We start from the raw sequence: 288,358 nt of genomic DNA on the forward strand, positions 1-288,358 counted from the left end.
CATCGTCAATAAGACGGTCTGAGGGATACAGTAAACCTGAAGTGAAGCATCGGATTCCATAACTAGTGTCACAGGAATGGTTCAAACATAGACAGTAAGAAGAGTCAGTCTACTTGAACTTATGTCTGCATTGTGCTTTTTGTATTTAATTCCGATGCAATTTTTGTGTTTCATCGTCAATAAGAAGGTCATCTGGATACAGTCAACCTGAAGTGAAGCATCGAAATCTATAACTAGTGTCACAGGAATGGTTCAAAGCATAGACAGTAAGAAGATCCAGTCTCCTTGTACTTAAGTCGGCATTGTGCCTTTTGTATTCAATTAAGATGCAATTTCTGTGTTTCATCATGAATAAGGAGGTCAGAGGGATACAGTAAACCTGACGTGAAGCATCGGAATCTAAAACTAGTGTCACAGTAATGGTTCAAAACATAGACAGTACGAAGAGTCAGTCTTCTTGTACTTAAGTCGGAATTGTGCCTTTTGTATTTAATTCCGATGCAATTTCTGAGTTTCATCGTCAATAAGAAGGTCAGAGGGATACAGAAAAACTGAAGTGAAGCATCGGAATCTATAACTTGTGTCACAGGAATGGTTCAGAACATAGACAGTAAGAAGAGTCAGTCTTCTTGTACTTAAGTCAGCATTGTGCCTTTTGTACTTAATTCCGATGCAATTTCTGTGCTTCATCGTCAATAAGAAGGTCATCTGGATACAGTGAACCTGAAGTGAAGCATCGGAATCTATAACTAGTGTCACAGGAAAGGTTCAAAACATAGACAGTAAGAAGAGCCAGTCTTCTTGTACTTGAGTCGGTATTGTGCCTTTTGTATTTAATTCCGATCAATTTTCTGTGTTTGATCGCCAATAAGAAGGTCAGAGGGATACAGTATACCTGAGGTGGAGCATCGGAATCTATAACTAGTGTCACAGGAATGGTTCAAAACATAGACAGTAAGAAGAGTCAGTCTTCTTGTACTTAAGTCGGCATTGTGCCTTTTGTATTTAATTAAGATGCAATTTTCTGTCTTTCATCGTCAACAAGGAGGTCAGAGGGATACAGTAAACCTGAAGTGAAGCATCGGAATCTATAACTAGTGTCACACGAATGGTTCAAACATAGAGAGTAAGAAGAGTCAGTTTTCTTGTACTTAAGTCAGCATTGTGCACTTTGTATTTAATTCCGATGCAATTTCTGTGTTTCATCGCCAATAAGAAGGTCAGCTGGATACAGTAAACCTTAAGTGAAGCATCGGAATCTATAACTAGTGTCACAGGAATGGTTCAAAACATAGGCAGGAAGAAGTGTCAGTTTTCTTGTATTTAAGTCGGCATTGTGCCTTTTCTATTTAATTCCGCTGCAATTTCTGTGTTTCGTCGTCAATAAGAAAGTCCAAGGGATACAGTAAACCTAATGTGAAGCATCGGTATCCATAACCGGTCTCACAGGAAAGATTCAAAACATAGACAGTAAGAGGAGCAAGTCTACTTGTACTTGAGTCGGCATTGTGCCTTTTTTATTTAATTCCGATGCAAATTCTGTGTTTCATCGTCATTAAGTCGGTCAGAGGGATACAGTAAAACTGAAGTGAAGCATCGAATTCTATAACTAGTGTCACAGGAATGGTTCAAACATAGACAGTAAGAAGAGTCAGTCTACTTGTACTTACGTCGGCATTGTGCCTTTCGTATTTATTTCCGATGCAATTTCTGTGTTTCATCGTCATCAAGAACGTCAGATGGATACAGTAGACCTGACGTGAAGCATCGGAATCTATAACTAGTGTCACGGGGATGGTTCAAAACATAGACAGTAAGAAGAGCCAGTCTTGTTGTACTTGAGTCGGCATTGTGCCTTTTGTATTTATTTCCGATGAAATTTCTGTGTTTGATCGTCAATGAGAAGGTCAGAGGTATACAGTAAACCTGAAGTGAAGCAACGGAATCTATAACTAGTGTCACAGGAATGGTTCAAAACATAGACAGTAGGAAGAGTCAGTCTTCTTGTACTTAAGTCGGTATTGTGCCTTTTGTATTGAAATCCGATGCATTTTCTGTGTTTCATCGTCAATAAGAAGGTCAGAGGGATACAGTAAAACTGAAGTGAAGCATCGGAACCTATAACTTGTGTCACAGGAATGGTTCAGAACATAGACAGTTAGAAGAGCCAGTCTTCTTGTACTTGAGTCGGCATTGTGCCTTTTGTATTTAATTGCGATCAATTTTCTGTGTTTGATCGTCAATAAGAAGGTCAGAGGGATACAGTAAACCTGAAGTGGAGCATCGAATTCTATAACTAGTGTCACAGGAATGGTTCAAAACATAGCCAGTAATAAGAGTCAGTCTTCTTGTAGTTAAGTCGGCATTGTGCCTTTTGTATTTAATTCCGATGCAATTTCTGTGCTTCATCTTTAATAAGAAGGTCAGAGGGATACAGTAAACCTGAAGTGAAGCATCGGAATCTATAACTAGTGTCACAGGAGTGGTTCAAAACATAGACAGTAAGAAGAGTCAGTCTTCTTGTACTTAAGTCGGCATTGTGCCTTTTGTATTTAATTAAGATGCAATTTCTGTGATTCATCGTCAGTAGGAAGGTCAGAGGGATACAGTAAACTTGAAGTGAAGCATCGGAATCTATAACTAGTGACACCGGAGTGGTTCAAATCATAGACAATAGAAAGAGTCAGTGTACATGTACTTCAGTCGGCATTGTGGCTTTTTTATTTAATTCCGATGTAATTTCTGTGTTTCCTCGTCAATAAGAAGGTCGGGGGGTAGAGTAAACCTGAAGTGAAGCATCGGAAACTATATCTAGTGTCACAGGAATGGTTCAAATCATAGACTGTAAGAAGTCTCAGTTTTCTTGTACTTAAGTTGGCGTTGTGCCTTTTGTATTTAATTCCGATGCAATTTCTGTGTTTCATTGTCAATAAGAAGGTCGTAGGGATACAGTAAACCTGCAGTGAAGCATCGGAATCTATAATTAGTGTCACAGGAATGGTTCAAAACATAGGCAGTAAGAAGAGTCAGTTTTCTTGTACTTAAGTCGGCATTGTGACTTATGTGTTTAATTCCGATGCAATTTCTGTGTTTCATCGTCAGTAAGAAGGTCAGCTGGATACAGTAAACATGAAGTGAAGCTTCGGAATCTATAACTAGTGTCACAGGAATGATACAAATCATAGGCAGTAAGAAGAGTCAGTCTTCTTGTACTTAAGTCTTCATTGTGCCTTTTGTATTTAATTCCAATGCAATATCTGTGCTTCATCGCCAATAAGAAATTCAGCTGGATACAGTAAACCTGAAGTGAAGCATCGCAATATACAACTAGTGTCACAGGAATGGTTCAAAACATAGACAGTAAGAAGAGCTAGTCTACTTGTACTTGAGTCTGCATTGTGCCTTTTGTATTTAATTCCGATTAATTTTCTGTGTTTGTTCGCCAGTAAGAAGGTCAGAGAGATACAGTACACTTGAAGTGAAGCATCGGAATCTATAACTAGTGTCACAGGAATGGTTCAAACCATAGACAGTAAGAAGAGTCAGTGTTCTTGTACTGAATTCGGCATTGTGCCTTTTGTATTTACTTAAGATGCAATTTCTGTGTTTCATCGTCAATAAGAAGGTCAGAGGGATACAGTAAACCAGAAGTGAAGCATCGCAATCTATAACTAGTGTCACAGGAATGGTTCAAACCATAGACAGTAAGAAGAGTCAGTCTTCTTGTACTTAAGTCGGCATTGTGCATTATGTATTTAATTCCGATGCAATTTCTGTGTCTCATCGTCAATAATAAGGTTAGAGGGATACAGTAAACCTGAAGTGAAGCATCGGAATCTATAACTAGTGTCACAGGAATGGTTCAAAACATAGACAGTAAGAAGATTCAGTTTTCTTGTACTTAAGTCGGCATTGTGACTTATGTGTTTAATTCCGATGCAACTTTTGTGCTTCATCGTCAATAAGAAGGTCAGCTGGATACAGTAAATCTGAAGTGAAGCTTCGGAATCTATAACTAGTGTCACAGGAATGGTTCAAAACATAGACAGTAAGAAGAGCCAGTCTTCTCGTACTTGAGTCGGCATTGTACCTTTTGTATTTAATTCCGATGAATTTTCTGTGTTTGATCGTCAATAAGAATGTCAGAGGGATACAGTAAACCTGAAGTGAAGCATCGGAATCTATAACTAGTGTCACAGGAATGGTTCAAAACATAGACAGTAAGAAGAGTCAGTCTTCTTGTTCTTAAGTCTGCATTGTGCCATTTGTATATAATTCCGATGCAATTTCTGTGTTTCATCGTTAATAAGCAGTCCGTTGGGTACAGTAAACCTGAAGTAAAGAATAGGAATCTATAACTATTGTCATAGGAATGGTTCAAAACATAGACAGTAAGAAGAGCCAGTCTTCTTGTACTTGAGTCGGCATTGTGCTTTTGTATTTAATTCCGATGAATTTTCTGTATTTGATCGTCAGTAAGAAGGTCAGAGTGATACAGTAAACCTGGAGTGAAGCATCGGAATCTACAACTAGTGTCACAGGAGTGGTTCAAAACATAGACAGCAAGAAGAGTCAGTCTTCTTGTACTTAAGTCGGCATTGTGTCTTTTGTATTTAATTAAGATGCAATTTCTGTGATTCATCGTCAGTAAGAGGGTCAGAGGGATACAGTAAACCTGAAGTGAAACATCGGAATATATAACTAGTGTCACCGGAATGGTTCAAATCATAGACAATAGAAAGAGTCAGTGTACATGTACTTCAGTCGGCATTGTGGCTTTTGTATTTAATTCCGATGCAATATCTGTGCTTCATCGTCAATAAGAAATTCAGCTGGATACAGTAACCCTGAAGTGAAGCATCGCAATCTACAACTAATGTCACAGGAATGGTTCAAAACATAGACAGTAAGAAGCGTCAGTCTTCTTGCACTTAAGTCAGCATTGTGCCTTTTGTATATAATTCCGATGCAATATCTGTGTTTCTTAGTCAATATGAAGGTCAGAGGCATACAGTAAACCTGAAGTGAAGCATCGGAATCTATAACTAGTGTCACAGGAATGGTTCAAAGCATAGACAGTAAGAAGAGTCAGTCCTCTTGTACTTAAGTCGGCATTGTGCCTTTTGTATTTAATTCCGATGCAATTTCTGTGTTTCATCGTCAATAATAAGGTCAGAGGGATACAGTAAACCTGATGTGAAGTATCGGAATCTATAACTAGTGTCACAGAAATGTTTCAGAACATAGACTGTAAGAAGAATGAGTTTTCTTGTACTTAAGTCGGCATGCCTCCTTTTGTATTTAATTGGGATACAATTTCTGTGTTTCATCGTCAATAAGAAGGTCAGAGGGATACAGTAAACCTGAAGTGAAGGATCGGAATCTATAACTAGTGTCACAGGAATGGTTCAAACATTGACAGTAGGAATAGTCAGCCTTCTTGTACGTAAGTCGGCATTGTGCCTTTTGTATTTACTTCCGATGCAATTTCTGTTTTTCATCGTCAACAAGAAGGTCAGAGGGATACAGTAAACCTGAAGTGAAGCATCGGCATCTATAACTAGTGTCACAGGAATGGTTCAAACATTGACAGTAGGAAGAGTCAGTCTTCCTGTACTTAAGTCGTCATTGTGCTTTTGTATTTATTTCCGATGCAATTTCTGTGTTTCATCGTTAATAAGCAGTCCGTTGGGTACAGTAAACCTGAAGTAAAGAATAGGAATCTATAACTATTGTCATAGGAATGGTTCAAAACATAGACAGTAAGAAGAGCCAGTCTTCTTGTACTTGAGTCGGCATTGTGCTTTAGTATTTAATTCCGATGAATTTTCTGTGTTTGATCGTCAGTAAGAAGGTCAGAGGGATACAGTAAACCTGGAGTGAAGCATCGGAATCTACAACTAGTGTCACAGGAGTGGTTCAAAACATAGACAGTAAGAAGAGTCAGTCTTCTTGTACTTAAGTCGGCATTGTGTCTTTTGTATTTAATTAAGATGCAATTTCTGTGATTCATCGTCAGTAAGAGGGTCAGAGGGATACAGTAAACCTGAAGTGAAGCATCGGAATATATAACTAGTGTCACCGGAATGGTTCAAATCATAGACAATAGAAAGAGTCAGTGTACATGTACTTCAGTCGGCATTGTGGCTTTTGTATTTAATTCCGATGCAATATCTGTGCTTCATCGTCAATAAGAAATTCAGCTGGATACAGTAACCCTGAAGTGAAGCATCGCAATCTACAACTAATGTCACAGGAATGGTTCAAAACATAGACAGTAAGAAGCGTCAGTCTTCTTGCACTTAAGTCAGCATTGTGCCTTTTGTATATAATTCCGATGCAATATCTGTGTTTCTTAGTCAATATGAAGGTCAGAGGCATACAGTAAACCTGAAGTGAAGCATCGGAATCTATAACTAGTGTCACAGGAATGGTTCAAAGCATAGACAGTAAGAAGAGTCAGTCCTCTTGTACTTAAGTCGGCATTGTGCCGTTTGTATTTAATTCCGATGCAATATCTGTGTTTCTTAGTCAATATGAAGGTCAGAGGCATACAGTAAACCTGAAGTGAAGCATCGCAATATACAACTAGTGTCACAGGAATGGTTCAAAACATAGACAGTAAGAAGAGCTAGTCTACTTGTACTTGAGTCTGCATTGTGCCTTTTGTATTTAATTCCGATTAATTTTCTGTGTTTGTTCGCCAATAAGAAGGTCAGAGGGATACAGTACACTTGAAGTGAAGCATCGGAATCTATAACTAGTGTCACAGGAATGGTTCAAACCATAGACAGTAAGAAGAGTCAGTGTTCTTGTACTGAATTCGGCATTGTGCCTTTTGTATTTACTTAAGATGCAATTTCTGTGTTTAATCGTCAATAAGAAGGTCAGAGGGATACAGTAAACCTGAAGTGAAGCATCGGAATCTATAACTAGTGTCACAGGAATGGTTCAAACCATAGACAGTAAGAAGAGTCAGTCTTCTTGTACTTAAGTCGGCATTGTGCATTATGTATTTAATTCCGATGCAATTTCTGTGTCTCATCGTCAATAATAAGGTTAGAGGGATACAGTAAACCTGAAGTGAAGCATCGGAATCTACAACTAGTGTCACAGGAATGGTTCAAAACATAGACAGTAAGAAGATTCAGTTTTCTTGTACTTAAGTCGGTATTGTGACTTATGTGTTGAATTCCGATGCAACTTTTGTGCTTCATCGTCAATAAGAAGGTCAGCTGGATACAGTAAACTTGAAGTGAAGCTTCGGAATCTATAACTAGTGACACCGGAATGGTTCAAATCATAGACAATAGAAAGAGTCAGTGTACATGTACTTCAGTCGGCATTGTGGCTTTTGTATTTGATTCCGATGTAATTTCTGTGTTTCCTCGTCAATAAGAAGGTCAGGGGGATAGAGTAAACCTGAAGTGAAGCATCGGAAACTATATCTAGTGTCACAGGAATGGTTCAAATCATAGACTGTAAGAAGTCTCAGTTTTCTTGTACTTAAGTTGGCGTTGTGCCTTTTGTATTTAATTCCGATGCAATTTCTGTGTTTCATTGTCAATAAGAAGGTCGTAGGGATACAGTAAACCTGCAGTGAAGCATCGGAATCTATAATTAGTGTCACAGGAATGGTTCAAAACATAGGCAGTAAGAAGAGTCAGTTTTCTTGTACTTAAGTCGGCATTGTGACTTATGTGTTTAATTCCGATGCAATTTCTGTGTTTCATCGTCAGTAAGAAGGTCAGCTGGATACAGTAAACATGAAGTGAAGCTTCGGAATCTATAACTAGTGTCACAGGAATGATACAAAACATAGGCAGTAAGAAGAGTCAGTCTTCTTGTACTTAAGTCTTCATTGTGCCTTTTGTATTTAATTCCAATGCAATATCTGTGCTTCATCGCCAATAAGAAATTCAGCTGGATACAGTAAACCTGAAGTGAAGCATCGCAATATACAACTAGTGTCACAGGAATGGTTCAAAACATAGACAGTAAGAAGAGCTAGTCTACTTGTACTTGAGTCTGCATTGTGCCTTTTGTATTTAATTCCGATTAATTTTCTGTGTTTGTTCGCCAATAAGAAGGTCAGAGGGATACAGTACACTTGAAGTGAAGCATCGGAATCTATAACTAGTGTCACAGGAATGGTTCAAACCATAGACAGTAAGAAGAGTCAGTGTTCTTGTACTGAATTCGGCATTGTGCCTTTTGTATTTACTTAAGATGCAATTTCTGTGTTTCATCGTCAATAAGAAGGTCAGAGGGATACAGTAAACCAGAAGTGAAGCATCGCAATCTATAACTAGTGTCACAGGAATGGTTCAAACCATAGACAGTAAGAAGAGTCAGTCTTCTTGTACTTAAGTCGGCATTGTGCATTATGTATTTAATTCCGATGCAATTTCTGTGTCTCATCGTCAATAATAAGGTTAGAGGGATACAGTAAACCTGAAGTGAAGCATCGGAATCTATAACTAGTGTCACAGGAATGGTTCAAAACATAGACAGTAAGAAGATTCAGTTTTCTTGTACTTAAGTCGGCATTGTGACTTATGTGTTTAATTCCGATGCAACTTTTGTGCTTCATCGTCAATAAGAAGGTCAGCTGGATACAGTAAACCTGAAGTGAAGCTTCGGAATCTATAACTAGTGACACAGGAATGATTCAAAACATAGACAGTAAGAGGAGTCAGTCCTCTTGTACTTAAGTCGGCATTGTGCCTTTTGTATTTAATTCCCATGCAATTTCTGTGCTTCATCGTCAATAAGAAATTCAGCTGGATACAGTAAACCTGAAGTGAAGCATCGCAATCTATAACTAGTGTCACAGGAATGGTTCAAAACATAGACAGTAAGAAGAGCCAGTCTTCTCGTTCTTGAGTCGGCATTGTACCTTTTGTATTTAATTCCGATGAATTTTCTGTGTTTGATCGTCAATAAGAATGTCAGAGGGATACAGTAAACCTGAAGTGAAGCATCGGAATCTATAACTAGTGTCACAGGAATGGTTCAAAGCATAGACAGTAAGAAGAGTCAGTCTTCTTGTTCTTAAGTCTGCATTGTGCCATTTGTATATAATTCCGATGCAATTTCTGTGTTTCATCGTTAATAAGCAGTCCGTTGGGTACAGTAAACCTGAAGTAAAGAATAGGAATCTATAACTATTGTCATAGGAATGGTTCAAAACATAGACAGTAAGAAGAGCCAGGCTTCTTGTACTTGAGTCGGCATTGTGCTTTAGTATTTAATTCCGATGAATTTTCTGTGTTTGATCGTCAGTAAGAAGGTCAGAGGGATACAGTAAACCTGGAGTGAAGCATCGGAATCTACAACTAGTGTCACAGGAGTGGTTCAAAACATAGACAGTAAGAAGAGTCAGTCTTCTTGTACTTAAGTCGGCATTGTGTCTTTTGTATTTAATTAAGATGCAATTTCTGTGATTCATCGTCAGTAAGAGGGTCAGAGGGATACAGTAAACCTGAAGTGAAGCATCGGAATATATAACTAGTGTCACCGGAATGGTTCAAATCATAGACAATAGAAAGAGTCAGTGTACATGTACTTCAGTCGGCATTGTGGCTTTTGTATTTAATTCCGATGCAATATCTGTGCTTCATCGTCAATAAGAAATTCAGCTGGATACAGTAACCCTGAAGTGAAGCATCGCAATCTACAACTAATGTCACAGGAATGGTTCAAAACATAGACAGTAAGAAGCGTCAGTCTTCTTGCACTTAAGTCAGCATTGTGCCTTTTGTATATAATTCCGATGCAATATCTGTGTTTCTTAGTCAATATGAAGGTCAGAGGCATACAGTAAACCTGAAGTGAAGCATCGGAATCTATAACTAGTGTCACAGGAATGGTTCAAAGCATAGACAGTAAGAAGAGTCAGTCCTCTTGTACTTAAGTCGGCATTGTGCCGTTTGTATTTAATTCCGATGCAATTTCTGTGTTTCATCGTCAATAATAAGGTCAGAGGGATACAGTAAACCTGATGTGAAGTATCGGAATCTATAACTAGTGTCACAGAAATGTTTCAGAACATAGACTGTAAGAAGAATGAGTTTTCTTGTACTTAAGTCGGCATGCCTACTTTTGTATTTAATTGGGATGCAATTTCTGTGTTTCATCGTCAATAAGAACGTCAGAGGGATACAGTAAACCTGAAGTGAAGGATCGGAATCTATAACTAGTGTCACAGGAATGGTTCAAACATTGACAGTAGGAAGAGTCAGCCTTCTTGTACGTAAGTCGGCATTGTGCCTTTTGTATTTACTTCCGATGCAAATTCTGTTTTTCATCGTCAATAAGAAGGTCAGAGGGATACAGTAAACCTGAAGTGAAGCATCGGCATCTATAACTAGTGTCACAGGAATGGTTCAAACATTGACAGTAGGAAGAGTCAGTCTTCCTGTACTTAAGTCGTCATTGTGCTTTTGTATTTATTTCCGATGCAATTTCTGTGTTTCATCGTCAATAAGGTCAGAGGGATACAGTAGACCTGAAGTGAAGCATCGGAATCTATAACTAGTGTCACAGAAATGGTTCAAACCATAGACAGTAAGAAGAGTCAGCGTTCTTGTACTGAAGTCGGCATTGTGCCCTTTGTGTTTAATTAAGATGCAATTTGTGTGTTTCATCATCAATAATAAGGTCAGGGGCATACAGTAAACCTGAAGTGAAGTATCAGAATCTATAACTAGTGTCACAGGAATGGTTCAAACCAGAGACAGTAAGAAGAGTCAGTCTTCTTGTACTTAAGTCGGCATTGTGCCGTTTGTATTTAATTCCGATGCAATTTACGTGTTTCATCGTCAATAAGAAGGTCAGAGGGATAGAGTAAACCTGAAGTGAAGCATTGGAATCAATAACTAGTGTCACAGGACTGGTTCAAAACATAGACACTAAGACGAATCAGTTTTTTTGTACTTAAGTCGGCATTCCGCCTTTTGCATTTAATTCCGATGCAATTTCTGTGCTTCATCGTCAATACGACTGTCAGAGGGATACAGTAAACCTGAGGTGAAGCATCGGAATCTATTACTAGTGTGACAGGAATGGTTCAAAACGTAGACAGTAAGAAGAGTCAGTTTTCTTGTAATTAAGTCGACATTGTGCCTTATGTATTTATATCCGATGCAATTTCTGTGTTTCATCGTCAATAAGAAGGTCAGCTGCATACAGTAAACATGAAGTGAAGCTTCGGAATCTATAACTAGTGTCACAGGAATGGTTCAAAACATAAACAGTAAGTAGAGTCAGTCTTCTTGTACTTAAGTTGGCGTTGTGCCTTTTGTATTTAATTCCGATGCAATTTCTGTGTTTCATTGTCAATAAGAAGGTCGTAGGGATACAGTAAACCTGCAGTGAAGCATCGGAATCTATAATTAGTGTCACAGGAATGGTTCAAAACATAGACAGTAAGAAGAGTCAGTTTTCTTGTACTTAAGTCGGCATTGTGACTTATGTGTTTAATTCCGATGCAATTTCTGTGTTTCATCGTCAGTAAGAAGGTCAGCTGGATACAGTAAACATGAAGTGAAGCTTCGGAATCTATAACTAGTGTCACAGGAATGATACAAAACATAGGCAGTAAGAAGAGTCAGTCTTCTTGTACTTAAGTCTTCATTGTGCCTTTTGTATTTAATTCCAATGCAATATCTGTGCTTCATCGCCAATAAGAAATTCAGCTGGATACAGTAAACCTGAAGTGAAGCATCGCAATACACAACTAGTGTCACAGGAATGGTTCAAAACATAGACAGTAAGAAGAGCTAGTCTACTTGTACTTGAGTCTGCATTGTGCCTTTTGTATTTAATTCCGATTAATTTTCTGTGTTTGTTCGCCAATAAGAAGGTCAGAGGGATACAGTACACTTGAAGGGAAGCATCGGAATCTATAACTAGTGTCACAGGAATGGTTCAAACCATAGACAGTAAGAAGAGTCAGTGTTCTTGTACTGAATTCGGCATTGTGCCTTTTGTATTTACTTAAGATGCAATTTCTGTGTTTCATCGTCAATAAGAAGGTCAGAGGGATACAGTAAACCAGAAGTGAAGCATCGCAATCTATAACTAGTGTCACAGGAATGGTTCAAACCATAGACAGTAAGAAGAGTCAGTCTTCTTGTACTTAAGTCGGCATTGTGCATTATGTATTTAATTCCGATGCAATTTCTGTGTCTCATCGTCAATAATAAGGTTAGAGGGATACAGCAAACCTGAAGTGAAGCATCGGAATCTATAACTAGTGTCACAGGAATGGTTCAAAACATAGACAGTAAGAAGATTCAGTTTTCTTGTACTTAAGTCGGCATTGTGACTTATGTGTTTAATTCCGATGCAACTTTTGTGCTTCATCGTCAATAAGAAGGTCAGCTGGATACAGTAAACTTGAAGTGAAGCTTCGGAATCTATAACTAGTGACACCGGAATGGTTCAAATCATAGACAATAGAAAGAGTCAGTGTACATGTACTTCAGTCGGCATTGTGGCTTTTGTATTTGATTCCGATGTAATTTCTGTGTTTCCTCGTCAATAAGAAGGTCAGGGGGATAGAGTAAACCTGAAGTGAAGCATCGGAAACTATATCTAGTGTCACAGGAATGGTTCAAATCATAGACTGTAAGAAGTCTCAGTTTTCTTGTACTTAAGTTGGCGTTGTGCCTTTTGTATTTAATTCCGATGCAATTTCTGTGTTTCATTGTCAATAAGAAGGTCGTAGGGATACAGTAAACCTGCAGTGAAGCATCGGAATCTATAATTAGTGTCACAGGAATGGTTCAAAACATAGGCAGTAAGAAGAGTCAGTTTTCTTGTACTTAAGTCGGCATTGTGACTTATGTGTTTAATTCCGATGCAATTTCTGTGTTTCATCGTCAGTAAGAAGGTCAGCTGGATACAGTAAACATGAAGTGAAGCTTCGGAATCTATAACTAGTGTCACAGGAATGATACAAAACATAGGCAGTAAGAAGAGTCAGTCTTCTTGTACTTAAGTCTTCATTGTGCCTTTTGTATTTAATTCCAATGCAATATCTGTGCTTCATCGCCAATAAGAAATTCAGCTGGATACAGTAAACCTGAAGTGAAGCATCGCAATATACAACTAGTGTCACAGGAATGGTTCAAAACATAGACAGTAAGAAGAGCTAGTCTACTTGTACTTGAGTCTGCATTGTGCCTTTTGTATTTAATTCCGATTAATTTTCTGTGTTTGTTCGCCAATAAGAAGGTCAGAGGGATACAGTACACTTGAAGTGAAGCATCGGAATCTATAACTAGTGTCACAGGAATGGTTCAAACCATAGACAGTAAGAAGAGTCAGTGTTCTTGTACTGAATTCGGCATTGTGCCTTTTGTATTTACTTAAGATGCAATTTCTGTGTTTCATCGTCAATAAGAAGGTCAGAGGGATACAGTAAACCAGAAGTGAAGCATCGCAATCTATAACTAGTGTCACAGGAATGGTTCAAACCATAGACAGTAAGAAGAGTCAGTCTTCTTGTACTTAAGTCGGCATTGTGCATTATGAATTTAATTCCGATGCAATTTCTGTGTCTCATCGTCAATAATAAGGTTAGAGGGATACAGTAAACCTGAAGTGAAGCATCGGAATCTATAACTAGTGTCACAGGAATGGTTCAAAACATAGACAGTAAGAAGATTCAGTTTTCTTGTACTTAAGTCGGCATTGTGACTTATGTGTTTAATTCCGATGCAACTTTTGTGCTTCATCGTCAATAAGAAGGTCAGCTGGATACAGTAAACCTGAAGTGAAGCTTCGGAATCTATAACTAGTGTCACAGGAATGATTCAAAACATAGACAGTAAGAGGAGTCAGTCCTCTTGTACTTAAGTCGGCATTGTGCCTTTTGTATTTAATTCCCATGCAATTTCTGTGCTTCATCGTCAACAAGAAATTCAGCTGGATACAGTAAACCTGAAGTGAAGCATCGCAATCTATAACTAGTGTCACAGGAATGGTTCAAAGCATAGACAGTAAGAAGAGCCAGTCTTCTCGTACTTGAGTCGGCATTGTACCTTTTGTATTTAATTCCGATGAATTTTCTGTGTTTGATCGTCAATAAGAATGTCAGAGGGATACAGTAAACCTGAAGTGAAGCATCGGAATCTATAACTAGTGTCACAGGAATGGTTCAAAACATAGACAGTAAGAAGAGTCAGTCTTCTTGTTCTTAAGTCTGCATTGTGCCATTTGTATATAATTCCGATGCAATTTCTGTGTTTCATCGTTAATAAGCAGTCCGTTGGGTACAGTAAACCTGAAGTAAAGAATAATAATCTATAACTATTGTCATAGGAATGGTTCAAAACATAGACAGTAAGAAGAGCCAGTCTTCTTGTACTTGAGTCGGCATTGTGCTTTTGTATTTAATTCCGATGAATTTTCTGTATTTGATCGTCAGTAAGAAGGTCAGAGGGATACAGTAAACCTGGAGTGAAGCATCGGAATCTACAACTAGTGTCACAGGAGTGGTTCAAAACATAGACAGCAAGAAGAGTCAGTCTTCTTGTACTTAAGTCGGCATTGTGTCTTTTGTATTTAATTAAGATGCAATTTCTGTGATTCATCGTCAGTAAGAGGGTCAGAGGGATACAGTAAACCTGAAGTGAAGCATCGGAATATATAACTAGTGTCACCGGAATGGTTCAAATCATAGACAATAGAAAGAGTCAGTGTACATGTACTTCAGTCGGCATTGTGGCTTTTGTATTTAATTCCGATGCAATATCTGTGCTTCATCGTCAATAAGAAATTCAGCTGGATACAGTAACCCTGAAGTGAAGCATCGCAATCTACAACTAATGTCACAGGAATGGTTCAAAACATAGACAGTAAGAAGCGTCAGTCTTCTTGCACTTAAGTCAGCATTGTGCCTTTTGTATATAATTCCGATGCAATATCTGTGTTTCTTAGTCAATATGAAGGTCAGAGGCATACAGTAAACCTGAAGTGAAGCATCGGAATCTATAAATAGTGTCACAGGAATGGTTCAAAGCATAGACAGTAAGAAGAGTCAGTCCTCTTGTACTTAAGTCGGCATTGTGCCGTTTGTATTTAATTCCGATGCAATTTCTGTGTTTCATCGTCAATAATAAGGTCAGAGGGATACAGTAAACCTGATGTGAAGTATCGGAATCTATAACTAGTGTCACAGAAATGTTTCAGAACATAGACTGTAAGAAGAATGAGTTTTCTTGTACTTAAGTCGGCATGCCCCCTTTTGTATTTAATTGGGATGCAATTTCTGTGTTTCATCGTCAATAAGAAGGTCAGAGGGATACAGTAAACCTGAAGTGAAGGATCGGAATCTATAACTAGTGTCACAGGAATGGTTCAAACATTGACAGTAGGAAGAGTCAGCCTTCTTGTACGTAAGTCGGCATTGTGCCTTTTGTATTTACTTCCGATGCAATTTCTGTTTTTCATCGTCAATAAGAAGGTCAGAGGGATACAGTAAACCTGAAGTGAAGCATCGGAATCTATAACTAGTGTCACAGGAATGGTTCAAACATTGACAGTAGGAAGAGTCAGTCTTCCTGTACTTAAGTCGTCATTGTGCTTTTGTATTTATTTCCGATGCAATTTCTGTGTTTCATCGTCAGTAAGGTCAGAGGGATACAGTAGACCTGAAGTGAAGCATCGGAATCTATTACTAGTGTGACAGGAATGGTTCAAAACGTAGACAGTAAGAAGAGTCAGTTTTCTTGTAATTAAGTCGACATTGTGCCTTATGTATTTATATCCGATGCAATTTCTGTGTTTCATCGTCAATAAGAAGGTCAGCTGCATACAGTAAACATGAAGTGAAGCTTCGGAATCTATAATTAGTGTCACAGGAATGGTTCAAAACATAAACAGTAAGTAGAGTCAGTCTTCTTGTACTTAAGTCGGCCATGTGCCGTATGTATTTCATTCCGATGCAATTTATGTGCTTCATCGTCAATAAGAAGGTCAGCTGGATACAGTAAACCTGAAGTGAAGCATCGGAATCTATAACTAGTGTCATAGGAATGGTCCAAAACATAGACAATAAGAAGAGCCAGTCTTCCTGTACTTGAGTCAGCATTGTGCCTTTTGTATTTAATTCCGATGAATTTTCTGTGTTTGATCGTCAATAAGAAGGTCAGAGGGATACAGTAACCCGAAGTGAAGCATCGAAATCAATAACTAGTGTCACAGGAATGGTTCAAACCATAGACAGTAGGAAGAGTCAGTGTTCTTATACTGAAGTCGGCATTGTGCCTTTTGTATTTAATTAAGATGCAATTTCTGTGTTTCATCGTCAATAAAAAGGTCAGAGGGATACAGTAAGCCTGAAGTGAAGCATCGGAATTTATAACTAGTGTCACAGGAATGGTTCAAAGCATAGCCAGTAAGAAGAGTCAGTCCTCTTGTACTTGAGTCGGCATTGTGCCTTTTGTATTTAATTCCGAAGCAATTTCTGTGTTTCGTCGTCAATAAGATGGTCAGAGGGATACAGTAAACCTGAAGTGAAGCATCGGAATCTGTAATTAGTGTCACAGGAATGGTTCAAACATAGACAGTAAGAAGAGTCAGTCTTTTTGTACTTAAGTCCGCATTGTGCGTTTTGTTTTCAATCCCGATGCAATTTCTGTGTTTCATCGTCAATACGAAGGTCAGAGGGATACAGTAAACCTGAAGTGAAGCATCGGAATCTGTAACTAGTGTCACAAGAATGGTTCAAACCATAGACAGTAAGAAGAGTCAGTCTTCTTGTACTTAAGTCGGCATTGTGCCATTTGTATTTAATTCCGATGAAATTTCTCTGTTTGATCGTCAATAAGAAGGTCAGAGGGATACAGTAAACCTGAAGTGAAGCATTGGAATCTATAACTAGTGTCACAGGACTGGTTCAAACCATAGACAGTAAGAAGAGTCAGCGTTCTTGTACTGAAGTCGGCATTGTGCCCTTTGAGTTTAATTAAGATGCAATTTCTGTGTTTCATCATCAATAATAAGGTCAGAGGGATACAGTAAACCTGAAGTGAAGTATCGGAATCTATAACTAGTGGCACAGGAATGGTTCAAACCAGAGACAGTAAGAAGAGTCAGTCTTCTTGTACTTAAGTCGGCATTGTGCCGTTTGTATTTAATTCCGATGCAATTTACGTGTTTCATCGTCAATAAGAAGGTCAGAGGGATAGAGTAAACCTGAAGTGAAGCATTGGAATCAATAACTAGTGTCACAGGACTGGTTCAAAACATAGACAGTAAGACGAATCAGTTTTTTTGTACTTAAGTCGGCATTCCGCCTTTTGCATTTAATTCCGATGCAATTTCTGTGCTTCATCGTCAATAAGAAGGTCAGAGGGATACAGTAAACCTGAAGTGAAGCATCGGAATCTATTACTAGTGTCAGAGGAATGGTTCAAAACATAGACAGTAAGAAGAGTCAGTTTTCTTGTAATTAAGTCGGCATTGTGCCTTATGTATTTAATTCCGATGCAATTTCTGTGTTTCATCGTCAATAAGAAGGTCAGCTGCATACAGTAATTATGAAGTAAAGCATCGGAATCTATAACTAGTGTCACAGGAATGGTTCAAAACATAAACAGTAAGTAGAGTCAGTCTTCTTGTACTTAAGTCGGCATTGTGCCGTTTGTATTTAATTCCGATGCAATTTATGTGCTTCATCGTCAATAAGAAGGTCAGCTGGATACAGTAAACCTGAAGTGAAGCATCGGAATCCATAACTAGTGTCATAGGAATGGTTCAAATCATAGACAGTAAGAAGAGCCAGTCTTCTTGTACTTGAGTCAGCATTGCGCCTTTTGTATTTAATTCCGATGAATTTTCTGTGTTTGATCGTCAATATGGTCAGAGGGATACAGTAACCCGAAGTGAAGCATCGAAATCAATAACTAGTGTCACAGGATTGGTTCAAACCACAGACAGTAGGAAGAGTCAGTGTTCTTATACTGAAGTCGGCATTGTGCCTTTTGTATTTAATTTAGATGCAATTTCTGTGTTTCATCGACAATAAAAAGGTCAGAGGGCTACAGTAAGCCTGAAGTGAAGCATCGGAATCTATAACTAGTGTCACAGAAATGGTTCAAAACATAGACAGTAAGAAGCGTCAGTCTTCTTGTACTTAAGTCAGCATTGTGCCTTTTGTATATAATTCCGATGCAATATCTGTGTTTCTTAGTCAATATGAAGGTCAGAGGGATACAGTAAACCTGAAGTGAAGCATCAGAATCTATAACTAGTGTCACAGGAATGGTTCAAAGCATAGACAGTAAGAAGAGTCAGTCCTCTTGTACTTAAGTCGGCATTGTGCCGTTTGTATTTAATTCCGATGCAATTTCTGTGTTTCATCGTCAATAAGAAGGTCAGAGGGATACAGTAAACCTGAAGTGAAGGATCGGAATCTATAACTAGGTGTCACAGGAATGGTTCAAACATTGACAGTAGGAAGAGTCAGTCTTCTTGTACTTAAGTCGGGATTGTGCCTTTTGTATTTACTTCCGATGCAATTTCTGTGTTTCATCGTCAATAAGAAGGTCAGAGGGATACAGTAAACCTGAAGTGAAGCATCGGTATCTATAACTAGTGTCACAGGAATGGTTCAAACATTGACAGTAGGTAGAGTCAGTCTTCTTGTACTTAAGTCGGCATTGTGCTTTTGTATTTATTTCCGATGCAATTTCTGTGTTTCATCGTCAATAAGAAAGTCAGCTGGATACAGTAAACTTGAAGTGAAGCATCGGAATCTATAACTAGTGTCACAGGAATGGTTCAAATCATAGGCAGTAAGAAGAGCCAGTCTTCTTGTACTTGAGTCGGCATTGTGCCTTTTGTATTTAATTCTGATGAAATTTCTGTGTTTGATCGTCAATAAGAAGGTCAGAGGGATACAGTAAACCTGAAGTGAAGCATCAGAATCTATAACTAGTGTCACAGGAATGGTTCAAATCATAGACAGTAAGAAGAGTCAGTTTTCTTGTACTTAAGTCGGCATTGTGCCTTTTGTATTCAATGAAGGTGCAATTTCTGTGTCTCATCGTCAATAAGAAGGTCTAAGGGATGCAGTAAACCTGAAGGGAAGCATCGGAATCTATAACTAGTGTCACAGGAATGGTTCAAAACATAGACAGTAAGAAGAGTCGGTCTTCTTGTACTTAAATCGGCATTGTGCCTTTTGTATATAATTCCGATGCAATTTCTGTGTTTCATCGGCAATAAGAAGCTCTGAGGGATACAGTAACCCGAAGTGAAGCATCGAAATCAATAACTAGTGTCACAGGAATGGTTCAAACCATAGACAGTAGGAAGAGTCAGTGTTCTTATACTGAAGTCGGCATTGTGCCTTATGTATTTAATTAAGATGCTGTTTCTGTGTTTCATCGTCAATAAAAAGGTCAGAGGGATACAGTAAACCTGCAGTGAAGCATCGGAATCTATAACTAGTGTCACAGGAATGGTTCAAAACATAGACAGTAAGAAGAGTCAGTTTTCTTGTACTTGAGTCGGCATTGTGACTTATGTGATTAATTCCGATGCAATTTCTGGGTTTCATCGTCAATACGAAGGTCAGCTGGATACAGTAAACCTGAAGTGAAGCATCGGAATCTATAACTAGTGTCACAGGAATGGTTCAAAACATAGACGGTAAGAAGTGTCAGTTTTCTTGTACTTAAGTCGGCATTGTGCCTTTTCTATTTAATTCCGCTGCAATTTCTGTGTTTCGTCGTCAATAAGAAAGTCCAAGGGATACAGTAAACATAATGTGAAGCATCGGTATCCAAAACCGGTCTCACAGGAAAGATTCAAAAGATAGACAGTAAGAGGAGCCAGACTTCTTGTACTTGAGTCGGCAATGTGCCTTTTGTATTTAATTCGATGCATTATCTGTGTTTCATCGTCAATAAGACGGTCTGAGGGATACAGTAAAACTGAAGTGAAGCATCGGATTCTATAACTAGTGTCACAGGAATGGTTCAAACATAGACAGTAAGAAGAGTCAGTCTACTTCAACTTATGTCTGCATTGTGCTTTTTGTATTTAATTCCGATGCAATTTCTGTGTTTCATCGTCAATAAGAAGGTCATCTGGATACAGTCAACCTGAAGTGAAGCATCGAAATCTAAAACTAGTGTCACAGTAATGGTTCAAAACATAGACAGTACGAAGAGTCAGTCTTCTTGTACTTACGTCGGAATTGTGCCTTTTGTATTTAATTCCGATGCAATTTCTGAGTTTCATCGTCAATAAGAATGTCGGAGGGATACAATAAAACTGAAGTGAAGCATCGGATTCTATAACTAGTGTCACAGGAATGGTTCAAAGCATAGACAGTAAGAAGATCCAGTCTCCTTGTACTTAAGTCGGCATTGTGCCTTTTGTATTCAATTAAGATGCAATTTCTGTGTTTCATCATCAATAAGGAGGTCAGAGGGATACAGTAAACCTGACGTGAAGCATCGGAATCTAAAACTAGTGTCACAGTAATGGTTCAAAACATAGACAGTACGAAGAGTCAGTCTTCTTGTACTTAAGTCGGAATTGTGCCTTTTGTATTTAATTCCGATGCAATTTCTGAGTTTCATCGTCAATAAGAATGTCGGAGGGATACAATAAAACTGAAGTGAAGCATCGGAATCTATAACTTGTGTCACAGGAATGGTTCAGAACATAGACAGTAAGATGAGTCAGTCTTCTTGTACTTAAGTCAGCATTGTGCCTTTTGTACTTAATTCCGATGCAATTTCTGTGCTTCATCGTCAATAAGAAGGTCATCTGGATACAGTAAACCTGAAGTGAAGCATCGGAATCTATAACTAGTGTCACAGGAAAGGTTCAAAGCATAGACAGTAAGAAGAGCCAGTCTTCTTGTACTTGAGTCGGTATTGTGCCTTTTGTATTTAATTCCGATCAATTTTCTGTGTTTGATCGCCAATAAAAAGGGCAGAGGGATACAGTAAACCTGAGGTGGAGCATCGGAATCTATAACTAGTGTCACAGGAATGGTTCAAAACATAGACAGTAAGAAGAGTCCGTCTTCTTGTACTTAAGTCGGCATTGTGCCTTTTGTATTTAATTAAGATGCAATTTCTGTCTTTCATCGTCAACAAGGAGGTCAGAGGGATACAGTAAACCTGAAGTGAAGCATCGGAATCTATAACTAGTGTCACACGAATGGTTCAAACATAGAGAGTAAGAAGAGTCAGTTTTCTTGTACTTAAGTCGGCATTGTGCACTTTGTATTTAATTCCGATGCAATTTCTGTGTTTCATCGTCAATAAGAAGGTCAGCTGGATACAGTAAACCTTAAGTGAAGCATCGGAATCTATAACTAGTGTCACAGGAATGGTTCAAAACATAGACAGGAAGAAGTGTCAGTTTTCTTGTATTTAAGTCGGCTTTGTGCCTTTTCTATTTAATTCCGCTGCAATTTCTGTGTTTCGTCGTCAATAAGAAAGTCCAAGGGATACAGTAAACCTAATGTGAAGCATCGGTATCCATAACCGGTCTCACAGGAAAGATTCAAAACATAGACAGTAAGAGGAGCAAGTCTTCTTGTACTTGAGTCGGCATTGTGCCTTTTTTATTTAATTCCGATGCAATTTCTGTGTTTCATCGTCATTAAGTCGGTCAGAGGGATACAGTAAAACTGAAGTGAAGCATCGGATTCTATAACTAGTGTCACAGGAATGGTTCAAACATAGACAGTAAGAAGAGTCAGTCTACTTGTACTTATGTCGGCATTGTGCCTTTTGTATTTAATTCCGATGCAATTTCTGTGTTTCATCGTCAATAAGAACGTCAGATGGATACAGTAGACCTGAAGTGAAGCATCGGAATCTATAACTAGTGTCACGGGGATGGTTCAAAACATAGACAGTAAGAAGAGCCAGTCTTCTTGTACTTGAGTCGGCATTGTGCCTTTTGTATTTATTTCCGATGAAATTTCTGTGTTTGATCGTCAATGAGAATGTCAGAGGTATACAGTAAACCTGAAGTGAAGCAACGGAATCTATAACTAGTGTCACAGGAATGGTTCAAAACATAGACAGTAAGAAGAGGCAGTCTTCTTGTACTTAAGTCATCATAGTGCCTTTTGTATTTAATTCCGATGCAATATCTGTGTTTCATCGTCAATAAGAAGATCAGAGGGATACAGTAAACCTGAAGTGAAGCATCGGAATCTATAACTAGTGTCACAGGAATGGTTCAAAGCACAGACAGTAAGAAGAGCCAGTCTTCTTGTACTTAAGTCGGCATTGTGCCATTTGTATTTAATTCCGAAGCAATTTCTGTGTTTCATCGTCAATAAGAAGATCAGAGGGATACAGTAAACCTGAAGTGAAGCATCGGAATCTGTAACTAGTGTCACAGGAATGGTTAAAAACATAGACAGTAAGAAGAGTCAGTATTCTTGTATTTAAGTCGGCATTGTGCCCTTTCCTTTTAATTCCGATGCAATTTCTGTGTTTCGTCGTCAATAAGAAGGTCCAAGGGGTACAGAAAACCTGAAGTGAAGCATCGGAATCTAAAACCGGTCTCACAGGAAAGGTTCAAAACATAGACAGTAAGAGAAGCCAGTCTTCTTGTACTTCAGTCGGCATTGTGCCTTTCGTATTTAATTCCGATGCAATTTCTGTGTTTCATCGTCAATGCGACGGTAAGGGGGATACAGTAAACCTGTAGTGAAGAATCGGAATATATAACTAGTGTCACAGGAATGGTTCAAAACAAAGACAGTAAGAAGACTCAGTCTTCTAGTGCTTGAGTCGGCATTGTGCCTTTTGTATTTAATTCCGATGCAATTTCTGTGTTTCATCGTCAATAAGAAGGTCAGCTGAATACAGTAGACCTGAAGTGAAGCATCGCAATCTATAACTAGTGTCATGGGAATCGTTCAAAACATAGACAGTAAGATGAGCCAGTCTTCTTGTACTTGAGACGGCATTGTGCCTTTTGTATTTAATTCTGATGAAATTTCTGTGTTTGATCGTCAATGAGAAAGTCAGAGGGATACAGAAAACCTGAAGTGAAGCATCGGAATCTATAACTAGTGCCACAGGAATGGTTCAAATAGGCAGTAAGAAGAGTCAGTTTTCTTGTACTTAAGTCGGCATTGTGCCTTTTATATTTAATTCCGATGCTATTTCTGTGTGTCATCGTCAACGAGGAGGTCAGAGGGATACAGTAAACCTGAAGTGAAGCATCGGAATCTATAACTTGTATCACACGAATGTTTCAAACATACAAAGTAAGAAGAGTCAGTTTTCTTGTACTTAAGTCGGCATTGTGCCTTTTGTATTTAATTCCGATGCAATCTCTGTGTTTCATCGTCAATAAGACGGACAGCTGGATACAGTAGACCTGAAGTGAAGCATCGGAATCTATAACTAGTGTCATGTGAACGTTCCAAAACATAGACAGTAAGATGAGCCAGACTTCTTGTACTTGGGTCGGCATTGTGCCTTTTGTATTTAATTCCAATGCTATTTCTGTGTTTCATCGTCAACAAGGAGGTCAGAGGGATACAGTAAACCTGAAGTGAAGCATCGGAATCTATAACTAGTGTCACACGAATGGTTCAAACATAGAGAGTAAGAAGAGTCAGTTTTCTTGTACTTAAGTCGGCATTGCGTTCTTTGTATTTAACTCCGATGCAATTTCTGTGTTTCATCGTCAATAAGAAGGTCAGCTAGATACAGTAAACCTGAAGTGAAGCATCGGAATCTATAACTAGTGTCAGTGGAATGGTTCAGATCATAGATATTAAGAAGAGTCTGTTTTCTTGTACTTAAGTCGGCATGGTGCCTTTTCTATTTAATTCCGATGCAATTTCTGTGTTTCGTCGCCAATAAGATGGTCCAAGGGAGACAGTAAACCTGAAGTGAAGCATCGGAATCTATAACTAGTGTCACAGGAATGGTTCAAAACATAGGCAGTAAGAAGAGCCAAACTTCTTGTACCTGAGTTGGCATTATGCCTTTTGTATTTAATTCTGACGCAATCTCTGTGTTTCATCGTCAATAAGACGGTCTGAGGGATACAGTAAAACTGAAGTGAAGCATCGGATTCTATAACCAGTGTCACAGGAATGGTTCAAACGTACACAGTAGGAAGAGTCAGTCTTCTTGTACTTAAGTTGGCATTTTGCCTTTTGTATTTAATTCCGATGCAATTTCTGGGTTTCATCGTCAATACGAAGGTCAGCTGGATACAGTAAACCTGAAGTGAAGCATCGGAATCTATAACTAGTGTCACAGGAATGGTTCAAAACATAGACAGTAAGAAGAGCCAGTCTTCTTGTACTTGAGTCGGCATACTGCCTTTTGTATTCAATTAAGATGCAATTTCTGGGTTTCATCATCAATAAGGAGGTCAGAGGGATACAGTAAACCTGACGTGAAGCATCGGAATCTAAAACTAGTGTCACAGTAATGGTTCAAAACATAGACAGTACGAAGAGTCAGTCTTCTTGTACTTAAGTCGGAATTGTGCCTTTTGTATTTAATTCCGATGCAATTTCTGAGTTTCATCGTCAATAAGAAGGTCAGAGGGATACAGTAAAACTGAAGTGAAGCATCGGAAACTATAACTTGTGTCACAGGAATGGTTCAGAACATAGACAGTAAGAAGAGTCAGTCTTCTTGTACTTAAGTCAGCATTGTGCCTTTTGTACTTAATTTCGATGCATTTTCTGTGCTTCATCGTCAATAAGAAGGTCATCTGGATACAGTAAACCTGAAGTGAAGCATCGGAATCTATAACTAGTGTCACAGGAAAGGTTCAAAACATAGACAGTAAGAAGAGCCAGTCTTCTTGTACTTGAGTCGGTATTGTGCCTTTTGTATTTAATTCCTATCAATTTTCTGTGTTTGATCGTCAATAAGAAGGTCAGAGGGATACAGTACACCTGAGGTGGAGCATCGGAATCTATAACTAGTGTCACAGGAATGGTTCAAAACAGAGACTGTAAGAAGAGTCAGTCTTCTTGTACTTAAGTCGGCATTGTGCCGTTTGTATTTAATTAAGATGCAATTTCTGTTTTTCATCGTCAACAAGGAGGTCAGAGGGATACAGTAAACCTGAAGTGAAGCATCGGAATCTATAACTAGTGTGACACGAATGGTTCAAACATAGAGAGTAAGAAGAGTCAGTTTTCTTGTACTTAAGTCGGCATTGTGCACTTTGTATTTTATTCCGATGCAATTTCTGTGTTTCATCGTCAATAAGAAGGTCAGCTGGATACAGTAAACCTTAAGTGAAGCATCGGAATCTATAACTAGTGTCACAGGAATGGTTCAAAACTTAGACAGGAAGAAGTGTCAGTTTTCTTGTATTTAAGTCGGCATTGTGCCTTTTCTATTTAATTCCGCTGCAATTTCTGTGTTTCGTCGTCAAGAAGAAAGTCCAAGGGATACAGTAAACCTAATGTGAAGCATCGGTATCCATAACCGGTCTCACAGGAAAGATTCAAAACATAGACAGTAAGAGGAGCAAGTCTTCTTGTACTTGAGTCGGCATTGTCCTTTTATATTTAATTCCGATGCAATTTCTGTGTTTCATCGTCATTAAGTCGGTCAGAGGGATACAGTAAAACTGAAGTGAAACATCGGATTCTATAACTAGTGTCACAGGAATGGTTCAAACATAGACAGTAAGAAGAGTCAGTCTACTTGTACTTATGTCGGCATTGAGCCTTTTGTATTTAATTCCGATGCAATTTCTGTGTTTCATCGTCAATAAAAACGTCAGATGGATACAGTAGACCTGAAGTGAAGCATCGGAATCTATAACTAGTGTCACGGGGATGGTTCAAAACACTGACAGTAAGAAGAGCCAGTCTTCTTGTACTTGAGTCGGCATTGTTCCTTTTGTATTTATTTCCGATGAAATTTCTGTGTTTGATCGTCAATGAGAAGGTCAGAGGTATACAGTAAACCTGAAGTGCAGCAACGGAATCTATAACTAGTGTCACAGGAATGGTTGAAAACATAGACAGTAGGAAGAGTCAGTCTTCTTGTACTTAAGTCGGTATTGCGCCTTTTGTATTGAAATCCGATGTATTTTCTGTGTTTCATCGTCAATAAGAAGGTCAGAGGGATACAGTAAAACTGAAGTGAAGCATCGGAATCTATAACTTGTGTCACAGGAATGGTTCAGAACATAGACAGTTAGAAGAGCCAGTCTTCTTGTACTTGAGTCGGCATTGTGCCTTTTGTATTTAATTGCGATCAATTTTCTGTGTTTGATCTTCAATAAGAAGGTCAGAGGGATACAGTAAACCTGATGTGGAGCATCGAAATCTATAACTAGTGTCACAGGAATGGTTCAAAACATAGCCAGTAATAAGAGTCAGTCTTCTTGTAGTTAAGTCGGCATTGTGCCTTTTGTATTTAATTCCGATGCAATTTCTGTGCTTCATCTCTAATAAGAAGGTCAGCTGGATACAGTAAACCTGAAGTGAAGCATCGGAATCTATAACTAGTGTCACAGGAATGGTTCAAAACATAGACAGTAAGAAGAGCCAGTCTTCTTGTACTTGAGTCGGCATACTGCCTTTTGTATTTAATTCCGATCAATTTTCTGGGTTTGATCGTCAATAAGAAGGTCAGAGGGATACAGTAAACCTGAAGTGAAGCATCGGAATCTATAACTAGTGTCACAGGAGTGGTTCAAAACATAGACAGTAAGAAGAGTCAGTCTTCTTGTACTTAAGTCGGCATTGTGCCTTTTGTATTTAATTAAGATGCAATTTCTGTGATCCATCGTCAGTAGGAAGGTCAGAGGGATACAGTAAACTTGAAGTGAAGCATCGGAATCTATAACTAGTGACACCGGAATGGTTCAAATCATAGACAATAAAAAGAGTCAGTGTACATGTACTTCAGTCGGCATTGTGGCTTTTGTATTTAATTCCGATGTAATTTCTGTGTTTCCTCGTCAATAAGAAGGTCAGGGGGATAGAGTAAACCTGAAGTGAAGCATCGGAAACAATAACTAGTGTCACAGGAATGGTTCAAATCATAGACTGTAAGAAGTCTCAGTTTTCTTGTACTTAAGTTGGCGTTGTGCCTTTTGTATTTAATTCCGATGCAATTTCTGTGTTTCATTGTCAATAAGAAGGTCGTAGGGATACAGTAAACCTGCAGTGAAGCATCGGAATCTATAACTAGTGTCACAGGAATGGTTCAAAACATAGACAGTAAAAAGAGTCAGTTTTCTTGTACTTAAGTCGGCATTGTGACTTATGTGTTTAATTCCGATGCAATTTCTGTGTTTCATTGTCAATAAGAAGGTCGTAGGGATACAGTAAACCTGCAGTGAAGCATCGGATTCTATAACCAGTGTCACAGGAATGGTTCAAACGTACACAGTAGGAAGAGTCAGTCTTCTTGTACTTAAGTTGGCATTTTGCCTTTTGTATTTAATTCCGATGCAATTTCTGGGTTTCATCGTCAATACGAAGGTCAGCTGGATACAGTAAACCTGAAGTGAAGCATCGGAATCTATAACTAGTGTCACAGGAATGGTTCAAAACATAGACAGTAAGAAGAGCCAGTCTTCTTGTACTTGAGTCGGCATACTGCCTTTTGTATTCAATTAAGATGCAATTTCTGGGTTTCATCATCAATAAGGAGGTCAGAGGGATACAGTAAACCTGACGTGAAGCATCGGAATCTAAAACTAGTGTCACAGTAATGGTTCAAAACATAGACAGTACGAAGAGTCAGTCTTCTTGTACTTAAGTCGGAATTGTGCCTTTTGTATTTAATTCCGATGCAATTTCTGAGTTTCATCGTCAATAAGAAGGTCAGAGGGATACAGTAAAACTGAAGTGAAGCATCGGAAACTATAACTTGTGTCACAGGAATGGTTCAGAACATAGACAGTAAGAAGAGTCAGTCTTCTTGTACTTAAGTCAGCATTGTGCCTTTTGTACTTAATTCCGATGCATTTTCTGTGCTTCATCGTCAATAAGAAGGTCATCTGGATACAGTAAACCTGAAGTGAAGCATCGGAATCTATAATTAGTGTCACAGGAAAGGTTCAAAACATAGACAGTAAGAAGAGCCAGTCTTCTTGTACTTGAGTCGGTATTGTGCCTTCTGTATTTAATTCCTATCAATTTTCTGTGTTTGATCGTCAATAAGAAGGTCAGAGGGATACAGTACACCTGAGGTGGAGCATCGGAATCTATAACTAGTGTCACAGGAATGGTTCAAAACAGAGACAGTAAGAAGAGTCAGTCTTCTTGTACTTAAGTCGGCATTGTGCCGTTTGTATTTAATTAAGATGCAATTTCTGTTTTTCATCGTCAACAAGGAGGTCAGAGGGATACAGTAAACCTGAAGTGAAGCATCGGAATCTATAACTAGTGTGACACGAATGGTTCAAACATAGAGAGTAAGAAGAGTCAGTTTTCTTGTACTTAAGTCGGCATTGTGCACTTTGTATTTTATTCCGATGCAATTTCTGTGTTTCATCGTCAATAAGAAGGTCAGCTGGATACAGTAAACCTTAAGTGAAGCATCGGAATCTATAACTAGTGTCACAGGAATGGTTCAAAACTTAGACAGGAAGAAGTGTCAGTTTTCTTGTATTTAAGTCGGCATTGTGCCTTTTCTATTTAATTCCGCTGCAATTTCTGTGTTTCGTCGTCAAGAAGAAAGTCCAAGGGATACAGTAAACCTAATGTGAAGCATCGGTATCCATAACCGGTCTCACAGGAAAGATTCAAAACATAGACAGTAAGAGGAGCAAGTCTTCTTGTACTTGAGTCGGCATTGTCCTTTTATATTTAATTCCGATGCAATTTCTGTGTTTCATCGTCATTAAGTCGGTCAGAGGGATACAGTAAAACTGAAGTGAAACATCGGATTCTATAACTAGTGTCACAGGAATGGTTCAAACATAGACAGTAAGAAGAGTCAGTCTACTTGTACTTATGTCGGCATTGTGCCTTTTGTATTTAATTCCGATGCAATTTCTGTGTTTCATCGTCGATAAAAACGTCAGATGGATACAGTAGACCTGAAGTGAAGCATCGGAATCTATAACTAGTGTCACGGGGATGGTTCAAAACACTGACAGTAAGAAGAGCCAGTCTTCTTGTACTTGAGTCGGCATTGTTCCTTTTGTATTTATTTCCGATGAAATTTCTGTGTCTGATCGTCAATGAGAAGGTCAGAGGTATACAGTAAACCTGAAGTGCAGCAACGGAATCTATAACTAGTGTCACAGGAATGGTTGAAAACATAGACAGTAGGAAGAGTCAGTCTTCTTGTACTTAAGTCGGTATTGCGCCTTTTGTATTGAAATCCGATGTATTTTCTGTGTTTCATCGTCAATAAGAAGGTCAGAGGGATACAGTAAAACTGAAGTGAAGCATCGGAATCTATAACTTGTGTCACAGGAATGGTTCAGAACATAGACAGTTAGAAGAGCCAGTCTTCTTGTACTTGAGTCGGCATTGTGCCTTTTGTATTTAATTGCGATCAATTTTCTGTGTTTGATCTTCAATAAGAAGGTCAGAGGGATACAGTAAACCTGATGTGGAGCATCGAAATCTATAACTAGTGTCACAGGAATGGTTCAAAACATAGCCAGTAATAAGAGTCAGTCTTCTTGTAGTTAAGTCGGCATTGTGCCTTTTGTATTTAATTCCGATGCAATTTCTGTGCTTCATCTCTAATAAGAAGGTCAGCTTTATACAGTAAACCTGAAGTGAAGCATCGGAATCTATAACTAGTGTCACAGGAATGGTTCAAAACATAGACAGTAAGAAGAGCCAGTCTTCTTGTACTTGAGTCGGCATACTGCCTTTTGTATTTAATTCCGATCAATTTTCTGGGTTTGATCGTCAATAAGAAGGTCAGAGGGATACAGTAAACCTGAAGTGAAGCATCGGAATCTATAACTAGTGTCACAGGAGTGGTTCAAAACATAGACAGTAAGAAGAGTCAGTCTTCTTGTACTTAAGTCGGCATTGTGCCTTTTGTATTTAATTAAGATGCAATTTCTGTGATCCATCGTCAGTAGGAAGGTCAGAGGGATACAGTAAACTTGAAGTGAAGCATCGGAATCTATAACTAGTGACACCGGAATGGTTCAAATCATAGACAATAGAAAGAGTCAGTGTACATGTACTTCAGTCGCCATTGTGGCTTTTGTATTTAATTCCGATGTAATTTCTGTGTTTCCTCGTCAATAAGAAGGTCAGGGGGATAGAGTAAACCTGAAGTGAAGCATCGGAAACAATAACTAGTGTCACAGGAATGGTTCAAATCATAGACTGTAAGAAGTCTCAGTTTTCTTGTACTTAAGTTGGCGTGGTGCCTTTTGTATTTAATTCCGATGCAATTTCTGTGTTTCATTGTCAATAAGAAGGTCGTAGGGATACAGTAAACCTGCAGTGAAGCATCGGAATCTATAACTAGTGTCACAGGAATGGTTCAAAACATAGACAGTAAAAAGAGTCAGTTTTCTTGTACTTAAGTCGGCATTGTGACTTATGTGTTTAATTCCGATGCAATTTCTGGGTTTCATCGTCAATACGAAGGTCAGCTGGATACAGTAAGCCTGAAGTGAAGCATCGGAATCTATAACTAGTGTCACAGGAATGGTTCAAAACATAGACGGTAAGAAGTGTCAGTTTTCTTGTACTTAAGTTGGCATTGTGCCTTTTCTATTTAATTCCGCTGCAATTTCTGTGTTTCGTCGTCAAGAAGAAAGTCCAAGGGAAACAGTAAACCTAATGTGAAGCATCGGTATCCAAAACCGGTCTCACAGGAAAGATTCAAAACATAGACAGTAAGAGGAGCCAGACTTCTTGTACTTGAGTCGGCAATGTGCCTTTTGTATTTAATTCCGATGCATTATCTGTGTTTCATCGTCAATAAGACGGTCTGAGGGATACAGTAAAACTGAAGTGAAGCATCGGATTCTATAACTAGTGTCACAGGAATGGTTCAAACATAGACAGTAAGAAGAGTCAGTCTACTTGAACTTATGTCTGCATTGTGCTTTTTGTATTTAATTCCGATGCAATTTTTGTGTTTCATCGTCAATAAGAAGGTCATCTGGATACAGTCAACCTGAAGTGAAGCATCGAAATCTATAACTAGTGTCACAGGAATGGTTCAAAGCATAGACAGTAAGAAGATCCAGTCTCCTTGTACTTAAGTCGGCATTGTGCCTTTTGTATTCAATTAAGATGCAATTTCTGTGTTTCATCATCAATAAGGAGGTCAGAGGGATACAGTAAACCTGACGTGAAGCATCGGAATCTAAAACTAGTGTCACAGTAATGGTTCAAAACATAGACAGTACGAAGAGTCAGTCTTCTTGTACTTAAGTCGGAATTGTGCCTTTTGTATTTAATTCCGATGCAATTTCTGAGTTTCATCGTCAATAAGAAGGTCAGAGGGATACAGAAAAACTGAAGTGAAGCATCGGAATCTATAACTTGTGTCACAGGAATGGTTCAGAACATAGACAGTAAGAAGAGTCAGTCTTCTTGTACTTAAGTCAGCATTGTGCCTTTTGTACTTAATTCCGATGCAATTTCTGTGCTTCATCGTCAATAAGGAGGTCATCTGGATACAGTGAACCTGAAGTGAAGCATCGGAATCTATAACTAGTGTCACAGGAAAGGTTCAAAACATAGACAGTAAGAAGAGCCAGTCTTCTTGTACTTGAGTCGGTATTGTGCCTTTTGTATTTAATTCCGATCAATTTTCTGTGTTTGATCGCCAATAAGAAGGTCAGAGGGATACAGTATACCTGAGGTGGAGCATCGGAATCTATAACTAGTGTCACAAGAATGGTTCAAAACATAGACAGTAAGAAGAGTCAGTCTTCTTGTACTTAAGTCGGCATTGTGCCTTTTGTATTTAATTAAGATGCAATTTTCTGTCTTTCATCGTCAACAAGGAGGTCAGAGGGATACAGTAAACCTGAAGTGAAGCATCGGAATCTATAACTAGTGTCACACGAATGGTTCAAACATAGAGAGTAAGAAGAGTCAGTTTTCTTGTACTTAAGTCGGCATTGTGCACTTTGTATTTAATTCCGATGCAATTTCTGTGTTTCATCGCCAATAAGAAGGTCAGCTGGATACAGTAAACCTTAAGTGAAGCATCGGAATCTATAACGAGTGTCACAGGAATGGTTCAAAACATAGACAGGAAGAAGTGTCAGTTTTCTTGTATTTAAGTCGGCATTGTGCCTTTTCTATTTAATTCCGCTGCAATTTCTGTGTTTCGTCGTCAATAAGAAAGTCCAAGGGATACAGTAAACCTAATGTGAAGCATCGGTATCCATAACCGGTCTCACAGGAAAGATTCAAAACATAGACAGTAAGAGGAGCAAGTCTTCTTGTACTTGAGTCGGCATTGTGCCTTTTTTATTTAATTCCGATGCAATTTCTGTGTTTCATCGTCATTAAGTCGGTCAGAGGGATACAGTAAAACTGAAGTGAAGCATCGAATTCTATAACTAGTGTCACAGGAATGGTTCAAACATAGACAGTAAGAAGAGTCGGTCTACTTGTACTTACGTCGGCATTGTGCCTTTCGTATTTAATTCCGATGCAATTTCTGTGTTTCATCGTCATCAAGAACGTCAGATGAATACAGTAGACCTGACGTGAAGCATCGGAATCTATAACTAGTGTCACGGGGATGGTTCAAAACATAGACAGTAAAAAGAGCCAGTCTTGTTGTACTTGAGTCGGCATTGTGCCTTTTGTATTTATTTCCGATGAAATTTCTGTGTTTGATCGTCAATGAGAAGGTCAGAGGTATACAGTAAACCTGAAGTGAAGCAACGGAATCTATAACTAGTGTCACAGGAATGGTTCAAAACATAGACAGTAGGAAGAGTCAGTCTTCTTGTACTTAAGTCGGTATTGTGCCTTTTGTATTTAAATCCGATGCATTTTCTGTGTTTCATCGTCAATAAGAAGGTCAGAGGGATACAGTAAAACTGAAGTGAAGCATCGGAACCTGTAACTTGTGTCACAGGAATGGTTCAGAACATAGACAGTTAGAAGAGCCAGTCTTCTTGTACTTGAGTCGGCATTGTGCCTTTTGTATTTAATTGCGATCAATTTTCTGTGTTTGATCGTCAATAAGAAGGTCAGAGGGATACAGTAAACCTGAAGTGGAGCATCGAATTCTATAACTAGTGTCACAGGAATGGTTCAAAACATAGCCAGTAATAAGAGTCAGTCTTCTTGTAGTTAAGTCGGCATTGTGCCTTTTGTATTTAATTCCGATGCAATTTCTGTGCTTCATCTTTAATAAGAAGGTCAGAGGGATACAGTAAACCTGAAGTGAAGCATCGGAATCTATAACTAGTGTCACAGGAGTGGTTCAAAACATAGACAGTAAGAAGAGTCAGACTTCTTGTACTTAAGTCGGCATTGTGCCTTTTGTATTTAATTAAGATGCAATTTCTGTGATTCATCGTCAGTAGGAAGGTCAGAGGGATACAGTAAACTTGAGTGAAGCATCGGAAGCTATAACTAGTGACACCGGAATGGTTCAAATCATAGACAATAGAAAGAGTCAGTGTACATGTACTTCAGTCGGCATTGTGGCTTTTGTATTTAATTCCGATGTAATTTCTGTGTTTCCTCGTCAATAAGAAGGTCAGGGGCATAGAGTAAACCTGAAGTGAAGCATCGGAAACTATATCTAGTGTCACAGGAATGGTTCAAATCATAGACTGTAAGAAGTCTCAGTTTTCTTGTACTTAAGTTGGCGTTGTGCCTTTTGTATTTAATTCCGATGCAATTTCTGTGTTTCATTGTCAATAAGAAGGTCGTAGGGATACAGTAAACCTGCAGTGAAGCATCGGAATCTATAATTAGTGTCACAGGAATGGTTCAAAACATAGACAGTAAGAAGAGTCAGTTTTCTTGTACTTAAGTCGGCATTGTGACTTATGTGTTTAATTCCGATGCAATTTCTGTGTTTCATCGTCAGTAAGAAGGTCAGCTGGATACAGTAAACATGAAGTGAAGCTTCGGAATCTATAACTAGTGTCACAGGAATGATACAAAACATAGGCAGTAAGAAGAGTCAGTCTTCTTGTACTTAAGTCTTCATTGTGCCTTTTGTATTTAATTCCAATGCAATATCTGTGCTTCATCGCCAATAAGAAATTCAGCTGGATACAGTAAACCTGAAGTGAAGCATCGCAATATACAACTAGTGTCACAGGAATGGTTCAAAACATAGACAGTAAGAAGAGCTAGTCTACTTGTACTTGAGTCTGCATTGTGCCTTTTGTATTTAATTCCGATTAATTTTCTGTGTTTGTTCGCCAATAAGAAGGTCAGAGGGATACAGTACACTTGAAGTGAAGCATCGGAATCTATAACTAGTGTCACAGGAATGGTTCAAACCATAGACAGTAAGAAGAGTCAGTGTTCTTGTACTGAATTCGGCATTGTGCCTTTTGTATTTACTTAAGATGCAATTTCTGTGTTTCATCGTCAATAAGAAGGTCAGAGGGATACAGTAAACCAGAAGTGAAGCATCGCAATCTATAACTAGTGTCACAGGAATGGTTCAAACCATAGACAGTAAGAAGAGTCAGTCTTCTTGTACTTAAGTCGGCATTGTGCATTATGTATTTAATTCCGATGCAATTTCTGTGTCTCATCGTCAATAATAAGGTTAGAGGGATACAGTAAACCTGAAGTGAAGCATCGGAATCTATAACTAGTGTCACAGGAATGGTTCAAAACATAGACAGTAAGAAGATTCAGTTTTCTTGTACTTAAGTCGGCATTGTGACTTATGTGTTTAATTCCGATGCAACTTTTGTGCTTCATCGTCAATAAGAAGGTCAGCTGGATACAGTAAACTTGAAGTGAAGCTTCGGAATCTATAACTAGTGACACCGGAATGGTTCAAATCATAGACAATAGAAAGAGTCAGTGTACATGTACTTCAGTCGGCATTGTGGCTTTTGTATTTGATTCCGATGTAATTTCTGTGTTTCCTCGTCAATAAGAAGGTCAGGGGGATAGAGTAAACCTGAAGTGAAGCATCGGAAACTATATCTAGTGTCACAGGAATGGTTCAAATCACAGACTGTAAGAAGTCTCAGTTTTCTTGTACTTAAGTTGGCGTTGTGCCTTTTGTATTTAATTCCGATGCAATTTCTGTGTTTCATTGTCAATAAGAAGGTCGTAGGGATACAGTAAACCTGCAGTGAAGCATCGGAATCTATAATTAGTGTCACAGGAATGGTTCAAAACATAGGCAGTAAGAAGAGTCAGTTTTCTTGTACTTAAGTCGGCATTGTGACTTATGTGTTTAATTCCGATGCAATTTCTGTGTTTCATCGTCAGTAAGAAGGTCAGCTGGATACAGTAAACATGAAGTGAAGCTTCGGAATCTATAACTAGTGTCACAGGAATGATACAAAACATAATCAGTAAGAAGAGTCAGTCTTCTTGTACTTAAGTCTTCATTGTGCCTTTTGTATTTAATTCCAATGCAATATCTGTGCTTCATCGCCAATAAGAAATTCAGCTGGATACAGTAAACCTGAAGTGAAGCATCGCAATATACAACTAGTGTCACAGGAATGGTTCAAAACATAGACAGTAAGAAGAGCTAGTCTACTTGTACTTGAGTCTGCATTGTGCCTTTTGTATTTAATTCCGATTAATTTTCTGTGTTTGTTCGCCAATAAGAAGGTCAGAGGGATACAGTACACTTGAAGTGAAGCATCGGAATCTATAACTAGTGTCACAGGAATGGTTCAAACCATAGACAGTAAGAAGAGTCAGTGTTCTTGTACTGAATTCGGCATTGTGCCTTTTGTATTTACTTAAGATGCAATTTCTGTGTTTCATCGTCAATAAGAAGGTCAGAGGGATACAGTAAACCAGAAGTGAAGCATCGCAATCTATAACTAGTGTCACAGGAATGGTTCAAACCATAGACAGTAAGAAGAGTCAGTCTTCTTGTACTTAAGTCGGCATTGTGCATTATGTATTTAATTCCGATGCAATTTCTGTGTCTCATCGTCAATAATAAGGTTAGAGGGATACAGTAAACCTGAAGTGAAGCATCGGAATCTATAACTAGTGTCACAGGAATGGTTCAAAACATAGACAGTAAGAAGATTCAGTTTTCTTGTACTTAAGTCGGCATTGTGACTTATGTGTTTAATTCCGATGCAACTTTTGTGCTTCATCGTCAATAAGAAGGTCAGCTGGATACAGTAAACCTGAAGTGAAGCTTCGGAATCTATAACTAGTGTCACAGGAATGATTCAAAACATAGACAGTAAGAGGAGTCAGTCCTCTTGTACTTAAGTCGGCATTGTGCCTTTTGTATTTAATTCCCATGCAATTTCTGTGCTTCATCGTCAATAAGAAATTCAGCTGGATACAGTAAACCTGAAGTGAAGCATCGCAATCTATAACTAGTGTCACAGGAATGGTTCAAAACATAGACAGTAAGAAGAGCCAGTCTTCTCGTACTTGAGTCGGCATTGTACCTTTTGTATTTAATTCCGATGAATTTTCTGTGTTTGATCGTCAATAAGAATGTCAGAGGGATACAGTAAACCTGAAGTGAAGCATCGGAATCTATAACTAGTGTCACAGGAATGGTTCAAAACATAGACAGTAAGAAGAGTCAGTCTTCTTGTTCTTAAGTCTGCATTGTGCCATTTGTATATAATTCCGATGCAATTTCTGTGTTTCATCGTTAATAAGCAGTCCGTTGGGTACAGTAAACCTGAAGTAAAGAATAGGAATCTATAACTATTGTCATAGGAATGGTTCAAAACATAGACAGTAAGAAGAGCCAGTCTTCTTGTACTTGAGTCGGCATTGTGCTTTAGTATTTAATTCCGATGAATTTTCTGTGTTTGATCGTCAGTAAAAAGGTCAGAGGGATACAGTAAACCTGGAGTGAAGCATCGGAATCTACAACTAGTGTCACAGGAGTGGTTCAAAACATAGACAGTAAGAAGAGTCAGTCTTCTTGTACTTAAGTCGGCATTGTGTCTTTTGTATTTAATTAAGATGCAATTTCTGTGATTCATCGTCAGTAAGAGGGTCAGAGGGATACAGTAAACCTGAAGTGAAGCATCGGAATATATAACTAGTGTCACCGGAATGGTTCAAATCATAGACAATAGAAAGAGTCAGTGTACATGTACTTCAGTCGGCATTGTGGCTTTTGTATTTAATTCCGATGCAATATCTGTGCTTCATCGTCAATAAGAAATTCAGCTGGATACAGTAACCCTGAAGTGAAGCATCGCAATCTACAACTAATGTCACAGGAATGGTTCAAAACATAGACAGTAAGAAGCGTCAGTCTTCTTGCACTTAAGTCAGCATTGTGCCTTTTGTATATAATTCCGATGCAATATCTGTGTTTCTTAGTCAATATGAAGGTCAGAGGCATGCAGTAAACCTGAAGTGAAGCATCGGAATCTATAACTAGTGTCACAGGAATGGTTCAAAGCATAGACAGTAAGAAGAGTCAGTCCTCTTGTACTTAAGTCGGCATTGTGCCGTTTGTATTTAATTCCGATGCAATTTCTGTGTTTCATCGTCAATAATAAGGTCAGAGGGATACAGTAAACCTGATGTGAAGTATCGGAATCTATAACTAGTGTCACAGAAATGTTTCAGAACATAGACTGTAAGAAGAATGAGTTTTCTTGTACTTAAGTCGGCATGCCTCCTTTTGTATTTAATTGGGATGCAATTTCTGTGTTTCATCGTCAATAAGAAGGTCAGAGGGATACAGTAAACCTGAAGTGAAGGATCGGAATCTATAACTAGTGTCACAGGAATGGTTCAAACATTGACAGTAGGAAGAGTCAGCCTTCTTGTACGTAAGTCGGCATTGTGCCTTTTGTATTTACTTCCGATGCAACTTCTGTTTTTCATCGTCAATAAGAAGGTCAGAGGGATACAGTAAACCTGAAGTGAAGCATCGGCATCTATAACTAGTGTCACAGGAATGGTTCAAACATTGACAGTAGGAAGAGTCAGTCTTCCTGTACTTAAGTCGTCATTGTGCTTTTGTATTTATTTCCGATGCAATTTCTGTGTTTCATCGTCAATAAGGTCAGAGGGATACAGTAGACCTGAAGTGAAGCATCGGAATCTATAACTAGTGTCACAGAAATGGTTCAAACCATAGACAGTAAGAAGAGTCAGCGTTCTTGTACTGAAGTCGGCATTGTGCCCTTTGTGTTTAATTAAGATGCAATTTGTGTGTTTCATCATCAATAATAAGGTCAGGGGCATACAGTAAACCTGAAGTGAAGTATCGGAATCTATAACTAGTGTCACAGGAATGGTTCAAACCAGAGACAGTAAGAAGAGTCAGTCTTCTTGTACTTAAGTCGGCATTGTGCCGTTTGTATTTAATTCCGATGCAATTTACGTGTTTCATCGTCAATAAGAAGGTCAGTGGGATAGAGTAAACCTGAAGTGAAGCATTGGAATCAATAACTAGTGTCACAGGACTGGTTCAAAACATAGACACTAAGACGAATCAGTTTTTTTGTACTTAAGTCGGCATTCCGCCTTTTGCATTTAATTCCGATGCAATTTCTGTGCTTCATCGTCAATACGACTGTCAGAGGGATACAGTAAACCTGAGGTGAAGCATCGGAATCTATTACTAGTGTGACAGGAATGGTTCAAAACGTAGACAGTAAGAAGAGTCAGTTTTCTTGTAATTAAGTCGACATTGTGCCTTATGTATTTATATCCGATGCAATTTCTGTGTTTCATCGTCAATAAGAAGGTCAGCTGCATACAGTAAACATGAAGTGAAGCTTCGGAATCTATAACTAGTGTCACAGGAATGGTTCAAAACATAAACAGTAAGTAGAGTCAGTCTTCTTGTACTTAAGTCGGCATTGTGCCGTTTGTATTTAATTCCGATGCAATTTATGTGCTTCATCGTCAATAAGAAGGTCAGCTGGATACAGTAAACCTGAAGTGAAGCATCGGAATCTATAACTAGTGTCATAGGAATGGTTCAAAACATAGACAGTAAGAAGAGCCAGTCTTCCTGTACTTGAGTCAGCATAGTGCCTTTTGTATTTAATTCCGATGAATTTTCTGTGTTTGATCGTCAATAAGAAGGTCAGAGGGATACAGTAACCCGAAGTGAAGCATCGAAATCAATAACTAGTGTCACAGGAATGGTTCAAACCATAGACAGTAGGAAGAGTCAGTGTTCTTATACTGAAGTCGGCATTGTGCCTTTTGTGTTTAATTAAGATGCAATTTCTGTGTTTCATCGTCAATAAAAAGGTCAGAGGGATACAGTAAGCCTGAAGTGAAGCATCGGAATTTATAACTAGTGTCACTGGAATGGTTCAAAGCATAGCCAGTAAGAAGAGTCAGTCCTCTTGTACTTGAGTCGGCATTATGCCTATTGTATTTAATTCCGAAGCAATTTCTGTGTTTCTTCGTCAACAAGAAGGTCAGAGGGATACAGTAAACCTGACGTGAAGCATCGGAATCTATAACTAGTGTCACAGGAATGGTTCAAACCTTAGACAGTAAGAAGTTTCAGTGTTCTTGTACTGAAGTCGGAATTGTGCCTTTTGTATGTAATTAAGCTGCAATTTCTGTGTTTCATCGTCAATAATAAGGTCAGAGGGATACAGTAAACCTGAAGTGTAGCATCGGAATCTGTAACTAGTGTCACAGGAATGGTTCAAAACATAGACAGTAAGAAGAGTCAGTCTTCTTGTACTTAAGTCGGCATTGTGCCTTTTGTATTAAATTCCGATGCAATTTCTGTGTTTCATCGTCAATAGGAAGGTCAGAAAGATACAGTAAACCTGAAGTGTAGCATCGGAATCTATAACTAGTGTCACAGGAATGGTTCAAAACATAGACAGTAAGAAGAGTCAGTCTTCTTGTACTTAAGTCGGCATTGTGCCTTTTGTATTTAATTCCGATGCAATTTCTGTGTTTCATCGTCAATAAGATGGTCAGAGGGATACAGTAAACCTGAAGTGAAGCATCGGAATCTGTAATTAGTGTCTCAGGAATGGTTCAAACATAGACAGTAAGAAGAGTCAGTCTTTTTGTACTTAAGTCCGCATTGTGCGTTTTGTTTTCAATCCCGATGCAATTTCTGTGTTTCATCGTCAATACGAAGGTCAGAGGGATACAGTAAACCTGAAGTGAAGCATCGGAATCTATAACTAGTGTCACAAGAATTGTTCAAACCATAGACAGTAAGAAGAGTCAGTCTTCTTGTACTTAAGTCGGCATTGTGCCATTTGTATTTAATTCCGATGAAATTTCTCAGTTTGATCGTCAATAAGAAGGTCAGAGGGATACAGTAAACCTGAAGTGAATCATTGGAATCTATAACTAGTGTCACAGGACTGGTTCAAACCATAGACAGTAAGAAGAGTCAGCGTTCTTGTACTGAAGTCGGCATTGTGCCCTTTGTGTTTAACTAAGATGCAATTTCTGTGTTTCATCATCAATAATAAGGTCAGAGGGATACAGTAAACCTGAAGTGAAGTATCGGAATCTATAACTAGTGTCACAGGAATGGTTCAAACCAGAGACAGTAAGAAGAGTCAGTCTTCTTGTACTTAAGTTGGCATTATGCCGTTTGTATTTAATTCCGATGCAATTTACCTGTTTCATCGTCAATAAGAAGGTCAGAGGGATAGAGTAAACCTGAAGTGAAGCATTGGAATCAATAACTAGTGTCACAGGACTGGTTCAAAACATAGACAGTAAGACGAATCAGTTTTCTTGTAATTAAGTCGGCATTGTGCCTTATGTATTTAATTCCGATGCAATTTCTGTGTTTCATCGTCAATAAGAAGGTCAGCTGCATACAGTAAACATGAAGTAAAGCATCGGAATCTATAACTAGTGTCACAGGAATGGTTCAAAACATAAACAGTAAGTAGAGTCAGTCTTCTTGTACTTAAGTCGGCATTGTGCCGTTGGTATTTAATTCCGATGCAATTTATGTGCTTCATCGTCAATAAGAAGGTCAGCTGGATACAGTAAACCTGAAGTGAAGCATCGGAATCTATAACTAGTGTCATAGGAATGGTTCAAATCATAGACAGTAAGAAGAGCCAGTCTTCTTGTACTTGAGTCAGCATTGTGCCTTTTGTATTTAATTCCGATGAATTTTCTGTGTTTGATCGTCAATAAGGTCAGAGGGATACAGTAACCCGAAGTGATGCATCGAAATCAATAACTAGTGTCACAGGATTGGTTCAAACCACAGACAGTAGGAAGAGTCAGTGTTCTTATACTGAAGTCGGCATTGTGCCTTTTGTATTTAATTCCGATGCAATTTCTGTGTTTCATCGTCAATAAGATGGTCAGAGGGATACAGTAAACATGAAGTAAAGCATCGGAATCTATAACTAGTGTCACAGGAATGGTTCAAAACATAAACAGTAAGTAGAGTCAGTCTTCTTGTACTTAAGTCGGCATTGTGCCGTTTGTATTTAATTCCGATGCAATTTATGTGTTTCATCGACAATAAAAAGGTCAGAGGGATACAGTAAGCCTGAAGTGAAGCATCGGAATCTATAACTAGTGTCACAGAAATGGTTCAAAACATACACAGTAAGGAGCGTCAGTCTTCTTGTACTTAAGTCAGCATTGTGCCTTTTGTATATAATTCCGATGCAATATCTGTGTTTCTTAGTCAATATGAAGGTCAGAGGGATACAGTAAACCTGAAGTGAAGCATCAGAATCTATAACTAGTGTCACAGGAATGGTTCAAAGCATAGACAGTAAGAAGAGTCAGTCCTCTTGTACTTAAGTCGGCATTGTGCCGTTTGTATTTAATTCCGATGCAATTTCTGTGTTTCATCGTCAATAAGAAGGTCAGAGGGATACAGTAAACCTGAAGTGAAGGATCGGAATCTATAACTAGGTGTCACAGGAATGGTTCAAACATTGACAGTAGGAAGAGTCAGTCTTCTTGTACTTAAGTCGGGATTGTGCCTTTTGTATTTACTTCCGATGCAATTTCTGTGTTTCATCGTCAATAAGAAGGTCAGAGGGATACAGTAAACCTGAAGTGAAGCATCGGAATCTATAACTAGTGTCACAGGAATGGTTCAAACATTGACAGTAGGTAGAGTCAGTCTTCTTGTACTTAAGTCGGCATTGTGCTTTTGTATTTATTTCCGATGCAATTTCTGTGTTTCATCGTCAATAAGAAAGTCAGCTGGATACAGTAAACTTGAAGTGAAGCATCGGAATCTATAACTAGTGTCACAGGAATGGTTCAAATCATAGGCAGTAAGAAGAGCCAGTCTTCTTGTACTTGAGTCGGCATTGTGCCTTTTGTATTTAATTCTGATGAAATTTCTGTGTTTGATCGTCAATAAGAAGGTCAGAGGGATACAGTAAACCTGAAGTGAAGCATCAGAATCTATAACTAGTGTCACAGGAATGGTTCAAATCATAGACAGTAAGAAGAGTCAGTTTTCTTGTACTTAAGTCGGCATTGTGCCTTTTGTATTCAATTAAGGTGCAATATCTGTGTCTCATCGTCAATAAGAAGGTCTAAGGGATGCAGTAAACCTGAAGGGAAGCATCGGAATCTATAACTAGTGTCACAGGAATGGTTCAAAACATAGACAGTAAGAAGAGTCGGTCTTCTTGTACTTAAATCGGCATTGTGCCTTTTGTATATAATTCCGATGCAATTTCTGTGTTTCATCGACAATAAGAAGCTCTGAGGGATACAGTAAACCTGAAGTGAAGAATCGGAATCTATAACTAGTGTCAAAGGATCGGTTCAAAGCATAGAAAGTAAAAAGAGTCAGTTTTCTTGTACTTAAGTCGGCATTGTGCTTTTGTATATAATTCCGATGCAATTTCTGTGTTTCATCGTCAATAAGAACGTCAGCTGCATACAGTAAACATGAAGTGAAGGATCGGAATCTATAACTAGTGTCACAGGAATGGTTCAAAACATAAACAGTAAGTAGAGTCAGTCTTCTTGTACTTAAGTAGGCATTGTGCCGTTTGTATTTAATTCCGATGCAATTTATGTGCTTCATCATCAATAAGAAGGTCAGCTGGATACAGTAAACCTGAAGTGAAGCATCGGAATCTATAACTAGTGTCATAGGAATGGTTGAAAACATAGTCTTCTTGTACTTGAGTCAGCATTGTGCCTTTTGTATTTAATTCCGATGAATTTTCTGTGTTTGATCGTCAATAAGAAGGTCAGAGGGATACAGTGACCCGAAGTGAAGCATCGAAATCAATAACTAGTGTCACAGGAATGGTTCAAACCATAGACAGTAGGAAGAGTCAGTGTTCTTATACTGAAGTCGGCATTGTGCCTTATGTATTTAATTAAGATGCTGTTTCTGTGTTTCATCGCCAATAAAAAGGTCAGAGGGATACTGTAAGCCTGAAGTGAAGCATCGGAATCTATAACTAGTGTCACAGAAATGGTTCAAAACATAGACAGTAAGAAGCGTCAGTCTTCTTGTACTTAAGTCAGCATTGTGCCTTTTGTATATAATTCCGATGCAATATCTGTGTTTCTTAGTCAATATGAAGGACAGAGGGATACAGTAAACCTGAAGTGAAGCATCGGAATCTATAACTAGAGTCACAGGAATGGTTCAAAGCATAGACAGTAAGAAGAGTCAGTCCTCTTGCACATAAGTCGGCATTGTGCCGTTTGTATTTAATTCCGATGCAATTTCTGTGTTTCATCGTCAATAAGAAGGTCAGAGGGATAGAGTAAACCTGAAGTGAAGGATCGGAATCTATAACTAGTGTCACAGGAATGGTTCAAACATTGACAGTAGGAAGAGTCAGTCTTCTCGTACTTAAGTCGGCATTGTGCCTTTTGTATTTACTTCCGATGCAATTTCTGTGTTTTATCGTCAATAAGAAGGTCAGAGGGATACTGTAAACCTGAAGTGAAGCATCGGAATTTATAACTAGTGTCACAGGAATGGTTCAAACATTGACAGTAGGTAGAGTCAGTCTTCTTGTACTTAAGTCGGCATTGTGCTTTTGTATTTATTTCCGATGCAATTTCTGTGTTTCATCGTCAATAAGAAGGTCAGAGGGATACAGTAAACCTGAAGTGAAGCATCGGAATCTATAACTAGTGTCACAGAAATGGTTCAAACCATAGACAGTAAGAAGAGTCAGTGTTCTTGTACTGAAGTCGGCATTGTGCCTTTTGTGTTTAATTAAGATGCAATTTCTGTGTTTCATCATCAATAATAAGGTCAGAGGGATACAGTAAACCTGAAGTGAAGTATCCGAATCTATAACTAGAGTCACAGGAATGGTTCAAACCAGAGACAGTAACAAGAGTCAGTCCTCTTGTACTTGAGTCAGCATTGTGCTTTTGTATTTAATTCCGATGAATTTTCTGTGTTTGATCGTCAATAAGAAGGCCAGGGGGAAACAGTAACCCGAAGTGAAGCATCGGAATCAATAACTAGTGTCACAGGAATGGTTCAAACCATAGACAGTAGGAAGAGTCAGTGTTCTTATACTGAAGTCGGCATTGTGCCGTTTGTATTTAATTATGATGCAATTTCTGTGTTTCATCGTCAATAATAAGGTCAGAGGGATACAGTAAACCTGAAGTGAAGCATCGGAATCTATAACTAGTGTCACAGAAATGGTTCAAAACATAGACAGTAAAAAGAGTCAGTCTTCTTGTACTTACGTCAGCATTGTGCCTTTTGTATATAATTCCGATGCAATTTCTGTGTTTCATCGTCAATGAGAAGGTCAGAGGGATACAGCAAACTTGAAGTGAAGCATCGGAATCTATAACTAGTGTCACAGGAATGGTTCAAAACATAGGCAGTAAGAAGAGCAAGTCTTCTTGTACATGAGTCGGCATTGTGCCATTTGTATTTAATTCTGATGAAATTTCTGTGTTTGATCGTCAATAAGAAGGTCGGAATGGTTAAAATCATAGACAGTAAGAAGAGTCAGTGTTCTTATACTGAAGTCGGCATTGTGCCTTTTGTATTTAATTAAGATGCAATTTCTGTGTTTCAACGTCAATAATAAGGTCAGAGGGATACAGTAAACCTGAAGTGAAGCATCGGAATTTATAACTAGTGTCACAGAAATGGTTCAAAACATAGACAGCAAGAAGAGTCAGTCTTCTTGTACTTAAGTCAGCATTGTGCCATTTGTATATAATTCCGATGCAATTTCTGTGTTTCATCGTCAATAAGAAGGTCAGCTGGATACAGTAAACCTGAAGTGAAGCATCGGAATCTATAACTAGTGTCATAGGAATGGTTCAAAACATAGGCAGTAAGAAGAGCTACTCTTCTTGTACTTGAGTCAGCATTGTGCCTCTTGTATTTAATTCCGATGAATTTTCTGTGTTTGATCGTCAATAAGAAGGTCAGAGGGATACAGTAACCCGAAGTTAAGCATCGGAATCAATAACTAGTGTCACAGGAATGGTTCAAACCATAGACAGTAGGAAGAGTCAGTGTTCTTAAACAGAAGTCGGCATTGTGCCTTTTGTATTTAATTAAGATGCAATTTCTGTGTTTCATCGTCAATAATAAGGTCAGAGGGATACAGTAAACCTGAAGTGAAGCATCGGAATCTATAACTAGTGTCACAGAAATGGTTCAAAACATAGACAGTAAGAAGAGTCAGTCTTCTTGTACTTAAGTCAGCATTGTGCCTTTTGTATATAATTCCGATGCAATTTCTGTGTTTCATCGTCAATAAGAAGGTCAGAGGGATACAGAAAACTTAAAGTGAAGCATCGGAATCTATAACTAGTGTCACAGGAATGGTTCGAAGCATAGGCAGTAAGAAGAGCCAGTCTTCTTGTACATGAGTCGGCATTGTGCCTTTTGTGTTTAATTAAGATGCAATTTCTGTGTTTCATCATCAATAATAAGGTCAGAGGGATACAGTAAACCTGAAGTGAAGTATCGGAATCTCTAACTAGTGTCACAGGAATGGTTCAAACCAGAGACAGTAAGAAGAGTCAGTCTTCTTGTACTTAAGTCGGCATTGTGCCGTTTGTATATAATTTCGATGCAATTTACGTGTTTCATCGTCAATAAGAAGGTCAGAGGGATAGAGTAAACCTGAAGTGAAGCATTGGAATCTATAACTAGGGTCACAGGACTGGTTCAAAACATAGACAGTAAGAAGAATCAGTTTTCTTGTAATTAAGTCGGCATTGTGCCTTATGTATTTAATTCCGATGCAATTTCTGTGTTTCATCGTCAATAAGAAGGTCAGCTGCATACAGTAAACCTGAAGTGAAGCATCGGAATCTATAACTAGTGTCACAGGAATGGTTCAAAACATAAACAGTAAGTAGAGTCAGTCTTCTTGTACTTATGTCGGCATTGTGCCGTTTGTAATTAATTCCGATGCAATTTATTTGCTTCATCGTCACTAAGAAGGTCAGCTGGATACAGTAAACCTGAAGTGAAGCATCGGATTCTATAACTAGTGTCATAGGAATGGTTAAAACATAGACAGTAAGAAGAGCCAGTCTTCTTGTACTTGAGTCAGCATTGTGCCTTTTGTATTTAATTCCGATGAATTTTATGTGTTTGATCGTCAATAAGAAGGTCAGGGGGATACAGTAACCCGAAGTGAAGCATCGGAATCAATAACTAGTGTCACAGGAATGGTTCAAACCATAGACAGTAGGAAGAGTCAGTGTTCTTATACTGAAGTCGGCATTGTGCCGTTTGTATTTAATTAAGATGCAATTTCTGTGTTTAATCGTCAATAATAAGGTCAGAGGGATACAGTAAACCTGAAGTGAAGCATCGGAATCTATAACTAGTGTCACAGAAATGGTTCAAAACATAGACAGTAAGAGGAGTCAGTCTTCTTGTACTTACGTCAGCATTGTGCCTTTTGTATATAATTCCGATGCAATTTCTGTGTTTCATCGTCAATAAGAAGGTCAGAGGGATACAGTAAACTTGAAGTGCAGCATCGGAATCTATAACTAGTGTCACAGGAATGGTTCAAAACATAGGCAGTAAGAAGAGCAAGTCTTCTTGTACATGAGTCGGCATTGTGCCTTTTGTATTTAATTCTGATGAAATTTATGTGTTTGATCGTCAATAAGAAGGTCGGAATGGTTAAAATCATAGACAGTAAGAAGAGTCAGTGTTCTTATACTGAAGTCGGCATTGTGCCTTTTGTATTTAATTAAGATGCAATTTCTGTGTTTCATCGTCAATAATAAGGTCAGAGGGATACAGTAAACCTGAAGTGAAGCATCGGAATCTATAACTAGTGTCACAGAAATGGTTCAAAACATAGACAGTAAGAAGAGTCAGTCTTCTTGTACTTAAGTCAGCATTGTGCCATTTGTATATAATTCCGATGCAATTTCTGTGTTTCATCGTCAATAAGAAGGTCAGCTGGATACAGTAAACCTGAAGTGAAGCATCGGAATCTATAACTAGTGTCATAGGAATGGTTCAAAACATAGACAGTAAGAAGAGCTAGTCTTCTTGTACTTGAGTCAGCATTGTGCCTTATGTATTTAATTCCGATGAATTTTCTGTGTTTGATCGTCAATAAGAAGGTCAGAGGGATACAGAACCCGAAGTGAAGCATCGGAATCAATAACTAGTGTCACAGGAATGGTTCAAACCATAGACAGTAGGAAGAGTCAGTGTTCTTATACAGAAGTCGGCATTGCGCCTTTTGTATTTATTTGGGATGCAATTTCTGTGTTTCATCGTCAATAATAAGGTCAGAGGGATACAGTAAACCTGAAGTGATGCATCGGAATCTATAACTAGTGTCACAGAAATGGTTCAAAACATAGACAGTAAGAAGAGTCAGTCTTCTTGTACTTAAGTCAGCATTGTGCCTTTTGTATATAATTCCGATTCAATTTCTGTGTTTCATCGTCAATAAGAAGGTCAGAGGGATACAGAAAACTTGAAGTGAAGCATCGGAATCTATAACTAGTGTCACAGGAATGGTTCAAAACATAAACAGTAAGTAGAGTCTCTCCTCTTGAACTTAAGTCTTCATTGTGCCTTTTGTATTTAATTCCGATGCAATTTATGTGCTCATCGTCAATAAGAAGGTCAACTGGATACAGTAAACCTGAAGTGAAGCATCGGAATCTAAAACTAGTGTCACTGGAATGGTTCAAAACATAGACTGTAAGAAGAGCCAGTCTTCTTGTACTTGAGTCGGCATTGTGCCTTTTGTATTTAATTCCGAGGAATTTTCTGTGTTTGATCGTGGATAAGAAGGTCAGAGGGATACAGTAAACCTGAAGTGAAGCATCGGAATCTATAACTAGTGTCACAGAAATTGTTCAAACCATAGACAGTAAGAAGAGTCAGTGTTCTTGTACTGAAGTCGGCATTGTGCCTTTTGTATCTAATTAAGATGCAATTTCTGTGTTTCATCGTCAATAATAAGGTCAGAGGGATACAGTAAACCTGAAGTGAGGTATGGGAATCTATAACTAGTGTCACAGGAATGATTCAAAACATAGACAGTAAGAAGAGTCAGTCCTCTTGTACTTAAGTTGGCATTGTGCGTTTTGAATATAATTCCGTTGCAATTTCTGTGTTTCATCGTCAATAAGAAAGTCAGCTGGATACAGTAAACCTGAAGTGAAGCATCGGAACCTATAACTAGTGTCACAGAAATGGTTTAAAACATAGACAGTAAGAAGAGTCAGTTTTGTTGTACTTAAGTCGGCATTGTGCCTTTTCTATTTAATTCCGATGCAATTTCTGTGTTTCATCGTCAGTAAGAAGGTCAGAATGATACAGTAAACCTGAAGTGAAGCGTCGGAATCTATAATTAGTGTCACAGGAATGGTTCAAAACATAGACAGTATGAAGTGTCAGTCTTTTTGTACTTAAGTCGGCATTGTGCCTTTTGTATTTAATTCCGATGCAATTTCTGTGTTTCATCGTCAATACGAAGGTCAGAAGGATACAGTAAACCTGAAGTGAAACATCGGAATCTATAACTAGTGTCGCAGGAATGGTTCAAAACATAGACAGTAAGAAGGGTCAGTCTTCTTGTACTTGAGTCGGCATTGTGCCTTTTGTATTTAATTCCGATGCTATTTCTGTGTTTCATCGTCAATAAGAAGGTCAGGGGGTTCAGTAAACCTGAAGTGAAGCATCGGAATCTATAACTAGAGTCACAGGAATGGTTCAAAACATACACAGTAAGAAGAGTCAGTTTTCTTGTAATTAAGTCGGCATTGTGCCTTATGTATTTAATTCCAATGCAATTTCTGTGTTTCATCGTCAATAAGATGGTTAGCTGCATACAGTAAACCTGATGTGAAGCATTGGAATCTGTAACTAGTGTCACAGGACTGGTTCAAAACATAGACAGTAAGAAGAATCAGTTTTCATGTACTTAAGTCGGTATTCCGCCTTTTGTATTTAATTCCGATGCAATTTCTGTGTTTCATCGTCAATAAGAAGGTCAGAGGGATACAGTAAACCTGAAGTGAAGCATCGGAATCTATAACTGGTGTCACAGGAATAGTTCAAACATAGAGAGTAAGGGGAGTCAGTTTTCTTGTAATTAAGTCAGCATTGTGCCTTATGTGTTTAATTCCGATGCAATTTCTGTGTTTCATCGTCAATAAGAAGGTCAGCTGGATACAGTAAACCTGAAGTGAAGCAGCGGAATCTATAACTAGTGTCACAGGAATGGTTCAAAACATAAACAGTAAGTAGAGTCAGTCTCCTTGTACTTAAGTCGGCATTGTGCCGTTTGTACTTAATTTCGATGCAATTTATGTGCTTCATCGTCAATAAGAAGGTCAGCTGGATACAGTAAACCTGAAGTGAAGCATCGGAATCTAAAACTAGTGTCACAGGAATGGTTCAAAACATAGACAGTAAGAAGAGCCAGTCTTCTTGTACTTGAGTCGGCATTGTGCCTTTTGTATTTAATTCCGATGCTATTTCTGTGTTTCATCGTCAATAAGAAGGTCAGAGGGATTCAGTAAACCTGAATTGAAGCATCGGAATCTATAACTAGTGTCACAGGAATGGTTCAAAATATAGACAGTATGAAGGGTCAGTCTTCTTGTACTTAAGTCGGCATTGTGCCTTTTGTATTTAATTTCGATGCAATTTAAGTGTTTCATCGTCAATAAGAAGGTCAGAGGGAGACAGTAAACCTGAAGTGAAGCATAGGAATCTATAAATAGTGTCACAGGAATGGTTCAAAACATAGACAGTAAGAAGAATCAGTTTTCTTGTACTTAAGTCGGCATTCCGCCTTTTGTATTTAATTCCGATGCAATTTCTGTCTTTCATCGTCAATAAGAAGGTCAGAGGGATACAGTAAACCTGAAGTGAAGCAACAGAACCTTTAACTAGTGTCACAGGAATGGTTCAAACCATAGACAGTATGAAGAGTCAGTGTTCTTGTACTGAAGTCGGCATTGTGCCTTTTGTATTTAATTAAGATGCAATTTCTGTGTTTCATCGTCAATAATAAGGTCAGAGGGATACAGCAAACCTGATGTGAAGTATCGGATTCTATAACTAGTGTCACAGAATTGGTTCAGAACATATACAGTAAGAAGTGTCGGTTTTCTTGTACTTAAGTCGGCATTGTGGTTTTTGTATTTAATTCTGATGCAATTTCTGTATTTCATCGTTAATAGGAAGGTCAGAGGGATACAGTAACCTGAAGTGAAGCATCGGAATCTATAACTATTGTCACAGGGATTGTTCAAAACATAGACAGTAAGAAGAGTCAGTCTTCTTGTACTTAAGTCGGCATTGTGCTTTTTGTATGTAATTCCGATGCAATTCCTGTGTTTCATCGTCAATAAGAAGCTCAGAGGGATACAGTAAACCTGAAGTGAAGCAACGGAATTTTTAACTAGTGTCACAGGAATGGTTCAAACCATAGACAGTAAGAAGAGTCAGTGATCTTGTACTGAAGTTGGCGTTGTGCCTTTTGTATTTAATTAAGATGCAATTTCTGTGTTTCATCGTCAATAACAAGGTCAGAGGGATACAGTTAACCTGAAGTGAAGTATCGGAATCTATAATTATAGTCACAGAAGTGGTTCAAAACATAGACAGTAAGAAGAGTCAGTTTTCTTGTACTTAAGTCGGCATTGTGCCTTTTGTATTTAATTCCGATGCAATTTCTGTGCCTCATCGTCAATAGGAAGGTCAGAGGGATACAGTAAACCTGATGTGAAGCATCGGAATCTATAACTAGTGTCACAGGAATGGTTCAAAACATAGACAGTAAGAAGAGTCAGTCTTCTTGTACTTATGTCGGCATTGTGCCTTTTGTATTTAATTAAGATACAATTACTGTGTTTCATCGTCAATAAGAAGGTCAAAGGTGTACAGTAAACCTAAAGTGAAGCATCGGAATCTATAACTATTGTCACAGGAATGGTTCAAATTATAGACAGTAAGAAGAGTCAGTCTTCTTGTACTTAAGTCGGCATTGCGCTTTTTGTATATAATTCCGATGCAATTTCTGTGTTCCATCGTCAATAGGAAGGTCAGAGGGATACAGTAAACCTGCAGTGAAGCATCGGAATCTATAACTAGTGTCAGAGGAATGGTTCAAAACATAGACAGTAAGATGAGTCAGTTTTTTCGTACTTAAGTCGGCATTGTGCGTTTTGTATTTAATTCCGATGCAATTTATGTGCTTCATCGTCAATAAGAAGGTCAGCTGGATACAGTAAACCTGAAGTGAAGCATCGGAATCTATAACTAGTGTCATAGGAATGGTTCGAAACATAGACAGAAAGAAGAGCCAGTCGTCTTGTACTTGAGTCGGCATTGTGCCTTTTGTATTTAATTACGATGAATTTTCTGTGTTTCATCGTCGATACGAGGGTCAGAGGGATACAGTAAACCTGAAGTGAAGCATCGGAATCTATAACTAGTATCACAGGAATGGTTCAAAGCATAGACAGTAAGAAGGGTCAGTCCTCTTGTACTTAAGTCGGCATTGTGCCTTTTGTATTTAATTCCGATGCAATATCTGTGTTTCTTCGTCAATAAGAAGGTCAGAGGGATACAGTAAACCTGAAGTGAAGCATCGGAATCTATATCTAGTTCCACAGAAATGGTTCAAAACATAGACAGTAAGAAGAGTCAGTCTTCTTGTTCTTTAGTCGGCATTGTGCCTTTTGTATTTAATTCCGATTCAATTTACGTGTTTCATCGTCAATAAGAAGGTCAGAGGGATACAGTAAACGTGAAGTGAAGCATAGGAATCTATAACTAGTGTGAGAGGAATCGTTCAAAACATAGACAGTAAGAAGAATCAGTTTTCTTGAACTTAAGTCGGCATTCCGCCTTTTGTATTTAATTCCGATGCAATTTCTGTGTTTCATCGTCAATAAGAAGGTCAGAGGGATACAATAAACCTGAAGTGTAGCATCGGAATCTCTAACTAGTGTCACAGGAATGGTTCAAACATAGACTGTAAGAAGAGTCAATTTTCTTGTACTTATGTCGGCATTGTGCCTTATGTATTTAATTCCGATGCAATTTCTGTGTTTCATCGTCAATTAGAAGGTCAGCTGGATACAGTAAGCCTGAAGTGAAGCATCGGTATCTATATCTAGTTCCACAGAAATGGTTCAAAACATAGACAGTAAGAAGAGTCAGTCTTCTTGTTCTTTAGTCGGCAATGTGCCTTTTGTATTTAATTCCGATGGAATTTATGTGCTTCTTCGTCAATATGATAGTCAACTGGATACAGTAAACCTGAAGTGAAGCATCGGAATCTAAAACTAGTGTCACAGGAATGGTTCAAAACATAGACAGTAAGAAGAGCCAGTCTTCTTGTACTTGAGTCGGCATTGTGCCGTTTGTATTTAATTCCGATGCTATTTCTGTGTTTCATCGTCAATAAGAAGGTCATAGGAATTCAGTAAACCTGAAGTGAAGCATCGGAATCTATAACTAATGTCACAGGAATGGTTCAAATTATAGACAGTAAAAAGAGTCAGTCTTCTTGTACTTAAGTCGGCATTATGCCTTTTGTATTTAATTCCGATGCTATTTACGTGTTTCATCATCAATAAGAAGGTAAGAGGGACACAGTAAACCTGAAGTGAAGCATAGGAATCTATAACTAGTGTCACAGGAATGGTTCAAAGCATAGGCAGTAAGAAGAATGAGTTTTCTTGTACTTAAGTCGGCAATCCGCCTTTTGTATTTAATTCCGATTCAATTTCTGTGTTTCATCGTCAATAAGAAGGTCAGAGGGATACAGTAAACATGAAGTGAAGCAACGGAATCTTTAACTAGTGTCACAGGAATGGTTCAAACCATAGACAGTAAGAAGACTCAGTGTTCTTGTACTGAAGTCGGAATTGTGCCTTTTGTGTTTAATTAAGCTGCAATTTCTGTGTTTCATCGTCAATAATAAGGTCAGTGGGATACAGTAAACCTGATGTGAAGTATCGGAATCTATAACTAGTGTCACAGAAATGGTTCAGAACATAGACTGTAAGAAGAGTCAGTTTTCTTGTACTTAGGACGGCATTGTGCCTTTTGTATTAATTTCCGATGCAATTTCTGTGTTTCATCGTCAATAGGAAGGTGAGAAAGATACAGTAAACCTGAAGTGTAGCATCGGAATCTATAACTAGTGTCACAGGAATGGTTCAAAACATAGACAGTAATAAGAGTCAGTCTTCTTGTACTTAAGTCGGCATTGTGCCTTTTGTATTTAATTAAGATGCAATTTCTGTGTTTCATCGTCAATAAGAAGGTCAAAGGGATACAGTAAACCTCAAGTGAAGCATCGGAATCTATAACTATTGTCACAGGGATGGTTCAAAACATAGACAGTAAGAAGAGTCACTCTTCTTGTACTTAAGTCGGTATTGTGCTTTTTGTATATAATTCCGATGCAATTTCTGTGTTTCATCGTCAATAAGAAAGTGAGCTGGATACAGTAAACGTGAAGTGAAGTATCGAAATCTATAACTAGTTTCACAAAAATTCCTGTGACACTAGTTATAGAGCATAGACAGTAAGAAGAGTCAGTCTTCTAGTACTTAAGTCGGCATTGTGCCTTTTCTATTTAATTCCGATGCAATTTACGTGTTTCGTCCTCAATATTAAGGTCAGAGGGATACAGTAAACCTGAAGTGACGAATAGGAATCTATAACTAGTGTCACAGGAATGGTTCAAAATATAGACAGTAAGAAGTATCAGGTTTTTTTTGAATTTAATTCCAATGCAATTTCTGTGTTTCATCGTCAATAAGAAGGTCAGAGGGATACAGTAAACCTGAAGTGAAGCATCGGAATGTATATGTATTTAATTCCGATGCAATTTCTGTATTTCATCGTCAATAAGGAGGTCAGCTGGATACAGTAAACCTGAAGTGAAGCATCGGAATCTGTAACTAGTGTCACAGGAATAGTTCAAAAATAAACAGTAAGTAGAGTCAGTCTTCTTGTACTTAAGTCGGCATTATCCGTTTTGTATTTAATTCCGATGCAATTTATGTGCTTCATCGTCATTAAGAAGGTCAGCTGGATACAGTAAACTGAAGTGAAGCATCGGAATCTAAAACTAGTGTCACAGGAATGGTTCAAAACATAGACAGTAAGAAGGGAAAGTCTTCTTGCACTTGAGTCGGCATTGTGCCTTTTGTATTTAATTCCGAGGAATTTTCTATGTTTGATAGTCAATAAGAAGGTCAGAGGTATACAGTAAACCTGAAGTGAAACATTGGAATCTATAACTAGTGTCACAGGAATGGTTCAAACCATAGACAGTAAGAAGAGTCAGTGTTCTTGTACTGAAGTCGGCATTGTGGCTTTTGTATAAAATTAAAATGCAATTTCTGTGTTTCATCGTCAATAACAAGGTCAGAGGGATACAGTAATCCTGAAGTGAAGTGTCGGAATCAATAACTAGTGTCACAGGAATGGTTCAAAACATAGACAGTAAGAAGAGTCAGTCTTCTTGTACTTAAGTCGGCATTGTGCCTTTTGTATGTAATTCCGATGCAATTTCTGTGTTTCATCGTCAATAAGAAAGTGAGCTGGATACAGTAAACCTGAAGTGAAGTATCTAAATCTGTAACTAGTTTCACAAAAATGGTTCAAATCATAGATAGTAAGAAGAGTCAGTTTTCTTGTACTTAAGCCGGCATTGTGCCTTTTGTATTTAATTCCGATGCAATTTCTGTGTTTCATCGTCAATAAGAAGGTCAGAGGGATACAGTAAACCTGAAGTGAAGCAATGGAATCTATTACTAGTGTCACAGGAATGGTTCAAAACATAGACATTAAGAAGAGTCAGTCTTTTTGTACTTAAATCGGCATTGTGTTTTTTGTATTTAATTCCGATTCAATTTCTGTGTTTCATCGTCAATACGATGGTCAGAGGGATACAGTAAACCTGAAGTGAAGCATCGGAATCTATAACTAGTGTCACAGGAACGGCTCAAATAATAGACATTAAGAAGAGTCAGTCTTTTTGTACTTAAATCGGCATTGTGTTTTTTGTATTTAATTCCGATTCAATTTCTGTGTTTCATCGTCAATACGATGGTCAGAGGGATACAGTAAACCTGAAGTGAAGCATCGGAATCTATAACTAGTGTCACAGGAATGGTTCAAATCATAGACAGTAAGACGAGTCACTCTTCCTGTACTTAAGTCGGCATTGTGCCTTTTGTATTCAATTAAGATGCGATTTCTGTGTTTCATCGTCAATAAGAAGGTCAAAGGGATACAGTAAGCCTGAAGTGAAGCATCGGAATCTATAACTAGTGTCACAGGAATGGTTCAAAACATAGACAGTAAGAAGGGTCAGTCTTTTTGAAATTAATTCGGCATTGTGCCTTTTATATTTAATTCCGATGCAATTTCTGTGTTTCATCGTCAATACGTAGGTCAGAGGGATACAGTAATTCTGAAGTGAAGCAGCGGAATCTATAACTAGTGTCACAGGAATGGTTCAAAACATAGACAGTAAGAAGGGTCAGTCTTCTTGTACTTAAGTCGGCATTGTGCCTCTTGTATTTAATTCCGATGCAATATCTGTGTTTCTTCGTCAATAAGAAGGTCAGAGGGATACAGTAAACCTGAAGTGAAGAATAGAAATCTATAACTAGTGTCACAGGTATGGTTCAAAGCATAGACAGTAAGAAGTATCAGATTTCTTGTACTTAAGTCGGCATTGTTTCTTTTGTATTAAATTCCGATGCAAATTCTGTGTTTCATCGTCAATAAGAAGGTCAGAGGGTTACAGTAAACCCGAAGTGAAGCATCGGAGTATATAACTAGTGTCACAGGAATGGTTCAAAACATGGACAGTAAGAAGGATCAGTCTACTTGTACTTAAGTCGGCATTGTGCCTTTTGTATTTAATTCCGATGCAATAGATGTGTTTCTTTGTCAATAAGAAGGTCAGAGGGATACAGTAAACCAGAAGTGAAGCATCGGAATCTATAACTAGTGTCACAGAAATGGTTCAAAGCATAGACAGTAAGAAGAGCCAGTCTTCTTGTACTTAAGTCGGCATTGTGCCTTTTGTAAATCATTCCGATGCTATTTCTGTGTTTCATCATCAATAAGAAGGTCAGAGGGATTCACTAAACCTGAAGAGAAGCATCGGAATCTATAACTAATGTCACAGGAATGGTTCAAAACATAGACAGTAAGAAGAGTCAGTCTTCTTGTACTTAAGTCGGCATTGTGCCTTTTGCATTTAATTCCGATGCGATTTATGTGCTTCATCAGCAACACGAAGGTCAGAGGGATACAGCAAACCTGAAGTGAAGCATCGGGGTATCTATAACTAGTGTCATAGGAAAGGTTCAAAACATAGACAGCAAGAAGAATCAGTTTTCTTGTACTTAAGTCGGCATTGTGCCCTTTGTATTTAATTAAGATGCAATTTCTGTGTTTCATCGTCAATAAGAAGGTCAAAGGGAAACAGTAAACCTGAAGTGAAGCATCGGAATCTATAACTATCGTCACAGGAATGGTTCAATACATGGACAGTAAAAAGAGTCAGTCTTCTTGTACTTAAGTCGGCATTGTGCCTTTTATATATAATTCCGATGCAATTTCTGTGTTTCATCGTCAATAAGAAGGTCAGTTCAATACAGTAAACAAGAAGTGAAGCATCGGAATCTATAACAAGTGTCACAGGAATGGTTCAAAACATAGACAGTAAGAATAGTCAGTCTTTTTGTACTTAAGTCGGCATTGTGCCTTTTGTATTTCATTCCGATGCAATTTCTGTGTTTCATCGTCAATACGAAGGTCAGAGGGATACAGTAAACCCGAAGTGAAGCATCGGAATCTATAACTAGTGTCTCAGGAATGGTTCAAAGCATAGACAGTAAGAAGGGTCAGTCTACTTGTACTTAAGCTGGCATTGTGCCTTTTGTATTTAATTCCGATGCAATACCTGTGTTTCTTTGTCAATAAGAAGGTCAGAGGGATACAGTAAACCAGAAGTGAAGCATCGGAACCTATAACTAGTGTCACAGAAATGGTTCAAAACATAGACAGTAAGAAGAGTCAGTCTTCTTGTACTTAAGTCGGCATTGTGCCATTTGTATTTATTTCGGATGCAATTTCTGTGTTTCATCGTCAATAAGTAGGTCAGAGGGATACAGTAAACCTGAAGTGAAGCATCGGAATCTATAACTAGTGTCACAGGAATGGTTCAAAACGTAGACAGTAAGAAGAGTCAGGCTTTTGGTACTTAAGTCGGCATTATGCCTTTTGTATTTAATTCCGATGCAATTTCTGTGTTTCATCGTCAATACGAAGGTCAGAGGGATACAGTAAACCTGAAGTGAAACATCGGAATCTATAACTAAAGTCACAGGAATGGTTCAAAACATAGACAGTAAGAAGGGTCAGTCTTCTTGTACTTAAGTCGGCATTGTGCCTTTTGTATATCATTCCGATGCTATTTCTGTGTTTCATCATCAATAAGAAGGTCAGAGGGATTCAGTAAACCTGAAGTGAAGCATCGGAATCTATAACTAATGTCACAGGAATGGTTCAAAACATAGACAGTAAGAAGAGTCAGTCTTCTTGTACTTAAGTCGGCATTGTGCCTTTTGTATTCAATTAAGATGCGATTTCAGTGTTTCATCGTCAATACGAAGGTCAAAGGGATACAGTAAACCTGAAGTGGCTGGCTCTGAGCACTATGGGAATCAACTGCTGAGGTCATTAGTCCCCTAGAACTTAGAACTAGTTACACCTAACTAACCTAAGGACATCACAAACATCCATGCCCGAGGCAGGATTCGAACCTGCGACCGTAGCGGTCTTGCGGTTCCAGACTGCAGCGCCTTTAACCGCACGGCCACTTCGGCCGGCACCTGAAGTGAAGCATCGAAATCTATAACTAGTGTAACAGGAATGGTTCAAAACATAGACAGTAACAAGAGTCAGTTTTCTTGTACTTAAGTCGGCATTGTGCCATTTGTATTTAATTCGGATGCAATTTCTGTGTTTCATCGTTAATAAGAAGGTCAGAGGGATACAGTAAACCTGAAGTGAAGCATCGGAATCTAAAACTAGTGTCACAGGAATGATTCAAAACGTAGACAGTAAGAAGAGTCAGTCCTTTTGTACTTAAGTCGGCATTATGGCTTTTCTATTTAATTCCGATGCAATTTCTGTGTTTCATCGTCGATACGAAGGTCATAGGGATACAGTAAACCTGAAGTGAAACATCGGAATCTATAACTAGTGTCACAGGAATGGTTCAAAACATAGACAGTAAGATGGGTCAGTCTTTTTGTACTTAAGTTGGCATTGTGCCTTTTGTATTTAATTCCGATGCAATATCTGTGTTTCATCGTCAATAAGAAGGTCAGAGGGATACAGTAAACCTGAAGTGAAGCATCGGAATCTATAGCTAGTGTCACAGGAATGGCTCAAAACATAGACAGTAAGAAGAGTCAGTCTTCTTGTACTTAAGCCGGCATTGTGCTTTTATATATAATTCCGATGCAATTTCTGTGTTTCATCGTCAATAAGAAGGTCAGATGGATACAGTAAACCAGAAGTGAAGCATCGGAATCTATAACAAGTGTCACAGGAATGGTTAAAACATAGACAGTAAGAAGAGTCAGTCTACTTGTACTTAAGTCGGCATTGTGCCTTTTGTATATCATTCCGATGCTATTTCTGTGTTTCATCATCAACAAGAAGGTCAGAGGGATACAGTAAACCTGAAGTGAAGCATCGGAATCTATAACTAATGTCACAGGAATGGTTCAAAACATAGACAGTAAGAAGAGTCAGACTTCTTGTACTTAAGTCGGCATTGTGCCTTTTGTATTTAATTCCGATGCGATTTACGTGTTTCATCGTCAACAAGAAGGTCAGAGGGATACAGTAAACCCGAAGTGAAGCATCGGGGAATCTATAACTAGTGTCACAGTAATGGTTCAAAACATAGACAGCAAGAAGAATCAGTTTTCTTGTACTTAAGTCGGCATTGTGCATTTTGTATTTAATTCCGATGCAATTTCTGTGTTTCATCGTCAATACGAAGTTCAGAGGTATACAGTAAACCTGAAGTGAAGCATCGGAATCTATAACTAGTGTCACAGGAATGGTTCAGAACATAAACAGTAAGTAGAGTCAGTCTTCTTGTACTTATGTCGGCATTGTGCCTTTTGTATTTAATTCCGATGCAATTTATGTGCTTCATCGTCAATAAGAAGGTCAGAGGGATACAGTAAACCTGAAGTGAAGCATCGGAATCTATAACTAGTGTCACAGGAATTGTTCAAATCATAGGCAGTAAGAAGAGTCAGTTTTCTTGTACTTAAGTCGGCATTGTGCCATTTGTATTTAATTCGGATGCAATTTCTGTGTTTCATCGTCAATAAGAAGGTCAGAGGGATACAGTAATCCTGAAGTGAAGCATCGGAATCTATAACTAGTGTCACAGGAATGGTTCAAAACGTACACAGTAAGAAGAGTCAGTCTTTTTGTACTTAAGTCGGCATTATGCCTTTTGTATTTAATTCCGATCCAATTTCTGTGTTTCATCGTCAATACGAAGGTCAGAGGGATACAGTAAACCTGAAGTGAAACATCGGAATCTATAACTAGTGTCACAGGAATGGTTCAAAACATAGACAGTAAGAAGGGTCAGTCTTCTTGTACTTAAGTCGGCATTGTTTCTTTTGTATTTAATTCCGGCGCAACTTCTGTGTTTCATCGTCAATAAGAAGATCAGAAGGATACAGTAAACCTGAAGTGAAATATCGGAATCTATAACTAGTGTCACAGGAATGGTTCAAAACATAGACAGTAAGAAGAGTCAGTCTGCTTGTACTTAAGTCGGCATTGTGCCTTTTGTATTTAATTAAGATGCAATTTCTGTGTTTCATCGTCAATAAGAAGGTCAAAGGGATACAGTAAACCTGAAGTGAAGAATCGGAATCTATAACTACTGTCACAGGAATGGTTCAAAACGTAGACAGTAAGAAGAGTCAGTCTTCATGTACTTAAGTCGGCATTGTGCTCTTTGTATATAATTCCGATGCAATTTCTATGTGTCATCGTCAATAAGAAGGTCAGTGGGATACAGTAAACCTGAAGTGAAGAATCGGAATGTGTAACTAGTGTCACAGAAATGGTTCAAGACATAGACAGTAAGAAGAGCCACTCTCCTTGTACTTAAGTGCGCATTGTGCCTTTTGTATTTAATTCCGATGCAATTTATGTGCTTCATCGTCAATAAGGAGGTCAGCTGGATACAGTAAGCCTGCAGTAAAGCATCGGGATCTATAACTAGTGTCACAGGAATGGTTCAAAACATAGACAGTAAGAAGAGCCGGTCTTCTTGTACTTCTGTTGGCATTGTGCCTTTTGTATTTAATTGCGATGAATTTCCTGTGTTTGATCGTCAATAAGGTCAGAGGGATACAGTAAACCTGAAGTGAAGCATCGGAATCTATAACTAGTGTCACAGGAATGGTTCAAACCATTGACAGTAAGAAGAGTCAGTGTTCTTGTACCAAAGTCAACTTTGTGCCTTTTGTATTTAATTAAGATGAAATTTCTGTGTTTCATCATCAATAATAAGGTCAGAGGGATACAGTAAACCTGAAGTGAAGTATCGGAATCTATAACTAGTTTCACAGGAATGGTTCAAAGCATAAACAATAAGAAGAGTCAGTCTTCTTGTACTTAAGTCGGCGTTGTGCATTTTGTATTTAATTCCGATGCAATTTCTGTGTTTCATCGTCAATACGAAGGTCAGAGGTATACAGTAAACCTGAAGTGAAGCATCGGAATCTATAACTAGTGTCACAGGAATGGTTCAGAACATAAACAGTAAGTAGAGTCAGTCTTCTTGTACTTATGTCGGCATTGTGCCTTTTGTATTTAATTCCGATGCAATTTATATGCTTCATCGTCAATAAGAAGGTCAGAGGGATACAGTAAACGTGAAGTGAAGCATCGGAATCTATAACTAGTGTCACAGGAATTGTTCAAATCATAGGCAGTAAGAAGAGTCAGTTTTCTTGTACTTAAGTCGGCATTGTGCCATTTGTATTTAATTCGGATGCAATTTCTGTGTTTCATCGTCAATAAGAAGGTCAGAGGGATACAGTAAACCTGAAGTGAAGCATCGGAATCTATAACTAGTGTCACAGGAATGGTTCAAAACGTACACAGTAAGAAGAGTCAGTCTTTTTGTACTTAAGTCGGCATTATGCCTTTTGTATTTAATTCCGATCCAATTTCTGTGTTTCATCGTCAATACGAAGGTCAGAGGGATACAGTAAACCTGAAGTGAAACATCGGAATCTATAACTAGTGTCACAGGAATGGTTCAAAACATAGATAGTAAGAAGTATCAGTTTTCTTGTACTTAAGTCGGCATTGTTTCTTTTGTATTTAATTCCGGTGCAACTTCTGTGTTTCATCGTCAATAAGAAGGTCAGAAGGATACAGTAAACCTGAAGTGAAATATCGGAATCTATAACTAGTGTCACAGGAATGGTTCAAAACATAGACAGTAAGAAGAGTCAGTCTGCTTGTACTTAAGTCGGCATTGTGCCTTTTGTATTTAATTAAGATGCAATTTCTGTGTTTCATCGTCGATAAGAAGGTCAAAGGGAGACAGTAAACCTGAAGTGAAGCATCGGAATCTATAACTACTGTCACAGGAATGGTTCAAAACGTAGACAGTAAGAAGAGCCGGTCTTCTTGTACTTCTGTTCGCATTGTGCTTTTTGTATTTAATTGCGATGAATTTCCTGTGTTTGATCGTCAATAAGGTCAGAGGGATACAGTAAACCTGAAGTGAAGCATCGGAATATATAACTAGTGTCACAGGAATGGTTCAAACCATTGACAGTAAGAAGAGTCAGTGTTCTTGTACCAAAGTCAACTTTGTGCCTTTTGCATTTAATTAAGATGAAATTTCTGTGTTTCATCATCAATAATAAGGTCAGAGGGATACAGTAAACCTGAAGTGAAGTATCGGAATCTATAACTAGTTTCACAGGAATGGTTCAAAGCATAAACAATAAGAAGAGTCAGTCTTCTTGTACTTAAGTCGGCATTGTGCCTTTTGTATATAATTCCGATGCAATTTCTGTGTTTCATCGTCAATACGAAGGTCAGAGGGATACAGTAAACCCGAAGTGAAGCATCGGAATCTATAACTAGTGTCTCAGGAATGGTTCAAAACATAGACAGTAAGAAGAGTCAGTCCACTTGTACTTAAGTCGGCATTGTGCCTTTTGTATTCAATTAAGATGCGATTTCAGTGTTTCATCGTCAATACGAAGGTCAATGGGATACAGTAAACCTGAAGTGAAGCATCGGAATCTATAACTAGTGTCACAGGAATGGTTCAAAACATAGACAGTAAGAAGAGTCAGTCTTCTTGTACTTAAGTCGGCATTGTGCCTTTTGTATATAATTCCGATGCAATTTCTGTGTTTCATCGTCAATAAGAAGCTCAGAGGGATACAGTAAACCTGAAGTGAAGCATCGAAATCTATAACTAGTGTAACTGGAATGGTTCAAAACATAGACAGTAACAAGAGTCAGTTTTCTTGTACTTAAGTCGTCATTGTACCATTTGTATTTAATTCGGATGCAATTTCTGTGTTTCATCGTCAATAAGAAGGTCAGACGGATACAGTAAACCTGAAGTGAAGCATCGGAATCTAAAACTAGTGTCACAGGAATGATTCAAAACGTAGACAGTAAGAAGAGCAGTCCTTTTGCACTTAAGTCGGCATTATGCGTTTTGTATTTAATTCCGATGCAATTTCTGTGTTTCATCGTCAATACGAAGGTCATAGGGATACAGTAAACCTGAAGTGAAACATCGGAATCTGTAACTAGTGTCACAGGAATGGTTCAAAACATAGACAGTAAGAAGGGTCAGTCTTTTTGTACTTAAGTTGGCATTGTGCCTTTTGTATTTAATTCCGATGCAATATCTGTGTTTCATCGTCAATAAGAAGCTCAGAGTGATACAGTAAACCTGAAGTGAAACATCGGAATCTATAACTAGTGTCACAGGAATGGTTCAAAGCAATGACAGTAAGAAGAGTCAGTCTTCTTGTACATAAGTCGGCATTGTGCCTTTTGTATTTAATTCCGATGCAACGTACGTGTTTCATCGTCAATAAGAAGGTCAGAGGGATACAGTAAACCTGAAGTGAAGCATCGGAATCTATATCTAGTGTCACAGGAATGGTTCAAAACATAGACAGTAAGAAGAGTCAGTCTTCTTGTACTTAAGTCGGCATTGTGCTTTTATATATGATTCCGATGCAATTTCTGTGTTTCATCGTCAATAAGAAGGTCAGATGGATACAGTAAACCAGAAGTGAAGCATCGGAATCTATAACAAGTGTCACAGGAATGGTTCAAAACATAGACAGCATGAAGAATCAGTCTTCTTGTACTTAAGTCGGCATTGTGCCTTTTGTATATAATATTGATGCAATTTCTGTGTTTCATTGTCAATAAGAAGGTCTGCTGGATTCAGTAAACCTGAAGTGAAGCATCGGAATCTAAACGAGTGTCACAGGAATGGTTCAAAACATAAACAGTAAGTAGAGTCAGTCTTCTAGTACTTACGTCGGCATTGTGCCTTTTGTATTTAATTCCGATGCAATTTATGTGCTTCATCGTCAATAAGAAGGTCAGCTGGATACAGTAAACCTGAAGTGAAGCATCGGAATCTATAACTAGTGTCACGGGAATGGTTCAAATCATAGACAGTAAGACGAGTCAGTCTTCTTGTACTTAAGTCGGCATTGTGCCTTTTGTATATAATTCCGATGCAATTTCTGTGTTTCATCGTCAATAAGAAGCTCAGAGGGATACAGTAAACCTGAAGTGAAGCATCGGAATCTATAACTAGTGTCACAGGAATGGTTCAAAACATAGACAGTAACAAGAGTCAGTTTTCTTGTACTTAAGTCGGCATTGTGCCATTTGTATTTAATTCGGATGCAATTTCTGTGTTTCAATCTCAATAAGAAGGTCAGAGGGATACAGTAAACCTGAAGTGAAGCATCGGAATCTATAACTAGTGTCACAGGAATGGTTCAAAACGTACACAGTAAGAAGAGTCAGTCTTTTTGTACTTAAACGGCATTATGCCTTTTGTATTTAATTCCGATCCAATTTCTGTGTTTCATCGTCAATACGAAGGTCAGAGGGATACAGTAAACCTGAAGTGAAACATCGGAATCTATAACTAGTGTCACAGGAATGGTTCAAAACATAGACAGTAAGAAGGGTCAGTCTTCTTGTACTTAAGTTGGCATTGTGCCATTTGTATTTAATTCCGATGCAATATCTGTGTTTCTTCGTCAATAAGAAGGTCATACGCATACAGTAAGCCTGAAGTGAAGCATCGGAATCTATAACTAGTGTCACAGAAATGGTTCAAAACATAGACAGTAAGAAGACTTAGTCTTCTTGTACTTAATTCGGCATTGTGCTCTTTGTATATAATTCCGATGCAATTTCTATGTTTCATCGTCAATAAGAAGCTCAGAGGGATACAGTAAACCAGAAGTGAAGCATCGGAATCTATAACTAGTGTCACAGGAATGGTTCAAAACATAGACAGTAAGAAGAGTCAGTTTTCTTGTACTTAAGTCGGCATTGTGCCTTTGTATTTAATTCCGATGCAATACCTTTTTTTCTTCGTCAATAAGAAGGTCAGAGGGATACAGTAAACCTGAAGTGAAGCATCGGAATCTATAACTAGTGTCACAGAAGTGGTTCAAAACATAGACAGTAAGAAGAGCCAGTCTACTTGTACTTGAGTCGGCATTGTGCCTTTTGTATATAATTCCGATGAATTTTCTGTGTTTGATCGTCAATAGGAAGGTCAGAGGGATACAGTAAACCTGAAGTGAAGAATCGGAATCTATAACTAGTGTCACAGAAATGGTTCAAAACATAGACAGTAAGAAGAGCCAGTCTTCTTGTACTTAAGTCGGCATTGTGCCTTTTGTATTTAATTCCGATGCAATTTATGTGCTTCATCGTCAATAAGAAGGTCAGCTGGATACAGTAAACCTGCAGTGAAGCATCGGGATCTATAACTAGTGTCACAGGAATGGTTCAAAACATAGACAGTAAGAAGAGTCAGTTTTCTTGTACTTAAGTCGGCATTGTGCCATTTGTATTTAATTCGGATGCAATTTCTGTGTTTCATCGTCAATAAGAAGGTCAGAGGGATTCAGTAAACCTGAAGTGAAGCATCGGAATCTATAACTAGTGTCACAGGAACGGTTCAAAACGTACACAGTAAGAAGAGTCAGTCTTTTTATACTTAAGTCGGCATTGTGCCATTTGTATTTAATTCGGATGCAATATCTGTGTTTCTTCGTCAATGAGAAGGTCAGACACATACAGTAAGCCTGAAGTGAAGCATCGGAATCTATAACTAGTGTCACAGAAATGGTTCAAAACATAGACAGTAATAAGAGCCAGTCTTCTTGTACTTGAGTAGGCATTGTGCCTTTTGTAATTAATTCCGATGCTATTTCTGTCTTTCAACGTCAATAAGAAGGTGAGAGGGATACAGTAAACCTGAAGTGAAGCATCGGAATCTATAACTAGTGTCACAGGAATGGTTCAAAGCGTAGACAGTAAGAAGAGTCAGTCTTCTTGTACATAAGTCTTCATTGTGCCTTTTGTATTTAATTCCGATGCAATTTACGTGTGTCATCGTCAATAAGAAGGTCAGAGGGATACAGTAAAATTGAAGTGAAGCATAGGAATCTATAACTAGAGTCACAGGAATGGTTCAAAACATAGATAGTAAGAAGTATCAGTTTTCTTGTACTTAAGTCGGCATTGTTTCTTTTGTATTTAATTCCGATGCAACTTCTGTGTTTCATCGTCAATAAGAAGGTCAGAGGGATACAGTAAACCTGAAGTGAAATATCGGAATCTATAACTAGTGTCACAGGAATGGTTCAAAACATAGACAGTAAGAAGAGTCAGTCTGCTTGTACTTAAGTCGGCATTGTGCCTTTTGTATTTAATTAAGATGCAATTTCTTTGTTCCATCGTCAATAAGAAGGTCAAAGGGATACAGTAAACCTGAAGTGAAGCATCGGAATCTATAACTAGTGTCACAGGAATGGTTCAAAACATAGACAGTAAGAAGAGTCAGTTTTCTTGTACTTAAGTCGGCATTGTGCCTTTAGTATTTAATTTCGATGCAATACCTGTGTTTCTTCGTCAATAAGAAGGTCAGAGGGATACAGTAAACCTGAAGTGAAGCATCGGAATCTATAACTAGTGTCACAGAAATGGTTCAAAACATAGACAGTAAGAAGAGCCAGTCTACATTTACTTGAGTCGGCATTGTGCCTTTTGTGTATAATTCCGATGATTTTCTATGTTTGATCGACAATAAGAAGATCAGAGGGATACAGTAAACCTGAAGTGAAGAATCGGAATCTATAACTAGTGTCACAGAAATTTTTCAAAACATAGACAGTAAGAAGAGCCAGTCTTCTTGTACTTAAGTCGGCATTGTGCCTTTTGTATTTAATTCCGATGCAATTTATGTGCTTCATCGTCAATAAGAAGGTCAGCTGGATACAGTAAACCTGCAGTGAAGCATCGGGATCTATAACTAGTGTCACAGGAATGGTTCAAAACATAGACAGTAAGAAGAGTCAGTGTTCTTGTACTGAAGTCGGCATTGTGCCTTTTGTATTTAATAGTGATGCACTTTCTGTGTTTCATCGTTAATAATAAGGTCAGAGGGATACAGTAAACCTGAAGTGAAGTATCGGAATCTATAACTAGAGTCACAGGAATGGTTCAAAACTTAGACAGTAAGAAGAGTCAGTCTTCTTGTACTTAAGTCGGCATTGTGCCTTTTGTATATAATATCGATGCAATTTCTGTGTTTCATCGTCAATAAGTAGGTCTGCTGGATACAGTAAACCTGAAGTGAAGCATCGGAATCTACAACTAGTGTCACAGGAATGGTTCAAAACATAAACAGTAAGTAGAGTCAGTCTTCTTGTACTTACGTCGGCATTGTGCCTTTTGTATTTAATTCCCATGCAATTTATGTGCTTCATCGTCAATAAGAAGGTCAGCTGGATGCAGTAAACCTGAAGTGAAGCATCGGAATCTATAACTAGTGTCACGGGAATGGTTCAAATCATAGACAGTAAGAAGAGTCAGTCTTCTTGTACTTAAGTCGGCATTGTGTCTTTTGTATTTAATTAAGATGCAATTTCTGCGTTTCATCGTCAATAAGAAGGTCAAAGGGATACAGTAAACCTGAAGTGAAGCACCGGATTCTATAACTAGTGTCACAGGAATGGTTCAATACACAGACAGTAAGAAGAGTCAGTCACCTTGTACTTAAGTCGGCATTGTGCCTTTTGTATATAATTCCGATGCAATATCTGTGTTTCATCGTCAATAAGAAGCTCAGAGTGATACAGTAAACCTGAAGTGAAACATCGGAATCTATAACTAGTGTCACAGGAATGGTTCAAAACATAGACTGTAAGAAGAGTAGGTTTTCTTGTACTTAAATCGGCATTGTGCCTTTTGAATTTAATTCCGATGCAATTTCTGTGTTTCATCGTCAATAAGACGGTCTGAGGGATACAGTAAACCTGACGTGATGCATCGGAATCTATAACTAGTGTCACAGGAATGGTTCAAAACATAGACTGTAAGAAGAGTAGGTTTTCTTGTACTTAAATCGGCATTGTGCCTTTTGAATTTAATTCCGATGCAATTTCTGTGTTTCATCGTCAATAAGACGGTCTGAGGGATACAGTAAACCTGAAGTGATGCATCGGAATCTATAACTAGTGTCACAGGAATGGTTCAAAACATAGACAGTAAGAAGGGTCAGTCTTCTTGTACATAAGTCGGCATTGTGCCTTTTGTATTTAATTCCGATGCAATATCTGTGTTTGTTCGTCAATAAGAAGGTCAGAGGGATACAGTAAACCTGAAGTGAAGCGTCGGAATCTATAACTGGAGTCACAGAAATGATTCAAAACATAGAATGTAAGAAGAGCCAGTGTTCTTGTACTTGAGTCGGCATTGTGCCTTTTGTATTTAATTCCGATGCTATTTCTGTGATTCATCGTCAATAAGAAGGTCAGAGGGATTCAGTAAACCTGAAGTGAAGCATCGGAATCTATAACTAGTGTCACAGGAATGGTTCAAAACATAGACAGTAAGAAGAGTCAGTCTTCTTGTACATAAGTCGGCATTGTGCCTTTTGTATTTAATTCCGATGCAATTTATGTGCTTCATCGTCAATAAGAAGGTCAGCTGGATACAGTAAACCTGAAGTGAAGCATCGGAATCTATAACTAGTGTCACAGGAATGGTTCAAAACATAGACAGTAAGAAGAGTCAGTGTTCTTGTACTGAAGTCGGCATTGTGCCTTTTGTATTTAATTATGATGCACTTTCTGTGTTTCATCGTTAACAATAAGGTCAGAGGGATACAGTAAACCTGAAGTGAAGTATCGGAATCTATAACTAGAGTCACAGGAATGGTTCTAAACATAGACAGTAAGAAGAGTCAGTCTTCTTGTACTTAAGTCGGCATTGTGCCTTTTGTATATAATATCGATGCAATTTCTGTGTTTCATCGTCAATAAGAAGGTCTGCTGGATACAGTAAACCTGAAGTGAAGCATCGGAATCTACAACTAGTGTCACAGGAATGGTTCAAAACATAAACAGTAAGTAGAGTCAGTCTTCTTGTACTTACGTCGGCATTGTGCCTTTTGTATTTAATTCCCATGCAATTTATGTGCTTCATCGTCAATAAGAAGGTCAGCTGGATGCAGTAAACCTGAAGTGAAGCATCGGAATCTATAACTAGTGTCACGGGAATGGTTCAAATCATAGACGGTAAGACGAGTCAGTCTTCTTGTACTTAAGTCGGCATTGTGCCTTTTGTATTTAATTAAGATGCAATTTCTGCGTTTCATCGTCAATAAGAAGGTCAAAGGGATACAGTAAACCTGAAGTGAAGCATCGGATTCTATAACTAGTGTCACAGGAATGGTTCAATACATAGACAGTAAGAAGAGTCAGTCACCTTGTACTTAAGTCGGCATTGTGCCTTTTGTATATAATTCCGAAGCAATTTCTGTGTTTCATCGTCAATAAGAAGCTCAGAGTGATACAGTAAACCTGAAGTGAAACATCGGAATCTATAACTAGTGTCACAGGAAAGGTTCAAACAATGACAGTAAGAAGAGTCAGTCTTCTTGTACATAAGTCGGCATTGTGCCTTTTGTATTTAATTCCGATGCAATTTACGTGTTTCATCGTCAATAAGAAGGTCAGAGGGATACAGTGAACCTGAAGTGAAGCATCAAAACCTATAAGTAGTGTCACAGGAATGGTTCAAAACATAGACAGTAAGAAGAGTCAGTCTTTTTGTACTTAAGTCGGCATTGTGCCTGTTGTATGTAATTCCGATGCTATTTCTGTGTTTCATCGTCAATAAGAAGGTCAGAGGGATTCAGTAATCCTGAAGTGAAGCATCGGAATCTATAACTAGTGTCACAGGAATGGTTCAAAACATAGACTGTAAGAAGAGTCAGTCTTTCTGTACTTAAGTAGGCATTGTGCCTTTTGTATTTAATTCCGATGCAATATCTGTGTTTGTTCGTCAATAAGAAGGGCAGAGGGATACAGTAAAGCTGAAGTGAAGCATCGGAATCTATAACTAGTGTCACAGGAATGGTTCAAAACATAGACAGTAAGAAGAGTCAGTCTTCTTGTACATAAGTCGGCATTGTGCCTTTTGTATTTAATTGCGATGCAATTTCTGTGTTTCATCGTCAATAAGAAGGTCACAGGGATACAGTAAACCTGAAGTGAAGCATCGGAATCTATGACTAGTGTCACAGGAATGGTTCGAATATAAACAGTAAGAAGAGTCAGTTTTCCTGTACTTAGGTTGGCATTGTGCATTTTGTATTTAATTCCGACGCAATTTCTGTGTTTCATCGTCAATAAGAAGGTCAGAGGGATACAGAAAAACCTGAAGTGAAGCATCGGAATCTATAACAAGTGTCGCAGGAATGGTTCAAAACATAGACAGTAAGAAGAGTCAGTCTTCTTGTATGTAAGTCGGCATTGTGCCTTTTGTATTTAATTCCGATGCAATTTCTGTGTTTCATCGTCAATACGAAGGTCAGAGGGATACAGTAAACCTGAAGTGAAGCATCGGAATCTATAACTAGTGTCACAGGAATGGTTCAAAACATAAACAGTAAGTAGAGTCAGTCTTCTTGTACTTACGTCGGCATTGTGCCTTTTGTATTTAATTCCCATGCAATTTATGTGCTTCATCGTCAATAAGAAGGTCAGCTGGATGCAGTAAACCTGAAGTGAAGCATCGGAATCTATAACTAGTGTCACGGGAATGGTTCAAATCATAGACGGTAAGACGAGTCAGTCTTCTTGTACTTAAGTCGGCATTGTGCCTTTTGTATTTAATTAAGATGCAATTTCTGCGTTTCATCGTCAATAAGAAGGTCAAAGGGATACAGTAAACCTGAAGTGAAGCATCGGATTCTATAACTAGTGTCACAGGAATGGTTCAATACATAGACAGTAAGAAGAGTCAGTCACCTTGTACTTAAGTCGGCATTGTGCCTTTTGTATATAATTCCGAAGCAATTTCTGTGTTTCATCGTCAATAAGAAGCTCAGAGTGATACAGTAAACCTGAAGTGAAACATCGGAATCTATAACTAGTGTCACAGGAATGGTTCAAAGCAATGACAGTAAGAAGAGTCAGTCTTCTTGTACATAAGTCGGCATTGTGCCTTTTGTATTTAATTCCGATGCAATTTACGTGTTTCATCGTCAATAAGAAGGTCAGAGGGATACAGTGAACCTGAAGTGAAGCATCAAAACCTATAAGTAGTGTCACAGGAATGGTTCAAAACATAGACAGTAAGAAGAGTCAGTCTTTTTGTACTTAAGTCGGCATTGTGCCTGTTGTATTTAATTCCGATGCAATTTCTGTGTTTCATCGTCAATACGAAGGTCAGAGGGATACAGTAAACCTGAAGTGAAGCATCGGAATCTATAACTAGTGTCACAGGAATGGTTCAAAACATAGACAGTAAGAAGAGTCAGTCTTCTTGTACATAAGTCGGCATTGTGCCTTTTGTATTTAATTGCGATGCAATTTCTGTGTTTCATCGTCAATAAGAAGGTCACAGGGATACAGTAAACCTGAAGTGAAGCATCGGAATCTATGACTAGTGTCACAGGAATGGTTCGAATATAAACAGTAAGAAGAGTCAGTTTTCCTGTACTTAGGTTGGCATTGTGCATTTTGTATTTAATTCCGACGCAATTTCTGTGTTTCATCGTCAATAAGAAGGTCAGAGGGATACAGAAAAACCTGAAGTGAAGCATCGGAATCTATAACAAGTGTCGCAGGAATGGTTCAAAACATAGACAGTAAGAAGAGTCAGTCTTCTTGTATGTAAGTCGGCATTGTGCCTTTTGTATTTAATTCCGATGCAATTTCTGTGTTTCATCGTCAATACGAAGGTCAGAGGGATACAGTAAACCTGAAGTGAAGCATCGGAATCTATAACTAGTGTCACAGGAATGGTTCAAAACATAGACAGTAAGAAGGGACAGTCTTCTCGTACATAAGTCGGCATTGTGCCTTTTGTATATAATTCCAATGCAATTTCTGTGTTTCATCGTCAATACGAAGGTCAGAGGGATACAGTAAACCTGAAGTGAAGCATCGGAATCTAAAACTAGTGTCACAGGAATGATTCAAAACGTAGACAGTAAGAAGAGCAGTTCTTTTGTACTTAAGTCGGCATTGTGCCTTTTGTATATAATTCCGATGCAATTTCTGTGTTTCATCGTCAATACGAAGGTCAGAGGGATACAGTAAACCCGAAGTGAAGCATCGGAATCTATAACTAGTGTCTCAGGAATGGTTCAAAACATAGACAGTAAGAAGAGTCAGTCCACTTGTACTTAAGTCGGCATTGTGCCTTTTGTATTCAATTAAGATGCGATTTCAGTGTTTCATCGTCAATACGAAGGTCAAAGGGATACAGTAAACCTGAAGTGAAGCATCGGAATCTATAACTAGTGTCACAGGAATGGTTCAAAACATAGACAGTAGGAACAGTCAGTCTTGTTGTACTTAAGTCGGCATTGTGCCTTTTGTATATAATTCCGATGCAATTTCTGTCTTTCATCGTCAATAAGAAGCTCAGAGGGATACAGTAAACCTGAAGTGAAGCATCGAAATCTGTAACTAGTGTAACTGGAATGGTTCAAATCATAGACAGTAACAAGAGCCAGTTTTCTTGTACTTAAGTCGTCATTGTGCCATTTGTATTTAATTCGGATGCAATTTCTGTGTTTCATCGACAATAAGAAGGTAAGAGGGATACAGTAAACCTGAAGTGAAGCATCGGAATCTAAAACTAGTGTCACAGGAATGATTCAAAACGTAGACAGTAAGAAGAGCAGTCCTTTTGTACTTAAGTCGGCATTATGCGTTTTGTATTTAATTCCGATGCAATTTCTGTGTTTCATCGTCAATACGAAGGTCATAGGGATACAGTAAACCTGAAGTGAAACATCGGAATCTGTAACTAGTGTCACAGGAATGGTTCAAAACATAGACAGTAAGAAGGGTCAGTCTTTTTGTACTTAAGTTGGCATTGTGCCTTTTGCATTTAATTCCGATGCAATATCTGTGTTTCTTCGTCAATAAGAAGGGCAGACGCATACAGTAAGCCTGAAGTGAAGGATCGGAATCTATAACAAGTGTCACAGAAATGGTTCAACACATAGACAGTAATAAGAGCCAGTCTTCTTGTACTTGAATCGGCATTGTGCCTTTTGTATTTAATTCCGATGCTATTTCCGTGTTTCATCGTCATTAAGAAGGTCAGAGGGATACAGTAAACCTGAAGTGAAGCATCGGAATCTATAGCTAGTGTCACAGGAATGGTTCAAAACATAGACAGTAAGAAGAGTCAGTCTTCTTGTACTTAAGTCGGCATTGTGCTTTTATATATAATTCCGATGCAATTTCTGTGTTTCATCGTCAATAAGAAGGTCAGATGGATACAGTATACCAGAAGTGAAGCATCGGAATCTATAACAAGTGTCACAGGAATGGTTAAAACATAGACAGTAAGAAGAGTCAGTCTTCTTGTACTTCAGTCGGCATTGTGCCTTTTGTATATCATTCCGATGCTGATTCTGTGTTTCATCATCAATAAGAAGGTCAGAGGGATACAGTGAACCTGAAGTGAAGCATCGGAATCTATTACTGATGTCACAGGAATGGTTCAAAACATAGACAGTAAGAAGAGTCAGTCTTCTTGTACTTAAGTCGGGATTGTGCCTTTTGTATTTAATTCCGATGCGATTTACGTGTTTCATCGTCAACAAGAAGGTCAGAGGGATACAATAAACCCGAAGTGAAGCATCGGGGAATCTATAACTAGTGTCACAGGAATGGTTCAAAACATAGACAGCATGAAGAATCAGTCTTCTTGTACTTAAGTCGGCATTGTGCCTTTTGTATATAATATCGATGCAATTTCTGTGTTTCATTGTCAATAAGAAGGTCCGCTGGATTCAGTAAACCTGAAGTGAAGCATCGGAATCTACAACGAGTGTCACAGGAATGGTTCAAAACATAAACAGTAAGTAGAGTCAGTCTTCTTGTACTTAAGTCGGCATTATGCCTTTTGTATTTAATACCGATCCAATTTCTGTGTTTCATCGTCAATACGAAGGTCAGAGGGATACAGTAAACCTGAAGTGAAACATCGGAATCTATAACTAGTGTCACAGGAATGGTTCAAAACATAGACAGTAAGAAGGGACAGTCTTCTTGTACTTAAGTTGGCATTGTGCCTTTTGTATTTAATTCCGATGCAATATCTGTGTTTCTTCGTCAATAAGAAGGTCATACGCATACAGTAAGCCTGAAGTGAAGCATCGGAATCTATAACTAGTGTCACAGAAATGGTTCAAAACATAGACAGTAATAAGAGCCAGTCTTCTTGTACTTGAGTCGGCATTGTGCCTTTTGTATTTAATTCCGATGCTATTTCAGTGTTTCATCGTCAATAAGAAGGTCAGAGGGATACAGTAAACCTGAAGTGAAGCATCGGAATCTATAACTATTGTCACAGGAATGGTTCAAAACATAGACAGTAAGAAGACTCAGTCTTCTTGTACTTAATTCGGCATTGTGCTCTTTGTATATAATTCCGATGCAATTCCTATGTTTCATCGTCAATAAGAAGCTCAGAGGGATACAGTAAACCAGAAGTGAAGCATCGGAATCTATAACTAGTGTCACAGGAATGGTTCAAAACATAGACAGTAAGAAGAGTCAGTTTTCTTGTACTTAAGTCGGCATTGTGCCTTTGTATTTAATTCCGATGCAATACCTGTGTTTCTTCGTCAATAAGAAGGTCAGAGGGATACAGTAAACCTGAAGTGAAGCATCGGAATCTATAACTAGTATCACAGAAGTGGTTCAAAACATAGACAGTAAGAAGAGCCAGTCTACTTGTACTTGAGTCGGCATTGTGCCTTTTGTATATAATTCCGATGAATTTTCTGTGTTTGATCGTCAATAAGAAGGTCAGAGGGATACAGTAAACCTGAAGTGAAGAATCGGAATCTATAACTAGTGTCACAGAAATGGTTCAAAACATAGACAGTAAGAAGAGCCAGTCTTCTTGTACTTAAGTCGGCATTGTGCCTTTTGTATTTAATTCCGATGCAATTTATGTGCTTCATCGTCAATAAGAAGGTCAGCTGGAAACAGTAAACCTGCAGTGAAGCATCGGGATCTATAACTAGTGTCACAGGAATGGTTCAAAACATAGACAGTAAGAAGAGTCAGTTTTCTTGTACTTAAGTCGGCATTGTGCCATTTGTATTTAATTCGGATGCAATTTCTGTGTTTCATCGTCAATAAGAAGGTCAGAGGGATACAGTAAACCTGAAGTGAAGCATCGGAATTTATAACTAGTGTCACAGGAATGGTTCAAAACGTACACAGTAAGAAGAGTCAGTCTTTTTATACTTAAGTCGGCATTATGCCTTTTGTATTTAATTCCGATCCAATTTCTGTGTTTCATCGTCAATACGAAGGTCAGAGGGATACACTAAACCTGAAGTGAAACATCGGAATCAATAACTAGTGTCACAGGAATGGTTCAAAACATAGACAGTAAGAAGGGTCAGTCTTCTTGTACTTAAGTTGGCATTGTGCCTTTTGTATTTAATTCCAATGCAATATCTGTGTTTCTTCGTCAATGAGAAGGTCAGACACATACAGTAAGCCTGAAGTGAAGCATCGGAATCTATAACTAGTGTCACAGAAATGGTTCATAAACATAGACAGTAATAAGAGCGAGTCTTCTTGTACTTGAGTAGGCATTGTGCCTTTTGTAATTAATTCCGATGCTATTTCTGTCTTTCAACGTCAATAAGAAGGTGAGAGGGATACAGTAAACCTGAAGTGAAGCATCGGAATCTATAACTAGTGTCACAGGAATGGTTCAAAGCATAGACTGTAAGAAGAGTCAGTCTTCTTGTACATAAGTCGGCATTGTGCCTTTTGTATTTAATTCCGATGCAATTTACGTGTGTCATCGTCAATAAGAAGGTCAGAGGGATACAGTAAACCTGAAGTGAAGCATAGGAATCTATAACTAGAGTCACAGGAATGGTTCAAAACATAGATAGTAAGAAGTATCAGTTTTCTTGTACTTAAGTCGGCATTGTTTCTTTTGTATTTAATTCCGATGCAACTTCTGTGTTTCATCGTCAATAAGAAGGTCAGAGGGATACAGTAAACCTGAAGTGAAATATCGGAATCTATAACTAGTGTCAAAGGAATGGTTCAAAACATAGACAGTAAGAAGAGTCAGTCTGCTTGTACTTAAGTCGGCATTGTGCCTTTTGTATTTAATTAAGATGCAATTTCTTTGTTTCATCGTCAATAAGAAGGTCAAAGGGATACAGTAAACCTGAAGTGAAGCATCGGAATCTATAACTATTGTCACAGGAATGGTTCAAAGCATAGACAGTAAGAAGAGTCAGTCTTCTTGTACTTAAGTCGGCATTGTGCTCTTTGTATATAATTCCGATGCAATTTCTATGTTTCATCGTCAATAAGGAGCTTAGAGGGATAGAGTAAACCAGAAGTGAAGCATCGGAATCTATAACAAGTGTCACAGGAATGGTTCAAATCATAGACAGTAAGAAGAGTCAGTTTTCTTGTACTTAAGTCGGCATTTTGCCTTTAGTATTTAATTTCGATGCAATACCTGTGTTTCTTCGTCAATAAGACGGTCAGAGGGATACAGTAAACCTGAAGTGAAGCATCGGAATCTATAACTAGTGTCACAGAAATGGTTCAAAACATAGACAGTAAGAAGAGCCAGTCTACTTGTACTTGAGTCGGCATTGTGCCTTTTGTGTATAATTCCGATGAATTTTCTATGTTTGATCGACAATAAGAAGATCAGAGGGATACAGTAAACCTGAAGTGAAAAATCGGAATCTATAACTAGTGTCACAGAAATGGTTCAAAACATAGACAGTAAGAAGAGCCAGTCTTCTTGTACTTAAGTCGGCATTGTGCCTTTTGTATTTAATTCCGATGCAATTTATGTGCTTCATCGTCAATAAGAAGGTCAGCTGGATACAGTAAACCTGCAGTGAAGCATCGGGATCTATAACTAGTGTCACAGAAATGGTTCAAAACATAGACAGTAAGAAGAGCCGGTCTTCTTGTACTTCTGTTGGCATTGTGCCTTTTGTATTTAATTGCGATGAATTTCCTGTGTTTGATCGTCAATAAGGTCAGAGGGATACAGTAAACCTGAAGTGAAGCATCGGAATCTATAACTAGTGTCACAGGAATGGTTCAAACCATTGACAGTAAGAAGAGTCAGTGTTCTTGTACCAAAGTCAACTTTGTGCCTTTTGAATTTAATTAAGATGAAATTTCTGTGTTTCATCATCAATAATAAGGTCAGAGGGATACAGTAAACCTGAAGCGAAATATCGGAATCCATAACTAGTTTCACAGGAATGGTTCAAAGCATAAACAATAAGAAGAGTCAGTCTTCTTGTACTTAAGTCGGCATTGTGCCTTTTGTATTTAATTCCCATGCAATTTATGTGCTTCATCGTCAATAAGAAGGTCAGCTGGATGCAGTAAACCTGAAGTGAAGCATCGGAATCTATAACTAGTGTCACGGGAATGGTTGAAATCATAGACAGTAAGAAGAGTCAGTCTTCTTGTACTAAGTCGGCATTGTGCCTTTTGTATTTAATTAAGATGCAATTTCTGCGTTTCATCGTCAATAAGATGGTCAAAGGGATACAGTAAACCTGAAGTGAAGCATCGGATTCTATAACTAGTGTCACAGGAATGATTCAATACATAGACAGTAAGAAGAGTCAGTCACCTTGTACATAAGTCGGCATTGTGCCTTTTGTATATAATTCCGATGCAATATCTGTGTTTCATCGTCAATAAGAAGCTCAGAGTGATACAGTAAACCTGAAGTGAAACATCGGAATCTATAACTAGTGTCACAGGAATGGTTCAAAACATAGACTGTAAGAAGAGTAGGTTTTCTTGTACTTAAATCGGCATTGTGCCTTTTGTATTTAATTCCGATGCAATTTCTGTGTTTCATCGTCAATAAGACGGTCTGAGGGATACAGTAAACCTGAAGTGAAGTATCGGAATCTATAACTAGTGTCACAGGAATGGTTCAAAGCATAGACAGTAAGAAGAGTCAGTCTTTTTGTACTTAAGTCGGCATTGTGCCTTATGTATTTAATTCCGATGCAAATTCTGTGTTTCATCGTCAATACGAAGGTCAGAGGGATACAGTAAACCTGAAGTGAAGCATCGGAATCTATCACTAGTGTCACAGGAATGGTTCAAAACATAGACAGTAAGAAGGGTCAGTCTTCTTGTACTTAAGTCGGCATTGTGCCATTTGTATTTAATTCGGATGCAATTTCTGTGTTTCATCGTCAATAAGAAGGTCAGAGGGATACAGTAAACCTGAAGTGAAGCATCGGAATCTATAACTAGTGTCACAGGAATGGTTCAAAACGTACACAGTAAGAAGAGTCAGTCTTTTTATACTTAAGTCGGCATTATGCCTTTAGTATTTAATTCCGATCCAATTTCTGTGTTTCATCGTCAATACGAAGGTCGGAGGGATACAGTAAACCTGAAGTGAAACATCGGAATCAATAACTTGTGTCACAGGAATGGTTCAAAGCATAGACAGTAAGAAGGGTCAGTCTTCTTGTACTTAAGTTGGCATTGTGCCTTTTGTATTTAATTCCAATGCAATATCTGTGTTTCTTCGTCAATGAGAAGGTCAGACACATACAGTAATCCTGAAGTGAAGCATCGGAATCTATAACTAGTGTCACAGAAATGGTTCAAAAACATAGACAGTAATAAGAGCCAGTCTTCTTGCACTTGAGTAGGCATTGTGCCTTTTGTAATTAATTCCGATGCTATTTCTGTCTTTCAACGTCAATAAGAAGGTGAGAGGGATACAGTAAACCTCAAGTGAAGCATCGGAATCTATAACTAGTGTCACAGGAAAGGTTCAAAGCATAGACAGTAAGAAGAGTCAGTCTTCTTGTACATAAGTCGGCATTGTGCCTTTTGTATTTAATTCCGATGCAATTTACGTGTGTCATCGTCAATAAGAAGGTCAGAGGGATACAGTAAACCTGAAGTGAAGCATAGGAATCTATAACTAGAGTTACAGGAATGGTTCAAAACATAGATAGTAAGAAGTATCAGTTTTCTTGTACTTAAGTCGGCATTGTTTCTTTTGTATTTAATTCCGATGCAACTTCTGTGTTTCATCGTCAATAAGAAGGTCAGAGGGATACAGTAAACCTGAAGTGAAATATCGGAATCTATAACTAGTGTCACAGGAATGGTTCAAATCATAGACAGTAAGAAGAGTCAGTCTTCTTGTACTTAAGTCGGCATTGTGCCTTTTGTATTTAATTAAGATGCAATTTCTGCGTTTCATCGTCAATAAGAAGGTCAAAGGGATACAGTAAACCTGAAGTGAAGCATCGGATTCTATAACTAGTGTCACAGGAATGGTTCAATACATAGACAGTAAGAAGAGTCAGTCACCTTGTACTTAAGTCGGCATTGTGCCTTTTGTATGTAATTCCGATGCAATATCTGTGTTTCATCGTCAATAAGAAGCTCAGAGTGATACAGTAAACTTGAAGTGAAACATCGGAATCTATAACTAGTGTCACAGGAATGGTTCAAAACATAGTCTGTAAGAAGAGTAGGTTTTCTTGTACTTAAATCGGCATTGTGCCTTTTGTATTTAATTCCGATGCAATTTCTGTGTTTCATCGTCAATAAGACGGTCTGAGGGATACAGTAAACCTGAAGTGAAGCATCGGAATCTATAACTAGTGTCACAGGAATGGTTCAAAACATAGACAGTAAGAAGAGTCAGTCTTTTTGTACTTAAGTCGGCATTGTGCCTTATGTATTTAATTCCGATGCAATTTCTGTGTTTCATCGTCAATACGAAGGTCAGAGGGATACAGTAAACCTGAAGTGAAGCATCGGAATCTATAACTAGTGTCACAGGAATGGTTCAAAACATAGACAGTAAGAAGGGTCAGTCTTCTTGTACTTAAGTCGGCATTGTGCCATTTGTATTTAATTCGGATGCAATTTCTGTGTTTCATCGTCAATAAGAAGGTCAGAGGGATACAGTAAACCTGAAGTGAAGCATCGGAATCTATAACTAGTGTCACAGGAATGGTTCAAATCATAGACAGTAAGAAGAGTCAGTCTTTTTGTACTTAAGTCGGCATTGTGCCTTATGTATTTAATTCCGATGCAATTTCTGTGTTTCATCGTCAATACGAAGGTCAGAGGGATACAGTAAACCTGAAGTGAAGCGTCGGAATCTATAACTAGTGTCACAGGAATGGTTCAAAACATAGACAGTAAGAAGGGTCAGTCTTCTTGTACTTAAGTCGGCATTGTGCCATTTGTATTTAATTCGGATGCAATTTCTGTGTTTCATCGTCAATAAGAAGGTCAGAGGGATACAGTAAACCTGAAGTGAAGCATCGGAATCTATAACTAGTGTCACAGGAATGGTTCAAAACGTACAGAGTAAGAAGAGTCAGTCTTTTTATACTTAAGTCGGCGTAATGCCTTTTGTATTTAATTCCGATCCAATTTCTGTGTTTCATCGTCAATACGAAGGTCAGAGGGATACAGTAAACCTGAAGTGAAACATCGGAATCAATAACTAGTGTCACAGGAATGGTTCAAAACATAGACAGTAAGAAGGGTCAGTCTTCTTGTACTTAAGTTGGCATTGTGCCTTTTGTATTTAATTCCAATGCAATATCTGTGTTTCTTCGTCAATGAGAAGGTCAGACACATACAGTAAGCCTGAAGTGAAGCATCGGAATCTACAACTAGTGTCACAGAAATGGTTCAAAAACATAGACAGTAATAAGAGCCAGTCTTCTTGTACTTGAGTAGGCATTGTGCCTTTTGTAATTAATTCCGATGCTATTTCTGTCTTTCAACGTCAATAAGAAGGTGAGAGGGATACAGTAAACCTGAAGTGAAGCATCGGAATCTATAACTAGTGTCACAGGAATGCTTCAAAGCATAGACAGTAAGAAGAGTCAGTCTTCTTGTACATAAGTGGCATTGTGCCTTTTGTATTTAATTCCGATGCAATTTACGTGTGTCATCGTCAATAAGAAGGTCAGAGGGATACAGTAAACCTGAAGTGAAGCATAGGAATCTATAACTAGAGTCACAGGAATGGTTCAAAACATAGATAGTAAGAAGTATCAGTTTTCTTGTACTTAAGTCGGCATTGTTTCTTTTGTATTTAATTCCGATGCAACTTCTGTGTTTCATCGTCAATAAGAAGGTCAGAGGGATACAGTAAACCTGAAGTGAAATATCGGAATCTATAACTAGTGTCACAGGAATGGTTCAAAACATAGACAGTAAGAAGAGTCAGTCTGCTTGTACTTAAGTCGGCATTGTGCCTTTTGTATTTAATTAAGATGCAATTTCTTTGTTTCATCGTCAATAAGAAGGTCAAAGGGATACAGTAAACCTGAAGTGAAACATCGGAATCTATAACTATTGTCACAGGAATGGTTCAAAGCATAGACAGTAAGAAGAGTCAGTCTTCTTGTACTTAAGTCGGCATTGTTCTCTTTGTATATAATTCCGATGCAATTTCTATGTTTCATCGTCAATAAGAAGCTTAGAGGGATACAGTAAACCAGAAGTGAAGCATCGGAATCTATAACTAGTGTCACAGGAATGGTTCAAAACATAGACAGTAAGAAGAGTCAGTTTTCTTGTACTTAAGTCGGCATTGTGCCTTTAGTATTTAATTTCGATGCAATACCTGTGTTTCTTCGTCAATAAGAAGGTCAGAGGGATACAGTAAACCTGAAGTGAAGCATCGGAATCTATAACTAGTGTCACAGAAATGGTTCAAAACATAGACAGTAAGAAGAGCCAGTCTACTTGTACTTGAGTCGGCATTGTGCCTTTTGTGTATAATTCCGATGAATTTTCTATGTTTGATCGACAATAAGAAGATCAGAGGGATACAGTAAACCTGAAGTGAAGAATCGGAATCTATAACTAGTGTCACAGAAATGGTTCAAAACATAGACAGTAAGAAGAGCCAGTCTTCTTGTACTTAAGTCGGCATTGTGCCTTTTGTATTTAATTCCGATGCAATTTATGTGCTTCATCGTCAATAAGAAGGTCAGCTGGGTACAGTAAACCTGCAGTGAAGCATCGGGATCTATAACTAGTGTCACAGGAATGGTTCAAAACATAGACAGTAAGAAGAGCCGGTCTTCTTGTACTTCTGTTGGCATTGTGCCTTTTGTATTTAATTGCGATGAATTTCCTGTGTTTGATCGTCAATAAGGTCAGAGGGATACAGTAAACCTGAAGTGAAGCATCGGAATCTATAACTAGTGTCACAGGAATGGTTCAAACCATTGACAGTAAGAAGAGTCAGTGTTCTTGTACCAAAGTCAACTTTGTGCCTTTTGTATTTAATTAAGATGAAATTTCTGTGTTTCATCATCAATAATAAGGTCAGAGGGATACAGTAAACCTGAAGTGAAATATCGGAATCCATAACTAGTTTCACAGGAATGGTTCAAAGCATAAACAATAAGAAGAGTCAGTCTTCTTGTACTTAAGTCGGCATTGTGCCTTTTGTATATAATTCCGATGCAATTTCTGTGTTGCATCGTCAATAAGAAGGTCAGCTGGATACAGTAAACCTGAAGTGAAGCATCGGAATCTATAACTAGTGTCACAGGAGTGGTTCAAAACATAGACAGTAAGAAGAGTCAGTGTTCTTGTACTGAAGTCGGCATTGTGCCTTTTGTATTTAATTATGATGCACTTTCTGTGTTTCATCGTTAATAATAAGGTCAGAGGGATACAGTAAACCTGAAGTGAAGTATCGGAATCTATAACTAGAGTCACAGGAATGGTTCAAAACATAGACAGTAAGAAGAGTCAGTCTTCTTGTACTTAAGTCGGCATTGTGCCTTTTGTATATAATATCGATGCAATTTCTGTGTTTCATCGTCAATAAGAAGGTCTGCTGGATACAGTAAACCTGAAGTGAAGCATCAGAATCTACAACTAGTGTCACAGGAATGGTTCAAAGCATAAACAGTAAGTAGAGTCAGTCTTCTTGTACTTACGTCGGCATTGTGCCTTTTGTATTTAATTCCCATGCAATTTATGTGCTTCATCGTCAATAAGAAGGTCAGCTGGATGCAGTAAACCTGAAGTGAAGCATCGGAATCTATAACTAGTGTCACGGGAATGGTTCAAATCATAGACAGTAAGAAGAGTCAGTCTTCTTGTACTTAAGTCGGCATTGTGCCTTTTGTATGTAATTAAGATGCAATTTCTGCGTTTCATCGTCAATAAGAAGGTCAAAGGGATACAGTAAACCTGAAGTGAAGCATCGGATTCTATAACTAGTGTCACAGGAATGGTTCAATACATAGACAGTAAGAAGAGTCAGTCACCTTGTACTTAAGTCGGCATTGTGCCTTTTGTATATAATTCCGATGCAATATCTGTGTTTCATCGTCAATAAGAAGCTCAGAGTGATACAGTAAACCTGAAGTGAAACATCGGAATCTATAACTAGTGTCACAGGAATGGTTCAAAACATAGACTGTAAGAAGAGTAGGTTTTCTTGTACTTAAATCGGCATTGTGCCTTTTGTATTTAATTCCGATGCAATTTACGTGTTTCATCGTCAATAAGAAGGTCAGAGGGATACAGTGAACCTGAAGTGAAGCATCAAAATCTATAAGTAGTGTCACAGGAATGGTTCAAAACATAGACAGTAAGAAGAGTCAGTCTTTTTGTACTTAAGTCGGCATTGTGCCTTTTGTATGTAATTCCGATGCTATTTCTGTGTTTCATCGTCAATAAGAAGGTCAGAGGGATTCAGTAATCCTGAAGTGAAGCATCGGAATCTATAACTAGTGTCACAGGAATGGTTCAAAACATAGACTGTAAGAAGAGTCAGTCTTTTTGTACTTAAGTCGGCATTGTGCCTTTTGGATTTAATTCCGATGCAATTTACGTGTTTCATTGTCAATAAGAAGGGCAGAGGGATACAGTAAAGCTGAAGTGAAGCATCGGAATCTATAACTAGTGTCGCAGGAATGGTTCAAAACATAGACAGTAAGAAGAGTCAGTCTTCTTGTACTTATGTCGGCATTGTGCCTTTTGTATTTAATTGCGATGCAATTTCTGTGTTTCATCGTCAATAAGAAGGTCACAGGGATACAGTAAACCTGAAGTGAAGCATCGGAATCTATAACTAGTGTCACAGGAATGGTTCGAACATAAACAGTAAGAAGAGTCAGTTTTCCTGTACTTAGGTTGGCATTGTGCCTTTTGTATTTAATTCCGACGCAATTTCTGTGTTTCATCGTCAATAAGAAGGTCAGAGGGATACAGTAAACCTGAAGTGAAGCATCGGAATCTATAACTAGTGTGACAGAAATGGTTTAAATCATAGACAGTAAGAAGAGCCAGTCTTCTTGTACTTGAGTCGGCATTGTGCCTTTTGTATTAAATTCCGATGCAATTTCTGCGTTTCTTCGTCAATACGAAGGTCAGAGGGATACAGTAAACCTGAAGTGAAGCATCGGAATCTATAACTAGTGTCACAGGAATGATTCAAAACATAGACAGTAAGAAGAGCCAGTCTTCTTGTACTTGAGTCGGCATTGTGCCATTTGTATATAATTCCGATGCAATTTCTGTGTTTCATCGTCAATAAGAAGCTCAGAGTGATACAGTAAACCTGAAGTGAAACATCGGAATCTATAACTAGTGTCACAGGAATGGTTCAAAACATAGACTGTAAGAAGAGTAGGTTTTCTTGTACTTAAATCGGCATTGTGCTTTTTGTATTTAATTCCGATGCAATTTCTGTGTTTCATCGTCAATAAGACGGTCTGAGGGATACAGTAAACCTGAAGTGAAGCATCGGAATCTATAACTAGTGTCACAGGAATGGTTCAAAACATAGACAGTAAGAAGAGTCAGTCTTTTTGTACTTAAGTCGGCATTGTGCCTTATGTATTTAATTCCGATGCAATTTCTGTGTTTCATCGTCAATACGAAGGTCAGAGGGATGCAGTAAACCTGAAGTGAAGCATCGGAATCTATAACTAGTGTCACAGGAATGGTTCAAATCATAGACAGTAAGAAGGGTCAGTCTTTTTGTACATAAGTCGGCATTGTGCCTCTTGTATGTAATTCCGATGCAATATCTGTGTTTCTTCGTCAATAAGAAGGTCAGAGGGATACAGTAAACCTGAAGTGAAGCGTCGGAATCTATAACTGGTGTCACAGAAATGATTCAAAACATAGAATGTAAGAAGAGCCAGTGATCTTGTACTTGAGTCGGCATTGTGCCTTTTGTATTTAATTCCGATGCTATTTCTGTGATTCATCGTCATTAAGAAGGTCAGAGGGAATCAGTAATCATGGAGTGAAGCATCGGAATCTATAACTAGTGTCACAGGAATGGTTCAAAACATAGACTGTAAGAAGAGTCAGTCTTTTTGTACTTAAGTCGGCATTGTGCCTTATGTATTTAATTCCGATGCAATTTACGTGTTTCATCGTCAATAAGAAGGTCAGAGGGATACAGTGAACCTGAAGTGAAGCATCAAAATCTATAAGTAGTGTCACAGGAATGGTTCAAAACATAGACAGTAAGAAGAGTCAGTCTTTTTGTACTTAAGTCGGCATTGTGCCTTTTGTATGTAATTCCGATGCTATTTCTGTGTTTCATCGTCAATAAGAAGGTCAGAGGGAATCAGTAATCATGAAGTGAAGCATCGGAATCTATAACTAGTGTCACAGGAATGGTTCAAAACATAGACTGTAAGAAGAGTCAGTCTCTTTGTACTTAAGTCGGCATTGTGCCTTTTGGATTTAATTCCGATGCAATTTACGTGTTTCATCGACTTTAAGAAGGGCAGAGGGATACAGTAAAGCTGAAGTGAAGCATCGGAATCTATAACTAGTGTCACAGGAATGGTTCAAAACATAGACAGTAAGAAGAGTCAGTCTTCTTGTACTTAAGTCGGCATTGTGCCTTTTGTATTTAATTCCGATGCAATTTCTGTGTTTCATCGTCAGTACGACCGTCAGAGGGATACAGAAAACCTGAAGTGAAGCATCGGAATCTATAACTAGTGTCACAGGAATGGTTCGAACATAAACAGTAAGAAGAGTCAGTTTTCCTGTACTTAGGTTGGCATTGTGCCTTTTGTATTTAATTCCGACGCAATTTCTGTGTTTCATCGTCAATAAGATGGTCAGAGGGATACAGTAAACCTGAAGTGAAGCATCGGAATCTATAACTAGTGTTGCAGGAATGGTTCAAAACATAGACAGTAAGAAGAGTCAGTGTTCTTGTACCGAAGTCGGCTTTGTGCCTTTTGTATTGAATTAAGATGCAATTTCTGTGTTTCATCATTAAAAATAGGGTCAGAGGGATACAGTAAACTTGACGTGAAGTATCCGAATCTATAACTAGTTTCACAGGAATGGTTCAAAAATAGACAGTAAGAAGGGTCTGTGTTCTTGTACTTAAGTCGGCATTGTGCCTTTTGTATATAATTCCGTTGCAATTTCTGTGTTGCATCGTCAATAAGAAGGTGAGCTGGATACAGTAAACATGAAGTGAAGCATTGGAATCTATAACTAGTGTCACAGGAATGGTTCAAACCATAGACAGTAACAAGAGTCAGTGTTCTTGTACTGAAGTCGCCATTGTGCCTTTTGTATTTAATTAAGATGCAATTTCTGTGTTTCATCGTCAATAATAAGGTCAGAGGGATACAGTAAACCTGAAGTGAAGTATCGGAATCTATAACTAGAGTCACAGGAATTGTTCAAAACATAGACAGTAAGAAGTGTCAGTCTTCTTGTACTTAAGTCGGCATTGTGCCTTTTGTATATCATTCAGATGCAATTTCTGTGCTTCATCGTCAATAAGAATGTCAGCTGGATACAGTAAACCTGAAGTGAAGCATCGGAATCTATAACTAGTATCACAGGAATGGTTCAAAACATAAACGGTAAGTAGAGTCAGTCTTCTTGTACTTAAGTCAGCATTGCGCCTTTTGTATTTAATTCCGATGCAATTTATGTGCTTCACCGTCAATACGTTGGTCAGCTGGATACGGTAAACCTGAAGTGAAGCATCGGAATCTATAACTAGTGTCACAGGAATGGTTCAAATCATAGACAGTAAGAAGAGTCAGTTTTCTTGTACTTAATTCGGCATTGTGCCTTTTGTATATAATTCCGATGCAATTTCTGTGTTTCATCGTCAATAAGAAGCTAAGAGGGATACAGTAAACCTGAAGTGAAGCATCGGAATCTATAACTAGTGTCACAGAAATGGTTCAAAACATAGACAGTAAGAAGGGTTAGTCTCCTTGTACATAAGTCGGTATTGCGCCTTTTGTATTTAATTCCGATGCAATATCTGTGATTCTTCGTCAATAAGAAGGTCAGAGGGATACAGAAAACCTGAAGTGAAGCATCGGAATCTATAACTAGTGTCACAGAAATGATTCAAAACATAGAATGTAAGAAGAGCCAGTCTTCTTGTACTTGAGTCGGCATTGTGCCTTTTGTATTTTATTCCGATGCTATTTCTGTGTTTCATCGTCAATAAGAAGGTCAGAGGGATTCAGTAAACCTGAAGTTAAGCATCGGAATCTATGACTAGTGTCACAGGAATGGTTAAAACCATAGATAGTAAGAAGAGTCAATCTTCTTGTACTTAAGTCGGCATTGTGCCTTTTGTATTTAATTCCGATGCAATTTACGTGTTTCATCGTCAATAAGAGGGTCAGAGGGATACAGTAAACCGGAAGTGAAGCATCGGAATCTATAACTAGTGTCACAGGAATTGTTCAAACATAGACTGTAAGAAGAGTCAGTCTTTTTGTACTTAAGTCGGCATTGTGCCTTGTGTATGTAATTCCGATGCAGTTTATGTGTTTCATCGTCAATAAGAAGGTGAGAGGGATTCAGTAATCCTGAAGTGAAGCATCGGAATCTATAACTAGTGACACAGGAATGGTTCAAAACATAGACTGTAAGAAGAGTCAGTCTTCTTGTACTTAAGTCGGCATTGTTTCTTTTGTATTTAATTCCGATGCAATTTCTGTGTTTCATCGTCAATAAGAAGGTCACAGGGATACAGTAAACCTGAAGTGAAGCATCGGAATCTATAACTAGTATCACAGGAATGATTCAAAGCATAGACAGGAAGTATAGCCAGTCTTCTTGTACTTGAGTCGGCATTGTGCCTTTTGTATTTAATTCCGATGCAATTTCTGTGTTTCATCGCCAATACGACGGTCAGAGGGATACAGTAAACCTGAAGTGATGCATCGGAATCTATAACTAGTGTCAGAAGAATGGTTCAAAACATGGATATTAAGAAGAGTCTGTTTTTTTGTACTTGAGTCGGCATTGTGCCATTTCTATTTAATTCCGATGCAATTTCTGTGTTTCGTCGTCAATAAGAAGGTCCAAGGGATACAGTAAACCTGAAGTGAAGCATCGGAATTTAAAACCGGTCTCACAGGAAATGTTCAAACCATAGACAGTAAGAAGAGTCAGTCTACTTGTAATTAGGTTGGCATTGTGCCTTTTGTATTTAATTCCGATGCAATTTCTGTGTTTCATTGTCAGTACGACGGTCAGAGGGATATAGAAAACCTGAAGTGAAGCATCGGAATCTATAACTAGTGTCACAGAAATGGTTCAAGACATGGACAGTAAGAAGAGCCAGGCTTCTTTTACTTCAGTCGGCATTTTGCCTTTTGTATATAATTCCGATGCAATTTCTGTGTTTCATCGTCAATAAGAGGCTCAGAGGGATACAGTAAACCTGAAGTGAAGCATCGGAATCTATAGCTAGTGTCACAGGAATGGTTCAAAACATAGACAGTAAGAAGAGTCAGTCTTCTTGTACTTATGGCGGCATTGTGCCTTTTGTATTTAATTCCGATGCAATTTACGTGTTTCATCGTCAATAAGAAGGTCAGAGGGATACAGTAAACCTGAAGTGAAGCATCGGAATCTATAACTAGTGTCACAGGAATGGTTCAAAACATAGACAGTAAGAAGAATCTGTTTTCTTGTACTTAAGTCGGCATTGTGCCTTTTGTATTTAATTCCGATGCAATTTCTGTGTTTCATCGTCAATAAGAAGGTCACAGGGATACAGTAAACCTGAAGTGAAGCATCGGAATCTATAAGTAGTATCACAGGAATGGTTCAAAGCATAGACAGGAAGTATAGCCAGTCTTCTTGTACTTGAGTCGGCATTGTGCCTTTTGTATTTAATTCCGATGCAATTTCTGTGTTTCATCGCCAATACGACGGTCAGAGGGATACAGTAAACCGAAGTGATGCATCGGAATCTATAACTAGTGTCAGAAGAATGGTTCAAAACATGGATATTAAGAAGAGTCTGTTTTTTTGTACTTGAGTCGGCATTGTGCCATTTCTATTTAATTCCGATGCAATTTCTGTGTTTCGTCGTCAATAAGAAGGTCCAAGGGATACAGTAAACCTGAAGTCAAGCATCGGAATTTAAAACCGGTCTCACAGGAAATGTTCAAACCATAGACAGTAAGAAGAGTCAGTCTACTTGTAATTAGGTTGGCATTGTGCCTTTTGTATTTAATTCCGATGCAATTTCTGTGTTTCATTGTCAGTACGACGGTCAGAGGGATATAGAAAACCTGAAGTGAAGCATTGGAATCTATAACTAGTGTCACAGAAATGGTTCAAGACATGGACAGTAAGAAGAGCCAGGCTTCTTTTACTTCAGTCGGCATTTTGCCTTTTGTATATAATTCCGATGCAATTTCTGTGTTTCATCGTCAATAAGAGGCTCAGAGGGATACAGTAAACCTGAAGTGAAGCATCGGAATCTATAGCTAGTGTCACAGGAATGGTTCAAAACATAGACAGTAAGAAGAGTCAGTCTTCTTGTACTTATGGCGGCATTGTGCCTTTTGTATTTAATTCCGATGCAATTTACGTGTTTCATCGTCAATAAGAAGGTCAGAGGGATACAGTAAACCTGAAGTGAAGCATCGGAATCTATAACTAGTGTCACAGGAATGGTTCAAAACATAGACAGTAAGAAGAATCTGTTTTCTTGTACTTAAGTCGGCATTGTGCCTTTTGTATTTAATTCCGATGCAATTTCTGTGTTTCATCGTCAATAAGAAGGTCACAGGGATACAGTAAACCTGAAGTGAAGCATCGGAATCTATAAGTAGTATCACAGGAATGGTTCAAAGCATAGACAGGAAGTATAGCCAGTCTTCTTGTACTTGAGTCGGCATTGTGCCTTTTGTATTTAATTCCGATGCAATTTCTTTGTTTCATCACCAATACGACGATCAGAGGGATACAGTAAACCTGAAGTGAAGCATCGGAAACTATAACTAGTGTCACAGGAATGGTTCAAAACATGGATATTAAGAAGAGTCTGTTGTCTTGTACTTGAGTCGGCATTGTGCCTTTTTTATTTAATTCCGATGCAATTTCTGTGTTTCATCGTCAATAAGAAGGTCACAGGGATACAGTAAACCTGAAGTGAAGCATCGGAATCTATAACTAGTATCACAGGAATGGTTCAAAGCATAGACAGGAAGTATAGCCAGTCTTCTTGTACTTGAGTCGGCATTGTGCCTTTTGTATTTATTTCCGATGCTATTTCTGTGTTTCATGGTCAATACGAAGGTCAGAGGGATACAGTAAACCTGAAGTGAAGCATCGGAATCTATAACTAGTGTCACAGAAATGGTTCAAAACATAGACAGTAAGAAGAGCCAGTCTTCTTGTACTTGAGTCGGCATTGTGCCTTTTGTATTTAATTCCGATGCAATTTCTGTGTTTCTTCGTCAATTCGAAGGTCAGAGGGAAACAGTAAACCTGAAGTGAAGCATCGGAATCTATAACTAGTGTCACAGGAATCGTTCAAAACATAGACAGCAAGAAGAGTCAGTCTTCTTGTACTTAAGTCGGCATCGTGCCTTTTTTATTTAATTCCGATGCTATTTCTGTGTTTAATCGTCAATTAGAAAGTCAAAGGGATACAGTAAACCTGAAGTGAAGCATCGGAATCTATAACTAGTGTCACAGGAATGGTTCAATACATAGAGAGTAAGAAGTGTCTGTCACCTTGTACTTAAGTCGGCATTGTGCCTTTTGTATTTAATTCCGATGCAATTTAAGTGTTTCATCTTCAATAAGAAGGTCAGAGGGATACAGTAAACCGGAAGTGAAGCATCGGAATCTATAACTAGTGTCACAGGAATGGTTCAAAACATAGACAGTAAGAAGAGTCAGTCTTTTTGTACTTAAGTCGGCATTGTGCCTTGTGTATGTAATTCCGATGCAGTTTCTGTGTTTCATCGTCAATAAGAAGGTGAGAGGGATTCAGTAATCCTGAAGTGAAGCATCGGAATCTATAACTAGTGACACAGGAATGGTTCAAACATAGACTGTAAGAAGAGACAGTCTTCTTGTACTTAAGTCGGCATTGTGCATTTTGTATTTAATTCCGATGCAATTTCTGTGTTTCATCGTCAATAAGAAGGTCACAGGGATACAGTAAACCTGAAGTGAAGCATCGGAATCTATAACTAGTATCACAGGAATGGTTCAAAGCATAGACAGGAAGTATAGTCAGTCTTCTTATACTTGAGTCGGCATTGTGCCTTTTGTATTTAATTCCGATGCAATTTCTGTGTTTCATCGCCAATACGACGGTCAGAGTTATACAGTAAACCTGAAGTGATGCATCGGAATCTATAACTAGTGTCAGAGGAATGGTTCAAAACATGGATATTAAGAAGAGTCTGTTTTCTTGTACTTGAGTCGGCATTGTGCCTTTTCTATTTAATTCCGATGCAATTTCTGTGTTTCGACGTCAATAAGAAGGTCCAAGGGATACAGTAAAACTGAAGTGAAGCATCGGAATTTAATACCGGTCTCACAGGAAAGGTTCAAAACATAGACAGTAAGAAGAGCCAGTCTTCTTGTAATTAGGTTGGCATTGTGCCTTTTGTATTTAATTCCGATGCAATTTCTGTGTTTCATCGTCAGTACGACGGTCAGAGGGATACAGAAATCTGAAGTGAAGCATCAGAATCTATAACTAGTGTCAAAGGAATTGTTCAAAACATAGACAGTAAGAAGAGTCAGTCTTCTTGTACTTATGGCGGCATTGTGCTTTTGTATATAATTCCGATGCAATTTCTGTGTTTCATCGTCAATAAGAAGCTCAGAGGGATACAGTAAACCTGAAGTGAAGCATCGGAATCTATAACTAGTATCATAGGAATGGTTCAAAACATAGACAGGAAGTATAGCCAGTCTTCTTGTACTTGAGTCGGCATTGTGCCTTTTGTATTTAATTCCGATGCAATTTCTTTGTTTCATCGCCAATACGACGGTCAGAGGGATACAGTAAACCTGAAGTGATGCATCGGAAACTATAACTAGTGTCACAGGAATGGTTCAAAACATAGATATTAAGAAGAGTCGGTTGTCTTGTACTTGAGTCGGCATTGTGCCTTTTCAATTTAATTCCGATGCAATTTCTGTGTTTCGTCGTCAATAAGAAGTTCCAAGGGATACAGTAAACCTCATGTGAAGCATCGGAATCTTAAACCGGTCTCACAGGAAAGGTTCAAAACATAGACAGTAAGAAGAGCCAGTCTTCTTGTACTTGAGTCTGCATTGTGCCTTTTGTATTTATTTCCGATGCAATTTCTGTGTTTCATCGTCAATAAGAAGGTCAGATGGATACAGTAAAGCTGAAGTGATGCATCGGAATCTATAACTAGTGTCACAGGAATGGTTCAAAACATAGACAGTAAGAAGAGTCAGTCTTCTTGTACTTAAGTCGGCATTGTGACTTTTGTATTTAATTCCGATGGAATTTCTGTGTATCATTGTCAATAAGAAGGTCACAGGGATACAGTAAACCTCAAGTGAAGCATCGGAATCCATAACTAGTGTCACAGGAATGGTTCAAACATAAACAGTAAGAAGAGTCAGTTTTCTTGTACTTAGGTTGGCATTGTGCCTTTTGTATTTAATTTCCGTCGCAATTTCGGTGTTTAATCGTCAATTAGAAAGTCAAAGGGATACAGTAAACCTGAAGTGAAGCATCGGAATCTATAACTAGTGCCACAGGAATGGTTCAATACATAGCCAGTAAGAAGAGTCTGTCACCTTGTACTTAAGTCGGCATTGTGCCTTTTGTTTATAATTCCGATGCAATTTCTGTGTTTCATCGTCAATAAGAAGCTCAGAGGGATACAGTAAACCTGAAGTGAAGCATCGGAATCTATAACTAGTGTCACAGAAATGGTTCAAGACATAGACAGTAAGAAGGGTTAGTCTTCTTGTACATAAGTCGGTATTGTGCCTTTTGTATTTAATTCCGATGCAATATCTGTGATTCATCGTCAATAAGAAGGTCAGAGGGATACAGAAAACCTGAAGTGAAGCATCGGAATCTATAACTAGTGTCACAGAAATGATTAAAAACATAGAATGTAAGAAGAGCCAGTCTTCTTGTACTTGAGTCGGCATTGTGCCTTTTGTATTTTATTCCGATGCTATTTCTGTGTTTCATCGTCAATAAGAAGGTCAGAGGGATTCAGTAAACCTGAAGTTAAGCATCGGAATCTATAACTAGTGTCGCAGGAATGGTTAAAACCATAGACAGTAAGAAGAGTCAATCTTCTTGTACTTAAGTCGGCATTGTGCCTTTTGTATTTAATTCCGATGCAATTTACGTGTTTCATCGTCAATAAGAAGGTCAGAGGGATACAGTAAACCGGAAGTGAAGCATCGGAATCTATAACTAGTGTCACAGGAATGGTTGAAACATAGACAGTAAGAAGAGTCAGTCTTTTTGTACTTAAGTCGGCATTGTGCCTTGTGTATGTAATTCCGATGCAGTTTCTGTGTTTCATCGTCAATAAGAAGGTGAGAGGGATTCAGTAATCCTGAAGTGAAGCATCGGAATCTATAACTAGTGACACAGGAATGGTTCAAAACATAGACTGTAAGAAGAGACAGTCTTCTTGTACTTAAGTCGGCATTGTGCCTTTTGTATTTAATTCCGATGCAATTTCTGTGTTTCATCGTCAATAAGAAGGACACTGGGATACAGTGAACCTGAAGTGAAGCATCGGATCAATAACTAGTATCACAGGAATGGTTCAAAGAATAGACAGGAAGTATAGCCAGTCTTCTTATACTTGAGTCGGCATTGTTCCTTTTGTATTTAATTCCGATGCAATTTCTGTGTTTCATCGCCAATACGACGGTCAGAGGGATACAGAAAACCTGAAGTGAAGCATCGGAATCTATAACTAGTGTCACAGAATTGGTTCAAGACATAGACAGTAAGAAGAGCCAGTCTTCTTTTACTTCAGTCGGCATTTTGCCTTTTGTATATAATTCCGATGCAATTTCTGTGTTTCATCGTCAATAAGAAGCTCAGAGGGATACAGTAAACCTGAAGTGAAGCATCGGAATCTATAACTAGTGACACAGGAATGCTTCAAAACATAGACTGTAAGAAGAGACAGTCTTCTTGTACTTAAGTCGGCATTGTGCCTTTTGTATTTAATTCCGATGCAATTTCTGTGTTTCATCGTCAATAAGAAGGACACAGGGATACAGTAAACCTGAAGTGAAGCATCGGAATCAATAACTAGTATCACAGGAATGGTTCAAAGCATAGACAGGAAGTATAGCCAGTCTTCTTGTACTTGAGTCGGCATTGTGCCTTTTGTATTTAATTCCGATGCAATTTCTTTGTTTCATCGCCAATACGACGGTCAGAGGGATACAGTAAACCTGAAGTGATGCATCGGAAACTATAACTAGTGTCACAGGAATGGTTCAAAACATAGATATTAAGAAGAGTCTGTTGTCTTGTACTTGAGTCGGCATTGTGCCTTTTCTATTTATTTCCGATGCAATTTCTGTGTTTCGTCGTCAATAAGAAGGTCCAAGGGATACAGTAAAACTGAAGTGAAGCATCGGAATTTAATACCGGTCTCACAAGAAAGGTTCAAAACATAGACAGTAAGAAGCGCCAGTCCTCTTGTAATTAGGTTGGCATTGTGCCTTTTGTATTTAATTCCGATGCAATTTCTGTGTTTCATCGTCAGTACGACCGTCAGAGGGATACAGAAAACCTGAAGTGAAGCATCGGAATCTATAACTAGTGTGACAGAAATGGTTTAAAACATAGACAGTAAGAAGAGCCAGTCTTCTTGTACTTGAGTCGGCATTGTGCCTTTTGTATTTAATTCCGATGCAATTTCTGTGTTTCTTCGTCAATACGAAGGTCAGAGGGATACAGTAAACCTGAAGTGAAGCATCGGAATCTATAACTAGTGTCACAGGAATGATTCAAAACATAGACAGTAAGAAGAGCCAGTCTTCTTGTACTTGAGTCGGCATTGTGCTTTTTGTATTTAATTCGGATGCAATTTCTGTGTTTCATCGTCAATAAGAAGGTCAGAGGGATACAGTTAACCTGAAGTGATGCATCGGAATCTATAACTAGTGTCACAGGAATGGTTCAAAACATAGACAGTAAGAAGAGCCAGTCTTCTTGTACTTGAGTCGGCATTGTGCCTTTTGTATTTAATTAAGATGCAATTTCTGTGTTTCATTGTCAATAATAAGGTCAGCTGGATACAGTAAACCTGAAGTGAAGTATGGGAATCTATAACTAGAGTCACAGGAATTGTTCAAAACATAGACAGTAAGAAGTGTCAGTCTTCTTGTACTTAAGTCGGCATTGTGCCTTTTGTATACCATTCGGATGCAATTTCTGTGCTTCATCGTCAATAAGAATGTCAGCTGGATACAGGAAACCTGAAGTGAAGCATCCGAATCTAATCCTAGTATCACAGGAATGTTTCAAAACATAAACAGTAAGTAGAGTCAGTCTTCTTGTACTTAAGTCAGCATTGTGCCTTTTGTATTTAATTCCGATTCAATTTATGTGTTTCATCGTCAATACGATGGTCAGCTGGATACAGTAAACCTGAAGTGAAGCATCGGAATCTATAACTAGTGTCACAGGAATGGTTCAAATCATAGACAGTAAGAAGAGTCAGTTTTCTTGTACTTAAGTCGGCATTGTGCCTTTTGTATATAATTCGGATGCAATTTCTGTGATTCATCGTCAATAAGAAGCTAAGAGGGATACAGTAAACCTGAAGTGAAGCATCGGAATCTATAACTAGTGTCACAGAAGTGGTTCAAAACATAGACAGTAAGATGGGTTAGTCTTCTTGTACATAAGTCGGTATTGCGCCTTTTGTATTTAATTCCGATGCAATATCTGTGATTCTTCGTCAATAAGAAGGTCAGAGGGATACAGAAAACCTGAAGTGAAGCATCGGAATTTATAACTAGTGTCACAGAAATGATTAAAAACATAGAATGTAAGAAGAGCCAGTCTTCTTGTACCTGAGTCGGCATTGTGCCTTTTGTATTTTATTCCGATGCTATTTCTGTGTTTCATCGTCAATAAGAAGGTCAGAGGGATTCAGTAAACCTGAAGTTAAGCATCGGAATCTATAACTAGTGTCGCAGGAATGGTTAAAACCATAGACAGTAAGAAGAGTCAATCTTCTTGTACTTAAGTCGGCATTGTGCCTTTTGTATTTAATTCCGATGCAATTTACGTGTTTCATCGTCAATAAGAAGGTCAGAGGGATACAGTAAACCACAAGTGAAGCATCGGAATCTATAACTAGTGTCACAGGAATGGTTCAAACATAGACAGTAAGAAGAGTCGGTCTTTTTGTACTTAAGTCGGCATTGTGCCTTGTGTATGTAATTCCGATGCAGTTTCTGTGTTTCATCGGCAATAAGAAGGCGAGAGGGATTCAGTAATCCTGAAGTGAAGCATCGGAATCTATAACTAGTGACACAGGAATGGTTCAAAACATAGACTGTAAGAAGAGACAGTCTTCTTGTACTTAAGTCGGCATTGTGCCTTTTGTATTTAATTCCGATGCAATTTCTGTGTTTCATCGTCAATAAGAAGCACACAGGGATACAGTAAACCTGAAGTGAAGCATCGGAATCAATAACTAGTATCACAGGAATGGTTCAAAGCATAGACAGGAAGTATAGCCAGTCTTCTTATACTTGAGTCGGCATTGTGCCTTTTGTATTTAATTCCGATGCAATTTCTGTGTTTCATCGCCAATACGACGGTCAGAGGGATACAGAAAACCTGAAGTGAAGCATCGGAATCTATAACTAGTGTCACAGAAATGGTTCAAGACATAGACAGTAAGAAGAGCCAGTCATCTTTTACTTCAGTCGGCATTTTGCCTTTTGTATATAATTCCGATGCAATTTCTGTGTTTCATCGTCAATAAGAAGCTCAGAGGGATACAGTAAACCTGAAGTGAAGCATCGGAATCAATAACTAGTGTCAAAGGAATTGTTCAAAACATAGACAGTAAGAAGAGTCAGTCTTCTTGTACTTATGGCGGCATTGTGCTTTTGTATTTAGTTCCGATGCAATTTACGTGTTTCATCGTCAATAAGAAGGTCAGAGGGATACAGTAAACCTGAAGTGAAGCATCGGAATCTATAACTAGTGTCACGGGAATAGTTCAAAACATAGACAGTAAGAAGAATCAGTTTTCTTGTACTTAAGTCGGCATTGTGCCTTTCGTATTTAATTCCGATGCAATTTCTGTGTTTCATCGTCAATAAGAAGGTCACAGGGATACAGTAAACCTGAAGTGAAGCATCGGAATCTATAACTAGTATCACAGGAATGGTTCAAAACATAGACAGGAAGTATAGCCAGTCTTCTTGTACTTGAGTCGGCATTGTGCCTTTTGTATTTAATTCCGATGCAATTTCTTTGTTTCATCGCCAATACGACGGTCAGAGGGATACAGTAAACCTGAAGTGATGCATCGGAAACTATAACTAGTGTCACAGGAATGGTTCTAAACATAGATATTAAGAAGAGTCTGTTGGCTTGTACTTGAGTCGGCATTGTGCCTTTTCTATTTAATTCCGATGCAATTTCTGTGTTTCGTCGTCAATAAGAAGGTCCAAGGGATACAGTAAAACTGAAGTGATGCATCGGAATTTAATACCGGTCTCACAGGAAAGGTTCAAAACATAGACAGTAAGAAGTGCCAGTCTTCTTGTAATTAGGTTGGCATTGTGCCTTTTGTATTTAATTCCGATGCAATTTCTGTGTTTCATCGTCAGTACGACCGTCAGAGGGATACAGAAAACCTGAAGTGAAGCATCGGAATCTATAACTAGTGTCACAGAAATGGTTCAAGACATAGACAGTAAGAAGAGCCAGTCTTCTTTTACTTGAGTCGGCATTTTGCCTTTTGTATGTAATTCCGATGCAATTTCTGTGTTTCATCGTCAATAAGAAGCTCAGAGGGATACAGTAAACCTGAAGTGAAGCATCGGAATCTATAACTAGTGTCACAGGAATGGTTCAAAACATAGACAGTAAGAAGAGTCAGTCTTCTTGTACTTATGGCGGCATTGTGCCTTTTGTATTTAATTCCGATGCAATTTACGTGTTTCATCGTCAATAAGAAGGTCAGAGGGATACAGTAAACCTGAAGTGAAGCATCGGAATCTATAACTAGTGTCACAGGAATGGTTCAAAACATAGACAGTAAGAAGAATCAGTTTTCTTGTACTTAAGTCGGCATTGTGCCTTTCGTATTTAATTCCGATGCAATTTCTGTGTTTCATCGTCAATAAGAAGGTCACAGGGATACAGTAAACCTTAAGTGAAGCATCGGAATCTATAACTAGTGTCACAGGAATGGTTCGAACATAAACAGTAAGAAGAGTCAGTTTTCCTGTACTTAGTTTGGCATTGTGCCTTTTGTAATTAATTCCGACGCAGTTTCTGTGTTTCATCGTCAATAAGAAGGGCAGAGGGATACAGTAAACCTGAAGTGAAGCATCGGAATCTATAACTAGTGTGACAGAAATGGTTTAAAACATAGACAGTAAGAAGAGCCAGTCTTCTTGTACTTGAGTCGGCATTGTGCCTTTTGTATTTAATTCCGATGCAATTTCTGTGTTTCTTCGTCAATACGAAGGTCAGAGGGATACAGTAAACCTGAAGTGAAGCATCGGAATCTATAACTAGTGTCACAGGAATGATTCAAAACATAGACAGTAAGAAGAGCCAGTCTTCTTGTACTTGGGTCGGCATTGTGCTTTTTGTATTTAATTCGGATGCAATTTCTGTGTTTCATCGTCAATAAGAAGATCAGAGGGATACAGTAAACCTGAAGTGAAGCATCGGAATCTATAACTAGTGTCACAGGAATGGTTCAAATCATAGATAGTAAGAAGTATCAATTTTCTTGTACTTAAGTCGGCATTGTGCCTTTTGTATTTAATTCCGATGCAATTTATGTGCATCATCGTCAATACGATGGTCAGCTGGATACAGTAAACCTGAAGTGAAGCATCGGAATCTATAACTAGTGTCACAGGAATGGTTCAAATCATAGACAGTAAGCAGAGTCAGTTTTCTTGTACTTAAGTCGGCATTGTGCCTTTTGTATATAATTCGGATGCAATTTCTGTGTTTCATCGTCAATAAGAAGCTAAGAGGGATACAGTAAACCTGAAGTGAAGCATCGGAATCTATAACTAGTGTCACAGGAATGGTTCAAATCATAGATAGTAAGAAGTATCAATTTTCTTGTACTTAAGTCGGCATTGTGCCTTTTGTATTTAATTCCGATGCAATTTACGTGTTTCATCGTCAATAAGAAGGTCAGAGGGATACAGTAAACCGGAAGAGAAGCATCGGAATCTATAACTAGTGTCACAGGAATGGTTCAAAACATAGACAGTAAGAAGAGTCAGTCTTTTTGTACGTACGTCGGCATTGTGCCTTGTGTATGTAATTCCGATGCAGTTTCTGTGTTTCATCGTCAATAAGAAGGTGAGAGGGATTCAGTAATCCTGAAGTGAAGCATCGGAATCTATAACTAGTGACACAGGAATGGTTCAAAACATAGACTGTAAGAAGAGTCAGTCTTCTTGTACTTAAGTCGGCATTGTGCCTTTTGTATTTAATTCCGATGCAATTTCTGTGTTTCATCACCAATACGACGGTCAGAGGGATACAGTAAACCTGAAGTGATGCATCGGAATCTATAACTAGTGTCAGAGGAATGGTTCAAAAATGGATATTAAGAAGAGTCTGTTTTCTTGTACTTGAGTCGGCATTGTGCCTTTTCTATTTAATTCCGATGCAATTTCTGTGTTTCGTCGTCAATAAGAAGGTCCAAGGGATACAGTAAACCTGAAGTGAAGCATCGGAATTTAAAACCGGTCTCACAGGAAAGGTTTAAAACATAGACAGTAAGAAGAGTCAGTCTTCTTGTAATTAGATTGGCATTTTGCCTTTTGTATTTAATTCCGATGCAATTTCTGTGTTTCATCGTCAGTACGACGGTCAGAGTGATACAGAAAACCTGAAGTGAAGCATCGGAATCTATAACTAGTGTCACAGAAATGGTTCAAGACATAGACAGTAAGAAGAGCCAGGCTTCTTTTACTTCAGTCGGCATTTTGCCTTTTGTATATAATTCCGATGCAATTTCTGTGTTTCATCGTCAATAAGAAGCTCAGAGGGATACAGTAAACCTGAAGTGAAGCATCGGAATCCATAGCTAGTGTCACAGGAATGGTTCAAAACATAGACAGTAAGAAGAGTCAGTCTTCTTGTACTTATGGCGGCATTGTGCCTTTTGTATTTAATTCCGATGCAATTTACGTGTTTCATCGTTAATAAGAAGGTCAGAGGGATACAGTAAACCTGAAGTGAAGCATCGGAATCCATAACTAGTGTCACAGGAATGGTTCAAATCATAGACAGTAAGAAGAATCTGTTTTCTTGTACTTAAGTCGGCATTGTGCCTTTTGTATTTAATTCCGATGCAATTTCTGTGTTTCATCGTCAATAAGAAGGTCACATGGATACAGTAAACCTGAAGTGAAGCATCGGAATCTATAAGTAGTATCACAGGAATGGTTCAAAGCATAGACAGGAAGTATAGCCAGTCTTCTTGTACTTGAGTCGGCATTGTGCCTTTTGTATTTAATTCCGATGCAATTTCTTTGTTTCATCACCAATACGACGGTCAGAGGGATACAGTAAACCTGAAGTGATGCATCGGAAAGGATAACTAGTGTCACAGGAATGGTTCAAAACATGGATATTAAGAAGAGTCTGTTGTCTTGTACTGGAGTCGGCATTGTGCCTTTTTTATTTAATTCCGATGCAATTTCTGTGTTTCATCGTCAATAAGAAGGTCACAGGGATACAGTAAACCTGAAGTGAAGCATCTGAATCTATAACTAGTATCACAGGAATGGTTCAAAGCATAGACAGGAAGTATAGCCAGTCTTCTTGTACTTGAGTCGGCATTGTGCCTTTTGTATTTATTTCCGATGCAATTTCTGTGTTTCATCGTCAATACGAAGGTCAGAGGGATACAGTAAACCTGAAGTGAAGCATCGGAATCTATAACTAGTGTCACAGAAATGGTTCAAAACATAGACAGTAAGAAGAGCCAGTCTTCTTGTACTTGAGTCGGCATTGTGCCTTTTGTATTTAATTCCGATGCAATTTCTGTGTTTCTTCGTCAATTCGAAGGTCAGAGGGATACAGTAAACCTGAAGTGAAGCATCGGAATCTATAACTAGTGTCACAGGAATCGTTCAAAACATAGACAGCAAGAAGAGTCAGTCTTCTTGTACTTAAGTCGGCATCGTGCCTTTTGTATTTAATTCCGATGCAATTTCTGTGTTTAATCGTCAATTAGAAAGTCAAAGGGATACAGTAAACCTGAAGTGAAGCATCGGAATCTATAACTAGTGTCACAGGAATGGTTCAAAGCATAGACAGTAAGAAGAGTCAGTCTTTTTGTACTTATGTCGGCATTGTGCCTTGTGTATGATAATCCGATGCAATTTCTGTGTTTCATCGTCAATAAGAAGGTCACAGGGATACAGTAAACCTGAAGTGAAGCATCGGAATCTATAACTAGTATCACAGGAATGGTTGAAAGAATAGACAGGAAGTATAGTCAGTCTTCTTATACTTGAGTCGGCATTGTGCCTTTTCTATTTAATTCCGATGCAATTTCTGTGTTTCGTCGTCAATAAGAAGGTCCAAGGGATACAGTAAAACTGAAGTGAAGCATCGGAATTTAATACCGGTCTCACAGGAAAGGTTCAAATCATAGACAGTAAGAAGAGCCAGTCTTCTTGTAATTAGGTTGGCATTGTGCCTTTTGTATTTAATTCCGATGCAATTTATGTCTTTCATCGTCAGTACGACGGTCAGAGGGATACAGAAAACTTGAAGTGAAGCATCGGAATCTATAACTAGTGTCACAGGAATGGTCCAAGACATAGACAGTAAGAAGAGCCAGTCTTCTTTTACTTCAGTCGTCATTTTGCCTTTTGTATATAATTCCGATGCAATTCTGTGTTTCATCGTCAATAAGAAGCTCAGAGGGATACAGTAAAGCTGAAGTGATGCATCGGAATCTATAACTAGTGTCACAGGAATGGTTCAAACATAGACAGTAAGAAGAGTCAGTCTTTTTGTACTTAAGTCGGCATTGTGCCTTGTGTATGTAATTCCGATTCAGTTTCTGTGTTTCATCGTCAATAAGAAGTTCCAAGGGATACAGTAAACCTGATGTGAAGCATCGGAATCTTAAACCGGTCTCACAGGAAAGTTTCAAAACATAGACAGTAAGAAGAGCCAGTCTTCTTGTACTTGAGTCGGCATTGTGCCTTTTGTATTTATTTCCGATGCAATTTCGGTGCTTCATCGTCAATAACAAGGTCAGAGGGATACAGTAAAGCTGAAGTGATGCATCGGAATCTATAACTAGTGTCACAGGAATGGTTCAAAACATAGACAGTAAGAAGAGTCAGTCTTCTTGTACTTGAGTCGGCATTGTGCCTTTTGTATTTAATTCCGATGCAATTTCTGTGTTTTTCGTCAATTCGTAGGTCAGAGGGATACAGTAAACCTGAAGTGAAGCATCGGAATCTATAACTAGTGTCACAGAAATGATCAAGACATAGGCAGTAAGAAGAATCAGTTTTCTTGTACTTAAGTCGGCATTTTGCCTTTTGTATATAATTCCGATGCAATTTCTGTGTTTCATCGTCAATAAGAAGCTCAGAGGGATACAGTAAAGCTGAAGTGATGCATTGGAATCTATAACTAGTGTCACAGGAATGGTTCAAAACATAGACAGTAAGAAGAGTCAGTCTTCTTGTACTTAAGTCGGCATTGTGACTTTTGTATTTAATTCCGATGCAATTTCTGTGTTTCATCGTCAATAAGAAGGTCACAGGGATACACTAAACCTGAAGTGAAGCATCGGAATCTGTAACTAGTATCACAGGAATGGTTCAAAACATAGACAGGAAGTATAGCCAGTCTTCTTGTACTTGAGTCTGCATTGTGCCTTTTGTATTTAATTCCGATGCAATTTCTTTGTTTCATCGCCAATACGACGGTCAGAATGATACACTAAACCTGAAGTGAAGCATCGGAATCATTAACTAGTGTCACAGAAATGCTTCAAAACATAGATTTTAAGAAGAGACTGTTGTCTTGTACTTGAGTCGGCATTGTGCCTTTTCTATTTAATTCCGATGCAATTTCTGTGTTTGGTCGTCAATAAGAAGTTCCAAGGGATACAGTAAACCTGATGTGAAGCATCGGAATCTTAAACCGGTCTCACAGGAAAGGTTCAAAACATAGACAGTAAGAAGAGCCAGTCTTCTTGTACTTGAGTCGGCATTGTGCCCTTTGTATTTAATTCCGATGCAATTTCTGTGTTTCATCGTCAATAAGAAGGTCAGAGGGATACAGGAAAGCTGAAGTGAAGCATCGGAATCTATAACTAGTGTCACAGGAATGGTTCAAAGCATAGACAGTAAGAAGAGTCAGTTTTCTTGTACCTAAGTCGGGATTGTGCCTTTTGTATTTAATTCCGTTGCAATTTCTGTGTTTCATCGTCAATAGGAAGGTCAGAGGGATACACTAAACCTGAAGTGAAGCATCGGAATCAATAACTAGTGTCACAGAAATGCTTCAAAACATAGACAGTGAGAAGAGCCAGTCTTCTTGTTCTTGCGTCGGCATTGTGCCATTTGTATTTATTTCCGATGCAATTTCTGTGTTTCATCGTCAATAAGAAGGTCAGAGGGATAGAGTAAAGCTGAAGTGATGCATCGGAATCTATAACTAGTGTCACAGGAATGGTTCAAAGCATAGACAGTAAGAAGAGTCAGTCTTCTTGTACTTAAGTCGGCATTGTGACTTTTGTATGTAATTCCGATGCAATTTCTGTGTTTCATCGTCATAAAGAAGGTCACAGGGATACAGTAAACCTCAAGTGAAGCATCGGAATCTATAACTAGTGTCACAGGAATGGTTCAAACATAAACAGTAAGAAGAGTCAGTTTTCTAGTACTTAGGTTGGCACTGTGCCTTTTGTATTTAATTCCGACGCAATTTCTGTGTTTGATCGTCAATACGAAGGTCAGAGGGATACAGTAAACCTGAAGTGAAGCATCGGAATCAATAACTAGTGTCACAGAAATTGTTCAAAACATAGACAGTAAGAAGAGCCAGTTTTCTTGTACTTGAGTCGACATTGTGCCTTTTGTATTTAATTCCGATACAATTTCTGTGTTTCTTCGTCAATTCGAAGGTCAGAGGGATACAGTAAACCTGAAGTGAAGGATCGGAAACTATAACTAGTGTCGCAGGAATGGTTCAAAACATAGACAGTAAGAAGAGCCAGTCTTGTTGTACTTGAGTCGGCATTGTACCTTCTGTATTTAATTCGGATGCAATTTCTGTGTTTCATCGTCAATAAGAAGGTCAGTGGGATACAGTAAACCTGAAGTGATGCATCGGAATCTATAACTAGTGTCACAGGAATGGTTCAAAACATAGACAGTAAGATGAGTCAGTTTTCCTGTACTTAAGTCGGCATTGTGCCTTATGTATGTAATTTCGATGCAATACCTGTGTTTCTTCGTCAATAAGAAGGTCAGAGGGATACAGTAAACCTGAAGTAAAGCATCGGAATCTATAACTAGTGTCACAGAAATGGTTCAAAACATAGACAGTAAGGAGAGCCAGTCTACTTGTACTTGAGTCGGCATTGTGCCTTTTGTATTTCATTCCGATGCTATTTCTGTGTTTCATCGTCAATAAGAAGGTCAGAGGGAATCAGTAAACCTGAAGTTAAGCATCGGAATCTATAACTAGTGTAGCAGGAATGGTTAAAACCATAGACAGTACGAAGAGTCAATCTTCTTGTACTTAAGTCGGCATTGTGCCTTTTGTATTTAATTCCGATGCAATTTACGTGTTTCATCGTGAATAAGAAGGTCAGAGGGATACAGTAAACCGGAAGTGAAGCATCGGAATCAATAACTAGTGTCACAGGAATGGTTCAAACATAGACAGTAAGAAGAGTCAGTCTTTTAGTACTTAAGTCGGCATTGTGCCTTGTGTATGTAATTCCGATTCAGTTTCTGTGTTTCATCGTCAATAAGAAGGTGAGAAGGATTCAGTAATCCTGAAGTGAAGCATCGGAATCTATAACTAGTGACACAGGAATGGTTCCAATCATAGACTGTAAGAAGTGTCAGTCTTCTTGAACTTAAGTCGGCATTGTGCCTTTTGTATTTAGTTCGATGCAATTTCTGTGTTTCATCGTCAATAAGAAGGTCACAGGGATACAGTAAACCTGAAGTGAAGCATCGGAATCTATCACTAGTATCACAGGAATGGTTCAAAGCATAGACAGGAAGTATAGCCAGTCTTCTTATACTTGAGTCGGCATTGTGCCTTTTGTATTTAATTCCGATGCAATTTCTGTGTTTCATCGCCAATACGACGGTCAGAGGGATACAGTAAACCTGAAGTGATGCTTCGGAATCTATAACTAGTGTCAGAGGAATGGTTCAAAACATGGATATTAAGAAGAGTCTGTTTTCTTGTACTTGAGTCCGCATTGTGCCTTTTCTATTTAATTCCGATGCAATTTCTGTGTTTCGTCGTCAATAAGAAGGTCCAAGGGATACAGTAAAACTGAAGTGAAGCATCGGAATTTAAAACCGGTCTCACAGGAAAGGTTCAAAACATAGACAGTAAAAAGAGCCAGTCTTCTTGTAATTAGGTTGGCATTGTGCCTTTTGTATTTAATTCCGATGCAATTTCTGTGTTTCATCGTCAGTACGACGGTCAGAGGGATACAGAAAACCTGAAGTGAAGCATCGGAATCTATAACTAGTGTCACAGAAATGGTTCAAGACATAGACAGTAAGAAGAGCCAGTCATCTTTTACTTCAGTTGGCATTTTGCCTTTTGTATATAATTCCGATGCAATTTCTGTGTTTCATCGTCAATAAGAAGCTCAGAGGGATACAGTAAAGCTGAAGTGATGCATCGGAAACTATAACTAGTGTCACAGGAATGGTTCAAACATAGACAGTAAGAAGAGTCAGTCTTTTTGTACTTAAGTCGGCATTGTGCCTTGTGTATGTAATTCCGATTCAGTTTCTGTGTTTCATCGTCAATAAGAAGTTCCAAGGGATACAGTAAACCTGATGTGAAGCATCGGAATCTTAAACCGGTCTCACAGGAATGTTTCAAAACATAGACATTAAGAAGAGCCAGTGTTCTTGTACTTGAGTCGGCATTGTGCCTTTTGTATTTATTTCCGATGAAATTTCGGTGTTTCATCGTCAATAAGAAGGTCAGAGGGATACAGTAAAGCTGAAGTGATGCATCGGAATCTATAACTAGTGTCACAGGAATGGTTCAAAACATAGACAGTAAGAAGAGTCAGTCTTCTTGTACTTAAGTCGGCATTGTGACTTTTGTAGTTAATTCCGATGCAATTTCTGTGTTTCATCGTCAATAAGAAGGTCACAGGGATACAGTAAACCTCAAGTGTAGCATCGGAATCTATAACTAGTGTCACAGGAATGGTTCAAACATAAACAGTAAGAAGAGTCAGTTTTCTTGTACTTAGGTAGCACTGTGCCTTTTGTATTTAATTCGGACGCAATTTCTGTGTTTCATAGTCAATAAGAAGGTCAGAGGGATACAGTAAACCTGAAGTGAAGCATCTGAATCTATAACTAGTGTCACAGAAATGGTTCAAAACATAGACAGTAAGAAGAGCCAGTCTTCTTGTATTTGAGTCGGCATTGTGCCTTTTGTATTTAATTCCGATGCAATTTCTGTGTTTTTCGTCAATTCCTAGGTCAGAGGGATACAGTAAACCTGAAGTGAAGCATCGGAATCTATAACTAGTGTCACAGAAATGATCAAGACATAGACAGTAAGAAGAATCAGTTTTCTTGTACTTAAGTCGGCATTTTGCCTTTTGTATATAATTCCGATGCAATTTCTGTGTTTCATCGTCAATAAGAAGCTCAGAGGGATACAGTAAAGCTGAAGTGATGCATCGGAATCTATAACTAGTGTCACAGGAATGGTTCAAAACATAGACAGTACGAAGAGTCAGTCTTCTTGTACTTAAGTCGGCATTGTGACTTTTGTATTTAATTCCGATGCAATTTCTGTATTTCATCGTCAATAAGAAGGTCACAGGGATACAGTAAACCTGAAGTGAAGAATCGGAATCTGTAACTAGTATCACAGGAATGGTTCAAAACATAGACAGGAAGTATAGCCAGTCTTCTTGTACTTGAGTCGGCATTGTGCCTTTTGTATTTAATTCCGATGCAATTTCTTTGTTTCATCGCCAATACGACGGTCAGAGGGATACAGTAAACCTGAAGTGTTGCATCGGAAACTATAACTAGTGTCACAGGAATGGTTCAAAACATGGATATTAAGAAGAGTCTGTTGTCTTGTACTTGAGTCGGCATTGTGCCTTTTCTATGTAATTCCGATCCAATTTCTGTGTTTGGTCGTCAATAAGAAGTTCCAAGGGATACAGTAAACCTGATGTGAAGCATCGGAATCTTAAACCGGTCTCACAGGAAAGGTTCAAAACATAGACAGTAAGAAGTGCCAGTCTTCTTGTACTTGAGTCGGCATTGTGCCCTTTGTATTTAATTCCGATGCAATTTCTGTGTTTCATCGTCAATAAGAAGGTCAGAGGGATACAGGAAAGCTGAAGTGAAGCATCGGAATCTATAACTAGTGTCACAGGAATGGTTCAAAGCATAGACAGTAAGAAGAGTCAGTTTTCTTGTACCTAAGTCGGCATTGTGCCTTTTGTATTTAATTCCGATGCAATTTCTGTGTTTCATCGTCAATAGGAAGGTCAGAGGGATACACTAAACCTGAAGTGATGCATCGGAATCAATAACTAGTGTCACAGAAATGCTTCAAAACATAGACAGTGAGAAGAGCCAGTCTTCTTGTTCTTGCGTCGGCATTGTGCCATTTGTATTTATTTCCGATGCAATTTCTGTGTTTCATCGTCAATAAAAAGGTCAGAGGGATAGAGTAAAGGTGAAGTGATGCATCGGAATCTATAACTAGTGTCACAGGAATGGTTCAAAGCATAGACAGTAAGAAGAGTCAGTCTTCTTGTACTTAAGTCGGCATTGTGACTTTTGTATGTGATTCCGATGCAATTTCTGTGTTTCATCGTCAATAAGAAGGTCACAGGGATACAGTAAACCTCAAGTGAAGCATCGGAATCTATAACTAGTGTCACAGGAATGGTTCAAACATAAACAGTAAGAAGAGTGAGTTTTCTAGTACTTAGGTTGGCACTGTGCCTTTTGTATTTAATTCCGACGCAATTTCTGTGTTTGATCGTCAATAAGAAGGTCAGAGGGATACAGTAAACCTGAAGTGAAGCATCGGAATCAGTAACTAGTGTCACAGAAATTGTTCAAAACATAGAGAGTAAGAAGAGCCAGTTTTCTTGTACTTGAGTCGGCATTGTGCCTTTTGTATTTAATTCCGATGCAATTTCTGTGTTTCTTCGTCAATTCGAAGGTCAGAGGGATACAGTAAACCTGAAGTGAAGGATCGGAAACTATAACTAGTGTCGCAGGAATGGTTCAAAGCATAGACAGTAAGAAGAGCCAGTCTTGTTGTACTTGAGTCGGCATTGTACCTTCTGTATTTAATTCGGATGCAATTTCTGTGTTTCATCGTCAATACGAAGGTCAGAGGGATACAGTAAACCTGAAGTGAAGCATCGGAATCTATAACTAGTGTCACAGGAATCGTTCAAAACATAGACAGCAAGAAGAGTCAGTCTTCTTGTACTTAAGTCGGCATCGTGCCTTCTGTAATTAATTCCGATGCAATTTCTGTGTTTCATCGTCAATAAGAAGGTCAGAGGGATACAGTAAACTTGAAGTGATGCATCGGAATCTATAACTAGTGTCACAGGAATGGTTCAAAACATAGACAGTAAGAAGAGTCAGTTTTCCTGTACTTAAGTCGGCATTGTGCCTTATGTATTTAATTCCGATGCAATTTCTGTGTTTCATCGTCAGTAAGAAGGTCAGCTGGATACAGTAAACCTGAAGTGAAGCATCGGAATGTATAACTAGTGTCACAGGAATGGTTCAAAACATAGACAGTAAGAAGAGTCAGTCTTCTTGTACTTAAGTCGGCATTGTGCCTTTTGTATTTAATTCCGATGCAATTTATGTGCTTCATCATCAATAAGAAGGTCAGCTAGATACAGTAAACCTGAAGTGAAGCATCGGAATCTATAACTAGTGTCACAGGAATGGTTCAAAACATAGACAGTAAGAAGAGCCAGTCTTCTTGTACTTGAGTCGGCATTGTGCCTTTTGTATTTAATTCCGATGAATTTTCTGTGTTTGATCGTCAATAAGAAGGTCAGAGGGATACAGTAAAACTGAAGTGAAGCATCGGAATCTATAACTAGTGTCACAGGAATCGTTCAAAACATAGACAGCAAGAAGAGTCAGTCTTCTTGTACTTAAGTCGGCATTGTGCCTTTTGTATTTAATTAAGATGCAATTTCTGTGTTTCATCGTCAATACGAAAGTCAAAGGGATACAGTAAACCTGAAGTGAAGCATCGGAATCTATAACTAGTGTCACAGGGATGGTTCAAAACATAGACAGTAAGAAGAGTCAGGCTTTTTGTACTTAAGTCGGCATTGTGCCTTTTGTATGTAATTCCGATGCTATTTCTGTGTTTCATCGTCAATAAGAAGGTCAGAGGGATTCAGTAATCCTGAAGTGAACATCGGAATCTATAACTAGTGACACAGGAATGGTTCAAAGCATAGACAGTAAGAAGAGTCAGTTTTCTTGTACTTAAGTCGGCATTGTGTCTTTTGTATTTAATTCCGATGCAATTTCTGTGTTTCATCGTCAATAAGAAGGTCAGAGGGATACACTAAACCTGAAGTGAAGCATCGGAATCAATAACTATTGTCACAGAAATGGTTCAAAACATAGACAGTAAGAAGAGCCAGTCTTCTTGTACTTGAGTCGGCATTGTGCCTTTTGTATTTATTTCCGATGCAATTTCTGTGTTTCATCGTCAATAAGAAGGTCAGAGGGATACAGTAAAGCTGAAGTGAAGCATCGGAAACTATAACTAGTGTCACAGGAATGGTTCTAAACATAGACAGTAAGAAGAGTCAGTCTTCTTGTACTTTAGTCGGCATTGTGCCTTTTGTGTTTAATTCCGATGCAATTTCTGTGTTTCATCGTCAATAAGAAGGTCACAGGGATACACTAAACCTGAAGTAAAGCATCGGAATCTATAACTAGTGTCACTGGAATGGTTCAAACATGAACAGTAAGAAGAGTCAGTTTTCTTGTACTTAGGTTGGCACTGTGCCTTTTGTATTTAATTCCGACGCAATTTCTGTGTTTCATCGTCAGTAAGAAGGTCAGCTGGATACAGTAAACCTGAAGTGAAGCATCGGAATCTATAACTAGTGTCACAGGAATGGTTCAAAACATAAACAGTAAGTAGAGTCAGTCTTCTTGTACTTAAGTCGGCATTGTGCCTTTTGTATTTAATTCCGATGCAATTTATGTGCTTCATCGTCAATAAGAAGGTCAGCTAGATACAGTAAACCTGAAGTGAAGCATCGGAATCTATAACTAGTGTCACAGGAATGGTTCAAAACATAGACAGTAAGAAGAGCCAGTCTTCTTGTACTTGAGTCTGCATTGTGCCTTTTGTAGTTAATTCCGATGAATTTTCTGTGATTGATCGTCAATAAGAAGGTCAGAGGGATACAGTAAACCTGAATGAAGCATCGGAACCTATAACTAGTGTCACACGAATGGTTCAAACCATTGACAGTAAGAAGAGTCAGTGTTCTTGTACCGAAGTCAGCTATGTGCCTTTTGTATTTAATTAAGATGCAATTTCTGTGTTTCATCATCATTAATAAGGTCAGAGGGATACAGTAAACCTGAAGTGAAGTATCCAAGTCTATAACTAGTTTCACAGGAATGGTTCAAAGCATAGACAGTAAGAAGAGTCAGTCTTCTTACTGTCTATGCTTTGAACCGTACTTAATTCAGCATTGTGCCTTTTGTGTATAATTGCGATGCAATTTCTGTGTTGCATCGTCAATAAGAAGGTCAGCTGGATACAGTAAACCTGAAGTGAAGCATTGGAATCTATAACTAGGGTCACAGGAATGGTTCAAACCATAGACAGTAAGAAGAGTCAGTGTTCTTGTACTGAAGTCGGCATTGTGCCTTTTGTATTTAATTAAGATGCAATTTCTGTGTTTCATCGTCAATACTAAGGTTAGAGGGATACAGTAAACCTGAAGTGAAGTATCGGAATCTATAACAAGAGTCACAGGAATGGTTCAAAACATAGACAGTGAGAAGAGTCAGTCTTCTTGTACTTAAGTCGGCATTGTGCCTTTTGTATATAATTCGGATGCAATTTCTGTGCTTCATCGTCAATAAGAAGGTCAGCTGGATACAGTAAACCTGAAGTGAAGCATCGGAAACTATAACTAGTGTCACAGGAATGGTTCAAAACATAAACAGTAAGTAGAGTCAGTCTTCTTGTACTTAAGTCGGAATGTGCCTTTTGTATTTAGTTCCGATGCAATTTATGTGCTTCATCGTCAATAAGAAGGTCAGCTGGATGCAGTAAACCTGAAGTGAAGAATCGGAATCTATAACTATGGTCACACCAATGGTTCAAATCATTGACAGTAAGAAGAGTCAGTCTTCTTGTACTTCAGTCAGCATTGTGCCTTTTGTGTATAATTCCGATGCAATTTCTGTGTTGCATCGTCAATAAGAAGGTCAGCTGGGTACAGTAAACCTGAAGTGAAGCATCGGAATCTATAACTAGTGTCACAGGAATGGTTCAAAACATAGACAGTAAGAAGGGTTAGTCTTCTTGTACATAAGTCGTTATTTTGCCTTTTGTATTTAATTCCGAGCAATATCTGTCTTTCTTCGTCAATAAGAAGGTCAGAGGAATACAGTAAACCTGAGGTGAAGCATCGTAATCTATAACTAGTGTCACAGAAATGATTCAAAACATAGAATGTAAGAAGAGCCAGTCTTCTTGTACTTGAGTCGGCATTGTGCCTTTTGTATTTAATTCCGATGCTATTTCTGTGTTTCATCGTCAATAAGAAGGTCAAAGTGGATTCAGTAAACCTGAAGTGAAGCATCGGAATCTATAACTAGTGTCACAGAAATTATTCAAAACATAGAATGTAAGTAGAGCCAGTCTTCTTGTACTTGAGTCAGCATTGGCCTTTTGTATTTAATTCCGATGATATTTCTGTGTTTCATCGTCAATAAGAAGGTCAGAGGGATTCTGTAAACCTGAAGTGAAGCATCGGAATCTATAACTAGTGTCACAGGGATGGTTCAAAACATAGACAGCAAGAAGAGTCAGTCTTCTTGTACTTAAGTCGGCATTCTGCCTTATGTATTTAATTCCGATGCAATTTCTGTGTTTCATCGTCAGTAAGAAGGTCAGCTGGATACAGTAAACCTGAAGTGAAGCATCGGAATCTATAACTAGTGTCACAGGAATGGTTCAAAACATAGACAGTAAGAAGAGTCAGTCTTCTTGTACTTAAGTCGGCATTGTGCCTTTTGTATTTAATTCCGATGCAATTTATGTGCTTCATCATCAATAAGAAGGTCAGCTAGATACAGTAAACCTGAAGTGAAGCATCGGAATCTATAACTAGTGTCACAGGAATGGTTCAAAACATAGACAGTAAGAAGAGCCAGTCTTCTTGTACTTGAGTCGGCATTGTGCCTTTTGTATTTAATTCCGATGAATTTTCTGTGTTTGATCGTCAATAAGAAGGTCAGAGGGATACAGTAAAACTGAAGTGAAGCATCGGAATCTATAACTAGTGTCACAGGAATGGTTCAAACCATTGACAATAAGAAGAGTCAGTCTTCTTGTACTTAAGTCGGCATTGTGCCTTTTGTATATAATTCGGATGCAATTTCTGTGCTTCATCGTCAATAACAAGGTCAGCTGGATACATTAAACCTGAAGTGAAGCATTGGAATCTATAACTAGTGTCACAGGAATGGTTCGGAACATAAACAGTACGTAGAGTCAGTCTTCTTGTACTTAAGTCGGCATTGTGCCTTTTGTACTTAATTCCGATGCAATTTATGTGCTTCATCGTCAATAAGAAGGTCAGCTGGATACAGTAAACCTGAAGTGAAGCATCGGAATCTATAACTATTGTCACAGGAATGGTTCAAATCATTGACAGTAAGAGGAGTCAGTCTTCTTGTACTTAAGTCGGCATTGTGCCTTTTGTATTTAATTGAGATGCAATTTCTGTGTTTCATCGTCAATACGAAAGTCAAAGGGATACAGTAAACCTGATGTGAAGCATCGGAATCTATAACTAGTGTCACAGGAATGGTTCAGTACATAGACAGTAAGAAGAGTCAGTCACCTTGTACTTAAGTCGGCATTGTGCCTTTTGTATATAATTCCGATGCAATTTCTGTGTTTCATCGTCAACAAGATGCTCAGAGGGATACAGTAAACCTGAAGTGAAGCATCGGAATCTATAACTAGTGTCACAGGGATGGTTCAAAACATAGACAGTAAGAAGGGTTAGTTTTCTTGTACATAAGTCGTTATTGTGCCTTTTGTATTTAATTCCGATGCAATTTACGTGTTTCATCGTCAATAAGAAGGTCAGAGGGATACAGTAAACCTGAAGTGAAGCATCGGAATCTATAACTAGTGTCACAGGAATGGTTCAAAACATAGACAGTAAGAAGAGTCAGTCTTTTTGTACTTAAGTCGGCATTGTGCCTTTTGTATGTAATTCCGATGCTATTTCTGTGTTTCATCGTCAATAAGAAGGTCAGAGGGATTCAGTAATCCTGAAGTGAACATCGGAATCTATAACTAGTGACACAGGAATGGTTCAAAGCATAGACAGTAAGAAGAGTCAGTTTTCTTGTACTTAAGTCGGCATTGTGTCTTTTGTATTTAATTCCGATGCAATTTCTGTGTTTCATCGTCAATAAGAAGGTCAGAGGGATACACTAAACCTGAAGTGAAGCATCGGAATCAATAACTAGTGTCACAGAAATGGTTCAAAACATAGACAGTAAGAAGAGCCAGTCTTCTTGTACTTGAGTCGGCATTGTGCCTTTTGTATTTATTTCCGATGCAATTTCTGTGTTTCATCGTCAATAAGAAGGTCAGAGGGATACAGTAAAGCTGAAGTGAAGCATCGGAAACTATAACTAGTGTCACAGGAATGGTTCTAAACATAGACAGTAAGAAGAGTCAGTCTTCTTGTACTTTAGTCGGCATTGTGCCTTTTGTGTTTAATTCCGATGCAATTTCTGTGTTTCATCGTCAATAAGAAGGTCACAGGGATACAGTAAACCTGAAGTGAAGCATCGGAATCTATAACTAGTGTCACAGGAATGGTTCAAACATGAACAGTAAGAAGAATCAGTTTTCTTGTACTTAGGTTGGCACTGTGCCTTTTGTATCTAATTCCGACGCAATTTCTGTGTTTCATCGTCAGTAAGAAGGTCAGCTGGATACAGTTAACCTGAAGTGAAGCATCGGAATCTATAACTAGTGTCACAGGAATGGTTCAAATCATAAACAATAAGTAGAGTCAGTCTTCTTGTACTTAAGTCGGCATTGTGCCTTTTGTATTTAATTCCGATGCAATTTATGTGCTTCATCGTCAATAAAAAGGTCAGCTAGATACAGTAAACCTGAAGTGAAGCATCGGAATCTATAACTAGTGTCACAGGAATGGTTCAAAACATAGACAGTAAGAAGAGCCAGTCTTCTTGTACTTGAGTCTGCATTGTGCCTATTGTATTTAATTCCGATGAATTTTCTGTGATTGATCGTCAATAAGAAGGTCAGAGGGATACAGTAAACCTGAATGAAGCATCGGAACCTATAACTAGTGTCACACGAATGGTTCAAACCATTGACAGTAAGAAGAGTCAGTGTTCTTGTACCGAAGTCAGCTATGTGCTTTTGTATTTAATTAAGATGCAATTTCTGTGTTTCATCATCAATAATAAGGTCAGAGGGATACAGTAAACCTGAAGTGAAGTATCCGAGTCTATAACTAGTTTCACAGGAATGGTTCAAAGCATAGACAGTAAGAAGAGTCAGTCTTCTTACTGTCTATGCTTTGAACCGTACTTAAGTCAGCATTGTGCCTTTTGTGTATAATTCCGATGCAATTTCTGTGTTGCATCGTCAATACGAAGGTCAGCTGGATACAGTAAACCTGAAGGGAAGCATTGGAATCTATAACTAGGGTCACAGGAATGGTTCAAACCATAGACAGTAAGAAGAGTCAGTGTTCTTGTACTGAAGTCGGCATTGTGCCTTTTGTATTTAATTAAGATGCAATTTCTGTGTTTCATCGTCAATAATAAAGTCAGAGGGATACAGTAAACCTGAAATGAAGTATCGGAATCTATAACAAGAGTCACAGGAATGGTTCAAAACATAGACAGTGAGAAGAGTCAGTCTTCTTGTACTTAAGTCGGCATTGTGCCTTTTGTATATAATTCGGATGCAATTTCTGTGCTTCATCGTCAATAAGAAGGTCAGCTGGATACAGTAAACCTGAAGTGAAGCATCGGAAACTATAACTAGTGTCACAGGAATGGTTCAAAACATAAACAGTAAGTAGAGTCAGTCTTCTTGTACTTAAGTCGGAATGTGCCTTTTGTATTTAGTTCCGATGCAATTTATGTGCTTCATCGTCAATAAGAAGGTCAGCTGGATGCAGTAAACCTGAAGTGAAGCATCGGAATCTATAACTATTGTCACACGAATGGTTCAAATCATTGACAGTAAGAAGAGTCAGTCTTCTTGTACTTCAGTCAGCATTGTGCCTTTTGTGTATAATTCCGATGCAATTTCTGTGTTGCATCGTCAATAAGAAGGTCAGCAGGACACAGTAAACCTGAAGTGAAGCATCGGAATCTATAACTAGTGTCACAGGAATGGTTCAAAACATAGACAGTAAGAAGGGTTAGTCTTCTTCTACATAAGTCGTTATTTTGCCTTTTGTATTTAATTCCGAGCAATATCTGTGTTTCTTCGTCAATAAGAAGGTCAGAGGAATACAGTAAACCTGAAGTGAAGCATCGTAATCTATAACTAGTGTCACAGAAATGAGTCAAAACATAGAATGTACGAAGAGCCAGTCTTCTTGTACTTGAGTCGGCATTGTGCCTTTTGTATTTAATTCCGATGCTATTTCTGTGTTTCATCGTCAATAAGAAGGTCAAAGTGGATTCAGTAAACCTGAAGTGAAGCATCGGAATCTATAACTAGTGTCACAGAAATTATTCAAAACATAGAATGTAAGTAGAGCCAGTCTTCTTGTACTTGAGTCAGCATTGGCCTTTTGTATTTAATTCCGATGCTATTTCTGTGTTTCATCGTCAATAAGAAGGTCAGAGGGATTCAGTAAACCTGAAGTGAAGCATCGGAATCTATAACTAGTGTCACAGGGATGTTTCAAAACATAGACAGTAAGAAGGGTTAGTCTTCTTGTACATAAGTCGTTATTGTGCCTTTTGTATTTAATTCCGATGCAATTTACGTGTTTCATCGTCAATAAGAAGCTCAGAGGGATACAGCAAACCTGAAGTGAAGCATCGGAATCTATAACTAGTGTCACAGGAATGGTTCAAAACATAGACGGTAAGAAGAGTCAGTCTTTTTGTACTTAAGTCGGCATTGTGCCTTTTGTATGTAATTCCGATGCTATTTCTGTGTTTCATCGTCAATAAGAAGGTCAGAGGGATTCAGTAATCCTGAAGTGAAGCATCGGAATCTATAACTAGTGACACAGGAATGGTTCAAAGCATAGACAGTAAGAAGAGTCAGTTTTCTTGTACTTAAGTCGGCATTGTGTCTTTTGTATTTAATTCCGATGCAATTTCTGTGTTTCACCGTCAATAAGAAGGTCAGAGGGATACACTAAACCTGAAGTGAAGCATCGGAATCAATAACTAGTGTCACAGAAATGGTTCAAAACATAGACAGTAAGAAGAGCCAGTCTTCTTGTACTTGAGTCGGCATTGTGCCTTTTGTATTTATTTCCGATGCAATTTCTGTGTTTCATCGTCAATAAGAAGGTCAGAGGGATACAGTAAAGCTGAAGTGAAGCATCGGAAACTATAACTAGTGTCACAGGAATGGTTCTAAACATAGACAGTAAGAAGAGTCAGTCTTCTTGTACTTTAGTCGGCATTGTGCCTTTTGTGTTTAATTCCGATGCAATTTCTGTGTTTCATCGTCAATAAGAAGGTCACAGGGATACAGTAAACCTGAAGTGAAGCATCGGAATCTATAACTAGTGTCACAGGAATGGTTCAAACATGAACAGTAAGAAGAGTCAGTTTTCTTGTACTTAGGTTGGCACTGTGCCTTTTGTATTTAATTCCGACGCAATTTCTGTGTTTCATAGTCAGTAAGAAGGTCAGGTGGATACAGTAAACCTGAAGTGAAGCATCGGAATCTATAACTAGTGTCACAGGAAAGGTTCAAAACATAAACAGTAAGAAGAGTCAGTCTTCTTGTACTTAAGTCGGCATTGCGCCTTTTGTATTTAATTCCGATGCAATTTATGTGCTTCATCGTCAATAAGAAGGTCGGCTAGATACAGTAAACCTGAAGTGAAGCATCGGAATCTATAACTAGTGTCACAGGAATGGTTCAAAACATAGACAGTAAGAAGAGCCAGTCTTCTTGTACTTGAGTCTGCATTGTGCCTTTTGTATTTAATTCCATTGAATTTTCTGTGTTGCATCGTCAATAAGAAGGTCAGCTGGATACAGTAAACCTGAAGTGAAGCATTGGAATCTATAACTAGGGTCACAGGAATGGTTCAAACCATAGACAGTAAGAAGAATCAGTGTTCTTGTACTGAAGTCGGCATTGTGCCTTTTGTATTTAATTAAGATGCAATTTCTGTGTTTCATCGCCAATAATAAGGTCAGAGGGATACAGTAAACCTGAAGTGAAGTATCGGAATCTATAACAAGAGTCACAGGAATGGTTCAAAACATAGACAGTGAGAAGAGTCAGTCTTCTTGTACTTAAGTCGGCTTTGTGCCTTTTGTATATAATTCGGATGCAATTTCTGTGCTTCATCGTCAATAAGAAGGTCAGCTGGATACAGTAAACCTGAAGTGAAGCATCGGAATCTATAACTAGTGTCACAGGAATGGTTCAAAACGTAAACAGTAAGTAGAGTCAGTCTTCTTGTACTTAAGTCGGAATGTGCCTTTTGTATTTAGTTCCGATGCAATTTATGTGCTTCATCGTCAATAAGAAGGTCAGCTGGATGCAGTAAACCTGAAGTGAAGCATCGGAATCTATAACTATTGTCACACGAATGGTTCAAATCATTGACAGTAAGAAGAGTCAGTCTTCTTGTACTTAAGTCAGCATTGTGCCATTTGTGTATAATTCTGATGCAATTTCTCTGTTGCATCGTCAATAAGAAGGTCAGCTGGATACAGTAAACCCGAAGTGAAGCATCGGAATCTATAACTAGTGTCACAGGAATGGTTCAAAACATAGACAGTAAGAAGGGTTAGTCTTCTTGTACATAAGTCGTTATTTTGCCTTTTGTATTTAATTCCGAGCAATATCTGTGTTTCTTCGACAATAAGAAGGTCAGAGGAATACAGTAAACCTGAAGTGAAGCATCGTAATCTATAACTAGTGTCACAGAAATGATTCAAAACATAGAATGTAAGAAGAGCCAGTCTTCTTGTACTTGAGTCGGCATTGTGCCTTTTGTATTTAATTCCGATGCTATTTCTGTGTTTCATCGTCAATAAGAAGGTCAAAGTGGATTCAGTAAACCTGAAGTGAAGCATCGGAATCTATAACTAGTGTCACAGAAATGATTCAAAACATAGAATGTAAGAAGAGCCAGTCTTCTTGAACTTGAGTCAGCATTGTGCCTTTTGCATTTAATCCGATGCTATTTCTGTGTTTCATCGTCAATAAGAAGGTCAGAGGGATTCAGTAAACCTGAAGTTAAGCATCGGAATCTGTAACTAGTGTCACAGGAATGGTTAAAACCATAGACAGTAAGAAGAGTCAATTTTCTTGTACTTAAGTCGGCATAGTGCCTTTTGTATTTAATTCCGATGCAATTTACGTGTTTCATCGTCAATAAGAAGGTCAGAGGGATACAGTAAACCAGAAGTGAAGCATCGGAATCTGTAACTAGTGTCACAGGAATGGTTCAAAACATAGACAGTAAGAAGAGTCAGTCTTTTTGTACTTAAGTCGGCATTGTGCCTTGTGTATGTAATTCCGATGCAGTTTCTGTGTTTCATCGTCAATAAGAAGGTGAGAGGGATTAAGTAATCCTGAAGTGAAGCATCGGAATCTATAACTAGTGACACAGGAATGGTTCAAAACATAGACTGTAAGAAGAGTCAGTCTTCTTGTACTTAAGTCGGCATTGTGCCTTTTGTATTTAATTCCGATGCAATTTACGTGTATCATCGTCAATAAGAAGGTCAGGGGGATACAGTAAACCTGACGTGAAGCATCGGAATCTACAGTTAGTGTCACAGGAATGGTTCAAAACATAGACAGTAAGAAGAATCAGTTTTCTTGTACTTAAGTCGGCATTGTGCCTCTTGTATTTAATTCCGATGCAATTTCTGTGTTTCATCGTCAATAAGAAGGTCACAGGTATACAGTAAACCTGAAGTGAAGCATCGGAATCTATAACTAGTATCACAGGAATGGTTCAAAACATAGACAGGAAGTATAGCCAGTCTTCTTGTACTTGAGTCGGCATTGTGCCTTTTGTATTTAATTCCGATGCAATTTCTTTGTTTCATCGCCAATACGACGGTCAGAGGGATACAGTAAACCTGAAGTGATGCATCGGAATCTATAACTAGTGTCAGAGGAATGGTTCAAAACATGGATATTAAGAAGAGTCTGTTTTCTTGTACTTGAGTCGGCATTGTGCATTTTCTATTTAATTCCGATGCAATTTCTGTGTTTCGTCGTCAATAGGAAGGTCCAAGGGATACAGTAAACCTGAAGTGAAGCATCGGAATTTAAAACCAGTCTCACAGGAAAGGTTCAAAACATAGACAGTAAGAAGAGCCAGTCTTCTTGTAATTAGGTTGGCATTGTGCCTTTTGTATTTAATTCCGATGCAATTTCTGTGTTTCATCGTCAGTACGACGGTCAGAGGGATACAGAAAACCTAAAGTGAAGCATCGGAATCTATAACTAGTGTCACAGAAATGATTCAAGACATAGACAGTAAGAAGAGCCAGTCTTCTTTTACTTCAGTCGGCATTTTGCCTTTTGTATATAATTCCGATGCAATTTCTGTGTTTCATCGTCAATAAGAAGGTCAGAGGGATACAGTAAACCTGAAGTGAAGCATCGGAATCTATAACTAGTGTCACAGGAAAGGTTCAAAACATAGACAGTAAATAGAGTCAGTCTTCTTGTACTTATGGCGGCATTGTGCCTTTTGTATTTAATTCCGATGTAATTTACGTGTTTCATCGTCAATAAGAACGTCAGAGGAATACAGTAAACCCGAAGTGAAGCATCGGAATCTATAACTAGTGTCACAGGAATGGTTCAAAACATAGACAGTAAGAAGAATCAGTTTTCTTGTACTTAAGTCGGCATTGTGCCTTTTGTATTTAATTCCGATGCAATTTCTGTGTTTCATCGTCAATAAGAAGGTCACAGGGATACAGTAAACCTGAAGTGAAGCATCAGAATCTATAACTAGTATCACAGGAATGGTTCAAAACATAGACAGGAAGTATAGCCAGTCTTCTTGTACTTGAGTCGGCATTGTGCTTTTTGTATTTAATTCCGATGCAATTTCTTTGTTTCATCGCCAATACGACGGTCAGAGGGATACAGTAAACCTGAAGTGATGCTTCGGAAACTATAACTAGTGTCACAGGAATGGTTCAAAACATAGATATTAAGAAGAGTCTGTTGTCTTGTACTTGAGTCGGCATTGTGCCTTTTCTATTTAATTCCGATGCAATTTCTGTGTTTGGTCGTCAATAAGAAGTTCCAATGGATACAGTAAACCTGATTTGAAGCATCGGAATCTTAAACCGGTCTCACAGGAAAGGTTCAAAACATAGACAGTAAGAAGAGCCAGTCTTCTTGTACTTGAGTCGGCATTGTGCCTTTTGTATTTAATTCCGATGCAATTTCTGTGTTTCATCGTCAATAAGAAGTTCAGAGGGATACAGGAAAGCTGAAGTGAAACATCGGAATCTATAACTAGTGTCACAGGAATGGTTCAAAGCATAGACAGTAAGAAGAGTCAGTTTTCTTGTACTTATGTCGGCACTGTGCCTTTTGTATTTAATTCCGATGCAATTTCTGTGTTTCATCGTCAATAAGAAGTTCAGAGGGATACAGGAAAGCTGAAGTGAAACATCGGAATCTATAACTAGTGTCACAGGAATGGTTCAAAGCATAGACAGTAAGAAGAGTCAGTCTTCTTGTACTTAAGTCGGCATTGTGACTTTTGTATTTAATTCCGATGCAATTTCTGTGTTTCATCGTCAATAAGAAGGTCACAGGGATACAGTAAACCTCAAGTGAAGCATCGGAATCTATAACTAGTGTCACAGGAATGGTTCAAACATAAACAGTAAGAAGAGTCAGTTTTCTAGTACTTAGGTTGGCACTGTGCCTTTTGTATTTAATTCCGACGCAATTTCTGTGTTTCATCGTCAATAAGAAGGTCAGAGGGATACAGTAAACCTGAAGTGAAGCATCGGAATCTATAACTAGTGTCACAGGAATTGTTCAAAACATAGACAGTAAGAAGAGCCAGTTTTCTTGTACTTGAGTCGGCATTGTGCCTTTTGTATTTAAATCCGATGCAATTTCTGTGTTTCTTCGTCAATTCGAAGGTCAGAGGGATACAGTAAACCTGAAGTGAAGGATCGGAAACTATAACTAGTGTCGCATGAATGGTTAAAAACATAGACAGTAAGAAGAGCCAGTCTTGTTGTACTTGCGTCGGCATTGTACCTTCTGTATTTAATTCGGATGCAATTTCTGTGTTTCATCGTCAATAAGAAGGTCAGAGGGGTACAGTAAACCTGAAGTGAAGCATCGGAATCTATAACTAGTGTCACAGGAATCGTTCAAAACATAGACAGCAAGAAGAGTCAGTCTTCTTGTACTTCAGTCGGCATCGTGCCTTCTGTATTTAATTCCGATGCAATTTCTGTGTTTCATCGTCAATAAGAAGGTCAGAGGGATACAGTAAACCTGAAGTGATGCATCGCAATATATAACTAGTGTCACAGGAATGGTTCAAAACATAGACAGTAAGAAGAGTCAGTTTTCTTGAACTTAAGTCGGCATTGTGCCTTATGTATTTAATTCCGATGCAATTTCTGTGTTTCATCGTCAGCAAGAAGGTCAGCTGGATACAGTAAACCTGAAGTGAAGCATCGGAATCTATAACTAGTGTCACAGGAATGGTTCAAAACATAGACAGTAAGAAGAGTCAGTCTTCTTGTACTTAAGTCGGCATTGTGCCTTTTGTATTTAATTCCGATGCAATTTATGTGCTTCATCATCAATAAGAAGGTCAGCTAGATACAGTAAACCTGAAGTGAAGCATCGGAATCTATAACTAGTGTCACAGGAATGTTTCAAAACATAGACAGTAAGAAGAGCCAGTCTTCTTGTACTTGAGTCGGCATTGTGCCTTTTGTATTTAATTCCGATGAATTTTTTGTGTTTGATCGTCAATAAGAAGGTCAGAGGGATACAGTAAAACTGAAGTGAAGCATCGGAATCTATAACTAGTGTCACAGGAATGGTTCAAACCATTGACAGTTAGAAGAGTCAGTCTTCTTGTACTTAAGTCGGCATTGTGCCTTTTGTATATAATTCGGATGCAATTTCTGTGCTTCATCGTCAATAAGAAGGTCAGCTGGATACAGTAAACCTGAAGTGAAGCATCGGAATCTATAACTAGTGTCACAGGAATGGTTCAAAACATAAACAGTAAGTAGAGTCAGTCTTCTTGTACTTAAGTCGGCATTGTGCCTTTTTGTATTTAATTCCGATGCAATTTATGTGCTTCATCGTCAATAAGAAGGTCAGCTGGATACAGTAAACCTGAAGTGAAGCATCGGAATCTATAACTATTGTCACAGTAATGGTTCAAATCATTGACAGTAAGAAGAGTCAGTCTTCTTGTACTTGAGTCGTCATTGTGCCTTTTGTATTTAATTAAGATGCAATTTCTGTGTTTCATCGTCAATACGAAAGTCAAAGGGATACATTAAACCTGATGTGAAGTATCGGAATCTATAACTAGTGTCACAGGAATGGTTCAGTACATAGACAGTAAGAAGAGTCAGTCACCGTGTACTTAAGTCGGCATTGTGCCTTTTGTATTTAATTCCGATGCAATTTCTGTGTTTCATCGTCAATAAGAAGCTCAGAGGGATACAGTAAACCTGAAGTGAAGCATCGGAATCTATAACTAGTGTCACAGGGATGGTTCAAAACATAGACAGTAAGAAGGGTTAGTCTTCTTGTACATAAGTCGTTATTGTGCCTTTTGTATTTAATTCCGATGCAATTTACTTGTTTCATCGTCAATAAGAAGGTCAGAGGGATACAGTAAACCTGAAGTGAAGCATCGGAATCTATAACTAGTGTCACAGGAATGGTTCAAAACATGGACAGTAAGAAGAGTCAGTCTTTTTGTACTTAAGTCGGCATTGTGCCTTTTGTGTGTAATTCCGATGCTATTTCTGTGTTTCATTGTCAATAAGAAGGTCAGAGGGATTCAGTAATCCTGAAGTGAAGCGTCGGAATCTATAACTAGTGACGCAGGAATGGTTCAAAGCATAGACAGTAAGAAGAGTCAGTTTTCTTGTACTTAAGTCGGCATTGTGTCTTTTGTATTTAATTCCAATGCAATTTCTGTGTTTCATCGTCAATAAGAAGGTCAGAGGGATACACTAAACCTGAAGTGAAGCATCGGAATCAATAACTAGTGTCACAGAAATGGTTCAAAACATAGACAGTAAGAAGAGCCAGTCTTCTTGTACTTGAGTCGGCATTGTGCCTTTTGTATTTATTTCCGATGCAATTTCTGTGTTTCATCGTCAATAAGAAGGTCAGAGGGATACAGTAAAGCTGAAGTGAAGCATCGGAAACTATAACTAGTGTCACAGGAATGGTTCAAAACATAGACAGTAAGTAGAGTCAGTCTTCTTGTACTTAAGTCGGCATTGTGCCTTTTGTTTTTAATTCCGATGCAATTTATGTGCTTCATCGTCAATAAGAAGGTCAGCTGGATACAGTAAACCTGAAGTGAAGCATCGGAATCTATAACTATTGTCACAGTAATGGTTCAAATCATTGACAGTAAGAAGAGTCAGTCTTCTTGTACTTGAGTCGGCATTGTGCCTTTTGTATTTAATTAAGATGCAATTTCTGTGTTTCATCGTCAATACGAAAGTCAAAGGGATACAGTAAACCTGATGTGAAGTATCGGAATCTATAACTAGTGTCACAGGAATGGTTCAGTACATAGACAGTAAGAAGAGTCAGTCACCTTGTACGTAAGTCGGCATTGTGCCTTTTGTATTTAATTCCGATGCAATTTCTGTGTTTCATCGTCAATAAGAAGCTTAGAGGGATACAGTAAACCTGAAGTGAAGCATCGGAATCTATAACTAGTGTCACAGGGATGGTTCAAAACATAGACAGTAAGAAGGGTTAGTCTTCTTGTACATAAGTCGTTATTGTGCCTTTTGTATTTAATTCCGATGCAATTTACTTGTTTCATCGTCAATAAGAAGGTCAGAGGGATACAGTAAACCTGAAGTGAAGCATCGGAATCTATAACTAGTGTCACAGGAATGGTTCAAAACATGGACAGTAAGAAGAGTCAGTCTTTTTGTACTTAAGTCGGCATTGTGCCTTTTGTGTGTAATTCCGATGCTATTTCTGTGTTTCATTGTCAATAAGAAGGTCAGAGGGATTCAGTAATCCTGAAGTGAAGCATCGGAATCTATAACTAGTGACGCAGGAATGGTTCAAAGCATAGACAGTAAGAAGAGTCAGTTTTCTTGTACTTAAGTCGGCATTGTGTCTTTTGTATTTAATTCCAATGCAATTTCTGTGTTTCATCGTCAATAAGAAGGTCAGAGGGATACACTAAACCTGAAGTGAAGCATCGGAATCAATAACTAGTGTCACAGAAATGGTTCAAAACATAGACAGTAAGAAGAGCCAGTCTTCTTGTACTTGAGTCGGCATTGTGCCTTTTGTATTTATTTCCGATGCAATTTCTGTGTTTCATCGTCAATAAGAAGGTCAGAGGGATACAGTAAAGCTGAAGTGAAGCATCGGAAACTATAACTAGTGTCACAGGAATGGTTCAAAACATAGACAGTAAGTAGAGTCAGTCTTCTTGTACTTAAGTCGGCATTGTGCCTTTTGTTTTTAATTCCGATGCAATTTATGTGCTTCATCGTCAATAAGAAGGTCAGCTGGATACAGTAAACCTGAAGTGAAGCATCGGAATCTATAACTATTGTCACAGTAATGGTTCAAATCATTGACAGTAAGAAGAGTCAGTCTTCTTGTACTTGAGTCGGCATTGTGCCTTTTGTATTTAATTAAGATGCAATTTCTGTGTTTCATCGTCAATACGAAAGTCAAAGGGATACAGTAAACCTGATGTGAAGTATCGGAATCTATAACTAGTGTCACAGGAATGGTTCAGTACATAGACAGTAAGAAGAGTCAGTCACCTTGTACGTAAGTCGGCATTGTGCCTTTTGTATTTAATTCCGATGCAATTTCTGTGTTTCATCGTCAATAAGAAGCTTAGAGGGATACAGTAAACCTGAAGTGAAGCATCGGAATCTATAACTAGTGTCACAGGGATGGTTCAAAACATAGACAGTAAGAAGGGTTAGTCTTCTTGTACATAAGTCGTTATTGTGCCTTTTGTATTTAATTCCGATGCAATTTACTTGTTTCATCGTCAATAAGAAGGTCAGAGGGATACAGTAAACCTGAAGTGAAGCATCGGAATCTATAACTAGTGTCACAGGAATGGTTCAAAACATGGACAGTAAGAAGAGTCAGTCTTTTTGTACTTAAGTCGGCATTGTGCCTTTTGTGTGTAATTCCGATGCTATTTCTGTGTTTCATTGTCAATAAGAAGGTCAGAGGGATTCAGTAATCCTGAAGTGAAGCATCGGAATCTATAACTAGTGACACAGGAATGGTTCAAAGCATAGACAGTAAGAAGAGTCAGTTTTCTTGTACTTAAGTCGGCATTGTGTCTTTTGTATTTAATTCCAATGCAATTTCTGTGTTTCATCGTCAATAAGAAGGTCAGAGGGATACACTAAACCTGAAGTGAAGCATCGGAATCAATAACTAGTGTCACAGAAATGGTTCAAAACATAGACAGTAAGAAGAGCCAGTCTTCTTGTACTTGAGTCGGCATTGTGCCTTTTGTATTTATTTCCGATGCAATTTCTGTGTTTCATCGTCAATAAGAAGGTCAGAGGGATACAGTAAAGCTGAAGTGAAGCATCGGAAACTATAACTAGTGTCACAGGAATGGTTCAAAACATAGACAGTAAGTAGAGTCAGTCTTCTTGTACTTAAGTCGGCATTGTGCCTTTTGTTTTTAATTCCGATGCAATTTATGTGCTTCATCGTCAATAAGAAGGTCAGCTGGATACAGTAAACCTGAAGTGAAGCATCGGAATCTATAACTATTGTCACAGTAATGGTTCAAATCATTGACAGTAAGAAGAGTCAGTCTTCTTGTACTTGAGTCGGCATTGTGCCTTTTGTATTTAATTAAGATGCAATTTCTGTGTTTCATCGTCAATACGAAAGTCAAAGGGATACAGTAAACCTGATGTGAAGTATCGGAATCTATAACTAGTGTCACAGGAATGGTTCAGTACATAGACAGTAAGAAGAGTCAGTCACCTTGTACGTAAGTCGGCATTGTGCCTTTTGTATTTAATTCCGATGCAATTTCTGTGTTTCATCGTCAATAAGAAGCTTAGAGGGATACAGTAAACCTGAAGTGAAGCATCGGAATCTATAACTAGTGTCACAGGGATGGTTCAAAACATAGACAGTAAGAAGAGTCAGTTTTCATGTACTTAAGTCGGCATTGTGTCTTTTGTATTTAATTCCGATGCAATTTCTGTGTTTCATCGTCAATAAGATGGTCAGAGGGATACAATAAACCTGAAGTGAAGCATCGGAATCAATAACTAGTGTCACAAAAATGGTTCAAAACATAGACAGTAAGAAGAGCCAGTCTTCTTGTACTTGAGTCGGCATTGTGCCTTTTGTATTTATTTCCGATGCAATTTCTGTGTTTCATCGTCAATAAGAAGGTCCGAGGGATACAGTAAAGCTGAAGTGAAGCATCGGAAACTACAACTAGTGTCACAGGAATGGTTCAAAACATAGACAGTAAGAAGAGTCAGTCTTCTTGTACTTTAGTCGGCATTGTGCCTTTTGTATTTAATTCCGATGCAATTTCTGTGTTTCATCGTCAATAAGAACGTCAGAGGGATACAGTAAACCTAAAGTGAAGCATCGGAATCTATAACTAGTGTCACAGGAATGGTTCAAACATGAACAGTAAGAAGAGCCAGTTTTCTTGTACTTGAGCCGGCATTGTGCCTTTTGTATTTAATTCCGATGCAATTTCTGTGTTTCTTCGTCAATTCGAAGGTCAGAGGGATACAGTAAACCTGAAGTGAAGGATCGGAAACTATAACTAGTGTCGCAGGAATGGTTCAAAACATAGACAGTAAGAAGAGCCAGTCTTGTTGTACTTGAGTCGGCATTGTACCTTCTGTATTTAATTCGGATGCAATTTCTGTGTTTCATCGTCAATAAGAAGGTCAGAGGGGTACAGTAAACCTGAAGTGAAGCATCGGAATCTATAACTAGTGTCACAGGAATCGTTCAAAATATAGACAGCAAGAAGAGTCAGTCTTCTTGTACTTAAGTCGGCATCGTGCCTTCTGTATTTAATTCCGATGCAATTTCTGTGTTTCATCGTCAATAAGAAGGTCAGAGGGATACAGTAAACCTGAAGTGATGCATCGGAATCTATAACTAGTGTCACAGGAATGGTTCAAAACATAGACAGTAAGAAGAGTCAGTTTTCTTGTACTTAAGTCGGCATTGTGCCTTATGTATTTAATTCCGATGCAATTTCTGTATTTCATCGTCAGTAAGAAGGTCAGCTGGATACAGTAAACCTGAAGTGAAGCATCGGAATCTATAACTAGTGTCACAGGAATGGTTCAAAACATAGACAGTAAGAAGAGTTAGTCTTCTTGTACTTAAGTCGGCATTGTGCCTTTTGTATTTAATTCCGATGCAATTTATGTGCTTCATCATCAATAAGAAGGTCAGCTAGATACAGTAAACCTGAAGTGAAGCATCGGAATCTATAACTAGTGTCACAGGAATGTTTCAAAACATAGACAGTAAGAAGAGCCAGTCTTCTTGTACTTGAGTCGGCATTGTGCCTTTTGTATTTAATTCCGATGAATTTTCTGTGTTTGATCGTCAATAAGAAGGTCAGAGGGATACAGTAAAAGTGAAGTGAAGCATCGGAATCTATAACTAGTGTCACAGGAATGGTTCAAACCATTGACAGTAAGAAGAGTCAGTCTTCTTGTACTTAAGTCGCATTGTGCCTTTTGTATATAATTCGGATGCAATTTCTGTGCTTCATCGTCAATAAGAAGGTCAGCTGGATACAGTAAACCTGAAGTGAAGCATCGGAATCTATAACTAGTGTCACAGGAATGGTTCAAAACATAAACAGTAGGTAGAGACAGTCTTTTTGTACTTAAGTCGGCATTGTGCATTTTGTATTTAATTCCGATGCAATTTATGTGCTTCATCGTCAATAAGAAGGTCAGCTGGATACAGTAAACCTGAAGTGAAGCATCGGAATCTATAACTATTGACACAGTAATGGTTCAAATCATTGACAGTAAGAAGAGTCAGTCTTCTTGTACTTGAGTCGGCATTGTGCCTTTTGTATTTAATTCCGATGCAATTTATGTGCTTCATCGTCAATAAGAAGGTCAGCTAGATACAGAAAACCTGAAGTGAAGCATCGGAATCTATAACTAGTGTCACACGAATGGTTCAAATCATTGACAGTAAGAAGAATCAGTGTTCTTGTACCGAAGTCAGCTATGTGCCTTTTGTATTTAATTAAGATGCAATTTCTGTGTTTCATCATCAATAATAAGGTCAGAGGGATACAGTAAACCTGAAGTGAAGTATCCGAGTCTATAATTAGTTTCACAGGAATGGTTCAAAGCATAGACAGTAAGAAGAGTCAGTCTTCTTGTACTTAAGTCAGCATTGTGCCTTTTGTGTATAATTCCGATGCAATTTCTGTGTTGCATCGTCAATAAGAAGGTCAGCTGGATACAGTAAACCTGAAGTGAAGCATTGGAATCTATAACTAGTGTCACAGGAATGGTTCAAACCATAGACAGTAAGAAGAGTCAGTGTTCTTGTACTGAAGTCGGCATTGTGCCTTTTGTATTTAATTAAGATGCGATTTCTGTGTTTCATCGTCAATAATAAGGTCAGAGGGATCCAGTAAACCTGAAGTGAAGTATCGGAATCTATAACAAGAGTCACAGGAATGGTTCAAAACATAGACAGTAAGAAGAGTCAGTCTTCTTGTACTTAAGTCGGCATTGTGCCTTTTGTATGTAATTCGGATGCAATTTCTGTGCTTCATCGTCAATAAGAAGGTCAGCTGGATACAGTAAACCTGAAGTGAAGCATCGGAATCTATAACTAGTGTCACAGGAATGGTTCAAAACATAAACAGTAAGTAGAGTCAGTCTTCTTGTACTTAAGTCGGAATGTGCCTTTTGTATTTAGTTCCGATGCAATTTATGTGCTTCATCGTCAATAAGATGGTCAGCTGGATGCAGTAAACCTGAAGTGAAGCATCGGAATCTATAACTATTGTCACACGAATGGTTCAAATCATTGACAGTAAGAAGAGTCAGTCTTCTTGTACTTAAGTGGGCATTGTGTCTTTTGTATTTAATTAAGATGCAATTTTTGTGTTTCATCGTCAATAACAAAGTCAAAGGGATACAGTACACCTAAAGTGAAGCATCGGAATCTATAACTAGTGTCACAGGAATGGTTCAATACAAAGACAGTAAGAAGAGTCAGTCACCTTGTACTTAAGTCGGCATTGTGCCTTTTATATATAATTCCGATTCAATTTCTGTGTTTCATCGTCAATAAGAAGCTCAGGGGTATACAGTAAACCTGAAGTGAAGCATCGGAATCTATAACTAGTGCCACAGGAATGATTCAAAACATAGCCAGTAAGAAGGGTTAGTCTTCTTGTACATAAGTCGTTATTGTGCCATTTGTATTTAATTCCGATGCAATTTACGTGTTTCATCGTCAATAAGAAGGTCAGAGGGATACAGTAAACCTGAAGTGCAGCATCGGAATCTATAACTAGTGTCACAGGAATGGTTCAAAACATAGACAGTAAGAAGAGTCAGTCTTTTGGACTTAAGTCGGCATTGTGCCGTTTGTATGTAATTCCGAAGCTATTTCTGTGTTTCATCGTCAATAAGAAGGTCAGAGGGATTCAGTAATCCTGAAGTGAAGCATCGGAATCTATAACTAGTGACACAGGAGTGGTTTTAAAACATAGTCTGTAAGAAGAGTCAGTCTTCTTGTACTTAAGTCGGCATTGTGCCTTTTGTATTTAATTCCGATGCAATTTACGTGTTTCATCGTCAATAAGAAGGTCAGAGGGATACAGTAAACCTGAAGTAAAGTATCGGAATCTATAACTAGTGTCACAGGAATGGTTCATATCATAGACAGGAAGTTTAGCCAGTCTTCTTGTACTTGAAGTGGCATTGTGAATTTTGTATTTAATTCCGATACAATTTCTGTGTTTCATCGCCAATACGACGGTCAGAGGGATACAGTGAACCTGAAGTGATGCATCGGAATCTATAACTAGTGTCACAGGAATGGTTCAAATCATAGATATTAAGAAGAGTCTGTTTTCTTGTACTTGAGTTGGCATTGTGCATTTTCTATTAATTCCGATGCAATTTCTGTGTTTAATCGTCAATAAGAAGGTCAGAGGGATTCAGTTATCCTGAAGTGAAGCATCGGAATCTATAACTAGTGTCACAGGAATGGTTCAAAACATAGACTGTAACAAGAGTCTGTCTTCTTGTACTTAAGGCGGCATTGTGCTTTTTGTATTTAATTCCGATGTAATTTACGTGTTTCGTCGTCAATAAGAAGGTCAGAGGGATACAGTAAACCTGAAGTGAAGTATCGGAATCTAAAACCGGTCTCACAGGAAAGGTTCAAAACATAGACAGTAAGACGAGCCAGTCTTCTTGTACTTGAGTTGTCATTGTGCCTTTTGTATTTAATTCCGATGCATTTTCTGTGTTTCATCGTCAATAAGAAAGTCAGAGGGATACAGTAAAGCTGAAGTGAAGCATCGGTATCTATAACTAGTGTCACAGGAATGGTTCAAGGCATAGACAGTAAGAAGAGTCAGTTTTCTTGTACTTAAGTCGGCATTGTGCCTTTTGTATTTAATTCCGATGCAATTTCTGTGTTTCATCGTCAATAAGAAGGTCAGAGGGATACAGTAAACCTGAAGTGAAGAATCGGAATCAACAACTAGTGTCACAGAAATGGTTCAAAACATAGATAGTAAGAAGAGCCAGTCTTCTTGTTCTTGAGTCGGCATTGTGCCTTTTGTATTTATTTCCGATGCAATTTCTGTGTTTCATCGTCAATAAGAAGGTCAGAGATATACAGTAAAGCTGAATTGAAGCATCGGAATCTATAACTAGTGTCACAGGAATGGTTCAAAACATAGACAGTAAGAAGAGACAGTCTTCTTGTACTTAAGTCGGCATTGTGCGTTTTGTATTTAATTGGGATGTAATTTCTGTGTTTCATCGTCAATAAGAAGGTCACAGGGATACAGTAAACCTGAAGTGAAGCATCGGAATCTATAACTAGTGTCACAGGAATGGTTCAAACATAATCAGTAAGAAGAGTCAGTTTTCTTGTACTTAGGTTGGCATTGTGCCTTTTGTATTTAATTCCGACGCAATTTCTGTGTTTCATTGTCAGTAAGAAGGTCAGAAGGATACAGTAAACCTGAAGTAAAGCTTCGGAATCTATAACTAGTGTCACAGAAATGGTTCAAAACATAGACAGTAAGAAGAGCCAGTCTTCTTGTACTTGAGTCGGCATTGTGCCTTTTGTATTTAATTCGGATGCAATTTCTGTGTTTCATCGTCAATAAGAAGGTCAGAGGGATACAGTAAACCTGAAGTGAAGCATCGGAATCTATAACTAGTGTCACAGGAATGGTTCAAACCATAGACAGTAAGAAGAGTCAGTGTTCTTGTACTGAAGTCGGCATAGTGCCTTTTGTATTTAATTAAGATGCAATTTCTGTGTTTCATCGTCAATAATAAGGTCAGAGGGATACAGTAAACCTGAAGTGAAGTATCCGAATCTATAACTAGTTTCACAGGAATGGTTCAAAACATAGGCAGCAAGAAGAGTCAGTGTTCTTGTACATAAGTCGGCATTGTGCCTTTTGTATATAATTCCGATGCAATTTCTGTGTTGCATCGTCAATAAGAAGGTCAGCTGGATACAGTACACCTGAAGTGAAGCATTATAATCTATAACTAGTGTCACAGGAATGGTACAAACCATAGACAGTAAGCCCGCACCTCGTGGTCGTGCGGTAGCGTTCTCGCTTCCCACGCCCGGGTTCCCGGGTTCGATTCCCGGCGGGGTTAGGGATTTTCTCTGCCTCGCGATGGCTGGGTGTTGTGTGCTGTCCTTAGGTTAGTTAGGTTTAAGTAGTTCTAAGTTCTAGGGGACTGATGACCATGGATGTTAAGTCCCATAGTGCGCAGAGCCAGCCATAGACAGTAAGAAGAGTCAGTGTTCTTGTACTGAAGTCGGCATAGTGCCTTTTGTATTTAATTAAGATGCAACTTCTGTGTTTCATCGTCAATAATAAGGTCAGAGGGATACAGTAAACCTGAAGTGAAGTATCGGAATCTATAACTAGGTTCATAGGAATGGTTCAAAACATAGACAGTAAGAAGAGTCAGTCTTCTTGTACTTAAGTCGGCATTGTGCCTTTTGTATATAATTCGGATGCAATATCTGTGCTTCATCGTCAATAAGAAGGTCAGCTGGTCACAGTAAACCTAAAGTGAAGCAACGGAATCTATAACTAGTGTCACAGGAATGGTTCAAAACATAAACAGTAATTAGAGTCAGTCTTCTTTTACTTAAGTCAGCATTGTGCCTTTTGTATTAAATTCCGATGCAATTAATGTGCTTCATCGTCAATAAGAAGGTCAGCTGGATACAGTAAACCTGAAGTGAAGCATCTGAATCTATAACTAGTGTCACAGGAATGGTTCAAATCATAGACAGTAAGAAGAGTCAGTCTTCTTGTACTTCAGTCCGCATTGTGCCTTTTGTATTTAATTCCGATGCAATTTCTGTGTTTCATCGTCAATAAGAAGGTATGAGGGGTACAGTAAACCTGAAGTGATGCATCGGAATCTATAACTAGTGTCACAGGAATGGTTCAAAGCATAGACAGTAAGAGGAGCCAGTCTTCCTGTACTTGAGTCGGCATTGTGCCTTTTGTATTTAATTCCGACGAATTTTCTTTGTTTGATCGTCAATAAGATGGTCAGAGGGATACAGTAAACCTGAATTGAAGCATCTGAATCTATAACTAGTGTCACAGGAATGGATCAAATCATAGACAGTAAGAAGAGACAGTCTTCTTGTACTTTAGTCGCCATTGTGCCTTTTGAATTTAATTCTGATGCCATTTCTGTGTTTCATCGTCAGTACGACGGTCAGAGGGATACAGTAAACCTGAAGTGAAGCATCGGAATCTATAACTAGTGTCACAGGAATGGTTCAACACATAGACAGTAAGAAGAGTCAGTCTTCTTGTACTTAAGTCGGCATTGTGCCTTTTGTATTTAATTTCGATGCAATATCTGTGTTTCTCCGTCAATAAGAAGGTCAGAGGGATACAGTTAACCTGAAGTGAAGTATCGGAATCTATAACTAGTGTCACAGGAATGGTTCAAAACATCGACAGTCAGAAGAGTCAGTTTTCTTGTACTTAAGTCGGCATTGTGCCTTTTGTATTTAATTCCGATGCAATTTCTGTGTTTGATCGTCAATAAGAAGGTCAGAGGGATACAGTAAACCCAAAGTGAAGCATCGGAATCAATAACTAGTGTCACAAAAATGGTTCAAATCATAGACAGTAAGAAGAGCCAGTCTTCTTGCACTTGAGTCGGCATTGTGCCATTTGTATTTATTTCCGATGCAATTTCATGTGTTTCATCGTCAATAAGAAGGTCAGAGGGATACAGTAAGGCTGAGGTGAAGCATCGGAATCTATAACTAGTGTCACAGGAATGGTTCAAACATAAACAGTAAGAAGAGTCAGTTTTCTTGTACTTCGGTTGGCATTGTGCCTTTTGTATTTAATTTCCGTCGCAATTTCGGTGTTTCATCGTCAATAAGAAGGTCAGAGGGATACAGTAAACCAGAAGTGAAGCATCGGAATCTATCACTAGTGTCACAGAAATGGTTCAAATCATAGACAGTAGGAAGAGCCAGTCTTCTTGTACTTGAGTCGACATTGTGCCTTTTGTATTTAATTCCGATGCACTTTCTGTGTTTCTTCGTCAATACGAAGGTCAGAGGGATACAGTAAACCTGAAGTGAAGCATCGGAATCTATAACTAGTGTCGCAGGAATGGTTCAAAAGATAGACAGTAAGAAGAGCCAGTCTTCTTGTACTTGAGTCTGCATTGTGCCTTTTGTATTTTATTCGGATGCAATTTCTGTGTTTCATCGTCAATAAGAATGTCACAGGGATACAGTAAACCTGAAGTGAAGCATCGGAATCTATAACTAGTGTCACAGGAATGGTTCAAACGTAAACACTAAGAAGAGTCAGTTTTCTTGTACTTCGGTTGGCATTGTGCCTTTTGTATTTAATTTCCGTCGCAATTTCGGTGTTTCATCGTCAATAAGAAGGTCAGAGGGATACAGTAAACCAGAAGTGAAGCATCGGAATCTATCACTAGTGTCACAGAAATGGTTCAAATCATAGACAGTAGGAAGAGCCAGTCTTCTTGTACTTGAGTCGACATTGTGCCTTTTGTATTTAATTCCGATGCACTTTCTGTGTTTCATCGTCAATAAGAAGGTCAGAGGGATACAGTAAACCTGAATTGAAGTATCGGAATCTATAACTAGTGTCACAGGGATGGTTCAAATCATAGACAGTAAGAAGAGTCAGTTTTCTTGTACTTAAGTCGGCATTGTGCCTTATGTATTTAATTCCGATGCGATTTCTGTGTTTCATCGTCAATAAGAAGGTCAGCTGGATACAGTAAACCTGATTTGAAGCATCGGAATCTATAACTAGTGTCACGGGAATGGTTCAAAACATAAACAGTAAGTAGAGTCAGTCTTCTTGTACTTATGTCGGCATTGTGCCTTTTGTATTTATTTCCGATGCAATTTCTTTGTTTCATCGTCAATAAGAAGGTCAGAGGGATACAGTAAAGCTGAAGTGAAGCATCGGAATCTATAACTAATGTCACAGAAATGGTTCAAACATAGACAGTAAGAAGAGTCAGTCTTCTTGTACTTAAGTTGGCATTGTGCCTTTTGTATTTAATTCCGATGCAATTTCTGTGTTTCATCGTCAATAAGAATGTCACAGGGATACAGTAAACCTGAAGTGAAGCATCGGAATCTATAACTAGTGTCACAGGAATGGTTCAAACGTAAACACTAAGAAGAGTCAGTTTTCTTGTACTTAGGTTGGCATTGTGCCTTTTGTATTTAATTCCGATGCAATTTCTGTGTTTCATTGTCAATAAGACGGTCAGAGGGATACAGTAAATATGAAGTGAAGCATCGGAATCTATAACTAGTGTCACAGGAATGGTTCAAATCATAGACAGAAAGAAGAGTCAGTTTTCTTGTAATTAAGTCGGCATTGTGCTTTTTGTGTGTAATTCCGATGCAATTTCTGTGTTTCATGGTCAATACGAAGGTCAGAGGGATACAGTTAACCTGAAGTGAAGCATCGGAATCTATAACTAGTGTCACAGGAATGGTTCAAACCATCGACAGTAAGAAGAGTCAGTGTTCTTGTACTGAAGTCGGCATTGTGCCTTTTGTATTTAATTAAGATGCAATTTCTGTGTTTCATCGTCAATAATAAGGTCAGAGGGATACAGTAAACATGAAGTGAAGTATCCGAATCTATAACTAGTTTCACAGGAATGGTTCAAAACATAGACAGTAAGAAGAGTCAGTGTTCTTGTACATAAGTCGGCATTGTGCCTTTTGTATATAATTCCGATGCAATTTCTGTGTTGCATCGTCAATAAGAAGGTCAGCTGGATACAGTACACCTAAAGTGAAGCAACGGAATCTATAACTAGTGTCACAGGAATGGTTCAAAACATAAACAGTAATTAGAGTCAGTCTTCTTTTACTTAAGTCAGCATTGTGCCTTTTGTATTAAATTCCGATGCAATTAATGTGTTTCATCGCCAATAATAAGGTCAGAGGGATACAGTAAACCTGAAGTGAAGTATCGGAATCTATAACTAGGGTCGCAGGAATGGTTCAAAACATAGACAGTAAGAAGAGTCAGTCTTCTTTTACTTAAGTCAGCATTGTGCCTTTTGTATTAAATTCCGATGCAATTTATGTGCTTCATCGTCAATAAGAAGGTCAGCTGGATACAGTAAACCTGAAGTGAAGCATCTGAATCTATAACTAGTGTCACAGGAATGGATCAAATCATAGACAGTAAGCAAAATCAGTCTTCTTGTACTTTAGTCGCCATTGTGCCTTTTGAATTTAATTCTGATGCCATTTCTGTGTTTCATCGTCAGTACGACGGTCAGAGGGATACAGTAAACCTGAAGTGAAGCATCGGAATCTATAACTAGTGTCACAGGAATGGTTCAACACATAGACAGTAAGAAGAGTCAGTCTTCTTGTACTTAAGTCGGCATTGTGCCTTTTGTATTTAATTTCGATGCAATATCTGTGTTTCTCCGTCAATAAGAAGGTCAGAGGGATGCAGTTAACCTGAAGTGAAGCATCGGAATCTATAACTAGTGTCACAGGAATGGTTCAAAACATAGACAGTAAGAAGAGTCAGTTTTCTTGTACTTAAGTCGGCATTGTGCCTTTTGTATTTAATTCCGATGCAATTTCTGTGTTTCATCGTCAATAAGAAGGTCAGAGGGATACAGTAAAAACAAAGTGAAGCATCGGAATCAATAACTAGTGTCACAAAAATGGTTCAAATCATAGAAAGTAAGAAGAGCCAGTCTTCTTGCACTTGAGTCGGCATTGTGCCATTTGCATTTATTTCCGATGCAATTTCATGTGTTTCATCGTCAATAAGAAGGTCAGAGGGATACAGTAAGGCTGAAGTGAAGCATCGGAATCTATAACTAGTGTCACAGGAATGGTTCAAACATAAACAGTAAGAAGAGTCAGTTTTCTTGTACTTCGGTTGGCATTGTGCCTTTTGTATTTAATTTCCGTCGCAATTTCGGTGTTTCATCGTCAATAAGAAGGTCAGAGGGATACAGTAAACCAGAAGTGAAGCATCGGAATCTATCACTAGTGTCACAGAAATGGTTCAAATCATAGACAGTAGGAAGAGCCAGTCTTCTTGTACTTGAGTCGGCATTGTGCCTTTTGTATTTAATTCCGATGCAATTTCTGTGTTTCTTCGTCAATACGAAGGTCAGAGGGATACAGGAAACCTGAAGTGAAGCATCGGAATCTATAACTAGTGTCGCAGGAATAGTTCAAAAGATAGACAGTAAGAAGAGCCAGTCTTCTTGTACTTGAGTCTGCATTGTGCCTTTTGTATTTAATTCGGATGCAATTTCTGTGTTTCATCGTCAATAAGAAGGTCAGAGGGATACAGTAAACCTGAATTGAAGTATCGGAATCTATAACTAGTGTCACAGGAATGGTTCAAATCATAGACAGTAAGAAGAGTCAGTTTTCTTGTACTTAAGTCGGCATTGTGCCTTATGTATTTAATTCCGATGCGATTTCTGTGTTTCATCGTCAATAAGAAGGTCAGCTGGATACAGTAAACCTGAATTGAAGCATCGGAATCTATAACTAGTGTCACGGGAATGGTTCAAAACATAAACAGTAAGTAGAGTCAGTCTTCTTGTACTTATGTCGGCATTGTGCCTTTTGCATTTATTTCCGATGCAATTTCTTTGTTTCATCGTCAATAAGAAGGTCAGAGGGATACAGTAAAGCTGAAGTGAAGCATCGGAATCTATAACTAATGTCACAGAAATGGTTCAAACATAGACAGTGAGAAGAGTCAGTCTTCTTGTACTTAAGTTGGCATTGTGCCTTTTGTATTTAATTCCGATGCAATTTATGTGTTTCATCGTCAATAAGAATGTCACAGGGATACAGTAAACCTGAAGTGAAGCATCGGAATCTATAACTAGTGTCACAGGAATGGTTCAAACGTAAACACTAAGAAGAGTCAGTTTCCTTGTACTTAGGTTGGCATTGTGCCTTTTGTATTTAATTCCGATGCAATTTCTGTGTTTCATTGTCAATAAGACGGTCAGAGGGATACAGTAAATATGAAGTGAAGCATCGGAATCTATAACTAGTGTCACAGGAATGGTTCAAATCATAGACAGAAAGAAGAGTCAGTTTTCTTGTACTTAAGTCGGCATTGTGCCTTTTGTGTGTAATTCCGATGCAATTTCTGTGTTTCATGGTCAATACGAAGGTCAAAGGGATACAGTTAACCTGAAGTGAAGCATCGGAATCTATAACTAGTGTCACAGGAATGGTTCAAAGCAGAAGAGTCAATTTTCTTGTACTTAAGTCGGCATTGGGCCTTTTCTAATTAATTCCGATGCAATTTCTGTGTTTCGGCGTCAGTAAGAAGGTCCAACGGATACAGTAAACCTGAAGTGAAGCATCAGAATCTATAACCAGTGTCACAGGAATGGTTCAATCATAGACAGGAAGTATAGCCAGTCTTCTTGTACGTGAGACGGCATTGTGCCTTTTGTATTTAATTCCGATGCAATTTCTACGTTTCATCGTCAGTACGACGGTCAGAGGAATATAGTAAACCTGAAGTGAAGCATCGGAATCTATAACTAGTGTCGCAGGAATGGTTCAAAAGATAGACAGTAAGAAGAGCCAGTCTTCTTGTACTTGAGTCTGCATTGTGCCTTTTGTATTTAATTCGGATGCAATTTCTGTGTTTCATCGTCAATAAGAAGGTCAGAGGGATACAGTAAAGCTGAAGTGAAGCATCGGAATCTATAACTAATGTCACAGAAATGGTTCAAACATAGACAGTAAGAAGAGTCAGTCTTCTTGTACTTAAGTTGGCTTTGTGCCCTTTGTATTTAATTCCGATGCAATTTCTGTGTTTCATCGTCAATAAGAATGTCACAGGGATACAGTAAACCTGAAGTGAAGCATCGGAATCTATAACTAGTGTCACAGGAATGGTTCAAACATAAACACTAAGAAGAGTCAGTTTTCTTGTACTTAGGTTGGCATTGTGCCTTTTGTATTCAATTCCGATGCAATTTCTGTGTTTCATCGTCAATAAGACGGTCAGAGGGATACAGTAAATATGAAGTGAAGCATCGGAATCTATAACTAGTGTCACAGGAATGGTTCAAATCATAGACAGTAAGAAGAGTCAGTTTTCTTGTACTTAAGTCGGCATTGTGCCTTTTGTGTGTAATTCCGATGCAATTTCTGTGTTTCATCGTCAATACGAAGGTCAGAGGGATACAGTTAACCTGAAGTGAAGCATCGGAATCTATAACTAGTGTCACAGGAATGGTTCAAAGCATAGACAGTAAGAAGAGTCAATTTTCTTGTACTTAAGTCGGCATTGGGCCTTTTCTAATTAATTCCGATGAAATTTCTGTGTTTCGGCGTCAATAAGAAGGTCCAAGGGATACAGTAACCCTGAAGTGAAGCATCAGAATCTATAACCAGTGTCACAGGAATGGTTCAATCATAGACTGGAAGTATAGCCAGTCTTCTTGTACGTGAGACGGCATTGTGCTTTTTTTTTTTTAATTCCGATGCAATTTCTGCGTTTCATCGTCTGTACGACGGTCAGAGGAATACAGTAAACCTGAAGTGAAGCATCGTGATCTATAACCAGTGTCACAGAAATGGTTCAAATCATAGGCAGTAATAAGAGCCAGTCTTCTTGTACTTCAGTCGGCATTGTGCCTTGTGTATTTAATTCCGATGCAAATTCTGTGTTTCATCGTCAATAAAAAGGTCAGAGGGATACAGTAAACCTGAAGTGAAGCATCAGAATCTATAACTAGTGTCACAGGAATGGTTCAAATCATAGACAGTAAGAAGAGTCACTCTTCGTGTACTTAAGTCGGCATTGCGCCTTTTGTATTTAATTCCGATGCAATTTCTGTGTTTCATCGTCTATAAGAAGGTCGGAGGGATACAGTAAAAGTGAAGTGAAGCATCGGAATCTATAACTAGTGTCACAGGAATGGTTCAAAACGTAGACAGTAAGATGAATCAGTCTTTTTGTACTTAAGTTGGCGTTGTGCCTTTTGTATTTAATTCCGATGCAATTTCTGTGTTTTAACGTCAATACGTAGGTCAGAGGGATACAGTAAACCAGAAGTGAAGCATCGGAATCTATAACTAGTGTCACAGGAATGGATCAAAACATAGACAGTAAGAAGAGCCAGTCTTCTTGTACTTAAGTCGGCATTGTGCCTTTTGTATTTAATTCCGATGGAATCTCTGTGTTTCATCGTCAATAAGAAGGTAACAGGGATACAGTAAACCTGAAGTGATCCATCGGAATCTATAACTAGTGTCTCATTAATGGTTCAAAACATAAATAGTAAGAAGAGTCAGTTTTCTTGTACTTAGGTCGGCATTGTGCCTTTTGTATTTAATTCCGATGCAATTTCTGTGTTTCATCGTCAATAAGAAGGTCAGAGGGATACAGTAAACCTGAAGTGAAGCACCGGAATCTATAACTAGTGTCACAGGAATGTTTCAAAACATAGACAGTAAGAAGAGCCAGTTTTCTTGTACTTAAGTTGGCATTGTGCGTTTTGTATGTAATTCCGAAGCAATATCTGTGTTTCATCGTCAATAAGAAGGTCCAAGGGATACCGTAAACGTAAAGTGCAGCACCGGAATCTAAAACCGGTCTCACAGGAAAGGTTCAAATCATAGACAGTAAGAAGAGCCAGTCTCCTTGTACTTGAGTCGGTATTGTGCCCTTTGTATTTAATTTCGATGCAATTTCTGTGTTTCATCGTCAATAAGAAGGTCCAAGGGATACAGTAAACCTGAAGTGAAGCATCGGAATCTATAACTAGTGTCACATGAATGGTTCAAATCATAGACAGTAAGAAGAGTCAGTTTTCTTGTACCTAAGTCGGAATTGTGCCTTTTGTATTTAATTCCGATGCAATTTCTGTGTTTCATCGTCAGTACGACGGTCATAGGGATACAGTAAACCTGAAGTGAAGCTTCAGAATCTGTAACTAGTGTCACAGGAATGGTTCAAAACATAGATAGTAGGAAGAGTCAGTCTTCTTGTACTTAAGTCGGCATTGTGCCTTTTGTATTTAATTACGATGCAATTTCTGTGTTTCATTGTCAGTACGACGGTCGGAGGGATACAGTAAACCTGAAGTGAAGCATCGGAATCTATAACTAGTGTCACAGGAATGGTTCAAACCATAGACAGTAAGAAGAGTCAGTGTACTTGTACTGAAGTCGACATTGTGCCTTTTGTATTTAATTAAGATACAATTTCTGTGTTTCATCTTCAATAATAAGGTCAGAGAGATACAGTAAACCTGAAGTGAAGTATCCGAATCTATAACTAGTTTCACAGGAATGGTTCAAAACATAGACAGTAAGAAGAGTCAGTCTTCTTGTACTTAAGTCAGCATTGTGCCTTTTGTATTAAATTCGGATGCAATTTCTGTGTTGCATGGTCAATACGAAGGTCAGCTGGATACAGTAAACCTGAAGTGAAGCATTATAATCTATAACTAGTGTCACAAGAATGGTTCTAACCATAGACAGTAAGAAGAGTCAGTGTTCTTGTACTGAAGTCGGCATTGTGCCTTTTGTATTTAATTCCGATGCAATTTCTGTGTTTCATCGTCAATAAGAAGGTCAGAGGGATACAGTAAACCCAAAGTGAAGCATCGGAATCAATAACTAGTGTCACTAAAATGGTTCAAATCATAGACAGTAAGAAGAGCCAGTCTTCTTGCACTTGAGTCGGCATTGTGCCATTTGTATTTATTTCCGATGCAATTTCATGTGTTTCATCGTCAATAAGAAGGTCAGAGGGATACAGTAAGGCTGAAGTGAAGCATCGGAATCTATAACTAGTGTCACAGGAATGGTTCAAACATAAACATTAAGAAGAGTCAGTTTTCTTGTACTTAGGTTTGCATTGTGCCTTTTGTATTTAATTTCCGTCGCAATTTCGGTGTTTCATCGTCAATACGAAGGTCAGAGGGATACAGTTAACCTGAAGTGAAGCATCGGAATCTATAACTAGTGTCACAGGAATGGTTCAAAGCATAGACAGTAAGAAGAGTCAGTTTTCTTGTACTTAAGTCGGCATTGTGCCTTATGTATTTAATTCCGATGCGATTTCTGTGTTTAATCGTCAATAAGAAGGTCAGATGGATACAGTAAACCTGAAGTGAAGCATCGGAATCTATAACTAGTGTCACAGGAATGGTTCAAAACATAAACAGTAAGTAGAGTCAGTCTTCTTGTACTTATGTCGGCATTGTGCCTTTTGTATTTAATTCCGATGCAATTTATGTGCTTCATCGTCAATAAGAAGGTCAGCTGGATACAGTAAACCTGAAGTGAAGCATAAGAACCTATAACAAGTGTCACAGGAATGGTTCAAAATATAGACAGTAAGAAGAGCCAGTCTCCTTGTACTTAAGTCGGCATTGTGCCTTTTGTATTTATTTCCGATGCAATTTCTTTGTTTCATCGTCAATAAGAAGGTCAGAGGGATACAGTAAAGCTGAAGTGAAGCATCGGAATCTATAACTAATGTCACAGAAATGGTTCAAACATAGACAGTAAGAAGAGTCAGTCTTCTTGTACTTAAGTTGGCATTGTGCCTTTTGTATTTAATTCCGATGCAATTTCTGTGTTTCATCGTCAATAAGAATGTCACAGGGATACAGTTAACCTGAAGTGAAGCATCGGAATCTATAACTAGTGTCACAGGAATGGTTCAAACATAAACACTAAGAAGAGTCAGTTTTCTTGTACTTAGGTTGGCATTGTGCCTTTTGTATTTAATTCCGATGCAATTTCTGTGTTTCATCGTCAATAAGACGGTCAGAGGGATACAGTAAACCTGAAGTGAAGCATCGGAATCTATAACTAGTGTCACAGGAATGGTTCAAATCATAGACAGTAAGAAGAGTCAGTTTTCTTGTACTTAAGTCGGCATTGTGCCTTTTGTGTGTAATTCCGATGCAATTTCTGTGTTTCATCGTCAATACGAAGGTCAGAGGGATACAGTTAACCTGAAGTGAAGCATCGGAATCTATAACTAGTGTCACAGGAATGGTTCAAAGCATAGACAGTAAGAAGAGTCAATTTTCTTGTACTTCAGTCGGCATTGGGCCTTTTCTAATTAATTCCGATGCAAGTTCTGTGTTTCGGCGTCAATAAGAAGGTCCAAGGGATACAGTAAACCTGAAGTGAAGCTTCGGAATCTATAACCAGTGTCACAGGAATGGTTCAATCATAGACAGGAAGTATAGCCAGTCTTCTTGTACGTGAGACGGCATTGTGCATTTTGTATTTAATTCCGATGCAATTTCTACATTTCATCGTCAGTACGACGGTCAGAGGATACAGTAAACCTGAAGTGAAGCATCGGAATCTATAACTAGTGTCACAGAAATGGTTCAAATCATAGGCAGTAAGAAGAGCCAGTCTTCTTGTACTTCAGTCGGCATTGTGCCTTGTGTATTTGATTCCGATGCAAATTCTGTGTTTCATCGTCAATAAAAAGGTCAGAGGGATACAGTAAACCTGAAGTGAAGCATCAGAATCTATAACTAGCGCCACAGGAATGGTTCAAATCATAGACAGTAAGAAGAGTCACTCTTCGTGTACTTAAGTCGGCATTGCGCCTTTTGTATTTAATTCCGATGCAATTTCTGTGTTTCATCGTCTATAAGAAGGTCGGAGGGATACAGTAAAAGTGAAGTGAAGCATCGGAATCTATAACTAGTGTCACAGGAATGGTTCAAAACATAGACAGTAAGATGAGTCAGTCTTTTTGTACTTAAGGTGGCGTTGTGCCTTTTGTATTTAATTCCGATGCAATTTCTGTGTTTCAACGTCAATACGTAGGTCAGAGGGATACAGTAAACCAGAAGTGAAGCATCGGAATCTATAACTAGTGTCACAGGAATGGATCAAAACATAGACAGTAAGAAGAGCCAGTCTTCTTGTACTTAAATCGGCATTGTGCCTTTTGAATTTAATTCCGATGGAATTTCTGTGTTTCATCGTCAATAAGAAGGTAACAGGGATACAGTAAACCTGAAGTGAAACATCGGAATCTGTAACTAGTGTCTCATTTTTGGTTCAAAACATAAACAGTAAGAAGAGTCAGTTTTCTTGTACTTAGGTCGGCATTGTGCATTTTGTATTTAATTCCGATGCAATTTCTGTGTTTCATCGTCAATAAGAAGGTCAGAGGGATACAGTAAACCTGAAGTGAAGCATCGGAATCTATAACTAGTGTCACAGGAATGTTTCAAAACATAGACAGTAAGAAGAGTCAGTTTTCTTGTACTTAAGTTGGCATTGTGCCTTTTGTATGTAATTCCGAAGCAATATCTGTGTTTCATCGTCAATAAGAAGGTCCAAGGGATACAGTAAACGTAAAGTGCAGCATCGGAATCTAAAACCGGTCTCACAGGAAAGGTTCAAATCATAGACAGTAAGAAGAGCCAGTCTCCTTGTACTTGAGTCGGTATTGTGCCTTTTGTATTTAGTTCCGATGCAATTTCTGTGTTTCATCGTCAATAAGAAAGTCAGCTGGATACAGTAAACGTGAAGTGAAGCATCGGAATCTATTACTACTGTCACAGGAATGGTTCAAAACATAGACAGGAAGTATAGCCAGTCTTGTTGTACTTGAGTCGGCATTGTGCCTTTTGTTTTTATTTCCGATGCAATTTCTGTGTTTCATCGTCAATACGACGGTCAGAGGGATACAGTAAACCTGAAGTGAAGCATCGGAATCTATATCTAGTGTCACAGGAATGGTTCAAAGCATAGACAGTCAGAAGAGTCAGTCTTCTTGTACTTAAGTCGGCATTGTGCCTTTTGTATAAAATTCCGATGCAATTTCTGTGTTTCATCGTCAATAAGGAGGTCAGAGGGATACAGTAAACCTGAAGTGAAGCATCGTAATCTATAACTAGTGTCACAGGAATGGTTCAAAACATAGACAGCAAAAGGAGTCAGTTATCTAGTAATGAAGTCGGCATTGTGTATTTTCTATTTAATTCCGATGCAATTTCTGTGTTCGTCGTCAATAAGAAGGTCCAAGGGATACAGTAAAACTGAAGTGAAGCATCGGAATCTATATCTAGTGTCACATGAATGGTTCAAATCGTAGACAGTAAGAAGAGTCAGTTTTCTTGTACCTAAGTCGGAATTGTGCCTTTTGTATATAATTCCGATGCAATTTCTGTGTTTCATCGTCAGTACGACGGTCAGAGGGATACAGTAAACCTGAAGTGAAACATCAGAATCTATAACTAGTGTCACAGGAATGGTTCAAAACATAGATAGTAGGAAGAGTTAGTCTTCTTGTACTTAAGTCGTTATTGTGCCTTTTGTATTTAATTCCGATGCAATTTCTGTGTTTCATCGTCAATAAGAAGGTCAGAGGGATACAGTAAAACTGAAGTGATGCATCTGAATCTATAACTAGTGTCACAGGAATGGTTCAAAGCATAGACAGTAAGAAGATTCAGTTTTCTTGTTCTTAAGTCGGCATTGTGCCTTATGTATTTAATTCCGATGCGATTTCTGTGTTTAATCGTCAATAAGAAGGTCAGCTGGATACAGTAAACCTGAGGAGAAGCATCGGAATCTATAACTAGTGTCACAGGAATGGTTCTAAACATAAACAGTAAGTAGAGTCAGTCTTCTTGTACTTATGTCGGCATTGTGCCTTTTGTATTTAATTCCGATGCAATTTCTGTGTTTCATCGTCAATAAGAATGTCACAGGGATACAGTTAACCTGAAGTGAAGCATCGGAATCTATAACTAGTGTCACAGGAATGGTTCAAACATAAACACTAAGAAGAGTCAGTTTTCTTGTACTTAGGTTGGCATTGTGCCTTTTGTATTTAATTCCGATGCAATTTCTGTGTTTCATCGTCAATAAGACGGTCAGAGGGATACAGTAAACCTGAAGTGAAGCATCGGATTCTATAACTAGTGTCACAGGAATGGTTCAAATCATAGACAGTAAGAAGAGTCAGTTTTCTTGTACTTAAGTCGGCATTGTGCCTTTTGTGTGTAATTCCGATGCAATTTCTGTGTTTCATCGTCAATACGAAGGTCAGAGGGATACAGTTAACCTGAAGTGAAGCATCGGAATCTATAACTAGTGTCACAGGAATGGTTCAAAGCATAGACAGTAAGAAGAGTCAATTTTCTTGTACTTCAGTCGGCATTGGGCCTTTTCTAATTAATTCCGATGCAAGTTCTGTGTTTCGGCGTCAATAAGAAGGTCCAAGGGATACAGTAAACCTGAAGTGAAGCATCGGAATCTATAACCAGTGTCACAGGAATGGTTCAATCATAGACAGGAAGTATAGCCAGTCTTCTTGTACGTGAGACGGCATTGTGCATTTTGTATTTAATTCCGATGCAAGTTCTACATTTCATCGTCAGTACGACGGTCAGAGGATACAGTAAACCTGAAGTGAAGCATCGGAATCTATAACTAGTGTCACAGAAATGGTTCAAATCATAGGCAGTAAGAAGAGCCAGTCTTCTTGTACTTCAGTCGGCATTGTGCCTTGTGTATTTAATTCCGATGCAAATTCTGTGTTTCATCGTCAATAAAAAGGTCAGAGGGATACAGTAAACCTGAAGTGAAGCATCAGAATCTATAACTAGCGCCACAGGAATGGTTCAAATCATAGACAGCAAGAAGAGTCACTCTTCGTGTACTTAAGTCGGCATTGCGCCTTTTGTATTTAATTCCGATGCAATTTCTGTGTTTCATCGTCTATAAGAAGGTCGGAGGGATACAGTAAAAATGAAGTGAAGCATCGGAATCTATAACTAGTGTCACAGGAATGGTGCAAAACATAGACAGTAAGATGAGTCAGTCTTTTTGTACTTAAGGTGGCGTTGTGCCTTTTGTATTTAATTCCGATGCAATTTCTGTGTTTCAACGTCAATACGTAGGTCAGAGGGATACAGTAAACCAGAAGTGAAGCATCGGAATCTATAACTAGTGTCACAGGAATGGATCAAAACATAGACAGTAAGAAGAGCCAGTCTTCTTGTACTTAAATCGGCATTGTGCCTTTTGAATTTAATTACGATGGAATTTCTGTGTTTCATCGTCAATAAGAAGGTAACAGGGATACAGTAAACCTGAAGTGAATCATCGGAATCTATAACTAGTGTCTCATTTTTGGTTCAAAACATAAACAGTAAGAAGAGTCAGTTTTCTTGTACTTAGGTCGGCATTGTGCCTTTTGTATTTAATTCCGATGCAATTTCTGTGTTTCATCGTCAATAAGAAGGTCAGAGGGATACAGTAAACCTGAAGTGAAGCATCGGAATCTATAACTAGTGTCGCAGGAATGTTTCAAAACATAGACAGTAAGAAGAGTCAGTTTTCTTGTACTTAAGTTGGCATTGTGCCTTTTGTATGTAATTCCGAAGCAATATCTGTGTTTCATCGTCAATAAGAAGGTCCGAGGGATACAGTAAACGTAAAGTGCAGCATCGGAATCTAAAACCGGTCTCACAGGAAAGGTTCAAATCATAGACAGTAAGAAGAGCCAGTCTCCTTGTACTTGAGTCGGTATTGTGCCTTTTGTATTTAATTCCGATGCAATTTCTGTGTTTCATCGTCAATAAGAAAGTCAGCTGGATACAGTAAACGTGAAGTGAAGCATCGGAATCTATTACTACTGTCACAGGAATGGTTCAAAACATAGACAGGAAGTATAGCCAGTCTTGTTGTACTTGAGTCGGCATTGTGCCTTTTGTTTTTATTTCCGATGCAATTTCTGTGTTTCATCGTCAATACGACGGTCAGAGGGATACAGTAAACCTGAAGTGAAGCATCGGAATCTATATCTAGTGTCACAGGAATGGTTCAAAGCATAGACAGTCAGAAGAGTCAGTCTTCTTGTACTTAAGTCGGCATTGTGCCTTTTGTATAAAATTCCGATGCAATTTCTGTGTTTCATCGTCAATAAGGAGGTCAGAGGGATACAGTAAACCTGAAGTGAAGCATCGTAAACTATAACTAGTGTCACAGGAATGTTTCAAAACATAGACAGTAGGAAGAGTCAGTCTTCTTGTACTTAAGTCGGCATTGTGCCTTTTGTATAAAATTCCGATGCAATTTGTGTGTTTCATCGTCAATAAGAAGGTCAGCTGGATACAGTAAACCTGAAGTGAAGGATCGATATCTATAACTAGTGTCACAGGAATGGTTCAAAACATAGACAGCAAAAGGAGTCAGTTATCTAGTACTGAAGTCGGCATTGTGTATTTTCTATTTAATTCCGATGCAATTTCTATGTTCGTCGTCAATAAGAAGGTCCAAGGGATACAGTAAAACTGAAGTGAAGCATCGGAATCTATATCTAGTGTCACATGAATGGTTCAAATCGTAGACAGTAAGAAGAGTCAGTTTTCTTGTACCTAAGTCGGAATTGTGCCTTTTGTATATAATTCCGATGCAATTTCTGTGTTTCATCGTCAGTACGACGGTCAGAGGGATACAGTAAACCTGAAGTGAAACATCAGAATCTATAACTAGTGTCACAGGAATGGTTCAAAACATAGATAGTAGGAAGAGTTAGTCTTCTTGTACTTAAGTCGTTATTGTGCCTTTTGTATTTAATTCCGATGCAATTTCAGTGTTTCATCGTCAAAAAGAAGGTCAGAGGGATACAGTAAACCTGAAGTGAAGCATCGGAATCTATAACCAGTGTCACAGGAATCGTTCAAACCATTGACAGTAAGAAGAGTCAGTGTTCTAGTACTTAATCGGCATTGTGCCTTTTGTATATAATTCCGATGCAATTTCTGTGTTGCATTGTCAATAAGAAGGTCAGCTGGAAACAGTAAACCTGAAGTGAGGCATTGGAATCTATAACTAGTGTCACAGGAATGGTTCAAACCATAGACAGTAAGAAGAGTCAGTGTTCTTTTACTGATGTCGGCATTGTGCCTTTTGTATTTATTTCCGATGCAATTTCTTTGTTTCATCGTCAATAAGAAGGTCAGAGGGATACAGTAAAGCTGAAGTGAAGAATCGGAATCTATAACTAATGTCACAGAAATGGTTCAAACATAGACAGTAAGAAGAGTCAGTCTTCTTGTACATAAGTCGGCATTGGGCCTTTTCTAATTAATTCCGATGCAATTTCTGTGTTTCGGCGTCAATAAGAAGGTCCAAGGGATACAGTAAACCTGAAGTGAAGCATCGGAATCTATAACCAGTGTCACAGGAATGGTTCAATCATAGACAGGAAGTATAGCCAGTCTTCTTGTACGTGAGACGGCATTGTGCCTTTTGTATTTAATTCCGATGCAATTTCTACATTTCATCGCCAGTACGACGGTCAGAGGAATACAGTAAACCTGAAGTGAAGCATCGGAATCTATAACTAGTGTCACAGAAATGGTTCAAATCATAGGCAGTAAGAAGAGCCAGTCTTCTTGTACTTCAGTCGGCATTGTGCCTTGTGTATTTAATTCCGATGCAAATTCTGTGTTTCATCGTCAATAAAAAGGTCAGAGGGATACAGTAAACCTGAAGTGAAGCATCAGAATCTATAACTAGCGCCACAGGAATGGTTCAAATCATAGACAGTAAGAAGAGTCACTCTTCGTGTACTTAAGTCGGCATTGCGCCTTTTGTATTTAATTCCGATGCAATTTCTGTGTTTCATCGTCTATAAGAAGGTCGGAGGGATACAGTAAAAATGAAGTGAAGCATCGGAATCTATAACTAGTGTCACAGGAATGGTTCAAAACATAGACAGTAAGATGAGTCAGTCTTTTTGTACTTAAGGTGGCGTTGTGCCTTTTGTATTTAATTCCGATGCAATTTCTGTGTTTCAACGTCAATACGTAGGTCAGAGGGATACAGTAAACCAGAAGTGAAGCATCGGAATCTATAACTAGTGTCACAGGAATGGATCAAAACATAGACAGTAAGAAGAGCCAGTCTTCTTGTACTTAAATCGGCATTGTGCCTTTTGAATTTAATTACGATGGAATTTCTGTGTTTCATCGTCAATAAGAAGGTAACAGGGATACAGTAAACCTGAAGTGAATCATCGGAATCTATAACTAGTGTCTCATTTTTGGTTCAAAACATAAACAGTAAGAAGAGTCAGTTTTCTTGTACTTAGGTCGGCATTGTGCCTTTTGTATTTAATTCCGATGCAATTTCTGTGTTTCATCGTCAATAAGAAGGTCAGAGGGATACAGTAAACCTGAAGTGAAGCATCGGAATCTATAACTAGTGTCGCAGGAATGTTTCAAAACATAGACAGTAAGAAGAGTCAGTTTTCTTGTACTTAAGTTGGCATTGTGCCTTTTGTATGTAATTCCGAAGCAATATCTGTGTTTCATCGTCAATAAGAAGGTCCGAGGGATACAGTAAACGTAAAGTGCAGCATCGGAATCTAAAACCGGTCTCACAGGAAAGGTTCAAATCATAGACAGTAAGAAGAGCCAGTCTCCTTGTACTTGAGTCGGTATTGTGCCTTTTGTATTTAATTCCGATGCAATTTCTGTGTTTCATCGTCAATAAGAAAGTCAGCTGGATACAGTAAACGTGAAGTGAAGCATCGGAATCTATTACTACTGTCACAGGAATGGTTCAAAACATAGACAGGAAGTATAGCCAGTCTTGTTGTACTTGAGTCGGCATTGTGCCTATTGTTTTTATTTCCGATGCAATTTCTGTGTTTCATCGTCAATACGACGGTCAGAGGGATACAGTAAACCTGAAGTGAAGCATCGGAATCTATATCTAGTGTCACAGGAATGGTTCAAAGCATAGACAGTCAGAAGAGTCAGTCTTCTTGTACTTAAGTCGGCATTGTGCCTTTTGTATAAAATTCCGATGCAATTTCTGTGTTTCATCGTCAATAAGGAGGGCAGAGGGATACAGTAAACCTGAAGTGAAGCATCGTAATCTATAACTAGTGTCACAGGAATGTTTCAAAACATAGACAGTAGGAAGAGTCAGTCTTCTTGTACTTAAGTCGGCATTGTGCCTTTTGTATAAAATTCCGATGCAATTTGTGTGTTTCATCGTCAATAAGAAGGTCAGCTGGATACAGTAAACCTGAAGTGAAGGATCGATATCTATAACTAGTGTCACAGGAATGGTTCAAAACATAGACAGCAAAAGGAGTCAGTTATCTAGTATTGAAGTCGGCATTGTGTATTTTCTATTTAATTCCGATGCAATTTCTATGTTCGTCGTCAATAAGAAGGTCCAAGGGATACAGTAAAACTGAAGTGAAGCATCGGAATCTATATCTAGTGTCACATGAATGGTTCAAATCGTAGACAGTAAGAAGAGTCAGTTTTCTTGTACCTAAGTCGGAATTGTGCCTTTTGTATATAATTCCGATGCAATTTCTGTGTTTCATCGTCAGTACGACGGTCAGAGGGATACAGTAAACCTGAAGTGAAACATCAGAATCTATAACTAGTGTCACAGGAATGGTTCAAAACATAGATAGTAGGAAGAGTTAGTCTTCTTGTACTTAAGTCGTTATTGTGCCTTTTGTATTTAATTCCGATGCAATTTCAGTGTTTCATCGTCAATAAGAAGGTCAGAGGGATACAGTAAACCTGAAGTGAAGCATCGGAATCTATAACCAGTGTCACAGGAATCGTTCAAACCATTGACAGTAAGAAGAGTCAGTGTTCTTGTACTTAATCGGCATTGTGCCTTTTGTATATAATTCCGATGCAATTTCTGTGTTGCATTGTCAATAAGAAGGTCAGCTGGAAACAGTAAACCTGAAGTGAGGCATTGGAATCTATAACTAGTGTCACAGGAATGGTTCAAACCATAGACAGTAAGAAGAGTCAGTGTTCTTTTACTGATGTCGGCATTGTGCCTTTTGTATTTATTTCCGATGCAATTTCTTTGTTTCATCGTCAATAAGAAGGTCAGAGGGATACAGTAAAGCTGAAGTGAAGAATCGGAATCTATAACTAATGTCACAGAAATGGTTCAAACATAGACAGTAAGAAGAGTCAGTCTTCTTGTACATAAGTCGGCATTGGGCCTTTTCTAATTAATTCCGATGCAATTTCTGTGTTTCGGCGTCAATAAGAAGGTCCAAGGGATACAGTAAACCTGAAGTGAAGCATCGGAATCTATAACCAGTGTCACAGGAATGGTTCAATCATAGACAGGAAGTATAGCCAGTCTTCTTGTACGTGAGACGGCATTGTGCCTTTTGTATTTAATTCCGATGCAATTTCTACATTTCATCGCCAGTACGACGGTCAGAGGAATACAGTAAACCTGAAGTGAAGCATCGGAATCTATAACTAGTGTCACAGGAATGGTTCAAATCATAGACAGTAAGATGAGTCAGTCTTTTTGTACTTAAGTTGGCGTTGTGCCTTTTGTATTTAATTCCGATGCAATTTCTGTGTTTCAACGTCAATACGTAGGTCAGAGGGATACAGTAAACCAGAAGTGAAGCATCGGAATCTATAACTAGTGTCACAGGAATGGATCAAAACATAGACAGTAAGAAGAGCCAGTCTTCTTGTACTTAAGTCGGCATTGTGCCTTTTGTATTTAATTCCGATGGAATTTCTGTGTTTCATCGTCAATAAGAAGGTAACAGGGATACAGTAAACCTGAAGTGAATCATCGGAATCTATAACTAGTGTCTCATTAGTGGTTCAAAACATAAACAGTAAGAAGAGTCAGTTTTCTTGTACTTAGGTCGGCATTGTGCCTTTTGTATTTAATTCCGATGCAATTTCTGTGTTTCATCGTCAATAAGAAGGTCAGAGGGATACAGTAAACCTGAAGTGAAGCATCGGAATCTATAACTAGTGTCACAGGAATGTTTCAAAACATAGACAGTAAGAAGAGTCAGTTTTCTTGTACTTAAGTTGGCATTGTGCCTTTTGTATGTAATTCCGAAGCAATATCTGTGTTTCATCGTCAATAAGAAGGTCCAAGGGATACAGTAAACGTAAAGTGCAGCATCGGAATCTAAAACCGGTCTCACAGGAAAGGTTCAATTCATAGACAGTAAGAAGAGCCAGTCTCCTTGTACTTGAGTCGGTATTGTGCCTTTTGTATTTAATTCCGATGCATTTTCTGTGTTTTATCGTCAATAAGAAAGTCAACTGGATACAGTAAACCTGAAGTGAAGCATCGGAATCTATTACTAGTGTCACAGGAATGGTTCAAAACATAGACAGGAAGTATAGCCAGTCTTGTTGTACTTGAGTCGGCATTGTGCCTTTTGTTTTTATTTCCGATGCAATTTCTGTGTTTCATCGTCAATACGGCGGTCGGAGGGATACAGTAAACCTGAAGTGAAGCATCGGAACCTATATCTAGTGTCACAGGAATGGTTCAAAGCATAGACAGTCAGAAGAGTCAGTCTTCTTGTACTTAAGTCGGCATTGTGCCTTTTGTATAAAATTCCGATGCAATTTCTGTGTTTCATCGTCAATAAGGAGGTCAGAGGGATACAGTAAACCTGAAGTGAAGCATCGTAATCTATAACTAGTGTCACAGGAATGGTTCAAAACATAGACAGTAGGAAGAGTCAGTCTTCTTGTACTTAAGTCGGCATTGTGCCTTTTGTATAAAATTCCGATGCAATTTCTGTGTTTCATCGTCAATAAGAAGGTCAGCTGGATACAGTAAACCTGAAGTGAAGGATCGGAATCTATAACTAGTGTCACAGGAATGGTTCAAAACATAGACAGCAAAAGGAGTCAGTTATCTTGTACTGAAGTCGGCATTGTGCATTTTCTATTTAATTCCGATGCAATTTCTGTGTTCGTCGTCAATAAGATGGTCCAAGGGATACAGTAAACCTGAAGTGAAGCATCGGAATCTATAACTAGTGTCACATGAATGGTTCAAATCATAGACAGTAAGAAGAGTCAGTTTTCTTGTACCTAAGTCGGCATTGTGCCTTTTGTATTTAATTCCGATGCATTTTCTGTGCTTCATTGTCAGTACGACGGTCAGAGGGATACAGTAAACCTGAAGTGAAGCATCGGAATCTATAACTAGTGTCACAGGAATGGTTCAAATCATAGACAGGAAGTATAGCCAGTTTTCTTGTACTTGAGTCGGCATTGTGCCTTTTGTATTTAATTCCGATGCAAGTTCTGTGTTTCATCGTCCATAGGACGGTCAGAGGGATACAGTAAACCTGAAGTGAAGCATCGGAATCTATAACTAGTGTCACAGGAATGGTTCAAAACATGGACAGTACGATTAGTCAGTTTTCTTGTACTTAAGTCGGCATTGTTCCTTTTGTATTTAATTCCGGTGCAATTTCTGTGTTTCATCGTCAATAATAAGGTCAGAGGGATACAGTATACCTGAAGTAAAGCATCGGAATCTATAACTAGTGTCACAGGAATGGTTCAAAACATAGACAGTAAGAAGAACCAGTCTCTTTGTACTTAAGTCGGCATTGTGAATTTTGTATTTAATTCCGATGCAATTTCTGTGTTTCATCGTCAATACGAAGGTCAGAGGGACATAGTAAACCTGAAGTGAAGCATCGGAATTTATAACTAGTGTCACAGAAATGGTTCAAAACATAGACAGTAAGAAGAGCCAGTCTTCTTGTACTTCAGTCGGCATTGTGCCGTGTGTATTTACTTACCATGCAAATTCTGTGTTTCATCGTCTATAAGAAGGTCAGAGGGATACAGTAAACCTGAAGTGAAGCATCAGAATCTATAACTAGTGTCACAGGAATGGTTCAAAACATAGACAGTAAGAAGAGTCAGTCTTTTTGTACTTAAGTCGGCGTTGTGCCTTTTGTATTTAATTCCGATGCAATTTCTGCGTTTCATCGTCAGTACGACGGTCAGAGGGATACAGTAAACCTGAAGTGAAGTATCGGAATGTATAACTAGTGTCACAGGAATGGTTCAAAACATAGACAGTAAGGAGAGTCAGTCTTCTTGTACTTAAGTCGGCATTGTGCCTTTTGTATTTAATTCCGATTCAATTTCTGTGTTACATTGTCAGTACGACGGTCAGAGAGATACAGTAAAAATGAAGTGAAGCATCGGAATCTATAGCTAGTGTCACAGGAATGGTTCAAATCATAGACAGGAAGTATAGCCAGTCTTCTCGTACTTGAGTCGGCATTGTGCCTTTTGTATTTAATTGCGATGCAATTTCTGTGATTCATCGTCGGTACGACGGTCAGAGGGATACTGTACACCTGAAGTGAAGCATCGAAATCTATAACTAGTGTCACAGGAATGGTTCAAAACATAGACAGTAAGAAGAGTCAGTTTTCTCGTACTTAAGTCGGCATTGTTCCTTTTGTATTTAATTCCGATGCAATTTCTGTGTTTCATCGTCGATAAGAAGGTCAGAGGGATACAGTATACATGAAGTAAAGCATCGGAATCTATAACTAGTGTCACAGGAATGGTTCAAAACATAGACAGTAAGAGGAGTCAGACTTTTTTACTTAAGTCGGAATTGTGAATTTTGTATTTAATTCCGATGCAATTTCTGTGTTTCATCGTCAATACGGTCAGAGGGATACAGTAAACCCGAAGTGAAGCATGGGAATCTATAACTAGTGTCACAGGAATGGTTCAAAGCATAGACACTAAGAAGTATCAGTCTTCTTGTACTTAAGTCGGCATTGTGCCTTTTGTATTTAATTCCAATGCAATATCTGTGTTTCTTCGCTAATAAGAAGGTCAGAGGGATACAGTAAACCTGAAGTGAAGCATCGGAATCTATAACTAGTGTCACAGAAATGGTTCAAAACATAGACAGTAAGAAGAGCCAGTCTTCTTGGACTTCAGTCGGCATTGTGCCTTGTGTATTTAATTCCGATGCAAATTCTGTGTTTCATCGTCTATAAGAAGGTCAGAGGGATACAGTAAACCTGAAGTGAAGCATCGGAATCTATAACTAGTGTCACAGGATTGGTTCAAAACATAGACAGTAAGAAGAGTCAGTCTTTTTGTACTTAATAGGCGTTGTGCCTTTTGTATTTAATTCCGATGCAATTTCTGTGTTTCATCGTTAGTACGACGGTCAGAGGGATACAGTAAACCTGAAGTGAAGCATCGGAATCTATAACTAGTGTCACAGGAATGGTTGAAACATAGACAGTAAGAAGCGTCAGATTTCTTGTACTTAATTCGGCATTGTTCCTTTTGTATTTAATTCCGATGCAATTTCTGTGTTTCATCGTCAATAAGAAGGTCAGAGCGATTCAGTATACCTGAAGTAAAGCATCGGAATCTATAACTAGTGTCACAGGAATGGTTCAAAACATAGAAAGTAAAAGAGTCAGTCTTTTTGTACTAGAGTCGGTATTGTGAATTTTGTGTTTAATTCCGATGCAATTTCTGTGTATCATCGTCAATACGAAGGTCAGACTGATACAGTAAACCTGAAGTGAAGCATCGGAATCTATAACTAGTATGACAGGAATGGTTCAAAGTATAGACAGTAAGAAGTATCAGTCTTCTTGTACTTAAGCCGGCATTGTGCATTTTGTATTTAATTCCGATGCAATATCTGTGTTTCTTCGTCAATAAGAAGGTCAGAGGGATACAGTAAACCTGAAGTGAAGCATCGGAATCTATAACTAGTGTCACAGGAATGGTTCAAAACATAGACAGTAAGAAGAGTCAGTTTTCTTGTACTTAAGTCGGCATTGTGCCTTTTGTATTTAATTCCAATGCAATTTCTGTGTTTCATCGCCTATAAGAAGGTAAGAGGGATACAGTAAACCTGAAGTGAAGCATCGGAATCTATAACTAGTGTCACAGGAATGGTTCAAAACATAGACAGTAAGAATAGTCAGTCTTTTTGTACTTAAGTCGGCGTTGTGCCATTTGTATTTAATTCCGATGCAATTTCTGTGTTTCATCGTCAATACGAAGGTCAGAGGGATACAGTAAACCTGAAGTGAAGTATCGGAATCTATAACTAGTGTCACAGGAATGGTTCAAATCATAGACAGGAAGTATAGCCAGTCTTCTTGTACTTGAGTCGGCATTGTGCCCTTTGTATTTAATTCCGATGCAATTTCTGTGTTTCATCGTCAGTACGACGGTCAGAGGGATACAGTGAACCTGAAGTGAAGCGTCGGAATCTATAACTAGTGTCACAGGAATGGTTCAAAACATAGACAGTAAGAAGAGTCAGTTTTCTTATACTTAAGTCGGCATTGTTCCTTTTGTATTTAATTCCGATGCAATTTCTGTGTTTCATCGTCAATACGAAGGTCAGAGGGATGCAGTATACCTGAAGTAAAGAATCGGAATCTATAACTAGTGTCACAGGAATGGTTCGAAACATAGACAGTAAGAAGAGTCAGTCTTTTTGTACTTAAGTCGGCATTGTGAATTTTCTATTTAATTGCGATGCAATTTCTGTGTTTCTTAGTCAATTCGAAGGTCAGAGGGATACAGTAAACCTGAAGTGAAGCATCGGAATCTATATATAGTGTCACAGGAATGGTTCAAAGCATAGACAGTAAGAAGTATCAGTCTTCTTGTACTTAAGTCGGCAGTGGGCCTTTTGTATTTAATTAAGATGCAATTTCTGTGTTTCATCGTCTATAAGAAGGTCAGAGGGATACAGTAAACCTGAAGTAGAGCATCGGAATCTATAACTAGTGTAACAGGAATGGTTCAAATCATAGACAGTAAGAAGAGTCAGTCTTTTTGTACTTAAGTCGGCGTTGTGCCTCTTGTATTTCATTCCGATGCAATTTCTATGTTTCATCGTCAATACGAAGGTCAGAGGGATACAGTAAACCTGAAGTGAAGTATCGGAATCTATAACTAGTGTCACAGGAATGGTTCAAAACATAGACAGTAAGAAGGGTCAGTCTTCTTGTACTTAAGTCAGCATTGTGCCTTTCGTATTTAATTCCGATGCAATATCTGTGTTTCTTCGTCAATAAGAAGGTCAGAGGAATACAGTAAACTTGAAGTGAAGCATCGGAATTTATAACTAGTGTCACAGAAATGGTTCAAAGCATAGACAGTAAGAAGACCCAGTCTTCTTGTACTTGAGTCGGCATTGTGCCTTTTGTATTTAATTCCGATGCAATTTCTGTGTTTCATCGTCAATAAGAAGGTCAGAGGGATACAGTAAACCTGAAGTGAAGCATCGGAATCTATAACTAGTGTCACAGAAATGGTTCAAAACATAGACAGTAAGAAGAGCCAGTCTTCTTGGACTTCAGTCGGCATTGTGCCTTGTGTATTTAATTCCGATGCAAATTCTGTGTTTCATCGTCTATAAGAAGGTCAGAGGGATACAGTAAACCTGAAGTGAAGCATCGGAATCTATAACTAGTGTCACAGGATTGGTTCAAAACATAGACAGTAAGAAGAGTCAGTCTTTTTGTACTTAATAGGCGTTGTGCCTTTTGCATTTAATTCCGATGCAATTTCTGTGTTTCATCGTTAGTACGACGGTCAGAGGGATACAGTAAACCTGAAGTGAAGCATCGGAATCTATAACTAGTGTCACAGGAATGGTTGAAACATAGACAGTAAGAAGCGTCAGATTTCTTGTACTTAATTCGGCATTGTTCCTTTTGTATTTAATTCCGATGCAATTTCTGTGTTTCATCGTCAATAAGAAGGTCAGAGCGATTCAGTATACCTGAAGTAAAGCATCGGAATCTATAACTAGTGTCACAGGAATGGTTCAAAACATAGAAAGTAAAAGAGTCAGTCTTTTTGTACTAGAGTCGGTATTGTGAATTTTGTGTTTAATTCCGATGCAATTTCTGTGTATCATCGTCAATACGAAGGACAGAGGGATACAGTAAACCTGAAGTGAAGCATCGGAATCTATAACTAGTATGACAGGAATGGTTCAAAGTATAGACTGTAAGAAGTATGAGTCTTCTTGTACTTAAGCCGGCATTGTGCATTTTGTATTTAATTCCGATGCAATATCTGTGTTTCTTCGTCAATAAGAAGGTCAGAGGGATACAGTAAACCTGAAGTGAAGCATCGGAATCTATAACTAGTGGCACAGGAATGGTTCAAATCATAGACAGTTAGTAGAGTCACTCTTCTTGCACATAAGTCGGCATTGCGCATTTTGCATTTAATTAAGATTCAATTTCTGTGTTTCATCGTCAATAAGAAGGTCAAAGGGATACAGTAAACCTGAAGTGAAGCATCGGAATCTATAACTAGTGTCACAGGAATGGTTCAAATCATAGACAGTAAGAAGAGTCAGTTTTCTTGTACTTAAGTCGGCATTGTGCCTTTTGTATTTAATTCCAATGCAATTTCTGTGTTTCATCGCCTATAAGAAGGTCAGAGGGATACAGTAAACCTGAAGTGAAGCATCGGAATCTATAACTAGTGTCACAGGAATGGTTCAAAACATAGACAGTAAGAAGAGTCAGTCTTTTTGTACTTAAGTCGGCGTTGTGCCATTTGTATTTAATTCCGATGCAATTTCTGTGTTTCATCGTCAATACGAAGGTCAGATGGATACAGTAAACCTGAAGTGAAGTATCGGAATCTATAACTAGTGTCACAGGAATGGTTCAAATCATAGACAGGAAGTATAGCCAGTCTTCTTGTACTTGAGTCGGCATTGTGCCCTTTGTATTTAATTCCGATGCAATTTCTGTGTTTCATCGTCAGTACGACGGTCAGAGGGATACAGTGAACCTGAAGTGAAGCGTCGGAATCTATAACTAGTGTCACAGGAATGGTTCAAAACATAGACAGTAAGAAGAGTCAGTTTTCTTGTACTTAAGTCGGCATTGTTCCTTTTGTATTTAATTCCGATGCAATTTCTGTGTTTCATCGTCAATACGAAGGTCAGAGTTATGCAGTATACCTGAAGTAAAGAATCGGAATCTATAACTAGTGTCACAGGAATGGTTCGAAACATAGACAGTAAGAAGAGTCAGTCTTTTTGTACTTAAGTCGGCATTGTGAATTTTGTATTTAATTGCGATGCAATTTCTGTGTTTCTTCGTCAATTCGAAGGTCAGAGGGATACAGTAAACCTGAAGTGAAGCATCGGAATCTATATATAGTGTCACAGGAATGGTTCAAAGCATAGACAGTAAGAAGTATCAGTCCTCTTGTACTTAAGTCGGCAGTGGGCCTTTTGTATTTAATTAAGATGCAATTTCTGTGTTTCATCGTCTATAAGAAGGTCAGAGGGATACAGTAAACCTGAAGTAGAGCATCGGAATCTATAACTAGTGTAACAGGAATGGTTCAAATCATAGACAGTAAGAAGAGTCAGTCTTTTTGTACTTAAGTCGGCGTTGTGCCTCTTGTATTTCATTCCGATGCAATTTCTATGTTTCATCGTCAATACGAAGGTCAGAGGGATACAGTAAACCTGAAGTGAAGTATCGGAATCTATAACTAGTGTCACAGGAATGGTTCAAAACATAGACAGTAAGAAGGGTCAGTCTTCTTGTACTTAAGTCAGCATTGTGCCTTTCGTATTTAATTCCGATGCAATATCTGTGTTTCTTCGTCAATAAGAAGGTCAGAGGAATACAGTAAACTTGAAGTGAAGCATCGGAATTTATAACTAGTGTCACAGAAATGGTTCAAAGCATAGACAGTATGAAGACCCAGTCTTCTTGTACTTGAGTCGGCATTGTGCCTTTTGTATTTAATTCCGATGCAATTTCTGTGTTTCATCGTCAATAAGAAGGTCAGAGGGATACAGTAAACCTGAAGTGAAGCATCGGAATCTATAACAAGTGTCACAGGAATGGTTCAAAGCATAGACAGTAAGAAGAGTCAGTCTTCTTGTACTTAAGTCGGCATTGTGCCTTTTGTATTTAATTCCGATGAAATTTACGTGTTTCATCGTCAATAAGAAGGTCAGAGGGATACAGTAAACCTGAGGTGAAGCATCGGAATCCATAACTAGTGTCACAGGAGTGGTTCAAAACATAGACAGTAAGAAGTGTCAGTCTTCTTGTAGTTAAGCCGGCATTGTGCGTTTTGTATTTAATTCCGATGCAATTTCTGTATTTCACCGTCAATAAGAAGGTCACAGGGATACAGTAAACCTGAAGTGAAGCATCATAATCCATAACTAGTGTCACAGGAATGGTTCAAAACATATACAGTAAGAAGAGTCAGTCTTCTTGTACTTAAGTCAGCATTGTGCCTTTCGTATTTTATTCCGATGCAATATCTGTGTTTCTTCGTCAATAAGAAGGTCAGAGGAATACAGTAAACTTGAAGTGAAGCATCGGAATTTATAACTAGTGTCACAGAAATGGTTCAAAGCATAGACAGTAAGAAGACCCAGTCTTCTTGTACTTGAGTCGGCATTGTGCCTTTTGTATTTAATTCCGATGCAATTTCTGTGTTTTATCGTCAATAAGAAGGTCAGAACGATATAGAGCAACTGAAGTGAAGCATCGGAATCTATAACTAGTGTCACAGGAATGGTTCAAAACATAGACAGTAAGAAGTGTTAGTCTTCTTGTACTTGAGTCGGCATTGTGCCTTTTGTATTTAATTCCGATGCAATTTCTGTGTTTCATCGTCAATAAGAAGGTCAGAGGGATACAGAGCAACTGAAGTGAAGCATCGGAATCTATAACTAGTGTCACAGGAATGGTTCAAAACATAGACTGTAAGAAGTGTTAGTCTTCTTGTACTTGAGTCGGCATTGTGCCTTTTGTATTTAATTCCGATGCAATTTCTGTGTTTCATCGTCAATAAGAAGGTGAGAGGGATACAGTATAACTGAAGTGAATCATCGGAATCTATAACTAATGTCACAGGAATGGTTCAAAACATAGACAGTAAGAAGATTCAGTCTTCTTGTACTTAAGTCGGCATTGTGCCTTTTGTATTTAATTCCAATGCAATTTCTGTGTTTCATCGTCAATAAGAAGGTAAGCTGGATACAGTAAACATGAAGTGAAGCATCGGAATCTATAACTAGTGTCACAGGAATAGTTCAAAACATAGATGTTAAGAAGAGTCTTTTTTCTTGTACATAAGGCGGCATTGTGTCTTTTCTATTTAATTCCTATGCAATTTCTGTGTTTCGTCGTCAATAAGAAGGTCCAAGGGATACAGTAAACCTGAAGTGAAGCATCGGAATCTAAAGCCGGTGTCACTGGAAAGGTTCAAAACATAGACAGTAAGAAGAGATAGACTTCTTGTACCTGAGTCGGCATTGTGCCTTTTGTATTTAATTCCGATCCAATTTCTGTGTTTCATCGTCAATAAGACGGTCAGAGGGATACAGTAAACCTGAAGTGAAGCATCGGAATCTATAACTAGTGTCACACGAAAGATTCAAAACATAGACAGTAGGGAGAGTCAGTCTTCTTGTACTTAAGTCGGCATTGTGCCTTTTGTATTTAATTCCGATGCAATTTCTGTGTTTCATCGTCAATAAGAAGGTCAGCTGGATACAGTAAACCTGAAGTGATGCATCGGAATCTACAACTAGTGTCACAGGAATGGTTTAAAACATAGACAGAAATAAGAGTCAGTAATCTTGTACTGAAGTCGGCATTGTGCATTTTCTATTTAATTCCGATGCAATTTCTGTGTTCGTCGTCAATAAGAAGGTCCAAGGGATACAGTAAACCTGAAGTGAAGCATCGGAATCTAAAACAGGTGTCACTGGAAAGGTTCAAAACATAGTCAGTAAGAAGAGATAGACTTCTTCTACCTGAGCCGGCATTGTGCCTTTTGTATTTAATTCCGATCCAATTTCTGTGTTTCATCGTCAATAAGACGGTCAGAGGGATACAGTAAACCTGAAGTGAAGCATCGGAATCTATAACTAGTGTCACAGGAACGGTTCAAAACATAGACAGTAGGAAGAGTCAGTCTTCTTGTACTTAAGTCGGCATTGTGCTTTTTGTACTTAATTTCGATGCAATTTCTGTGTTTCATCGTCAATAAGAAGGTCAGCTGGATACAGTAAACCTGAATTGAAGCATCGGAATCTATAAGTAGTGTCACAGGAATGGTTTAAAACATAGACAAAAAAAGAATCAGTTATCTTGTACTGAAGTCGGCATTGTGCATTTTTTATTTAATACCGATGCAATTTCTGTGTTCGTCGTCAATAAGAAGGTCCAAGGGATACAATAAACCTGAAGTGAAGCATCGGAATCTAAAATCGGTCTCATAGGATGGATTCAAATCATAGACAGTAAGAAGAGCCAGACTACTTGACTTGAGGCGGCATTGTGCGTTTTGTATTTATTTACGATGCAATTTCTGTGTTTTGTCGTCAATAAAAAGGTTAGAGGGATACAGTAAACCTGAAGTGAAGCATCGGAATCTCTAACTAGTGTCACAGGAACGGTTGAAAACGTTGACAGTAAGAAGAGTCAGTTTTCTAGTACTTAAGTCGGCATTGTGCCTTTTGTATTTAATTCCGATGCAATTTCTGTGTTTCATCGTCAATAAGGAGGCCAGAGGGATACAGAAAACCTGAAGTGAAGCATCGGAATCTATAACTAGTGTCACAGGAATGGTTCAAACATAGACAGGAAGTATAGCCAGTTTTCTTGTACTTGAGTCGGCATTGTGCCTTTTGTATTTAATTCCGATGCAAGTTCTGTGTTTCATCGTCCATAGGACGGTCAGAGGGATACAGTAAACCTGAAGTGAAGCATCGGAATCTATAACTAGTGTCACAGGAATGGTTCAAAACATGGACAGTACGATTAGTCAGTTTTCTTGTACTTAAGTCGGCATTGTTCCTTTTGTATTTAATTCCGGTGCAATTTCTGTGTTTCATCGTCAATAATAAGGTCAGAGGGATACAGTATACCTGAAGTAAAGCATCGGAATCTATAACTAGTGTCACAGGAATGGTTCAAAACATAGACAGTAAGAAGAACCAGTCTCTTTGTACTTAAGTCGGCATTGTGAATTTTGTATTTAATTCCGATGCAATTTCTGTGTTTCATCGTCAATACGAAGGTCAGAGGGACATAGTAAACCTGAAGTGAAGCATCGGAATTTATAACTAGTGTCACAGAAATGGTTCAAAACATAGACAGTAAGAAGAGCCAGTCTTCTTGTACTTCAGTCGGCATTGTGCCGTGTGTATTTACTTACCATGCAAATTCTGTGTTTCATCGTCTATAAGAAGGTCAGAGGGATACAGTAAACCTGAAGTGAAGCATCAGAATCTATAACTAGTGTCACAGGAATGGTTCAAAACATAGACAGTAAGAAGAGTCAGTCTTTTTGTACTTAAGTCGGCGTTGTGCCTTTTGTATTTAATTCCGATGCAATTTCTGCGTTTCATCGTCAGTACGACGGTCAGAGGGATACAGTAAACCTGAAGTGAAGTATCGGAATGTATAACTAGTGTCACAGGAATGGTTCAAAACATAGACAGTAAGGAGAGTCAGTCTTCTTGTACTTAAGTCGGCATTGTGCCTTTTGTATTTAATTCCGATTCAATTTCTGTGTTACATTGTCAGTACGACGGTCAGAGAGATACAGTAAAAATGAAGTGAAGCATCGGAATCTATAGCTAGTGTCACAGGAATGGTTCAAATCATAGACAGGAAGTATAGCCAGTCTTCTCGTACTTGAGTCGGCATTGTGCCTTTTGTATTTAATTGCGATGCAATTTCTGTGTTTCATCGTCGGTACGACGGTCAGAGGGATACTGTACACCTGAAGTGAAGCATCGAAATCTATAACTAGTGTCACAGGAATGGTTCAAAACATAGACAGTAAGAAGAGTCAGTTTTCTCGTACTTAAGTCGGCATTGTTCCTTTTGTATTTAATTCCGATGCAATTTCTGTGTTTCATCGTCGATAAGAACGTCAGAGGGATGCAGTATACATGAAGTAAAGCATCGGAATCTATAACTAGTGTCACAGGAATGGTTCAAAACATAGACAGTAAGAGGAGTCAGTCTTTTTTACTTAAGTCGGCATTGTGAATTTTGTATTTAATTCCGATGCAATTTCTGTGTTTCATCGTCAATACGGTCAGAGGGATACAGTAAACCCGAAGTGAAGCATGGGAATCTATAACTAGTGTCACAGGAATGGTTCAAAGCATAGACACTAAGAAGTATCAGTCTTCTTGTACTTAAGTCGGCATTGTGCCTTTTGTATTTAATTCCAATGCAATATCTGTGTTTCTTCGCTAATAAGAAGGTCAGAGGGATACAGTAAACCTGAAGTGAAGCATCGGAATCTATAACTAGTGTCACAGAAATGGTTCAAAACATAGACAGTAAGAAGAGCCAGTCTTCTTGGACTTCAGTCGGCATTGTGCCTTGTGTATTTAATTCCGATGCAAATTCTGTGTTTCATCGTCTATAAGAAGGTCAGAGGGATACAGTAAACCTGAAGTGAAGCATCGGAATCTATAACTAGTGTCACAGGATTGGTTCAAAACATAGACAGTAAGAAGAGTCAGTCTTTTTGTACTTAATAGGCGTTGTGCCTTTTGTATTTAATTCCGATGCAATTTCTGTGTTTCATCGTTAGTACGACGGTCAGAGGGATACAGTAAACCTGAAGTGAAGCATCGGAATCTATAACTAGTGTCACAGGAATGGTTGAAACATAGACAGTAAGAAGCGTCAGATTTCTTGTACTTAATTCGGCATTGTTCCTTTTGTATTTAATTCCGATGCAATTTCTGTGTTTCATCGTCAATAAGAAGGTCAGAGCGATTCAGTATACCTGAAGTAAAGCATCGGAATCTATAACTAGTGTCACAGGAATGGTTCAAAACATAGAAAGCAAAAGAGTCAGTCTTTTTGTACTAGAGTCGGTATTGTGAATTTTGTGTTTAATTCCGATGCAATTTCTGTGTATCATCGTCAATACGAAGGTCAGAGGGATACAGTAAACCTGAAGTGAAGCATCGGAATCTATAACTAGTATGACAGGAATGGTTCAAAGTATAGACAGTAAGAAGTATCAGTCTTCTTGTACTTAAGCCGGCATTGTGCATTTTGTATTTAATTCCGATGCAATATCTGTGTTTCTTCGTCAATAAGAAGGTCAGAGGGATACAGTAAACCTGAAGTGAAGCATCGGAATCTATAACTAGTGGCACAGGAATGGTTCAAATCATAGACAGTTAGTAGAGTCACTCTTCTTGCACATAAGTGGGCATTGCGCATTTTGCATTTAATTAAGATTCAATTTCTGTGTTTCATCGTCAATAAGAAGGACAAAGGGATACAGTAAACCTGAAGTGAAGCATCGGAATCTATAACTAGTGTCACAGGAATGGTTCAAAACATAGACAGTAAGAAGAGTCAGTTTTCTTGTACTTAAGTCGGCATTGTGCCTTTTGTATTTAATTCCAATGCAATTTCTGTGTTTCATCGCCTATAAGAAGGTCAGAGGGATACAGTAAACCTGAAGTGAAGCATCGGAATCTATAACTAGTGTCACAGGAATGGTTCAAAACATAGACAGTAAGAATAGTCAGTCTTTTTGTACTTAAGTCGGCGTTGTGCCATTTGTATTTAATTCCGATGCAATTTCTGTGTTTCATCGTCAATACGAAGGTCAGAGGGATACAGTAAACCTGAAGTGAAGTATCGGAATCTATAACTAGTGTCACAGGAATGGTTCAAATCATAGACAGGAAGTATAGCCAGTCTTCTTGTACTTGAGTCGGCATTGTGCCCTTTGTATTTAATTCCGATGCAATTTCTGTGTTTCATCGTCAGTACGACGGTCAGAGGGATACAGTGAACCTGAAGTGAAGCGTCGGAATCTATAACTAGTGTCACAGGAATGGTTCAAAACATAGACAGTAAGAAGAGTCAGTTTTCTTGTACTTAAGTCGGCATTGTTCCTTTTGTATTTAATTCCGATGCAATTTCTGTGTTTCATCGTCAATACGAAGGTCAGAGGGATGCAGTATACCTGAAGTAAAGAATCGGAATCTATAACTAGTGTCACAGGAATGGTTCGAAACATAGACAGTAAGAAGAGTCAGTCTTTTTGTACTTAAGTCGGCATTGTGAATTTTGTATTTAATTGCGATGCAATTTCTGTGTTTCTTAGTCAATTCGAAGGTCAGAGGGATACAGTAAACCTGAAGTGAAGCATCGGAATCTATATATAGTGTCACAGGAATGGTTCAAAGCATGGACAGTAAGAAGTATCAGTCTTCTTGTACTTAAGTCGGCAGTGGGCCTTTTGTATTTAATTAAGATGCAATTTCTGTGTTTCATCGTCTATAAGAAGGTCAGAGGGATACAGTAAACCTGAAGTAGAGCATCGGAATCTATAACTAGTGTAACAGGAATGGTTCAAATCATAGACAGTAAGAAGAGTCAGTCTTTTTGTACTTAAGTCGGCGTTGTGCCTCTTGTATTTCATTCCGATGCAATTTCTATGTTTCATCGTCAATACGAAGGTCAGAGGGATACAGTAAACCTGAAGTGAAGTATCGGAATCTATAACTAGTGTCACAGGAATGGTTCAAAACATAGACAGTAAGAAGGGTCAGTCTTCTTGTACTTAAGTCAGCATTGTGCCTTTCGTATTTAATTCCGATGCAATATCTGTGTTTCTTCGTCAATAAGAAGGTCAGAGGAATACAGTAAACTTGAAGTGAAGCATCGGAATTTATAACTAGTGTCACAGAAATGGTTCAAAGCATAGACAGTAAGAAGACCCAGTCTTCTTGTACTTGAGTCGGCATTGTGCCTTTTGTATTTAATTCCGATGCAATTTCTGTGTTTCATCGTCAATAAGAAGGTCAGAGGGATACAGTAAACCTGAAGTGAAGCATCGGAATCTATAACTAGTGTCACAGAAATGGTTCAAAACATAGACAGTAAGAAGAGCCAGTCTTCTTGGACTTCAGTCGGCATTGTGCCTTGTGTATTTAATTCCGATGCAAATTCTGTGTTTCATCGTCTATAAGAAGGTCAGAGGGATACAGTAAACCTGAAGTGAAGCATCGGAATCTATAACTAGTGTCACAGGATTGGTTCAAAACATAGACAGTAAGAAGAGTCAGTCTTTTTGTACTTAATAGGCGTTGTGCCTTTTGCATTTAATTCCGATGCAATTTCTGTGTTTCATCGTTAGTACGACGGTCAGAGGGATACAGCAAACCTGAAGTGAAGCATCGGAATCTATAACTAGTGTCACATGAATGGTTGAAACATAGACAGTAAGAAGCGTCAGATTTCTTGTACTTGATTCGGCATTGTTCCTTTTGTATTTAATTCCGATGCAATTTCTGTGTTTCATCGTCAATAAGAAGGTCAGAGCGATTCAGTATACCTGAAGTAAAGCATCGGAATCTATAACTAGTGTCACAGGAATGGTTCAAAACATAGAAAGTAAAAGAGTCAGTCTTTTTGTACTAGAGTCGGTATTGTGAATTTTGTGTTTAATTCCGATGCAATTTCTGTGTATCATCGTCAATACGAAGGACAGAGGGATACAGTAAACCTGAAGTAAAGCATCGGAATCTATAACTAGTATGACAGGAATGGTTCAAAGTATAGACAGTAAGAAGTATCAGTCTTCTTGTACTTAAGCCGGCATTGTGCATTTTGTATTTAATTCCGATGCAATATCTGTGTTTCTTCGTCAATAAGAAGGTCAGAGGGATACAGTAAACCTGAAGTGAAGCATCGGAATCTATAACTAGTGGCACAGGAATGGTTCAAATCATAGACAGTTAGTAGAGTCACTCTTCTTGCACATAAGTCGGCATTGCGCATTTTGCATTTAATTAAGATTCAATTTCTGTGTTTCATCGTCAATAAGAAGGTCAAAGGGATACAGTAAACCTGAAGTGAAGCATCGGAATCTATAACTAGTGTCACAGGAATGGTTCAAATCATAGACAGTAAGAAGAGTCAGTTTTCTTGTACTTAAGTCGGCATTGTGCCTTTTGTATTTAATTCCAATGCAATTTCTGTGTTTCGTCGCCTATAAGAAGGTCAGAGGGATACAGTAAACCTGAAGTGAAGCATCGGAATCTATAACTAGTGTCACAGGAATGGTTCAAAACATAGACAGTAAGAAGAGTCAGTCTTTTTGTACTTAAGTCGGCGTTGTGCCATTTGTATTTAATTCCGATGCAATTTCTGTGTTTCATCGTCAATACGAAGGTCAGAGGGATACAGTAAACCTGAAGTGAAGTATCGGAATCTATAACTAGTGTCACAGGAATGGTTCAAATCATAGACAGGAAGTATAGCCAGTCTTCTTGTACTTGAGTCGGCATTGTGCCCTTTGTATTTAATTCCGATGCAATTTCTGTGTTTCATCGTCAGTACGACGGTCAGAGGGATACAGTGAACCTGAAGTGAAGCGTCGGAATCTATAACTAGTGTCACAGGAATGGTTCAAAACATAGACAGTAAGAAGAGTCAGTTTTCTTGTACTTAAGTCGGCATTGTTCCTTTTGTATTTAATTCCGATGCAATTTCTGTGTTTCATCGTCAATACGAAGGTCAGAGGGATGCAGTATACCTGAAGTAAAGAATCGGAATCTATAACTAGTGTCACAGGAATGGTTCGAAACATAGACAGTAAGAAGAGTCAGTCTTTTTGTACTTAAGTCGGCATTGTGAATTTTGTATTTAATTGCGATGCAATTTCTGTGTTTCTTCGTCAATTCGAAGGTCAGAGGGATACAGTAAACCTGAAGTGAAGCATCGGAATCTATATATAGTGTCACAGGAATGGTTGAAAGCATAGACAGTAAGAAGTATCAGTCCTCTTGTACTTAAGTCGGCAGTGGGCCTTTTGTATTTAATTAAGATGCAATTTCTGTGTTTCATCGTCTATAAGAAGGTCAGAGGGATACAGTAAACCTGAAGTAGAGCATCGGAATCTATAACTAGTGTAACAGGAATGGTTCAAATCATAGACAGTAAGAAGAGTCAGTCTTTTTGTACTTAAGTCGGCGTTGTGCCTCTTGTATTTCATTCCGATGCAATTTCTATGTTTCATCGTCAATACGAAGGTCAGAGGGATACAGTAAACCTGAAGTGAAGTATCGGAATCTATAACTAGTGTCTTAGGAATGGTTCAAAACATAGACAGTAAGAAGGGTCAGTCTTCTTGTACTTAAGTCAGCATTGTGCCTTTCGTATTTAATTCCGATGCAATATCTGTGTTTCTTCGTCAATAAGAAGGTCAGAGGAATACAGTAAACTTGAAGTGAAGCATCGGAATTTATAACTAGTGTCACAGAAATGGTTCAAAGCATAGACAGTAAGAAGACCCAGTCTTCTTGTACTTGAGTCGGCATTGTGCCTTTTGTATTTAATTCCGATGCAATTTCTGTGTTTCATCGTCAATAAGAAGGTCAGAGGGATACAGTAAACCTGAAGTGAAGCATCGGAATCTATAACAAGTGTCACAGGAATGGTTCAAAGCATAGACAGTAAGAAGAGTCAGTCTTCTTGTACTTAAGTCGGCATTGTGCCGTTTGTATTTAATTCCGATGAAATTTACGTGTTTCATCGTCAATAAGAAGGTCAGAGGGATACAGTAAACCTGAGGTGAAGCATCGGAATCCATAACTAGTGTCACAGGAGTGGTTCAAAACATAGACAGTAAAAAGTGTCAGTCTTCTTGTAGTTAAGCCGGCATTGTGCGTTTTGTATTTAATTCCGATGCAATTTCTGTATTTCACCGTCAATAAGAAGGTCACAGGGATACAGTAAACCTGAAGTGAAGCATCATAATCCATAACTAGTGTCACAGGAATGGTTCAAAACATATACAGTAAGAAGAGTCAGTCTTCTTGTACTTAAGTCAGCATTGTGCCTTTCGTATTTTATTCCGATGCAATATCTGTGTTTCTTCGTCAATAAGAAGGTCAGAGGAATACAGTAAACTTGAAGTGAAGCATCGGAATTTATAACTAGTGTCACAGAAATGGTTCAAAGCATAGACAGTAAGAAGACCCAGTCTTCTTGTACTTGAGTCGGCATTGTGCCTTTTGTATTTAATTCCGATGCAATTTCTGTGTTTTATCGTCAATAAGAAGGTCAGAACGATATAGAGCAACTGAAGTGAAGCATCGGAATCTATAACTAGTGTCACAGGAATGGTTCAAAACATAGACAGTAAGAAGTGTTAGTCTTCTTGTACTTGAGTCGGCATTGTGCCTTTTGTATTTAATTCCGATGCAATTTCTGTGTTTCATCGTCAATAAGAAGGTCAGAGGGATACAGAGCAACTGAAGTGAAGCATCGGAATCTATAACTAGTGTCACAGGAATGGTTCAAAACATAGACTGTAAGAAGTGTTAGTCTTCTTGTACTTGAGTCGGCATTGTGCCTTTTGTATTTAATTCCGATGCAATTTCTGTGTTTCATCGTCAATAAGAAGGTGAGAGGGATACAGTATAACTGAAGTGAATCATCGGAATCTATAACTAATGTCACAGGAATGGTTCAAAACATAGACAGTAAGAAGATTCAGTCTTCTTGTACTTAAGTCGGCATTGTGCCTTTTGTATTTAATTCCAATGCAATTTCTGTGTTTCATCGTCAATAAGAAGGTAAGCTGGATACAGTAATCATGAAGTGAAGCATCGGAATCTATAACTAGTGTCACAGGAATAGTTCAAAACATAGATGTTAAGAAGAGTCTTTTTTCTTGTACATAAGGCGGCATTGTGTCTTTTCTATTTAATTCCTATGCAATTTCTGTGTTTCGTCGTCAATAAGAAGGTCCAAGGGATACAGTAAACCTGAAGTGAAGCATCGGAATCTAAAGCCGGTGTCACTGGAAAGGTTCAAAACATAGACAGTAAGAAGAGATAGACTTCTTGTACCTGAGTCGGCATTGTGCCTTTTGTATTTAATTCCGATCCAATTTCTGTGTTTCATCGTCAATAAGACGGTCAGAGGGATACAGTAAACCTGAAGTGAAGCATCGGAATCTATAACTAGTGTCACACGAAAGATTCAAAACATAGACAGTAGGGAGAGTCAGTCTTCTTGTACTTAAGTCGGCATTGTGCCTTTTGTATTTAATTCCGATGCAATTTCTGTGTTTCATCGTCAATAAGAAGGTCAGCTGGATACAGTAAACCTGAAGTGATGCATCGGAATCTACAACTAGTGTCACAGGAATGGTTTAAAACATAGACAGAAATAAGAGTCAGTAATCTTGTACTGAAGTCGGCATTGTGCATTTTCTATTTAATTCCGATGCAATTTCTGTGTTCGTCGTCAATAAGAAGGTCCAAGGGATACAGTAAACCTGAAGTGAAGCATCGGAATCTAAAACAGGTGTCACTGGAAAGGTTCAAAACATAGTCAGTAAGAAGAGATAGACTTCTTCTACCTGAGCCGGCATTGTGCCTTTTGTATTTAATTCCGATCCAATTTCTGTGTTTCATCGTCAATAAGACGGTCAGAGGGATACAGTAAACCTGAAGTGAAGCATCGGAATCTATAACTAGTGTCACAGGAACGGTTCAAAACATAGACAGTAGGAAGAGTCAGTCTTCTTGTACTTAAGTCGGCATTGTGCCTTTTGTATTTAATTCCGATGCAATTTCTGTATTTCGTCGTCAATACGAATGTCCAGAGGATACAGTAAACCTGAAGGTAAGCATCGGAATCTAAAACCAGGCTCACACGAAAGGTTCAAAACATAGACAGTAAGAAGAGCCTATCTTCTGGTACTTGAAACGGCATTGTGCCTTTTGTATTTAATTCCGATGCAATTTTGTGTGTTTCATCGTCAATAAGAAGGTCAGAGGGATACAGTAAACCTGAAGTGAAGCATCGGAATCAATAATTAGTGTCACAGGAATGGTTCAAAACAAAAACAATAAAATGTGTCAGTTTTGTTGTACTTAAGTCGGTATTGTGCCTTTTGTATTTAATTCCGATGAAATTTCTGTGTTTCGTCGTCAATGAGAAGGTCCATGGGTTGCAGTAAACCTGAAGTGAAGCAACGGAATCTAAAACCTGTCTCACAGGAAAGGTTCAAAACATAGACAGTAAGAAGAGCCAGTCTTCTTTTACTTGAATCGGCATTGCGCCTTTTGTATTTAATACCGATGCAATTTCTGTGTTCTATCGTCAATAAGAAGGTCAGAGGGATACAGTAAACCTGTAGTGAAGCATCGGAATCTATAACTAGTGTCACAGGAGTGGTTCAAAACATAGACAGTAAGAAGGGTCTGTTTTCTTGTACTTAAGTCGGCATTGTGCATTTTGTATTTAATTCCGATGCAATTTCTGCGTTTCGTCGTCAATAAGAAGGTCCACCGGATACAGTACACCTGAAGTGAAGCATCGGAATCTATAACTAGTGTCACAGGAATGGTTCAAAACATAGACAGTAAGTACAGTCAGTTTTCTTGTACTTAATTCGGCATTGTGCCTTTTCTATTTAATTCCGAAGCAATTTCTGTGTTTCATCATCAATAAGGAGGTCAGAGGGATACAGTAAACCTGAAGTGAAGCATCGGAATCTAAAACCGGGCTCACAGGATAGGTTCAAAACATGGACAGTTAGAAGAGCCAGTCTTCTTGTACTTGAGCCGGCATTGTGCCTTTGGTATATAATTCCGATGCAATTTCTGTGATTTATCGTCAATAAGAAGGTCAGAGGGATACAGTAAACCTGAACTGAAGCATCGTAATGTATAACTAGTGTCACAGGTATGGTTCAAACATAAACAGTAACAAGTGTCAGAGTTCTGGTACTTAAGACGGCATTGTGCTTTTTGTATTCAATTTCGGTGCAATTTCTACGATTCGTCGTCAGTAAGAAGGTCCACCAGATACAGTAAACCTGAAGTGAAGCATAGCAATCTAAAACCTGTCTCACAGGAAAGGTTCAAAACATAGATAGTAAGAAGAGCCAGTCTTCTTGTACTTGAGTTTGCATTGTGCCTTTTGTATTTAATTCCGATGCAATTTCTGTGTTTCATCGTCAATAAGAAGGTCAGAGGGATACAGTAAACCGGAAGTGAAGCATCGGATTCAATTACTAGTGTCACAGGAATGGTTCAAAACATAGACAGTAAGAAGAGTCAGTTTTCTTAAACTTAAGTCGGTATTGTGCCTTTTGTATTGAATTCCGATCAATTTTCTGTGTTTGATCGTCAATAAGAAGGTCAGAGGAATACAGTAAACCTGTAGTGAAGCATCGGAATCCAAAACCGGTCTCACAGGAGAGGTTCAAAACATAGACAGTAAGAAGAGCCAGACTACTTGTACTTGAGTCGTAATTGGACCTTTAGTATTTAACTCCGATGCAATTTCTGTGTTTCATCGTCAATAAGACGGTCAGAGGGATACAGTAAAACTGAAGTGAAGCATCGGAATCTATAACTAGTGTCACAGGAATGGTTCAAAACATAGACAGTAATAAGAGTCAGTTTTCTTGTACTTAAGTCGGCATTGTGCTTTTTGTATCTAATTCCGATGCAATTTCTGTGTTTCATCGTGAATAAGAAGGTCAGCTGGATACAGTAAACCTGTAGTGAAGCATCGGAATCTATAACTAGTGTCACAGGAATGGTTCAAAACAGAGACAGAAGGAAGAGTCAGTCTTCTTGTACTTAAATCGGCGTTGTGCATTTTGTATTTAATGCCGATGCAATTTCTGTGTTTCATCGTCAATAAGAAGGTCAGAGGGATTCAGTAAAAGAGAAGTGAAGCATCGGAATCTATACCTAGTGTCACAGGAATGGTTAAAACATAGACAGTAAGAAGAGTCAGTTTTCTTGTACTTAAGTCGGCATTGTGCTTTTTCTATTTAATTCCGATGCTATTTCTGCGTTTCAACGTCAATAATAAGGTCGCAGGGAAACAGTAATCCTGAAGTGAAGCATCGGAATCTATAACTAGTGTCACAGGGATGGTTGAAAGCATAGGCAGTAAGAAGAGCCAGTCTTCTAGTACTTGAGGCGGCATTGTGCCTTTTGTATTTCATTCCGATGAAAATTCTGTTTTTGATCGTCATTAAGAAGGTCAGAGGGATACAGTAAACCTAAGTGAAGCATCTGAATCTATAACTAGTGCCACAGGAATGGTTCGAACCATAGACAGTAAGAAGAGTCAGTCTTCTTGTACATAAGTCGGCATTGTGCCTTTTGTATTTAATTAAGATGCAATTTCTGTGTTTCATCGTCAATAAGAAGATCAGAGGGATACAGTAAACCTGAAGTGAAGCATCGGAATCTGTAACTAGTGTCACAGAAATGGTTCAAAACATAGACAGTAAAAAGAGCCAGTCATCTTATACTTGAGTTGGCGTTGTGCCTTTTGTATTTATTTCCGATGCAATTTCTGTGATTCATCGTCAATAAGAAGGTCCAAGGGATACAGTAAACCTGAAGTGAAGCATCGGAATCTAAAAGCGGTCTGACAGGAAAGGTTCAAAACATAGACAGTAAGAAGAGCCAGTCTTCTTGTACTTGAGTCGGCATTGTGCCTTTTGTATTTATTTCCGATGCAATTTCTGTGTTTTGTCGTCAATAAAGAGGTTAGAGGGATACATTAAACCTGAAGTGAAGCATCGGAATTTATAACTAGTGTCACAGGAACGGTTGAAAACGTTGACAGTAAGAAGAGTCAGTTTTCTAGTACTTAAGTCGGCATTGTGCCTTTTGTATTTAATTCCGATGCAATTTCTGTGTTTCATCGTCAATAAGGAGGCCAGGGGGATACAGAAAACCTGAAGTGAAGCATCGGAATCTATAACTAGTGTCACAGGAATGGTTCAAACATAGACCGTAAGAAGAGTCAGTTTTCTTGTACTTAAGTCGGCATTGTGCCTTTTGTATTTAATTCCGATGCAATTTCTGTGTTTCGTCGTCAATAGGAATGTCCAGAGGATACAGTAAACCTGAAGGTAAGCATCGGAATCTAAAACCAGGCTCACACGAAAGGTTCAAAACATAGACAGTAAGAGGAGCCCATCTTCTTGTACTTGAGTCGGCATTGTGCCTTTTGTATTTAATTCCGATGCAATTTTGTGTGTTTCTTCGTCAATAAGAAGGTCAGAGGGATACAGTAAACCTGAAGTGAAGCATCGGAATCAATAACTAGTGTCACAGGAATGGTTCAAAACAAAAACAATAAGATGTATCAGTTTTGTTGTACTTAAGTCGGTATTCTGCTTTTTGTATTTAATTCCGATGCAATTTCTGTGTTTCGTCGTCAATGAGAAGGTCCATGGGATGCAGTAAACCAGAAGTGAAGCAACGGAATCTAAAACCTGTCACACAGGAAAGGTTCAAAACATAGACAGTAAGAAGAGCCAGTCTTCTTTTACTTGAATCGGCATTGCGCCTTTTGTATTTAATTCCGATGCAATTTCTGTGTTTTATCGTCAATAAGAAGGTCAGAGGGATACAGTAAACCTGTAGTGAAGCATCGGAATCTATAACTAGTGTCACAGGAATGGTTCAAAACATACACAGTAAGAGGGGTCTGTTTTCTTGTACTTAATTCAGCATTGTGCCTTTGTATTTAATTCCGATGCAATTTCTGTGTTTCATCGTCAATCAGGAGGTCAGAGGGATACAGTAAGCCTGAAGTGAAGCATCGGGATCTATAACTTGTGTCACAGGAATGGTTCAAACATAGACAGTAAGAAGAGTCAGTTTTCTTGTATTAAGTCGGCATTGTGCATTTTGTATTTAATTCCGATGCAATTTCTGCGTTTCGTCGTCAATAAGAAGGTCCACCGGATACAGTAAACCTGAAGTGAAGCATCGGAATCTATAACTAGTGTCACATGAATGGTTCAAAACATAGACAGTAAGTACAGTCAGTTTTCTTGTACTTAATTCGGCATTGTGCCTTTTCTATTTAATTCCGAAGCAATTTCTGTGTTTCATCGTCAATAAGGAGGTCAGAGGGATACAGTAAACCTGAAGTGAAGCATCGGAATCTAAAACCGGGCTCACAGGATAGGTTCAAAACATGGACAGTAAGAAGAGCCAGTCTTCTTGTACTTGAGCCGGCATTGTGCCTTTGGTATATAATTCCGATGCAATTTCTGTGTTTCATCGTCAATAAGAAGGTCAGAGGGATACAGTAAACCTGAAGTGAAGCATCGTAATGTATAACTAGTGTCGCAGGAATGGTTCAAACATAAACAGTAAGAAGTGTCAGAGTTCTGGTACTTAAGTCGGCATTGTGCCTTTTGTATTCAATTTCGGTGCAATTTCTGCGTTTCGTCGTCGGTAAGAAGGTCCACCAGATACAGTAAACCTGAAGTGAAGCATAGCAATCTAAAACCTGTCTCACAGGAAAGGTTCAAAACATAGACAGTAAGAAGAGCCAGTCTTCTTGTACTTGAGTCGGCATTGTGCCTTTTGTATTTAATTCCGTTGCAATTTCTGTGTTTCATCGTCAATAAGAAGGTCAGAGGGATACAGTAAACCTGAAGTGAAGCATCGGAATCTATAAATAGTGTCACAGGAATGGTTCAAAACATAGACAGTAAGAAGAGACAGTTTTCTTGTCCTTAATTCGGCCTTGTGCCTTTTCTGTTTAATTCCGAAGCAATTTCTGTGTTTCATCGTCAATAAGGAGGTTAGAGGGATACAGTAAACCTGAAGTGAAGCATCGGAATCTATAACTAGTGTCACAGGAATGGTTCAAACATAGACAGTAAGAAGAGTCAGTTTTCTTGTACTTAAGTCGGCATACCCCCCCATGAACCATGGACCTTGCCGTTGGTGGGGAGGCTTGCGTGCCTCAGCGATACAGATAGCCGTACCGTAGGTGCAACCACAATGGAGGGGTATCTGATGAGAGGCCAGACAAACGTGTGGTTCCTGAAGAGGGGCAGCAGCCTTTTCAGTAGTTGCAAGGGCAACAGTCTGGATGATTGACTGATCTGGCCTTGTAACAATAACCAAAACGGCCTTGCTGTGCTGGTACTGCGAACGGCTGAAAGCAAGGGGAAACTACAGCCGTAATTTTTCCCGAGGGCATGCAGCTTTACTGTATGATTACATGATGATGGCGTCCTCTTGGGTAAAATATTCCGGAGGTAAAATAGTCCCCCATTCTGATCTCCGGGCGGGGACTACTCAAGAGGATGTCATTATCAGGAGAAAGAAAACTGGCGTTCTACGGATCGGAGCGCGGAATGTCAGATCCCTTAATCGGGCAGGTAGGTTAGAAAATTTAAAAAGGGAAATGGATAGGTTGAAGTTAGATATAGTGGGAATTAGTGAAGTTCGGTGGCAAGAGGAACAAGACTTCTGGTCAGGTGACTACAGGGTTATAAACACAAAATCAAATAGGGGTAATGCAGGAGTAGGTTTAATAATGAATAGGAAAATAGGAATGCGGGTAAGCTACTACAAACAGCATAGTGAACGCATTATTGTGGCCAAGATAGATACGAAGCCCACACCTACTACAGTAGTACAAGTTTATATGCCAACTAGCTCTGCAGATGACGAAGAAATTGAAGAAATGTATGATGAAATAAAAGAAATTATCCAGATTGTGAAGGGAGACGAAAATTTAATAGTCATGGGTGACTGGAATTCGAGTGTAGGAAAAGGGAGAGAAGGTAACATAGTAGGTGAATATGGATTGGGGGACAGAAATGAAAGAGGAAGCCGCCTGGTCGAATTTTGCACAGAGCACAACATAATCATAACTAACACTTGGTTTAAGAATCATGAAAGAAGGTTGTATACCTGGAAGAACCCTGGAGATACTAAAAGGTATCAGATAGATGATATAATGGTAAGACAGAGATTTAGGAACCAGGTTTTAAATTGTAAGACATTTCCAGGGGCAGATGTGGACTCTGACCACAATCTATTGGTTATGACCCGTAGATTAAAACTGAAGAAACTGCAAAAAGGTGGGAATTTAAGGAGATGGGACCTGGATAAACCAGAGGTTGTACAGAGATTCAGGGAGAGCATAAGGGAGCAATTGACAGGAATGGGGGAAATAAATACAGTAGAAGAAGAATGGGTAGCTTTGAGGGATGAAGTAGTGAAGGCAGCAGAGGATCAAGTAGGTAAAAAGACGAGGGCTAGTAGAAATCCTTGGGTAACAGAAGAAATATTGAATTTAATTGATGAAAGGAGAAAATATAAAAATGAAGTGAAACAGGCAAAAAGGAATACAAACGTCTCAAAAATGAGATCGGCAGGAAGTGCAAAATGGCTAAGCAGGGATGGCTAGAGGACAAATGTAAGGATGTAGAGGCCTATCTCACTAGGGGTAAGATAGATACCGCCTACAGGAAAATTAAAGAGACCTTTGGAGATAAGAGAACGACTTGTATGAATATCAAGAGCTCAGATGGAAACCCAGTTCTAAGCAAAGAAGGGAAAGCAGAAAGGTGGAAGGAGTATATAGAGGGTCTATACAAGGGCGACGTACTTGAGGACAATATTATGGAAATGGAAGAGGATGTAGATGAAGATGAAATGGGAGATACGATACTGCGTGAAGAGTTTGACAGAGCACTGAAAGACCTGAGTCGAAACAAGGCCCCCAGAGTAGACAATATTCCATTGGAACTACTGACGGCCGTGGGAGAGCCAGTCCTGACAAAACTCTACCATCTGGTGAGCAAGATGTATGAAACAGGCGAAATACCCTCAGACTTCAAGAAGAATATAATAATTCCAATCCCAAAGAAAGCAGGTGTTGACAGATGTGAAAATTACCGAACTATCAGCTTAATAAGTCACAGCTGCAAAATACTAACACGAATTCTTTACAGACGAATGGAAAAACTAGTAGAAGAAAACCTCGGGGAAGATCAGTTTGGATTCCGTAGAAACACTGGAACACGTGAGGCAATACTGACCTTACGACTTATCTTAGAAGAAAGATTAAGGAAAGGCAAACCTACGTTTCTAGCATTTGTAGACTTAGAGAAAGCTTTTGACAATGTTGACTGGAATACTCTCTTTCAAATTCTAAAGGTGGCAGGGGTAAAATACAGGGAGCGAAAGGCTATTTACAATTTGCACAGAAACCAGATGGCAGTTATAAGAGTCGAGGGACATGAAAGGGAAGCAGTGGTTGGGAAGGGAGTAAGACAGGGTTGTAGCCTCTCCCCGATGTTGTTCAATCTGTATATTGAGCAAGCAGTAAAGGAAACAAAAGAAAAATTCGGAGTAGGTATTAAAATTCTTGGAGAAGAAATAAAAACTTTGAGGTTCGCCGATGACATTGTAATTCTGTCAGAGACAGCAATGGACTTGGAAGAGCAGTTGAATGGAATGGACAGTGTCTTGAAAGGAGGATATAAGATGAAGATCAACAAAAGCAAAACAAGGATAATGGAATGTAGTCTAATTAAGTCGGGTGATGCTGAGGGAATTAGATTAGGAAATGAGGCACTTAAAGTAGTAAAGGAGTTTTGCTATTTGGGGAGCAAAATAACTGATGATGGTCGAAGTAGAGAGGATATAAAATGTAGGCTGGCAATGGCAAGGAAAGCGTTTCTGAAGAAGAGAAATTTGTTAACATCCAGTATTGATTTAAGTGTCAGGAAGTCATTTCTGAAAGTATTCGTATGGAGTGTAGCCATGTATGGAAGTGAAACATGGACGATAAATAGTTCGGACAAGAAGAGAATAGAAGCTTTCGAAATGTGGTGCTACAGAAGAATGCTGAAAATTAGATGGGTAGATCACATAACTAATAAGGAAGTATTGAATAGGATTGGGGAGAAGAGAAGTTTGTGGCACAACTTGACCAGAAGAAGGGATCGGTTGGTAGGACATGTTCTGAGGCATCATGGGATCACCAATTTAGTATTGGAGGGCAGCGTGGAGGGTAAAAATCGTAGAGGGAGACCAAGAGATGAATACACTAAGCAGATTCAGAAGGATGTAGGTTGCAGTAGGTAATGGGAGATGAAAAAGCTTGCACAGGATAGAGTAGCATGGAGAGCTGCATCAAACCAGTGGACTGCAGACCGCAACAACAACAAGTCGGCATTGTGCCTTTTGTATTTAATTCCGATGCAATTTCTGTGTTTCGTCGTCAATAAGAATGTCCATGGGATACAGTAAACCTGAAGTGAAGCATCGGAATCTAAAACCGGGCTCACAGGAAAGTTTCAAAACATAGACAGTAAGAAGAGCCAGTCTTCTTGTACTTGAGTCGGCATTGTGTTTTGGTATATAATTCCGATGCAATTTCTGTGCTTCATCGTCAATAAGAAGGTCGGAGGGATACAGTAAACCTGAAGTGAAGCATCGGAATCTATAACTAGTGTCCCAGGAATGGTTCAAACATAGACAGTAAGATGAGTAAGTTTTCTTGTACTTAAGTCGGCATTGAGCCTTTTGTATTTAATTCCGATGCAATTTCTGTATTTCATCGACAATAAGAAGGTCAGAGGGATACAGTAAACCTGAAGTGAAGCATCGGAATCTATAACTAGTGTCACAGGAATGGTTCAAAACATAGACAGTAAGAAGTGTCAGTTTTCTTGTACTTAAGTCTGCATTGTGCCTTTTGTATTTAATTCCGATGCAATTTCTGTGTTTCGTCGTCAATAAGAAGGTCCATGGGATACAGTAAACCAGAAGTGAGGCAACGGAATCTGAATCCTGTCTCACAGGAAAGGATCAAAACACAGACAGTAAGAAGAGCCAGTCTTCTTGTACTTGAGTCGGCATTGTGCCTTTTGTATTTAATTCCGATGCAATTTCTGTGTTTCATCGTCAATAAGAAGGTCAGAGGGATACAGTAAACCCGAAGTGAAGCATTGGAATCTATAACTAGTGTCACACGAATGGTTCAAAACATAGACAGTAAGAAGAGTCAGTTTTCTTGTACTTAAGTCGGCATTGTGCCTTTTGTATTTAATCCCGATGCAATTTCTATGTTTCGTCGTCAATAAGAAGGTCCATGGGATACAGTAAACCAGAAGTGAGGCAACGGAATCTGAATCCTGTCTCACAGGAAAGGTTCAAAACACAGACAGTAAGAAGAGCCAGTCTTCTTGTACTTGAGTCGGCATTGTGCCTTTTGTATTTAATTCCGATGCAATTTCTGTGTTTCATCGTCAATAAGAAGGTCAGAGGGATACAGTAAACCTGACGTGAAGCATTGGAATCTATAACTAGTGTCACACGAATGGTTCAAAACATAGACAGTAAGAAGAGCCAGTCTTCTTGTACTTGAGTCGGCATTGTGCTTTTTTATTTAATTTCGATGCAATTTCTGGGTTTCATCGTCAATAAGAAAGTCGGAGGGATACAGTAAACCTGAAGTGAAGCATCGGATTCTATAACTAGTGTCACAGGAATGGTTCAAAACATAGACAGTAAGGAGAGTCAGTTTTCTTGAACTTAAGTCGGTATTGTGCCTTTTGTATTTAATTCCGATGCAATATCTGTGTTTCGTCGTCAATACGAAGGTCCATGGGATACAGTAAACCTGAAGTGAAGCATCGGAATTTAAAACCCGTCTCACAGGAACGGTTCAAAACATAAACAGTAAGAAGAGTAAGTTTTCTTGTACTTAAGTCGGAATTGTGCCTTTTCTATTTAATTCCGATGCAATTTCTGTGTTTCGTCGTCAATAAGAAGGTCCACGGGATACAGTAAACCTGAAGTGAAGCATCGGAATCTAAAACCGGTCTCACAGGAAAGGTTCATAACAAAGACAGTAAGAAGAGCCAGTCTTCTTGTACTTGGGTCGGCATTGTGCCTTTTTTATTTAATTCCGATGCAATTTCTGTGTTTCATCGTCAATAAGAAGGTCAGAGTTATACAGTAAACCTGAAGTGAAGCATCGGAATCTATAACTAGTGTCACTGGAATGGTTCAAAACATAGACAGTAAGAAGAGCCAGTCTTCTTGTACTTGAGTCGGCATTGTGCCTTTTGTATTTAATTCCGTTGCATTTTCTGTGTTTGATCGTCAATAAGAATGTCAGAGGGATACAGTAAACCCGAAGTGAAGCATCGGAATCTATAACTAGTGTCACAGGAATGGTTCAAAAACATAGACAGTAAGAAGAGTCCGTTTTCTTGTACTGAAGTCGGCATTGTGCCTTTTGAGTTTAATTCCGATGCACTTTCGGTGTTTCATCGTCAATAAGAAGGTCAGAGGGATCCAGTAAACCTGAAGTGAAGCATCAAAATCTATAACTAGTGTCACAGGAATGGTTTAAAACAAAGACAGTCAGAAGAGTCCGTTTTCTTGTACTTAAGTCGGCATTGTGCCTTATGTATTTAATCCCGATGCAATTTCTATGTTTCATCGTCAATTAGAAGGTCCGAGGGATACAGTAAACCTGAAGTAAAGCATCGGAATCTAAAACATGTCTCACAGGAAAGGTTCAAAACATAGACAGTAAGAAGAGTCAGTCTTCTTGTACTTGAGTCGGCAGTGTGCCTTTTTTATTTAATTCCGATGCAATTTCTGTGTTGTATCGTCAATAAGAAGGTCAGAGGGATACAGTAAACCTGAAGTGAAGCATCGGAATCTATAAATAGTGTCACAGGAATGGTTCAAAACATAGACAGTAAGAAGAGACAGTTTTCTTGTCCTTAATTCGGCCTTGTGCCTTTTCTGTTTAATTCCGAAGCAATTTCTGTGTTTAATCGTCAATAAGGAGGTCAGAGGGATACAGTAAATCTGAAGTGAAGCATCGGAATCTATAACTAGTGTCACAGGAATGGTTCAAACATAGACAGTAAGAAGAGTCAGTTTTCTTGTACTTAAGTCGGCATACCCCCCCATGAACCATGGACCTTGCCGTTGGTGGGGAGGCTTGCGTGCCTCAGCGATACAGATAGCCGTACCGTAGGTGCAACCACAATGGAGGGGTATCTGATGAGAGGCCAGACAAACGTGTGGTTCCTGAAGAGGGGCAGCAGCCTTTTCAGTAGTTGCAAGGGCAACGGTCTGGATGATTGACTGATCTGGCCTTGTAACAATAACCAAAACGGCCTTGCTGTGCTGGTACTGCGAACGGCTGAAAGCAAGGGGAAACTACAGCTGTAATTTTTCCCGAGGGCATGCAGCTTTACTGTATGATTACATGATGATGGCGTCCTCTTGGGTAAAATATTCCGGAGGTAAAATAGTCCCCCATTCTGATCTCCGGGCGGGGACTACTCAAGAGGATGTCATTATCAGGAGAAAGAAAACTGGCGTTCTACGGATCGGAGCGCGGAATGTCAGATCCCTTAATCGGGCAGGTAGGTTAGAAAATTTAAAAAGGGAAATGGATAGGTTGAAGTTAGATACAGTGGGAATTAGTGAAGTTCGGTGGCAAGAGGAACAAGACTTCTGGTCAGGTGACTACAGGGTTATAAACACAAAATCAAATAGGGGTAATGCAGGAGTAGGTTTAATAATGAATAGGAAAATAGGAATGCGGGTAAGCTACTACAAACAGCATAGTGAACGCATTATTGTGGCCAAGATAGATACGAAGCCCACACCTACTACAGTAGTACAAGTTTATATGCCAACTAGCTCTGCAGATGACGAAGAAATTGAAGAAATGTATGATGAAATAAAAGAAATTATCCAGATTGTGAAGGGAGACGAAAATTTAATAGTCATGGGTGACTGGAATTCGAGTGTAGGAAAAGGGAGAGAAGGTAACATAGTAGGTGAATATGGATTGGGGGACAGAAATGAAAGAGGAAGCCGCCTGGTCGAATTTTGCACAGAGCACAACATAATCATAACTAACACTTGGTTTAAGAATCATGAAAGAAGGTTGTATACCTGGAAGAACCCTGGAGATACTAAAAGGTATCAGATAGATGATATAATGGTAAGACAGAGATTTAGGAACCAGGTTTTAAATTGTAAGACATTTCCAGGGGCAGATGTGGACTCTGACCACAATCTATTGGTTATGACCCGTAGATTAAAACTGAAGAAACTGCAAAAAGGTGGGAATTTAAGGAGATGGGACCTGGATAAACCAGAGGTTGTACAGAGATTCAGGGAGAGCATAAGGGAGCAATTGACAGGAATGGGGGAAATAAATACAGTAGAAGAAGAATGGGTAGCTTTGAGGGATGAAGTAGTGAAGGCAGCAGAGGATCAAGTAGGTAAAAAGACGAGGGCTAGTAGAAATCCTTGGGTAACAGAAGAAATATTGAATTTAATTGATGAAAGGAGAAAATATAAAAATGAAGTAAGTGAAACAGGCAAAAAGGAATACAAACGTCTCAAAAATGAGATCGGCAGGAAGTGCAAAATGGCTAAGCAGGGATGGCTAGAGGACAAATGTAAGGATGTAGAGGCCTATCTCACTAGGGGTAAGATAGATACCACCTACAGGAAAATTAAAGAGACCTTTGGAGATAAGAGAACGACTTGTATGAATATCAAGAGCTCAGTTGGAAACACAGTTCTAAGCAAAGAAGGGAAAGCAGAAAGGTGGAAGGAGTATATAGAGGGTCTATACAAGGGCGATGTACTTGAGGACAATATTATGGAAATGGAAGAGGATGTAGATGAAGATGAAATGGGAGATACGATACTGCGTGAAGAGTTTGACAGAGCACTGAAAGACCTGAGTCGAAACAAGGCCCCCAGAGTAGTCAATATTCCATTGGAACTACTGACGGCCGTGGGAGAGCCAGTCCTGACCAAACTCTACCATCTGGTGAGCAAGATGTATGAAACAGGCGAAATACCCTCAGACTTCAAGAAGAATATAATAATTCCAATCCCAAAGAAAGCAGGTGTTGACAGATGTGAAAATTACCGAACTATCAGCTTAATAAGTCACAGCTGCAAAATACTAACACGAATTCTTTACAGACGAATGGAAAAACTAGTAGAAGAAAACCTCGGGGAAGATCAGTTTGGATTCCGTAGAAACACTGGAACACGTGAGGCAATACTGACCTTACGACTTATCTTAGAAGAAAGATTAAGGAAAGGCAAACCTACGTTTCTAGCATTTGTAGACTTAGAGAAAGCTTTTGACAATGTTGACTGGAATACTCTCTTTCAAATTCTAAAGGTGGCAGGGGTAAAATACAGGGAGCGAAAGGCTACTTACAATTTGCACAGAAACCAGATGGCAGTTATAAGAGTCGAGGGACATGAAAGGGAAGCAGTGGTTGGGAAGGGAGTAAGACAGGGTTGTAGCCTCTCCCCGATGTTGTTCAATCTGTATATTGAGCAAGCAGTAAAGGAAACAAAAGAAAAATTCGGAGTAGGTATTAAAATTCTTGGAGAAGAAATAAAAACTTTGAGGTTCGCCGATGACATTGTAATTCTGTCAGAGACAGCAATGGACTTGGAAGAGCAGTTGAATGGAATGGACAGTGTCTTGAAAGGAGGATATAAGATGAAGATCAACAAAAGCAAAACAAGGATAATGGAATGTAGTCTAATTAAGTCGGGTGATGCTGAGGGAATTAGATTAGGAAATGAGGCACTTAAAGTAGTAAAGGAGTTTTGCTATTTGGGGAGCAAAATAACTGATGATGGTCGAAGTAGAGAGGATATAACATGTAGGCTGGCAATGGCAAGGAAAGCGTTTCTGAAGAAGAGAAATTTGTTAACATCCAGTATTGATTTAAGTGTCAGGAAGTCATTTCTGAAAGTATTCGTATGGAGTGTAGCCATGTATGGAAGTGAAACATGGACGATAAATAGTTCGGACAAGAAGAGAATAGAAGCTTTCGAAATGTGGTGCTACAGAAGAATGCTGAAAATTAGATGGGTAGATCACATAACTAATAAGGAAGTATTGAATAGGATTGGGGAGAAGAGAAGTTTGTGGCACAACTTGACCAGAAGAAGGGATCGGTTGGTAGGACATGTTCTGAGGCATCATGGGATCACCAATTTAGCATTGGAGGGCAGCGTGGAGGGTAAAAATCGTAGAGGGAGACCAAGAGATGAATACACTAAGCAGATTCAGAAGGATGTAGGTTGCAGTAGGTAATGGGAGATGAAAAAGCTTGCACAGGATAGAGTAGCATGGAGAGCTGCATCAAACCAGTGGACTGCAGACCGCAACAACAACAAGTCGGCATTGTGCCTTTTGTATTTAATTCCGATGCAATTTCTGTGTTTCGTCGTCAATAAGAATGTCCATGGGATACAGTAAACCTGAAGTGAAGCATCGGAATCTAAAACCGGGCTCACAGGAAAGTTTCAAAACATAGACAGTAAGAAGAGCCAGTCTTCTTGTACTTGAGTCGGCATTGTGCCTTTCGTATTTAATTCCGATGCAATTTCTGTGTTTCATCGTCAATAAGAAGGTCAGAGGGATACAGTAAACCTGAAGTGAAGCATTGGAATCTATAACTAGTGTCACACGAATGGTTCAAAACATAGACAGTAAGAAGAGTCAGTTTTCTTGTACTTAAGTCGGCATTATGCCTTTTGTATTTAATCCCGATGCAATTTCTATGTTTCATAGTCATTAAGAAAGTCAGAGGGATACAGTAAACCTGTAGTGAAGCATCGGAATCTAAAACCGGTCTCACAGGAAAGGTTCAAACATAGACAGTAAGAAGAACCAGTCTTCTTGTACTTGAGTCGGCATTGTGCCTTTTGTATTTAATTCCGACGCAATTTCTGTGTTTTATCGTCAATAAGAAGGTCAGAGGGATACAGTAAACCTGAAGTGAAGCATCGGAATCTATAACTAGTATCACAGGAATGGTTCAAAACATAGACTGTAAGAAGAGTCAGTTTTCTTGTACTTAATTCGGCATTGTGCCTTTTGTATTTAATTCCGATGCAATTTCTGTGTTTCATCGTCAGTAAGGAGGTCAGAGGGATAAAGTAAACCTGAAAAGAAGCATCGGAATCTATAACTAGTGTCACAGGAATGGTTCAAACATAGACAGTAGGATTAGTCAGTTTTCTTGTACTTAAGTCGGCATTGTGCCTTTTGTATTAAATTCCGATGCAATTTCTGTGTTTATTCGTCAATAAGAATGTCCAAGGGATACAGTAAACCTGAAGTGAAGCATCGGAATCTAAAAACGGGCTCACAGGAAAGGTTCTAAACATAGACAGTAAGAAGAGCCAGTCTTCTTGTACTTGAGTCGGCATTGTGCCTTTTGTATATAATTCCGAAGCAATTTCTGTGTTTCATCGTCAATAAGAAGGTCAGAGGCATACAGTTAACCTGAAGGGAAGCATCGGAATCTATAACAAGTGTCACAGGAATGGTTCAAAACATAGACAGTAAGAGGAGTCATTTTTGTTGTACTTAAGTCGGCATTGTGCCTTTTGTATTAAATTCCGATGCAATTTCTGTGTTTCATCGTCAACAGATAGGTCAGAGGGATACTGAAAACCTGAAGTGAAGCATCGAAATCTATAACTAGTGTCGCAGGAATGGTTCAAAACATAAACAGTAAGAAGAGTCAGTTTTCTTTTACTTAAGTCGGCATTGAGCCTTTTGTATTTAATTCCGATGCAATGTCTGTGTTTCATCGCCAATAAGAAGGTCAGAGGGATACAGTAAACCTGAAGTGAAGCATGGAAATGTATAACTAGTGTCACAGGAATGGTTCAAAACATAGACAGTAAGGAGTGTGAGCTTTCTTGTACTTAAGTCGGCATTGTGCCTTTTGTATTGAATTCCGATGCAATTTCTGCGTTTCGTCGTCAATAAGAAGGTCCACCGGATACAGTAAACCTGAAGTGAAACATCGGAATCTAAAACCGGTCTCACAGGAAAGGTTCAAAACATAGACAGTAAGAAGAGCCAGCCTTCTTGAACTTGAGATGGCATTGTGCCTTTTGTATTTAATTCCGATGCAATTTCTGTGTTTCTTCGTCAATAAGAAGGTCAGAGGGATACAGTAAACCTGAAGTGAAGCATCGGAATCTATAACTAGTGTCACAGGAATGGTTCAAAACATAGACAGTAAGAAGGGTCCGCTTTCTTGTACTGAAGTCGGCATTGTGCCTTTTGTATTTAATCCCGATGCAATTTCTATGTTTCATAGTCATTAAGAAGGCCAGAGGGATACAGTAAACCTGAAGTGAAGCATCGGAATCTATAACTAGTGTCACAGGAATGGTTCAAAACATAGACAGTAAGAAGAGTCCGTTTTCTTGTACTTGAGTCGGCATTGTGCCTTTTGTGTTTAATTCCGATGCAATTTCTGTGTTTCATCGAGAATAAGAAGGTCAGAGGGATACAGTAAACCTGAAGTGAAGCATCGGAATCTATAACTAGTGTCACAGGAATGGTTCAAAACATAGACAGTAAGAAGAGTCAGTTTTCTTGTACATAATTCGGCATTGTGCCTCTTGTATTTAATTCCGATGCAATTTCTGTGTTTCATCTTCAATAAGGAGGTCAGAGATATACAGTAAACCTGAAGTGAAGCATCGGAATCTGAAACTAGTGTCACAGGAATGGTTCAAACATAGACAGTAAGAAGAGTCAGTTTTCTTGTACTTAAGTCGGCATTGTGCCTTTTGTATTTAATTCCGATGCAATTTGTGTGTTTATTCGTCAATAAGAATGTCCAAGGGATACATTAAACCTGAAGTGAAGCATCGAAATCTAAAAACGGGCTCACAAAAAAGGTTCAAAACATAGACAGTAAGAAGAGCCAGTCTTCTAGTACTTGAGTCGGCATTGTGCCTTTTGTATATAAATCCGATGCAATTTCTGTGTTTCATCGTCAATAAGAAGGTCAGAGGGATACAGTAAACCTGAAATGTAGCATCGGAATCTATAGATAGTGTTACAGGAATGGTTCAAAACATAGACAGTAAGAAGAGTCAGTTTTCTTGTACTTAAGTCGGCATTGTGCCTTTTGTATTTAATTCCGATGCAATTTCTGTGTTTCATCGTCAATAAGAAGGTCATAGGGATACAGTAAACCTGAAGTGAAGCATCGGAATCTATAACTAGTGTCACAGGAATTGTTCAAACATAGACAGTAAGAAGAGTCAGTTTTCTTGTACTTGAGTCGGCATTGTGCCTTTTGTATTTAATTCCGATGCAATTTCTGCGTTTCGTCGTCAGCAAGAAGGTCCTCCGGATACAGTAAACCTGAAGTGAAGCATCGGAATCTAAAACCATCTCACAGGAAAGGTTCAAAACATAGACAGTAAGAAGAGCCAGTCTTCTTGTACTTGAGTCGGCATTGTGCCTTTTGTATTTAATTCAGATGCAATTTCTGTGTTCCATCGTCAATAAGAAGGTCAGAGGGATACAGTAAACCTGAAGTGAAGCATCGGAATCTATAACTAGTGTCACAGGAATGGTTCATAACATAGACAGTAAGAACAGTCAGTTTTCTTGTACATACGTCGGCATTGTGCCTTTTGTTTTTAATTCCGATGCAATATCTGTGTTTCGTCGTCAATAGGAATGTCCAAGGGAGACAGTAAACCTGAAGTGAAGCATCGGAAACTAAAAACGGGCTCACAGGAAAGGTTCAAAACATAGACAGTAAGAAGAGCCAGTCTTCTTGTACTTGAGTTGGCATTGTTCCTTTTGTATTTATTTCCGATGCAATTTCTGTGTTTCATCGTCATTAAAAAGGTCAGAGGGATACAGTAAACCTGAAGTGAAGCATCGAAATCTATAACTAGTGTCACAGGAATGGTTCAAAACATAGACAGTAAGAAGAGTCAGTTTTCTTGTACTTAAGTCGGCATTGTGCCTTTTGTATTTGATACCGATGCAATTTCTATGTTTCATAGTCATTAAGAAAGTCAGAGGGATACAGTAAACCTGTAGTGAAGCATCGGAATCTAAAACCGGTCTCACAGGAAAGGTTTAAACATAGACAGTAAGAGGAGCCCGTCTTCTTGTACTTGAGTCGGCATTGTGCCTTTTGTATTTAATTCCGACGCAATTTCTGTGTTTTATCGCCAATAAGAAGGTCAGAGGTATACAGTAAACCTGAAGTGAAGCATCGGAATCTATAACTAGTGTCACACGAATGGTTCAAAACATAGACAGTAAGAAGAGTCAGTTTTCTTGTACTTAAGTCGGCATTGTGCCTTTTGTATTAAATTCCGATGCTATTTCTGTGTTTATTCGTCAATAAGAATGTCCAAGGGATACAGTAAACCTGAAGTGAAGCATCAGAATCTAAAAACGGGCGCACAGGAAAGGTTCTAAACATAGACAGTAAGAAGAGCCAGTCTTCTTGTACTTGAGTCGGCATTGTGCCTTTTGTATATAATTCCGATGCAATTTCTGTGTTTCATCGTCAATAAGAAGGTCAGAGGCATACAGTTAACCTGAAGTGAAGCATCGGAATCCATAACAAGTGTCGCAGGAATGGTTCAAAACATAAACAGTGAGAAGAGTCAGTTTTCTTTTACTTAAGTCGGCATTGAGCCTTTTGTATTTAACTCCGATGCAATGTCTGTGTTTAACCGCCAATAAGAAGGTCAGAGGGATACAGTAAACTTGAAGTGAAGCATCGAAATGTATAACTAGTGTCAGAGGAAATGTTCAAAACATAGACAGTAAGAAGAGTCAGTTTTCTTGTACTTAAGTCGGTATTGTGCCTTTTGTATTTAATTCCGATGCAATTTCTGTGTTTCATCGTCAATAAGAAGGTCCATGGGATACAGTAAACCTGAAGTGAGGCAACGGAATCTAAAACCTGTCTCACAGGAATGGTTCAAAACACAGACAGTAAGAAGAGTCAGTTTTCTAGTACTTAATTCGGCATTGTGATTTTGTATTTAATTCCGAAGCAATTTCTGTGTTTCATCGTCAATAAGGAGGTCAGAGATATACAGTAAACCTGAAGTGAAGCATCGGAATCTATAACTAGTGTCACAGGAATGGTTCAAACATAGACAGTAAGAAGTGTCAGTTTTCTTGTACTTAAGTCGGCATTGTGCCTTTTGTATTTAATTCCGATGCCATTTGTGTGTTTATTCGTCAATAAGAATGTCCAAGGGATACAGTAAACCAGAAGTGAAGCATCGAAATCTAAAAACGGGCTCACAGGTAAGGTTCAAATCTAGACAGTAAGAAGAGCCAGTCTTCTAGTACTTGAGTCGGCTGTGTCTTTTGTATATAATTCCGATGCAATTTCTGTGTTTCATCGTCAATAAGAAGGTCAGAGGGATACAGTAAACCAGAAGTGAAGCAGCGGAATCTATAACTAGTGTCACAGGAACGGTTCAAATCATAGACAGTAAAAAGAGTCAGTTTTCTTGTACTTAAGCCGGCATTGTTCCTTTTGTATTTAATTCGGATGCAATTTCTGTGTGTCATCGTCAATAAGGAGGCCAGAGGGATACAGTAAACCTGAAGTGAAGCATCGGAATCTATAACTAGTGTCACAGGAAAGGTTCAAACATAGACAGTAAGAAGAGTCAGTTTTCTTATACTTAAGTAAGCATTGTGCATTTTTAGTTTAATTCCGATGCACTTTCTGTGTTTCATCGTCAATAAGAAGGTCAGAGGGATATAGTAAACCTGAAGTGAAGCATCGGAATCTATAACTAGTGTCACAGGAATGGTTCAAAACATACACAGTAAGAAGAGCCCGTTTTCTTGTACTTAAGTCAGCATTGTGCCTTTTGTATTTAATCCCGATTCAATTTCTATGTTTCATCGTCATTAAGAAGGTCAGAGGGATACAGTAAACCTGAAGTGAAGCATCGGAATCTATAACTAGTGTCACAGGAATGGTTCAAAACATAGACAGTAAGAAGAGTCCGTTTTCTTGTACTTAAGTCGGCATTGTGCCTTTTGTATTTAATCCCGATGCAATTACTATGTTTCATAGTCATTAAGAAGGCCGGAGGGATACAGTAAACCTGAAGTGAAGCATCGGAATCTAAAACCGGTCTCACAGGAAAGGTTCAAAACATAGACAGTGAGAAGAGCCAGGCTTGTTAGACTTGAGTCGGCATTGTGTCTTATGTGCTTAATGCCGATGCAATTTCTGTGTTTTATCGTCAATAACAAGGTCAAAGGGATACAGTAAACCTGAAGTGAAGTAACGGAATCTAAAACTTCTCTCACCGGAAAGGTTCAAAACATAGACAGTAAGAAGAGCCAGTCTTCTTGTACTTGAGTCGGCATTGTACCTCTTGTATTTAATTCCGATGGAATTTCTGTGTTTCATCGTCAATAAGGTCAGAGGGATACAGTAAAACTGAAGTGAAGCATCGGAATCTATAACTAGTGTTACAGGAATGGTTCAAAACATAGACAATAAGAAGAGTCCGTTTTCTTGTACTTAAGTCGGCATTGTGCATTTTTAGTTTACTTCCGATGCACTTTCTGTGTTTCATCGTCAATAAGAAGGTCAGAGGGATATAGTAAACCTGAAGTGAAGCATCGGAATCTATAACTAGTGTCACAGGAATGGTTCAAACATACACAGTAAGAAGAGATTGTTTTCTTGTACTTAAGTCAGCATTGTGCCTTTTGTATTTAATCCCGTTTCAATTTCTATGTTTCATCGTCAATAAGAAGGCCAGAGGGATACAGTAAACCTGAAGTGAAGCATCGGAATCTATAACTAGTGTCACAGGAATGGTTCAAAACATAGACAGTAAGAAGAGTCCGTTTTCTTGTACTTAAGTCGGCATTGTGCCTTTTGTATTTAATCCCGATGCAATTTCTATGTTTCATAGTCATTAAGAAGGCCGGAGGGATACAGTAAACCTGAAGTGAAGCATCGGAATCTATAACTAGTGTCACAGGAATGGTTCAAAGCATAGACTGTAAGAAGAGTCAGTTTTCTTGTACTTAATTCGGCATTGTGCCTCTTGTATTTAATTCCGATGCAATTTCTGTGTTTCATCGTCAATAACGAGGTCAGAGGGATACAGTAAACCTGAAGTGAAGCATCGGAATCTGTAACTAGTGTCACAGGAATGGTTCAAACATAGACAGTAAGAAGAGTCAGTTTTCTTGTACTTAAGTCGGCATTGTGCCTTTTGTATTTAATTCCGATGCAATTTCTGTGTTTATTCGTCAATAAGAATGTCCAAGGGATACAGTAAACCTGAAGTGAAGCATCGAAATCTAAAAACGGGCTCACAGGAAAGGTTCAAAACATAGGCAGTAAGAAGAGCCAGTCTTCTAGTACTTGAGTCGGCATTGTGCCTTTTGTATATAATTCCGATGCAATTTCTGTGTTTCATCGTCAATTAGAAGGTCAGAGGGATACAGTAAACCTGAAATGTAGCATCGGAATCTATAGATAGTGTTACAGGAATGGTTCAAAACATAGACAGTAAGAAGAGTCAGTTTTCTTGTACTTAAGTCGGCATTGTGCCTTTTGTATTTAATTCCGATGCAATTTCTGTGTTTCATCGTCAATAAGAAGGTCATAGGGATACAGTAAACCTGAAGTGAAGCATCGGAATCTATAACTAGTGTCACAGGAATAGTTCAAACATAGACAGTAAGAAGAGTCAGTTTTCTTGTACTTGAGTCGGCATTGTGCCTTTTGTATTTAATTCCGATGCAATTTCTGCGTTTCGTCGTCAGCAAGAAGGTCCTGCGGATACAGTAAACCTGAAGTGAAGCATCGGAATCTAAAACCCATCTCACAGGAAAGGTTCAAAACATAGACAGTAAGAAGAGCCAGTCTTCTTGTACTTGAGTCGGCATTGTGCCTTTTGTATTTAATTGAGATGCAATTTCTGTGTTCCATCGTCAATAAGAAGGTCAGAGGGATACAGTAAACCTGAAGTGAAGCATCGGAATCTATAACTAGTGTCACAGGAATGGTTCATAACATAGACAGTAAGAACAGTCAGTTTTCTTGTACATACGTCGGCATTGTGCCTTTTGTTTTTAATTCCGATGCAATATCTGTGTTTCGTCGTCAATAGGAATGTCCAAGGGAGACAGTAAACCTGAAGTGAAGCATCGGAAACTAAAAACGGGCTCACAGGAAAGGTTCAAAACATAGACAGTAAGAAGAGCCAGTCTTCTTGTACTTGAGTTGGCATTGTTCCTTTTGTATTTAATTCCGATGCAATTTCTGTGTTTCATCGTCATTAAGAAGGTCAGAGGGATACAGTAAACCTGAAGTGAAGCATCGAAATCTATAACTAGTGTCACAGGAATGGTTAAAAACATAGACAGTAAGAAGAGTCAGTTTTCTTGTACTTAAGTCGGTATTGTGCCTTTTGTATTTAATTCCGATGCAATTTCTGTGTTTCGTCGTCAATAAGAAGGTCCATGGGATACAGTAAACCAGAAGTGAGGCAAACGGAATCTGAATCCTGTCTCACAGGAAAGGTTCAAAACACAGACAGTAAGTAGCGCCAGTCTTCTTGTACTTGAGTCGGCATTGTGCCTTTTGTATTTAATTCCGATGCAATTTCTGTGTTTCATCGTCAATAAGAAGGTCAGAGGGATACTGTAAACCTGAAGTGAAGCATCGGAATCTATAACTAGTGTCACACGAATGGTTCATCACATAGACAGTAAGAAGAGTCAGTTTTCTTGCACTTAAGTCGGCATTCTGCCTTTTGTATTTAATACCGATGCAATTTCTATGTTTCATAGTCATTAAGAAAGTCAGAGGGATACAGTAAACCTGTAGTGAAGCATCGGAATCTAAAACCGGTCTCACAGGAAAGGTTCAAACATAGACAGTAAGAGGAGCCAGTCTTCTTGTACTTGAGTCGGCATTGTGCCTTTTGTATTTAATTCCGACGAAATTTCTGTGTTTTATCGTCAATAAGAAGGTCAGAGGTATACAGTAAACCTGAAGTGAAGCATCGGAATCTATAACTAGTGTCACACGAATGGTTCAAAACATAGACAGTAAGAAGAGTCAGTTTTCTTGTACTTAAGTCGGCATTGTGCCTTTTGTATTAAATTCCGATGCAATTTCTGTGTTTATTCGTCAATAAGAATGTCCAAGGGATACAGTAAACCGGAAGTGAAGCATCGGAATCTAAAAACGGGCCCACAGGAAAGGTTCTAAACATAGACAGTAAGAAGAGCCAGTCTTCTTGTACTTGAGTCGGCATTGTGCCTTTTGTATATAATTCCGATGCAATTTCTGTGTTTCATCGTCAATAAGAAGGTCAAAGGCATACAGTTAACCTAAAGTGAAGCATCGGAATCTATAACAAGTGTCGCAGGAATGGTTCAAAGCATAAACAGTGAGAAGAGTCAGTTTTCTTTTACTTAAGTCGGCATTGAGCCTTTTGTATTTAATTCCGATGCAATGTCTGTGTTTAATCGCCAATAAGAAGGTCAGAGGGATACAGTAAACTTGAAGTGAAGCATCGAAATGTATAACTAGTGTCACAGGAAATGTTCAAAACATAGACAGTAAGAAGAGTCAGTTTTCTTGTACTTAAGTCGGTATTGTGCCTTTTGTATTTAATTCCGATGCAATTTCTGTGTTTCATCGTCAATAAGAAGGTCCATGGGATACAGTAAACCTGAAGTGAGGCAACGGAATCTAAAACCTGTCTCACAGGAATGGTTCAAAACACAGACAGTAAGAAGAGTCAGTTTTCTTGTACTTAATTCGGCATTGTGCCTTTGTATTTAATTCCGATGCAATTTCTGTGTTTCATCGTCAATAAGGAGGTCAGAGATATACAGTAAACCTGAAGTGAAGCATCGGAATCTACAACTAGTGTCACAGGAATGTTTCAAATATAGACAGTAAGAAGAGACAGTTTTCTTGTACTTAAGTCGGCAATGTGCCTTTTGTATTTAATTCCGATGCCATTTGTGTGTTTATTCGTCAATAAGAATGTCCAAGGGATACAGTAAACCAGAAGTGAAGCATCGAAATCTAAAAACGGGCTCACAGGAAAGGTTCAAATCATAGACAGTAAGAAGAGCCAGTCTTCTAGTACTTGAGTTGGCTTTGTCTTTTGTATATAATTCCGATGCAATTTCTGTGTTTCATCGTCCATAAGAAGGTCAGAGGGATACAGTAAACCTGAAGGGAAGCAGCGGAATCTATAACTAGTGTCACAGGAACGGTTCAAAACATAGACAGTAAAAAGAGTCAGTTTTCTTGTACTTAAGCCGGCATTGTTCCTTTTGTATTTAATTCGGATGCAATTTCTGTGTGTCATCGTCAATAAGGAGGCCAGAGGGATACAGTAAACCTGAAGTGAAGCATCGGAATCTATAACTAGTGTCACAGGAAAGGTTCAAACATAGACAGTAAGGAGAGTCAGTTTTCTTATACTTAAGTAAGCATTGTGCATTTTTAGTTTAATTCCGATGCACTTTCTGTGTTTCATCGTCAATAAGAAGGTCAGAGGGATATAGTAAACCTGAAGTGAAGCATCGGAATCTATAACTAGTGTCACAGGAATGGTTCAAAACATACACAGTAAGAAGAGCCCGTTTTCTTGTACTTAAGTCAGCATTGTGCCTTTTGTATTTAATCCCGATTCAATTTCTATGTTTCATCGTCAATAAGAAGGTCAGAGGGATACAGTAAACCTGATGTGAAGCATCGGAATCTATAACTAGTGTCACAGGAATGGTTCAAAACATAGACAGTAAGAAGAGTCCGTTTTCTTGTACTTAAGTCGGCATTGTGCCTTTTGTATTTAATCCCGATGCAATTACTATGTTTCATAGTCATTAAGAAGGCCGGAGGGATACAGTAAACCTGAAGTGAAGCATCGGAATCTAAAACCGGTCTCACAGGAAAGGTTCAAAACATAGACAGTGAGAAGAGCCAGTCTTGTTAGACTTGAGTCGGCATTGTGTCTTATGTGCTTAATTCCGATGCAATTTCTGTGTTTTATCGTCAATAACAAGGTCAGAGGGATACAGTAAACCTGAAGTGAAGCATCGGAATGTATAACTAATGTCACAGGAATGGTTCAAAACATAGACTGTTAGAAGAGTCAGTTTTCTTGTACTTAAGTCGGCATTGTGCCTTTTGTATTTCATTCCGATGCAATTTCTGCGTTTCGTCGTCAGCAAGAAGTTCCTCCGGATACAGTATCCTGAAGTGAAACATCGGAATCTATAACTAGTGTCACAGGAATGGTTCATAACATAGACAGTAAGAAGAGTCAGTTTTCTTGTACTTAAGTCGGCATTGTGCCTTTTGTTTTTAATTCCGATGCAATTTCTGTGTTTCGCCGTCAATAGGAATGTCCAAGGGATACAGTAAACCTGAAGTGAAGCATCGGAAACTAAAATCGGACTCACAGGATAGGTTCAAAACATAGACAGTAAAAAGAGCCAGTCTTCTTGTACTTGAGTTGGCATTGTGCTTTTTGTATTTAATTCCGATGCAATTTCTGTGTTTCATCAACAATAAGAAGGTCAGAGGGATACAGTAAACCTGAAGTGAAGCATCGGAATCTATAACTAGTGTCACAGGAATGGTTCAAAACATAGACAGTAAGAAGGGTCCGCTTTCTTGTACTGAAGTCGGCATTGTGCCTTTTGTATTTAATCCCGATGCAATTTCTATGTTTCATAGTCATTAAGAAGGCCAGAGGGATACAGTAAACCTGAAGTGAAGCATCGGAATCTAAAACCGGTCTCACAGGAAAGGTTCAAAACATAGACACAAGAAGAGCCAGTCTTCTTGTACTTGAGTCGGCATTGTGCCTTTTGTGTTTAATTCCGATGCAATTTCTGTGTTTCATCGTCAATAAGAAGGTCAGAGGGATACAGCAAACCTGAAGTGAAGAATCGATATCTATAACTAGTGTCACAGGAATGGTTCAAAACATAGACTGTAAGAAGAGTCAGTTTTCTTGTACTTAATTCGGCATTGTGCCTTTGTATTTAATTCCGATGCAATTTCTGTGTTTCATCGTCAATAAGGAGGTCAGAGAAATACAGTAAACCTGAAGTGAAGCATCGGAATCTATAACTAGTGTCACAGGAATGGTTCAAACATAGACAGTAAGAAGAGTCAGTTTTCTTGTACTTAAGTCGGCATTGTGCCTTTTGTATTTAATTCCGATGCAATTTGTGTGTTTATTCGTCAATAAGAATGTCCAAGGGATACAGGAAACCTGAAGTGAAGCATCGAAATCTAAAAACGGGCTCACAGGAAAGGTTCAAAACATAGACAGTAAGAAGAGCCAGTCTTCTAGTACTTGAGTCGGCATTGTGCCTTTTGTATATAATTCCGATGCAATTTCTGTGTTTCATCGTCAATAAGAAGGTCAGAGGGATACAGTAAACCTGAAGTGAAGCATCGGAATCTATAACTAGTGTCACAGGAACAGTTCAAAACATAGACAGTAAAAAGAGTCAGTTTTCTTGTACTTAAGCCGGCATTGTTCCTTTTGTATTTAATTCGGATGCAATTTCTGTGTATCTTCGTCAATAAGGAGGCCAGAGGGATACAGTAAACCTGAAGTGAAGCATCGGAATCTATAACTAGTGTCACAGGAAAGGTTCAAACATAGTAAGAAGAGTCAGTTTTCTTATACTTAAGTCGGCATTGTGCATTTTTAGTTTAATTCCGTTGCACTTTCTGTGTTTCATCGTCAATAAGAAGGTCAGAGGGATATAGTAAACCTGAAGTGAAGCATCGGAATCTATAACTAGTGTCACAGGAATGGTTCAAAACATACACAGTAAGAAGAGCCCGTTTTCTTGTACTTAAGTCAGCATTGTGCCTTTTGTATTTAATCCCGATTCAATTTCTAAGTTTCATCGTCAATAAGAAGGTCAGAGGGATACAGTAAACCTGAAGTGAAGCATCGGAATCTATAACTAGTGTCACAGGAATGGTTCAAAACATAGACAGTAAGAAGAGTCCATTTTCTTGTACTTAAGTCGGCATTGTGCCTTTTGTATTTAATCCCGATGCAATTTCTATGTTTCATAGTCATTAAGAAGGCCGGAGGGATACAGTAAACCTGAAGAGAAGCATCGAAATCTAAAACCGTTCTCACAGGAAAGGTTCAAAACATAGACAGTGAGAAGAGCCAGTCTTGTTGTACTTGAGTCGACATTGTGTCTTATGTGCTTAATTCCGATGCAATATCTGTGTTTTATCGTCAATAACAAGGTCAGAGGGATACAGTAAACCTGAAGTGAAGCATGGGAATGTGTAACTAATGTCACAGGAATGGTTCAAAACATAGACTGTTAGAAGAGTCAGTTTTCTTGTACTTAAGTCGGCATTGTGCCTTTTGTATTTAATTCCGATGCAATTTCTGTGTTTATTCGTCAATAAGAATGTCCAAGCCATACAGTAAACCTGAGGTGAAGCATCGAAATCTAAAAACGGGCTCACAGGAATGGTTCAAAACATAGGCAGTACGAAGAGCCAGTCTTCTAGTACTTGAGTCGGCATTGTGCCTTTTGTATATAATTCCGATGCAATGTCTGTGTTTCATCGTCAATAAGAAGGACATAGGGATACAGTAAACCTGAAGTGAAGCATCGGAATCTATAACTAGTGTCACAGGAATTGTTCAAACATAGACAGTAAGAAGAGTCAGTTTTCTTGTACTTGAGTCGGCATTGTGCCTTTTGTATTTCATTCCGATGCAATTTCTGCATTTCGTCGTCAGCAAGAAGTTCCTCCGGATACAGTATCCTGAAGTGAAGCATCGGAATCTATAACTAGTGTCACAGGAATGGTTCATAACATAGACAGTAAGAAGAGTCAGTTTTCTTGTACTTACGTCGGCATTGAGCCTTTTGTAATTAGTTCCGATGCAATTTCTGTGTGTCATCGTCAATTAGGAGGCCAGAGGGATACAGTAAACCTGACGTGAAGCATCGGAATCTATAACTAGTGTCACAGGAATGGTTCAAATATAGACAGTAAGAAGAGTCAGTTTTCTTGTACTTAAGTCGGCATTGTGCCTTTTGTTTTTAATTCTGATGCAATTTCTGTGTTTCGCCGTCAATAGGAATGTCCAAGGGATACAGTAAACCTGAAGTGAAGCATCGGAAACTAAAATCGGACTCACAGGATAGGTTCAAAACATAGACAGTAAAAAGAGCCAGTCTTCTTGTACTTGAGTTGGCATTGTGCTTTTTGTATTTAATTCCGATGCAATTTCTGTGTTTCATCGTCAATAAGAAGGTCAGAGGGATACAGTAAACCTGAAGTGAAGCATCGGAATCTATAACTAGTGTCACACGAATGGTTCAAATCATAGACTGTAAGAAGAGTCCGTTTTCTTGTACTTAAGTCGGCATTGTGCCTTTTGAGTTTAAATTTGATGCACTTTCTGTGTTTCATCGTCTATAAGAAGGTCAGAGGGATACAGTAAAGCTGAAGTGAAGCATCGGAATCTATAACTAGTGTGACAGGAATGGTTCAAAACATAGTCAGTAAGAAGAGTCCGTTTTCTTGTACTTAATTCGGCATTGTGCCTTTTGTATTTAATTCCGATGCAATTTCTGTGTTTCATCGTCAATAAGGAGGTCAGAGGGATACAGTAAACCTGAAGAGAAGCATCGGAATCTATAACAAGTGTCACAGGAATGGTTCAAAACATAGACAGTAAGAAGAGTCAGTTTTCTTGAACTTAAGTCGGCATTGTGCCTTTTGTATTTAATTCCGATGCAATTTCTGTGTTTCATCGTCAATAAGAAGGTCAGAGGGATACAGTAAACCTGAAGTGAAGCATCGGAATGTATAACTAGTGTCACAGGAATGGTTCAAACCGTAGACAGTAAGAAGTGTCAGATTTCTTGTACTTAAGTCGGCATTGTGCCTTTTGTATTGAATTCCGATGCAATTTCTGCGTATCGTCGTCAATAAGAAGGTCCACCGGATACAGTAAACCTGAAGTGAAGCAAAGGAATCTAAAACCTGTCTCACAGGAAAGGTTCAAAGAATAGACAGTAAGAAGAGCCAGTCTTGTTGTACTTGAGTCGGCATTGTGCCTTTTGTATTTAATTCCGATGCAATTTCTGTGTTTCATCGTCAATAAGAAGGTCAGCGAGATTCAGTAAACCTCAAGTGAAGAATTGGAATCTATAACTAGTGTCACAGGAATGGTTCAAAACATAGACAGTAAGAAAAGTCAGTCTTCTTGTACTGAAATCGGCATTGTGCCTTTTGTATTTAATTCCGATGCAATTTCTGGGTTTCATCGTCAATAAGAAGGTCAGAGGGATACAGTAAGCTTGAAGGGAAGCATCGGAATCTATAACTTGTGTCACAGGAATGGTTCAAAACAAAGACAGTAAGAAAATTAAGTTTTCTTGTCCTTAAGTCGGCATTGTGCTTTTGTATCTAATTCCGATGCAATTTCTGTGTTTCATCGACAATAAGAAGGTCAGAGGGATACAGTAAACCTGAAGTGAAGCATCGGAATCTATAACTAGTGTCACAAGAATGGTTCAAAACAAAGACTTTAAGAAGAGTCAGTTTTCCTGTACTTAAGACGGCATTGTGCCTTTTGTATGTAATTCCGATGCGATTTGTATGTTTCATCGTCAATAAGAAGATCAGAGGGATACAGTAAACCTGAAGTGAAGCATCGGAATCTATAACTAGTGACACAGGAATGGTTCAAAACATAGACAGTAAGAAGAGTCAGTTTTCTTGTACTTAAGTCGGCATTGTGCCTTTTGTATTTAATTCCGATGCAATTTTTATGTTTCGTCGTCAATAATACGGTCCAAGGGGTGCAGTAAACCTGAAGTGAAGCATCGGAATCTAAAACCGGTCTCACGGGAAAGGTTCATAGCATAGACAGTAAGAAGAGCCAGTCTTCTTGTATTTGAGCCGCATTTGTGCCTTTTGTATTTAATTCCGCTGCAATTTCTGTGTTTTATCGTCAATAAGAAGGTCAAAGGGATACAGTAAAGCTGAAGTGAAGCATCGGAATCTATAACTAGTGTCACAGGAATTGTCCAAACATAGACAGAAAGAAGAGTCAGTTTTCTTGTACTTAAGTCGGCATTGTGCCTTTCGAGTTTAATTCCGATGCACGTTCTGTGTTTCATCGTCTATAAGGTCAAAGGGATACAGTAAACCTGAAGTGAAGCATCGGAATCTATAACTAGTGTCACAGGAATGGTTCAAAACATAGACAGTAAGAAGAGTCCGTTTTCTTGTACTTAAGTCGGCATTGTGCCTCTTGTATCTAATCCCGATGCAATTTCTATGTTTCATAGTCATTAAGAAAGTCAGAGGGATACAATAAACCTGAAGTGAAGCATCGGAATCTAAAACCGGCCTCACAGGAAAGGTTCAAACACAGACAGTAAGAAGAGCCAGTCTTCTTGTACTTGAGTCGGCATTGTGCCTTTTGTATTTAATCCCGATGCAATTTCTATGTTTCATAGTCATTAAGAAGGCTGGAGGGATGCAGTAAACCTGAAGTGAAGCATCGGAATCTATAACTAGTGTCACAGGAATGGTTCAAAACATAGACTGTAAGAAGAGTGAGTTTTCTTGTACTTAATTCGGCATTGTGCCTCTTGTATTTAATTCCGATGCAATTTCTGTGTTTCATTGTCAATAAGGAGGTCAGAGGGATACAGTAAACCTGAAGTGAATCATCGGAATCCGTAACTAGTGTCACAGGAATGGTTCAAACATAGACAGTAAGAAGAGTCAGTTTTCTTGTACTTAAGTCGGCATTGTGCCTTTTGTATTTAATTCCGATGCCATTTCTGTGTTTATTCGTCAATAAGAATGTCCAAGGGATACAGTAAACCTAAAGTGAAGCATCGAAATCTAAAAACGGGCTCACAGGAAAGGTTCAAAAAATAGACAGTAAGAAGAGCCAGTCTTGTAGTACTTGAGTCGGCATTGTGCCTTTTGTATATAATTCCGATGCAATTTCTGTGTTTCATCGTCAATTAGAAGGTCAGAGGGATACAGTAAACCTGAAGTGAAGCATCGGAATCTATAAATAGTGTTACAGGAATGGTTCGAAACATAGACAGTAAGAATAGTCAGTTTTCTTGTACTTAAGTCGGCATTGTGCCTTCTGTATTTAATTCCGATGCAATTTCTGTGTTTCATCGTCAATAAGAAGGTCATAGGGATACAGTAAACCTGAAGTGAAGCATCGGAATCTATAACTAGTGTCACAGGAATTGTTCAAACATAGACAGTAAGAAGAGTCAGTTTTCTTGTACTTGAGTCGGCATTGTGCATTTTGTATTTAATTCCGATGCAATTTCTGCGTTTCGTCGTCAGCAAGAAGGTCCTCCGGATACAGTAAACCTGAAGTGAAGCATCAGAATCTAAAACACATCACACAGGAAAGGTTCAAAACATAGACAGTAAGAAGAGCCAGTCATCTTGTACATACGTCGGCATTGTGCCTTTTGTTTTTAATTCCGATGCAATTTCTGTGTTTCGTCGTCAATAGGAATGTCCAAGGGAGACAGTAAACCTGAAGTGAAGCATCGGAAACTAAAAACGGGCTCACAGGAAAGGTTCAAAACATAGACAGTAAGAAGAGCCAGTCTTCTTGTACTTGAGTTGGCATTGTGCCTTTTGTATTTAATTCCGATGCAATTTCTGTGTTTCATCGTCATTAAGAAGGTCAGAGAGATACAGTAAACCTGAAGTGAAGCATCGAAATCTATAACTAGTGTCACAGGAATGGTTCAAAACATAGACAGTAAGAAGAGTCAGTTTTCTTGTACTTAAGTCGGTATTGTGCCTTTTGTATTTAATTCCGATGCAATTTCTGTGTTTCGTCGTCAATAAGAAGGTCCATGGGATACAGTAAACCAAAAGTGAGGCAACGGAATCTGAATCCTGTCTTACAGGAAAGGTTCAAAACACAGACAGCAAGAAGAGCCAGTCTTCTTGTACTTGAGTCGGCATTGTGCCTTTTGTATTTAATTCCGACGCAATTTCTGTCTTTTATCGTCAATAAGAAGGTCAGAGGTATACAGTATACCTGAAGTGAAGCATCGGAATCTATAACTAGTGTCACACGAATGGTTCAAAACATAGAGAGTAAGAAGAGTCAGTTTTCTTGTACTTAAGTCGGCATTGTGCCTTTTGTATTAAATTCCGATGCAACTTCTGTGTTTATTCGTCAGTAAGAATGTCCAAGGGATACAGTAAACCTGAAGTGAAGCATCGGAATCTAAAAACGGGCTCATAGGAAAGGTTCTAAACATAGACAGTAAGAAGAGCCAGTCTTCTTGTACTTGAGGCGGCATTGTGCCTTTTGTATATAATTCCGATGCAATTTCTGTGTTTCATCGTCAATAAGAAGGTCAGAGGCATACAGTTAACCTGAGGTGAACCATCGGAATCTATAACAAGTGTCGCAGGAATGGTTCAAAACATAAACAGTAAGAAGAGTCAGTTTTCTTTTACTTAAGTCGGCATTGAGCCTTTTGTATTTAATTCCGATGCAATGTCTGTGTTTCATCGCCAATAAGAAGGTCAGAGGGATACAGTAAACCTGAAGTGAAGCAACGAAATGTATAACTAGTGTCACAGGAATGGTTCAAAACATAGACAGTAAGGAGTGTCAGATTTCTTGTACTTAAGTCGGCATTGTGCCTTTTGTATTGAATTCCGATGCAATTTCTGCGTTTTGTCGTCAATAAGAAGGTCTACGGGATACAGTAAACCTGAAGTGAAACATCGGAATCTAAAACCGGCCTCACAGGAAAGGTTCAAAACATAGACAGTAAGAAGAGCCAGCCTTCTTGAACTTGAGTTGGCATTGAGCTTTTTGTATTTAATTCCGATGCAATTTCTGTGTTTCATCGTCAATAAGAAGGTCAGAGGGATACAGTACACCTGAAGTGAAGCATCGGAATCTATAACTAGTGTCACAGGAATGGTTCAAAACATAGACAGTAAGAAGGGTCCGCTTTCTTGTACTTAAGTCGGCATTGTGCCTTTTGTATTTAATCCCGATGCAATTTCTATGTTTCATAGTCATTAAGAAGGCCAGAGGGATACAGTAAACCTGAAGTGAGGCATCGGAATCTAAAACCGGTCTCACAGGAAAGGTTCAAAAGATAGACACAAGAAGAGCCAGTCTTCTTGTTCTTGAGTCGGCATTGTGCCTTTTGTGTTTAATTCCGATGCAATTTCTGTGTTTCATCGACAATAAGAAGGTCAGAGGGATACAGTAAACCTGAAGTGAAGAATCGGAATCTATAACTAGTGTCACAGGAATGGTTCAAAGCATAGACTGTAAGAAGAGTCAGTTTTCTTGTACTTGATTCGGCATTGTGCCTCTGTATTTAATTCCGATGCAATTTCTGTGTTTCATCGTCAATAAGGAGGTCAGAGATATACAGTAAACCTGAAGTGAAGCATCGAAATCTATAACTAGTGTCACAGGAATGGTTCAAACATAGACAGTAAGAAGAGTCAGTTTTCTTGTACTTAAGTCGGCTTTGTGCCTTTTGTATTTAATTCCGATGCAATTTGTGTGTTTATTCGTCAATAAGAATGTCCAAGGGATACAGTAAACCTGAAGTGAAGCATCGAAATCTAAAAACGGGCTCACAGGAAAGGTTCAAAACATAGACAGTAAGAAGAGCCAGTCTTCTAGTACTTGAGTCGGCATTGTGCCTTTTGTATATAATCCCGATGCAATTTCTGTGTTTCATCGTCAATAGGAAGGTCAGAGGGATACAGTAAACCTGAAGTGAAGCATCGGAATCTATAACTAGTGTCACAGGAACGGTTCAAAACATAGACAGTAAGAAGAGTCAGTTTTCCTGTACTTAAGTCGGCATTGTGCCTTATGTATTTAATTCCGATGCAATTTCTGTGTGTCATCGTCAATAAGGAGGCCAGAGGGATACAGTAAACCTGAAGTGAAGCATCGGAATCTATAACTAGTGTCACAGGAAAGGTTCAAACATAGACAGTAAGAAGAGTCAGTTTTCTTATACTTAAGTCGGCATTGTGGCTTTTGTATTTAATTCCGATGCAATTTCTCTGTTTCGTCGTCAATAAGAAGGTCCATGGGATACAGTAAACCTGAAGTGAAGTAACGGAATCTAAAACTTCTCTCACAGGAAAGGTTCAAAGCATAGACAGTAAGAAGAGCCAGTCTTCTTGTACTTGAGTCGGCATTGTACCTTTTGTATTTAATTCCGATGCAATTTCTGTGTTTCATCGTCAATAAGGAGGTCAGAGAGATACAGTAAACCTGAAGTGAAGCATCGGAATCCGTAACTAGTGTCACAGGAATGGTTCAAACATAGACAGTAAGAAGAGTCAGTTTTCTTGTAATTAAGTCGGCATTGTGCCTTTTGTATTTAATTCCGATGCCATTTCTGTGTTTATTCGTCAATAAGAATGTCCAAGGGATACAGTAAACCTGAAGTGAAGCATCGAAATCTAAAAACGGGCTCACAGGAAAGGTTCAAAAAATAGACAGTAAGAAGAGCCAGTCTTGTAGTACTTGAGTCGGCATTGTGCCTTTTGTATATAATTCCGATGTAATTTCTGTGTTTCATCGTCAATTAGAAGGTCAGAGGGATACAGTAAACCTGAAGTGAAGCATCGGAATCTATAAATGGTGTTACAGGAATGGTTCGAAACATAGACAGTAAGAAGAGTCAGTTTTCTTGTACTTAAGTCGGCATTGTGCCTTCTGTATTTAATTCCGATGCAATTTCTGTGTTTCATCGTCAATAAGAAGGTCATAGGGTTACAGTAAACCTGAAGTGAAGCATCGGAATCTATAACTAGTGTCACAGGAATTGTTCAAACATAGACAGTAAGAAGAGTCAGTTTTCTTGTACTTGAGTCGGCATTGTGCATTTTGTATTTAATTCCGATGCAATTTCTGCGTTTCGTCGTCAGCAAGAAGGTCCTCCGGATACAGTAAACCTGAAGTGAAGCATCGGACTCTAAAACACATCACACAGGAAAGGTTCAAAACATAGACAGTAAGAAGAGCCAGTCATCTTGTACATACGTCGGCATTGTGCCTTTTGTTTTTAATTCCGATGCAATTTCTGTGTTTCGTCGTCAATAGGAATGTCCAAGGGAGACAGTAAACCTGAAGTGAAGCATCGGAAACTAAATACGGGCTCACAGGAAAGGTTCAAAACATAGACAGTAAGAAGAGCCAGTCTTCTTGTACTTGAGTTGGCATTGTGCCTTTTGTATTTAATTCCGATGCAATTTCTGTGTTTCATCGTCATTAAGAAGGTCAGAGGGATACAGTAAACCTGAAGTGAAGCATCGAAATCTATAACTAGTGTCACAGGAATGGTTCAAAACATAGACAGTAAGAAGAGTCAGTTTTCTTGTACTTAAGTCGGTATTGTGCCTTTTGTATTTAATTCCGATGCAATTTCTGTGTTTCGTCGTCAATAAGAAGGTCCATGGGATACAGTAAACCAAAAGTGAGGCAACGGAATCTGAATCCTGTCTTACAGGAAAGGTTCAAAACACAGACAGTAAGAAGAGCCAGTCTTCTTGTACTTGAGTCGGCATTGTGCCTTTTGTATTTAATTCCGACGCAATTTCTGTCTTTTATCGTCAATAAGAAGGTCAGAGGTATACAGTAAACCAGAAGTGAAGCATCGGAATCTATAACTAGTGTCACACGAATGGTTCAAAACATAGACAGTAAGAAGAGTCAGTTTTCTTGTACTTAAGTCGGCATTGTGCCTTTTGTATTAAATTCCGATGCAATTTCTGTGTTTATTCGTCAATAAGAATGTCCAAGGGATACAGTAAACCTGAAGTCAAGCATCGGAATCTAAAAACGGGCTCATAGGAAAGGTTCTAAACATAGACAGTAAGAAGAGCCAGTCTTCTTGTACTTGAGTCGGCATTGTGCCTTTTGTATATAATTCCGATGCAATATCTGTGTTTCATCGTCAATAAGAAGGTCAGAGGCATACAGTTAACCTGAGGTGAAGCATCGGAATCTATAACAAGTGTCGCAGGAATGGTTCAAAACATAAACAGTAAGAAGAGTCAGTTTTCTTTTACTTAAGTCGGCATTGAGCCTTTTGTATTTAATTCCGATGCAATGTCTGTGTTTCATCGCCAATAAGAAGGTCAGAGGGATACAGTAAACCTGAAGTGAAGCATCGAAATGTATAACTAGTGTCACAGGAATGGTTCAAAACATAGACAGTAAGGAGTGTCAGATTTCTTGTACTTAAGTCGGCATTGTGCCTTTTGTATTGAATTCCGATGCAATTTCTGCGTTTTGTCGTCAATAAGAAGGTCCACCGGATACAGTAAACCTGAAGTGAAACATCGGAATCTAAAACCGGTCTCACAGGAAAGGTTCAAAACATAGACAGTAAGAAGAGCCAGCCATCTTGAACTTGAGTTGGCATTGAGCTTTTTGTATTTAATTCCGATGCAATTTCTGTGTTTCATCGTCAATAAGAAGGTCAGAGGGATACAGTACACCTGAAGTGAAGCATCGGAATCTGTAACTAGTGTCACAGGAATGGTTCAAAACATAGACAGTAAGAAGGGTCCGCTTTCTTGTACTTAAGTCGGCATTGTGCCTTTTGTATTTAATCCCGATGAAATTTCTATGTTTCATAGTCTTTAAGAAGGCCAGAGGGATACAGTAAACCTGAAGTGAGGCATCGGAATCTAAAACCGGTCTCACAGGAAAGGTTCAAAAGATAGACGCAAGAAGAGCCAGTCTTCTTGTACTTGAGTCGGCATTGTGCCTTTTGTGTTTAATTCCGATGCAATTTCTGTGTTTCATCGTCAATAAGAAGGTCAGAGGGATACAGTAAACCTGAAGTGAAGAATCGGAATCTATAACTAGTGTCACAGGAATGGTTCAAAGCATAGACTGTAAGAAGAGTTAGTTTTCTTGTACTTAATTCGGCATTGTGCCTTTGTATTTAATTCCGATGCAATTTCTGTGTTTCATCGTCAATAAGGAGGTCAGAGATATACAGTAAACCTGAAGTGAATCATCGAAATCTATAACTAGTGTCACAGGAATGGTTCAAACATAGACAGTAAGAAGAGTCAGTTTTCTTGTACTTAAGTCGGCATTGTGCCTTTTGTATTTAATTCCGATGCAATTTGTGTGTTTAATCGTCAATAAGAATTTCCAAGGGATACAGTAAACCTGAAGTGAAGCATCGAAATCTAAAAACGGGCTCACAGGAAAGGTTCAAAACATAGACAGTAAGAAGAGCCAGTCTTCTAGTACTTGAGTCGGCATTGTGCCTTTTGTATATAATTCCGATGCAATTTCTGTGTTTCATCGTCAATAAGAAGGTCAGAGGGATACAGTAAACCTGAAGTGAAGCATCGGAATCTATAACTAGTGTCACAGGAATGGTTCAAAACATAGACAGTAAAAAGAGTCAGTTTTCTTGTACTTAAGCCGGCATTGTGCCTTTTGTATTTAATTCGGATGCAATTTCTGTGTGTCATCGTCAATAAGGAGGCCAGAGGGATACAGTAAACTTGAAGTGAAGCATCGGAATCTATAACTAGTGTCACAGGAAAGGTTCAAACATAGACAGTAAGAAGAGTCAGTTTTCTTATACTTAAGTCGGCATTGTGGCTTTTGTATTTAATTCCGATGCAATTTCTCTGTTTCGTCGTCAATAAGAGGGTCCATGGGATACAGTAAACCTGAAGTGAAGTAACGGAATCTAAAACTTCTCTCACAGGAAAGGTTCAAAACATGGACAGTAAGAAGAGCCAGTCTTCTTGTACTTGAGTCGGCATTGTACCTTTTGTATTTAATTCCGATGCAATTTCTGTGTTTCATCGTCAATAAGGTCAGAGGGATACAGTAAACCTGAAGTGAAGCATCGGAATCTATAACTAGTGTCACAGGAATGGTTCAAAACATAGACAGTAAGAAGAGTCCGTTTTCTTGTACTTAAGTCGGCATTGTGCCTTTTGTATTTAGTCCCGATGCAATTTCTATGTTTCATAGTCATTAAGAAGGCCGGAGGGACACAGTAAACCTGAAGTGAAGCATCGAAATCTAAAACCGGTCTCACAGGAAAGGTTCAAAACATAGACAGTGAGAAGAGCCAGTCTGCTTGTACTTGAGTCGGCATTGTGCCTTTTGTGTTTAATTCCGATGCAATTTCTGTGTTTTATCGTCAATAACAAGGTCAGAGGGGTACAGTAAACCTGAAGTGAAGCATCGGAATGTATAACTAATGTCACAGGAATGGTTTAACACATAGACTGTTAGAAGAGACAGTTTTCTTGTACTTAATTCGGCATTGTGCCTTTTGTATTTAATTCCGATTCAATTTTCTGTGTTTCATCGTCAATAAAGAGGTCAGAGGGATACAGTAAACCTGAAGTGAAGCATCTTAATCTATAACTAGTGTCACAGGATTGGTTCAAACATAGACAGTAAGAAGAGTCAGTTTTCTTGTACTTAATTCGGCATTGTTCCTTTTGTATTTAATTCCGATGCAATTTCTGTGTTTCATCGTCAATAAGAAGGTCAGAGCGATACAGTATACCTGAAGTAAAGCATCGGAATCTATAACTAGTGTCACAGGAATGGTTCAAAACATAGACAGTAAGAAGAGCCAGTCTTCTAGTACTTGAGTCGGCATTGTGCCTTTTGTATTTAATTCCTATGCAATTTCTGTGTTTATTCGTCAATAAGAATGTCCAAGCCATACAGTAAACCTGAAGTGAAGCATCGAAATCTAAAAATGGGCTCACAGGAATGGTTCAAAACATAGACAGTAAGAAGAGCCAGTCTTCTAGTACTTGAGTCGGCATTGTGCATTTTGTATATAATTCCGATGTAATTTCTGTGTTTCATCGTCAATAAGAAGGTCAGAGCGATACAGTAAACCTGAAGTGAAGCATCGGAATCTATAACTAGTGTCACAGGAATGGTTCAAAACATAGACAGTAAGAAGAGTCAGTTTTCTTGTACTTAAGTCGGTATTGTGCCTTTTGTATTTAATTCCGATGCAATTTCTGCGTTTCGTCGTCAATAAGAAGTTCCATGGGATACAGAAAACCAGAAGTGAGGCAACGGAATCTAAATCCTGTCTCACAGGAAAGGTTCAAACACAGACAGTAATAAGAGCCAGTCTTCTTGTACTTGAGTCGGCATTGTGCCTTTGTATTTAATTCAGATGCAATTTCTGTGCTTCATCGTCAATAAGAAGGTCAGAGGTATTCAGTAAATCTGAAGTGAAGCATCGGAATCTATAACTAGTGTCACACGAATGGTTCAAAGCATAGACAGTAAGAAGAGTCCGTTTTCTTGTACTTAAGTCGGCATTGTGCCTTTTGAGTTTAAATTTGATACACTTTCTGTGTTTCATCGTCAATAAGGAGGTCAGAGGGATACAGTAAACCTGAAGAGAAGCATCGGAATCTATAACTAGTGCCACAGGAATGGTTCAAACATAGACAGTAAGAAGAGTCAGTTTTCTTGTACTTAAGTCGGCATTGTGCCTTTTGTATTTAATTCCGATGCAATTTCTATGTTTATTCGTCGATAAGAAAGTCCAAGGGATACAGTAAACCTGAAGTGAAACATCGGAATCTAAAAACGGGCTCACAGGAAAGGTTCAAAACATAGACAGTAAGAAGAGCCAGTCTTCTAGTACTTGAGTCGGCATTGTGCCTTTTGTATATAATTCCGATGCAATTTCTGTGTTTCATCGTCAATAAGAAGGTCAGAGGGATACAGTAAACCTGAAGTGAAGCATCGGAATCTATAACTAGTGTCACACGAATGGTTCAAAGCATAGACAGTAAGAAGAGTCCGTTTTCTTGTACTTAAGTCGGCATTGTGCCTTTTGAGTTTAAATTTGATACACTTTCTGTGTGTCATCGTCAATAAGGAGGCCAGAGGGATACAGTAAACCTGAAGTGAAGCATCGGAATCTATAACTAGTGTCACAGGAATGGTTCAAAACATAGACAGTAAGAAGAGTCCGTTTTCTTGTACTTAAGTCGGCATTGTGCCTTTTGTATTTAGTCCCGATGCAATTTCTATGTTTCATAGTCATTAAGAAGGCCGGAGGGATACAGTAAACCTGAAGTGAAGCATCGAAATCTAAAACCGGTCTCACAGGAAAGGTTCAAAACATAGACAGTGAGAAGAGCCAGTCTGCTTGTACTTGAGTCGGCATTGTTCCTTTTGTGTTTAATTCCGATGCAATTTCTGTGTTTTATCGTCAATAACAAGGTCAGAGGGGTACAGTAAACCTGAAGTGAAGCATCGGAATGTATAACTAATGTCACAGGAATGGTTCAAAACATAGACTGTTAGAAGAGTCAGTTTTCTTGTACTTAATTCGGCATTGTGTCTTTTGTATTTAATTCCGATTCAATTTTCTGTGTTTCATCGTCAATAAAGAGGTCATAGGGATACAGTAAACCTGAAGTGAAGCATCGGAATCTATAACTAGTGTCATAGGAATTGTTCAAACATAGACAGTAAGAAGTGTCAGTTTTCTTGTACTTGAGTCGGCATTGTGCTTTTTGTATTTAATTCCGATGCAATTTCTGCGTTTCGTCGTCAGCAAGAAGTTCCTGTGGATACAGTAACCTGAAGTGAAGCATCGGAATCTATATTTAGTGTCACAGGAATGGTTCATAACATAGACAGTAAGAAGAGTCAGTTTTCCTGTACTTACGTCGGCATTGTGCCTTTTGTAATTAATTCCTATGCAATTTCTGTGTGTCATCGTCAATTAGGAGGCCAGAGGGATACAGTAAACCTGAAGTGAAGCATCGGAATCTATAACTAGTGTCACAGGAATGGTTCAAATATAGACAGTAAGAGGAGTCAGTTTTCTTGTACTTAAGTCGGCATTGTGCCTTTTGTTTTTAATTCCGATGCAATTTCTGTGTTTCGCCGTCAATAGGAATGTCCAAGGGATACAGTAAACCTGAAGTGAAGCATCGGAAACTAAAATCGGGCTCACAGGATAGGTTCAAAACATAGACAGTAAAAAGAGCCAGTCTTCTTGTACTTGAGTTGGCATTGTGCTTTTTGTATTTAATTCCGATGCAATTTCTCTGTTTCATCGTCAATAAGAAGGTCAGAGCGATACAGTAAACCTGAAGTGAAGCATCGGAATCTATAACTAGTGTCACAGGAATGGTTCAAAACATAGACAGTAAGAAGAGTCAGTTTTCTTGTACTTAAGTCGGTATTGTGCCTTTTGTATTTAATTCCGATGCAATTTCTGCGTTTCGTCGTCAATAAGAAGTTCCATGGGATACAGAAAACCAGAAGTGAGGCAACGGAATCTAAATCCTGTCTCACAGGAAAGGTTCAAACACAGACAGTAAGAAGAGCCAGTCTTCTTGTACTTGAGTCGGCATTGTGCCTTTTGTATTTAATTCAGATGCAATTTCTGTGCTTCATCGTCAATAAGAAGGTCAGAGGTATACAGTAAATCTGAAGTGAAGCATCGGAATCTATAACTAGTGTCACACGAATGGTTCAAAGCATAGACAGTAAGAAGAGTCCGTTTTCTTGTACTTAAATCGGCATTGTGCCTTTTGAGTTTAAATTTGATACACTTTCTGTGTTTCATCGTCAATAAGGAGGTCAGAGGGATACAGTAAACCTGAAGAGAAGCATCGGAATCTATAACTAGTGCCACAGGAATGGTTCAAACATAGACAGTAAGAAGAGTCAGTTTTCTTGTACTTAAGTCGGCATTGTGCCTTTTGTATTTAATTCCGATGCAATTTCTATGTTTATTCGTCAATAAGAACGTCCAAGGGATACAGTAAACCTGAAGTGAAACATCGGAATCTAAAAACGGGCTCACAGGAAAGGTTCAAAACATAGACAGTAAGAAGAGCCAGTCTTCTTGTACTTGCTCGGCATTGTGACTTTTGTATATAATTCCGATGCAATTTTGTGTGTTTCATCGTCAATAAGAAGGTCAGAGGCATACAGTTAACCTGAAGTGAAGCATCGGTATCTATAAAAAGTGTCACAGGAATGGTTCAAAACATAGACAGTAAGAAGAGTCAGTTTTCTTGTACTTAAGTCGGCATTGTGCCTTTTACATTTATTTCCGATGTAATTTCTGTGTTTCATCGTCAATAAGAAGGTCAGAGGGATACAGTAAAACTGAAGGGAAGCATCGGAATCTATAAGTAGTGTCACAGGAATAGTTCAAAACATAGACAGTAAGAAGAGTCTGTTTTCTTGTACTTAAGTCGGCATTGTGCCTTTTGTATTTAATTTCGATGCAATTCCTGTGTTTCATCGTCAATAAGAAGGTCAGAGGGATACAGTAAACCTGAAGTGAAGCATCGGAATCTATATCTAGTGTCACAGGATTGGTTCAAAACATAGACAGTAAGAAGAGTCAGTTTTCTTGTACTGAAGACGGCATTGTGCCTTTTGTATTTAATTCCGATGCAAATTCTGTGTTTCGTCGTCAATACGAAGGTCCAAGGGATATAGTAAACCTGAAGTGAAGCATCGGAAACTATAACTAGTGTCACATGAATGGTTCAAAACATACACAGTAAGAGGAGTCAGTTTTCTTGTACTTAATTCGGCATTGTGCCTTTTGCATTTAATTCCGATGCAATTTCAGTGTTTCATCGTCAATAAGAAGGTCAGAGGGATACAGTAAACCTGAAGTGAAGCATCGGAATCGATAACTAGTGTCACAGGAATGGTTCAAATCATAGGCAGTAAGAAGAGTCAGTTTTCTTGTACTTAAGTCGGCATTGTGCTTTTGTATTTAATTCCGTTGCAATTTCTGTGTTTCATCGTCAATAAGAAGGTCAGCGAGATTCAGTAAACCTCAAGTGAAGAATTGGAATCTATAACTAGTGTCACAGGAATGGTTCAAAACATAGACAGTAAGAAAAGTCAGTCTTCTTGTACTTAAATCGGCATTGTGCCTTTTGTATTTAATTCGGATGCAATTTCTGCGTTTCATCGTCAATAAGAAGGTCAGAGGGATACAGTAAGCTTGAAGGGATGAATCGGAATCTATAACTTGTGTCACAGGAATGGTTCAAAACAAAGACAGTAAGAAAATTAAGTTTTCTTGTCCTTAAGTCGGCATTGTGCTTTTGTATCTAATTCCGATGCAATTTCTGTGTTTCATCGTCAATAAGAAGGTCAGAGGGATACAGTAAACCTGAAGTGAAGCATCGGAATCTATAACTAGTGTCACAAGAATGGTTCAAAACAAAGACTTTAAGAAGAGTCAGTTTTCCTGTACTTAACACGGCATTGTGCCTTTTGTATGTAAATCCGATGCAATTTGTATGTTTCATCGTCAATAAGAAGATCAGAGGGATACAGTAATTCTGAAGTGAAGCATTGGAATCTATAACTAGTGACACAGGAATGGTTCAAAACATAGACAGTAAGAAGAGTCAGTTTTCTTGTACTTAAGTCGGCATTGTGCCTTTTGCATTTAATTCCGATGCAATTTTTATGTTTCGTCGTCCATAATACGGTCCAAGAGATGCAGTAATCCTGAAGTGAAGCATCGGAATCTAAAACCGGTCACACAGGAAAGGTTCATAGCATAGACAGTAAGAAGAGCCAGTCTTCTTGTATTTGAGTCGCCATTGTGGCTTTTGTATTTAATTCCGCTGCAATTTCTGTGTTTTATCGTCAATAAGAAGGTCAAAGGGATACAGTAAACCTGAAGTGAAGCATCGGAATCTATAACTAGTGTCACAGGAATTGTCCAAACATAGACAGAAAGAAGAGTCAGTTTTCTTGTACTTAAGTCGGCATTGTGCCTTTCGAGTTTAATTCCGATGCACTTTCTGTGTTTCATCGTCTATAAGGTCAGAGGGATACAGTTAACCTGAAGTGAAGCATCGGAATCTATAACTAGTGTCACAGGAATGGTTCAAACATAGACAGTAAGAAGAGTCCGTTTTCTTGTACTTAAGTCGGCATTGTGCCTCTTGTATTTAATCCCGATGCAATTTCTATGTTTCATAGTCATTAAGAAAGTCAGAGGGATACAGTAAACCTGAAGTGAAGCATAGGAATCTAAAACCGGCCTCACAGGAAAGGTTCAAACATAGACAGTAAGAAGAGCTAGTCTTCTTGTACTTGAGTCGGCATTGTGCTTTTTGTATTTAATTCCAATTCAATTTCTGTGTTTTATCGTCAATAAGAAGGTCAGAGGGATACAGTAAACCCGAAGTGAAGCATCGGAATCTATAACTAGTGTCACAGGGATGGTTCAAAACATAGACAGTAAGATGAGTCGGTTTTCTTGTACTTAATTCGGCATTGTGCCTTTTGTATTTAATTCCGATGCAATTTCTGTGTTTCATCGTCAATAAGGAGGTCAGAGGGATACAGTAAACCTGAAGTGAAGCATCGGAATCTATAACTAGTGTCACAGGAATGGATCAAACATAGACAGTAAGAAGAGTCAGTTTTCTTGTACTTAAGTCGGCATTGTGCCTTTTGTATTTAATTCCGATGCAATTTGTGTGTTTAATCGTCAATAAGAATGTCCAAGGGATACAGTAAACCTGAAGTGAAGCATCGAAATCTAAAAACGGGCTCACAGGAAAGGTTCAAAACATAGACAGTAAGAAGAGCCAGTCTTCTAGTACTTGAGTCGGCATTGTGCCTTTTGTATATAATTCCGATGCAATTTCTGTGTTTCATCGTCAATAAGAAGGTCAGAGGGATACAGTAAACCTGAAGTGAAGCATCGGAATCTATAACTAGTGTCACAGGAATGGTTCAAAACATAGACAGTAAAAAGAGTCAGTTTTCTTGTACTTAAGCCGGCATTGTGCCTTTTGTATTTAATTCGGATGCAATTTCTGTGTGTCATCGTCAATAAGGAGGCCAGAGGGATACAGTAAACCTGAAGTGAAGCATCGGAATCTATAACTAGTGTCACAGGAAAGGTTCAAACATAGACAGTAAGAAGAGTCAGTTTTCTTATACTTAAGTCGGCATTGTGGCTTTTGTATTTAATTCCGATGCAATTTCTCTGTTTCGTCGTCAATAAGAGGGTCCATGGGATACAGTAAACCTGAAGTGAAGTAACGGAATCTAAAACTTCTCTCACAGGAAAGGTTCAAAACATAGACAGTAAAAAGAGCCAGTCTTCTTGTACTTGATTCGGCATTGTACCTTTTGTATTTAATTCCGATGCAATTTCTGTGTTTCATCGTCAATAAGGTCAGAGGGATACAGTAAACCTGAAGTGAAGCATCGGAATCTATAACTAGTGTCACAGGAATGGTTCAAAACATAGACAGTAAGAAGAGTCCGTTTTCTTGTACTTAAGTCGGCATTGTGCCTATTGTATTTAGTCCCGATGCAATTTATATGTTTCATAGTCATTAAGAAGGCCGGAGGGATACAGTAAACCTGAAGTGAAGCATCGAAATCTAAAACCGGTCTCACAGGAAAGGTTCAAAACATAGACAGTGAGAAGAGCCAGTCTGCTTGTACTTGAGTCGGCATTGTGCCTTTTGTGTTTAATTCCGATGCAATTTCTGTGTTTTATCGTCAATAACAAGGTCAGAGGGGTACAGTAATCCTGAAGTGAAGCATCGGAATGTATAACTAATGTCACAGGAATGGTTCAAAACATAGACTGTTAGAAGAGTCAGTTTTCTTGTACTTAATTCGGCATTGTGCCTTTTGTATTTAATTCTGATTCAATTTTCTGTGTTTCATCGTCAATAAAGAGGTCAGAGGGATACAGTAAACCTGAAGTGAAGCATCTTAATCTATAACCAGTGTCACAGGATTGGTTCAAACATAGACAGTAAGAAGAGTCAGTTTTCTTGCACTTAATTCGGCATTGTTCCTTTTGTATTTAATTCCGATGCAATTTCTGTGTTTCATCGTCAATAAGAAGGTCAGAGCGATACAGTATACCTGAAGTAAAGCATCGGAATCTATAACTAGTGTCCCAGGAATGGTTCAAAACATAGACAGTAAGAAGAGCCAGTCTTCTAGTACTTGAGTCGGCATTGTGCCTTTTGTATTTAATTCCGATGCAATTTCTGTGTTTATTCGTCAATAAGAATGTCCAAGCCATACAGTAAACCTGAAGTGAAGCATCGAAATCTAAAAACGGGCTCACAGGAATGGTTCAAAACATAGACAGTAAGAAGAGCCAGTCTTCTAGTACTTGAGTCGGCATTGTGCATTTTGTATATAATTCCGATGCAATTTCTGTGTTTCATCGTCAATAAGAAGGTCATAGGGATACAGTAAACCTGAAGTGAAGCATCGGAATCTATAACTAGTGTCATAGGAATTGTTCAAACATAGACAGTAAGAAGTGTCAGTTTTCTTGTACTTGAGTCGGCATTGTGCCTTTTGTATTTAATTCCGATGCAATTTCTGCGTTTCGTCGTCAGCAAGAAGTTCCTCCGGATTCAGTAACCTGAAGTGAAGCATCGGAATCTATATTTAGTGTCACAGGAATGGTTCATAACATAGACAGTAAGAAGAGTCAGTTTTCCTGTACTTACGTCGGCATTGTGCCTTTTGTAATTAATTCCGATGCAATTTCTGTGCGTCATCGTCAATGAGGAGGCCAGAGGGATACAGTAAACCTGAAGTGAAGCATCGGAATCTATAACTAGTGTCACAGGAATGGTTCAAATATAGACAGTAAGAGGAGTCAGTTTTCTTGTACTTAATCGGCATTGTGCCTTTTGTTTTTAATTCCGATGCAATTTCTGTGTTTCGCCGTCAATAGGAATGTCCAAGGGATACAGTAAACCTGAAGTGAAGCATCGGAAACTAAAATCGGGCTCACAGGATAGGTTCAAAACATAGACAGTAAAAAGAGCCAGTCTTCTTGTACTTGAGTTGGCATTGTGCTTTTTGTATTTAATTCCGATGCAATTTCTGTGTTTCATCGTCAATAAGAAGGTCAGAGCGATACAGTAAACCTGAAGTGAAGCATCGGAATCTATAACTAGTGTCACAGGAATGGTTCAAAACATAGACAGTAAGAAGAGCCAGTCTTCTAGTACTTGAGTCGGCATTGTGCCTTTTGTATTTAATTCCGATGCAATTTCTGTGTTTATTCGTCAATAAGAATGTCCAAGCCATACAGTAAACCTGAAGTGAAGCATCGAAATCTAAAAACGGGCTCACAGGAATGGTTCAAAACATAGACAGTAAGAAGAGCCAGTCTTCTAGTACTTGAGTCGGCATTGTGCATTTTGTGTATAATTCCGATGCAATTTCTGTGTTTCATCGTCAATAAGAAGGTCATAGGGATACAGTAAACCTGAAGTGAAGCATCGGAATCTATAACTAGTGTCATAGGAATTGTTCAAACATAGACAGTAAGAAGTGTCAGTTTTCTTGTACTTGAGTCGGCATTGTGCCTTTTGTATTTAATTCCGATGCAATTTCTGCGTTTCGTCGTCAGCACGAAGTTCCTCCGGATACAGTAACCTGAAGTGAAGCATCGGAATCTATATTTAGTGTCACAGGAATGGTTCATAACATAGACAGTAAGAAGAGTCAGTTTTCCTGTACTTACGTCGGCATTGTGCCTTTTGTAATTAATTCCGATGCAATTTCTGTGTGTCATCGTCAATGAGGAGGCCAGAGGGATACAGTAAACCTGAAGTGAAGCATCGGAATCTATAACTAGTGTCACAGGAATGGTTCAAATATAGACAGTAAGAGGAGTCAGTTTTCTTGTACTTAATCGGCATTGTGCCTTTTGTTTTTAATTCCGATGCAATTTCTGTGTTTCGCCGTCAATAGGAATGTCCAAGGGATACAGTAAACCTGAAGTGAAGCATCGGAAACTAAAATCGGGCTCACAGGATAGGTTCAAAACATAGACAGTAAAAAGAGCCAGTCTTCTTGTACTTGAGTTGGCATTGTGCTTTTTGTATTTAATTCCGATGCAATTTCTGTGTTTCATCGTCAATAAGAAGGTCAGAGCGATACAGTAAACCTGTAGTGAAGCATCGGAATCTATAACTAGTGTCACAGGAATGGTTCAAAACATAGACAGTAAGAAGAGTCAGTTTTCTTGTACTTAATTGGCATTGTGCCTTTTGTTTTTAATTCCGATGCAATTTCTGTGTTTCGCCGTCAATAGGAATGTCCAAGGGATACAGTAAACCTGAAGTGAGGCAACGGAATCTAAATCCTGTCTCACAGGAAAGGTTCAAACACAGACAGTAAGAAGAGCCAGTCTTCTTGTACTTGAGTCGGCATTGTGCCTTTTGTATTTAATTCAGATGCAATTTCTGTGCTTCATCGTCAATAAGAAGGTCAGAGGTATACAGTAAATCTGAAGTGAAGCATCGGAATCTATAACTAGTGTCACACGAATGGTTCAAAGCATAGACAGTAAGAAGAGTCCGTTTTCTTGTACTTAAGTCGGCATTGTGCCTTTTGAGTTTAAATTTGATACACTTTCTGTGTTTCATCGTCAATAAGGAGGTCAGAGGGATACAGTAAACCTGAAGAGAAGCATCGGAATCTATAACTAGTGCCACAGGAATGGTTCAAACATAGACAGTAAGAAGAGTCAGTTTTTTTGTACTTAAGTCGGCATTGTGCGTTTTTTATTTAATTCCGATGCAATTTCTATGTTTATTCGTCAATAAGAACGTCCAAGGGATACAGTAAACCTGAAGTGAAACATCGGAATCTAAAAACGGGCTCACAGGAAAGGTTCAAAACATAGACAGTAAGAAGAGCCAGTCTTCTTGTACTTGCTCGGCATTGTGACTTTTGTATATAATTCCGATGCAATTTTGTGTGTTTCATCGTCAATAAGGAGGCCAGAGGGATACAGTAAACCTGAAGTGAAGCATCGGAATCTATAACTAGTGTCACAGGAAAGGTTCAAACATAGACAGTAAGAAGAGTCAGTTTTCTTATACTTAAGTCGGCATTGTGGCTTTTGTATTTAATTCCGATGCAATTTCTCTGTTTCGTCGTCAATAAGGAGGCCAGAGGGATACAGTAAACCTGAAGTGAAGCATCGGAATCTATAACTAGTGTCACAGGAAAGGTTCAAACATAGACAGTAAGAAGAGTCAGTTTTCTTATACTTAAGTCGGCATTGTGGCTTTTGTATTTAATTCCGATGCAATTTCTCTGTTTCGTCGTCAATAAGAGGGTCCATGGGATACAGTAAACCTGAAGTGAAGTAACGGAATCTAAAACTTCTCTCACAGGAAAGGTTCAAAACATAGACAGTAAGAAGAGCCAGTCTTCTTGTACTTGAGTCGGCATTGTACCTTTTGTATTTAATTCCGATGCAATTTCTGTGTTTCATCGTCAATAAGGTCAGAGGGATACAGTAAACCTGAAGTGAAGCATCGGAATCTATAACTAGTGTCACAGGAATGGTTCAAAACATAGACAGTAAGAAGAGTCCGTTTTCTTGTACTTAAGTCGGCATTGTGCCTTTTGTATTTAGTCCCGATGCAATTTCTATGTTTCATAGTCATTAAGAAGGCCGGAGGGATACAGTAAACCTGAAGTGAAGCATCGAAATCTAAAACCGGTCTCACAGGAAAGGTTCAAAACATAGACAGTGAGAAGAGCCAGTCTGCTTGTACTTGAGTCGGCACTGTGCCTTTTGTGTTTAATTCCGATGCAATTTCTGTGTTTTATCGTCAATAACAAGGTCAGAGGGGTACAGTAATCCTGAAGTGAAGCATCGGAATGAATAACTAATGTCACAGGAATGTTTCAAAACATAGACTGTTAGAAGAGTCAGTTTTCTTGTACTTAATTCGGCATTGTGCCTTTTGTATTTAATTCCGATTCAATTTTCTGTGTTTCATCGTCAATAAAGAGGTCAGAGGGATACAGTAAACCTGAAGTGAAGCATCTTAATCTATAACCAGTGTCACAGGATTGGTTCAAACATAGACAGTAAGAAGAGTCAGTTTTCTTGCACTTAATTCGGCATTGTTCCTTTTGTATTTAATTCCGATGCAATTTCTGTGTTTCATCGTCAATAAGAAGGTCAGAGCGATACAGTATACCTGAAGTAAAGCATCGGAATCTATAACTAGTGTCACAGGAATGGTTCAAAACATAGACAGTAAGAAGAGCCAGTCTTCTAGTACTTGAGTCGGCATTGTGCCTTTTGTATTTAATTCCGATGCAATTTCTGTGTTTATTCGTCAATAAGAATGTCCAAGCCATACAGTAAACCTGAAGTGAAGCATCGAAATCTAAAAACGGGCTCACAGGAATGGTTCAAAACATAGACAGTAAGAAGAGCCAGTCTTCTAGTACTTGAGTCGGCATTGTGCATTTTGTATATAATTCCGATGCAATTTCTGTGTTTCATCGTCAATAAGAAGGTCATAGGGATACAGTAAACCTGAAGTGAAGCATCGGAATCTATAACTAGTGTCATAGGAATTGTTCAAACATAGACAGTAAGAAGTGTCAGTTTTCTTGTACTTGAGTCGGTATTGTGCCTTTTGTATTTAATTCCGATGCAATTTCTGCGTTTCGTCGTCAGCAAGAAGTTCCTCCGGATTCAGTAACCTGAAGTGAAGCATCGGAATCTATATTTAGTGACACAGGAATGGTTCATAACATAGACAGTAAGAAGAGTCAGTTTTCCTGTACTTACGTCGGCATTGTGCCTTTTGTAATTAATTCCGATGCAATTTCTGTGTGTCATCGTCAATGAGGAGGCCAGAGGGATACAGTAAACCTGAAGTGAAGCATCGGAATCTATAACTAGTGTCACAGGAATGGTTCAAATATAGACAGTAAGAGGAGTCAGTTTTCTTGTACTTAATCGGCATTGTGCCTTTTGTTTTTAATTCCGATGCAATTTCTGTGTTTCGCCGTCAATAGGAATGTCCAAGGGATACAGTAAACCTGAAGTGAAGCATCGGAAACTAAAATCGGGCTCACAGGATAGGTTCAAAACATAGACAGTAAAAAGAGCCAGTCTTCTTGTACTTGAGTTGGCATTGTGCTTCTTGTATTTAATTCCGATGCAATTTCTGTGTTTCATCGTCAATAAGGTCAGAGGGATACAGTAAACCTGAAGTGAAGCATCGGAATCTATAACTAGTGTCACAGGAATGGTTCAAAACATAGACAGTAAGAAGAGTCCGTTTTCTTGTACTTAAGTCGGCATTGTGCCTTTTGTATTTAGTCCCGATGCAATTTCTATGTTTCATAGTCATTAAGAAGGCCGGAGGGATACAGTAAACCTGAAGTGAAGCATCGAAATCTAAAACTGGTCTCACAGGAAAGGTTCAAAACATAGACAGTGAGAAGAGCCAGTCTGCTTGTACTTGAGTCGGCATTGTGCCTTTTGTGTTTAATTCCGATGCAATTTCTGTGTTTTATCGTCAATAACAAGGTCAGAGGGGTACAGTAATCCTGAAGTGAAGCATCGGAATGTATAACTAATGTCACAGGAATGGTTCAAAACATAGACTGTTAGAAGAGTCAGTTTTCTTGTACTTAATTCGGCATTGTGCCTTTTGTATTTAATTCCGATTCAATTTTCTGTGTTTCATCGTCAATAAAGAGGTCAGAGGGATACAGTAAACCTGAAGTGAAGCATCTTAATCTATAACCAGTGTCACAGGATTGGTTCAAACATAGACAGTAAGAAGAGTCAGTTTTCTTGCACTTAATTCGGCATTGTTCCTTTTGTATTTAATTCCGATGCAATTTCTGTGTTTCATCGTCAATAAGAAGGTCAGAGCGATACAGTATACCTGAAGTAAAGCATCGGAATCTATAACTAGTGTCACAGGAATGGTTCAAAACATAGACAGTAAGAAGAGCCAGTCTTCTAGTACTTGAGTCGGCATTGTGCCTTTTGTATTTAATTCCGATGCAATTTCTGTGTTTGTTCGTCAATAAGAATGTCCAAGCCATACAGTAAACCTGAAGTGAAGCATCGAAATCTAAAAACGGGCTCACAGGAATGGTTCAAAACATAGACAGTAAGAAGAGCCAGTCTTCTAGTACTTGAGTCGGCATTGTGCATTTTGTATATAATTCCGATGCAATTTCTGTGTTTCATCGTCAATAAGAAGGTCATAGGGATACAGTAAACCTGAAGTGAAGCATCGGAATCTATAACTAGTGTCATAGGAATTGTTCAAACATAGACAGTAAGAAGTGTCAGTTTTCTTGTACTTGAGTCGGCATTGTGCCTTTTGTATTTAATTCCGATGCAATTTCTGCGTTTCGTCGTCAGCAAGAAGTTCCTCCGGATTCAGTAACCTGAAGTGAAGCATCGGAATCTATATTTAGTGTCACAGGAATGGTTCATAACATAGACAGTAAGAAGAGTCAGTTTTCCTGTACTTACGTCGGCATTGTGCCTTTTGTAATTAATTCCGATGCAATTTCTGTGTGTCATCGTCAATGAGGAGGCCAGAGGGATACAGTAAACCTGAAGTGAAGCATCGGAATCTATAACTAGTGTCACAGGAATGGTTCAAATATAGACAGTAAGAGGAGTCAGTTTTCTTGTACTTAATCGGCATTGTGCCTTTTGTTTTTAATTCCGATGCAATTTCTGTGTTTCGCCGTCAATAGGAATGTCCAAGGGATACAGTAAACCTGAAGTGAAGCATCGGAAACTAAAATCGGGCTCACAGGATAGGTTCAAAACATAGACAGTAAAAAGAGCCAGTCTTCTTGTACTTGAGTTGGCATTGTGCTTTTTGTATTTAATTCCGATGCAATTTCTGTGTTTCATCGTCAATAAGAAGGTCAGAGCGATACAGTAAACCTGAAGTGAAGCATCGGAATCTATAACTAGTGTCACAGGAATGGTTCAAAACATAGACAGTAAGAAGAGCCAGTCTTCTAGTACTTGAGTCGGCATTGTGCCTTTTGTATTTAATTCCGATGCAATTTCTGTGTTTATTCGTCAATAAGAATGTCCAAGCCATACAGTAAACCTGAAGTGAAGCATCGAAATCTAAAAACGGGCTCACAGGAATGGTTCAAAACATAGACAGTAAGAAGAGCCAGTCTTCTAGTACTTGAGTCGGCATTGTGCATTTTGTATATAATTCCGATGCAATTTCTGTGTTTCTTCGTCAATAAGAAGGTCATAGGGATACAGTAAACCTGAAGTGAAGCATCGGAATCTATAACTAGTGTCATAGGAATTGTTCAAACATAGACAGTAAGAAGTGTCAGTTTTCTTGTACTTGAGTCGGCATTGTGCCTTTTGTATTTAATTCCGATGCAATTTCTGCGTTTCGTCGTCAGCAAGAAGTTCCTCCGGATACAGTAACCTGAAGTGAAGCATCGGAATCTATATTTAGTGTCACAGGAATGGTTCATAACATAGACAGTAAGAAGAGTCAGTTTTCCTGTACTTACGTCGGCATTGTGCCTTTTGTAATTAATTCCGATGCAATTTCTGTGTGTCATCGTCAATGAGGAGGCCAGAGGGATACAGTAAACCTGAAGTGAAGCATCGGAACCTATAACTAGTGTCACAGGAATGGTTCAAATATAGACAGTAAGAGGAGTCAGTTTTCTTGTACTTAATCGGCATTGTGCCTTTTGTTTTTAATTCCGATGCAATTTCTGTGTTTCGCCGTCAATAGGAATGTCCAAGGGATACAGTAAACCTGAAGTGAAGCATCGGAAACTAAAATCGGGCTCACAGGATAGGTTCAAAACATAGACAGTAAAAAGAGCCAGTCTTCTTGTACTTGAGTTGGCATTGTGCTTTTTGTATTTAATTCCGATGCAATTTCTGTGTTTCATCGTCAATAAGAAGGTCAGAGCGATACAGTAAACCTGTAGTGAAGCATCGGAATCTATAACTAGTGTCACAGGAATGGTTCAAAACATAGACAGTAAGAAGAGTCAGTTTTCTTGTACTTAATTGGCATTGTGCCTTTTGTTTTTAATTCCGATGCAATTTCTGTGTTTCGCCGTCAATAGGAATGTCCAAGGGATACAGTAAACCTGAAGTGAGGCAACGGAATCTAAATCCTGTCTCACAGGAAAGGTTCAAACACAGACAGTAAGAAGAGCCAGTCTTCTTGTACTTGAGTCGGCATTGTGCCTTTTGTATTTAATTCAGATGCAATTTCTGTGCTTCATCGTCAATAAGAGGGTCAGAGGTATACAGTAAATCTGAAGTGAAGCATCGGAATCTATAACTAGTGTCACACGAATGGTTCAAAGCATAGACAGTAAGAAGAGTCCGTTTTCTTGTACTTAAGTCGGCATTGTGCCTTTTGAGTTTAAATTTGATACACTTTCTGTGTTTCATCGTCAATAAGGAGGTCAGAGGGATACAGTAAACCTGAAGAGAAGCATCGGAATCTATAACTAGTGCCACAGGAATGGTTCAAACATAGACAGTAAGAAGAGTCAGTTTTTTTGTACTTAAGTCGGCATTGTGCGTTTTTTATTTAATTCCGATGCAATTTCTATGTTTATTCGTCAATAAGAACGTCCAAGGGATACAGTAAACCTGAAGTGAAACATCGGAATCTAAAAACGGGCTCACAGGAAAGGTTCAAAACATAGACAGTAAGAAGAGCCAGTCTTCTTGTACTTGCTCGGCATTGTGACTTTTGTATATAATTCCGATGCAATTTTGTGTGTTTCATCGTCAATAAGAAGGTCAGAGCGATACAGTAAACCTGAAGTGAAGCATCGGAATCTATAACTATTCTCACAGGAATGGTTCAAAACATAGACGTTTAGAAGAGTCAATTTCTTGAACTTAAGTCGTTATTGTGCCTTTTGTATGCAATTCCGATGCAATTTGTATGTTTCATCGTCAATAAGAAGGTCCAAGGGATACAGTTAACCTGAAGTGAAGCATCGGAATCTAAAACCTGTCTCACAGGAAAGGTTCAAAACATAGACAGTAAGAAGTTCGAGTGTTCTTGTACTTGAGTCGGTATTGTGCCTTTTGTATTTAATTCCTATGCAATTTCTGTGTTTCATCGTCAATACGAAGGTCAGCGAGATTCAGTAAACCTGAAGTGAAGAATCGGAATCTATAACTAGTTTTACAGTAATGGTTCAAAACATAGACAGGAAGAAGAGTCAGCTTTCTTGTACTTAAATCGGCATTTAGCCTTTTGTCTTTAATTCCGAGGCAATTTCAGTGTTTCTTCGTCAATAAGATGGTCAGAGGTATACAGTAAACCTGAAGTGAAGAATCGGAATCTATAACTAGTGTCACAGGAATGGTTCAAAACATAGACAGTAAGAAGAGTCAGTTTTCTTGTACTTAAGTCGGCATTGGGCCTTTTGTATTTAATTACGATGCAATTTCTGTGTTTCATCGTCAATAAGAAGGTCAGAGGGATACAGTAAACCTGAAGTGAAGCATCGGAATCTATAACTAGTGTCACAGGAATGGTTCAGAACATAGAAAGTAAGAAGAGTTAGTTTTCTTGTACTTGAGACAGCATTGTGCCTTTTGTATTTAATTCCGATGCAATTTCGGTGTTTCATCGTCAACAACAAGGTCAGGGGGATACAGTAAACCTGAAGTGAAGCATCGGAATCTATAACTAGTGTCACAGGAATGGTTCAAAACATAGACAGTAAGAAGAGTTAGTTTTCTTGTACTTAAGTCGTCATTGTGCCTTTTATATTTAATTCCGATGCAATATCTGTGTTTCATCGTCAATAAGAAGGTCAGAGGGATACAGTAAACCTGAAGTGAAGCATCGGAATCTATAACTAGTGTCACAGGAATGGTTCAAAACATAGACAGTAATAAGAGTCAGTTTTCTTGTACTTATGTCGGCATTGTGCATTTTGTATTTAATTCCGATGCAATTTCTGTGTTTCATGGCCAATAAGAGGGTCAGAGGGAGACAGTGAACCTGAAGTCGAGCATCCGAATCTATAACTAGTGTCACAAGAATGGTTCAAATCATAGACAGTAAGAAGAGCCAGTCTTCTTGTTCTTGAGTCGGCATTGTGCCTTTTGTATTTAATTCCGATGCAATTTCTGTGTTTCGTCGTCAATAAGAAGGTCCACGGTATACAGTAAACCTGAAGTGAAGCATCGGAATCTAAAACCTGTCTCACAGGAAGGGTTCATAACATGTACAGTAAGAAGAGCCAATCTTCTTGTATTTGGGTCGGCGTTGTGCCTTTTGTATTTAATTTCGATGCAATTTCTGTGTTTCATCGTCAATAAGAAGCTCAGCGAGATTCAGTAAACCTGAAGTGAAGATTCGGAATCTATAACTAGTGTCACAGGAATATTTCAAAACATAGACAGTAAGAAGAGTCAGTCTTCTTGTACTTAAGTCGGCATTGTGCCTTTTGTATTTAATTCCGATGCGATATCTGTGTTTCGCCGTCAATAAGAAGGTCCACGGTATACAGATAAACTAAAGTGAAGCATCGGAATCTGATACCGGTCTCACAGGAAGGGTTCATAACATAGACAGTAAGAAGAGCCAGTCTTATTGTATTTGGGTCTGCGTTGTGCTTTTTGTATTTAATTCCGATGCAATTTCCGTGTTTCATCGTCAATAACAAGATCAGCGAGATTCAGTAAACCTGAAGTGAAGAATCGGAATCTATAACTAGTGTCACAGGAATGGTTCAAAACGTAGACACTAAGAAGAGTCACTCTTCTTGTACTTAAGTCGGCATTTTGCCTTTTGTATTTAATTCCGATGCAATTTCTGTGTTTCATCGTCAATAAGAAGGTCAGAGGGATACAGTAACCTTGAAGGGAAGCATCGGAATCTATGACTAGTGTAACAGGAATGGTTCAAAACAAAGACAGTAAGAAAAGTAAGTTTTCTTGTACTTAAGTCGCCATTGTGGCTTTTGTATCTAATTCCGATGCAATTGCTGTGTTTCATCGACAATAAGGAGGTCAGAGGGATACAGTAAACCTGAAGTGAAGCATCGGAATCTATAACTGGTGTCACAGGAAAGGTTCAAAACATAGACAGTAAGAAGAGTCAGTCTTTTTGTACTTAAGTCGGCATTGTGCCTTTTGTATTTAATTCCGGTGCAATTTCTGTGTTTCATCGTCGATAAGAAGGTCAGAGGGATACAGTAAACAGAAGTGAAGCATCGGAATCTATAACTAATGTCACAGGAATGGTTTAAAATATAGACAGTAAGAAGAGTCATTTTTCTTGTACTTAAGTCGGCATTGTGCCTTTCGTATTTAATTCCGATGCAATTTCTGTGTTTCGCCGTCAATAAGAAGGTCCACTGTATACAGTAAACCTGAAGTGAAGCATCGGAATCTAAAACCGGTCCCACAGGAAGGGTTCATAACATAGACAGTAAGAAGAGCCAGTCTTCTCGTATTTGGATCGGCGTTGTGCCTTTTGTATTTAAATCCGATGCAATTTCTGTGTTTCATCGTCAATATAAGGTCAGCGAGATTAAGTAAACCTGAAGTGAAGAATCGGAATCTATAACTAGTGCCACAGGAATGGCTCAAAACATAGACAGTAAGAAGAGTTAATTTTCTTGTACTTAAGACGGCATTGTGCCTTTTGTATTTCATTCCGATGCAATTGCTGTGTTTCATCGCCAATAAGAAGGTCAGAGAGAGACAGTGAACCTGAAGTCGAGCATCCTTATCTATAACTAGTGTCACATGAATGGTTCAAAACTTAGTTTTTAAGAAGAGTCAGTTTTCCTGTAGTTAAGACGGCATTGTGGCTTTTGTATGTAATTCCGATGCAATTTCTATGTTTCAGCGTCAATAAGAAGGTCAAAGGGATACAGTAAACCTGAAGTGAAGCATCGGAATCAATAACTAGTGTCACAGGAATGGTTCAAAACATAGACAGTAAGAAGAGTCAGTTTTCTTGTACTTAAGTAGGCATTGTGCCTTTTGTATTTAAGTCCGATGCAATTTCTGTGTTTCATCGCCAATAAGAAGGTCAGAGGGATACAGTAAACCTGAAGTGAAGCATCGCAATCTATTACTAGTGTCACAGGAATGGTTCAAAACAAAGACAGTAAGAAGAGTCAGTTTTCTTGTACTTAAGTCGCCATTGTGCCTTTTGAATTTAATTCCGATGCAATTTCTGTGTTTCATGGCCAATAAGAAGGTCAGAGGGAGACAGTGAACCTGAAGTCGAGCATCCGAATCTATAACTAGTGTCACAGGAATGGTTCAAAACATAGACAGAAAGAAGAGCAGTTATCTTGTACTTAAGTTGGCATTGCGCCTTTTGTATTTAATTCCGATGCAACATCTGTGATTCATCGTCAATAAGAAGGTCAGAGGGATACAGTAAACCTGAAGTGAAGCATCGCAATCTATTACTAGTGTCACAGGAATGGTTCAAAACAAAGACAGTAAGAAGAGTCAGTTTTCTTGTACTTAAGTCGCCATTGTGCCTTTTCTATCTAATTCCGATGCAATTTCTGTGTTTCATCGTCAATAAGAAGGTCAGAGGGATACAGTAAACCTGAAGTAAAGCATCCGGATCCATAACTAGTGTCACAGGAATGGTTCAAAACATAGACAGTATGAAGAGTCAGTTTTCTTGTACATAAGTCTGCATTGTGCCTTTTGTATTTAATTCCGATGCAATTTCTGTGTTTCATCGTCAATAAGAAGGTCAGAGGGTTACAGTAAAGCTGAAGTAAAGCATCGGAATCAATAACTAGTGTCACAGGAATGGTTCAAAACGTAGACAGTAAGAAGTGTCAGTTTTCTTGTACTTAAGTAGGCATTGTGCCTTTTGTATTTAAGTCCGATGCAATTTCTGTGTTTCATCGCCAATAAGAAGGTCAGAGGGAGAGAGTGAACCTGAAGTCGAGCATCCGAATCTATAACTAGTGTCACAGGAATGGTTCAAAACATAGACAGAAAGAAGAGTCAGTTATCTTGTACTTAAGTTGGCATTGCGCCTTTTGTACTTAATTCCGATGCAACATCTGTGATTCATCGTCAATAAGAAGGTCAGAGGGATACAGTAAACCTGAAGTGAAGCATCGCAATCTATTACTAGTGTCACAGGAATGGTTCAAAACAAAGACAGTAAGAAGAGTCAGTTTTCTTGTACTTAAGTCGCCATTGTGCCTTTTGAATTTAATTCCGATGCAATTTCTGTGTTTCATCGCCAATAAGAAGGTCAGAGGGAGACAGTGAACCTGAAGTCGAGCATCCGAATCTATAACTAGTGTCACAGGAATGGTTCAAAACATAGACAGTAAGAGGAGCCAGTCATCTTGTACTTAAGTCGGCATTGTGCCTTTTGTATTTAATTCCGATGCAATTTCTGTGTTTCATCGTCAATATAAGGTCAGCGAGATTCAGTAAACCTGAAGTGAAGAATCGGAATCTATAACTAGTGCCACAGGAATGGTTCAAAACATAGACAGTAAGAAGTGTCAGTCTTCTTGTACTTAAGTGGGCATTGTGCCTTTTGTACTTGATTCCGATGCAATTTCTGTGTTTCATCGTCAATAAGAAGATCAGAGGGATACAGTAAGCTTGAAGGGAAGCATCGGAATCTATGACTAGTGTCACAGGAATGGTTCAAAACAAAGACAGTAAGAAAAGTAAGTTTTCTTGTACTTAAGTCGGCATTGTATCTTTTGTATCTAATTCCGATGCAATTTCTGTGTTTCATCGTCAGTAAGAAGGTCAGAGGGATACAGTAAACCAGAAGTGAAGCATCGGAATCTATAACTAGTGTCACAGGAGTGGTTCAAAACATAGACAGTAAGAAGAGTCAGTTTTCTTGTACTTAAGTAGGCATTGTGCCTTTTGTATTTAAGTCCGATGCAATTTCTGTGTTTCATCGCCAATAAGAAGGTCAGAGGGAGACATTGAACCTGAAGTCGAGCATCCGATTCTATAACTAGTGTCACAAGAATGGTTCAAAACATATACTTTAAGAAGGGTCAGTTTTCCTGTACATAAGACGGCATTGTGGCTTTTGTATGTAATTCCGATGCAATTTCTATGTTTCATCTTCAATAAGAAGGTCAGAGGGATACAGTAAACCTAAAGTGTAGCATCGGAATCAATAACTAGTGTCACAGGAATGGTTCAAAACATAGACAGTAAGGAGAGTCAGATTTCTTGTACTGAAGTAGGCATTCTGCCTTTTGAATTTAACTCCGATGCAATTTCTGTGTTTCATCGCCAATAAGAAGGTCAGAGGGAGACAGTGAACCTGAAGTCGAGCATCCGAATCTATAACTAGTGTCACAGGAATGGCTCAAACATAGACAGTAAGAAGAGCCATTCTTCTTGTACTTGAGTCGCCATTGTGCCTTTTGTATTTAATTCCGATGCAATTTCTGTGTTTCATCGACAATAAGGGGGTCCGAGGGATACAGTAAACCTGAAGTGAAGCATCGGAATCTGTAACTAGTGTCACAGGAATGGTTCAAAACATAGACAGTAAGAAGAGCCAGTCTTCTCGTTCTTGAGTCGGAATTGTGCATTTTGTATTTAATTCCGATGCAATTTCTGTGTTTCATCGTCAATAAGAAGGTCAGAGGGATACAGTAAAGCTGAAGTGAAGTATCGGAACCTATAACTAGTGTCACAGGAATGGTTCAAAGCATAGAAAGTAAGAGGAGACAGTCTTCTTGTACTTAAGTCGGCATTGAGCCTTTTGTATTTAATTCCGATGCAATTTCTGTGTTTCATCGCCAATATAAGGTCAGAGGGATACAGTAAACCTGAAGTGAAGCATCGGAATCTATAACTAGTGTCACAGGAATGGTTCAAAACATAGACAGTAAGAAGAGTCAGTTTTCTTGTACATAAGTCGGCATTGTGCCTTTTCTATCTAATTCCGATGCAATTTCTGTGTTTCATCGTCAATAAGAAGGTCAGAGGGATACAGTAAACCTGAAGTAAAGCATCTGGATCCATAACTAGTGTCACAGGAATGGTTCAAAACATAGACAGTATGAAGAGTCAGTTTTCTTGTACATAAGTCTGCATTGTGCCTTTTGTATTTAATTTCGATGCAATTTCTGTGTTTCATCGTCAATAAGAAGGTCAGAGGGTTACAGTAAAGCTGAAGTAAAGCATCGGAATCAATAACTAGTGTCACAGGAATGGTTCAAAACGTAGACAGTAAGAAGTGTCAGTTTTCTTGTACTCAAGTCGGCATTGTGCCTTTTGTATTTAATTCCGATGCAATTTCTGTGTTTCATTGTCAATAAGAAGGTCAGAGGGATACAGTATACCTGAAGTGAAGCATCGGAATCTATAACTAGTGTCACAGGAATGGTTCAAAACATAGACAGTAATAAGAGTCAGTTTTCTTGCACTTATGTCGGCATTGTGCATTTTGTATTTATTTCCGATGCAATTTCTGTGTTTCATCGCCAATAAGAAGGTCAGAAAGAGGCAGTGAACCTGAAGTCGATAATCCGAATCTAAAACTAGTGTGACAGGAATGGTTCAAATGATAGTCAGTAAGAAGAGTCAGTCTTCTTGTACTTGAGTCGGCATTGTGCCTTTTGTATTTAATTGCATTGCAATTTTCCTTGTTTCATCGACAATAAGGAGGTCAGAGGGATACAGTAAACCTGAAGTGAAGCATCGGAATCTAAAACAGGTCTCACGGGAAAGGTTCAAAACATAGACAGTATGAAGAGCCAGTCTTCTTTCACTTGAGTCGGCATTGTGCCCTTTGTATTTCATTCCGATGCAATATCTGTGTTTCATCGTCAATAAGAAGTTCTGAGGGATACAGTAAACCTGAAGTGAAGCATCGCAATCTATAACTAGTGTCACAGGAATGGTTCAAACATAGACAGTAAGAAGGGTCTGTTTTCTTGTACTGAAGTCCGTATTGTGCCTTTTGTATTTAATTCCGATGCAATTCCTGTGTTTCATCGTCAATAAGAAGGTCAGAGGGACACAGTAAACCTGAAGTGAAGCATCGGAATCTAAATCTAGTGTCACAGGATAGATTCAAAACACAGACAGTAAGAAGAGTCAGTTTTCTTGTACTTAAGTCGGCATTGTGCTTTTTGTATTTAATTCCGATGCAAATTCTGTGTTTCGTCGTCAATAAGAAGGTCCAAGGGATACAGAAAACCTGAAGTGAAGCATCGGAATCTATAACTAGTGTCACATGAATTGTTCTAAACATAGACAGTAAGAAGAGTCAGATTTCTTGTACTTCAGACGGCATTGCGCCTTTTGTATTTAATTCCGATGCAATTTTTGTGTTTCGTCGTCTATAATAAGGTCCAAGGGATACAGAAAACCTGAAGTGAAGCATCGGAATCTAAAACCGGTATCACAGGAAAGGTTCATATCATAGACAATAAGAAGAGCCAGTCTTCTAGTATTTGAGTCGCCATTGTGCCTTTTGTATTTAATTCCGATGCAATTTCTGTGTTTCATCGGCAATAAGAAGGTCAGCGGGATTCAGTAAACCTGAAGTGAAGAATCGGAATCAATAACTAGTGTCACAGGAATGGTTCAAAACATAGACAGTAAGAAGAGTCAGTTTTCTTGTACTTAAGTCGGCATTTTGCCTTTTGTCTCTAATTCCGATGCAATTTCAGTGTTTCATCGTCTATAAGAAGGTCAGAGGTATACAGTAAACCTGAAGTGAAGCATTGGAATCTATAACTAGTGTCACAGGAATGGTTCAAAGCATAGACATTAAGAAGAGTCAATTTTCTTGTACTTAGGTCGGCATTGTGCCTTTTGTATTTAATTCCGATGCAATTTCTGTGTTTCATTGTCAATAAGAAGGTCAGAGGGATACAGTAAACCTGAAGTGAAGCATCGGAATCTATAACTAGTTTCACAGGAATGGTTCAAAACATAGACAATAATAAGAGTCAGTTTTCTTGTACTTATGTCGGCATTGTGAATTTTGTATTTGATTCCGATGCAATTTCTGTGTTTCATCGCCAATAAGAAGGTCAGAGGGAGACAGTGAACCTGAAGTCGATCATCCGAATCTATAACTAGTGTCACAGGAATGGTTCAAATCATAGACAGTAAGAAGGGTCAGTCTTCTTGTACTTGAGTCGGCATTGTGCCTTTTGTATTTAATTGCAATGCAATTTCTGTGTTTCATCGACAATAAGGAGGTCAGAGGGATACAGTAAACCTGAAGTGAAGCATCGGAATCTAAAACAGGTCTCACAGGAAAGGTTCAAAACATAGACAGTATGAAGAGCCAGTCTTCTTGTACTTGAGTCGGCATTGCGAACTTTGTATTTCATTCCGATGCAATTCCTGTGTTTCATCGTCAATAAGAAGGTCAGAGGGATACAGTAAACCTAAAGTGAAGCATCGGAATCTAAATCTAGTTTCACAGGATTGGTTCAAAACACAGACAGTAAGAAGAGTCAGTTTTCTTGTACTTAAGTCGGCATTGTGCCTTTTGTATTTAATTCCGATGCAAATTCTGTGTTTCGTCGTCAATAAGAAGGTCCAAGGGATACAGAAAACCTGAAGTGAAGCATCGGAATCTATAACTAGTGTCACATGAATGGTTCAAAACATAGACAGTAAGAAGAGTCAGATTTCTTGTACTTAAGTCGGCATTGTGCCTTTTGTATTTAATTCCGATGCAATTTTTGTGTTTCGTCGTCTATAATAACGTCCAAGGGATACAGTAAACCTGAAGTGAAGCATCGGAATCTAAAACCGGTCTCACAGGAAAGGTTCATTTCATAGACAGTAAGAAGAGCCAGTCTTCTAGTATTAAAGTCGCCATTGTGCCTTTTGTATTTAATTCCGATGCAATTTCTGTGTTTCATCGGCAATAAGAAGGTCAGCGGGATTCAGTAAACCTGAAGTGAAGAATCGGAATCAATAACTAGTGTCACAGAAATGGTTCAAAACATAGACAGTAAGAAGAGTCAGTTTTCTTGTACTTAAGTCGGCATTTTGCCTTTTGTCTTTAATTCCGATGCAATTTCAGAGTTTAATCGTCTATAAGAAGGTCAGAGGTATACAGTAAACCTGAAGTGAAGCATTGGAATCTATAACTAGTGTCACAGGAATAGTTCAAATCATAGACAGTAAGAAGAGTCAATTTTCTTGTACTTAGGTCGGCATTGTGCCTTTTGTATTTAATTCCGATGCAATTTCTGTGTTTCGTCGTCAATAAGAAGGTCAGAGGGATGCAGTAAACCTGAAGTGAAGCATCGGAATCTATAACTAGTGTCACAGGAATGGTTCAGAACATAGACAGTATGAAGAGTCAGTTTTCTTGTACTTGAGACAGCATTGTGCCTTTTGTATTTAATTCCGATGCAATTTCTGTGTTTCATCGACAATAAGAAGGTCAGAGGGATACAGTAAAGCTGAAGTGAAGCATCGGAATCTCTAACTAGTGTCACAGGAATGGTCCAAAAAAATAGAGGGTAAGATGAGCCAGTCTTCTTGTACTTAAGTCGGCATTGAGCCTTATGTATTTAATTCCGATGAAATTTCTGTGTTTCATCGTCAGTATAAGGTCAGAGGGATACAGTAAACCTGAAGTGAAACATCGGAATCTAAAATCCATCTCACAGGAAAGGTTCAACACATAGACAGTAAGAAGAGTCAGTTTTCTTGGACATAAGTCGGCATTGTGTGTTTTGTATTTAATTCCGATGCAATGTCTGTGTTTCATCGTCAATAAGAAGGTCAGAGGGATACAGTAAACCTGAAGAGAAGCATCGGAATCTATAACTAGTGTCACAGGAATTGTTCAAAACATAGACAGTAAGAAGAGTCAGTTTTCTTGTACCTAAGTCGGCATTGTGCCTTTTGTATTTAATTCCGATGAAATTTCTGTGTTTCATCGTCAATAAGAAGGTCAGAGGGATACAGTAAACCTGAAGTGAAGCGTCGGAATCTATATCTAGTGTCACATGATTGGTTCAAAACATAGACAGTAAGAAGAGTCAGTTTTCTTGTACTCAATTCGGCATTGTGCCTTTTGTATGTAATTCCGATGCAAATTCTGTGTTTCGTCGTCAATACGAAGGTCCAAGGGATACAGTAATCCTGAAGTGAAGCATCGGAATCTATAACCAGTGTCACATGAATGGTTCAAAGCATAGACAGTAAGAAGAGTCAGTTTTCTTGTACTTAATTCGGCATTGTGGCTTTTGCATTTAAATCCGATGCAATTTCTGTGTTTCATCGTCAATAAGAAGGTCAGAGGGATACAGTAAACCGGTAGTGAAGCATCGGAATCGATAACTAGTGTCACAGGAATGGTTCAAAACATAGACAGTAAGAAGAGTCAATTTTCTTGTACTTAAGTCGGCATTGTGCCTTTTGTATTTAATTCTGTTGCAATTTCTGTGTTTCATCGTCAATAAGAAGGTCAGTGGGATACAGTAAACCTGAAGTGAAGCATCGGAATCTATAACTAGTGTCACAGGAATGGTTCAAAACATAGTCAGTAAGAAGAGTCAGTTTTCTTGTACTTAAGTCGGCATTGTGCCTTTTGGATTTAATTCCGATGCAATTTCTGTGTTTCATCGTCAATAAGAAGATCCGAGGGATACAGTAAACCTGAAGTGAAGCATCGGAATCTATAACTAGTGTCAAAGGAATGGTTCAAAACATAGACAGTAGGAAGAGTCAGTTTTCTTGTACATAAGTCGGCATTGTGCCTTTTGTATTTAATTCCGATGCAATTTCTGTGTTTCATCGTCAATACGAAGGTCAGAGGGAAACAGTAAACCTGAAGTGAAGCATTGGAATCTATAACTAGTGTCACAGGAATAGTTCAAAGCATAGACAGTAAGAAGAGTCAATTTTCTTGTACTTAGATCGGCATTGTGTTTTTTGTATTTAATTCCGATTCAATTTCAGTGTTTCACCGTCAATAAGAAGGTCAGAGGTATACAGTAAACCTGAAGTGAAGCATCGGAATCTAAAACAGGTCTCACAGGAAAGGTTCAAAACATAGACAGTATGAAGAGCCAGTCATCTTGTACATAAGTCGGCATTGTGCCCTTTGTATTTCATTCCGATGCAAGTTCTGTGTTTCATCGTAAATAAGAAGTTCAGAGGGATACAGTAAACCTGAAGTGAAGCATCGCAATCTATAACTAGGGTCACAGGAATGGTTCAAACATAGACAGTAAGAAGGGTCTGTTTTCTTGTACTGAAGTCGGTATTGTGCCTTTTGTATTTAATTCCAATACAATTCCTGTGTTTCATCGTCAATAAGAAGGTCAGAGGGATACAGTAAACCTAAAGTGAAGCATAGGAATGTAAATCTAGTGTCACAGGATTGGTTCAAAACACAGACAGTAAGAAGAGTCAGTTTTCTTGTACTTAAGCCGGCATTGTCCCTTTTGTATTTAATTCCGATGCAAATTCTGTGTTTCGTCGTCAATAAGAAGGTCCAAGGGATACAGAAAACCTGAAGTGAAGCATCGGAATCTATAACCAGTGTCACATGAATGGTTCAAAACATAGACAGTAAGAAGAGTCAGATTTCTTGTAGTTAAGTCGGCATTGTGCCTTTTGTATTTAATTCCGATGCAATTTTTGTGTTTCGTCGTCTATAATAAGGTCCAAGGGATACAGTAAACCTGAAGTGAAGCATCGGAATCTAAAACCGGTCTCACAGGAAAGGTTCATATCATAGACAGTAAGAAGAGAGAGTCATCTAGTATTTGAGTCGCCATTGTGCCTTTTGTATTTAAGTCCGATGCAATTTCTGTGTTTCATCGGCAATAAGAAGGTCAGCGGGATTCAGTAAACCTGAAGTGAAGAATCGGAATCAATAACTAGTGTCACAGGAATGGTTCAAAACATAGACAGTAAGAAGAGTCAGTTTTCTTGTACTTAAGTCGGCATTTTGCCTTTTGTCTTTAATTCCGATGCAATTTCAGTGTTTCATCGTCTATAAGAAGGTCAGAGGTATACAGTAAACCTGAAGTGAAGCATTGGAATCTATAACTAGTGTCACAGGAATAGTTCAAAGCATAGACAGTAAGAAGAGTCAATTTTCTTGTACTTAGGTCGGCATTGTGCCTTTTGTATTTAATTCCGATGCAATTTCTGTGTTTCGTCGTCAATAAGAAGGTCAGAGGGATGCAGTAAACCTGAAGTGAAGCATCGGAATCTATAACTAGTGTCACAGGAATGGTTCAGAACATAGACAGTATGAAGAGTCAGTTTTCTTGTACTTGAGTCAGCATTGTGCCTTTTGTATTTAATTCCGATGCAATTTCTGTGTTTCATCGACAATAAGAAGGTCAGAGGGATGCAGTAAACCTGAAGTGAAGCATCGGAATCTATAACTAGTGTCACAGGAAATGTTCAAAACATAGGCAGTAAGAAGAGTCAATTTTCTAGTACTTAAGTCGGTATTGTGCCTTTTGTATTTAATTCCGATGAAATGCCTGTGTTTCATCGTTAATAAGAAGATCAGAGGGATACAGTAAACCCGAAGTGAAGCATCGGAATCTATAACTAGTGTCACAGGAATGGTTCAAAACATAGAGAGTAAGAAGAGTCAGTTTTCTTGTACTTAAGTTGGCATTTTGCCTCTTGTATTTAATTCCGATGCAATTTCTATGTTTAATCGACAATAAGAAGTTCACAGTGATACAGTAAAGCTGAAGTGAAGCATCGGAATCTCTAACTAGTGTCACAGGAATGGTCCAAAAAAATAGAGGGTAAGATGAGCCAGTCTTCTTGTACTTAAGTCGGCATTGAGCCTTATGTATTTAATTCCGATGCAATTTCTGTGTTTCATCGTCAGTATAAGGTCAGAGGGATACAGTAAACCTGAAGTGAAACATTGGAATCTAAAACCCATCTCACAGGAAAGGTTCAACACATAGACAGTAAGAAGAGTCAGTTTTCTTGGACATAAGTCGGCATTGTGTGTTTTGTATTTAATTCCGATGCAATGTCTGTGTTTCATCTTCAATAAGAAGGTCAGAGGGATACAGTAAACCTGAAGAGAAGCATCGGAATCTATAACTAGTGTCACAGGAATTGTTCAAAACATAGACAGTAAGAAGAGTCAGTTTTCTTGTACTTAAGTCGGCATTGTGCCTTTTGTATTTAATTCCGATGAAATTTCTGTGTTTCATCGCAAATAAGAAGGTCAGAGGGATACAGTAAACCTGAAGTGAAGCATCGGAATCTATATCTAGTGTCACATGATTGGTTCAAAACATAGACAGTAAGAAGAGTCAGTTTTCTTGTACTCAATTCGGCATTGTGCCTTTTGTATTTAATTCCGACGCAAATTCTGTGTTTCGTCGTCAATACGAAGGTCCAAGGGATACAGTAATCCTGAAGTGAAGCATCGGAATCTATAACCAGTGTCACATGAATGGTTCAAAGCATAGACAGTAAGAAGAGTCAGTTTTCTTGTACTTAATTCGGCATTGTGGCTTTTGCATTTAATTCCGATGCAATTTCTGTGTTTCATCGTCAATAAGAAGGTCAGAGCGATACAGTAAACCGGAAGTGAAGAATCGGAATCGATAACTAGTGTCACAGGAATGGTTCAAAACATAGACAGTAAGAAGAGTCAATTTTCTTGTACTTAAGTCGGCATTGTGCCTTTTGTATTTAATTCCGTTGCAATTTCTGTGTTTCATCGTCAATAAGAAGGTCAGTGGGACACAGTAAACCTGAAGTGAAGCATCGGAATCTATAACTAGTGTCACAGGAATGGTTCAAAACATAGTCAGTAAGAAGAGTCAGTTTTCTTGTACCTAAGTCGGCATTGTGCCTTTTGTATTTAATTCCGATGCAATTTAAGTGTTTCATCGTCAATAAGAACATCCGAGGGATACAGTAAACCTGAAGTGAAGCATCGGAATCTATAACTAGTGTCACAGGAATGGTTCAAAACATAGACAGTAAGAAGAGTTAGTTTTCTTGTAATTAAGTCGGCATTGTGCTTTTGTATTTAATTCCGATGCAAATTCTGTGTTTCATCGTCAATAAGATGGTCAGAGGGATACAGTAAACCTGAAGTGAAGCATCGGAATCTATAACTAGTGTCACATGAATAGTTCAAGACATAGACAGTAAGAAGAGTCAGTTTTCTTGTACATAAGTCTTCATTGTGCCTTTTGTATTTAATTCCGATGCTATTTCCGTGTTTCATCGTCAATAAGAAGGTCAGAGGGATACAGTAAACCTGAAGTGAAGCACCGTAATCTATAACTAGTGTCACAGGAATGGTTCAAAACATAGACAGTAAGAAGAGTCAGTTTTCTTGTACTAAAGTCGGCATTGTGCCTTTTGTAATTAATTCCGATGCAATTTCTGTGTTTCATCAACAATAAGAAGGTCAGAGGGATACAGTAAACCTGAAGTGAAGCATTGGAATCTATAACTAGTGTCACAGGAATGGTTAAAGCTTAGACAGTAAGAATAGTCAGTTTTCTTGTGCTTAAGTCGGCATTGTGCCTTTTGTATTTAATTCCGAAGCAATTTCTGTGATTCATCGTCAAAAAGAAGGTCGGAGGGATAAAGTAAACTTTGAGTAAAGCATCGGAGTCTATGACTAGTGTCACATAAATGGTTCAAAACATACACAGTAAGAAGAGTCAGTTTTCTTGTACTTAAGTCGGCATTGTGTTTTTTGTATTTCATTCCGATTCAATTTCAGTGTTTCACCGTCAATAAGAAGGTCAGAGGTATACAGTAAACCTGAAGTGAAGCATCGGAATCTATAACTAGTTTCACAGGAATGATTCAAAACATAGACAGTAAGAAGAGTCAGTTTTCTTGTTCTTATGTCGGCATTGTGCCATTTGTATTTAATTCCGATGCAATTTCTGTGTTTCATCGACAATAAGGGCGTCCGAGGGATACAGTAAACCTGAAGTGAAGCATCGGAATCTATAACTAGTGTCACAGGAATGGTTCAAAACATAGACAGTAAGAAGAGCCAGTCTTCTCGTTCTTGAGTCGGAATTGTGCATTTTCTATTTAATTCCGATGCAATTTCTGTGTTTCATCGTCAATAAGAAGGTCAGAGGGATACAGTAAACCTGAAGCCAAGCATCGGAATCAATAACTAGTGTCACAGGAATGGTTCAAAACAAAGACAGTAATAAGAGTCAGTTTTCTTGTTCTTATGTCGGCATTGTGCATTTTGTATTTAATTCCGATGCAATTTCTGTGTTTCATCGCCAATAAGAAGGTCAGAGGGAGACAGTGAACGTGAAGTCGAGCATCCGAATCCATAACTATTGTCACAGGAATGGTTCAAAGCATAGACAGTAAGATGAGCCAGTCTTCTTGTACTTCAGTCGGCATTGTGCCTTTTGTATTTAATTCCGATGCAATTTCTGTGTTTCATCGACAATAAGGAGGTCAGAGGGATACAGTAAACATGAAGTGAACTATCGGAATCTATAACTAGTGTCACAGGAATGGTTCAAAACATAGACAGTAAGAAGAGCCAGTCTTCTTGTCCTTGAGTCGGAATTGTGCCTTTTGTATTTAATTCCGATGCAATTTCTGTGTTTCATCGTCAATAAGAAGGTCACAGTGATACAGTAAAGCTGAAGTGAAGCATCGGAATCTCTAACTAGCGTCACAGGAATGGTCCAAAGAATAGAGAGTAAGATGAGACAGTCTTCTAGTACTTAAGTCGGCATTGAGTCTTATGTATTTAATTCCGATGCAATTTCTGTGTTTCATCGTCAGTATAAGGTCAGAGGGCTACAGTAAACCTGAAGTGAAGCTTAGGAATCTAAAACCCATCTCACAGGAAAGGTTCAAAACATAGACAGTAAGAAGAGTCAGTTTTCTTGTACATAAGTCGGCATTGTGCCTTTTGTATTCAATTCCGATGCAATTCCTGTGTTTCATCGTCAATAAGAAGGTCAGAGGGATACAGTAAACCTAAAGTGAAGCATCGGAATCTATAACTAGTGTCACAGGAATGGTTCAAAACATAGACAGTAAGAAGAGTCAGTTTTCTTGTACTTAAGTCGGCATTGTGCCTTTTATATTTATTTACGATGTAATTTCTGTGTTTCATCGTCAATAAGAAGGTCAGAGGGATACAGTAAACCTGAAGGGAAGCATCGGAATCTATAACTAGTGTCACAGGAATGGTTCAAACATAGACAGTAAGAAGAGTCTGTTTTCTTGTACTTCAGTCGACATTGTGCCTTTTGTATTTAATTCCGATGCAATTCCTGTGTTTCATCGTCAATAAGAAGGTCAGAGGGATACAGTAAACCTGAAGTGAAGCATCGGAATCTATATCTAGTGTCATAGGATTGGTTCAAAACATAGACAGTAAGAAGAGTCAGTTATCTTGTACTTAAGTCGGCATTGTGCCATTTATATTTATTTCCGATGTAATTTCTGTGTTTCATCGTCAATAAGAAGGTCAGAGGGATACAGTAAACCTGAAGGGAAGCATCGGAATCTATAACTAGTGTCACAGGAATGGTTCAAACATAGACAGTAAGAAGAGTCTGTTTTCTTGTACTTAAGTCGGCATTGTGCCTTTTTTATTTAATTGCGATGCAATTCCTGTGTTTCATCGTCAATAAGAAGGTCAGAGGGATACAGTAAACCTGAAGTGAAGCATCGGAATCTATATCTAGTGTCACAGGAATGGTTCAAACATAGACAGTAAGAAGAGGCAGTTTTCTTGTACTTAATTCGGCATTGTGCCTTTTGCATTTAATTCCGATGCAATTTCTGTGTTTCATCGTCAATAAGAAGGTCCGAGGGATACAGTAAACCTGAAGTGAAGCATCCTAATCTATAGCTAGTGTCACAGGAATGGTTCAAAACATAGACAGTAGGAAGAGCCAGTCTTCTTGTACTTGAGTCGGAATTGTGCCTTTTGTATTTAAATCCGATGCAATTTCTGTGTTTCATCGTCAATAAAAAGGTCACAGTGATACAGTAAAGCTGAAGTGAAGCATCGGAATCTCTAACTAGTGTCACAGGAATGGTCCAAAGAATAGAGAGTAAGATGAGACAGTCTTCTTGTACTTAAGTCGGCATTGAGTCTTATGTATTTAATTCCGATGCAATTTCTGTGTTTCATCGTCAGTATAAGGTCAGAGGGATACAGTAAACCTGAAGTGAAGCTTCGGAATCTAAAACCCATCTTACAGGAAAGGTTCAAAACATAGACAGTAAGAAGAGTCAGTTTTCTTGTACATAAGTCGGCATTGTGCCTTTTGTATTTAATTCCGATGCAATTTCTGTGTTTCATCGTCAATAAGAAGGTCAGAGGGATACAGTAAACCTGAAGTGAAGCATCGGAATCTATAACTAGTGTCACAGGAATGGTTCAAAACATAGACAGTAAGAAGAGTCAGTTTTCTTGTACTTAAGTCGGCATTGTGCCTTTTATATTTATTTCCGATGTAATTTCTGTGTTTCATCGTCAATAAGAAGGTCAGAGGGATGCAGTAAACCTGAAGGGAAGCATCGGAATCTATAACTAGTGTCACAGGAATGGTTCAAAACATAGACAGTAAGAAGAGTCTGTTTACTTGTACTTAAGTCGGCATTGTGCCTTTTGTATTTAATTCCGATGCAATTCCTGTGTTTCAACGTCAATAAGAAGGTCAGAGGGATACAGTAAACCTGAAGTGAAGCATCGGAATCTATATCTAGTGTCACAGGATTGGTTCAAAACATAGACAGTAAGAAGAGTCAGTTTTCTTGTACTGAAGTCGGCATTGTGCCTTTTGTATTTAATTCCGATGCAAATTCTGTGTTTCGTCGTCAATACGAAGGTCACAGTGATACAGTAAAGCTGAAGTGCAGCATCGGAATCTCTAACTAGTGTCACAGGAATGGTCCAAAGAATAGAGAGTAAGATGAGACAGTCTTCTTGTACTTAAGTCGGCATTGAGCCTTATGTATTTAATTCCGATGCAATCTCTGTGTTTCATCGTCAGTATAAGGTCAGAGGGATACAGTAAAAATGAAGTGAAGCATCGGAATCGATAACTAGTGTCACAGGAATGGTTCAAAACATAGACAGTAAGAAGAGTCAGTTTTCTTGTACTTAAGTCGGCATTGTGCCTTTTGTATTTAATTCCGTTGCAATTTCTGTGTTTCATCGTCAATAAGAAGGTCAGTGGGATACAGTAAACCTGAAGTGAAGCATCGGAATCTATAACTAGTGTCACAGGAATGGTTCAAAACATAGTCAGTAAGAAGAGTCAGTTTTCTTGTACTTAAGTCGGCATTGTGTCTTTGTATTTAATTCCGATGCAATTTCTGTGTTTCATCGTCAATAAGAAGGTCCGAGGGATACAGTAAACCTGAAGTGAAGCATCCTAATCTATAGCTAGTGTCACAGGAATGGTTCAAAACATAGACAGTAAGAAGAGCCAGTCTTCTTGTACTTGAGTCGGAATTGTGCCTTTTGTATTTAATTCCGATGCAATTTCTGTGTTTCATCGTCAATAAGAAGGTCACAGTGATACAGTAAAGCTGAAGTGAAGCATCGGAATCTCTAACTAGTGTCACAGGAATGGTGCAAAGAATAGAGAGGAAGATGAGACAGTCTTCTTGTACTTAAGTCGGCATTGAGCCTTATGTATTTAATTCCGATGCAATCTCTGTGTTTCATCGTCAGTATAAGGTCAGAGGGATACAGTAAACCTGATGTGAAGCATCGGAATCTAAAACCCATCTCACAGGAAAAGTTCAGAACATAGACAGTAAGAAGAGTCAGTTTTCTTGTACATAAGTCGGCATTGTGCCTTTTGTATTTAATTCCGATGCAATTTCTGTGTTTCATCGTCAATAAGAAGGTCACAGTGATACAGTAAAGCTGAAGTGAAGCATCGGAATCTCAAACTAGCGTCACAGGAATGGTCCAAAGAATAGAGAGTAAGATGAGACAGTCTTCTAGTACTTAAGTCGGCATTGAGTCTTATGTATTTAATTCCGATGCAATTTCTGTGTTTCATCGTCAGTATAAGGTCAGAGGGCTACAGTAAACCTGAAGTGAAGCTTAGGAATCTAAAACCCATCTCACAGGAAAGGTTCAAAACATAGACAGTAAGAAGAGTCAGTTTTCTTGTACATAAGTCGGCATTGTGCCTTTTGTATTCAATTCCGATGCAATTCCTGTGTTTCATCGTCAATAAGAAGGTCAGAGGGATACAGTAAACCTAAAGTGAAGCATCGGAATCTATAACTAGTGTCACAGGAATGGTTCAAAACATAGACAGTAAGAAGAGTCAGTTTTCTTGTACTTAAGTCGGCATTGTGCCTTTTATATTTATTTACGATGTAATTTCTGTGTTTCATCGTCAATAAGAAGGTCAGAGGGATACAGTAAACCTGAAGGGAAGCATCGGAATCTATAACTAGTGTCACAGGAATGGTTCAAACATAGACAGTAAGAAGAGTCTGTTTTCTTGTACTTAAGTCGACATTGTGCCTTTTGTATTTAATTCCGATGCAATTCCTGTGTTTCATCGTCAATAAGAAGGTCAGAGGGATACAGTAAACCTGAAGTGAAGCATCGGAATCTATATCTAGTGTCATAGGATTGGTTCAAAACATAGACAGTAAGAAGAGTCAGTTATCTTGTACTTAAGTCGGCATTGTGCCATTTATATTTATTTCCGATGTAATTTCTGTGTTTCATCGTCAATTAGAAGGTCAGAGGGATACAGTAAACCTGAAGGGAAGCATCGGAATCTATAACTAGTGTCACAGGAATGGTTCAAACATAGACAGTAAGAAGAGTCTGTTTTCTTGTACTTAAGTCGGCATTGTGCCTTTTGTATTTAATTCCGATGCAATTCCTGTGTTTCATCGTCAATAAGAAGGTCAGAGGGATACAGTAAACCTGAAGTGAAGCATCGGAATCTATATCTAGTGTCACAGGAATGGTTCAAACATAGACAGTAAGAAGAGTCAGTTTTCTTGTACTTAATTCGGCATTGTGCCTTTTGCATTTAATTCCGATGCAATTTCTGTGTTTCATCGTCAATAAGAAGGTCCGAGGGATACAGTAAACCTGAAGTGAAGCATCCTAATCTATAGCTAGTGTCACAGGAATGGTTCAAAACATAGACAGTAGGAAGAGCCAGTCTTCTTGTACTTGAGTCGGAATTGTGCCTTTTGTATTTAAATCCGATGCAATTTCTGTGTTTCATCGTCAATAAAAAGGTCACAGTGATACAGTAAAGCTGAAGTGAAGCATCGGAATCTCTAACTAGTGTCACAGGAATGGTCCAAAGAATAGAGAGTAAGATGAGACAGTCTTCTTGTACTTAAGTCGGCATTGAGTCTTATGTATTTAATTCCGATGCAATTTCTGTGTTTCATCGTCAGTATAAGGTCAGAGGGATACAGTAAACCTGAAGTGAAGCTTCGGAATCTAAAACCCATCTTACAGGAAAGGTTCAAAACATAGACAGTAAGAAGAGTCAGTTTTCTTGTACATAAGTCGGCATTGTGCCTTTTGTATTTAATTCCGATGCAATTTCTGTGTTTCATCGTCAATAAGAAGGTCAGAGGGATACAGTAAACCTGAAGTGAAGCATCGGAATCTATAACTAGTGTCACAGGAATGGTTCAAAACATAGACAGTAAGAAGAGTCAGTTTTCTTGTACTTAAGTCGGCATTGTGCCTTTTATATTTATTTCCGATGTAATTTCTGTGTTTCATCGTCAATAAGAAGGTCAGAGGGATGCAGTAAACCTGAAGGGAAGCATCGGAATCTATAACTAGTGTCACAGGAATGGTTCAAAACATAGACAGTAAGAAGAGTCTGTTTTCTTGTACTTAAGTCGGCATTGTGCCTTTTGTATTTAATTCCGATGCAATTCCTGTGTTTCATCGTCAATAAGAAGGTCAGAGGGATACAGTAAACCTGAAGTGAAGCATCGGAATCTATATCTAGTGTCACAGGATTGGTTCAAAACATAGACAGTAAGAAGAGTCAGTTTTCTTGTACTGAAGTCGGCATTGTGCCTTTTGTATTTAATTCCGATGCAAATTCTGTGTTTCGTCGTCAATACGAAGGTCCAAGGGATACAGTCAACCTGAAGTGAAGCATCGGAAACTATAACTAGTGTCACATGAATGGTTCAAAACATAGACAGTAAGAACAGTCAGTTTTCTTGTACTTAAGTCGGCATTGTGTCTTTTGTATTTAATTCCGATGCAATTTCTGTGTTTCATCGTCAATAAGAAGGTCCGAGGGATAAAGTAAACCTGAAGTGAAGCATCCTAATCTATAGCTAGTGTCACAGGAATGGTTCAAAACATAGACAGTAAGAAGAGCCAGTCTTCTTGTACTTGAGTCGGAATTGTGCCTTTTGTATTTAATTCCGTTGCAATTTCTGTGTTTCATCGTCAATAAGAAGGTCACAGTGATACAGTAAAGCTGAAGTGCAGCATCGGAATCTCTAACTAGTGTCACAGGAATGGTCCAAAGAATAGAGAGTAAGATGAGACAGTCTTCTTGTACTTAAGTCGGCATTGAGCCTTATGTATTTAATTCCGATGCAATCTCTGTGTTTCATCGTCAGTATAAGGTCAGAGGGATACAGTAAAACTGAAGTGAAGCATCGGAATCGATAACTAGTGTCACAGGAATGGTTCAAAACATAGACAGTAAGAAGAGTCAGTTTTCTTGTACTTAAGTCGGCATTGTGCCTTTTGTATTTAATTCCGTTGCAATTTCTGTGTTTCATCGTCAATAAGAAGGTCAGTGGGATACAGTAAACCTGAAGTGAAGCATCGGAATCTATAACTAGTGTCACAGGAATGGTTCAAAACATAGTCAGTAAGAAGAGTCAGTTTTCTTGTACTTAAGTCGTCATTGTGTCTTTGTATTTAATTCCGATGCAATTTCTGTGTTTCATCGTCAATAAGAAGGTCCGAGGGATACAGTAAACCTGAAGTGAAGCATCCTAATCTATAGCTAGTGTCACAGGAATGGTTCAAAACATAGACAGTAAGAAGAGCCAGTCTTCTTGTACTTGAGTCGGAATTGTGCCTTTTGTATTTAATTCCGATGCAATTTCTGTGTTTCATCGTCAATAAGAAGGTCACAGTGATACAGTAAAGCTGAAGTGAAGCATCGGAATCTCTAACTAGTGTCACAGGAATGGTGCAAAGAATAGAGAGGAAGATGAGACAGTCTTCTTGTACTTAAGTCGGCATTGAGCCTTATGTATTTAATTCCGATGCAATCTCTGTGTTTCATCGTCAGTATAAGGTCAGAGGGATACAGTAAACCTGATGTGAAGCATCGGAATCTAAAACCCATCTCACAGGAAAAGTTCAGAACATAGACAGTAAGAAGAGTCAGTTTTCTTGTACATAAGTCGGCATTGTGCCTTTTGTATTTAATTCCGATGCAATTTCTGTGTTTCATCGTCAATAAGAAGGTCACAGTGATACAGTAAAGCTGAAGTGAAGCATCGGAATCTCAAACTAGCGTCACAGGAATGGTCCAAAGAATAGAGAGTAAGATGAGACAGTCTTCTAGTACTTAAGTCGGCATTGAGTCTTATGTATTTAATTCCGATGCAATTTCTGTGTTTCATCGTCAGTATAAGGTCAGAGGGCTACAGTAAACCTGAAGTGAAGCTTAGGAATCTAAAACCCATCTCACAGGAAAGGTTCAAAACATAGACAGTAAGAAGAGTCAGTTTTCTTGTACATAAGTCGGCATTGTGCCTTTTGTATTCAATTCCGATGCAATTCCTGTGTTTCATCGTCAATAAGAAGGTCAGAGGGATACAGTAAACCTAAAGTGAAGCATCGGAATCTATAACTAGTGTCACAGGAATGGTTCAAAACATAGACAGTAAGAAGAGTCAGTTTTCTTGTACTTAAGTCGGCATTGTGCCTTTTATATTTATTTACGATGTAATTTCTGTGTTTCATCGTCAATAAGAAGGTCAGAGGGATACAGTAAACCTGAAGGGAAGCATCGGAATCTATAACTAGTGTCACAGGAATGGTTCAAACATAGACAGTAAGAAGAGTCTGTTTTCTTGTACTTAAGTCGACATTGTGCCTTTTGTATTTAATTCCGATGCAATTCCTGTGTTTCATCGTCAATAAGAAGGTCAGAGGGATACAGTAAACCTGAAGTGAAGCATCGGAATCTATATCTAGTGTCATAGGATTGGTTCAAAACATAGACAGTAAGAAGAGTCAGTTATCTTGTACTTAAGTCGGCATTGTGCCATTTATATTTATTTCCGATGTAATTTCTGTGTTTCATCGTCAATTAGAAGGTCAGAGGGATACAGTAAACCTGAAGGGAAGCATCGGAATCTATAACTAGTGTCACAGGAATGGTTCAAACATAGACAGTAAGAAGAGTCTGTTTTCTTGTACTTAAGTCGGCATTGTGCCTTTTGTATTTAATTCCGATGCAATTCCTGTGTTTCATCGTCAATAAGAAGGTCAGAGGGATACAGTAAACCTGAAGTGAAGCATCGGAATCTATATCTAGTGTCACAGGAATGGTTCAAACATAGACAGTAAGAAGAGTCAGTTTTCTTGTACTTAATTCGGCATTGTGCCTTTTGCATTTAATTCCGATGCAATTTCTGTGTTTCATCGTCAATAAGAAGGTCCGAGGGATACAGTAAACCTGAAGTGAAGCATCCTAATCTATAGCTAGTGTCACAGGAATGGTTCAAAACATAGACAGTAGGAAGAGCCAGTCTTCTTGTACTTGAGTCGGAATTGTGCCTTTTGTATTTAAATCCGATGCAATTTCTGTGTTTCATCGTCAATAAAAAGGTCACAGTGATACAGTAAAGCTGAAGTGAAGCATCGGAATCTCTAACTAGTGTCACAGGAATGGTCCAAAGAATAGAGAGTAAGATGAGACAGTCTTCTTGTACTTAAGTCGGCATTGAGTCTTATGTATTTAATTCCGATGCAATTTCTGTGTTTCATCGTCAGTATAAGGTCAGAGGGATACAGTAAACCTGAAGTGAAGCTTCGGAATCTAAAACCCATCTTACAGGAAAGGTTCAAAACATAGACAGTAAGAAGAGTCAGTTTTCTTGTACATAAGTCGGCATTGTGCCTTTTGTATTTAATTCCGATGCAATTTCTGTGTTTCATCGTCAATAAGAAGGTCAGAGGGATACAGTAAACCTGAAGTGAAGCATCGGAATCTATAACTAGTGTCACAGGAATGGTTCAAAACATAGACAGTAAGAAGAGTCAGTTTTCTTGTACTTAAGTCGGCATTGTGCCTTTTATATTTATTTCCGATGTAATTTCTGTGTTTCATCGTCAATAAGAAGGTCAGAGGGATGCAGTAAACCTGAAGGGAAGCATCGGAATCTATAACTAGTGTCACAGGAATGGTTCAAAACATAGACAGTAAGAAGAGTCTGTTTTCTTGTACTTAAGTCGGCATTGTGCCTTTTGTATTTAATTCCGATGCAATTCCTGTGTTTCATCGTCAATAAGAAGGTCAGAGGGATACAGTAAACCTGAAGTGAAGCATCGGAATCTATATCTAGTGTCACAGGATTGGTTCAAAACATAGACAGTAAGAAGAGTCAGTTTTCTTGTACTGAAGTCGGCATTGTGCCTTTTGTATTTAATTCCGATGCAAATTCTGTGTTTCGTCGTCAATACGAAGGTCCAAGGGATACAGTCAACCTGAAGTGAAGCATCGGAAACTATAACTAGTGTCACATGAATGGTTCAAAACATAGACAGTAAGAACAGTCAGTTTTCTTGTACTTAAGTCGGCATTGTGTCTTTTGTATTTAATTCCGATGCAATTTCTGTGTTTCATCGTCAATAAGAAGGTCCGAGGGATAAAGTAAACCTGAAGTGAAGCATCCTAATCTATAGCTAGTGTCACAGGAATGGTTCAAAACATAGACAGTAAGAAGAGCCAGTCTTCTTGTACTTGAGTCGGAATTGTGCCTTTTGTATTTAATTCCGTTGCAATTTCTGTGTTTCATCGTCAATAAGAAGGTCACAGTGATACAGTAAAGCTGAAGTGCAGCATCGGAATCTCTAACTAGTGTCACAGGAATGGTCCAAAGAATAGAGAGTAAGATGAGACAGTCTTCTTGTACTTAAGTCGGCATTGAGCCTTATGTATTTAATTCCGATGCAATCTCTGTGTTTCATCGTCAGTATAAGGTCAGAGGGATACAGTAAAACTGAAGTGAAGCATCGGAATCGATAACTAGTGTCACAGGAATGGTTCAAAACATAGACAGTAAGAAGAGTCAGTTTTCTTGTACTTAAGTCGGCATTGTGCCTTTTGTATTTAATTCCGTTGCAATTTCTGTGTTTCATCGTCAATAAGAAGGTCAGTGGGATACAGTAAACCTGAAGTGAAGCATCGGAATCTATAACTAGTGTCACAGGAATGGTTCAAAACATAGTCAGTAAGAAGAGTCAGTTTTCTTGTACTTAAGTCGTCATTGTGTCTTTGTATTTAATTCCGATGCAATTTCTGTGTTTCATCGTCAATAAGAAGGTCCGAGGGATACAGTAAACCTGAAGTGAAGCATCCTAATCTATAGCTAGTGTCACAGGAATGGTTCAAAACATAGACAGTAAGAAGAGCCAGTCTTCTTGTACTTGAGTCGGAATTGTGCCTTTTGTATTTAATTCCGATGCAATTTCTGTGTTTCATCGTCAATAAGAAGGTCACAGTGATACAGTAAAGCTGAAGTGAAGCATCGGAATCTCTAACTAGTGTCACAGGAATGGTGCAAAGAATAGAGAGGAAGATGAGACAGTCTTCTTGTACTTAAGTCGGCATTGAGCCTTATGTATTTAATTCCGATGCAATCTCTGTGTTTCATCGTCAGTATAAGGTCAGAGGGATACAGTAAACCTGATGTGAAGCATCGGAATCTAAAACCCATCTCACAGGAAAAGTTCAGAACATAGACAGTAAGAAGAGTCAGTTTTCTTGTACATAAGTCGGCATTGTGCCTTTTGTATTTAATTCCGATGCAATTTCTGTGTTTCATCGTCAATAAGAAGGTCACAGTGATACAGTAAAGCTGAAGTGAAGCATCGGAATCTCAAACTAGCGTCACAGGAATGGTCCAAAGAATAGAGAGTAAGATGAGACAGTCTTCTAGTACTTAAGTCGGCATTGAGTCTTATGTATTTAATTCCGATGCAATTTCTGTGTTTCATCGTCAGTATAAGGTCAGAGGGCTACAGTAAACCTGAAGTGAAGCTTAGGAATCTAAAACCCATCTCACAGGAAAGGTTCAAAACATAGACAGTAAGAAGAGTCAGTTTTCTTGTACATAAGTCGGCATTGTGCCTTTTGTATTCAATTCCGATGCAATTCCTGTGTTTCATCGTCAATAAGAAGGTCAGAGGGATACAGTAAACCTAAAGTGAAGCATCGGAATCTATAACTAGTGTCACAGGAATGGTTCAAAACATAGACAGTAAGAAGAGTCAGTTTTCTTGTACTTAAGTCGGCATTGTGCCTTTTATATTTATTTACGATGTAATTTCTGTGTTTCATCGTCAATAAGAAGGTCAGAGGGATACAGTAAACCTGAAGGGAAGCATCGGAATCTATAACTAGTGTCACAGGAATGGTTCAAACATAGACAGTAAGAAGAGTCTGTTTTCTTGTACTTAAGTCGACATTGTGCCTTTTGTATTTAATTCCGATGCAATTCCTGTGTTTCATCGTCAATAAGAAGGTCAGAGGGATACAGTAAACCTGAAGTGAAGCATCGGAATCTATATCTAGTGTCATAGGATTGGTTCAAAACATAGACAGTAAGAAGAGTCAGTTATCTTGTACTTAAGTCGGCATTGTGCCATTTATATTTATTTCCGATGTAATTTCTGTGTTTCATCGTCAATTAGAAGGTCAGAGGGATACAGTAAACCTGAAGGGAAGCATCGGAATCTATAACTAGTGTCACAGGAATGGTTCAAACATAGACAGTAAGAAGAGTCTGTTTTCTTGTACTTAAGTCGGCATTGTGCCTTTTGTATTTAATTCCGATGCAATTCCTGTGTTTCATCGTCAATAAGAAGGTCAGAGGGATACAGTAAACCTGAAGTGAAGCATCGGAATCTATATCTAGTGTCACAGGAATGGTTCAAACATAGACAGTAAGAAGAGTCAGTTTTCTTGTACTTAATTCGGCATTGTGCCTTTTGCATTTAATTCCGATGCAATTTCTGTGTTTCATCGTCAATAAGAAGGTCCGAGGGATACAGTAAACCTGAAGTGAAGCATCCTAATCTATAGCTAGTGTCACAGGAATGGTTCAAAACATAGACAGTAGGAAGAGCCAGTCTTCTTGTACTTGAGTCGGAATTGTGCCTTTTGTATTTAAATCCGATGCAATTTCTGTGTTTCATCGTCAATAAAAAGGTCACAGTGATACAGTAAAGCTGAAGTGAAGCATCGGAATCTCTAACTAGTGTCACAGGAATGGTCCAAAGAATAGAGAGTAAGATGAGACAGTCTTCTTGTACTTAAGTCGGCATTGAGTCTTATGTATTTAATTCCGATGCAATTTCTGTGTTTCATCGTCAGTATAAGGTCAGAGGGATACAGTAAACCTGAAGTGAAGCTTCGGAATCTAAAACCCATCTTACAGGAAAGGTTCAAAACATAGACAGTAAGAAGAGTCAGTTTTCTTGTACATAAGTCGGCATTGTGCCTTTTGTATTTAATTCCGATGCAATTTCTGTGTTTCATCGTCAATAAGAAGGTCAGAGGGATACAGTAAACCTGAAGTGAAGCATCGGAATCTATAACTAGTGTCACAGGAATGGTTCAAAACATAGACAGTAAGAAGAGTCAGTTTTCTTGTACTTAAGTCGGCATTGTGCCTTTTATATTTATTTCCGATGTAATTTCTGTGTTTCATCGTCAATAAGAAGGTCAGAGGGATGCAGTAAACCTGAAGGGAAGCATCGGAATCTATAACTAGTGTCACAGGAATGGTTCAAAACATAGACAGTAAGAAGAGTCTGTTTTCTTGTACTTAAGTCGGCATTGTGCCTTTTGTATTTAATTCCGATGCAATTCCTGTGTTTCATCGTCAATAAGAAGGTCAGAGGGATACAGTAAACCTGAAGTGAAGCATCGGAATCTATATCTAGTGTCACAGGATTGGTTCAAAACATAGACAGTAAGAAGAGTCAGTTTTCTTGTACTGAAGTCGGCATTGTGCCTTTTGTATTTAATTCCGATGCAAATTCTGTGTTTCGTCGTCAATACGAAGGTCCAAGGGATACAGTCAACCTGAAGTGAAGCATCGGAAACTATAACTAGTGTCACATGAATGGTTCAAAACATAGACAGTAAGAACAGTCAGTTTTCTTGTACTTAAGTCGGCATTGTGTCTTTTGTATTTAATTCCGATGCAATTTCTGTGTTTCATCGTCAATAAGAAGGTCCGAGGGATAAAGTAAACCTGAAGTGAAGCATCCTAATCTATAGCTAGTGTCACAGGAATGGTTCAAAACATAGACAGTAAGAAGAGCCAGTCTTCTTGTACTTGAGTCGGAATTGTGCCTTTTGTATTTAATTCCGTTGCAATTTCTGTGTTTCATCGTCAATAAGAAGGTCACAGTGATACAGTAAAGCTGAAGTGCAGCATCGGAATCTCTAACTAGTGTCACAGGAATGGTCCAAAGAATAGAGAGTAAGATGAGACAGTCTTCTTGTACTTAAGTCGGCATTGAGCCTTATGTATTTAATTCCGATGCAATCTCTGTGTTTCATCGTCAGTATAAGGTCAGAGGGATACAGTAAAACTGAAGTGAAGCATCGGAATCGATAACTAGTGTCACAGGAATGGTTCAAAACATAGACAGTAAGAAGAGTCAGTTTTCTTGTACTTAAGTCGGCATTGTGCCTTTTGTATTTAATTCCGTTGCAATTTCTGTGTTTCATCGTCAATAAGAAGGTCAGTGGGATACAGTAAACCTGAAGTGAAGCATCGGAATCTATAACTAGTGTCACAGGAATGGTTCAAAACATAGTCAGTAAGAAGAGTCAGTTTTCTTGTACTTAAGTCGTCATTGTGTCTTTGTATTTAATTCCGATGCAATTTCTGTGTTTCATCGTCAATAAGAAGGTCCGAGGGATACAGTAAACCTGAAGTGAAGCATCCTAATCTATAGCTAGTGTCACAGGAATGGTTCAAAACATAGACAGTAAGAAGAGCCAGTCTTCTTGTACTTGAGTCGGAATTGTGCCTTTTGTATTTAATTCCGATGCAATTTCTGTGTTTCATCGTCAATAAGAAGGTCACAGTGATACAGTAAAGCTGAAGTGAAGCATCGGAATCTCTAACTAGTGTCACAGGAATGGTGCAAAGAATAGAGAGGAAGATGAGACAGTCTTCTTGTACTTAAGTCGGCATTGAGCCTTATGTATTTAATTCCGATGCAATCTCTGTGTTTCATCGTCAGTATAAGGTCAGAGGGATACAGTAAACCTGATGTGAAGCATCGGAATCTAAAACCCATCTCACAGGAAAAGTTCAGAACATAGACAGTAAGAAGAGTCAGTTTTCTTGTACATAAGTCGGCATTGTGCCTTTTGTATTTAATTCCGATGCAATTTCTGTGTTTCATCGTCAATAAGAAGGTCAGAGGGATGCAGTAAACCTGAAGGGAAGCATCGGAATCTATAACTAGTGTCACAGGAATGGTTCAAAACATAGACAGTAAGAAGAGTCAGTTTTCTTGTACTTAAGTCGGCATTGTGCATTTTGTATTTAATTCCGATGAAATTTCTGTGTTTCATCGCCAATAAGAAGGTCAGAGGGAGACAGTGAGCCTGAAGTCGAGCATCCGAATCTATAACTATTGTCACAGGAATGGTTCAAATCATAGACAGTAAGATGAGCCAGTCTTCTTGTACTTGAGTCGGCATTGTGCCTTTTGTATTTAATTCCGATGCAATTTCTATGTTTCATCGACAATAAGGAGGTCAGAGGGATACAGTAAACATGAAGTGAACCATCGGAATCTATAACTAGTGTCACAGGAATGGTTCAAAACATAGACAGTAAGAAGAGATAGTCTTCTTGTACTTGAGTCGGAATTGTGCCATTTGTATTTAATTCCGATGCAATTTCTGTGTTTCATCGTCAATAAGAAGGTCAGAGGGATTCAGTAATCCTGAAGTGAAGCATCGGAATCTATAACTAGTGTCACAGGAATGGTTCAAAACATAGACAGTAAGAAGAGTCAGTTTTCTTGTACTTAAGTCGGCATTGTGCCTTTTGTATTTAATTCCGTTGCAATTTCTGTGTTTCATCGTCAATAAGAAGGTCAGTGGGATACAGTAAACCTGAATTGAAGCATCGGATTCTATAACTAGTGTCACAGGAATGGTTCAAAACATAGTCAGTAAGAGGAGTCAGTTTTCTTGTACTTAAGTCGGCATTGTGTCTTTGTATTTAATTCCGATGCAATTTCTGTGTTTCATCGTCAATAAGAAGGTCCGAGGGATACAGTAAACCTGAAGTGAAGCATCCTAATCTATAGCTAGTGTCACAGGGTGGTTCAAAACATAGACAGTAAGAAGAGCCAGTCTTCTTGTACTTGAGTCGGAATTGTGCCTTTTGTATTTAATTCCGATGCAATTTCGGTGTTTCATCGTCAATAAGAAGGTCACAGAGATACAGTAAAGCTGAAGTGAAGCATCGTAATCTCTAACTAGTGTCACAGGAATGGTCCAAAGAATAGAGGGTAAGATGAGACAGTCTTCTTGTACTTAAGTCGGCATTGAGCCTTATGTATTTAATTCCGATGCAATTTCTGTGTTTCATCGTCAGTATAAGGTCAGAGGGATACAGTAAACCTGAAGTGAAGCTTCGGAATCTAAAACCCATCTCACAGGAAAGGTTCAAAACATAGACAGTAAGAAGAGTCAGTTTTCTTGTACATAAGTCGGCATTGTGCCTTTTGTATTTAATTCCGATGCAATTTCTGTGTTTCATCGTCAATAAGAAGGTCAGAGGGATACAGTAAACCTGAAGTGAAGCATCGGAATCTATAACTAGTGTCACAGGAAGGGTTCAAATCTTAGACAGTAAGAAGAGTCAGTTTTCTTGTACTTAAGTCGGCATTGTGCCTTTTATATTTATTTCCGATGTAATTTCTGTGTTTCATCGTCACTAAGAAGGTCAGAGGGATACAGTACATCTGAAGGGAAGCATCGGAATCTATAACTAGTGTCACAGGAATGGTTCAAAACATATCAGTAAGAAGAGCCAGTCTTCTTGTACTTGAGTCGGAATTGTGCCTTTTGTATTTAATTTCGTTGCAATTTCTGTGTTTCATCGTCAATAAGAAGGTCACAGTGATACAGTAAAGCTGAAGTGAAGCATCGGAATCTCTAACTAGTGTCACAGGAATGGTCCAAGAATAGAGAGTAAGATGAGACAGTCTTCTTGTACTTAAGTCGGCATTGAGCCTTATGTATTTAATTCCGATGCAATTTCTGTGTTTCATCGTCAGTATAAGGTCAGAGGGATACAGTAAACCTGATGTGAAGCATCGGAATCTAAAACCCATCTCACAGGAAAGGTTCAAAACATAGACAGTAGGAAGAGTCAGTTTTCTTGTACATAAGTCGGCATTGTGCCTTTTGTATTTAATTCCGATGCAATTTCTGGGTTTCATCGTCAATAAGAAGGTCAGAGGGATGCAGTAAACCTGAAGTGAAGCATCGGAATCTATAACTAGGGTCACAGAATGGTTCAAAACGTAGACAGTAAGAAGAGTCAGTTTTCTTGTACTTAAGTCGGCATTGTGCCTTTTGTATTTAATTCCGATGCAATTTCTGTGTTTCATCGACAATAAGGAGGTCAGAGGGACACAGTAAGCATGAAGTGAACCATCGGAATCTATAACTAGTGCCACAGGAATGGTTAAAATCATAGACAGTAAGAAGAGCCAGTCTTCTTGTACATAAGTCGGCATTGTGCATTTTGTATTTAATTCCGATGCAATTTCTGTGTTTCATCGTCAATAAGAAGGTCAGAGGAATACAGTGAACCTGAAGTGAAGCATCGGAATCTATAACTAGTGTCACAGGAATGGTTCAAAACATAGACAGTAAGAATAGTCAGTTTTCTTGTACTTAAGTCGGCATTGTGCCTTTTGTATTTAATTCCGATGAAATTTCTGTGTTTCATCGTCAATAAGAAGGTCAGAGGGATACAGTAAACGTGAAGTGAAGCATCGGAATCTATAACTAGTGTAACAGGAAGGGTTCAAAACTTAGACAGTAAGAAGAGTCGGTTTTCTTGTACTTAAGTCGGCATTGTGCCTTTTATATTTATTTCCGATGTAATTTATGTATTTCATCGTCTATAAGAAGGTCAGAGGGTTACAGTAAACCTGAAGGGAAGCATCGGAATCTATAACTAGTGTCACAGGAATGGTTCAAACATAGACAGTAAGAAGAGTCTGTTTTCTTGTACTTAAGTCGGCATTGTGCATTTTGTATTTAATTCCGATGCAATTCCTGTGTTTCATTGTCAATAAGAAGGTCAGAGGGATACAGTAAACCTGAAGTGAAGCATCGGAATCTGTATCTAGTGTCACAGGATTGGTTCAAAACATAGACAGTAAGAAGAGTCAGTTTTCTTGTACTCAAGTCGGCATTGTGCCTTTTGTATTTAATTCCGATGCAAATTCTGTGTTTCGTCGTCGATACGAAGGTCCAAGGGATACAGTAAACCTGAAGTGAAGCATCGGAATCAATAACTAGTGTCACATGAATGGTTCAAAACATAGACAGTATGAAGAGTCAGTTTTCTTGTACTTAATTCGGCATTGTGCCTTTTGTATTTAATTCCGGTGCAATTTCTGTGTTTCATCGTCAATAAGAAGGTCAGTGGGATACAGTAAACCTGAAGTGAAGCATCGGAATCTATAACTAGTGTCACAGGAATGGCTCAAAACATAGTCAGTAAGAAGAGTCAGTTTTCTTGTACTTAAGTCGGCATTGTGCCTTTTGTATTTAATTCCGGTGCAATTTCTGTGTTTCATCGTCAATAAGAAGGTCCGAGGGATACAGTAAACCTGAAGTGAAGCATCGGAATCTATAGCTAGTGTCACAGGAATGGTTCAAAACAATGACAGTAAGAAGAGCCAGTCTTCTTCTCCTTGAGTCGGAATTGTGCCTTTTGTATTTAATTCCGATGCAATTTCTGTGTTTCATCGTCAATAAGAAGGTCAGAGGGATGCAGTAAACCTGAAGTGAAGCATCGGAATCTATAACAAGTGTCACAGGAATGGTTCAAATCATAGACAGTAAGAAGAGTCAGTTTTCTTGTACTTAAGTCAGCATTGTGCCTTTTGTATTGTATTCCGATGAAATTTCTGGGTTTCATCGCCAATAAGAAGGTCAGAGGGAGACAGTGAACCTGAAATCGAGCATCCGAATCTATAACTATTGTCACAGGAATGGTACAAATCATAGACAGTAAGATGAGCCAGCCTTCTTGTACTTGAGTCGGCATTGTGCCTTTTGTATTTAATTCCGATGCAATTTCTGTGTTTCATCGACAATAAGGAGGTCAGAGGGACACAGTAAACATGAAGTGAACCATCGGAATCTATAACTAGTGTCACAGGAATGGTTCAAAACATAGACAGTAAGAAGAGTCAGTTTTCTTGTACTTAAGTCGGCATTGTGCCTTTTGTATTTAATTCCGGTGCAATTTCTGTGTTTCATCGTCAATAAGAAGGTCCGAGGGATACAGTAAACCTGAAGTGAAGCATCGGAATCTATAGCTAGTGTCACAGGAATGGTTCAAAACATATCAGTAAGAAGAGCCAGTCTTCTTGTACTTGAGTCGGAATTGTGCCTTTTGTATTTAATTCCGTTGCAATTTCTGTGTTTCATCGTCAATAAGAAGGTCACAGTGATACAGTGAAGCTGAAGTGAAGCATCGGAATCTCTAACTAGTGTCACAGGAATGGTCCAAGAATAGAGAGTAAGATGAGACAGTCTTCTTGTACTTAAGTCGGCATTGAGCCTTATGTATTTAATTCCGATGCAATTTCTGTGTTTCATCGTCAGTATAAGGTCAGAGGGATACAGTAAACCTGATGTGAAGCATCGGAATCTAAAACCCATCTCACAGGAAAGGTTCAAAACATAGACAGTAGGAAGAGTCAGTTTTCTTGTACATGAGTCGGCATTGTGCCTTTTGTATTTAATTCCGATGCAATTTCTGTGTTTCATCGTCAATAAGAAGGTCAGAGGGATGCAGTAAGCCTGAAGTGAAGCATCGGAATCTATAACTAGTGTCACAGAATGGTTCAAAACATAGACAGTAAGAAGAGTCAGTTTTCTTGTACTTAAGTCGGCATTGTGCCTTTTGTATTTAATTCCGATGCAATTTCTGTGTTTCATCGACAATAAGGAGGTCAGAGGGACACAGTAAGCATGAAGTGAACCATCGGAATCTATAACTAGTGCCACAGGAATGGTTAAAATCATAGACAGTAAGAAGAGCCAGTCTTCTTGTACATAAGTCGGCATTGTGCCTTTTGTATTTAATTCCGATGCAATTTCTGTGTTTCATCGTCAATAAGAAGGTCAGAGGAATACAGTGAACCTGAAGTGAAGCATCGGAATCTATAACTAGTGTCACAGGAATGGTTCAAAACATAGACAGTAAGAAGAGTCAGTTTTCTTGTACTTAAGTCGGCATTGTGCCTTTTGTATTTAATTCCGTTGCTAATTCTGTGTTTCGTCGTCAATACGAAGGTCAGAGGGATACAGTAAACGTGAAGTGAAGCATCGGAATCTATAACTAGTGTCACATGAATGGTTCAAAACATAGACAGTAAGAAGAGTCAGTTTTCATGTACTTAATTCGGCATTGTGCCTTTTGCATTTAATTCCGATGCAATTTCTGTGTTTCATCGTCAATAAGAAGGTCAGAGAGATACAGTAAAGCTGAAGTGAAGCATCGGAATCTCTAACTAGTGTCACAGGAATGGTCCAAAGAATAGAGGGTAAGATGAGACAGTCTTCTTGTACTTAAGTCGGCATTGAGCCTTATGTATTTAATTCCGATGCAATTTCTGTGTTTCATCGTCAGTATAAGGTCAGAGGGATACAGTAAACCTGAAGTGAAGCTTCGGAATCTAAAACCCATCTCACAGGAAAGGTTCAAAACATAGACAGTAAGAAGAGTCAGTTTTCTTGTACATAAGTCGGCATTGTGCCTTTTGTATTTAATTCCGATGCAATTTCTGTGTTTCATCGTCAATAAGAAGGTCAGAGGGATACAGTAAACCTGAAGTGAAGCATCGGAATATATAACTAGTGTCACAGGAATGGTTCATAACATAGACAGTAAGAAGAGTCAGTTTTCTTGTACTTAAGTCGGCATTGTGCCATTTGTATTTAATTCCGATGAAATTTCTGTGTTTCATCGTCAATAAGAAGGTCAGAGGGATACAGTAAACCTGAAGTGAAGCATCGGAATCTATAACTAGTGTCACAGGAAGGGTTCAAATCTTAGACAGTAAGAAGAGTCTGTTTTCTTGTACTTAAGTCGGCATTGTGCCTTTTGTATTTAATTCCGATGCAATTCTTGTGTTTCATCGTCAATAAGAAGGTCAGAGGGATACAGTAAACCTGAAGTGAAGCATCGGAATCTATATCTAGTGTCACAGGATTGGTTCAAAACATAGGCAGTAAGAAGAGTCAGTTTTCTTGTACTCAAGTCGGCATTGTGCCTTTTGTATTTAATTCCGATGCTAATTCTGTGTTTCGTCGTCAATACGAAGGTCCAGGCGATACAGTAAACCTGAAGTGAAGCATCGGAATCTATAACTAGTGTCACATGAATGGTTCAAAACATAGACAGTAAGAAGAGTCAGTTTTCATGTACTTAATTCGGCATTGTGCCTTTTGCATTTAATTCCGATGTAATTTCTGTGTTTCATCGTCAATAAGAAGGTCAGAGGGATACAGTAAACCTGAAGTAAAGCATCGGAATCGATAACTAGTGTCACAGGAATGGTTCAAAACATAGACAGTAAGAAGCGTCAGAGTTCTTGTACTTCAGTCGGCATTGTGCCTTTTGTATTTAATTCCGTTGCAATTTCTGTGTTTCATCGTCAATAAGAAGGTTAGTGGGATACAGTAAACCTGAAGTGAAGCATCGGAATATATAACTAGTGTCACAGGAATGGTTCAAAACATAGTCAGTAAGAAGAGTCAGTTTTCTTGTACTTAAGTCGGCATTGTGCCTTTTGTATTTAATTCCGGTGTAATTTCTGTGTTTCATCGTCAATAAGTAGGTCCGAGGGATACAGTAAACCTGAAGTGAAGCATCGGAATCTATAGCTAGTGTCACAGGAATGGTTCAAAACATATCAGTAAGAAGAGCCAGTCTTCTTGTACTTGAGTCGGAATTGTGCCTTTTGTATTTAATTCCGTTGCAATTTCTGTGTTTCATCGTCAATAAGAAGGTCAGAGAGATACAGTAAAGCTGAAGTGAAGCATCGGAATCTCTAACTAGTGTCACAGGAATGGTCCAAAGAATAGAGGGTAAGATGAGACAGTCTTCTTGTACTTAAGTCGGCATTGAGACTTATGTATTTAATTCCGATGCAATTTCTGTGTTTCATCGTCAGTATAAGGTCAGAGGGATACAGTAAACCTGAAGTGAAGCTTCGGAATCTAAAACCCATCTCACAGGAAAGGTTCAAAACATAGACAGTAAGAAGAGTCAGTTTTCTTGTACATAAGTCGGCATTGTGCCTTTTGTATTTAATTCCGATGCAATTTCTGTGTTTCATCGTCAATAAGAAGGTCAGAGGGATACAGTAAACCTGAAGTGAAGCATCGGAATATATAACTAGTGTCACAGGATTGGTTCATAACATAGACAGTAAGAAGAGTCAGTTTTCTTGTACTTAAGTCGGCATTGTGCCATTTGTATTTAATTCCTATGAAATTTCTGTGTTTCATCGTCAATAAGAAGGTCAGAGGGATACAGTAAACCTAAAGTGAAGCATCGGAATCTATAACTAGTGTCACAGGAAGGGTTCAAATCTTAGACAGTAAGAAGAGTCAGTTTTCTTGTACTTAAGTCGGCATTGTGCCTTTTATATTTATTTCCGATGTAATTTCTGTGTTTCATCGTCAATAAGAAGGTCAGAGGGATACAGTACATCTGAAGGGAAGCATCGGAATCTATAACTAGTGTCACAGGAATGGTTCAAACATAGACAGTAAGAAGAGTCTGTTTTCTTGTACTGAAGTCGGCATTGTGCCTTTTGTATTTAATTCCGATGCAATTCTTGTGTTTCATCGTCAATAAGAAGGTCAGAGGGATACAGTAAACCTGAAGTGAAGCATCGGAATCTATATCTAGTGTCACAGGATTGGTTCAAAACATAGGCAGTAAGAAGAGTCAGTTTTCTTGTACTCAAGTCGGCATTGTGCCTTTTGTATTTAATTCCGATGCTAATTCTGTGTTTCGTCGTCAATACGAAGGTCCAAGCGATACAGTAAACCTGAAGTGAAGCATCGGAATCTATAACTAGTGTCACATGAATGGTTCAAAACATAGACAGTAAGAAGAGTCAGTTTTCATGTACTTAATTCGGCATTGTGCCTTTTGCATTTAATTCCGATGTAATTTCTGTGTTTCATCGTCAATAAGAAGGTCAGAGGGATACAGTAAACCTGAAGTAAAGCATCGGAATCGATAACTAGTGTCACAGGAATGGTTCAAAGCATAGACAGTAAGAAGCGTCAGAGTTCTTGTACTTCAGTCGGCATTGTGCCTTTTGTATTTAATTCCGTTGCAATTTCTGTGTTTCATCGTCAATAAGAAGGTTAGTGGGATACAGTAAACCTGAAGTGAAGCATCGGAATATATAACTAGTGTCACAGGAATGGTTCAAAACATAGTCAGTAAGAAGAGTCAGTTTTCTTGTACTTAAGTCGGCATTGTGCCTTTTGTATTTAATTCCGGTGCAATTTCTGTGTTTCATCGTCAATAAGAAGGTCCGAGGGATACAGTAAACCTGAAGTGAAGCATCGGAATCTATAGCTAGTGTCACAGGAATGGTTCAAAACATATCAGTAAGAAGAGCCAGTCTTCTTGTACTTGAGTCGGAATTGTGCCTTTTGTATTTAATTCCGTTGCAATTTCTGTGTTTCATCGTCAATAAGAAGGTCACAGTGATACAGTAAAGCTGAAGTGAAGCGTCGGAATCTCTAACTAGTGTCACAGGAATGTTCCAAGAATAGAGAGTAAGATGAGACAGTTTTCTTGTACTTAAGTCGGCATTGAGCCTTATGTATTTAATTCCGATGCAATTTCTGTGTTTCATCGTCAGTATAAGGTCAGAGGGATACAGTAAACCTGATGTGAAGCATCGGAATCTAAAACCCATCTCACAGGAAAGGTTCAAAACATAGACAGTAGGAAGAGTCAGTTTTCTTGTACATAAGTCGGCATTGTGCCTTTTGTATTTAATTCCGATGCAATTTCTGTGTTTCATCGTCAATAAGAAGGTCAGAGGGATGCAGTAAACATGAAGTGAAGCATCGGAATCTATAACTAGTGTCACAGAATGGTTCAAAACATAGACAGTAAGAAGAGTCAGTTTTCTTGTACTTAAGTCGGCATTGTGCCTTTTGTATTTAATTCCGATGCAATTTCTGTGTTTCATCGACAATAAGGAGGTCAGAGGGACACAGTAAGCATGAAGTGAACCATCGGAATCTATAACTAGTGCCACAGGAATGGTTAAAATCATAGACAGTAAGAAGAGCCAGTCTTCTTGTACATAAGTCGGCATTGTGCATTTTGTATTTAATTCCGATGCAATTTCTGTGTTTCATCGTCAATAAGAAGGTCAGAGGAATACAGTGAACCTGAAGTGAAACATCGGAATCTATAACTAGTGTCACAGGAATGGTTCAAACCATAGACAGTAAGAAGAGTCAGTTTTCTTGTACTTAAGTCGGCATTGTGCCTTTTGTATTTAATTCCGATGAAATTTCTGTGTTTCATCGTCATTAAGAAGGTCAGAGGGATACAGTAAACGTGAAGTGAAGCATCGGAATCTGTAACTAGTGTAAGAGGAAGGGTTCAAAACTTAGACAGTAAGAAGAGTCAGTTTTCTTGTACTTAAGTCGGCATTGTGCCTTTTATATTTATTTCCGATGTAATTTCTGTATTTCATCGTCTATAAGAAGGTCAGAGGGTTACAGTAAACCTGAAGGGAAGCATCGGAATCCATAACTAGTGTCACAGGAATGGTTCAAACATAGACAGTAAGAAGAGTCTGTTTTCTTGTACTTAAGTCGGCATTGTGCATTTTGTATTTAATTCCGATGCAATTCCTGTGTTTCATCGTCAATAAGAAGGTCAGAGAGATACAGTAAACCTGAAGTGAAGCATCGGAATCTATATCTAGTGTCACAGGATTGGTTCAAAACATAGACAGTAAGAAGAGTCAGTATTCTTGTACTCAAGTCGGCATTGTGCCTTTTGTATTTAAATCCGATGCAAATTCTGTGTTTCGTCGTCGATACGAAGGTCCAAGGGATACAGTAAACTTGAAGTGAAGCATCGGAATCAATAACTAGTGTCACATGAATGGTTCAAAACATAGACAGTATGAAGAGTCAGTTTTCTTGTACTTAATTCGGCATTGTGCCTTTTGTATTTAATTCCGGTGCAATTTCTGTGTTTCATCGTCAATAAGAAGGTCAGTGGGATACAGTAAACCTGAAGTGAAGCATCGGAATCTATAACTAGTGTCACAGGAATGGCTCAAAACATAGTCAGTAAGAAGAGTCAGTTTTCTTGTACTTAAGTCGGCATTGTGCCTTTTGTATTTAATTCCGGTGCAATTTCTGTGTTTCATCGTCAATAAGAAGGTCCGAGGGATACAGTAAACCTGAAGTGAAGCATCGGAATCTATAGCTAGTGTCACAGGAATGGTTCAAAACAATGACAGTAAGAAGAGCCAGTCTTCTTCTCCTTGAGTCGGAATTGTGCCTTTTGTATTTAATTCCGATGCAATTTCTGTGTTTCATCGTCAATAAGAAGGTCAGAGGGATGCAGTAAACCTGAAGTGAAGCATCAGAATCTATAACTAGTGTCACAGGAATGGTTCAAATCATAGACAGTAAGAAGAGTCAGTTTTCTTGTACTTAAGTCGGCATTGTGCCTTTTGTATTGTATTCCGATGAAATTTCTGTGTTTCATCGCCAATAAGAAGGTCAGAGGGAGACAGTGAACCTGAAATCGAGCATCCGAATCTATAACTATTGTCACAGGAATGGTACAAATCATTGACAGTAAGATGAGCCAGCCTTCTTGTACTTGAGTCGGCATTGTGCCTTTTGTATTTAATTCCGATGCAATTTCTGTGTTTCATCGACAATAAGGAGGTCAGAGGGACACAGTAAACATGATGTGAACCATCGGAATCTATAACTAGTGTCACAGGAATGGTTCAAAACATAGACAGTAAGAAGAGCCAGTCTTCATGTACTTGAGTCGGAATTGTGCCTTTTGTATTTAATTCCGATGCAATTTCTGTGTTTCATCGTCAATAAGAAGGTCACAGTGATTCAGTAAAGCTGAAGTGAAGCATCGGAATCTCAAACTAGTGTCACAGGAATGGTCCAAAGAATAGAGAGTAAGATGAGACAGTCTTCTTGTACTTAAGACGGCATTGAGCCTTATGTATTTAATTCCGATGCAATTTCTGTGTTTCATCGTCAGTATAAGGTCAGTGGGATACAATAAACCTGAAGTGAAGCTTCGGAATCTAAAACCCATCTCACAGGATCCGTTAAAAACATAGAAAGTACGAAGAGTCAGTTTTCTTGTACATAGGTCGGCATTGTGCCTTTTTTATTTAATTCCGATGCAATTTCTGTGTTTCGTCGTCAATACGAAGGTCCAAGGGATACAGTAAACCTGAAGTGAAGCAGCGGAATCTATAACTAGTGTCACATGAATGGTTCAAAACATAGACAGTAAGAAGGGTCAGGTTTCTAGTACTTAATTCGGCATTGTGCCTTTTGCATTTAATTCCGATGCAATTTCTGTGTTTCATCGTCAATAAGAAGGTCAGAGGGATACAGTAAACCTGAAGTGAAGCATCGGAATCGATAACTAGTGTCTCAGGAATGGTTCAAAACATAGACAGTAAGAAGAGTCAGTTTTCTTGTACTTAAGTGGCATTGTGCCGTTTGTATTTAATTCCGTTGCAATTTCTGTGTTTCATCGTCAATAAGAAGGTCAGTGGGATACAGTAAACCTGAAGTGAAGCATCGGAATCTATAACTAGTGTCACAGGAATGTTTCAAAACATAGTCAGTAAGAAGAGTCAGTTTTCTTGTACTTAAGTCGGCATTGTGCCTTTTGTATTTAATTCCGGTGCAATTTCTGTGTTTCATTGTCAATAAGAAGGTCCGAGGGATACAGTAAACCTGAAGTGAAGCATCGGAATCTATAGCTAGTGTCACAGGAATGGTTCAAAACATAGACAGTAAGAAGAGCCAGTCTTCTTGTACTTGAGTCGGAATTGTGCCTTTTGTATTTAATTCCGATGCAATTTCTGAGTTTCATCGTCAATAAGAAGGTCACGGTGATACAGTAAAGCTGAAGTGAAGCATCGGAATCTCTAACTAGTGTCCCAGGAATGGTCCAAAGAATAGAGAGTAAGATGAGACAGTCTTCTTGTACTTAAGTCGGCATTGAGCCTAATGTATTTAATTCCGATGCAATTTCTGTGTTTCGTCGTCAATATAAGGTCAGAGGGATACAGTAAACCTGAAGTGAAGCATCGGAATTTAAAACCCATCTCACAGGAAAGGTTCAAAACATAGACAGTAAGAAGAGTCAGTTTTCTTGTACATAAGTCGGCATTGTGCCTTTTGCATTTATTTCCGATGCAATTTCTGCGTTTCATCGTCAATACGAAGGTCAGAGGGATACAGTAAACCTGAAGTGAAGCATCGGAATCTATAACTAGTGTCACAGGAATGGTTCAAACATAGACAGTAAGAAGAGTCAATTTTCTTGTACTTAAGTCGGCATTGTGCCTTTTGTATTTAATTCCGATGAAATTTCTGTGTTTCATCGTCAATAAGAAGGTCAGAGGGATACAGTAAACCTGAAGTGAAGCATCGGAATCTATATCTAGTGTCACAGGAAGGATTCAAATCTTAGACAGTAAGAAGAGTCAGTTTTCTTGTACTTAAGTCGGCATTGTGCCTTTTATATTTATTTCCGATCTAATTTCTGTGTTTCATCGTCAATAAGAAGGTCAGAGGGATACAGTAAACATGACGGGAAGCATTGGAATCTATAACTAGTGTCACAGGAATGGTTCAAACATAGACAGTAAGAAGAGTCAGTTTTCTTGTACTCAAGTCGGCACCGTGCCTTTTGTATTTAATTCCGATGCAAATTCTGTGTTTCGTCGTCAATACGAAGGTCCAAGGGATACAGAAAACCTGAAGTGAAGCATCGGAATCTATAACTAGTGTCACAGGAATGGTTCAAACAAAGACAGTAAGAAGAGTCTGTTTTCTTGTACTTAAGTCGGCATTGTGCCTTTTGTATTTAATTCCGATGAAATTCCTGTGTTTCATCGTCAATAAGAAGGTCAGAGGGATACAGTAAACCTGAAGTGTAGCATCGGAATCTATATCTAGTGTCACTGGATTGGTTCAAAACATAGACAGCAAGAAGAGTCAGTTTTCTTGTACTCAAGTCGGCATTGTGCCTTTTGTATTTAACACCGATGCAAATTTTGTGTTTCGTCGTCAATACGAAGGTCCAAGGGATACAGTAAACCTTAAGTGAAGCATCGGAATCTATAACTAGTGTCACATGAATGGTTCATAACATAGACAGTAAGAAGAGTCAGTTTTCTTGTACTTAATTCGGTATTGTGCCTTTTGCATTTAATTCCGATGCACTTTCTGTGTTTCATCGTCAATAAGAAGGTCAGAGGGATACAGTAAACCTGAAGTGAAGCATCGGAATCGATAACTAGTGTCACAGGAATGGTTCAAACATAGTCAGTAAGAAGAGTCAAATTTCTTGTATTTAAGTCGGCATTTTGCCTTTTGTATTTAATTCCGATGCAATTTCTGTGTTTCATCGTCAATAAGAAGGTCAGAGGGATACAGTAAACCTGAAGTGAAGCATCGGAATCTGTAACTAGTGTCACAGGAATGGTTCAAAACATAGAGAGTAAGAAGAGTCAGTTATCTTGTACTTAAGTCGGCATTGTGCCTTTTGTATTTAATTCCGATGCAATTGCTGTGTTTCATCGTCAATAAGACGGTCAGAGGGATACAGTAAACCTGAAGTGAAGCATCGGAATCTATAACTAGTGTCACATGAATGGTTCAAAACATAGACAGTAAGAAGAGTCAGTTTTCTTGTACTTAATTCGGCATTGTGCCATTTGCATTTAATTCCGATGCAATTTCTGTGTTTCATCGTCAATAAGAGGGTCAGAGGGATACAGTAAACCTGAAGTGAAGCATCGGAATCGATAACTAGTGGCACAGGAATGGTTCAAAACAAAGACAGTAAGAAGAGTCAGTTTTCTTGTACTTAAGTCGGCATTGTGCCTTTTGTATTTAATTCCGTTGCAATTTCTGTGTTTCATCGTCAATAAGAAGGTCAGTGGGATACAGTAAACCTGAAGTGAAGCATCGGAATCTATAAGTAGTGTCACAGGAATGGTTCAAAACATAGTCAGTAAGAAGGGTCAGTTCTCTTGTACTTAAGTCGGCAAATTGCCTTTTGTATTTAATTCCGATGCAACTTCTGTGTTTCATCGTCAATAAGAAGGTCCGAGGGATACAGTAAACCTGAAGTGAAGCATCGGAATCTATAACTAGTGTCAAAGGAATGGTTCAAAACATAGACAGTAAGAAGAGTCAGTTTTCTTGTACTTAAGTCGGCATTGTGCCTTTTGTATATAATTCCGGTGCAATTTCTGTGTTTCATCGTCAATAAGAAGGTCAGAGGGATACAGTAAACCTGAAGTGAAGCATCGTAATCTATAACTAGTGTCACAGGAATGGTTAAACATAGTCAGCAAGAAGAGTCAGTTTTCTTGTATTTTAGTCGGCATTGTGCCTTTTGTATTTAATTCCGATGCAATTTCTGTGTTTCATCGTCAATAAGAAGGTCAGAGGGATACAGTAAACCTGAAGTGAAGCATCGGAATCTATAACTAGTGTCACAGGAATAGTTCAAAACATTGACAGTAAGAAGAGTCAGTTTTCTTGTACTTAAGTCGACATTGTGCCTTTCGTATTTAATTCCGTTGCAATTTCTGTGTTTTATCGTCAGTAAGAAGGTCAGAGGGATACAGTAAACCTGAGGTGAAGCATTGGAATCTATTACTAGTGTCACAGGAATGGTTCAAAGCATAGACAGTAAGAAGAGTCAGTTTTCTTGTACTTAAGTCGGCATTGCGCCTTTTGTATTTAATTCCGATGCAATTTCTGTGTTTCATCGTCAATAAGAAGGTCAGAGGGATACAGTAAACCTGAAGTGAAGCATCGGAATCTATAACTAGTGTCATAGGAATCGTTCAAACATAGACAGTAAGAAGAGTCAGTTTTCTTGTACTTAAGTCGGCATTGTGCCTTTTGTATTTAATTCCGTTGCAATTTCTGTGTTTCATCGTCAATAAGAAGGTCAGTGGGATACAGTAAACCTGAAGTGAAGCATCGGAATCTATAACTAGTGTCACAGGAATGGCTCAAAACATAGTCAGTAAGAAGAGTCAGTTTTCTTGTACTTAAGTCGGCATTTTGTCTTTTGTATTTAATTCCGGTGCAATTTCTGTGTTTCATCGTCAATAAGAAGGTCCGAGGGATACAGTAACCCTGAAGTGAAGCATCGGAATCTATAGCTAGTGTCACAGGAACGGTTCAAAACATAGACAGTAAGAAGAGCCAGTCATCTTGTACTTGAGTCGGAATTGTGCCTTTTGTATTTAATTCCGATGCAATTTCTGTGTTTCATCGTCAATAAGAAGGTCACAGTGATACAGTAAAGCTGAAGTGAAGCATCGGAATCTCTAACTAGTGTCACAGGAATGGTCCAAAGAATAGAGAGTAAGATGAGACAGTCTTCTTGTAGTTAAGTCGGCATTGAGCCTTATGTATTTAATTCCGATCCAATTTCTGTGTTTCGTCGTCAGTATAAGGTCAGAGGGATACAGTAAACCGGAAGTGAAGCATCGGAATTTAAAACCCATCTCACAGGAAAGGTTCAAAGCATAGACAGTAAGAAGAGTCAGTTTTCTTGTACATAAGTCGGGATTGTGCCTTTTGCATTTATTTCCGATGCAATTTCTGCGTTTCATCGTCAATACGAAGGTCAGAGGGATACAGTAAACCTGAAGTGAAGCATCGGAATCTATAACTAGTGTCACAGGAATGGTTGAAACAAAGACAGTAAGAAGAGTCTGTTTTCTCGTACTTAAGTCGGCATTGTGCCTTTTGTATTTAATTACTATGCAATTCCTGTGTTTCATCGTCAATAAGAAAGTCAGAGGGATACAGTAAACCTGAAGTGTAGCATCGGAATCTATATCTAGTGTCACGGGATTGGTTCAAAACATAGACAGGAAGAAGAGTCAGTTTTCTTGTACTCAAGTCGGCATTGTGCCTTTTGTATTTAATTCCGATGCAAATTTTGTGTTTCGTCGTCAATACGAAGGTCCAAGGGATACAGTAAACCTTAAGTGAAGCATCGGAATCTATAACTAGTGTCACATGAATGGTTCATAACATAGACAGTAAGAAGAGTCAGTTTTCTTCTACTTAATTCGGCATTGCGCCTTTTGCATTTAATTCCGATGCAATTTCTGTTTTTCATCGTCAATAAGAGGGTCAGAGGGAAACAGTAAACCTGAAGTGAAGCATCGGAATCGACAACTAGTTTCACAGGAATGGTTCAAAACATAGACAGTAAGAAGAGTCAGCTTTCTTGTACTTAAGTCGGCATTGTGCCTTTTGTATTTAATTCCGTTGCAATTTCTGTGTTTCATCGTCAATAAGAGGGTCAGTGGGATATAGTAAACCTGAAGTGAAGCATCGGAATCTATAACTAGTGTCACAGGAATGGTTCAAACATAGTCAGTAAGAAGAGTCAATTTTCTTGTATATAAGGCGGCATTGTGCCTTATGTATTTAATTCCGATGCAATTTCTGTGTTTCATCGTCAATAAGAAGGTCAGAGGGATACAGTAAACCTGAAGTGAAGCATCGGAATCTGTAACTAGTGTCACAGGAATGGTTCAAAACATAGAGAGTAAGAAGAGTCAGTTGTCTTGTACTTAAGTCGGCATTGTGCCTTTTGTATTTAATTCCGATGCAATTTCTGTGTTTCATCGTCAATAAGAAGGTCAGAGGGATACAGTAAACCTGAAGTGAAGCATCGGAATCTATAACTAGTGTCACATGAATGGTTCAAAACATAGACAGTAAGAAGAGTCAATTATCTTGTACTTAAGTCGGCATTGTGCCCTTTGTATTTAATTCCGATGCTATTTCTGTTTTTCATCGTCAATAAGAAGTCAGAGGGATACAGTAAACCTGAAGTGAAGCATCGGAATCTATAACTAGTGTCACAGGAATGGTTCAAACATAGACAGTATGAAGAGTCAGTTTTCTTGTACTTAAGTCGGCATTGTGCCTTTTGTATTTAATTCCGATGCAATTTCAGTGTTTCATCGTCAATAAGTTGGTCAGAGGGATACAGTAAAACTGAAGTGAAGCATGGGAATCTATAACTAGTGTCACATGAATAGTTCAAAACATAGACAGTAAGAAGAGTCAAATTTCTTGTATTTAAGTCGGCATTGTGCCTTTTGTATTTAATTCCAATGCTGTTTCTGTGTATTATCGTCAATAAGAAGGTCAGAGGGATACAGTAAACCTGAAGTGAAGCATCGGAATCTGTAACTAGTGTCAAAGGAATGGTTCAAGACATAGAGAGTAAGAAGAGACAGTTTTCTTCTACTTAAGTCTTCATTGTGAATTTCGTATTTAATTCCATTGCAATTTCTGGGTTTCATCGTCAATAAGAAGGTCAGAGGGATACAGTAAACCTGAGGTGAAGCATCGGAATCTATTACTAGTGTCACAGGAATGGTTCAAAACATAGACAGTAAGATGAGTCAGTTTTCTTGTACTTAAGTCGGCATTGTGCCTTTTGTATTTAATTCCGATGCTATTTCTGTAATTCATCGTCAATAAGAAGGTCAGAGGGATACAGTAAACCTGAAGTGAAGCATCGGAATCTGTAACTAGTGTCACAGGAATGGTTCAAAACATAGACAGTAAGAAGAGTCAGTTTTCTTTTACTTAAGTCGGCATTGTGCCTTTTGTATTTAATTCCGATGCAATTTCTGTGTTTCATCGTCAATAAGAATGTCAGAGGGATACAGTAAACCTGAAGTGAAGCATCAGAATCTATAACTAGTGTCATATGAATGGTTCAAAACATAGACAGTAAGGAGAGTCAGTTATCTTGTACTTAAGTCGGCATTGTGCCTTTTGTATATAATTCCGATGCTGTTTCTGTGTTTCATCGCTAATAAGAAGGTCAGAGGGATACAGTAAACCTGAAGTAAAGCATTGTAATCTATAACTAGTGTCACTGGAATGGTTCAAAACATAGACAGTAAGAAGAGTCAGTTTTCTTGTACTTAAGTAGGCATTGTGCCTTTTGTATTTAATTCCGATGCAATTTATGTGTTTCATCAACATTAAGAAGGTCAGAGGGATACAGTAAACCTGAAGTGAAGCATCGGAATCTATAACTAGTGTCACAGGAATGGTTCAAAGCTTAGACAGGAAGAAGAGTCAGTTTTCTTGTACTTAATTCGGCATTGTGTCTTTTGTATTTAATTCCGAAGCAATTTCTGTGATTCAGCGTCAAAAAGAAGGTCGGAGGGATACAGTAAACTTGGAGTAAAGCATCGAAGTCCATAACTAGTGTGACATGAATAGTTCAAAACATAGACAGTAAGAAGAGTCAGTTTTCTTGTACTTAAGTCGGCATTGTGTTTTTTGTATTTAATTCCGATGCAATTTCTGTGTTTTATCGTCAATAAGAAGGTCAGAGGGATACAGTAAACCTGAAGTGAAGCATCGGAATCTATAACTAGTGTCACAGGAATGGTTCAAACCATAGACAATAAGAAGTGTCAGTTTTCTTGTACTTAAGTCGCCGTTGTGACTTTTGTATTTCATTCCGATGCAATTTCTGTGTTTCATCGTCAATAAGAAGGTCAGAGGGATACAGTAAACCTGAAGTGAAGCATCGGAATCTATAACTAGTGTCACAGGAATGATTCAAAACATAGACAGTAAGAAGAGTCAGTTTTCTTGTACTTAAGTCGGCATTGTGCCTTTTGTATTTAATTCCGATGCAATTTCTGTGTTTCATCGTCAATAAGAAGGTCAGAGAGATACAGTAAACCTGAAGTGAAGCATCGGAATCTATAACTAGTGTCACAGGAACGGTTCAAAGCATAGACAGTAAGAAGAGTCAGTTTTCTTGTACTTAAGTCGGCGTTGTGCATTTTGTATTTAATTCCGATGAAATTTCTGTGTTTCATCGTCAATAAGAAGGTCAGAGGGATACAGTAAACATGAAGTGAAGCATCGGAATCTATAACTAGTGTCACAGGAATGGTTCAAAACATAGACAGTAAGAAGAGTCAGTTTTCTTGTACTTAAGTCGGCATTGTGCCTTTTGTATTTAATTCCGATGCAATTTCTGTGTTTCATCGTCAATAAGAAGGTCAGAGGGATACAGTAAACCTGAAGTGAAACATCTGAATCTATAACTAGTGTCATAGGAATGGTTCAAAGCATAGACAGTAAGAGGAGACGGTTTTCTTGTACTTAAGTCGGCATTGCGCCTTTTGTATTTAATTCCGATGCAATTTCTGTGTTTCATCGTCAATAAGAAGGTCAGAGGGATACAGTAAACCTGAAGTGAAGCATCGGAAACTATAACTAGTGTCACATGAATGGTTCAAAACATAGACAGTAAGAAGAGACAGTTATCTTGTACTTAAGTCGGCATTGTGCCTTTTGTATTTTATTCCGATGCTATTTCTGTGTTTCATCGACAATAAGAAGGTCAGAGGGATACAGTAAACCTGAAGTGAAGCATCGGAATCTATAACTAATGTCACAGGAATGGTTCAAACATAGACAGTAAGAAGAGTCAGTTTTCTTGTACTTAAGTCGGCATTGTGCCTTTTGTATTTAATTCCGGTGCAATTTCTGTGTTTCATCAACAATAAGAAGGTCAGAGGGATACACTAAACCTGTAGTGAAGCATCGGAATCTATAACTAGTGTCACAGGAATGTTTCAAAACATAGACAGTAAGAAGAGTCAGTTTTCATGTGCTTAAGTCGGCATTGTGCCATTTGTATTTAATTGCGATGCAATTTCTGTGTTTCATCGTCAATAAGAAGGTCAGTGGGATACAGTAAACCTGAAGTGAAGCATCACAATCTATAACTAGTGTCACAGGAATGGTTCAAAACATAGACAGTAAGAAGAGTCAGTTTTCTTGTACTTAAATCGGCATTGTGACTTTTGTATTTAATTCCTATGAAATATCTGAGTTTCATCGTCAATAAGAAGGTCAGAGGGATACAGTAAACCTGAAGTAAAGCATCGGAATCCATAACTAGTGTCACAGGAATGTTTCAAAACGTAGTAAGAAGAGTCAGTTTTCTTGTACTTAAGTCGGCATTGTGCCTTTTGTATTTAATTCCGATGCAATTTCTGTGTTTCATCGTAAATAAGAAGGTCAGAGGGATACAGTAAACCTGAAGTGAAGCATCGGAATCTATAACTAGTGTCACATGAATGGTTCAAAACATATACAGTAAGAAGAGTCAGTTTTCTTGTACTTAATTCGGCATTGTGCCATTTGCATTTAATTCCGATGCAATTTCTGTGTTTCATCGTCAATAAGAGGGTAAGAGGGATACAGTAAACCTGAAGTGTAGCATCGGAATCGATAACTAGTGTCACAGGAATGATTCAAACATAAACAGTAAGAAGAGTCAGTTTTCTTGTACTTAAGTCGGCATTGTGCCTTTTGTATTTAATTCCGTTGCAATTTCTGTGTTTCATCGTCAATAAGAAGGTCAGTGGGATACAGTAAACCTGAAGTGAAGCATCGGAATCAATAAGTAGTGTCACAGGAATCGTTCAAAACATAGTCAGTAAGAAGAGTCAGTTTTCTTGTACTTAAGTCGGCATTGTGCCTTTTGTATTTAATTCCGATGCAATTTCTGTGTTTCATCGTCAATAAGAAGGTCAGAAGGATGCAGTAAACCTGAAGTGAAGCATCGGAATCTGTAACTAGTGTCACAGGAATGGTTCAAAAGATAGAGAGTAAGAAGAGTCAGTTTTCTTGTACTTAAGTCGGCATTGTGCCTTTTGTATTTAATTCCGATGCAATTTCTGTGTTTCATCGTCAATAAGAAGGTCAGAGGGATACAGAAAACCTGAAGTGAAGCATCTGAATCTATAACTAGTGTCACAGGAATGGTTCAAAACATTGACAGTAAGAAGAGTCAGTTTTCTTGTACTTAAGTCGGCATTGTGCCTTTCGTATTTAATTCCGTTGCAATTTCTGTGTTTCATCGTCAGTAAGAAGGTCAGAGGGATACAGTAAACCTGAGGTGAAGCATTGGAATCTATTACTAGTGTCACAGGAATCGTTCAAAACATAGACAGTAAGAAGAGCCAGTTTTCTTGTACTTAAGTCGGCATTGAGCCTTTTGTATTTAATTCCGATGCAATTTCTGTGTTTCATCGTCAATAAGAAGGTCAGAGGGATACAGTAAACCTGAAGTGAAGCATCGGAATCTATAACTAGTGTCAGAGGAATCGTTCAAACATAGACAGTAAGAAGAGTCAGTTTTCTTGTACTTAAGTCGGCATTGTGCCTTTTGTATTTTACTCCGATGCAATTTCTGTGTTTCATCGTCAATAAGAAGGTCAGAGGGATACAGTAAACCGGAAGTGAAGCATCGGAATCTATAACTAGTGTCACATGAATGGTTCAAAACATAGACAGTAAGAAGAGTCAATTATCTTGTACTTAAGTCGGCGTTGTGCCTTTTGTATTTAATTCCGATGCTATTTCTGTGTTTCATCGTCAATAAGAAGGTCAGAGGGATACAGTAAACCTGAAGTGAAGCATCGGAATCTATAACTAGTGTCACAGGAATGGTTCAAACATAGACAGTAAGAAGAGTCAGTTTTCTTGTACATAAGTCGGCATTGTGCCTTTTGTATTTAATTCCGATGCAATTTCTGTGTTTCATCGTCAATAAGATGGTCAGAGGGATACAGTAAACCTGAAGTGAAGCCTCGGAATCTATAACTAGTGTCACATGAATAGTTCAAAACATAGACAGTAAGAAGAGTCAGTCTTCTTGTACTTAAGTCGGCATTGTGCCTTTTGTATTTAATTCCGATGCTGTTTCTGTGTTTCATCGTCAATAAGAAGGTCAGAGGGATACAGTAAACCTGAAGTGAAGCATCGGAATCTGTAACTAGTGTCACAGGAATGGTTCAAAACATAGAGAGTAAGAAGAGTCAGTTTTCTTGTACTTAAGTCGGCATTGTGCCTTTTGTATTTAATTCCGATGCAATTTCTGTGTTTCATCGTCAATAAGATGGTCAGAGGGATACAGTAAACTTGAAGTGAAGCCTCGGAATCTATAACTAGTGTCACATGAATAGTTCAAAACATAGACAGTAAGAAGAGTCAGTCTTCTTTTACTTAAGTCGGCATTGTGCCTTTTGTATTTAATTCCGATGCTGTTTCTGTGTTTCATCGTCAATAAGAAGGTCAGAGGGATACAGTAAACCTGAAGTGAAGCATCGGAATCTGTAACTAGTGTCACAGGAATGGTTCAAAACATAGAGAGTAAGAAGAGTCAGTTTTCTTGTACTTAAGTCGGCATTGTGCCTTTTGTATTTAATTCCGATGCAATTTCTGTGTTTCATCGTCAATAAGAAGGTCAGAGGGATACAGTAAACCTAAAGTGAAGCATCGGAATCTATAACTAGTGTCACAGGAATGGTTCAAAACATTGACAGTAAGAAGAGTCAGTTTTCTTGTACTTAAGTCGGCATTATGCCTTTCGTATTTAATTCCATTGCAATTTCTGTGTTTCATCGTCAATAAGAAGGTCAGAGGAATACAGTAAACCTGAGGTGAAGCATCGGAATCAATTACTAGTGTCACAGGAATGGTTCAAAACATAGACAGTAAGAAGAGTCAGCTTTCTTGTACTTAAGTCGGCATTGTGCCTTTTGTATTTAATTCCGATGCAATATCTGTGTTTCATCGTCAATAAGAATGTCAGAGGGATACAGTAAACCTGAAGTGAAGCATTGGAATCTATAACTTGTGTCACAGGAATGGTTCAAAGCTTAGACATAAGAAGAGTCAGTTTTCTTGTACTTAACTCGGCATTATGTCTTTTGTATTTAATTCCGAAGCAATTTCTGTGATCAGCGTCAAAAAGAAGGTCGGAGGGATACAGTAAACTTGGATTAAAGCATCGGAGTCTATAACTAGTGTCACATGAATAGTTCAAAACATAGACAGTAAGAAGTGTCAGTTTTCTTGTACTTAGGTCGGCATTGTGTTTTTTGTATTCAATTCCGATGCAATTTCTGTGTTTTATCGTCAATAAGACGGTCAGAGGGATACAGTAAACCTGAGGTGAAGCATCGGAATCTATAACTAGTGTCACAGGAATGGTTCAAAACATAGACAGTAAGAAGAGTCAGTTTTCTTGTACTTTAGTCGGCATTATGCCTTTCGTATTTAATTCCATTGCAATTTCTGTGTTTCATCGTCAATAAGAAGGTCAGGAGGATACAGAAAACCTGAAGTGAAGCATCGGAATCTATAACTAGTGTCACACGAATGGTTCAAAACATTGACAGTAAGAAGAGTAAGTTTTCTTGTACTTAAGTCGGCATTGTGCCTTTCGTATTTAATTCCGTTGCAATTTCTGTGTTTCATCGTCAGTAAGAAGGTCAGAGGGATACAGTAAACCTGAGGTGAAGCATTGGAATCTATTACTAGTGTCACAGGAATGGTTCAAAACATAGACAGTAAGAAGAGCCAGTTTTCTTGTACTTAAGTCGGCATTGAGCCTTTTGTATTTAATTCCGATGCTATTTCTGTGTTTCATCGTCAATAAGAAGGTCAGAGGGATACAGTAAACCTGAAGTGAAGCATCGGAATCTATAACTAGTGTCACAGGAATCGTTCAAACTTAGACAGTAAGAAGAGTCAGTTTTCTTGTACTTAAGTCGGCATTGTGCCTTTTGTATTTAATTCCGATGCAATTTCTGTGTTTCATCGTCAATAAGAAGGTCAGAGGGATACAGTAAACCGTAAGTGAAGCATCGGAATCTATAACTAGTGTCACATGAATGGTTCAAAACATAGACAGTAAGAAGAGTCAATTATCTTGTACTTAAGTCGGCGTTGTGCCTTTTGTATTTAATTCCGATGCTATTTCTGTGTTTCATCGTCAATAAGAAGGTCAGAGGGATACAGTAAACCTGAAGTGAAGCATCGGAATCTATAACTAGTGTCACAGGAATGGTTCAAACATAGACAGTAAGAAGAGTCAGTTTTCTTGTACGTAAGTCGGCATTGTGCCTTTTGTATTTAATTCCGATGCAATTTCTGTGTTTCATCGTCAATAAGATGGTCAGAGGGATACAGTAAACCTGAAGTGAAGCCTCGGAATCTATAACTAGTGTCACATGAATAGTTCAAAACATAGACAGTAAGAAGAGTCAGTCTTCTTGTACTTAAGTCGGCGTTGTGCCTTTTGTATTTAATTCCGATGCTGTTTCTGTATTTCATCGTCAATAAGAAGGTCAGAGGGATACAGTAAACCTGAAGTGAAGCATCGGAATCTGTAACTAGTGTCACAGGAATGGTTCAAACATAGAGAGTAAGAAGAGTCAGTTTTCTTGTACTTAAGTCGGCATTGTGCCTTTTGTATTTAATTCCGATGCAATTTCTGTGTTTCATCGTCAATAAGATGGTCAGAGGGATACAGTAAACCTGAAGTGAAGCCTCGGAATCTATAACTAGTGTCACATGAATAGTTCAAAACATAGACAGTAAGAAGAGTCAGTCTTCTTTTATTTAAGTCGGCATTGTGCGTTTTGTATTTAATTCCGATGCTGTTTCTGTGTTTCATCGTCAATAAGAAGGTCAGAGGGATACAGTAAACCTGAAGTGAAGCATCGGAATCTGTAACTAGTGTCACAGGAATGGTTCAAAACATAGAGAGTAAGAAGAGTCAGTTTTCTTGTACTTAAGTCGGCATTTTGCCTTTTGTATTTAATTCCGATGGAATTTCTGTGTTTCATCGTCAATAAGAAGGTCAGAGGGATACAGTAAACCTGACGTGAAGCATCGGAATCTATAACTAGTGTCACAGGAATGGTTCAAAACATAGACAGTAAGAAGAGTCAGTTTTCTTGTACCTAAGTCGGCATTATGCCTTTCGTATTTAATTCCATTGCAATTTCTGTGTTTCATCGTCAATAAGAAGGTCAGAGGGATACAGTAAACCTGAGGTGAAGCATCGGAATCAATTACTAGTGTCACAGGAATGGTTCAAAACATAGACAGTAAGAAGAGTCAGCTTTCTTGTACTTAAGTCGGCATTGTGCCTTTTGTATTTAATTCCGATGAAATTTCTGTGTTTCATCGTCAATAAGAATGTCAGAGGGATACAGTAAACCTGAAGTGAAGCATTGGAATCTATAACTAGTGCCACATGAATGGTTCAAAACATAGACAGTAAGAAGAGTCTGTTATCTTGTACTTAAGTCGGCATTGTGCCTTTTGTATTTAATTCCGATGCAATTTCTGTGTTTCATCGTCAATAAGAATGTCAGAGGGATACAGTAAACCTGAAGTGAAGCATTGGAATCTATAACTAGTGTCACATGAATGGTTCAAAACATAGACAGTAAGAAGAGTCAGTTATCTTGTACTTAAGTCGGCATTGTGCCTTTTGTATTTAATTCCGATGCTATTTCTGTGTTTCATCGTCAATAAGAATGTCGGAGGGATACAGTAAACCTGAAGTGAAGCATCGGAATCTATAACTAGTGTCACAGGAATGATTCAAACATAAACAGTAAGAAGAGTCAGTTTTCTTGTACTTAAGTCGGCATTGTGCCTTTTGTATTTAATTCCGATGCAATTTCTTTGTTTCATCGTCAATAAGATGGTCAGAGGGATACAGTAAACCTGAAGTGAAGCATCGGAATCTATAACTAGTGTCACATGAATAGTTCAATACATAGACAGTAAGAAGAGTCAGTTTTCTTGTACTTAAGTCGGCATTGTGCCTTTTGTATTTAATTCCGATGCAATTTCTGTGTTTCATCAACAATAAGAAGGTCAGAGGGATACAGTAAACCTGAAGTGAAGCATCGGAATCTATAACTTGTGTCACAGGAATGGTTCAAAGCTTAGACAGTAAGAAGAGTCAGTTTTCTTGTACTTAACTCGGCATTATGTCTTTTGTATTTAATTCCGAAGCAATTTCTGTGATCAGCGTCAAAAAGAAGGTCGGAGGGATACAGTAAACTTGGATTAAAGCATCGGAGTCTATAACTAGTGTCACATGAATAGTTCAAAACATAGACAGTAAGAAGTGTCAGTTTTCTTGTACTTAGGTCGGCATTGTGTTTTTTGTATTTAATTCCGATGCAATTTCTGTGTTTTATCGTCAATAAGAAGGTCAGAGGGATACAGTAAACCTGAGGTGAAGCAACGGAATCTATAACTAGTGTCACAGGAATGGTTCAAAACATAGACAGTAAGAAGAGTCAGTTTTCTTGTACGTAAGTCGGCATTGTGCCTTTTGTATTTAATTCCGATGCAATTTCTGTGTTTCATCGTCAATAAGATGGTCAGAGGGATACAGTAAACCTGAAGTGAAGCCTCGGAATCTATAACTAGTGTCACATGAATAGTTCAAAACATAGACAGTAAGAAGAGTCAGTCTTCTTGTACTTAAGTCGGCGTTGTGCCTTTTGTATTTAATTCCGATGCTGTTTCTGTATTTCATCGTCAATAAGAAGGTCAGAGGGATACAGTAAACCTGAAGTGAAGCATCGGAATCTGTAACTAGTGTCACAGGAATGGTTCAAAACATAGAGAGTAAGAAGAGTCAGTTTTCTTGTACTTAAGTCGGCATTGTGCCTTTTGTATTTAATTCCGATGCAATTTCTGTGTTTCATCGTCAATAAGAAGGTCAGAGGGATACAGTATACCTGAAGTGAAGCATCGGAATCTATAACTAGTGTCACAGGAATGGTTCAAACATAGACAGTAAGAAGAGTCAGTTTTCGTGTACGTAAGTCGGCATTGTGCCTTTTGTATTTAATTCCGATGCAATTTCTGTGTTTCATCGTCAATAAGATGGTCAGAGGGATACAGTAAACCTGAAGTGAAGCATTGGAATCTATAACTAGTGTCATATGAATAGTTCAAAACATAGACAGTAAGAAGAGTCAGTCTTCTTGTACTTAAGTCGGCATTGTGCCTTTTGTATTTAATTCCGATACTGTTTCTGTGTTTCATCGTCCATAAGAATGTCGGAGGGATACAGTAAACCTGAAGTGAAGCATTGGAATCTGTAACTAGTGTCACAGGAATGGTTCAAAACATAGACAGTACGAAGAGTCAGTTTTCTTGTACTTAAGTCGGCATTGTGCCTTTTGTATTTAATTCCGATGCAATTTCTGTGTTTCATCGTCAATAAGAATGTCAGAGGGATACAGTAAACCTGAAGTGAAGCATTGGAATCTATAACTACTGTCACATGAATGGTTCAAAACATAGACAGTAAGAAGAGTCTGTTATCTTGTACTTAAGTCGGCATTGTGCCTTTTGTATTTAATTCCGTTGCTATTTCTGTGTTTCATCGTCAAAAAGAATGTCAGAGGGATACAGTAAACCTGAAGTGAAGCATCGGAATCTATAACTAGAGTCACAGGAATGGTTCAAACATAAACAGTAAGAAGAGTCAGTTTTCTTGTACTTAAGTCGGCATTGTGCCTGTTGTATTTAATTCCGATGCAATTCCTGTGTTTTATCGTCATTAAGAAGGTCAGAGGGATACAGTAAACCTGAAGTGAAGCATCGGAATCTATAACTTGTGTCACAGGAATGGTTCAAAACAAAGACAGTAAGAAGAGTCAGTTTTCTTGTACTTAAGTCGGCATTATGCCTTTCGTATTTAATTCCATTGCAATTTCTGTGTTTCATCGTCAATAAGAAGGTCAGAGGGATACAGAAAACCTGAAGTGAAGCATCGGAATCTATAACTAGTGTCACAGGATAGGTTCAAAACATTGACAGTAAGAAGAGTCAGTTTTCTTGTACTTAAGTCGGCATTGTGCCTTTCGTATTTAATTCCGTTGCAATTTCTGTGTTTCATCGTCAGTAAGAAGGTCAGAGGGATACACTAAACCTGAGGGGAAGCATTGGAATCTATTACTAGTGTCACAGGAATGGTTCAAAACATAGACAGTAAGAAGAGTCAGTTATCTTGTACTTAAGTCGGCATTGTGCCTTTTGTATTTAATTCCGATGCTATTTCTGTGTTTCATCGTCAATAAGAATGTCGGAGGGATACAGTAAACCTGAAGTGAAGCATCGGAATCTATAACTAGTGTCACAGGAATGGTTCAAACATAAACAGTAAGAAGAGTCAGTTTTCTTGTACTTAAGTCGGCATTGTGCCTTTTGTGTTTAATTCCGATGCAATTTCTTTGAGTCATCGTCAATAAGATGGTCAGAGGGATACAGTAAACCTGAAGTCAAGCATCGGAATCTATAACTAGTGTCACATGAATAGTTCAATACATAGACAGTCAGAAGAGTCAGTTTTCTTGTACTTAAGTCGGCATTGTGCCTTTTGTATTTAATTCCGATGCAATTTCTGTGTTTCATCAACAATAAGAAGGTCAGAGGGATACAGTAAACCTGAAGTGAAGCATCGGAATCTATAACTTGTGTCACAGGAATGGTTCAAAGCTTAGACAGTAAGAAGAGTCAGTTTTCTTGTACTTAACTCGGCATTATGTCTTTTGTATTTAATTCCGAAGCAATTTCTGTGATCAGCGTAAAAAAGAAGGTCGGAGGGATACAGTAAACTTGGATTAAAGCATCGGAGTCTATAACTAGTGTCACATGAATAGTTCAAAACATAGACAGTAAGAAGTGTCAGTTTTCTTGTACTTAGGTCGGCATTGTGTTTTTTGTATTCAATTCCGATGCAATTTCTGTGTTTTATCGTCAATAAGAAGGTCAGAGGGATACAGTAAACCTGAGGTGAAGCATCGGAATCTATAACTAGTGTCACAGGAATGGTTCAAAACATAGACAGTAAGAAGAGTCAGTTTTCTTGTACTTTAGTCGGCATTATGCCTTTCGTATTTAATTCCATTGCAATTTCTGTGTTTCATCGTCAATAAGAAGGTCAGGAGGATACCGAAAACCTGAAGTGAAGCATCGGAATCTATAACTAGTGTCACACGAATGGTTCAAAACATTGACAGTAAGAAGAGTAAGTTTTCTTGTACTTAAGTCGGCATTGTGCCTTTCGTATTTAATTCCGTTGCAATTTCTGTGTTTCATCGTCAGTACGAAGGTCAGAGGGATACAGTAAACCTGAGGTGAAGCATTGGAATCTATTACTAGTGTCACAGGAATGGTTCAAAACATAGACAGTAAGAAGAGCCAGTTTTCTTGTACTTAAGTCGGCATTGAGCCTTTTGTATTTAATTCCGATGCAATTTCTGTGTTTCATCGTCAATAAGAAGGTCAGAGGGATACAGTAAACCTGAAGTGAAGCATCGGAATCTATAACTAGTGTC

This window comes from Schistocerca serialis, chromosome 6, assembly GCF_023864345.2.
Source record: "Schistocerca serialis cubense isolate TAMUIC-IGC-003099 chromosome 6, iqSchSeri2.2, whole genome shotgun sequence".
Lineage (NCBI taxonomy): Eukaryota > Metazoa > Arthropoda > Insecta > Orthoptera > Acrididae > Schistocerca > Schistocerca serialis.